Below are 288,358 nucleotides of genomic sequence, written 5' to 3'. Positions count from 1 at the left end.
TGGCAACATACTGAAGTATCATGGCACTTTGAAACAAGTATTTAGTTTGAAGAGTCACTCCACTGTTTGTGTGGCAAATGCATAACTGTATTGTGAAAGTGCACCAAGTTACTGAACTCTTCCCCTCCCAACCCATCATCAATAAAAGGTATTATTGCATATGAGAGAGTAATGCCTTGTACTTCTACTTCAGGTAAAGAGTGATTTAGGTCTATTCCCCACTACACCCTTGCATGTCTCGCAAGAAATATGTGAGTTTATTGTTGCCCCTTCCTTAACTGTCAGCTTCATGGAGATGTCCGTGCAATTTGCAAACACCATGCCTGGGAGAAGCCAGCTTTGTGCCAGTCTGCAGCATATGGAGGGGAAACATTGTGACATGGTGGACATCACTTGTAGCCAGCAGTTTTGCACCCAACACTCTTGTGCACTGCATGTAATTCTTATATACAATTACGTGAGTGCAAATGATGTGAACCTGCATTCTGCAAGTGTATAATTGATGCAAGTGCCCTTCAATAGCCTCCTGCCAAACAGAAGTGAAGCTTGCATGTTTTCTCATCAAACTGAAACTGACTCTACCCCATCTTGGGTTGTTTCTAGCAATAGGAAAATCATGGTAGGTCATGGTGGATTCTGTCAGTACCGGACTCAACCTAAAGCCTCCATGACCTGTTCCAGTTTGCTGTCCACAGACAGCCCATTTCCAGCACAGAGTCTCAGCCCACCTGATCACTGCTGAATAAAATGACAAGTTGCCTGGCCTTGAGTCTGTTCTAAACAGCAAATCCAAATGGCAGCACAGTGAGCATTTTGGCTCAGACTGAGGTGCCAGACAAGGCAAGGCAGAGCTGAAGTGTGGGAGTATTTGAAGAATAAATGAGCAGCCCTGAGAAACAGCATGGTCCAATCTATGAGCTGGGTGCCTGGGCCCTGAATGAAAAGCCTCCTTCCAGCAGCCTGTTAATGCCTGTGCAGCCTGAAGTGATGCTTTGTCCACAGGTTAGAAAGACGCCGGGTGAGGTGCCTGAGATGCTGGCAGGTATCAAATGCCAGAGTGCATGGAGCTGAGGTGCATGCAGCCCCTGCCCAGGGAGTGCCCTGAGACACTGGTGATTGGTAACCAAGGTGACAGCATTCAGGAGGAGCATATGTTGATGCCAGGTACCTACTCTGACTTGCATGTTGGGAATTCTCAATGTCTAGCTTCTATCCACCTCAGAGTACAATAGGAAGATGGATACTAACACGGCAAGATGTGCAGGTTATGAGGTCAATAACAAGCCATTATCCCTGTTAATAGGCCCGTTCTCGCTCTCTAGTGAGGATTTCATCTCAAAGTTCAGAATTCTGTTTGAAAATGCAATGAGTTACTCCAAACATTGAGAAAAGCCTGGCTGGACATCTCACTCGATTCTCCCAAATGTTTTGCCATAGCTCATGTCATTCAGGCCCCAATAAGATTCTGCCCCATGTGCAAGACTTATCACAACACTACTAAAAAAGTAACATCCACCAATAGATATAGTGGCTTCCACTGATCTACGTTCTGTCATGGAGGGGAGTTCACAGCAATGATTTAACCAGTGAATTAAAACACCAATAGAAAATGCTGGAGACATTCAGCCATTCAAATCGCATTTGTGGAAAGAAACAGCTAAGCTGACATTTCAGAAAGACTTTGCCAAACTGAATGCTAAAGGGATATTTAAAAAGAGAAATTGGAAGAAGAGAAAGAAAATCAGAAGAACAGAGCAAAGTAAGTGAAACAGTCTGTGAACTTCTGATGTGGGAAACTGGAGGTGATAACATGGTAAAAGTTCTGTCAGCACAAAGCCATAGAAGATACAATGAGAGAAATAGATCAACAGCAAATTGTGATTAATAACCTAGCAGCTACAGTGCAAGTAAAATACAGATTTTCAGACTCAGTGATCTGTGGGATAATTACACTTCGGTCACTCTGATGACATTTCAGACTTTGTTGACTTCAGTGAGGGGCGAAGGAGCAGATATTAAGGCATATCTAAAAATGAGGTGTCAACCTGGTGAAGCAACAAACCAATACTGTTTACTTGCCAAACAGCTTAATGATGGACAGGGCTAAATGATTCAACAATCAATGGATTAGATCTAAGCTCTACCATCCTGCCATATCCAATTATGAATGTTGGTGGACAATTAAACAACTCACTGGAGGCAGCTCCAAAAATATCCCCATCCTCATCCATCAGTGTGAAAGATAAGGCTGAAGCATTCACAGCAATTTTCAGACCTAAGCCTTAAGTGGATGATCCATCTCGGCCTTCTCCAGTGATTCCCAGCGTCACACCAGCCAGTCTTCAACCGCATGAAATCAAACAATGGTTGAAGGCAAAGGCTATGGGCCCCGAGGGTAATCCGGTAATCATGGCATATAATTGGTGTCCTGAACTTATCACACCACTAGCTAAGCTGTTCAATACAGTTACAACACTGGCATCTACCTGAAAATGCGAAAGATTGCCAGGTGTGTCTACACAAAAAGCAGGACAAATTCAACCATGCACACACCACCCCCTTAATATACTCTCGATCATCAATAAAGTGAGAAGTCACATGACACCAGATTATAGTTCACCAGCTTTATTTGAAATCACAAGCTTTTGGAGTGCTGCTTCTTCGTCAGGTGAAGTGAAAACTTGTGTTGGACTATAATCTGGTGTCGTGTGACCTCTGATTTTGTCCACCCCGATCCAACACTGGTATCTCCACATCAGTAAAGTGATGTAAGGTGACATTAATAGCGCTGCTAAGCACTAACCTGCTCAGTAACACCCAGTTTGGGTTCTGCCAGGACTACTCAGCTCCTGACCTCATTATAGCCTTGGTTTATACATGGATATAAGAGCTGCACTCCAGAGGTGAGGTGAGAGTGATTGTTTTTAACGTCAAAGCTACATTTGGCTGATTGTGGCATCAAGGTTGGAGTTATACTTGGCACAAAGGAGGACATGTCTGCAGGAGTTCCTCAGCGTAGTGTCCTTGGCCCAACAATCTTCAGCTGCTTCATCAATGGCTTACCCTCGATCCTAAGGCCAGAAGTGGGTATGTTCACTGACAATTCCAGTATTCAGCTCAATTTGTGACCACTCAGATACTGAAACAGACATAGGCAATCTTCAAGCTTGGACTGGTGAGTGGTAAGTAATAATTATGCAGTGTAAGTGCTAGATAATAACTGTCTTCAACAAGAGAGAATATAACTAGCACCTCTTGACATTCAGTGGGATCACCATTGCTGAATCCTACACGATCAACATCCTGGTGATTGCCATTTACCAGATACTGAACTGAACTGATCATATAAAAACTCAAGCTCCATGAACAGGTCAGAGGAGAGTAATCCTGCAGTAAATAACTCACCTCCTGACTCTACAAAGTCTGTCTACCATCTACAAGGCACAAGTCAGGAGTATTATGGAATACTCCCCACTTTCTGGATGAGTGCAGCTCCAACAAAGCACAATTGGTGTGACAAGCCAAAGCATTCATCACCTCTCCCACTGATGCCCAGCAGCAGCAGCAGTATGTAGCATCTACAAAATGCATGGCAGGAATTTAACAATGCTCCTTAGACACCACTTTCTAATCTCATAACCATTATGATCCAGAAGCACAGGAACAGCAGATACATGGGAACACATGGGCATCACGAGCTAGACCAGCATTTATTACCCATCTCTAATTACCCAGAGCGTAGTTACGTGTCAGTTGCATTTTTGAGGGTCTGGAGCCACACTTAGGCCAGACCAGGTAAAGATAGCAGTTCATGGAGCTTTACAATAATAGCAGCTGCCATTCAGCTAGCTTTGAACTCCAGATTCATTATCTGCCATTGTGGAATTCGGAACTGTATCCCCAGCACAGACCTGGGGTTCTGGATTACCAACCCGTGCCATGACAAGTGTCTAACAGCTGACAAAAGGCAGATTCTTTCACGAGGAAGGCTTGGATGGGTGAGACTTGTATGTGTGGGAGTGGAGAAAAGTAAGAGGTAACCTGACTGAAACATCGAAGGTACTGAGGGTGGAAATGAAAAGGATGTTTCCTCTTGAATCTGGAATGTTTAAAAAGTAAGGGTTACCAATTTCAGGCTGGAATGAGGAGAAATTCTAGCTCACAAAGGGTCATGAGTCTCTGGAGCTCTCTTTCTCAAAAGGAGGTGGAAGCTGGCTCCTTGAATATTTTGAAGCCAGATTCTTATTAAGAGAGAGTTGGGTGACAATCTGAAGGAATCAGATCAGCTATGACTGTATTAAATGGCAGACTTTAAGAGCCAAGTGGCCTCCTGTTGTCCCTGATTTGGATGTTCAGGATGAAGGAGTGTAAAGAAGGCCAGGTTTACCTTCCTGCTCATATCCCCAGGAGGCAAACTAGCCCGAGCTTCAGGCTGTATCTGGCCTGCCCTCTCGTACTTCCCACCTTCTTCACATTCGAACCCAGCCAGTAAACATCAGCAGGATATTCCACTGGGAAAAGCATCATAGTTTTCAATGTGGCCATTTCATCTTGCAGAGACTGAGAAACATGGGCGTAGAAAGCTTAAATTAGGAAAGCAGGTTGGGGAGGGTTAAGTGAGTAATTTATGGGGCTGTTTTCCCAGAACGTTGGAGGCTGAGGGGTGACTTTATAGAGATTTATGAAATTATGAAGGGCATGGATAGGGTGAAGAGCATGGTCTTTTCCTCTGGGCTGGGGGAATCCAGAACTAGAGGGTTTAAGGTGAGAGGGAAAGATTTAAAAGGGACCTAAGGGACAACTTTTTCCCACAAAGGGTGGCACATGTATGGAATGAGCTGCCAGAGGAATTGGGAGAGGCTGGTACAATTGCAACATTTAAAAGGCATCTGGATGGATACATGAATAGGAAAAGTTTGGAGTGATATGCTGGCAAATGTGACCAGATTAGTTTATGATATCTGGTTGGCATGGACGAGTTGGACTGAAGGGTCGGTTTCTGTGCTGTACATGTCTATGAACCACAATTTAAAAGCTATCTCTGCAGTCACTCAAGAGGATCAATGAGGGCGGAGTGGTAGATTGATCTATATGGACTTCAATAAGTCATTCAACATGGAAGACCGATTAGCAAGGTTAGATCTCATGGAATACAGGGAGAACTAGCCATTTGCATACAGAACTGGCTCAAAGGTAGAAGACAGAGGCTGGTGGTGGAGGTTGTTTTTCAGACTGGAGGCCTGTGACCAGTGGAGTGCCACAAGGATCGGTGCTGGGCCCTCTACTTTTTGTCATTTAAATAAATGATTTGGATGCAGGCGTAAGAGGTACAGTTAGTAAGTCTGCAGATGACACCAAAATTGGAGGTGTAGTGGACAGCGAAGAGGATTACCTCAGATTACAACAGGATCTTGATCAGATGAGCCAATGGACCGAGATGTGGCAGATAAATGCAAGGTGCTGCATTTTGGGAAAGCAAGTCTTAGCAGGATTTATACACTTAATGGTAAGTTCCTAGAGAGTGTCACTGAATAAAGAGACCTTGGAGTGCAGGTTCGTAGCTCCTCGAAAGTGGAGTCGCAGGTAGATAGGATAATGAAGAAGGCGTATGGTATGCTTTCCTTTCTTGGTCAGAGTATTGAGTACAGTCATGTTGCGGCTGGACAGGACATTGGTTAGGCCGCTGTTGGAATATTGTGTGCAATTCTGGTCTCCTTCCTATCGGAAAGATGTTGTGAAACTTGAAAGGGTCCAGAAAAGATTTACATGGATGTTGCCAGATTTGGAGGATTTGAGCTACAGGGAGAGGCTGGACAGGCTGGGGCTGTTTTCCCTGGTGTGTTGGAGGCTCAGGGGTGACTTTATAGAGGTTTAAAAAATTATGAGGGGCATGGAAAGGATAAGTAGGCAAAGTCTTTTCCCTGGGGTCGGGGAGTCCAGAACTAGAGGGCATAGGTTTAGGGTGAGAGGGGAAAGATATAAAAGAGATCTAAGGGGCAGCTTTTTCACGCAGAGGATGGTACATGTATGGAATGAGCTGCCAGAGGAAGTGGTGGAGGCTGGTACAATTGCAACATTTAAGAGGCATTTGGATGGGTGTATGAATAGGAAGGGTTTAGAGGGATATGGGCAGATGGGACTGGATTGGGTTGGGATATCTGGTCGACATGGACGGGTTGGACCGAAGGGTCTGTTTCCATGCTGTACATCTCTATGACTCTATGACACTCAACTTTCTGATTTGGGTATTTATCACTGTTCCTTTAGTGGAGCTGAGTTAAAATCCTGGAACCTCATCCCACGCCATACTGGTTTGCGTGTATCTACTGGAGCAATTCAAGAAATCAGCTCATCCTCACCTTTTGAAGTGCAATTCACAAGTGATTTTAAAAAAATAAACTTGCAGCAAAAAGCAACATTTTTAGATATTCATGATGAAGAACAGCATTTTTCAGTCTTTAAAGATTTATGACAGAGGATCCCTGGAGTATGTAAGTATTTGTAATCTTTCTAGACACAAAAGCTTGAAAATTGCAGAAATGCAATACACTCTTGGAGTAATGTTACAAGTAAATATGCAAATAAAAGCAAAATGCATTGGGTCTTATTGAAAAAGTAGCTGAATGATACTGAGAGAAACACTACTCTCCAGAGTACATTTAACTTCTCAGACTTGAGTTCAACTTTGAATGAGATTCATACTGAGATGTCAAAATACGTTTGACCAAATTACTGATTTTGCAGCTATTTGGCTCATTATATTGGAAGGAAGATCAAATTATTCGGTAGAAAAAAGTACGAAGCGCTTTCTGAGGAGGGCAGCATTTCAGTTGCTTTAAGGATTTCATAATAACACTCTGAGCTTAAAAATACTAGAAAGAATGTTCAAGTTTCTCCATATGCTCAATACTCAATATATTATGTCTGATTTACTTTTGGTTTTGCCCATTTCTCTTCAGCTAGATGAATGATGAGTTTGTATGCTACACCCCTCCTCAGAGTGTTGGTTACATTTTGTAACTGTGCTTTTGAACTGTGCGTTGACAGCAAAAAGCAAAGCACAATGAGAAGCTGCACAGGAGCTGGTAAGATAGCAGGTTTAAATAAAAGGAGACAATCATGTTGCACGTGAATTAAGCTGCCAGCTGGCTATAGCTGATCAGATTCACAATTTATTTTGTTGGATAGTAACCCCAGGACGTGTTATTAATTGTAATTTTACGAGTTTGTTTTGTTTGAAGTAATGGAGCCAATACCTATGTTTACACATGCATTATGCACAATGATTTGGTTGCATCTGTTATTACTACTTATTCTGGCCAGTTGCATTCTTGGTGGTTTTATCACATAATCTGCTGCCTCCAACCAGCCAACCCCTTTTGTACTCAGTATCCCCACCATTGATCTTTTCAAGTCCTGCCTTTCTGGACCAGTTGGAAAGGGATTGGATGATTCTTGACTGACAATCAAATTGCCTCTTTTCCTATCTCATGTAGTTTTATAAAGATAGTTTTATAACAATTACGCAGATAACAACAGCAATCGGGAACCAAATCATTCTCGGAAGTTTGGAAAACACCAAAATGCATGTTTCAGTGCAGTACTAAGGAGCTGCTACAGTGTCAGAAGCACCAGCTTTCAGCTGGGATGTTCACGTGGATGGAAAGAATATGACACCAACCTTCAAAATTGATAGGAAGTTCTGGACAGTATAATTCCTTTAAACACAGCTGATTTACTACTTGTGGGACCTTGCATACCATATTGATGCTATATAATAGTGAATCTAACTTCAGAAATAATTCTGTGTATTTGAAGTGCTTTGGAACATTTGAAGGTACAATGAGGTGATACATAGATACGAACTTTTCCTCTTTATTTTTCATTCTTTTCTAAATCAGTGGTTCACCATTGCACTTGAATTTATTCCTAAATGATCTCTCTCGAAATTGTAAGATTCCCCTCAAGAGGATATGGTTTTTCCAGATCTACCTTACCAAATCCCTCCAGTATTTTAAACATTTCTATTAGGCCATCATCTAAAGCTCAAAGGGATGCAAAACAACTTTATACCACATAACCATAAAAGCTCTGGTATTCTACTGGTTTTGTTATCTGGTGCAGATTCCTGAACAACAACTGAATACATTTAAGATATGGTTGCTAAGATGAACGTGTGGAGTAATAAGAAAGAACAAGGTTATGAACTAGTGCATCAAGGGATCAGTGAGGATTGTGGGAATGTCAGCATATTAGCTGAGAAGGGATTGAAATGGCACGGTCATCTGGTATGGAAGAGAACAAATGTGATGCAGCAAATGATGGAGAAAGGACTGCCAGCAGGAAGGAAATGAGGAAGGACTAGAGCAAATGGAGAGATTTGGTGGCAGCGATTAAATATGGCAGGTTAGGAAAAGAAATAGTGATCAACTATTGGAGATGGAGAAGGGTAATTAACAAGCATTACTAAGAGCTCAAGTAAAGCAGGAGAAGACAGAAGCAGAAAAAGAGTAGTCCATGTTTTCTTTCAGTGAGTTTTCTGAAAAAAAGTTACTTTGGACTTGAAATGTTAAGTCTGCCTTTGTCTTTCCACAGATGCAGCTAAGCATGTTGAGCTTCTCTTGCACTTTTGTTGATATATGAGATTTCTAGCATCCAGAGTAGTTAGCTTATCTTAAAGGAGTTGAAATAGTTGTCTTTAGTAAGCACTACTATATTGACAAAATACAACCATTCTGAATGTCAGATCCAAACGAGTGTCCTTTGAACTCACCATCATCTATGTCCATGCAACCCAGCTCAAAAGCAAGTGACAAAAACACTCGCTGTAACTTGTCTACATGTATTAAGCCTTAGCATATATGGGAGAACATCTCCTCATGGTTTCCTATACTAATACATGTACGTGTATACTTCTACCTTACCTCTGACTGGCTCTGCACATCATGTTCGAGTGAGCAACTGCACCAGTTCTTGATGTATTTTCCACATAAACGGTGAGTGCTTCCTTCACATTTATGAAGTCCCGACCTGACCAGCAAACCAATTAGCAATCTCATACCTAAATACTAAAAGAGATGGCAGGGGAAATAGCAAGTGCACGTGTGCTAACTTTCCAAAATTCACTGGACTCTGGGGCAATTCTGCAGATTGGAAAACAGAAAATGTGATGCCACTGTAGAAAAAAGGTAGTAGACAAAAGATAGGGAATTATAGACTGGTTAGCTGGACTTCTATAGTGGGGAAAATGCTTAAATCTTATCAAAGAAGAAACACCAAGGAATGCAGATAGAAATTGTACCATTGGGCAGTCACAGCATGGGGTCATGAAGGGCAGGTCATGCTTAACCAATCTTTTGGAATTCTATGGAGACATTATGGACACGGTGGATGTGATATACTGAGATTTCCAAAAGGCCTTCGGCATAGTGCCGCAGAAGAGGCTGCTGCATAAGATAAATGTGCATGGCATTATGGGTAAATTATTAGCATGGATAGAGGATTGATTGACTAAAAGGAAGCACAGAGTGAGGATAAATGAGTGCTAATCTGTTTGGCGATCGGTAACTAGTGTTGTGCCTCAGGGGTCAGTGTTGGGACCGCAATTATTCACAATTTATGTAGATGATTTCGAGTTGGGGACCACGTGTAGTATGTCAAAGTTTGCAGATGACAATAAGATGAGTGGCAGAGTAAAGAGTGCAGACGACTGTGAAACTTTGTACAGGAACATGGATACTTTGAGTGAGTGGGCAAAGGTCTGGCAGATGGAATACAATGTTAATATTTGTTAAGGCATCCATTTTGATAGGAATAAGAGTAAAAAGGACTATTACTTGAATGGTAAAACGTTGCAGCATGCTGCTATGCAGAGGGACCTGGGTGTCCTTGTGTATGAGTCACAGAAGGTTGGTCTGCAAGTATAACAGGTAATTAGGAAGGCAAATGGAATTTTGTCCTTCAATGCTAAAAGGACTGAGTTTAAAAACAAGAAGATTATGTTGCAGCTACACAGGGTGCTGGGGAGGCCACACCTGGATTACTACATGCGGTTTTGACCTCCTGATTTGAGAAAGGATGTACTAGCACTGGAGGGGGTGCAGAGGAGGTTCACTTGGTTGATTGTGGAGTTGAGGGAGTTGGCTTATGGGGAGAGACTGAGTAGACTGGGATTATAGCCATTGGAATTTAGAAGAATGAGGGAGATCTTATACAAACATATAAAATTATGAAGGGAATAGCAGAGATAGACGTAGAGAGGATGTTTCCACTGATGGGTGAAAGTATGACAAGAAAGCATAGCCTCACAGTTAAAGGGAGCAGATTTAGAACTGATTTGAGAAGGAACTTCTTCACCCATAGGGTTGTAAATCTATGGAATTCCTTGCCCAGTGAAGTAGTTGACGCTACTTCTGTAAATATTATTAAAACTAAGGGTTTTTTTTGAACAATGAAGGAATTAAGTGTTACGATGAGAGGGTGCGTAAGTGAAGCTAAAGCCACGAAAAGATCAGCCATGATCTTATTGATTGGCAGCACAGGCTCGAAGAGCAAGATGGCTTTCTCCTGTTTCTTGGTCTTATGTTCTTATATTCTTATATACTTGTTCAACATTGCAGGCATCTAAATGAATGTGCAGTGCTAAGAATTCATGTAAAACATCATCTCAATTTGGACCTTGGACACAACGTAGGTTGATATCTCAATAAAGAAACCTTTGATAGTAAGAGTGATCTACCTTCCTTGAGGTATGGTGCTCAAAACTGAACACAAGACATTAGGCTTTGTACTACTGAAGAATTACTTCCTCACATCATTCCAGTTGCCTTGAGCTGAAAGCCAACATCCCATTAATGGTTTAAAGTCCTACTTTGGAACTAGTACAATAACTTTTAGTGATGTATAGATGCAACAGTATCTTGAATCGCTGTTGTTCCTCCATTCACACTCCAGTAGACCAATGGTTTGCTTCTTAAGTTGATACATTGCCATTCCCTTAATTAGGTGTTGTACCATAATACCTTTTGTGATTTAATCTCTCCAGCCCTCCATCCTATTTACAGACCTTTCCTTTTGGTCTTACCCCCACTTATTCAAAACTTTTACATTTCTAACTTCTAACTGTGTTGCAAGGTCACAGATGTGAAATAATATCAAGAGGCAAGATTTAACAACAGGCAGAGTTTCATTCCCTGTCTCCCAGATGAGAAAGGTGCCAACCAATGCCAGTTACCCCACAGACACTTAACACTCCAAGGCAGGTCAATAGCTTGCATTTGGAATTTCTGCCCCCAATCAAGGAAGAAGTCTAACCACAGAAATGCAGCACAGTTTTCAGCTCAACAGCCCTACCAGGAATGGGAGCTACTGTTGGGGCAAAAACATGCAAAGGACATTGATGCAAAGTGGAGCAATGAAATGCTGTGTTCAATGACCCACTCCAATTTGATTAAGTTTTAATCTCTCAGCCAGAGGCATTTGAGTCCTTTTTGGCCAGCGTTTCTAATGTAAGTAACCTATCCACATTTGGTTCAATGTGATGATAAAAAATGAGGTCTGCAGATGCTGGAGATCACAGCTGAAAATGTGTTGCTGGTCAAAGCACAGCAGGCCAGGCAGCATCTCAGGTGCTGCCTGGCCTGCTGTGCTTTGACCAGCAACACATTTTCAGCTTTCAATGTGATGATAACCCAGCCAAGCTGATACATACATCCCCTTGGTGGAGGTTCAATCAAAGCTATATCAGAGAGATTAAAAAAAGATTAAATGTCAAGTTATTGTTAATGTACTTATACCTAGTAGTCTCAATTAAATTTTATATAACGCAAAAGTATCTTTTTCAACCTAACATTGAAGGGTACAATATCTTTTGTCGCTCACCTCCCAATGATTTTCAGAACATTTACAAATTTAACACAGTCACTGCAGGAGAACTGCTGTACTGCCAAAGTACATGGAACCATTGATGCTAGATAATCATGGAGACTACCTCATTCATTTTATCGTGCTTTGTTTTTCTTGGACGTTCACGTGGAGAGCTTGCTTCAAGTTCATTAGATGATTTGGCAAGAATCAACAGCCAAGTTTTACACAAACTGCTGCATTTCAAACTTGCCTGAATAGTATGAATGTAGAGAAGATGTTTCCACTAATAGGAAAGACTAGGATATCAGGGCACAGCCTCAGAGTGAAGGGATAACCGTTTAGAACTGAGCCAAGGAGGAACATCTTCAGCCAGAGGGTGGTGAATCTGTGGAACTTATTACTGCAGAAGGATGTGGAGGCCAAGTCATTAAATATATTTAAGACAGAGGTAGCTTGGTTCTTGATTAGTAAGGGGATCAGTGATTACAGGGAGAAGGCAGCAGAATTAGGTTGAGAAATATATCAGCCATAATCAAATGGTGGAGCAGACTCAATGCTTTGAAAAACCAAATTCTGTTCCTATTTCTTATGGTCAAGCTATGCTTTTTTTAACTGAATCGTTGTCCAGGGACTGGGAAAATTCAACCCAATATCTCAGCTTTCCAACACCAGCAGGATTTTGCTTTTGTGTTCCAATCGTGATGCCCATTTTGTTTCTGTTTTCACGCTGGTTAAACCACACATTTGTAATCATTTATTGCCTTCTCCTTAATCTTCTGACATTGAGGCCAGAGTGGCTGTGTGGTGTTAGATTGGAAATTGCACAATTTTGTCTCATCCAGTGAACAATAATAAGTGTCCCTGTTGGGATAGCGGTGAGCTTTAACAAGTAATTGAAGATAGTAAAGTTCACATGAACTTGCTGCAATTGTTTTCTCCATGGTGAAGTTGGGAGCTGTTGTTGAATAAATTTTGATGTACTCATGCAGTACACCCAATAAATTAGTGGATCTCTCATCTTTTCAAATGGATTCACAATCAAGAACCCTGATCCAAATTATAATTCTCTACATTAATCATAATATGGAAGTTTAGCATGTAAGAAACTTTAGTAATGCTTTTGTTAAAAGAATGGTATTTACACATAGATATCAGTAAGATGTGTATGCTATTTCTCATGGCTGTCTATCCTTGGTGTGATGTTTGACAATGACACTCTAAATCATTCTTCACTCCCAGATGGGATCTGTACTTTGTATTCATTGCTGCCTTAGCAGAAAATGATGTTTCACAAATGCAAATGATAGGAAATGTAGCAACAGTTCCATTGCTTCTTTTACCCATTCTGGATCCACCACATCAACAGATGGCCAAAACCCAGGAAAATGTTTGTTAACAAAACTTAATTCGCAGTGAGTGGAAACTGGACTGTTTCACCAATTCCTCTTGCACTTCACTTGGGCAAATAGGTGATGTAACAAATGTTAAAAATGGATTCTGAACCCAGTCGTACTCATCTGTGTTTATCTTTCAAAAAAGAACACTGAAATACTCTGCCAACATTGCAAAATGAGCAATGATCCTTTCTTTCACATAGTCAACTGTCATTGTGTTTGCATCCAGAAACTCAGGCAGTAATGAGAGCATGTCTGAAATCCTAATTTCTTTTCTAAAGCTTCTCACACACTGTGAATACTTATGTTGCCTCTTTGTATTGATAGATTGATTTAACAAATTTTAATGTATCAGCAATAAAATCTATTCATAATTAATCAAAGACATTTTCAGCAAATGCATGATTGTACACAAAGAAATAACAGCAATACCTAATGAAGATTTAGCCCATCTTAGGATTTGGCTACAAGATAACCAGTTAATATCTTCATGTGAAGCAAATATTTCAGTGTCTATTCTGGAGCAGGTGTTGCATTTTCATTTGAGTTTTCTGACACTTGTATTATTTCCTTGTTAAAAAGAAATCTGTGCTTGTATCTTTCTGATTTTGGTTTCTTTGTTATGAAGTGAGGCATAGTTTTCAAATGTCATTGTATTGTTGAATAAAACCTGTGGGCACACAACCTACTGTCACCATCTATCACTGAGCTCTGTCAATTCAAATTTTAAATAACTCTCTTACTTTCCATTCTTCATTTGATTCTTGCTATTGAATTCAACTCTGTCTATGGCTTAAGCTGTATTATTTGCAGTGTTAGCACGATCCTATTTTAAATACTTTTCCATTTTATAGTACTTTGCTGAAATACTATCATCAATGATTTTCCACTCAGTTGCTTTTGTGTTACAAAAATACGACGAAACAATTCTTAATCACGATATCATTGGAATTGGAAGTGTTAGTACAATTAGTAAAAGATAAACGCCAACACGAATTGTTGGTGAATTGTTCGTTTGCTGCTGGAATTTTGAGATAATTAATATTCTGTTGTGAAGTAATGCAGCAGCCTAATTTATCATGTGAAAAGCTCAAGCAAGAAACAATCAACTTTGTTGGCTGATTAATTCAAATATTTAATAATTATTGAACTGGCAAATTGAATAACCACCAATGCTTTGTAGACCATGGATGCACCTACACCACATGGACTATAGTGATTCAAGAAGGTAGAGCACCTCCACTTTCTCAAGTACAATTCAGAATGGGCAATAAATGCTGCCCAGTCACGTCCATATCCTGTAGAAGAATTTTTTTAAAATGTTAAAAAGTTTACAGAGACTATACTATTCTGGGGACCTTGCGGATTTCTTGAGCTTTATTGTAGTAGCTATAAAAGTGTAACTTTTAAAAAGACACTAAACGAATTTAGTGAATTCTCTTCCAGTGCTCAACATGAAGTCATCAGAAATCATGAGCTGAAAATGTGTTGCTGGTTAAAGCACAGCAAGTCAGGCAGCATCCAAGGAACAGGAAATTCGACGTTTCGGGCCAGAGCCCTTCATCAGGAATGAGGAGAGGGTGCCAGGCAGGCTAAGATAAAAGGTAGGGAGGAGGGACTTGGGGGAGGGGCGATGGAGATGTGATAGGTGGAAGGAGGTCAAGGTGAGGGTGATAGGCCGGAGTGGGGTGGGGGCGGAGAGGTCAGGAAGAGGATTGCAGGTTAGGAGGGCGGTGCTGAGTTCAAGGGAATCGACTGAGACAAGGTGGGGGGAGGAGACAATCAAATGGTAATTTACATTGCATATCTTCATAATTAAACTATTGTTTGCAGAGAATAATGAAGGTGTTCAGTTAAGAAATAAGTACAACAATGCTCCTTCACATGGTTTGTTAAGCAGCCAACCGTGTCTGAAATTATAAGTCAATTCGAGAGTCTGGTTGTGATATGAGGTTGTCGGTGCAAGATACCTTTCAGAATTGACTGACAGGTGAGATGCAGGCCCTTTTATGTTAGCTGCTCAATGTATGTTCTCTTCTAATATGTCCGACTCTGGTCTTGCTCCTTGGCTTCACCGAACCTGCCTCTTGCTTCTGCTCATTTGCTATTTGGCCAACTTCCTGTGGTCAGTCCTCCAACTTCAGATTAGTTCGTAAACCCTCTGCAAGGACGCTGCTGATTCCAGTCTGCAAAACTGTTTTTATATATGTGTGTGTGTGTGTGTGTGCGTGCATAGAGACTAGGACCCATGGACGCAGCCTTAGAATTAGAGGGGTAAATTCAGAACAGAAATGCGGAGACATTTCTTCAGCCAGAGAGTGGTGGGCCTGTGGAATTCATTGCCGCAGACTGCAGTGGAGGCCGGGACGCTAAATGTCTTCAAGACAGAGATTGATAAATTCTTGATGTCACAAGGAATTAAGGGCTGGGGGAGAATGCGGGTAAGTGGAGTTGAAATGTCCATCAGCCATGATTGAATGGCGGAGTGGACTCGATGGGCTGAATGGCCTTACTTCCACTCCTATGTCTTATGGTCTTATTCTGGGGACCTGGTGGGTTTCTTGAGTTTTATTATTGTAGCTATAAAAATTCAGGTGAGTCACAGGAATTTCATCACAGTTTTGAACATTATAGATATTGGAGAGGGTTTAAGGAAAGTAAGCCACTCACCACTCAGTGTTCATGTTTAACCCTGTTCTAGGAGAAAGTGAGGACTGCAGATGCTGGTGTACCAGAGTTGAAAAATGTGGTGCTGGAAAAACACAGCAGGCCAGGCAGCATCCGAGGAGCAGGAGAATCGACGTTTCGGGCGTAATCCCTTCTTCAGGAATGAGGCTGGTGTGCCAAGTGGGCTGAGATAAAAGGTACTGGCGGGGGAGGGGGTGGGGGGGGAGCGGCACTGGGAATACGATAGGTGGAAGGAGGTGAGGGTGAGGGTGATAGGCCGGAGAGGGGGTGGGCGCGGAGATGTCGGGAAGAAGATTGCAGGTCAAGAGGTGCAGTGCTGAATCCAAGGGTTGCGACTGAGATAAGGTAGGGGGAGGGGAAATGAGAAAGCTGAAGAAATCTACATTCATCCCACTCCGCCAATGACATGCAGGTCCTTGGCCTCCTCCATCGCCAGACCCTGGCCACACGATGCCTGGAGGAAGAGCGCCTCATCTTCCACATAGGAACCCTCCAACTACACGGGATGAATGTAGATTTCTCCAGCTTCCTCATTTCCCCTCCCGCCATCTTATCTCAGTCCCAATCCTTGGATTCAGCGCCACCCTCTTGACCTGCAATCTTCTTCCCGACCTCTCCGCGCCCACCGCCTCTCCGGCCTATCGCCCTCACCTCCTTCCACCTATCGTATCCCCAGCGCCCCTCCCCCAAACTCCCCCCCAGTATCTTTTATCTCAGCCCGCTTGGCACACCAGCCTCATTCTTGAAGAAGGGCTTATGCCCGAAACGTCGCTTGTCCTGCCCTTTAACCCTGTTCTCTCTGTTTTCTTTTGTTGTGCATCATCTAATAAGTTTCTAATTCATAATGAGTGTTCAAAGTAATAAAAAATGTGGTGGACCTTTTCATGTTATTAAGACTGCTATCTTATTATGTGGCATGGAAATGATCTACTACTTGTTCACTGTCAAAGAGCGGGTGTTGCTCAGGTCCTGCGGGAGAGTATTCGGCAATACCATGAATAGAGATTAAAACCTTGGAATCAAAAGTGAATAGATCTACTCTTGATCGTGATGCAAGGAAAATCTATGAAGCAACTAAAGAGGTTGGGACCTGGAACATTTGCTTGAGAAACTCATGCAGTGATTGTTGACCTTCAACAGTCTTGACCATTTTCCTTTCTGTCAGTTTAAACTCCATCCACTGAATGGCTTTCCTTTTGTTGGCATAATTTTCAGGCCAACTTCTCCATAAAAATATTCAACAACCCAATCTCCGCTGTCGTCTGAGAAGAGAATTCAACAGACAAATGACACTCAGAAAAAACAAACCTCCTCATTAAGGTCTTAAATGGGAGATTGCTTATTTTTAAACTGTATCCATTATTTTTACTCTCTCCCATCAAAGGGCAACATCCTCTTGGCATCCACCCTCAGTCAGTCCCTCTCAAAATCTTTTATGTTTTAATAAGGTCACCTCTCAGTTTTTTAAACTTCAATGGATACAGGCCCAACCTTTCCTAATAGGATAACCCATTCAACCGAGGAGACATCTTAGAACTTCTCTTAATGCCTCTATGACATTTATTTTTGAGACTAAACCTCAAAACATGACTCCAGATGTAGTCTCACCAACCTCTGAGGCAGTTGTAGCTAAACTTCTCATATTTTTATATTCCGTTTCCTTTCCATTAGGCAACAATAATCCATTTGCCTTTGTAATTCCTTGCCTTACCTGCATACCAACTCTTTGTGATTAATGTATCAGAACACACAGATCTTTCTGTACTGTTAGGGTTAGGATTTGTGATATTTCTCTATTAGGTAATATATTGTTGGGTTTCAATTCTATGCTGTCTAACTTTTTGTATCTGATGCTGCATCGCTCTATCAGCGTGAAGGTGATGTTGTCCTCTGCAGTGTCCTCATCTTCCTCCCCAAAAGTCTGCTCCTGCCCTCCCAGCTCCACAGCAAGCATCACATTTCCCCTTTGCCTGAACCAATTGTGCAGAGTGTAGCATGTTAGGACAGTATTGCAGTAGCCAACAACAGACCAATCCATGCATTGGAACATCATCTGCACAGCTACCTGGATTACATCTCTTTCCACCCTACCTCTTACAAAAATGCCATCCCGTATTCCCAATTCCTCAGCCTCCGCCGTATCTGCTCCCAGGAGGACCAGTTCCACCACAGAACACACCAGATGGCCTCCTTCTTTAGAGACCACAATTTCCCTTCCCATGTGGTTAAAGATGCCCTCCAACGCATCTCGTCCACATCCCGCACCTCCACCCTCAGACTCCACCCCTCCAACCGTAACAAAGATAGAACGCCCCTGGTGCTTATCTTCCACCCTACAAACCTTCACATAAACCAAATCATCCATCGACATTTCCGCCAGCTTCAAAAAGACCCCACCACCAGAGATATATTTCCCTCACCACACCTTTCCGCCTTCCGCAAAGACCATTCCCTCTGTGACTACCTGGTCAGGTCCACGCCCCCCTATAACCCACCCTCCCATCCTGGCACTTTCCCCTGCCACCGCAGGAACTGTAAAACCTGTGCCCACACCTCCTCTCTCACCTCTATCCAAGGCTCTCAAGGAGCCTTCCACATCCATCAAAGCTTTACCTGCACATCCACTAATATCATTTATTGTATCCGTTGCTCCCGATGTGGTCTCCTCTACATTGAGGAGACTGGGCGCCTCCTAGCAGAGCACTTTAGGGAACATCTCCAGGACACCCGCACCAATCAACCACACCACCCCGTGGCCCAACATTTCAACTCCCCCTCCCACTCTATCGAGAACATGGAGGTCCTGGGCCTCCTTCGCCGCTCCCTCATCACCAGATGCCTGGAGGAAGAATGCCTCATCTTCCGCCTCGGAACACTTCAACCCCAGGGCATCAATGTGGACTTCAACAGTTTCCTCATTTCCCCTTCCCCTACCTCACCCTAGTTCCAAACTTCCAGCTCAGCACTGTCCCCATGATTGGTCCGGACTTGTCCTACCTGCCTATCTCATTTTCCACCTATCCACCTCACCCTCTCCTCCCTGACCTATCACCCTCATCCCATCCCCCACTCACCCATTGTACTCTCTGCTACTTTCTCCCCACCCCCACCCTCCTCTAGCTTATCTCTCCACGCTTCAGGCTCACTGCCTTTATTCCTGATGAAGGGCTTTTGCCCGAAACGTCGATTTTGCTCCTCCTTGGATGCTGCCTGAACTGCTGTGCTCTTCCAGCACCACTGATCCAGAGTTGTTTACAGTCAGTCCTCCAGTGATTTGTGCATCAGAGTCATCACATGATTGCAGAGGTTAGCTCTCATTTCCAAGCAACCATGCTTGTCATGCATCCAGCCCATGGAACAAAGCAGGAACACGAGAATTCTTAAGGAAATAGGCACCATGGCAGCTTACAAGATTCATGGCGCAAACTTCTGAGATGTGATATCAATGATCGCAGATGAGTTGGATATTGACCAAATGAAAACCTTTCCTGTTGATGAAGTTATCCCTGTTTTGATGTGGCATTCTCAACATTTTGGAGTTTCCATATGTCCATAATCAACTCTATGGTAAATATCTTCATTTCTTAACATTTCACCCTGAGCCTAGTCATTCCAACCTTGCTACACTGTTGACCCTGTCAATGGTAAGGTAGTGGTGACTGTCAATAAGCACCTCACTACCCACCTCCCCCATCTGCTCCCCCACCTCCCCATCCTACAATATCCACATACCCCACTACTTTCTACCTTCCCAAGGTAAGTTGCATCCCTTCACAATTATAGGCCCCTCTGCTACCCACTTACCTTGCAAATTCCCACGAGTTCACTTCCCCAGCTTCCCTACCCATGCCTTGGCTCCTATTAACCACTCAACTTCCAGTAAGTGGATCCCCAGGACTAACCTCAGCATCCAAACCTCTCTGATCAACCTGGAATGACAGTCCTGACTGAAGAAGGCCTGATAATGATCAGGAATGGGAAATTCCATTTTTCCTATCTGTAATATTGTTTTTAAATACCAAGGCCAATTACAGTAACCCCATCATGGGATTGGTTAGCATTTGTTCGCTGAGCAAGAATCAAAAGTGGGAATTTCTTGTGAGGTTCAGCCACTCTCTGAACCACTGAGAATGAAGGAAAAATAACACCAAATATTAAGTGCATTTTATTTATCAGATGGACTCATGATTTGAAACCATGATTTTAAAATCTAAGTCTTCCTTACTTGCGAGTCATAGATCATTCCTGGTTATTATCTTAGGTAACATGCTGTGAAAGGCATCTTGAATTAATGGGGATGGTTGAGCTTTCAATCAGAACATACACAACAATGTTCTCAGTTCTAGCATTCATCATGCATAAAAGAATATTAGTTAGGGCAAACACGGTCAAGGGAACTCCTACTGATTATCACCTATTACCCTCCCTCAGCTGAGGAATCAGTACTCCTCCATGTCAAATATCCCTCGGAAGAGGTACTGAAGGTGGCAAGAGTGCTGAATTCACTCTGAGTAGGAGGCTTCAATCTCTAGTGTTCAGGGATGTATATGGTGGGTGTATTAGTCAGAGGTAAATGTAGAGTAATAGGGTAGGGGAATGGGTCTGGATGGGTTACTCTTCAGAGGGTCGATGTGGACTTGCTGGGCCAAATAGCCTGTTTCCACACTGTAGGAATTCTATGACTCTATCACCAAGAGTAGCATTGTAGCAAGCAAACTGGCTGCATCCTGCAGGACTGGATCTGCAGAGGTGGTGAGGGAACCAACAGGGACTGGATCACATCTTCATCTTTCTACTTGTCACACTTGTCATCTGTCTTTCACACTGTAGGATGGAATGGCCATCACACAGTCCTTGTCAAAATATGGTATCTCCACACTGAGTATACCCTCCATGTTGTTGTGTGACACAACCACCAAGCTAATTGGAATAGATTCAGAACAGATTTTGCATGGCAAAACTGGATATCCATGAGGTGCTGTCAGCAATCAACAGCAGCAGAATTGCATTCAACTACCACAATTGGTAACCTCATGGTCCATATGTCTCACTAAGCAAATGGCTACAAATCTGGTTCTTTGAGGGGTATATGAGGACATGCTAGCAGCAGCACCTAATATCCATCAAAAAATGAGATTTAAACCCGGTGAAACTCCAGAACAAAACTTGCGTGCCAATCAGTGGAATCATCATGTAATAAACTAAGCTAAGCAATCCTATCACCAGTAGATCTGATCTTCAGTCCTGCTAGTCTAGCCGTGAATGGTGCTGAACCTACTGATGGAGGAAGTGCCACAAATATCTCAGTTCTTATTAATGGGAGAGTCCAGCATATCAGTGCAACAGATTTACTTTGCAGCAAACGTCAGCTGGAAGTGCTGAGCTGATGATCCATCTCTGCCTCCTCCAGAGGTCCCCAGCATCACTGGGGCCAATGTTCAGCCAATTTGATTTATTCCATTAATATCTAGAAATGGCTGAAGGCACTGAATACTCAAAGGCAATGGGCTCTTGTGACGATGCTGTCACTTTAACAAGGTTACTTTGACCTTCAGTTTTTTTTTAAGAGAGGTTGTAAAGGCAGGGTTGCCAAAATGTCTTGGAAAGAGCCAAGCTTGTAAATGGCAGAGGAGTGGCCAGTTCTCCCAGTTCAAGTTTTTCTAGTTTAGTTTAGTTTTAGCAGAGAAGCTGCTAGTAGCAGGCACAGAGGCAGCTGCAGAGAAAAGGTTCCATGCTTCAGCAGATGATCCCTGGCTGACTTTTCTCTCTGAAATCTTTCCTGCCTGTAAGAACCTGTGTTTGAATTTACCTTTTGCCAAGGGGTATATTTATGGGATGTTGTGGGAATTGAGGCAGTTCCTTAGTTAAGTTGCAGTATCAAGTTGGTTGAAATTTCACACAGTTAATTAATTTTAAATTCTGTTTTCTTTTGTTGGTATTTCAACTGTACTGTTTAAATAAATTCTGTTTTGCTTAAAGCTGAGTGATTTGACCAGCTGCATCACACCTGGAACATCCACTTCACATCTACCTTTAAAATAAGAAAAGATTAGGGTCTGGGCTACCTTCTTGAAATATTTTGGCCTGGTCCACAATACTCTGATAATAATCAAGGAATTGTACTGAAGATCTGTACTCCCGAACATGCTATACCCCGAGCCAAGCTGTTCCAGTGCAGCTACAAAACTGGAATCTATCTAACAATTTGGTAAACTGCCCAGTTATGGCCTTTACACAAAATGTAGGAAAAATCAACTCAGCAAATTGCTACTCTTCTGCCTCCTCTCAATTAGTGATGGACGGTGTTGTAAGCAGTGCAATCAGGTGGCACTTACACAACAATGTCCTGTTCACTGATGCTTCATTTGGGTTTAGCCCGAGCTACTTCATTCCTGCCCTTATTTTAGTTCAAATATCGACAACAGAACTGAACTCCAGATGTGAGTTGAGAGTAGCTGGCTAGACAATGAGGCAGCATTTGACCAAGTGTACATGTTTGAATTGCTTCCAAAAATGAAATCAGTCGGAATCGGGAAGGAAATTCTCCTCTGGTTGGAATCATACCTAACACAAGGGAAGCAAGTCACTGATGTTGGAGGTCAATCATCTTAATTTCAGGATAGTTTGGCTGGTGTTGCTCAGAGTAGTATTGTAGCCCATCCACATTGACTTCATTAATGACTATCCTCCATCAACCCAATAGAAGTGGTCTGTTTACTGATAACTGTACAACATGTAGTTACATTCTCAGCTCATCAAGGGCAAGCACTAGCCATCTCCAAAAAGGAAAGGTGTAACCATGGCTCCCTAACATTCTATCACAATACTGTCATTATAACCCCACGGTCAACGTGCTGCAGTTTATCGCTGACCAGAAACTTGAACTTAATTAGCCCCATAAATATTGTAGCTACAAGAACAGGTCAGGAGCTGTGGCAAGAAACTCACCTTCTGACCGAAGGGTCTGTTTCCATGCTGTACATCTCTATGACTCTATGACTATGATTCCCCAAAGCCTGTCCTATCATTTACGAGGCATTACTCAGGAGGGTGTTAGGATACTTACTCAGATAAGTGCAGCTCCAACAATACTCAAGAAGCTGATACCATCCAAGACAAAACAGACTACTTCATTAGCCCCCAGTCCACCACCATCAACACTTACCTCCCTACACAGTGGCATCATATACAAGATGTATCCTGCAATTCATGAAGGATGCTTTTATAGCACCTTACCAAATCAATGATCTTTGTCACTTGAAAGGCAAGGACAGTGAATGCATGAGCATCCAACTGCCTGTAAATTTCTCTCTAAGCTACTCGCCATCATGACTTGAAACTATGTCATGCTCCTTCTGTCTGTCTCTAGTTTCTGGAACTGTCTCTCCTGTAGCATTGTGTGTGTACCTAAAGCAGATGGGCTGCAATGGTTCAAGAAGACAGCTCACCATCACCTTCTCAAGTGGGAAAAGACAATAAATGTGTTGGCCTTGCCAACAACATCCACATCCCATGAAATAATTGGTAAAATAATATTTCTCATTTGGGGATTGCAATTTTAATCCATCACATATTTGAGTGGGGAATATAATTATTTATCATGCTGTACTGAGTTTGAGTCATAAAGATATACAGCATGGAAACAGATCCTTCGGTTCAACTTGTCCAGGCCAACTAGATATCCTAAATATATCTAGTCCCAATTGCCAACATTTAGCCCATATCCTTCTAAATCCTTCCTATCCATCCAGATGCCTTTTAAATGTGGTAATTGTACCAGCCTTGACCATTTCCTCTGGCAGCTCATTCCACACATACACCACCTGAAAAAGCTGAACTTTAGGTCCCTTTTAAATCTTTCCTCTCTCACCTTAAATCTATGCCCTCTAGTTTTGGACTCTCCCACCTTGGGGAAAAGACCTTGTCTATTTATCCTATCCATGCCTCTCATTATTTTATCATTAATACTTATGAGCTAGATGACAATGGAGCTTAATGCTTTATTTTGGTTTGTGCTTGATAGGTTATAGTTTGTTAACCTCGTCAAACATGACAGTATGTATATTGAGCAGCACCTCAACTATATCCTGTCTCTTTTAATACATTAGACTGTGTTTTAGCAGAAACAATGTCTGCAGCAACTCTTGCAGTTATAAAAATTGCCTAAAAGTTCAAATTGCATTGATGTTGCCCATCATTAAGCTATTCCATCAGAAAGGGATGGGATTATAGTTCACATGCTAACAGTATTGCAAATAAATCAATACCATGTGAACAAAGCAATGTTAAACCAACTCATTCACATGCAATGTTTAGAAGTGAAGTTTGAAACAGTGAAAGCAATTGTATGAAGCTGATGCCCCAGTAGGCTGCAGATTATGCAGTTTTTCTGAATCCAGTGTTTTCACCATAACTCTACATTCCTGTAATTTGACTTACCCTTACACAGCCTCATGTGGAAAATCTGAATCACCCATTACATCAGCATTTCATTTCAAGCCTTTCCTCACAGTGTGCCTTTGTCCACTACTGGAAAATAGGAAAGAAAACATGCAGATGTTTAGGGCTATTACTGATTGATTAAATGTTCAGACTGACTCCTGGTAAGGAATTTGACACAGGTCAGTTTTCCACAAAGGTGTTCAGGTTTACCAGTTTCCAATCCCTGTGAATTGAAATGTTTTATAAGTACATTTATTTTGTCCAGTCACAGAATGTTCAAGGAAATCAAAGCATTTGTTTTGCCACAAGACCAAAATTGAAATTGTTCTGGCATTTGAACCATTCAACAATTCCAATTTTTTTCCAGTCTCCAGGATGGAAAACCTCTGTGTGGTTCATTTCAGAAATAACAAAACAAAACATGATAAACATTCAGAGATGACAGTCTTGGTAACACCTATGTCCTACCCACACAATCCCTCCCTGGTGAAGGTAGAATAGTGACAAGTAATGTGGGCAATGAACGAGTTGTTTAAAGAGGTGGAGCTATACATTAATGAGAACAACTTAAGTTGATTCCTTGATTAAAACATAGAGTGTACAGAAATTTACAGAAGGTTAAGCTGGAAAATTGAGAGACTGTGTTTCCTAAAACTTTTGCAAAACGTCTTTATTGATGACCAAGTTCTAACAAAAGCACTTTGCACATTTCGGCAGTCTCTGAAAGGTATTCAGATATCAGGGACTCATATATAACACAGAGAATCTGAGAGAAACTCAGCATCTGTGGAGAGAAACAGAGTTATCATTTCGAGCCTAGTATGACCTCTTCTACTCGGATGCTGCCAGAACTGCAGAATTTCTTTGTATCAGATTTGAGGTGCTGCAAAAATATGTATCAGCTTCTACAGTATCTTGCTAATATCCCACGATAACAAGCTGGCAGCGATAATGGTTTTTTAAATCATGCTAAGATATGTGGTGAGTGGCCAACCTCCACCTTATCATCCTTCTCTGCTTATGTTACAGAAGCTGGGTTTTCAGCTATAGAATTTTGCATTGAATGTATGCATTTTACAAAGTTTTATTGACTGTTAAAGTATCTCAGAACTGTGCCAGAATTTGCTGGAGAAACTCAGCAGATCTAACAGCATCTGTTGGGAGAAAACAGTGTTAATGTTTTTAGTCGGATCATTCTTCTTCAGAACTGATAGTGAGGAAAAGGGGTATATATGTGCTGAAGACAGGTGTTGGGGTGTGTGATGCTGGAGTACACAATAGATGGAGCCTAGAGGGATAGAGAGACAATAAGACAAACAAGGGATGGATAATGGAAACTCATGGAGAGAGAGAAAAAAAATCTGATAATAGGGACCATTAGTGCGTGAAAATGGGATGGCTGTGCTGAAAGTGGCCCATGTTATGACAGGGCCTGGACTGTGGAGCTGGGAAAAGACATGGAAGAACCTGCTCAGGCCCTAAAATAATTGAACTCGATATTGAGTCCTGGAGGTTGCAACTGCTCACAATGTGTTCTTCTCTGTATTGGGGAGATGAAATGTAGACTAGGTGACCACTTTGTAGAGCACTTACGTTCTATCCACAGAAATGACTCCGAGCTTTCAGTTTCCTGCCACCTCAACATGCCACTATGTTCTCTGGCCAACATCTCAATCTCAGGCTTGCTGCAGTGCTCCAGTGAAGCTCAGCATAAGCTGGAAGAACAGACCTCAGTTTCTGCCTGGGGACTCTGCAGCTATCAGGACTCAATATTGGGTTCAATAATTCCAGGGCCTGAGCAGCCTCTTCCATGTCCTTACCCCAACCCCCACACACTGGGTTTGTTATCACACAGGCTGCTTTCATTACAGTCAACCCATTTTCACCCATTGAAGGTCCCCTTTCACATCTTTTGTTTCTTCTTGGCTCACTGTTATCTATCTCTTTGTCTGCCTAATAGTCTTTCTGTGCCTCTGGACACCGTTTCCACCTCACACATATTCCTTTCCCACATCTCACTGCCCCGTCCTGATCTTCAGCATGTCCACCTCCTTTTCTTCACTACCATCAGTTCTGAAGAAGGGTCACTGAATCCTAAATGTTAACTTTGCTTTCTTCCATCAACGCTGCCAGACCTGCTGAGTTTCTCCAGCAATTTCTGTTTTCCTTTCAGATTTCCACCATCCACAATTCTTTGTTTGGTCTTAAATCAGTTTTTCATTTGTGTATTCATCCGTATCAATGCTGTGAAGAAACAAACAGCTTACAGCTTAGAAAGAATGTTTGACCATGATCAGATGTCGTTCGCATATGGATTCAGTGGCTTAGCTTCATACCACAGATTATTTCTCAAGACACTTTGTTCAATCACATGGAATGCCATCCAAGCAACATTTAAATGTTTTAATGTCGTTATCCATATTCTTAACATGTTTTATCATTGCTGGATGCAGAATGTGATGAAAATCTTTTTTTTTGTATTTATAATGAAGGCGATAATTGCAGAAAAATTAAATTTTATAGTTTCATGAGGAGTATTTTTTGGAAATCATGTTTGTAGAAAATTGAGTAATTCTACTGATTTCTTATAGCTATGACAACTTGTCTTGATTTTGCAAAGTTTGATTTGCATGAACTTCCGCGATTTCTTTGACACTTCACTTTGGCGATTCTTTTGATGCTTTACATCAGTTTTAGAATTTCCATCCGCATCCTCTTGACCATGGACACGCAATCCCTTTACTCTCTCATCCCCCATCAGGTTGGTCTCAGTGCTCTCTGCTACTTCCCGGAACAAAGGCCTGAACTGTTCCCACCCACCACCACCCCTCTCCGCCTAGCTGAGCACGTCCACATCCTCGACAACTTTGTTTTACTCTTCTCACATACTTCAGGTCAGAGAGGTGGCAAAGGGTACCCAAATGGGCTCCAGTTATGCTTAGGGTATATGGATAATTCCTTCTTCCGGTCCTATTCCGGTTCCCACCCACAACTCTTTCTCCAGTGTGTTGATGATATTATTGGTACTGCTTCCCTCTCTCATCTGGAATTGGAAAGGTTTATCAATTTCACCTCCAGTTTCCACCCCACCTCACTTTCACCTGTTCCATCTCGGACTCCTCCATTCCCTTCCTCAACATCTCTGTTTCCATTTCTGGGGATGGATTGGCCACCAATATCTACACCAACTTACTGACTCCCACAGTTACCTTGACTATACATCCTCACACCCTTCTTCCCATAAAGACTCCAGTCCATTCTCCCAGTTCTTCCGTTTCCATTGCATATGTTCAGATGAGGCCAACTTTGACAAGGGGCCTTCTGAAGTGTCCACCTTCTTCCTCAACCAGGGTTTCCCCAGCACCGTTGTTGACAGGACCCTCAGCCAGGTCTGACCCATCTCCTGCACCTCAGCTTTCACCCCCTCTCTTCCCTCCTGCAACAGCAATAGGGTTCTTCTTGCCCTCACCTATCATCCCAACAGCATCCACATCCAGAGGATCATTAGCTGCCATTTCTGTCACCTCCAGAGGGATGCCAGCACCAGACACATATTCCTTTCCCTTCCCTTGTCCCCCTTCCACAGGACACCTGGTCCACTCCCCCTTCACTCCACTTCTGTGCTGTCAAACTTCGATAAGCTCTTTTTAAAAGAATGAATTTCGAATAAAATTGCTTGGGAATGCTCGATACAAAACTATTCTGGAGAAGAGTCACACTGGACATGAAATAGTAACTTTACTCACAGATACTGCCAGACTTGCTGAGTTTCTCCAGCATTCTTTGTGTTTACAACAATTGTGTCGGTGCTAGCTACTTCTAACTATTTATGGGTAGTTTCCTATTCTCCCATATGATGGAAATTAGACAGCAACAGTCCCCGACATGACAGTCAGAACTGCTAGGTGCTCCAGTTTATTGCCTGCTCCTCTGAACCTCCATGCTTGGACGTGAGCCCCCAGCATCTCAGGTTGTGGTGACCATCTGCACCCCAGCCATCCATAGAGTCTGGCATTGAAAATGCACTAGCCCCTCCCTAAGGTTCTCCACTTCAATACTGCATTTCGGAGTACACTGGCATCTCTCATTGTCCTGCTACTGTCAGGCCACTTTGCATGCAGGGATAAGCATCCATCTGAACCAAGGAGCATCTCACAACTTCTCATTTGCTCTCTTAATGCTCATTCACTTTGTACGTAATTGGATAAAGCATCTATCCCATGCTTTATCTTGTCATTTTGCACTTCACCACTTCATCAGAACTTGAAGGCTCACAGTCCGTCTGTGTTACTTTTCTGCTTAGTGCAGACAGAAAGTCAGGCAATTTGATATGATTGTCATGATCACTGAAGAGGTAGTCATTTTACTGTACAGCATGAAGCTATGTGAATGCCATAACAATGGCATGAGCTAGCAGCTTTGTGGCAAATACATTTTGCTTCAACCAAATGGCCATGTCTCAAAGTCTAAGGGAAATAGTCCTCATTCAGATCAAGAGTGACTATTGTTAATAAGAGTGTCCTGCCACAGTCAGTCAGTCAAGGACAGCATGAATTCAATCCAGGAGCTTGGGCACACTCAGCCAGCCATTTGGGGCAGTCAGAGTAAGGGGATATGACTTATTAGTCAGATTTACATCACATTCAGGGAATATATCCTTCTTTTAAATGTTGTTGAAAAGAATCATCGGTCTCTGGGAATTAGCCCTTTGATCATAGGAATTAATGAATTATCCAATAAACAGCAGCACATTTCCCTTCATTTTTTTTTGATCACACAGCATTGCCCTTTGATGAGAAGGGCATTGCTTGTCATTGGCCATTCAGGTGTTTCCTGTCTTCCTGGTGGTGGGAATTCAATAAAGAGTTGTACACCTTGTGCCTAGGGAGCAGGCCAGTCAGCCCAGCAGATCCAGTTCAACCAGCTTGGGGAAAAATGGTGACTACCTTTGTGCTGGTGTTTATTTTTGTCCTTTTTTTTCCATTCCCCACCCTACCGCCTAACTGCGGTAGTACTTATATTTTCCCCGGCACCCATGTTGTGTGTGTGCAGGTGTGAGACACAGTGAAAGGCACAAGGTGTACAACTCTTTATTGAATTCCCACCACCAGGAAGACAGGAAACACCCAAGTGGCCAATGACAAGCAATGCCCTTCTCATCAAAGGGCAATGCTGTGTGATCAGAAAAAAATGAAGGGAAGTGCGCTGCTGTTTATTGGATAATTCATTAATTCCTATGATCAAAGGGCTAATTCCCAGAGACCGATGATTCTTTTCAACAACATTTAAAAGAAGGATATATTCCCTGAATGTGATGTAAATCTGACTGATTGCAAGTGCAGTAGGACATCCATCCAATTGCTTATGTCCTGCACATTGTGTTGTTTTTCAAATAATGTATTTTCCTTAGTCCATGGTACATAGTAGGGTCTGAAGAACGGTCACCGGACTCGAAACGTTAATTCTGATTTCTCTGCACAAATGCTGCCAGACCTGCAGAGCATTTCCAATTTTTGTTTCTACGATTCAAGTCCTACCTGCTCCAGAGGTTGTAGAATCATAGAATCCTTCATGTGGAAACAGGCCATTTGACCCAACAAGTCCTTGCCAACCCTCCGAAAGGTAACCCACCCAGACCCATTCCCCTACCCTATCACTCTCCATTTACTCCTGACTAATGCACCTAACCTACACATCCCTGAACACTATTGGCAATGTGGCATGGCCAACTCACCTAACCTACATGTCTTTGGACGGTGGGAGGAAACCACACCACTCAGAGGAAACCCACGCAGACACAAGGAGAATGTGCAAACTCCACACCGTCACCCGAGGCTGGAATCGAACCTCGGTCCCTGCTACTATCGTATGTAATAACATCTGAGCAGATTGATTCAAAAATATCTAATAGTAGCTGGGGATCAGAAATAATCTCAGAGCGCAGATATGAATATGAGAGGCCAACGTAAGGAAGTCAGTGCGTCTTAGGTGTAAAATAATAATTGGGTAAGTGATAGTGCAATTCTAAGGAAGGATCACTGGACCTGAATCATTAAATCTGATTTTTCTCAACAGATGCTTCCAGACCTGCTAAGCTTTTCCAGTAATTTCTGTTTCTGTTTTTGTTTCTGATTTCCAGAATCCACAGTTCTATCAGTTTTTGTTGATATTGGACCTCGGATTACAATTGGGCATTGGTCCTAATTGCATGATATTTTCATGATCCAAGCAGCTCATGAACCAGTGCAACTTTCCCTTTTGTTTACAGAGTTAGACTGGGCCAGGTTTCTATATTCTCATCCTTCTGTCACAGTGTTTCCAAATGCAGTACTACCAAGATAGGCTGAATCCAAAGATGTCCATCTGTATTGTGTGAAACTGAAATCATTCACAAGCTGGTGTGAGATTCACACAGCATGGGCTGAGTAGTCAAGATTTTAATTTTATTTCTGTGTAAAACATTCAATGTTTGGGTTCATGACGCAAGTCTTTGGAAATCAGACAGAGACAAAGAACTGTGGATAAAATTAGTCCCATTTGTTTTTCCTCTGTCACTTTCTGTTTACTTGATTTTGAGGTGGTTTATTTAGCTCATCAGTGGGAAAGAGCTACAATTGTCTACTATAATGAAATGATATGATCATTGAAACATTGTGAACTAATTAAATAATATAAATACAGTTTCATCACGTTGTCATGATATGGTGTCAGTTCAATTTTTTTAACTCAGAGCATGGTGAGCCTGTGCAATTATCTGTCATATAAAGCAGTTGAGGCTAAAACATTGAATATTTTCAAGAAGGAGTTAGATATAATTCTTAGGACTGAAGAAATTGCAGGGTATGGGGATAAGACCAGGTCCTATCACCAAGCCACGCGTTATTCACTAGTGCACCGTACTCTGACAGTGGCCAGCCAGCTCAGAGTCAATCCCCTCAACTGAGGAAATTCTAATCTCCTGCTTAATTTTTTTTCTTTTAGCAAGGCCCAGGCTGCATGAGTCAGAGCAGGCCTAGGCTGCAGTATCAGCACTGGTGGTAGTAGCTGTTTGTGCAGTTGAGCACAGCTCAAACAAAAGGAAGAAAAAACATAAAAAACAAGAAAGAAAACCAAAAAAAAGTCTTCCCTGAACAAGAGGAAAGAAGAAGGAAGTATCCTCCTTAACAGTAGGAACACACGAACTGTACCTAACCAGCACAGAGTCAGTCCCCTCGACTGAAGGAATTCTAAATCTGCTGGTTATGTTTTTTCCTAAACTGAGGAGATTCTATATCTCCTGGTTAAATTGTTCAGTTAGGGCTTTACTGATTGGCTCAATTAAGAGTCTCATAGTCAATGAGGTCCACCTGGTCCCAACCACTACGGATGAGAAAGCAGGAACAGGGCACTAAGGTAAATGATTAGCCATGATCATATTGAAGAAGGATCCTGAAGAAGGGTTACACCTGAAATGTCGACTTCTCCACCTCCTGATGCTGCCTGGCTTGCTGTGTTCTTCCAGCCTCCTGCTTATCTATCTAGGATTCCAGCACCTGCAGATTTTTTGTCTCTAACCATGATCATGTTGAATGGCAGAGCAGGCTTGAAATGGTGAGTGACCTAGTCCTGTTCTTATTTTCTATGTGTCAATGTTTTTTAGAAAAATTATAATTTTCTTGAGCTCTATTAGCCTACTAGAACTCTGCATTCTTAAAATCCAGACCTCCTATACATCCCAAATTGCATTCCATCTTTCAGCAGCCGAGGCCTCATACCCTGGAATTCATTTCCACCTTTCCACCTGGCTAATCTCCCATAAGACCAACCTTTATATTCTGCCACTTTAACCATAAAATTAGCCAACCTCATCCTTTCACCTGCTAATGTTCATTTCAATGATGTAATTATTTTGGATCCGGTCAAAAGGACTAAATACATGCAAGTTATTGTTAATTTTAAAATTTTAATGATAGGCACTATATTCAATTTATTACACATACCAGATGTAGAATTTAGCAACAATTATGTTTAAATCATTTTTTGATGAACCTTCTTTCAGCAGGTTTGACAGTTTGAGAATCATTATGCATCAGTGACATAGAACACACCTACACAGCTAAATTTGAATAAATCCTCAAGTCAAATTAAAACTTTTTAAATACATTTAAAAACTAACAAATATTAAAGAGTATTGCATAAGAATGTTCATTTGTTGAAGATTTTTATTGTGTTTTACTCATTAAGGCAATTTTTTTTAAAAAAGCAAAAAATCAACAATTGGACTATATGGCAGAAGAATGCTTATTGTTAGCAAGTGGATTAATAGAGGCATTGGCATTGAGTGCGCCAGTTAATAATGATTAACACTTAACTGTCAAGCTTTGTTTTAAAACCAAGCAGGTTGACTCCAATTGTCCAAAGCATCTCACTGATAAAGGAATCAGAGAATGGTTGTCATCTATTTTGTTGAGTTGAAACAGGTGCAGTGCATGGTCTTTCTTTCTGCAACGAACATGTCTTGATGTATTGATGGACATATCTTCCAGTACATGCATGTGCCCCACATTGGGAGGCTGACCCTGCATAAGTCTTTGTACACTTTGGATAATCTAGCAAATGTTGTCCAATTTCAGAATCACATCTAATGTTTGACATTGTGTTGTCCATTTTGCAAGCATTGGCTGGTTGGGTACAATCAGTTTCTTAATTACAGCCAAAGGTAATATGCTATTTGGTATAATCCAACAGTCTCTAGAATAAAAGACCTACATATTTGGCATCATGTCAACACTAAGATCCATATATCACAATCCTCATTTATGTGATGTATCTTTTTGGCTTGAAGTAGCACTCTGTTAAACGTGAACACCATTTGTGTTGCTAATACATAGCCTAAAGCTAGCTAGCCTCAGCTGTTGCTGAAACGATTGAGAGACCTCAGCCTTCCTGGATAATCTGAGGTAGACTGGACATTGTTAAGTGATAGGCTTAGGACTTTTCATGAGTTCGCTTGATACACAACAAGAAATGATCTGACCAGGGCAGCCCTGATCCCACAGGATGACTTTCACTGTAGGTATGGTATTAGGTGAAGTTGAAATTTTCCCCAGTTAACATTTGGAAGCCATTATCAATACCCTTCGCCATACCTTTGGCATTGCTTTTCCTACTTTCTGCAACCAGCATCACAAGTTAAGCCAGACTGTTCCCAAACTTAACTTCCAAATTTTCTCCATGAGTAATAACTGTAATTTTCTCCTCTGTAGGATCACCAGTTTCTGTTCATGCTTCAACCTATTAGCTCCAATCTTCCAAGCCTTAAATTTAAAATATGCATCCACATATCCCTGATTGCACCCAATCAGTGCTCTCCTGTCATGCAGTATAAATGGTGGTTTTCTCTTTAAATTGATAATCTTGTGAATTATCCTGATGAGTGCAAGATTATAAGATTCAGCAAAATGAGTCTTTTTGAGACACAAAGAATGATTTCACAGCTTTAATCTAATTTTGAGATTCAGATAACTTAATGGTTAATTCTAATTTTGACCTTGTGATCTGTGAAATAATGTTAAGACTACATTTCCTTTTGAAGTAGGTACTGATTTATTTCTATTGGCTTCTTGTGTGAAAGGTATCAGTGACTGAGAGCAGGGAGAGTGAAAGGAGCAGGAACTGAGAGGAAGAGTGTAAAAGATGACCCAAGGAGTGATGTCACAGACCACAGAGTACCTTGGGAGAGGACACAAATTTAAACAAAGGAGTGCCAAATCAAATCTTAGGAAAGTTGAGACAGGGATTTCACTGTAAATGCAGAGGAGAAGACTCACAACATCATAAGAAGGAAAAATGGGTGCAAGTTAGAGATAAATAGTTGATGTAACCTACTTAAAACCTCAACTAGCTGAATCTAAGCTTGTTTTAGTAACTTCAGCTACTTGTTTTATTGATAGGAGAATGGCAGAGCTACTCAGTTCCATTGAATGTGTCAAGGGTGGCCACACACACACACACACACACACACACACACACACACACACACACACACACACACCAATAAGTCCCCTTAATGCATCTCTGTCTCTAACCAGCATTAATTCCTGAATACTGCAGAACAACTTTGTTCTTTTGGGAATACCAGTTAGAACCATTGTATGGTGTTGGGGGAAAGAAGGAAGAAAACAGTAAAATGTTTCGCATTGGTTAAGAGGAACCATCAGGCATTTCGGCAGCTATGATTGGTCACGAACCACGATGGTATATTGTTTCCTTGGTTCCAGGGTTAATGTTGTCACTGAACATTTTCAGAATTTTCTGGCTGGGGAGGTGAATAGTCAGAAGTCAAGGTCCACATTAACAATGACACATCGGTTAAAAGGGAGATGTGGTCCTGCAGTCAGATTTTAATGATCCAGGAAATAAGTGAAAAATTAGGAACTCACAGGAAATAGACAATAGACAATAGGTGCAGGAGTAGGCCATTCTGCCCCTTGAGCCTGCACCACCATTCAATATGATCATGGCTGGTCATCCTTAATCAGTATCCTGTTCCTGCTTTATCTCCATAACCCTTGATCCCACTATCCTTGAGAGCTCTATCCAACTCTTTCCTTAAATGAATCCAGAGACTGGGCCTCCACTGCCCTCTGGGGCAGAGCATTCCACACAGCCACCTCTCTCTGGGTGAAGAAGTTTGTCCTCATCTCAGTCCTAAATGGTCTACCCTGTATTTTTAAACTGTGTCCTCTGGTTCGGCACTCACCCATTAGCGGAAACATGATTCTTGCCTCCAGAGTGTCCAATCTTTTAATAATCTTATATGTCTCAATCATATCCCCTCTCAGTCTTCAAAACTCAAGGGTATACAAGCCCAGTTGCTCCAGTCTTTCAGTGTAAGGTAATCCCGCCATTCCAGGAATTGACCTCGTGAACCTCCGCTGCACTCCCTCAATAGCCAGAATGCCTTTCCTCAAATTTGGAGACCAGAACTGCACGCAGTACTCCAGGTGTGGTCTCACCAGGGCAGTGTATAGCTGCAGAAGAACCTCTTTCCTTCTATACTCAATTCCTCTTGTTATGAAGGCCAGCATGCTATTAGCCTTCTTCACTACCTGCTGTACCTGCATGCTTACCTTCATTGACTGGTGTACAATAACACCCAGATCTCTTTGTACTGCCCCTTTACCTAAATTGATTCCATTTAGGTAGTAATCTGCCTTCCTGTTCTTGCCACCAAAGTGGATAACCATACATTTATCCACATTAAACTGCATCTCCATGCATCTGCCCACTCACCTAACTTGTCCAGGTCACCCTGTAATCTCCTAACATCCTCATCACATTTCAAGATGTGATTGTCATAATCTCACAGATGGGACTCTCACATCTAGATCTCCTTGATGGCTATGAGCATGTAGAATAATATAACAAAAGAGAATTAATGACAAACTTTGAGGACTCAATGATGCAGAAAGCCCGAAGGAGTACAGAAAATGTGAGAACAATTCTTAATGAATATTTTATGTCTGTCTCCATTACAGAGGGCAATGCTTACATTGTGACTAAGGAGGAGTTTGAAACATTGAATAGTAGAAATAGACAGAATATTAAGGGGCTGAACATCTGTTAAAGTAGAAATGACCAGACATTGTTGAGATGCATTTTAGAATACTAATAGCAGCAAGGGAGGCAATAGCAGAGGATGGGACCATTTTTATCCAATCCTCTCTGTGCGTATGGGACTGCTCACATTTTATTGTTGTTTGAAAAGGGAGGGAGGGATAGATCAAGTAAAAACAAAGTTAGTCAGCCTAAAAGTAGTGGTGGGTAAGTGTACGAGAAAATAACCTAAGGGTATACAGTAGCTTAAAAAGTCATGGATTAATCAAACTCAATCAACATCCTTGTGGCCTGACTCCTGGTATTGACCACCATGGCTCTCATTCTCCACTTGCTCTGACTGCCTGTCTGGAGAGACTGCTGGCATCCTACAGACAGAATCTATCTCTGCCTCCTCAACCTACCAGTGCAGAGTTGGAACTGTTTGGAACTTGTTTTACTGCTGGTTGTGCCTTTCTTTGGTCATTTTCCATTCAGTCTCAACTTCCAATGACTCTACAGCCATAATTCACCTTTGAGTGGATTGATTAGCTTAACTGATGGGATGGTTTGTGATACTAAAACATCACAGATTCAGTTCTGGCTGAGGTCACCATGAAAGTCCTGTCTTCTCAATCTTACTTCTTGCCTGAGCTGTGGTGACCCTGAAGTTAAACCACCACTCCTCTCTCTCTCTCTCTCTCTCTTCCCCCCCCCCAAGAGAAAGGTGACTTTACCTTTCCTTTTTATTACTAACTCATAACAGTTATGAACAACTATCATGCTCAATGATGCTCTATCTGGGTTGAAAATGCATCAAAAAGTGAACAGTTACATATGGCCCAGTTATTCCCCAATTCATTAACAGTAAAATAATACCAAGAAATGAGCAATTTGACTGAAAAACAGTCTGGTACAATGTAGATCAGCTCTGAATTGAAAGTTTAATAAACTATTGCTGTTAACTACCATCACAAAGGGTCTTAGCCTTTCTTTTCTAGGCATATAGGCATCAAGACAAATATATGTTGCGCAAACCTCTTGTGACTGTTTCTAGGTCGTGATATTCTAATTTTGTAAAATATTGCATGACAATGAACACATTCCAAGTTGATATTGAGGGTGGAATGGGCAAGCGTGCGACCTGAAATATTACAGAGACAGCCATGATGACCTAATGGATCCTGTTCCCATTAGACACTTAATTGGTCACTAGTCAGCCCTCCACCACTGGTGGACAATGGGATACGATGCCTTGACCACCTCGAGCTGCTGGTCTATGGGAGCCTGCCAGCTCCAGAACTCAGTAATGCCATGTTGCTCCTGGTCTAGCACTCCGCAGACTCCCGGGATCAAGCAATGATCAAAGGGCATTATTGTGGAGGGGGGTGGTGGGGGAGGGGAAATCAGGGCTTGTTTGTTGCGAGTTGTGGAGAGAAGGGACCATGAGCTTCAGTAGCAGTCAGCTGCAACCGCCCTGCTCTATACCCATGTCCTTGATCATATGGAAATATGTCCAGATAAAGGAACCACCCCCCCCCCCCAACTTCCTCCACCCCCACAACCACCAATCCCTACCTGTTATTTGTATTGCCTGGAGCTACAGAAATCGCAGCCCCAGCAGGAATAGACACATGGCCTGGCAAGGTAGATTATAACACAGCTCTATAGCAGATGGTTTAAAGGGAGGGATAGTGCCACATCACCAGAGGACCTTTCCCCCTCCCAAACCTGAAACAACTGGATCTGTGTCAGTAGTGAGATTTGAACTCATGCCATTAAAGAGAGACTGGAACCAGAACCTTGCTTTGTCAATGTACCACATTGACCAAGTAGGGTCTGTAGTATTTAGTGGAGACTGGGTGTGAGAGTTATCCAGGGGCCTTCCTGCATTTAAAGTTATTTGCATGGAGATGGGAGGCATTGGGTATCTGTCCTAATATTTCAGGCCCCACACCTCATTCCCTGACCAGGTAAATTCTGCACCATTGTTTTTATAAACTAATGCATTTACATTGCTGCAGCAATTTGACATACCAAAAGTCAAGAGAATCTTTAAAAATGTTGTTCAAGTTGAGATTTTTTTTCTTGCATTGTAGCTCTATGCTGTCTGGTTGTACTGGCACCCAGTCCTATATTAATGTACAAAGGTAAACATCACAGATGTTATTGACCAAATTTCCTCTTCCTTCAGCAAACCAGCAAAAATGGCTGATTGTACATGATATTCACTGGAATGCTTAGGAAGGTTGTATTATCTGCATTCTTTTACATTCATCCTCCAATGGAGCTTTACATCATGGATCACAACATCATCAGAATTACTCAACTGGTCTGAGTCGCTTAAAACAGGCTGTCATTGAGCAACCCTTGCTGACTAGGACAAGTGAAAATAGCCAGTGACTGCCAAAGACGACTTTAAATCTTAGGAACAAATTACTGCAGATGCTGGAATCTGTACAGGAAACAACAAATGCTGAAGATCACAGTGGATCTGTCAGCATCAATGGAGAGACAGCAAGCTAACATTTCGAGTCTAGATGACTTTTCATCAGAGCTGAAATGAAGTGTGGAGGGGACAGCATTTAAGCTATAGTTCGAGGCTGTGGGTCTTGGTGGGTCCTCATATTAAAGCTGAGTTCACTCACTTTTCAGAATGAGAGCTAACAAGCTTGAAAGACTCCATTGGTGGACTTAGAAAAATGCTAATATTATAGTCCATTGAGTTTCAATATATTAACCATTTTTCAGGGGAGCTTATGAGATACTTGAAAGATAATACACAATTAGTGGAAAATCAGAGTGTGTTGCATCGGGTAATGTGTCAGAGGGCTAGTATTGCAGATTGTATTAAGCTGCAGCAAAATCTGATGATGTCCTAAGTGGATGAAGATAGATGTGTCAACATGATTCCTGATAGTCACTATGTCTGATTATTAATAATTTTTAACATTATTGTGCAGCTTGATTGCTGTCTTCTTCTGAAAGCGTAGAAAACAGGATTTGCCCCACCAGGGGTTGACTAACTTGACTAAAGCTCTGTTTTAAAACCATAGAAAGGAGAATTGGTGACAGAGCTCAACACAAACTAATAGCTGATTGGGATATGAACATATAACATTTAAGAAGTAGCAATTTCTTAATAAGTTAAGAAAAGAGTATAGCAAATGATTTTATGGATTGTCAAGATTAAAAAGATTTGAAGAAGTTCTAACAGCTTTTGACAACTTTAGTTTGAGAACCAATAAAAGTACTTGTATTTGAAAGAAGAAGATTTAGCAGATTAACTCAATCTGGTGGAATCTGTAGATAATTTAATTCATGATCTCTTCAGCTTAGTATTGGAAATTGTATTAGCTGCAGCAGTTGGGGTCCCAACCTGCACTTTGGAAAGCCTGGCTTAGTGGAAAGCTGTGACTTTGGAGTTTTGAAATCAGCCTTTCATTAGAAACAGGATTAAAGATGGAATTACTGATGAATGTCAAATCTACCACAGTCCAAAAAAAAATTGGTTTTGGAGAAATCTATTCAAATTGTGCAGGCAGCAGAAAATTCTGAGGAGGATGACATGTTCATCACCACAGATTCCACTGATTCATAAAGTTAAAGCACTCTCATAATGCAAATGACAAGCCAACACAAACTATGGGCCAGTTAGCAAATACTGAGAGTCATTGTCAGTACAGCAAACTTCGTTTTAACTGGCAGTTTTTGAACTGGCACTCTTACTAAACCAGCAAAAATTATACCTGAAATACTGGAAGCTTACCGTCTTATCACAATCTCCATGATGTCCAAATGGTTAACTGGAGGTGTGAATGAGAAGACTGTCTGCTGGTAAGTTTTATTTAAGGCAAAGTCACATTATTATTTAAGTGATTTGTGCTGTAAGTAAAGAATAGTAATGATTGGTATACCCTTGCTTGATTTTTTTTTATTTACTTATTGTGCGTTTTTACATTGATTATGTGGAATATTTGATCAACTGGCACACTCCTGGTCCCATTGGTGTTGACTAATAAAAGATTTGCTGTACTATGAAACAGAGAAGTTTCATATGCACAGGCAATGTCCAGCTATGACAAAGAAAAAGTTTCATCAATAAAACTATAAATTACTTCCAAAAAATGTAGTTTAAAGAATGCAGTTTAAGAGCAGAAAAAGGCCAAATGCTTACTCATGCAAAGATGTTAATATTATAGAACCACCATCATTTGCAAAGATACCCAAGACATGTCTGGAGACAATTGCTGACTCAGTCCACTGGAGTTTGCCAAAACCTGTTTATATCAATGGACATCTCATTAATTTTAATCTTGATACAGGGGCAAGTGTCACAGTCCTATCAGATCAATCCCATGGCAGAAAAACAAGAAGTTAAATCTTAAAGGCATGAACCTATATGGTTCAGATGCAATAATTTTCAACAACAGAGGCATGCTACAAGTTACTGTCCTACGTATAGGTTGTCAGATAGAATAGGATGCATACATAATTTGTAATCAGGAAACTGCACTCATGAACAGAAAGCCATGTTTTGCCCTTAATCTTATTCAAAAGTTGAAGAACCTGAACTACAATGCTCCTTTGAGATATGGTGTCCTAAATTGTTCACAGGATTCAGGAAACTTCATGCTGTGTATTACATGACATTAAGGAAGAATTCTAGACCATTGTGTCTTTGTGCACCCAGGAACTTCCTACAACTTTAACTGAAACAAATCTAGAAGCAACTTGAAAAAATGACCAGAATAGGGATCATTTTCCTGGTGTCTAAACCTATTGTTCAGGACCAGCAGGCTACTCATTATGATAGATGTAACTATGCATGATGATTGCCACATTTGGGCTAGGAACAACAAATAATAGTAAGGGATCTCAACAGGAATGGTATGGTCATTGAACAGTCGATGTGCCAGCAATGATTTTATAGTTTTCAATTGAAGATGGTGCAAGGGGAAACCACAGGAACCTTTGCTCCTTTTTGAAAAATTGTTCCGAATATTGATTGTGTTGAACTCCATGATAAAAAAAATTGACAAACAAATTAAGGCGAAGGTCAGATTCAAGGCCAACAAACCTCAGGCCAACAGTTCTGAAGCCAAAGGTTGACCCATCGTTCAAGTCTGAAAATAATGCATTCTCTATATTGCCTGAATTCGTGAAGTTGAAGAGTTGGAGGACCATGGGTATTGGTAAATGAAAATATGGATAAAACCCGAATTAAAGAATATTAATTATGGGAGGGGTGGATAAAAAGCATTAGGGAAATGTTGTGTACAATGATGGTTTTGAAAAAGTTAATGCTAGAGTCTACATCCAATCTGATGATGTCATACAGTCCTAGATGGAGAAAAGGGAAGATTTGCATGAGATCCAAATGGAGACAGAAGTGTTATAATTACCCTCGATAATCATATTATGTCTAACCAGCCAATGTGACTTGTACCTATTGCTATTATTCAATAAATAAACATCTTTTTAAAGCAAGTCCCTATGCTCAGTAAGATCCACTTGTCATTTATCCTCTACCATTGACTGTCTAAAAGGCTGTTCCATTCAGAATGGAAAGGAGGATTGGTTGCATCATTCTCCCTTAACTATTAGCTGCTAATTATTGGTTTACAGAACATACAGAGCTTACAAATAATTCAACTCAAGGCTTCTGACTCTGCCTGAGAGAATAATGGCACAGGTATGTTTCTTAAATTCTTAAATAGATATCCCATGGACGCATGTTCACCACATTTCCCTAACACATAGTGAGCTCCATCACCTTGTATAGTTACTTTGACATTGATAACGTATTCCTTACTGTCAAAATAGCCGCGTTGTTCTGAATAAATAAATCATTCCAGCAATATGGCAAGAAAGAGATATGTCTTATAAGAATTGTTTCAAGTAGTGGATGAGTTGATTTGGTCCTTCATTTTGTTGACATTTAATACTAATTCATTGCTGTTAGCAAAGCAACAAACCAGAAACAACACAACCAATTGCCATTTAACTACTTCAGTGTTTATTGGCTGTAATGGCCAACAATTACAAATATAATCCTGAAGTATTTTTAAACAAAAGGAGCATAATCAAAAAAGAATCTTGCTCAAAGTGACTACAATAAAGAAACAAAACTTTTAAATGTAGTTTTTTGTCAATTACAAGCATCTGTCATTTAATGTAAGTACACTGTGGATTTATGTTTCAGTATGCTTCAAATCCAACTGGTAAATGGGGTAAATCATGCCTGCAGTGTGTTAAATGGCACTGCCTGCTTAGACACGAAATATTTTAGTTTTTGACATTAACAGCCTTTTCAAGAAATATAAGCACAGATCCTTAACTGGGCACTTAAGCTTTTCAAATTTTGGTGGGACGGGAAGGTTAACCATGGGCTTTCCTACCTAGAATATAATTTTGGTGGAAGCAGGAAGATAGTGGGGTTTGGTTATACTATGTAATGCAGTGCCCTTCTTGCGTCTAAGCTTACCCATCTAAATTGTGTTCAAACTCCAGGGATGTGCAGGCTAGGTGGATTAGCCATTAGGAATTCTGATTCAGTATATGGATGTACCTACGAGAGAGAGTGCAAAACTTAACCTACTCTTGGGAAATAAGGCAGGGCAGGTGACTGAGGTGTCAGTGGGGGAGCACTTTGGGGCCAGCGACCATAATTCTATTTGTTTTAAAATAATAATTGAAAAGGATAGACCAGATCTAAAAGTTGAAGTTCTAAATTGGAGAAAGGCCAATTTTGACGGTATTAGGCAAGAACTTTCAAAAGCTGATTGGAGGCAGATGTTTGCAGGTAAAGGGACGGCTGGAAAACGGGAAGCCTTCAGAAATGAGATAACAAGAATCCAGAGAAAGTATATTCCTGTCAGGGTGAAAGGGAAGGCTGGTAGGTATAGGGAATGCTGGATGACTAAAGAAATTGAGGGTTTGGTTAAGAAAAAGAAGGAAGCATATGTCAGGTTCAGACAGGATAGATCGAATGAATCCTTAGAAGAGTATAAAGAAAGTAGGAGTATACTTAAGAGGGAAATCAGGAGGGCAAAACAGGGACATAAGATAGCTTTGGCAAATAGAATTAAGGAGAATCCAAAGGGTTTTTACACATATATTAAGGACAAAAGGGTAACTAGGGAGAGAATAAGGCCCCTCAAAGATCAGCAAGGCGGCCTTTGTGTGGAGCCACAGAAAATGGGGGAGATACTAAATGAACATTTGCAAAAGTATTTACTGTGGAAAAGGATATGGAAGATATAGACTGTAGGGAAATAAATGGTGACATCTTGCAAAATGTCCAGATTACAGAGGAGGAAGTGCTGGATGCCTTGAAACGGTTAAAAGTGGATAAATCCCCAGGACCTGATCAGGTGTACCCGAGAACTCTTTGGGAAGTGATTGCTGGGCCTCTTACTGAGATATTTGTATCATTGATAATCACAGGTGAGGTGCCGGAAGACCGGAGGTTGGCAAACGTGGTGCCACTGTTTAAGAAGGGCTGTAAAGATAAGCCAGGGAACTATAGACCAGTGAGCCTGACGTTAGTGGTGGGCAAGTTGTTGGAGGGAATCCTGAGGGACAGGATGTACATGTATTTCGAAAGGCAAGGACTGATTCGGGATAGTCAACATGGCTTTGTGTGTGGGAAATCATGTCTCACAAACTTGATTGAGTTTTTTGAAAAAGCAACAAAGAAAATTGATGAGGGCAGAGCCGTAGATGTGATCTATATGGATTTCAGTAAGGCATTTGACAAGATTCCCCATGGGAGACTGATTAGCAAGGTTAGATCTTATGGAATACAGGGAGAACTAGCCATTTGGATACAGAATTGGCTCAAAGGTAGAAGACAGAGGGTGGTGGTGAAGGGTTGTTTTTCACACTGGAGGCCTGTGACCAGTGGAGTGCCACAAGGATCGGTGCTGGGCCCTCTACCTTTTGTCATTTACATAAATGATTTGGATGCGAGCTTAAGAGATACAGTTCGTAATTTTGCAGATGACACCAAAATTGGAGGTGTAGTGGACAGCGAAGAGGGTTACCTCAGATTACAACAGGATCTGGACCAGATGGACCAATGGGTGAGAAGTGGCAGATGGAGTTTAATTCAGATAAATGCGAGGTGCTGCATCTTGGGAAAGCAAATCAGAGTAGGACTTATACACTTAATGGTAAGGTCCTAGGGAGTGTTGCTGAACAAAGAGACCTTGGAGTGCAGGTTCATAGCTCCTTGAAAGTAGAGTTGCAGGTAGATAGGATAGTGAAGAAGGCATTTGGAATGCTTTCCTTTATTGTTCAGAGTATTGAGTACAGGAGTTGAGAGGTCATGTTGCGGTTGTATAGGACATTGGTTAGGCCACTGTTGGAATATTGAGTGCATAGAGCACAGAGCATAGAACAGTTCAGCACAGAACAGGCCCTTCAGCGCACGATGTTGTGCTGATCATTGATCCTCATGTACGCACCCTCAAATTTCTGTGACCATATGCATGTCCAGCATTCTCTTAAATGTCCCCAATGACCTCGCTTCCACAACTGTTGCCGGCAACGCATTCCATGCTCTCACAACTCTCTGTGTAAAGAACCCGCCTCTGACATCCCCTCTATACTTTCCTCCAAACAGCTTAAAACTATGACCCCTCGTGTTAGCCATTTCTGCCCTGGGAAATAATCTCTGGCTATTGACTCTATCTATGCGTCTCATTATCCTGCATATCTCAATTAGGTCCCCTCTCCTCCTCCTTTTCTCCAATGATAAAAGTCCAAGCTCAGTCAACCTCTCTTCATAAAATAAGCCCTCCAGTCCAGGTAGCATCCTGGTCAACTTCCTTTGAACCCTCTCCAAAGCATCCACATCTTTCCTGTAATAGGGCGACCAGAACTGGATGCAGTATTCCCAGTGCGGTCGAATCAAAGTTTTACAGAGCTGCAACAAGATCTCATGACTCTTAAACTCAATCCCCCTGTTAATGAAAGCGAAAACACCATATACTTTCTTGACAACCCTGTCCACTTGGGTGACCATTTTAAGGAATCTATGTACCTGCACACCAAGATCCCTCTGTTCCTCCACACTGCCAAGAATTCTATCCCTAATCCTGTACTCAGCTTTCAACTTCGACCTTCCAAAATGAATCACCTCGCGTTTATCCAGGTTGAACTCCGTCTGCCACCTCTCCGCCCATCTCTGCATCCTGTCAATGTCCCGCTGCAGCCTACAACAGCCCTCTATACTGTCAACGACACCTCCAACGTTTGTGTCGTCTGCAAACCTGCTGACCCATCCTTCAATCCCCTCATCCAAATCATTAATAAAAATTACAAACAGTAGAGGCCCAGGGACAGAGCCCTGTGGAACATCACTCATCACTGACTTCCAGGCAGAATATTTTCCTTCTACTACCACTCGCTGTCTTCTGTTGGCCAGCTAATTCTCTATCCAGACAGTTAAATTCCCCTATATCCTATTCCTCCTGACCTTCTGAATGAGCCTACCGTGGGGAACCTTATCAAATGCCCTGCTGAAGTCCATATACACCACATTTTCAGTTCGACCCTCATCAACTTTCCTAGTCACATCCTCAAAGAACTTGGTAAGGTTTGTGAGGCATGACCTGCCCCTCACAAAGCTGTGTTGACTGCATTTAATTAAGCCATGCTCTTTCAGATGGTCATAAATCCTATCCCTCAGAATTCTTTCTAACACCTTGCAGACGACAGACGTGAGACTGACTGGTCTGTAATTGCTGGGGATTTCCCTGTTTCCCTTTCTTGAAGAGAGGAATTACATTTGCCTCTCTCCAGTCCTCAGGTACGACTCCAGTGGAGAGTAAGGATGCAAAGATCTTCGCAAGTGGCGAAGCAATTGCATTTCTCGTTTCCCAAAGCAGCTGAGGACAAATCTGGTCTGGGCCTGGCGACTTGTCAATCTTAATGTTTGACAAAATTTTCAGCACACCAGCTTCCTCTATCTCTATCCATTCCAGTGTGCACACCTGCTCTTCAAAGGTTTCATTCACTACAAAGTTCGTTTCTTTCGTAAAGACAGAAGCAAAAAACTCATTTAGAGCTTCCCCTCCCTCCTCAGACTCCACACACAAGTTCCCTATGCTATCCCTGATTGGCTCTACTCTTTCTTTGACCATCCTCTTATTCCTCACATAAGTGTAAAATGCCTTTGTGTTCTCCCTAATCCATTCTGTCAAGTCTTTCTCGTGCCCCCTCCTGGCTCTCCTCAGACCATTTTTGAGCTTCTTCCTCGCCTGCCTGTAATCCTTTAGAGCTGAGCTTGACCCTAGCTACCTCCACCTTATGTAAGCTACCTTCTTCCTTTTGACGAGACACTGCACCGCTCTCGTCATCCAAGGTTCCTTTATCTTACCCTTCTTGCCTGTCTCAGAAGGACATATTTATTCATCACTCGCAACAACTGTTCCTTAAACAGTCTCCACAAGCCTATAGTGCCTTTACCATGGAACAATTGCTCCCAGTCCATGCTTCCTAATTCATGTCTAATCGCATCATAGTTTCCTCTTCCCCAATTAAATATCCACCCATTTTGCCTAATCCTGGCCTCCTTCCTATCAGAAAGATGTTGTGAAACTTGAAAGGGTTCAGAAAAGATTTACAAGGATGTTGCCAGGGTTGGAGGATCTGAGCTACAGGGAGAGGCTGAACAGGCTGGGGCTGTTTTCCCTGGAGCGTCGGAGGCTGAGGGGTGACCTTATAGAGGTTTACAAAATTATGAGGGGCATGGATAGGATAAATAGACAAAATCTTTTCCCTGGGGTTGGGGAGTCCAGAACTAGAGGGCCTAGGTTTAGGGTGAGAAGGGAAAAATATAAAAGAGACCTAAGAGACAACTTTTTCACGCAGAGGGTGGTATGTGTATGGAATGAGCTGCCAGAGGAAGTGGTGGAGGCGGGTACAATTGCAACAATTAAGAGGCATTTTGATGGGTATATGAATAGGAAGGGTTTGGAGGGATATGGGTCGGGTGTTGGCTGGTGGGGCTAGATTGGGTTGGGATATCTGGTCAGCATGGACGGGTGGACCGAAGGGTCTGTTTCCATGCTGTACATCTCTGTGATTATGACTCTAATTCAGGCTTATAGGGATAGGGTAAGGGTGGCTCTGGGTAGGTTGTTCTTTGGAGGGTTGGTGTGAACACGATGGGCTGAATGGCCCACTTCAAAACTGTAGGGAATCTTTGATCCTATGAACAGGAGCAGACAATTCTGCTCTGTGTTTCTATTTTAGGGTAAAAAGGAGGAACTGTCATTTTATCAGTTCTGAATTCTGCTGACAGCAAGCCCTGAGTGTTTTGGTTGTTCAGAATTAAGGGGGGCCACTTCTTTTACTGGGATAAAGATACATATTGTTCATGGCTGTAGACAATAGCAGAAGCATCAAGGCTGACAGTGAATACGCTGTCAGTTTCCAAAAGCACAGCAAGTTAGGAGTGTTGGCTTTTCAAAACGTTACGATTCAAATACTCTGTCTAACTTCAAGACAAAATGATATTGGGAATCTAAATGGTAGATAATTAACATTTCTACCTGGATGCTAAGCCTGGATATTGATTCAGATTCTCATGTTGATTAACTTTGACAGGATACCTACATATGAAAGCACTGTAGGATCACAATATAACATTTTTCTAAAAATAAAGAACTGGGGATTTGAAACAAACAAAAGCAGAAATTGCTGGAGAAACCTCTATAGATCTGGCAGTATCTGTGGAGAGGATCTAGAAGTGACAGTTCGAGAACCTTCTTCAGAAGAAGGGTCACTAAACTGGAAGCCATTAACTCTGTCTTCTCTCCACAGACACTGTCAGGCCAGCTGAGTTTCTCCATCAGTTGCAGTGCTTGTTTGTTTCATTCATCTAAAGCTATCACCCGACAGAACAGATAAAGTAAAGCTGGAAGACTTCAAGAAAGAGCTGAGAAGAAGAGATGGCAAATCTTGATGATCTACCACTTAAGAAGATTCATGCTCAGATGAAAGAGGAGTAATCGGTGTTTTGACAAGGCAAGATCATTCACCTAACTTTGGCTGAAGGGAAGAATATCCATTACAACTCACATCATATAATCCATTTTTAAAAAAGTAAGAAGTATCAGACTGGCAAAGGAGCTTGTAGTGATTAGAACGAGGTTGACTAGGTGGATCTCATTGAGTATGAGTTCCCTGATTGGATCTCTTTTCCTGGGCCAATCAGGGAATCCAGGCTGACATATAAATAGGAGTCTCAGAGATTCTCCTCACTCTAGGCACTGGCTTAGAGCGAGCTGATTAGAGTCCATGTACTGTGTATGTGTAAATAAAGGGTGATTTGGTGTGTACCAGCCCTATGTAGTCATTTCAGAGCTAGAAATAGCTTTGGGCTCTCAGAGAATGAAGTGTACATATAAGTGTACAACATGGAGGGATATTTTCAATTATTTTAGATGTTAAATGAGGCATATTTTCTGCAACAGACACCAAAAGTGCTGGAAAAACTCAACAGGGTCTGGCTGCATCTGTGGAGCAAGAAACAGAATTAACATTTCAAGTCCAACATGACACTTCATCAGTTCTGAGCTTGTTTCACATTTGTTGTGATATTTTACACTGATATTTTCTGTATTTCAGTATATAAGTCGATTATTGGAATTAGGTTTAACAAATACTATTTGCTGTTTAGCTGCAGTCTGTTTGTTTGCATATTACAGTCTTAAAACCACAAACTCGTCATTTAAATCCTTTAAGATGATCACAGAGAAATCAAACTTCATTTTTTAAATTTATCTGTCTCTATGGCAGTGGGCGGCACGGTGGCACAGTGGTTAGCACTGCTGCCTCACAGCGCCAGAGACCCAGGTTCAATTCCCGCCTCAGGCGACTGACTGTGTGGAGTTTGCACGTTCTCCCCGTGTCTGCGTGGGTTTCCTCTGGGTGCTCTGGTTTCCTCCCACAGTCCAAAGATGTGCGGGTTAGGTGAATTGGCCATGCTAAATTGCCTATAGTGATGGAAGTAAATCCATCTTTTATAAAATTCACTGATGGGATTTGGGCGACATTGGCTGGACCAGTGTTTATTGCCCATCCCTAGGTGCCCTGGAGAAGATGATGGTGAACTGCCTTCTTGAAGTTGTGGGGTTTTGTTCAAATAATGACCGGAATCAATGAGTGGCAAAAATAACCTCTTTTATTCAGCAATCACAGCACAAGTTCGAGGTGGCCATAGAATCCTGAAACATAGTTCTTACCAGAGCCCCTTTATACACAGTTCTTACATATATTAAAATTCCATTACTGTGGTGTTAAATTGTTTTATCTGTAGTACACAAAGGTTTGGCTTCTGTCCTGGGAGACTGGAGACTGGTTAAAACGTTCTAAATGCTGTCTGCTGCTTCTGATGGGATTAAAAGTGTGTCTGTCCGGTCTGCTTGCATAATTAAGAGGTATTAGTCTGTTTGTCTTTTAAGTTAGTAAATGTTTGTAAAAATACGAGGCCTATATGCTCTAAAAAAGTTAGAAATTGTATCTGTCCTTAATAAAAGAATAACGGATATTAAACTGATGACTGCAGCTGGGTTGTGAGATTTATTTACTATTTGTTGGTATGAGTTTCATTCATTCATGCAATTTCATGGAAGCACTGTTTTGTCAGTTAGTTTCCTAAAGGGATAATGGTCCAGTTAAAAGGTAGTTATCAGGTATATACTAATTGGGCAACCTATTCAGATCCTGGAGATGGTTAGTAACGACTGATTAATATTGTAACGTTTTGTGGAGACTTGATGGGGATGGTATTGTTCTGTACTTATTCAGAGGTCAACACTGCTTGTAGCAAGGCTGACAAGGTGTGAAAATCCAGTAATGTGTTTGAAAGGGTTGTTTTTAAATTTGGATAGAAAAATATACTCGGGAACCATGGTATTATTAATAAATGAATGAATGAATGAATATAGTGAATACCGGGTTAGTAAAGAGTAATGAATGAAGGAACGGGAACCTGGTATTAATGAATATAGCGAGCTGGTGAGTGAGTTAATAAAGATGACCTATAACATAATATCTCACAACCACTACTGTCCATTTGGAATGGGTACACCAAAAATATCATTAGGCATGGAGTTCCAAGATTTTGACCTAGCAACAAGTGATATATTTCCAAGTCAGGATGGTGAGTAGCTTGGAAGTGGGTGTAGGTTTGAAAGGTGCATCTAGGATATTTGGTGAATTGTTACAGTATGTGGTACACACCAATGCTGTATGTGGTACACACTGCTGTACTCAGCATTAATGGTGAAAGGGGAATTGTTTATGGATGTGGTGCCAATCAGCAGGCTACTTTGTCCTGGATGATGTGAAGCTGCATGAATATGTTTGGAGCTGCGCTCATCTAAGCAAGTGAGGAATATTCCATCATGTGCACCTTGTAGTTGGGGGACAGGCTTTAGGGAGTCAGGAGGTGAGTTGCTCACAGCAGTATTCCTAGCCTCCGACTTGCTCTTGTAGCCAATATATTTATTTGGCTAATCCAGTTCAGTTTATGGTCAATGGTAACTCCACAGGATGTTAATAATGGGGGATTCAGTGAGTAACAAGAAGGCACAGATTTAAAGTAATTGACAAAAGTAGCAAAATTGACAAAAATAACAAAATTGACAAGGAAAAACATCTTTGCACAATAAGTGGGTAATGTTTGGTGTGCACTGCTGGATTATATGATGGAGGGAATGTTCAATTGAAAGGAAAATAGACTGTTACCTGAAAAGGAAGAATGTGTTGAGTTACAGGGAAAAGGCCAGGGAGTGGGGGGGTTAAGTCAGTTGTTCATTTGGTGAACTGGTGCAGATAAGATAGACTGACTAGCCCCTTTCTGCATTGTAACAATTCTGTGATTCTATCTGTGATGATTCCCAGACTAATCTAAAAGCAAAAGTTCCTGCCTGCAATCAAATGAGAGGTGTTATTTAGTTTTGCACGTTTGAAAAAACACCAAGAAAACAAGAGAAAACAGAATTCAACAATGACTCAGTGAATAGCAAGTAATTAGTCATTCTGCAGGCTCCCACACGGCCACAGTCATAGGGTTGTGTCAAAAGATTCAAATTCACAAATGTGTTAAAGAGCATCCATTAATTTCCTGTGAACCACAGCAAAATCTATTTATTAAACACAAGTTGTAGAGACACATTTCTCCATGTTTGTGAAGGTGTTTTCTAAGAATACTTGGTTTATATTTTTCCACATTGTCATTCCTGTTAAAGGCATGAAATATTCATAACTTGGAACACAAACTGTATTCAGCAATAAATTTTCTGGAACTGCCATTTCTTTATAAACATTAAGTAAACATTAAACAAAGACTTTGAGGTGGCTGACAAGCTGCAGGTGACTTTTACAGTTTGTTCACAGAATACCTGAAGTCTGGAGTAACAGGTTAAAGGGTGATGCAGAGGTCCCAGTGAGATTAGCTGTAATTGCTCTAAATGATGAAGCCGGCCATTTAGATGAGTTGCTCCTAATTTGTATGTTCTTCTGTTCCAGAAAGTTCCCCTTGAAAGGATGCCCCTTGAATGTGCATGTTGTGATGTAAGATGGGTGATTTATGTATTTTTTAAATATGATTTATTTCTGTGTTGGAGTACAACAAGCTTCATTTTAACTGGCAGTTTATGAACCAGTATTCTCAATAAACCAGCACAAATTATATACCTCCAATACCAGCCGTTTATGGTATTATTGCAATCTCTGCCATGTCTGAGCAATCAGTTGAGCGTGCAAGTGAGATGGCTTTCTGCTGTTAAGTTTCATTTAAGGCAAAGTTGCATTATTATTTGTGATTCGTGGTCTAAATAACAGTATAATAGTGATGTGTACACCCCCTGCATTTCATTGAGGTTATTTAGTGTGTGTTTTTACATTGATTATATTGACCTCTTGATCAACAGGAATGTTTGATCAACCAGCCCATTGCTTGTTCCACTTGCTGTATTGAACATTGAACTAGTGGCAGATGGGTTTTCTACATGTACGGAGTGGTTTAATGATTGACTTGTATTTATGTAGCTATGGTGATTTCACTTAAAACATAGTGATGTTATTTGAAGCATGTACTCCAATTCCAATCTGAACTGATTGTAAATGTTGCTCTGAAGCAGAGACTGATGATGGCCTGAGAAACTGCTTTCAGATGTATAGCTGCATCCTTTTTAAAATTACCATTGGAATCAAACTAGTCTGGCTAGGGAGTTTGCATTCGTGGTTGGATTTGATGCTGGGGTACAGAATTGTTGGTTTGGAATGGATGTATTGGTCACCTCACACATTGTAATGATATGTAGATCTGTCCATGCTGGAAGACCAATGATAGGAGGTATCAATGATGTAAAAGGTTTCAGGTGTTCATTCTAAGCAGCCATTTAAGATGGATATGCCAATGTTGGATGTCATTCTCATTGTAAGAAGTTCGATCATGGATGGACTGCACCGCACTATGCCAGACTCTCATTTAAAGTGCATAGTTGCATGTAAACCAGTGTCGATACAGGCAAATAGTGTACGTTGTCCATTTCCTTTTGGGTATATCACTTGGATGGTGGTAAAAACATCAACTTTTCTGATGACAGCCGTTGGAAGAGTCAGGTTGACAACGGCACTCTCAGCTGGGCTCTGAAAGCTATTATGTTGCAGTTAACCATTTTACATGCCTGCATTCCAATGCATGGGAATTTGGAAACATCTTTGCCATTGTTCCTGTGTTGGCTTTACATACTGTTCAGAGAACTGTATTGCACTTTGGTTTTCTCTAAATATTTGGACTTTTTGCACATTTGAGACCAGTATCTCTTGGAGAAAATAACTTGCTTATGCCACAAAATGCAAGAGACCTTTTTGATACTCCTTACTGTACCAGAAGGTAAAGAATCTGTGTTGCAGTGTATAGCTTCTTCTGTGTTTTTATTTATTGTTGTTTCTCTGTTTCCTCTTGTTGTATCTTTAAAGGTAGATGGTTTAAAAATTGTGGCTTTTGCCTTTGGATAGCATTCAGGCCAAAAACGGGTGAATGATAATGTCATCTATGCCTTTTTCATTTGATGCAAATTTGGCTGAATCAACCTACCTCCGGAGACAGGTGAGGCTTTTTTGATGTTTCAAACATTTTAAAATATTTTTTCTTGATTTTTATGTGAGGAGCACCTAAATCATCCCCATCCTATCATTTAAAAACCCTTTAAGACAGTCACATTTTAAAAATTGTTTTTTAAAGTGAATCAGCTGTGGTCTCCACTATCGTTTCAAATCAAGAGAGAGTTGGTGAATGCACAAATACTTCTTGCTTCAGTACAGCTGCAGCCTTCAGTCTCAATTGTTATTGGGAACTTCAGCTCTGATGTTGCCATGTGATGGGTGACTGTTAGGAAAATAAGTTTTCACAATTTTCTCATTGGTACCAGCTTGGTATCAGATTGTGGTGCCCACTTGCAGTTACCATCTTTCAGTGTACAATTGCTGCCTCTCCTGCCACTATGATATGCCCTGTGATTCACTATATGCAAGTCCACATAACACTCATTTTGAGTTAGCTATTTGAGTGTTTTTTAACTAACTACATACATTACAATGACATTTAAGATTTACCTACACAGTCTGGGTGCAATTACAGTGACATCGTTCACAAAGTTGACTGATGAGCACAACCTCCACCAACCCACCCTCCACACCCGGAACCTTCCCTTGCTGCCACAGGAGGTGTGAAACCTGCACCCACACTTCTCCCTTCACCTCCGTCTAAGGCCCCAAAGAATCTTTCCACATCCAGCCGAGATTTTCCTGCACGTTCACTCGTCTCATCTACTGTGTTTGTTGCTCTCGATGTGGTCTCCTTTACAGGAGGCCACCCGTGGAGCGTTTCAGGGAACATCTTTGGGACACACGGACCAAACAACCCGACTGCCCTAGGGCTGACCATTTCAACCCCCTCCTCCCACTCCCTCAAGGACATGCAAGTCCTGGGCCTCCTCCACAGGCAGATCAAGCCAACCAACAACTGGAAGAAGAACGCATCATCTTCTGCTTTGGGATTCTTTAACCACACGGCATCAACATCAACTTCACTAGTTTCCAAATCCCTCCTCCCCACCCACTTCATTCTAGATCTGACCCTCCAACTCGGCACCACCCTCTTGAACGGTCCTACTTGTCCATCTTCCTTCCCACCTATCTGCTCCACCTTCCCCACCGACCTATCACGATTACTCCCCACCTGCATTCACCTATCGTCTTCCCAGCTACCTTCTACCCAGCACCACCCCCACTCCCCCATTTATCTCTCAGCCCCCTTCCCCCTCCACATTCCTGATGAAGGGCTTATGCCCAAACCACCAACTGTCCTGCTCCTCGGAGGCTGCCTGACCTGCTGTGCTTTTCCACCACCAAATGTTTTGGCTCTGACTCTCCAGCATTTACAGTCCTCACTTTCTCCTAATTGACCAGCAGCCTAGCTACCTGCTTACTTAGCTGCTGACTGACTGAATGTACAAATAAACAAGGTAAAAAACAAGGGCTGTAGATGCTGGAAACCAGATTCTAGACTAGAGTGGTGCTGGAAAAGCACAGCAGTTCAGGCAGTATCTGAGGAGCAGGGAAATCGATGTTTCAGTCAAAAGCCCTTCATCAAGAATAGAGCCTCTATTCCTGATGAAGGGCTTTTGCCAAAACTTTTCTGCTCCTCGGATGCTGCCTGAATTGCTGTGCTTTTCCAGCACCACTCTAGTCTAGAATGTACAAATAAACAATCAGTAAGAAGGATACTTCCTATATTGCAGTGTCACAAGTCATGATATCAATCTAGCTGTGATAATAGTATGTTTTTTTTTCTGATATCTGTACAATCATCCAACAATATGTAGTGAAGAACATATTTCTACATTGTGTAGCAGTGGGTTCAGTGTTCAACATTATTCTAGGTGAATTCTGTGTGTATTTACTATGTTACCAAAACTGGCCACAGAGATGAAAGCCTATTACCTAAAGCCTAAGAACCAAGGTGGAACTTAAACTAGTCTGGAGATCAACAAGTCAAGAAGGACCATTCCTTAACCAGAAGAACATAACTGACCATCAACCACTGAGTTCATACAGCGCATGGCAGACTAATTTGTTTTCCGCTGCAGGAATTCATCTCTACGAAAACTCACCATAATCTTGTCTGGTGATCCAATAATTAAGGGTGGCATGGTGGCTCAGTGGTTAGCACTGCTGCCTCACAGCACCAGGGACCTGGGTTCGATTCTGGCCTCGGGTGACTGTCTGTGCGGAGTTTGCACATTCTCCCTGTCTCTGCATGGGTTTCCTCTGGGTGCTCTGGTTTCCTTCCACATTCCACAAAGATGTGCAGGATAAGTAAATTGACCATATCTTTAGGTGCATTAGTCAGGGATAAATGTAGGGTCTGGGTGGGTTACTCTTCAGAGGGTTGGTGTGGACTTGTTGGGCCGAAGGGCTGGTTTCCATACTGTAGGGAATCTAATCTTAACCACAAGAGGGAACCCAACTGTCTGCATCTTAAAGGAATAAAATCTGAACACATGAATTATTTTTTGCATTTCTGCTAATAAACTAAATATACACATTATCTCTAGGATCTAACTTTGTGTGTTTCTGTGTGTGTATGTCCATGAGGTAGTGGATGTTTTTCATTCATGTTTTTATTTTGTTTTTCATCATCTTTCCTTGAAAGAAAAAAACTTACCCAAATGCTGTTTCACATTTGTTGATGAAAATCATAATATCAAAGTAATAAAACACACAACTTGTTTCAGACACCTGAGCAGTGAGGGAAAAGGGGAATTTATCCCATTATATCCCACTTCTACCCATAACAATATGTTGTGCTGTAACAAATTCAGAGCTGGAAATTCCAGAGACTATTTCGGGTAACAATAAACCATTGCCATTTTAATGACAGACTTTAAATGAACAATATAAAGTTGCATTTAGTGATAAAAATACTCCCCTTTAGATAATAAAGCTGAAAAGGGTAAATGATTTTCCAAGCACATTTGTGCTGTGACCAGAACTGGAGCAATATGAGCTTTGGCACTGCTTGCAGGAGTTACTTGGTGTTGAATGTTAAAAATCACACAACACCAGGTTAGAGTCCAACAGGTTTATTTGGAAGCATTACTTGGTGTTGTATGGATTTCAAAGTTACATCCAGGATGATGCCACAACTGAGTTGTGGTAAGACTTGGAATTACAACTACAGTTCCTAACTGGAGCTCCTAATGTTGGCTTGGGAAGGGAGCAAAGCAGATCACTAGTAGTGAACTAGGAACAAGGTGCTTGCACCTTGAGTAATGGTGTGTGACATGATGCAAAACGTATGCTGGAAGAAACTATTTTAGATAATAGGATGAGAGGACAAAGCACTGGGGAGAGTTTTCCCAAGCTGCTGAAAGAAGGTTAGAGATAGGAAGGCTGGGAAATTAAGGCACATGATTTTGGAGTGGTATCATGATGGCTGTCTTGCCCAGGAGTGAGTTGAAATTCTTGCTAGCACACCACACAGCACTAGTGAGAAGGCAGTTAAAGTATTTAAGGAGACAAAGGAAAGAAATGGTGTGTGTACAATGGCTCTTTATCAACAGTGGAGAGGTCAGCTGCAACATCTGCAACATGGCCTAAACCGAGCAGCACTGCTGATGACCATTACTGGGGTTGCTCTTGGAGGGTGAAGCAACATCAGTGGCTGTGCACCATCCATGTTAGGTCAGGGCAGACTGATAGGGCCGGGGCCAGTCAGACTTACCTAGGTAAAGGATGGGGATCCTTCTGCAAGTGTAGCGATTGCCACTGAGTACGGGGGTGCTAGTCACTGGGCAAACAGTACCTGAGACGGAGATCACTATCCCAGCGTCAGTATTGTCACATTCCCTCTCATCAAGCTCCCTTCTATCAAACTTCGATTGACCAAAACCTAAACTGGACCAGTAATACAAATACAGTGGATACTATACAGTGTGCAGTGCCTTGTCTTATTTTGTACATTACAGCTTAAACCTGTCTATTTACAGCTTTTTGTGGCTAATATAAATTCAGAGGTGGGATAGTTACAAACCATTTAAATCTTAAACATCATTTAGGAATGGAAATTGTCAACTTACACCAATCTGGGGAGTAGACATTCAAGATGACCTTCCTACACATGTCTCCCTTTGTTGATGAAACATATAGAGGAGTAGGAGTATGTCCCTCAAGCTTGCTCTTTCACTCAATAAGATCATGGCTGATCATGCCTGATTACTCTGCATTCTTCACCACCCTGATAACCTTTTACCCTTTTGCTTATCAAGAATCTATTTGCTTCTGCCTTAAGGATATTCAGATTTGTTGCTTTCCTTTGCTTTGTCAGCAACAAAGCTCCAAAACTTTCATACAGTTTTGTGAGAAAAAATTTTTTCTTATTTTCTTAGCTTAAATAGATGACTCCTTCTTCTTAAACTGTGACCCATTCTCCCATAAGAGTAAACTACTTTTCCACATCTGCCCAGTTAAGACCCCTCAGGATCTTCTGTGTTTCAGTCAAGTCACTGCCTATTCTTCTAAACTTCAGCAGGTACAAGCTTATTATGTCAAATCATTCAGCATAAGACAACCCACTCATTCCAGGTTTTAGTTTGGTAAAACTTGTCTGAATTGCAAGCAATACAATTATATCCTTCCTTAAATAGGAATGACAATACTGAGCAAGAGTACAAAATTAAAAATCACACAACACCAGTTCAACAGGTTTAATTGGAAGCACACTAGCTTTCGGAGCCTCGCTCCTTCATCAGGGATTCCTGATGAAGGGCTTTTGCCCGAAACGTTGATTTTCCTGCTCGTCAGATGCTGTTCTGTGCTTTTCCAGCACCACTCTAATCTAGATTCTGGTTTCCAGCATCTGCAGTCCTTGTTTTTACCGTAAAGGAAACGGAGTGGTTTTGCACTGTTAATACAGGATGGGAACAAGTTATTAATTTTTTTTATTTCAAAAATATACTTTATTCATAAAATAATTTGATAGTCTGTACAGTTGGTCATGCCATACATACGTAAACATTTACATACAGAGATCAGAATTTATCATTTTTATATACAGGTCTATACGTTTATCAATCAAAGATCCATATAGTTATCTGAGGTGTCAGCAGAGCCCAAATGACTGCATGGGCCCCCTGTTCTTCTTAGGCAGGCAGATGTTACACGGTGGTCTTTCCCCACCGCGCCTTGGCGTCAGCTGCCCCAAGCTTCAGCGCGTCCCTCAACACGTAGTCCTGGACCTTGGAATGTGCCAGTCTGTAACATTCAGTCGGGGTCAACTCCTTCAGCTGGAAGATCAACAGGTTTCGGACCGCCCAGAGAGCATCCTTCACTGAGTTGATGATCCTCCAGGCACAGTTGATGTTCGTCTCGGTGTGCGTCCTGGGGAACAGACTGTAGACCACGAAATACCGCACAGTTCTCCAACCTGCGTAGTCCCTCTTGAGCTCCTCAATGTTTCCCGGCGTCAACAGCTTTGTGTTCAGCTTTCACGTTCTCTTACCCACCCACTGCTCGTCCTGTAGGTGACAATCAGCCAGGAGGAGGCAGTGGTCAGAGAAGAACACCAGCTTGACGTCGGTGGATCTGACCGAGAGCGTTCGGGACACAAACAGGTCATCTAGCCTTGAGCGGATAGACCTGTCTGCCCGTGACTAGGTGTATTTACGCTGCCCTCCGTCTGCAGGGGTGCTGAAGACGTCGTGCAGCTTGGCATCTTTTACCGTGTCCATCAGGGCTCTGGACGTGGCGTCCAGTTTACTGTCCCCCCCGCCGGATCGTCCATCTGCATCAATGATACAGTTGAACTCTCCGGCCAGAATGACCGGCCTGGACGTAGCCAGCAACAGTGGAAGCTGCTACAGGACAGCCAACCGTTCACTCTTACCCACTGGGGCGTACACATTAATCAGTCTCAGGGGACCATTCCTGTACATGACATCGGTGATGAGGAGGCACCCGCCCACCACCTCCTTAACCTCGGAGATGGTGAAGTTGCTGCCTCACAACAGGATACCCAGGCCGGAGGCGCGGTATCGTTGCCCCCCCCCGACCAAACTGACGGCCCATGGGCCCACTAGCTCGACCATCTCCTGTACTTGCTGAGGTGCAGTATCCCACACTCCTGCAGGAACAGGACATCAGTTTTAACGTTGGCCAGGAAGGCTATCGTAGAAGCACATCACGTAGTCGATTTGATGCTTCGCACATTGATGCTGGCAATTTTTATTACCATTTTAATAGTTTACAAGGTTACCAGTGTCCTTTTGCTGCTGGTCTTGCCTCTCTGGAGTAGCTGTGTGCATCCCATGGTGACGGCAAACAGCTGGACCCTCCAAGGGCTGCGTTAGCTGTCCGGCTCCACATTGGGGCCATTTCTCTGCTCTGGTGTCTTCGGATTGGGCCCAGGGTCCGCACAGTCCAGTTCTCCATCTGATAGCGGGGCTGTCATAGCACCGCTGCTCCCAGTTACCTGGAGCTATGGGCCGGTGGATACCTCATGGTTCTCACCGGGTAGGGGGAGGCCTTTACCCATCCCCTCAGAGGGATCGTCTTTTCCAGTTTGGGCGGTGCTGCCCTCCTTTCTCCCCGCGGCACTCTGTCTCTTCCTCTAGTGATGATCCTCCTTGCGCCCGTCCTCACCGTCGGAAGAGCTGCCTGTATCCTCGTCATGTAGGTGTCACTTCCCCCTTTGCTGGGTGGCTTTGGGGCCCTTGAGAGGTTACCTCTTCCTGGATCTGACAGCAATCCAATCCTCTGCCTCCTTTGTTCCCTCCTCTTCCATTTCCTCCGTCTGTCTTGAAGGAGATTGGATCGGTTGCTGCATCTCCCCGCTGTCTGCCGTCTGCTCCGCTACAGCCCGCCCTTCCCTCTGGGTGCCTCCAGACACCGTTCCTGTGCTGTTTTGTGGTACCTTGCTGGTCTTAGGCGGTCCACGGCTCGTATCGCCACCTCCGGCCATCTGTGCTTAGTGGCGACCCCTCGTCTTGGGCAGGCCTTGTACATGTGGCCCGCCTCTCCGCACAGATTACAGTTCTTGGCCTCTTTACATTCCTTGGTCGGGTGGCCTTCCTGCTTGCAGTTTCGGCCGATGGTCACCTTACAATCCGCCACCATGTGGCCTGACCTCCCGTAGGTTCGGCACACTTTTGGTTGTCCTGCGTAAGTCAGGTAACCTCTGCTTCCTCCGATGGCAAAGCTGGAGGGTGGGTGGAGGATGTTCCCACTGGCATCGACCCTCAGGGTTACCCTGACCTGCCGTTTACTGGTCCAGATCCCGAAAGGATCGACCACATCGGTACTCTCACCCTTGACCTGGACGTATCTTCTCAGGAAGATCAGGACATCTGCTGCTGGGACGTGAGGGTTGTACATCAGGATTGTAACAACCCGACTCCTCTGCGCAGGAAGCACACACAATGGGACCGCTGACAAGATGGAGAACAGACGTTTCCCTTCCTTCTCCTTGAAGACCTTCAGGAGCTGCTCGCAATTCTTCACACTCCTGAAGGTCACATCGAAATAGCCTGCCGCAGGGAAATCCTGCAGGCAGTACACATTCTTTTTATTTCAAAAATATACTTTATTCATAAAATACTTTGATGATCTATACAAGTAGACATGCTATACATATGTAAACATTCCATTTGTTTGCATACCGAAACAGATTAATCGTTTCTATTTACCGGTCTGTATAATTACATTTTTTAGCTGAGGCGTCAACAGAGCCCAAAGACTGCCCGGGCCCCCCTGTTCTTCTTTAGGCAGGCAGATGTTACACGGTGGTCTTTCCCCACCGCGCCTTGGCGGCAGCTGTCCCAAGCTTCAGCGCGTCCCTCAACACGTAGTCCTGGACCTTGGAATGTGCCAGTCTGTAACACTCAGTCGGGGTCAACTCCTTAGCTGGAAGATCAACAGGTTTCGGACCACCCAGAGAGCATCCTTCACTGAGTTGATGATCCTCCAGGCACAGTTAAAATTCGTCTTGGAATGCGTCCCGGGGAACAGGCCGTAGAGCACAGAGTCCCGCGTCACGGTGCTGCTCGGGATGAACCTCAACAAACACCACTGTATTCCTCTCCAGACTTCATCTGCGTAGGCACATTCCAGAAGGAGGTGTGTGACAGTCTCGTCCCCCCCGCAGCTGCTTCGAGGGTAGCGTGCGGTGCGGCTGAGAGTCCGGGCGTGCATAAAGGATCTCACAGGCAGAGCTCTTCTCACCACCAGCCAAGCCATGTCTTGGTGCTTGTTGGAAAGTTCTGGCGATGAGGCATTCTGCCAAATGGCTTTGACAGTCTGCTCAGGGAACTGTTCGAAAGGATCCGCCCTCTCCTTTTCCCGAAGGGTCTCCAGGACACTACGTGCTGACCAATTCCTGATGGACTTGTGGTCAAAGGTGTTTTTCTTCATAAACTTCTCCACGAAGGACAGGTGATACGGAACGGTCCAACTACTCAGAGTGTTCCGCAGCAGCGAGGCCAGGCCCATCCATCGCAACACCGGGGACAGGTAGAACCTCAGTACGTAGTGACACTTGGTGTTTGCATACCGGGAATCCACGCACAGCTTGATGCAGCCACACACAAAGGTGGCCATCAGGGTGAGGGTGGTATTGGGTGTATTTTTTCCCCCGTTGCCCAGATCTTTATACAGCGAGTCCATTCGGACTCAGTCCATCTTTGACCTCCATATAAACTGGAAGATGGCCCGGGTGACTGCAGCAGCACAGGTTCTGGGAATAGGCCAGACCTGTGCCACGTATAATACGAATGACAGTGCCTCACACCTGATGACCAGGTTTTTTCCCACGATGGAGAGCGACCGTAGCCTCCATCTGCCCAGTGTCTGCCTCACTTTGTTGATACGCTCCTCCCAAGACTTGGCGCACACCCCAGCCCTCCGAACCAAACACCCAGCACCTTCAGGTGTTCGGTCCTGACGGTGAAGGGGATCGAGGATTGGTCGGCCCAGTTCCCGAAAAGTATGGCCTCGCTCACCCACTGCTTCAAACCCGCAGCACTCCAGCAAAATCTTTTTCACGAACACCGTCCGATTGACTGGTGTGTGCTCCTCCACCTTCTTCACAGTCTCCCTGACTGTGTTACGAATGCCCTGACCTGGGCTGCGAGTGGCTGCTGAGGACATAGCTCTAAGGTTGGCTGGTACCTGAATTGACGTTAGGCCGAAGCCAGCATGAAGATCCACCAAGAGCAGGTCAGCGCAACCAAACGATCCTCCAATCACGATCCAGTGATGATCTCCAGCAGCTCTGACGACTCGCAACACGACCCCTGCGGTATCTCCCTGCCAGCACACGTCTGCTGCGTCGATCCTGCAGCACCCGAGCAGAATCTCTTCCTCTGGTCCTCAGGAACTACACGTATTCCAAGCTAAAAGGCCGAAAAGCAATCAAGTTGTTCATAAGGGAAGATCTCAGAACAAAAGAAATCAATGTGAAATCTGTTTGGGTGGAGCTGGGAAACAGCTGGGGCAGCAAACATTGGTAGGAGTTGCTTATAGACCACCCAACAGTAATGATGATGAGAAGCATGGTATAAATCAAGAGATTAAAGAAGCAAGGAGCATGACTAATACAGTAATCATGGTTGATTAAACCAGCATATAAACTGGATAAACTAATTCAATATTAAAGCTGTGGGGTAAGGTGATCTCCTAAACAGTGTTTAATATGGTTTCAGGAACTGTATGTTGAGCAGCCAATTGAAGAACAGGCTTTAGGTCGAGTATTGTGTCACAAAGAAGTTCTAATTCATAATATTGTTGTAAAAGAACCTTTAAAGATGAGTGACCCATAATATTCAATTTTTTTTACCCTATGCTTGAAAGTGAGTTAATTCAGTCAGAAGCGCAGCGGATTAAATTTGAACATAAGAAGTTCCTGAGGTTATGAGCGACTAATTTGGCTGAGGTGGTTCGGGACAGTACGTTAAAATCCATGGTGGTAAATGAGCAATAGGTAATCCTGAAAGAATTGTTACATAGTACATGGCAATTGTACGTTCTTTCAAGGCACAAAAATGTCAAAGCACTCATCAATCTTTGGCAACAATGAAAATTAAGAATTAAGTAAAATTGCAAAAAGGCTATAAGGTGGCCAGAAATTGTAATAAACTGAGAATTGGAAGGAACTTGAAATGCAGTAGAGGGCGATCAAAATGTAAGAAAAGAAAGAATAGAATAGGGATGTAACCAATAAAAAACGTCATGAAATAGATTGTAAAACCTTCTTTACATGTACATAAGAAGGAAATGTTTGGCTTTTTTGGTTAAAATTTGTATCCATTGCTGGGAGAGTCAGGTGATCTGTCTCTGTTCTGCTAATATCATTTTTTTTTAAAGCCACCTTTTCCTAGCTTTCTGTGCTTCTTAATTTCATGTACGCTTCAAATCGCAGGATCTATGTCATTCTGCAACCCAGTCTTTGGCTTGACTAACAGTCATTAGGCTGAATTGCAATTTCTTTTGGCTAAGTCTGTGTTGCATCAGGTTTTTTGGAGGATTTATTGTCACATGGCGTCATGAATTCTCTTGTTCTGTCTATCCAGACAACACCTCATTGAGGTTACCAAGGGGTCACTGGACACAATGTGTTAATTTTGTTCTTCCCTCCAAAAACGTTGCCAGACATGCTTGATTTATCCATCACTTTCTTGTTTTTGTTTCAGAACGCCAACATCTAGAGTTCTTTGTTTTATTTTAACACCTCATTGATTACCCACCATGTCCCCATGATGTCTCTCAGGTCTTTCTCATTCCTCAGTAGAGATCATTTCACCGGACCATGCTAACTCAATCGAAGGTTGAAACAGCCTCAGCTGTCTGGAAGAATGCCTATCACTGTAGAATGAAGGTCAATGACCTTCTTCATTCTACCAGGTTATGCTCCACCATCTTCTCTCTGATACCTTGCACTTACTTTATCTCTGCTACAACACACACCTCCCTCCAAGGCTCATGCACTACAATCTCACTATCACCTTCAACATCTTCACCACCTGCTGTCACCCAGCCTGGCCCCCAACACCACCACGAACCCTGCATACCCTCTGTGCTGCCTACTCACTCACCCAGGACAACTCCTCACCTGCACCAGTACTGACAACTGGGTCCAAACAAAACCAAGGAACTGCAGATGTTGGAAATCAGAGATAAAAACTGAAATTGCTGGGAAACTCAGCAGGTCTGGCAACATCTGTGGAGAGAAAACAGAGTTAATGTTTCAGGTCCAGAGACCCTTCTTCAGAACTGATTGTGGCTGGAAAAGATAGGTGTGTATGCTGAAGATGGGGTGGGAGAATGGGAGAGGGGAAAGAAGTAAGCAATCAGTCGAGATGAAACGCAGAGAGAGAGAGAAAACAGTGATTGGACAGACAAAGGAGTGGGTAAAGGTCAGCCTGGGAGAATCAGTTGCTGCTAATTGGGATCACTCTCAGCTGACAGTGGGATGGTGTGCTCCCTATTTTCATCTTCTGCAATATTTGCCTTTCATTGAAACCAGAAGGAAAACAGCTCACAACAGGGCAGCAAGCATCCAGATGGGAGTGGTGGCATCGTTCGGCTGCTCACTTTTTGATGAGGAGAGGATGCTGGCACTGACAGCCCTGAGCAGGGTCTGCACTGGCCTCTCTGGCTGCCCTTGTTACTGTGCAGAGAATCCTTGAGTGAAGGCTAACCCTTCCCTTGATCTGACTGAGACCTGCTGACAGCTCAGCCAAGCTTCCTGGCTTTTTGTCTGCACTAAACACCTGATAAGACAGCAATCATATGAACCTGATATCTCTGGATGAGGGTGCATAGTGCAAAAAGGCAGGGCCAGGCATGGGTAATCCAGGAATGCTCAGACTGAGTAAGTGTTATGACAGTGATGTCATTTGCTCCAGTCCATGTGCTGCCAATATCCTTGGATGCGGGGCTCATGTAGTTAGTGCCGTGGCAGAGTGCCCTGGGATGTTTGTGTCCTGTTTCCAACAGGTCATTTGGAGCAAGTAGCAAGCCAAGTCTGTTGGGTACCTGCTTTGGTTTCCTTGTTGAGTTTTCCTGAAACCATTATTGAGATGTTGACACACTTATTGCTTGATTCGGCCACACATCGCACCTTAGGCCTCATCAGTCACATCTCTCTAAGATTTCACCCACGCACTGTTAAAAAAGGTTTCAGCGTTCCATTCCTACTGCAGGCTAATGATCCTGTCACAGAAACATGCAGAATAAAGATTGAATTGGAAGAAAATAGAAGAGACAGGGAAGTATGTACACAAGGACTTTGTGCAACTATTACTTGATTTAAGGCAACATTTCTAAAACAGCTATTTATTTCAAAGTGTATTGTTTAGTCACTTATCACTGTAATCTCTAAGAGCTGAGGTAATCAGAACAAAAGGCAGAATATCACAAATCAATGCAGTGCATTCTGAAGTTTCCTCAGAAGAAGTCACTTGACTCTTCACTCAGTACCGTACATTTGAGAGATAGTGCATGGATCTTTAAAAAGACAAAACTTTTATTTGTTGATTGTATAATTGAAAAGTCTGAGGAAGTTATATAAAGGGAAGTTGGGAAATTTTGGTGGAAAAATTAACGGCAAGTGGTTAAAGAATAAATAACATTTAATGGTTTTGTTAAGAAAGAGTAAGGATGATTAGAACTTATGTACTTGAACACAAATGACAAGGAAACAGGCTGTCTGTAAGGCACTTGAAGAAAGTTAGTGGAGTTGAAAGTAGTTTGCAGAATGTATAATGAAACGAGGAATTAGCATATGGCTTAAATTAGTATTTCTGTCATTCCGCACATCAACTACTAGTTAGTAAGTTGGATGTTGTTCCTACTCCTCCAATTACTTACTCACTCAATTTCTGAGGAAAGGACATTACACTGCTTCAAACAGGGTACATTTGATATTCCAAAGTGAAGTAACTGCTTTATTAATTTGATAAAAAAAGTAATGACTACTGCTACTTATTTTTACACAAATACATGTATTTATTTTTCAAAATCCAGTATTTTAGGTTGAAAGTGTGAGATGATGTTTTGCCTCTTGATTTATTCTTATAGTATTAAAGATAATTCAGTGGACTTGTTGGCATATTTGAATTTGTCTTCTTAAACAATTTACAGAATGACCCCCCCCCCCCCGCTTTCCATGTTGGCAGAGAGAAGATGGTGGCATTCATCCGTGCAGAGCGCAGGATATCATTGATTATCTTTCTATACTGCTGAGCATCTGTGTTGACTCAAGCCGTAACAATGCTACAATTTCAGTCCCGACAAACTGTATGGCCTCCTTTGGCAGTCAGCATGGAGAAGGACTGTCCTCCTCTCCACCTCCCCATGCACAAGCACCTCCAGGACCCTGTCCGCGAAGTTGCAGGGAGCTGGGTTTTCCTCTGTTACTGCACTGCAATGTCTGAGATCATTCCTGACTTGCAGCATCTGAAGTGGTGTACAGCTGGGCTGTACCTGTGGCTCTAGTCTCATGGAAGCCACTGGGCGAGTGCTTCCACCTCACTCACCATGTGATTCCCTGAGATATCTGCCCAACACTTTGGTTGCATTATTAACAAGGTGCAAAGCAGAAGATTGAAACTGAGAATTAATTCTACAACATGGCAGACTGGACACTGTGAAATTCAATGGCCAGCAAACTAACTGCAGATGTGAAAATTCAGCCCTACCAATTACATAGAACATAGAACATTACAGCGTAGTACAGGCCCTTTGGCCCAAGATGTTGCGCCGACCTGTCATACCAATCTGAAGCCCATCTAACCTACACTATTCCATGTACGTCCATATGCTTGTCCAATGACGACTGAAACATTCTAAAGTTGGCGAATCTATTACTGTTGCAGGCAAAGCATTCCATACCCTTACTGCTCGCTGAGTAAAGAAACTACCTCTGACATCTGTCCTATATCTATCACCCCTCAATTTAAAGCTATTGTCCCTCGTGCTTGCCATCACCATACTTGGAAAAAGGCTCTCCCTGTCCACTCTATCTAACCCTCTGATTATCTTATATGTCTCTATTAAGTCACCTCTCAACCTTCTTCTCTCCAATAAAAACAGCCTCAAGTCCCTCAGCCTTTCCTCGTAAGACCTCCCCTCCGTACCAGGCAACATCCCAGTAAATCTCCTCTGCACCCTTTCCAAAGCTTCCACATCCTTCTTATAATGCGGTGACCAGAACTGTACACAATATTCCAAGTAAAGCCGCACCAGAGTTTTGTACAGCTGCAGCATAATCTCATGGTTCTGGAACTCGATCCCTCTATTAATAAAAGCTAAAACACTGTATGCCTTCTTAACAATCCTGCCAACCTGGGTGGCAACTTTCAAGGATCTTTGTACCTGGACACCGAGATCTCTTTGCTCATCTACACGACCAAGAATCTTACCATTAGCCCAGTACTTTGCATTCCGGTTATTCCGACCAAAGTGAATCACTTCACACTTGTCCTCATTAAACTCTATTTGCCACCTCTCAGCCCAGCTCTGCAGCTTATCTATGTCTCTCTGTAATCTATAACATCCTTCGTCACTATCCATAACTCCACTGACCTTAGTGTCGTCTGCAAATTTGCTAACCCATCCTTCTACGCTCTCATCTAGGTCGTTTATAAAAATGATGAACAGCAGTGAACCTAACATCGACCCTTATGGTACACCACTAGTAACTGGACTCCAAGATGAACAATTCCCATCAACCACCACACTCTGTCTTCTTTCAGCAAGCCAATTACTGATCCAAACTGCTATATCTCCCGCAATCCTATTTCTCCGCATTTTGTACAATAGCTTACTGTGGGGAACCTTATCGAACGCCTTGCTGAAATCCATACACACCACATCAATTGGTTTACTCTCATCTACTTGTTTGGTCACCTTCTCAAAGAACTCAATAAGGTTTGTGAGGCATGACCTACCCTTCACAAAATTGTGCTGACTATCCCTAATCAAATTATTCTTTTCTACATGATTATAAATCCTATCTCTTATAACCTTTTCCAACACTTTACCCACAACTGAAGTGGGACTCATTGGTCTATAATTACTTGGGTTGTCTCTACTCCCCTTCTTGAACAGGGGAACCACATTTGCTATCCTCCAGTCTTCTGGCACTGTTCCTGTAGACAATGATGATTTAAAGATCAATGCCAAAGGCTTGGCAATCTCCTCCCTAGCTTCCCAGAGGATCAGAGGAAATTCCCAACCGGCCCAGGGGACTTATCTATTTTCACACTCTGCAGGATTTCTAATACTTCTTCCTTGTGAACTTCAATCACACCTAGTCTAGTAGCCTATATCTCAGTAATCTCCTTGACAACATTCTCATTTTCTAGAGTGAATACTGTCGAAAACTATTCATTAAGTGCTTCCCCTATCTCTTCTGACTCCACACACACCTTCCCACTACTATCCTTGATTGGCCCTACTCTTACTCTCGTCATGCTTTTGTTCCTTAAATACCATAGAAAGTCTTAGGGTTTACCCTGATCTTATCCGCCAACAACTTTTCACGTCTCCTCCTGGCTCTTCTGAGCTCTCTCTTTAGGTCTTTCCTGGCCTCCTTGTAACCCTCAAGCGCACTAACTGAGCCTTCACATCTCATCCTAACATAACTGAAAAATGTGTTGCTGGTTAAAGCACAGCAGGTCAGGCAGCATCCAAGGAACAGGAAATTCGACGTTCCTGTTCCTTGGATGCTGCCTGACCTGCTGTGCTTTAACCAGCAACACATTTTCAGCTCTGATCTCCAGCATCTGCAGACCTCACTTTTTACTCATCCTAACATAAGCCTCCTTCTTCTTCTTGACCAGAGATTCCACTTCCTTCTTAAACCACGGCTCCCGCGCTCTACAGCTTCCTCCCTGCCTGACAGGTACATACTTATCTAGGACACACAGGAGCTTTTCCTTGAATAAGCTCCACATTTCTAATGTGCCCATCCCCTGCAGTTTCCTTCCCCATTCTATGCTTCCTAAATCTTGCCTAATCGCATCGTAATTGCTTTTCCCCCAGCTGTAACCCTTGTCTAGTGATATGCACCTGTCCCTTTCTATCTCTAAAGTAAACATAACAGAATTGTGATCGCTATCACCAAAATGCTCACCTACTTCCAAGTCTAACACCTGGCCGGGCTCATTACCTAGTACCAAACTTAATGTGGCTTTGCCCCTTGTTGGCCTGTCTACATACTGTGTCAGGAAGCCCTCCTGCACACACTGGACAAAAACTGACCCATCTATAGTACTCATACTATAGTGCTCCCAGTCAATATTTGGAAAGTTGAAGTCCCCCATGACAACTACCCTGTCTCTCTTACTCCTATCGAGAATCATCTTTGCTATCCTTTCCTCTACATCTCTGGAACTATTCAGAGGCCTATAGAAAACTCCCAACAGGGTGACCTCTCCTTTCCTGTTTCTAACCTCAGCCCATACTACCTCAGTTGACGAGTCCCCAAATATCCTTTCTGCGACTGTAATACTGTCCTTGACCAACAATGCCACACCTCCCCCTCTTTTAACATCTTCTCTGTTCTTACTGAAACATCTAAATCCTGGAAACTGTGACAACCATTCCTGTCCCTGCTCTATCCATGTCTCCGAAATGGGCACAACATCGAAGTCTCAGGTACCAACCTATGCTGCGGGTTCACCCACCTTCTTCCGATGCTCCTGGTGTTGAAGTAGACACACTTCAAACAACCTCTTGCTCACCGCTGCCCTTGCATCCCTGAAACTTAATTTCAGACCTCCCTATTCTCAACCTTTTCTATACTTGAACTACAATTTTGGTTCCCATCCCCCTGCTGGATTAGTTTAAACCCACTCCAATAGCCTTAGCGAATTTCCCCTCCAGGATGTTGGTACCCCTCTGGTTCAAATGAAGACCATCCTGCTTGTAGAGGTCCCACCTACTCCAGAAAGAGCCCCAATTATCCAAGAATCCAAAACCCTCCCTCCTGCGCCATCCCTGTAGCCACGTGTTCAACTCCTCTCTCTCCCTATTCCTTGCCTCACTAGCACATGGCACGGGCAACAAACCAGAGACAACAACTCTGTTTGTCTAGCTTTAAACTTATATCTGGTTGTTTCAAGTGACTCACCCTGATATCTTTGATGGTATAATTTATAGAATCTTGATGGCTATCCTGTTCGTTCTTGAAACATAACATGAGCACTGTGCTTTTGTGGAATGTGCAGGACCAACTTCAGACTGCCTTGTGATCTCTGTGGAGATACCAAGTCTTTGTTTCTAGTGTGCATTTTATTCAAATGCTTTGAACTCTTAGATTTACATTTGAGGAGTTAATACGACAGACAGCTGTCATAGTTTTAACTGTTACCTGTCACATGGTAGCATTATACAAACACAATATTGAATTGAATTGAATTCCGAGGGCACAGTGAAAAGCTTTGTCTTGCGAGCAATACAGGCAGAACACAGAGTTAAGTAGCATAGATAAGTAAATAATAGATCTTGATTGGTACTTACATACCAGGTAGTGATGCATCCATACAGAATGCTCTGGATGGCGCACCTATAAACGTTGGCAAGGGTATTTGCTGTCATGCCAAATTTCCTCAGCTGCCTGAGGAAGAAGAGACGTTGTTGGGCCTTTGTAACCACGGCGCCCACATGAAGAGTCCAAGAAAGCTTGTTGTGGATGACCACTCCCAGGACCTTGACATTCTCCACTTGTTCCACCTCTGTGCTGTTAATGTGTAGGGGGCATGAGGAACATCCCGCTAAAAGTCAATAATGAGTTCCTTGGTTTTGCTGGCATTGAGAGCTAGGGTTGTTCTCAGTGTACCATTTTTTCAGGTTTTCCATCTCCCACCTATAGTCTGTTTCGTCGCCATCTGAGATTCGACCGACTGTGGTGGTGTCATCAGCGAACTTGTAAATGGCATAAGTCTGGTATAACTACACTGACATAAATAATTCACCATATCAATCACCCACACAGCACAGACATTCCTCAATGTCCTCTTTTCTGAAAATCCAGATCATACTAAATGTCAGTTTGTGGAATCAGCATATCTGTGTTGCATTCCAGCCATGCATTTAAATTCACTCTGATAAAGGACAATATAAACAGAGATAGTTTAATTCACTTCAGCATATACAAACATCATTATGTAGATCAAATGGTTTGTCCGAATCCAAACTCCGTTAGACCAGTATGAATTCTTGGAAATGAATCAAGTAAAGCATATGCAACGAACCTAGAGTAGGAGTTTTCCTTATCAAGACAAGTGGTTCCTCAGCGTCTGCGAATCTGCACGTATGTGCACTGCTAATGCAAAACAATTTCACTTAGGGAGAGATGTTGCAGATTGGAGCAAGTGGCCAGTAAGTGGCAAAAGGAATATGTTTGGCAATATGGGGAGAATATCAGTCTGTGTGTTATAGTTCTCTGTATCCAAATTCACACTACTATGAGACTATGGTGGCAGTGAACTGGAAAACAGAGGTCAAGTGACAGAGATCAGGAATTCTGCTAATTTGGCTTGAGTCCAGCCCAGCATGTGTTTAGACACAATACAGGACCGTCTATAAATCTCAAGAGGGAAAAGCAATTCTGATCATATATGAACAGTAATGCAAGGTTTATGTCTTAAAGTCCGTATGAAAAAATGTCATATACACATTCCCCGAATGAATTAGTAACCATAGTTAACGTCAGTTAATTGTGTTTTCTTTGCTGGCCATTGAAGAGGCTTTTGAAATTAAACTGGATCTTTAGAGTGATGGGAGAACTCAACAATTAAACCTCTTTCAAAATATACTCAGGAATTAACTGTTGTCACTGAATCCAACCAGGAAATCGTGTGCATGTATTAAAATTTCATTTTCTGTCATTTAAAATTAAGTGACTTACAGGAGGTAAATTAATATTTACTAAAATGCCTATTTTTGTGATCATTCCATTTTCAGCGGTATTAATCAAATTATACCAAACTACCATTCTTAAACACACTGAGTGATATTTTTCAAACACTTTTTTTCAAATTATGTTTAAAAAAGCTGCCATAGCATTGAGTTCTTAAAGTAAGTTGACCTCACCGGGTGAGCATCATTCTGTCACAACTTTATCTATGAGGGCTTCATTTTTGGGATATCATTTGGTGAAACAGAGTTTATAAGCTTGTAGCAAGCATTGGTGTCCATCTGGCATTTCATATTCATTTGATGTTTTTGTTTTGCTTTCTTCATTGCAGTAGTTACAAAGCATTATTCTCATGTAGACAACCTGCTAAGGTGTAGATTGACTCATTTCAATCTTTGTCTGACACCTCTCTAGCACCCACGTTTGATTGTTCCAAATTGTCACCCGGTCTCTACAGTTTATCAGGTTGTTAGTCTGCTTTCTTGCTAAACACTTGTGTGCAAAGTTGTTTAATTTCTTGTAATTAAAACACAGTTTTCTCTCCAAACTGAACATGTGAAGTGATCTGACGATGGAGCAGTGCTCCGAAAGCTTAGGATTTCAAATAAACCTGTTGGACTGTAACCTGGTGTCAAGTGACTTCTGACTTTAAGTGATAATCTCCACAAAATTTGCAACTTGTCCTTTGACCTTGATCTTTTTGCTGGCTTTTCCGTGGACACTTGTTTTTCTCCACTCAACATAGTCTGAGCTGTTTATCAAAATTATTCACAGGACTGAGCTGTTTCTCCACATTTTGGATAAAGTCATCTGCTCTCACTTGTGTGTGGTGTAGCTATTGGTTCACAAGCTCAAAACCTCGGCACATGTTTATACTTTTTTCAAGTCAGAATCTCTCAGGAGTTTCACTAACATATTAGGATTCTGTGAGGTTAGAGTCTGTATCCCAATCTTGAGTCAGACTGTTTCTGTTTCCAAAGTAGGAATTTACAAAATGTCACTTAGACTGACTGCCAACAGATTGTGTGCTTTTTGAACAAAATAGAATGTATCTGCAAATACAAATCTGCAAACTCAAAATCACCCCGTAGACATATGTGTGTGTGTACGTGCATGCTTGACAGAGTGTGCGCGCGAATGTGATGTAGTACATGCCTGTGAGAGAGTGTGTGCGCAAGTGTGAGTGTGTATGTGTGTGAGCAAGAATGTGTGTGAGAGAGGATCTGTGTGACTGTGATCATATGTAAGTGTGTGTGTGTGTGTGTATGTGAGAGAGAATGTATAGTGTAGTGGGGGGGTCACCTGCAGTGTCACATGAACCCAAGGTCCCGGTTGAGGCTGTTCTCATGGCTACTGAATTTGGCTATCAGCCTCTGCTCGGCAAGTATGCATTGTCGCAAGATGTGTCATTGTGTCAACAAGGACACTACCATTACATGTGGGGACACTACCCACCATGTACGCAGCAGATAATCATGTGTCTCAGCCAACGTTGTCTATCTCATATGCTGCAGACAGAGATGCCATGAGGCTTGGTACATTGGCGAAACCTAGCAATACTATGACAACAGATGAATGGACACTGCACAGCAATTGCCAGACAAGGATATTTACTCTCAGTCGGGGAACACATCAGCGGTCAGGGACATTCGTCCTCGGATTTCTGGGTGACCATCCTCCAAGGCAGACGTCAGGTTACGCAGCAACGCAGAGTGGCCGAGCAGAGGCTGATAGCCAAGTTCGGTACTCATGAGGATGGCCTCAACGAGGACCTTGGCTTCATGTCATACTACAGATGACCCCACTACACAATAAACTCTCACACACGTGCTCACACTCTCACTCTTTTTCTTCCTCACATGCTCGCGCTGTGAGATACATTCTATTTTGTTCAAAAAGCATGCAATCTGTAGACAGTCAGTCCATGTGATATTTTATAAATTCCTACTTTGGAAATAGAACCAGTCTGACTCAAGGTTGAGATACAGACGGACTCTAACCTTTGGGGCTTTAATGCATTGTCTGACCTGAGATCTCACCTTTTCTTATACTGATAAAACCTAAAGTTATCAGAGGACTGTGACTTGAAAGAAGTTCTGAGATTTACATATTAATCAATTGAAACCTGCATCCCCTTTCTAAGTGACTAAAGACTTAACAGCCATCTAGGTTTGTTCAATACGTCACATCAGTTGTATGACACTCTGATCTTTTACTATAAGTTCTGTGATCCTGCCCCATTAGCTACCTGACGAAGGAGCAGCGCTCTGAAAGCTTGTACTTTCAAATAAACCTGTTGGACCATATCCTGGTGTTGTGTGAACTTTTTGTTGTTTAACTTTGATCACCCAGTCCAACACTGGCACATCCACATCATGGCTTCAGAGCTCTACACATTCCTGTTTTCCTCTCTCAGAAACTGTCCTTCTTGATAGTTCTTCATCACTCTGTTGCAGTTCCCACTTCTGATATTCTGCGCTCCGAGGAGCACAGTCTGTGTCTACTATGTCTTTATGGAAGTGCCTGTAAGTTGGCTGTCTGCAGTGAGTATATGTCATGGTAAAGATCACATGATGACAGCAGACCAGGAAGGATATTTATATATTTCAATCCTAATACGTTTCACACCATTTTATGATTACCATTGCAACAAAGCGCTTTCTTCAGTATGAGTCAGGTTGTCCTTATCTGTCCTTTGGTTGGAAGATGACATAAACTCCCATGGCTTTGAGTTTTTGCCATGAACCATCATGTGAATGAACAGGCTGATTGTTGATCCTCAGATCTTTGGGTCCATGGAGCAGCATGTTCCATAGTGGGATCCTGAGTGTAAGCTTTACTTCCTATTCCTTCATTGTTTGCTGGGGCACTGTCCCATCGTTACAAGACTGGACTCCAAGAATGACGGAACTTGCTAATTAGGCCACTGTTGGAATATTGTGTGCAATTCTGGTCTCCTTCCTATCGGAAGTATGTTGTGAAACTTGAAAGAGTTGAGAAAAGATTTACAAGGATGTTGCCAGGGTTGGAGGATTTGAGCTATAGGGAGAAGCTCAACAGGCTGGGGCTGTTTTCCCTGGAGTGTTGGAGGTTAAGGGGTGACCTTATAGAGGTTTATAAAATCATGAGGGGCATGGATAGGATAAATAGACAAAGCCTTTCACTTGGGATTGGGGAGACCAGAACTAGAGGGCATAGGTTTAGGATGAGAGGGGAATATATAAAAGGGACCTAAGGGGCAACTTTTTCATGCAGAGGGTGGTATGTGTATAGAATGAGTTGCCAGAGGAAATGGTGGAGACTAGTACAATTACAACATTTAAAAGGCATCTGTATGGATATATATGAATAGAAGGGGTTTGGAGGGATACGGGCTGAGTGCTGGCACGTGGGACTAGATTAGGCTGGAATATCTGGTCAAAATGGACGAGTTGGATGGAAGGGTCTATTTCTGTACTGTACATTTCTATGACTCTAAGTTGTCGCCATTTTGAATGAGTGGTAGCAAGCTTCTCCCAGCCTTTAAGGTTTGTGCTGCCCTGCTTCAAAGAGAGCTTCAGAGTCTTTGAATCATTTTCTTTGACCTCCCCTGGAAAACTGGCCACTTGAGAATGGAGTAGACAGGTTATGGCTGGGGGCAGGTTTTAGCCATCTAGGCAAAGTGTCTAATCCATGGTTGTTGAGTTTTCAAGAATTTTGTCTAAATTCTTGTAGAATTGGTTTCAAGAATGAGAGTAACATGGTTGGCAATCCCCTGTCTGGTTGCCCTTTAAATATGGCATGAGGACTTTCAACCCTGAGATATACTGGTACAAGCAAAACCTTGCTGCCCCCCTGCCCCTAGACTGGTCACTCTAAACATTCCTGCATATGTAATGAACTCAGAAGCAGGTAATCGCATGAGGGAACCTGACCTACCCCCAACTGGAGTTGTTTTCACCTCATTATGAGAGATTCCACCCATGAACTTTTCAATTCCCTCTAAAATAAAACCTAGCTCTGTGCTTGAAGGTCACCAGTTCCCTCTATTTAATCCCCATATCGGATTCTCACCTCAGATTCTGCCCTTTTGGCATGATAGCTGAAAATGTGTTGCTGGAAAAGCGCAGCAAGTCAGGCAGCATCCAAGGAGCAGGAGAGTCGACGTTTCAGGCATGAACCCTTCTTCAGAAATGGCTTTCCTGAAGAAGGGCTCATGCCCGAAACATCAATTCTCCTGCTCCTTGGATGCTGCCTGACCTGCTGCGCTTTTCCAGCAACACATTTTCAGCTCTGATCTCCAGCATCTACAGTCGTCACTTTCTCCTTTTGGCATGATACTCAACCATCCCTGTCCTTGAAACCCCTCCCACCTGCATCTGCACCAATCACATCATACACAACCCCTCCTCTCTTCCCCAGTAATTGTTCCACCTTGGCCAGTACCCCTAACCATGTCCATTGATCTTTCATGGAGAGAATTCACTTGACGACCCACTGAGAAAATGAATTTCCTCCACGGCTCCCTCTTAAATGGGACAGCCCAAATGCTGAAACTCCTTGCAGTATCCACCCTCCCTGTAAGGGGCTTTATTAGCAGATTTATCGCTGCAAACTATTTATGAATTAATCTGTCCAATTTAGGATATTACTGCTGTGGTTTGTTTCAAACTTTCAAGTGCTAATGACTTAAACAAGTAAGTGCTGTTTTAAATTCTTCAGTATGACATCAATTATTTTACAGAAGTAACATTTACTTTTGTCATGCTTTGTGCCTTTCAATGTGAGTGGCTAATAGAGTTGTTTATTTCCTGACTGTCTGAGCTTCATCTGGGCATGTTGCAAACTTATCCATGCTCCACTCTGGTCATATGAGTCTCTCAGATATGATTTAAGTGTGGAACAGGAAACAACTGTGAGCATTAAAAATTACCGGCCATTTGTTCCAAAAATAGTTGAGTTTATTTTAGCTGTCACAAACATTTGTAGTGAAATAATGTTTTAGACAGATTTTATTTTGCTGAATTTGTAATTTGATAAATGGGAAAACCTTTTGAATCACTGCTTCCCCACCGTTCCCCCACCACCCATGTTCCCAAAAGGAGAAACTCACTTTTCAAATATCAGCTGAAAATGAATATGCATTAGGGATTCCTGTGAACCTTTTCATATTTTACATTGCTTCTGAGAAAGGCACATAGTAGAATGGCTTGTGCACATGTATTCTGCCAAGTAGGAAAACAGTGTTCAATCAGGCAAGAGCCATAGGTGCTGCTGTCATGACAACTGCTCCATAACACTTGAACTGCTGTCATGGTGACCTTGATGTTCTGTTCATTATTCCTACATACAGTGACAAGTCCTTATTACGAGCAAAATTTATATCTGGTACATGAAACACGTAAATTCAACTGCAGTTTGTGATGCATTCATTCAACAAATTAGCTGCCAAGTGGTGTGTTGAATCTGCCACTTCATTGTTATTTGCTACTTTGTCATGATGTAAAAAAGTAATTAAAATTTTTGCATTATAAAATTTCCACCAAGTAAAACTTGAAAGATTGAGACTGCACACAAGGAATAGTTCATTTTCAGTGCCAGAGAGGTTCAATGAAAGTAATCGGCTCTTACAGTATTTTAATAGATCGTAATGGATAGGACCAAACTTGCTGTAGTGAGTTTAATTTGCATTTACAGCAATAATGCAGTAACTTCTGCAACATTTGATATTTTTCTGTGATGAGGTGGACAAGGAGATGCTGTTTTGCGTTTGTCCTCAAATGAAGGTGATGAAGCATTTGTACATAAATAACATAAAGTCCTCTTAGCCTCACTCTTATTTTGACCACAAATTCTGAAATGTAACATTCTTTGAAAAATCATTGTTAAGAGGAGGTAGTGTGGATCTTGCAGATACTCCTGGGATTGCAGGCTTAGTTAAAGATTTATTAGAGTTTGTTTTACACTTGGATAGATTCATAAAGGTTTGGAGGAATAGAGGCTAGGAGCAGGCAGCAGAATGTTGTGAAAGTCCACTTAGCTGATTGGTGTGGTCTCATCCCCATATAAATAGTCCAGGGAATGCTAGTTTCCTGCAAGTTCATAGCATTTAGACTCATTCTAAATGAGTGCCTCAGATTCAACAGGTCCTGAAATCTCTATTCCTGGTTTATATGTTTAAAATCAAGTCTTTACTGAGACCCTCATGCTAATTACATTCAGTCAGATACTGTTACATTTTTTAAAAAGTGCATTTTCCTAAACATGCTGGATTCAAATGTGTAATTGTTAGTTTGATTGGTTAGCGTTTTAAATTTCATAACTCGCTGAGTTAAATGGGAACATAAAGAAGGAAAATGACATTTTTTTCAGTTTTGATTGTTTATATTGACTTCTACATTTTTAAAGCTGGCGTTCGCATTGTATGTTAATGGATTCCCAGGAAATTTCAGACTAAGTTGTTGTCAGCAAGATCAGAATAATTTTAGCACTACATCCTCAAGTTCAATTGAGGAAGTTCCAGGTCAATAATTCTTTCACTTTCTCAATCATTCAAAGCCTGAGTCAATGATGCAAATAGTTATGGAAATAGTTTTTGTCACAGTTACCTGACGGAAAGATTAAATATGCATCAGGTTATTTGAAATAAAATTCTTAAGATGAAATGTGACTGTCAAAACACTCGATTTGTACACATTTCACAATTACAACAGATTCTCAAAATGGAGACAGTAGAAGCTATTGAAGCAAGCTACTTTCCTTTTAATTTCACAAGTTTTAATGCTATGCAACTCTACATTTTAGGTTGTTTCAATTTCCTAGTAAACCTCAAAGTACTTAAAATGGAGATTAAATTATATTAATCAGCCTTGCCCTTCAAACTTAAACATAAATGTGGAATTTATAATGAAAATTCAAAGCAAGGAAACAATGTGCTAATTTCAAATCGAACAGAATTTCATCTGATGTGGCTTTCCTATTATCATTTTCTCAGTAATCCCACTTCATCTAAAACTCCCACATGATCTTGACTAAGCCTTCACAGCGTCAAGGGAGATCAACTAACGAGGACATAACTCACTCTTTTTACTGAATAGACTCACAGACCTATGCTTCATATCTTGAACCATTGTTTGTTCACTTCAATCCCCACCTTTTAACATTTTTCCACGATCAGTAATTTCCCTGAAGGTGGTGAGCAGAACTCCATGCATGTGTTTGAATTACTACACAGAGCTCAATTCTACCCCAGTCAGCAGTAGTCAGAGTGGTGTGCTGAATTGCAACTGCTTCCACCCATTACTGTTGAACATGCTCTGACATTACATTACTTGGCTACAGTATAATTGAGGCATAAGGGAAGTAGATCATCAGTAATAGGCCCGTGTTAGTTTTTCTTCCTCTGCATGAGACTAAAATGTTTCAGCAGGTCATGGTTGTTGGCAAGTAAGTGTCAGATGCTGAGTAAAAATAAACCCATGTTTCAAGCGTTAGAATTTATTTTTGTACAGTGCTGCACATTGATTATAAATGGATGAATGAATACTTAATATTATCTGTTTATATCAAACCTCAGAGCTGCAATTTCACACCAGCTCTGTGACTTGCCAGTGAAGCAGATCTTGTACAATGGTTGTAATCTCAAGAACAGTGTGATACCACATTTTTAAGGAACCACTTTTGTCAGTAATAAATGGCCTGGTTTTACCCTGCTGCTGTCTCAGTTCTTGGGAGGCCAATTTCAACCAAGAGGACAAAATAAAACAAGCACTAACAAAACAAGAAACAGCTGCTTTGCATATGGAAATGTGTACAAATAAGCGTGGAAAAATATTACTGGACCTCTGATGTGTTCATGAACTACCAGATCCAAAAAGTAATGGCTTCTAAAACAGCTGAACCATTGTCATGTATAGCTCCCATTCCCTCTGTGTTGCCCCCAACCCAATCTGTTGCCTGATTGCTGAGGTTAGCCAAACCACGCATTTATCTTTGTTTAAACTACCATTTTCTGCTTCAGCTCTAATAAAGCATTTCGTAGAGACAGCACACTATGCTTGTCCTGAAGGATTAAACAGTACTGAATACAGCTGATTTTTTAAAAAATCATTCACGGTGTTGCTGGCTCGGCCAGCATTTATTGACCATCCCTAATTGCCCAGAGGGCAGTTAAGGGTCAACCAGATTGCTGTGGGTCTGGAGTCACATGTAAGTCAGATCAGGTGAGGGTGGCAGTTTCTTCCCGAGTGAACTAGCTGGGTTTTCCAACAGTCGATAATGGATTCATGGCTATTATTAGACTCTTAATTCCAGATTTTTATTGAATTCAAATTCCACCATCTGTCATGGTGGGATTCAAATTTGGGTCCCTGAAGCATTATCTGGGTCTCTGGGTGAACAATTCAGTGATAATACCACTAGGCCATCACCTCCCCACTGATTTGGTTTCATGTATTCTGGAAAGTTTAAGAACAGCAAGCCCCCTTTTACATCTTTCACATATCTTTGATGAAAATTTCCATTTCCAATGAATATTCACTGTCTCGAAAATTGCGAAGTAAAAAGACCAGTCTCTTTGTTCTTCTTCGTTCTCTGCTTGAAGGCGAGTTCATCACACAGTGCCATGGGCAGGACAAGAAGCCATGTTCCTCACTCAGTCCAGCTGAAAAAGGGATCAAACTCCTTGCAGTTAGCATCAATTTAATCTGCATAGATTTTTGAATCAACTGATGACCCTTTCCCATAGCAGGAGTCCAGGTCGTTTTGTGGATGTGCTTACTTCATTCCGAAACATCAACTCTCTTGCTTCTTGGATGCTGCCTGACCTGCTGGGCCTTTTCCAGTGCCATACTTTATCAACTCTTGATAATGGCAGCAACTCTAATTACTTTTTATTACAAGGTTGACCAAGAATCACTCCCGTTCTTCTGCCTGCCTCTACTGAATTTAGGGATAGATTTATGCACTGATTCTCAGTCTATTGGCTGTCTTGTGGACACACCTTCCTTGGCCATCCAGTCCTGGAGTGGGATTTGAACATACAGCTACTAGCTCAGGGGCAGGATTTTCACCCATTGTGTTACAAGTTCTCCTTCCAGCCATTTTATAAAGACAGGAAAACAATGTTGAGAAAGATGGATATTTGTTCCACTTCCAAGCTACAATAAAATTGTCCAAAATAACAAATATTACAATTTAAAAACACTTCTGGACAAAAAGAAACAATAAACATTTCTGATTAGGTGCAATTTCTATGAACCAATCATCAATTGCTTGAAAATTTGCTACCCACAAATGAAGCACAAAGTTCTTCACAGATCTCAGCTCTGTTCCTGGATCACCTCAACATTTCAATACACCCAATGTACTCTGTACTGTGTAGTTTACTTGGAAAAAGTTTACACATGATCCATGTGTACATGTTAAATATGATCTGAAAAGAATGGGATCAGTTTAGCTCTGATTTGTATCCAGACAACTTTTCTAAGTGTTAAGCACAAATGGTGTAAGGAATCGTGCTGCTAATTGAAACATATATACATATAAAATAGGAGCAGGAGGAGGCCATTCGGCTTTTTGAGTTTGCCCCTCCATTCAATATGATTGTGGCTAATCATCCCAACTTAGTAGCCTCTTCCCACTTTAATCCTATACGATTTGACCCCATTAATCCAATGTATATAATATAACCTTACTATAATTATAATGCTCTGGTTTTGAGGCTTTGTTCAGGGCAACAGACTATATGAACTGCAATAGGTGCAGGCCAGGAGAATTATTCAAATGACACAGGAGAAGAGACTCTTGATGTACCCATTAAACGAAACATCTATATGAGGCAGGCCTCAAGACCTTGTAGTCCTTGCAGATAGTTCCATTTTCTGCTTTTCAGATAAATTGGAACAGCGGTGGCTGGAAACCTTTCGGTTGCTATTCTGAGAAAGCAACCAACCAAACCTGAGGAGCAGGCCTGTCCATTGAGGTCAGGTTGGTATCGAGTCAGTCAAAGATGTACAGCACGGAAATAGACCCTTCGGTCCAACTCGTCCATGCCAACCAGACATCCTAACCTAGTCTAGTCACATTTGCCAGCACTTGTCCCATATCCTTCTAAACCATTCCTATTCATGTACCCATCCGGGTGTCTTTTAAATGCTGTAATTGTACCAGCTTCCACCACTTCCTCTGGCAGCACATCCCATACACACACCACCCTTTGCAAGAAAACATTGCCCCTTAGGTCTCTTTTAAATTTTTCCCCTCTCACCAGAAACTTATGCCCTCTAGTTCTGCACTCCACCACTGCAGGGAAAAGACCTTGTCTATTTATGTTATTCATGTCTCTCATGATTTTATAAACCTCTATAAGGTTAGCCTTCAGTCTGCAATGCTCCAGGGAAATCAGCCTCACCTATACAGCCTCGCCTTCAAGCTCAAACCTTCCTACCCTGGCAACATTCTTGTAAATCTTTTCTTAACCGTTTCAAGTTTTAATGACCTGACCCACATAAGTCACGTGTGCTGGGGAGATGGGAGTACCTGGGTTTGTTCGAAGAAGTTTCCCACATTATTTCGGGACACATTACTATGAATGTCCAGATGGTTATATTTCCTGTACCATTGGCAATCTAAAGGGTAAGTGACCAATAAAGAATTCCGTTATGACTGTAAATACGCAACTTCTAAATTAGTGTCGGACAAAAGTTCTGATATAATTACTACTTTATGTTGGATCATGACCAGATTGTTTCATACCAATTTATTGTTCTTTCACAGGACCAGACAACTGTACCTTTTTTATATTACTGATTATTCATATTTTAATCTCTTTAATTTCAGTTTCCTGAATGTGGATTTTATGGAATGTATGATAAAATCCTGCTATTTCGACATGAACCTAATTCAGAAAACATCCTACAGTTGGTGAAGGCTGCGACAGATATTCAAGAGGGAGATTTGATTGAAGTTGTCCTGTCAGGTAATAAAAAAAGATAAATATATATATCCTTTCTCAATATTTCAATTATATAAACTAAATTTTGTTCTAAATTGACTACCAGTAATATTACCGATCACTTTCCTTCTTCAGATAGGCCAGCTATCGAGTAATAATATTGCTAAAAGTACTAGATCATTTAGTGTTTTTGAGAATCGGCAAACACAATTTGCTGAACAGTTCACAAGATAGTGATAATTAAGAAGGACATTCAGCCATCTTAATTTATCCATTCAAAGAGTTTCTAACATAGCAACTGCCGCATCCTTTGTTTCTTAACAGGTACCAGAGGTTTTTCCTCTTTATTAGATTAATTATGTAATCTGTAGTATGAAGTATGAATTAACAGTACCTAGACATAGTTTTGAATAAATTGCTGTTACACGGACATGGTTACAAGGTGACCAAAGTTCAGGAGTAAATATTCACACGTTCCACAACACTGTGAAAAGCCTGACAGAATGGAAAATTCAAAAGTCTCACCCTGACAGTGAAGGGTGACATAATGCTAATACTGAGAAAGAATTGTGGCTCAGAGGATTGAGATACAGAAATGGTGTTTGTTGAGATTAGGAATAACAAAGGTCCGAAAATGACAGTGGGAGTTTCTTAGGCTCTCAAATAGTAGTCATACCATTGAATAAGACATAAAGCAAGAAATAACAGGAGCTTGTAATAAAGAGAATGTATTAAATGCAGAAGTTTTTAATCTTCATATAGCCGACACCATTTCAATTGGCAATAGTAGCCTAGAAGTCAAATGTAGGTAAGGATTCCTTGCTATGAGCCATGGTCAGTAGCAAAACCAGAGTACTTTCCGTGGTGTTGATAAGAGAGCTAGAACCTCAGAAACAACAGCAATGTATAGGCAGAGGAGAAGGATCCCAGGAAAAACACACATGAGGAAGGCAATGAAAAAATTACTTCTACTTTCTTCTCCCTCCATCATATTATTCATTTATTATTAAGAATAAAAATGTGAGACTTTTATGATCAATTTAAGAGGAAACTGTAATACCCTGCGGCATGGAGAAATCGGCAGAGGTCTATCTACCTTCAGGACATTCCTGAAGAAGGGCTCATGCCTGAAACGTCGATTCTCCTGCTCTTTGGATGCTGCCTGACCTGCTGCGCTTTTCCAGCAACATATTTTCAGCAGAGGACTATCTGTGTGGGTCACTATTTTAGATTGGAATTTTAAGTTTGTTTAAGTGCGATTTAAAATGAAAGGCCAACCTGATGTTTCAGATCAATTGTTCGTGTTTCCCAGGATGTGTTTTGATGGCTGGAACTATAAGAAACCATAGCTCAGTTTCAAATTGTCAATAACCATCAGGGATGCACATGTAGGCTGTGTTCACATTTTGATAGCCGTACAAGAATGTTTCCTGTCTTTGATGCTGTAAGTGGAGCTGGTCATTTGTTGATTTTAACAGAATGACCACTTGAACTGTTTGACGTTTGCATTTTTTGACTAGCTTTTATGGATGAGGTTTTTTTTGAGTATGAAGTGCCTTTGAATATGACAACTATGTGGAAGGAGTCATGTGGGTGAATCAGAGACATGGGGATGGAGTGAGTAGGCATGTGGGATGGGTGAGTGGTTACCAAGAGTGATGATTAATTCCACTGTGTGCTGCTAATCCAACTTAGTATTATACCCTCTTCACTCCTACTTCTTCATGCTTCCCAATACTCAATCTGTCAGTACTTTTAACATTTTCCCTGTTAGGCCACTTCTAACTTCTTTCCTCTTCATTAATTCAATTTAATTCTTCTTCAATGCAATTCATTTCTGCTTGACTCTTTTCTTCATCACTAATGATTCCCTTCTTTAAAGTCATCCATACCTCTCCTGCCGAAACCCAATTGCATCTCCCTGAGCCAGCTTGTTAATGTAGTGGAATAGCTCCCTATCCCACGTCCACATCAATCCCTGGGAATTGCAATTTCTTTAAAGTGTAGGTGAAAGTATCCATGATCATAATTACATTTATTTGTCCCTTGCGATCACCTGTCCTATGTTCACATGCATCACTTTGATAATGTAATATTCATTGCATTGTTAACAATAAATGGGTTAAAAGTATTGAAAAATTAAATGTCTTGAAAACATCAAAAGAAAGGACTGCTAGGATACTGTGCTGATTGGTAGGCTGAAAGCAGAGATAACAGGTCAGGCAGCATCCAAGGAGCAGGAGAATCGACATTTCGGGCAAAAGCCCTTCATCAGAGCTGCTGAAGGGCTTTTGCCCGAAACTTCGATTCCTGATAAAGGGCTTTTACCCGAAACGTCGATTCTCCTGATCCTCGGACGCTGCCTGACCTGCTTTACTTTTCCAGCACCCCGCTCTCGATTCTAATCTCCAGCATCTACAGTCCTCACTTTTGCCTGAAAGCAGAGATACGTAATGTGAAAAATCTTACAATCAAGAAAAAGGATCCCTTTTTCCCTATCTGGCCTGGGGTCCATTTGAAACACCCTTCTCCAGTTTAACCAAAATTCTATCCTGGCTTCAAAATCCATCAACAAGGGATTGAAGCCCCGTTCTAATGAAGTACATCTTGTTAGCTGGGTAAGAGAAGTTGTGATTACAATTCTTACAGCATGGTGTGATGTATTGCAAACTAACAACACTTGGTTTACATATGCAGAAGGCATGCGCACAGCAGGGATTATTGCTGTTGCATTAGAATGGAAATTTATAAGTGATAATTCCTCAAAACAGTGATGTGGAATTGCAGCAGGATCCACAGAACTGTGGAAGGCAAGAGACATGTCCAAAGAAACTGAATCCGAGTGTGTGGGACTTTTTACAGCATTGTTGTCATGACACTTGAGTAGCTGTTAACCTCAACTGTGTGAAAGACATACTCATTTAGACTGGAGACAGGAACTGTTCTGACTTACACCTGCACCTTTTAATTTGTATAGCCAATGAACTATAAATATAATGGATATTCCTTTCAGTTACTTTTAGACAATGAATATAAATTTGAGAACAACACCCTTTTGCAAGTATGTATGTACAATCCAAATATTTTAATGAGTTTATTCTTTTCTACAATTGAGTTTAGTTACAATGTTTACATCAATTGTTATAGGTAGAGCTAAACCTTCCAAATTTAAGTATATTCAAATTATTGGCTCTTAATGTAATATAAGCAAAATGTAGACAATATTCATTTTTGCACCAAGGTAGTTGAATTCTGGTCAAAGCAGCCGTTTGATTCACAGTCCAATCATCAATGTGAAGATTTGCTATCTCCATCACTGATGTACAGTGGCTGTACCATGTATTATCTACAGGATGCACTGGAGAAACTCACCAAGGTTGTTTGATAGCAAATGTGTGTTCTGTACTGCCTACAAAGACAGAATGTCAATGCATGGAAGCAACAGTACCTTCAAGTCTCCCTCCAAGCCACATTCATGCTGATTTGGAATTAAATCCCTAATTCTTCAATGTAACTGAATCAAAATCCAGCAATTTACTCCTCACCAGCACTGTGGGTGTCTGTCATCATGAACTGTTGCAGTTAAAAAAGCCAGCTCATTATGACCTTCTCAAGGGCATCGAGGGATGAACCATATAAGCTACCCAGCAACAAGACCCCCATCCCTTGAGCAAATTTTTCAGAAGTTGGATATTTGAGAGATAATGGATTGACTGGCAGTAATCCTCTTTAGGTTCTGGAAAAGTCCCCGAGGATTGAACAACTGTCAACTGCACACTCATTCAGAAGTCAGAGTGGAAGTTGAGTAAAAGGAGTCCCCATGCTAAGAATGGGTTCTGTTCTGGAGTCCATTCGCAAGTCAATTTGCTTGCAAGTTGCAGCACTGTGCAGGACAATATAAAGCAGCCATTTGTCAGTGCAGGAAATTTAAGTCAGTACAGGTCATTAAAATTACTCCCCAGTATGGTATTGCCTTCTTAAGTACAAGCATTAATAAGTTGAATGTTCGTAAATCGGGGAACCCCTGTAACTGTAGATCAAATAGCTAACCATCTCTTATTGGGAGAATGTTAGAGTCTATTATAAAAGTGTGATAAAAGAGTATTTAGAAATACATGATATCAGGTAGAGTCAGCGTGACTTAATGAAAGATAAATCATGCCTGACAAATTTAGTGGAATTCTTTGAGACGATGACAAGCAGGATAAATAAAGAGGAACCAGTAAATTCAATATATTTGGGCTTCCAAAAGGCATTTGATAACATATTGCACATCAGGCTATTTAATAAAAGTCATTGATGTTAGGGATAGTATATTAGCATAGATAGAGGATTGACTAACTCGTAAAATACAGATATTTAGGGTAAAGGAGTCCTTTCCAGACATTAACTTGCAACGAGTGGAGTGCCACAGAGATTAATTCTGGGGGCACTATCATTTACAATACATATTAATGACTTGAATGAGAGATGTGAATCTATGACTATAATGTTTGTGGATGACACAAATATAGGTGAGGGAACAGGTGGTGAGAATGATATAATGAGAGTGTACAGATGGATGTTGGTAAAGGTAAAGTTGCCATAGACCTCCCGGATAATAGGGCTGCTGTCTCGTCAGAGGAAGGTAACTAATGGTAGTTTAATCTGAGAGTCACTGTGCCTCAAGTGCGGGGAGAATTTGAGAAGGAGCCTTAGCTGGTGTGGAAATTAGCGTTACTCTGCATTGCCATCAGTCATCCAGCCAATTGAGCTAACTGACTTCCAGATGGATATGGACAAGTTCAGTGAGTGAGCAAAAACTGGCAAGTGGAATATAATGTGGGAAATTTTGAGTTTACCAGGAAGCACGATAAAGCTGAATTTATTTAAGTGGTTAGAGTACGGGAAGCTGCAACACAGGGTGATTGGGAATCCATATACAAAGGGAAGACAATTGAATTAGATTGGATAAGATTCCCTACAGCCCTTTGGCCCAACAAGTCTACACCCACCCTCCGAAGAGTAACCTACCTAGACCCATTTCCTTCTGGCTAGTGCACATAACACTATGGGCAATTTAGCATGGCCAATTCACCTGACCTATACATCTTTGGATTGTGGGAGGAAACCTGAGCACCCAGAGGAAGCCCACACCGACATGGTGAGAACGTGCAAACTCCACACAGTCAGTCACCTGAGGCTGGAATTGCACCTGGGACCCTGGTGCTGTGAGGCAGCAGTGCTAACCACTGAGCCACCGTGCCACCTCAAGGGCACTCAGACTGAAACAATAAAGGCAGCTAGAAATATTGTGTACAGCTTTGGTCCTTGTGTCTAAGGAAAGATATACTAGCATTGGAGGCAGTCCAGAGAAGGTTCACAAAGTTTGATTCTGGGCAAGGAGGGTTTTTTTTATGATTAGAGGTTGACTAGGTGGGCTTGTACTGTATGGAGTTTAGAGGAATGAGAGGAAATTGAATTGAAACATGTATGATTCTGAGGGCATTTGACTGGGTAGATACAGAGAAGCTGTTTCCCTTTGCCAGAGAGTCTACAACCAGTAGGAATAATCTCAGAGTGAAACGTTCCCATTTCAGACAAAGATGAAGAAGACTGTCTTCTCTCAGAGGCTCATGAAACTCTTAGAATTCACAACCGATGGCTTTAGATCCTGGGTCATTGAGTATACTCAAGGCTGACACACTTGAGTAGCTCAGTATCTTTTAATCAGCAAGGGAATCAAGTGTTTTGGAAATGAGGAAAGAAAGTGGAGTTGAGGATTATCAGATCTGCAATGAAGTCATTGAATGGTGGACCACATTCAGTGAGCTGAATGTTGTACTTCTATGTCTTACGACATTTATTAATAATAAAAAACAAATATTTTTAACAAATCATTTCATTTTTAAATAATGCTTCCTCTTGTTTAGGTGTGTAGTATCTTGAATTTCTTTTTTATTCACTTGTGGGACATAGGTGTCACTGGCTGTCCAGCATTTATGGCCTTGCCATTGTTTACACAATGAGCGAACCACTGGCCATTTAACAAACATTTTACAGCTAATATGTATGTTAGACTGAGTTGGGGGAAAATAAAAGGAGGACAATTTTCCTCTATTGTGCATTGATTCAAGTCCATAGAGGAACATCAGACAGGAAGGACTGCACTTATATTGCACAGTCTGCCCAAGTTTCAAGCCATTGTTATCAGCAAATTCAGGAAACTTCAGGGATTGAATGTGGGATCTAGTGCCTAGATATTGTGCAAGTACTTAGTAGGAAGTTTTATGCATCCTCAGGCATTAAAGATATGTAGGCAAATGTGCTTCATACAGCATTTTCACCTGTTTCTCTTCTTTTAAATGTTTGCCTCAACACTCATCAACAATGGATTGCAAAATAATGGAACTGAATATTTAATGTACTGAATAAGACATGCATGCATTTTATTTGCTTTTTCAGTAAAACTTTTAAAAGAAAGCATTCAGTGAAATGTCAAACTCCCACCTACATATGATTTTTGAACTGTATGAGAATGCTCATAATTTTTGTTAACAATCTGGCAAACACTTCAAATGTGGATCATTCTAATATTCAAATACATTCAGTACCTCGGACAATGTTGGTTTTGTTAACCGTAAGGTTAATATTGCTTGCTAATTGTGCATGAGAGTTTTTATCATCCATGCACTTTGTTCTGCCTACGTTTAGTCTACTGAATAGCTGCTGTACTTCTATCACAAGACCTTTCAGTTAACAGGGTTCATGCTCAGATACTTCAGTTTTTTGACTGTTAGATTTGATCAGATTCTTCAGGTAAATCCTTGATGATAAATTATGTTCCTTATAATTTTTACTGAATTGCATCTGGAATCAGATTTGTGAACTTACCCCATTTTCAATGTCTTACCATTTTTGTGCATTATATATTTCAGTTTTCATTCTAACCAAGATATGTTAAGATAATGAATACTATTCTGCTTGACTATATCCACTTGTCTGAAATGTTGAGTGCATCTGAAAGGCATTATAACAGTAATTTTTTACTTCCAATTTTCCCTTTGTCAATTCACTTCCCACAAGTATGTTGCATGAGTGGATGAGATAAGTATCTGATCATCTTGACCAGTTAATAGAGCAAGTGTAAAAATGACCTAAAGGAGATTATCCATCTAACTATCTCTCAATCTTTAAAGTAATAGCACCTGATTTCCATTTGTCACCATATTGCTAGCAGGCACCTAAGGTTGAGAATTCAATGGCTTGAACCTTCTAGGATTTTAGTTCATATAATCATTAGAAAACAGTGGAGTAGCAGCTATGAGAGAGGGCGACCTTTCTCACTGCTTGTAATGGATTCTATTGGCTCAAAAATAGCTGCTGGTAGATATGTATGACAAAACTGACAGTCCCATGTCAAATTAACTGATACAGTATATGGTTGAAAATGTGTTGCTGGTTAAAGCACAGCAGGTTAGGCAGCATCCAAGGAATAGGAAATTCGACGTTTCGGGCATAAGCCCTTCATCAGGAATCTGTCTATGACCTATACTGAGATGCAGCAATATGTCTACTTGGTTATATTTCTCAATGCAGTTCAAAAATAGAAGAGCAGTTCAAATTCAATATAAGTTCAGTCAGACTAGTTCATTGTCTCAATAGTTCATTCATTATGTATAGACATTGGGAATGTGAGGAGTCATGTTCATCTATCAGTTGGCATAGAAAACCATTAACAAATTGGGGTTCTCTTTGCAAAATGGCCTGAAATACAGCCCATTGCCCATCTTTTTTTTCCCTTTACCAGGTGAAGACAATAATCACTGAGGAATTTTCCCAAAATTCTCAGCTATGCTCATCCATAGCCAAAATGTGAATAATGTCTTCAGCTCGAATACTCAAAAAATATTTATTTGGTCTCTTGGGAACCTAGTATTGTAAAATAACTTGTTGTTAGTCGAATTATTCAGTGCTACTTCTCTTCAAAAATATTTGACAGTTGCATGTTTACAGTTGTTCTTTAGTTAGCAGTTGAAATCGAAGCCCATTCTTCAAAAATATAAAAAAGGCATCTTAAATCTTCAAACAAAAGATGTAATGACAGCTAGTACTTGTGCTTACTAAAGTAAATAATATGCAGTTAATGACAGGAACTGCACATATTAGGGAGCAGCTGTTTCCAAATCAGATTTTCAGGGTCTCTAGCCATAATGCAAATAGAGATCATGAATATGGATCCCAGTCTACATATTTGCTTGAGAACATCCGCTCTTGCACACTAGAGACAACAATAACCAGTACAATGTAATTTCCCAAACTGCAGACATATAAAACAGGCATTTTCTGCACTCCTTTCATCAGTCTAGGGCAATATCATATTGTTTTGGTCAATTTGTTTAGATTTTACTTGAATGTGTAGTATTCACTTGGTTGATGTGAGATTAGGTGAATCTATTAACTGCTCACTGTGGTGATTAGTTAAAGTTGATATAGTGACTGAGAAAGAGAAATCAGACTGGAATCAAACTGCTGGCTGGATGAGATCAAACATTTTAAGCATTAAATAAAATTCCTATATAATCTGGAGTGTATCATTTCTGCATGTCTCCAAGGCATAAAACATCACAAGTGGCAAGGGAGATGATGGAAAATGGTTTAAGTTTACCAGTTGCTGCTCCTTCCTTCCTTCACCGAGGATTGTTGCATTTCATGGTTCAAGACCTACTTGGTCAAAACAGATATGGGCAATCCACAGGTAGTAGTGACCCATAAAAAGACATTACTAGTATGTTATCTCAGAGCGGAAATTCAGTGAGTATTCAAGCAACTCAGAGAAGACACATCTGATATGGCAGTAGCTACTCAAAAAATATTTTGGTCAAAGAAAGGTGTGATGATCAAATGATGAACATTCTGCCAGAGACGCCAAGGAAATGCTGAGCCATTAAACTTTATGTGACAGTATAACAGCACTTAGTGTCTAGAGGCAAATGTGATCCACTAACTGAAGAGCCAGTTCATAACTAAGTTGTTGAAAAATCTTCAAGTCACGAATTAGTGAATGTCTCCTTACAAAGAATGTTTATTCAACCTTGGATAAAGCTACAACTTTGGTTGTCCAAATCCAATCCATCATGTTAGATTAAAAATGCATTGAAAATACACCCTTCAACTCAGGATTGTTGACACAATATAAGAGTTACAGACAAAAAGATCTGAGGAGACACACTACCATTTGGATAAATGCACGGTATTGCATTTTGGTAAAACAAACAAGGGTAGGACATATACAATTAATGGTAGGGCCCTGGGTAGTGTTGTAGAACAGAGACCTCAGCCTTCAGTTACATAATTCTTTGAAATTTGCGTCACAGGTAGACAGGATGTTTAAGAAGGCATTGAGCACGCTTGCCTTCATTGCTCAGATTCTGAGTAGAGGAGTTGGGACATCGTGTTGAGGTGTAGAGAACATTGGTTAGACCTTTTCTGGAGTACTGTGTGAAGTTCTGTTTGTCTTGTTATCGGAAGGATATTATTAAACTGGAAAGGGTTCAGAAAAAAGGGTTGCCAGGATGTTGCCAGGAATGGAGTGTTTGAGTTATAAAAATAGCTTGGATAGGCTGGGACTTTTCTCACTGGAGCTTAGGATGTTGAAAGGTGACATTATGGCAGTTTATAAGATCATGAGGGGCATAGACAAGGTGAATAGCAAAGCTCATTTCCCCAGGTGAGGGAGTTCAAAATGAGGGGGCATATTTTTAAGGTAAGATGAGAAAAAATTAAAAAGGACATGGGGAGACAACTTTTTCACACAGAGTAGTTTGCGTGTTGAATGCACTGCCAGAGGAAGTGGTAGATGCAGGTATAGTTACAACATTCAAAACACATTTGGATAAGTACATGAATGGAAAAGGTTTGGAGGGATATTGGCCAAATGTAGACGGGTGGGACTGGTTTAGTTTGAGAACATGTTTGACATGGACTAGTTGGACTGAAGATTCTGTTTCCATGCTGGATGACTCTATGTGCCCCATTACAATCAGAACCCTTCAAACAAGTGCCCAGATTATGGTAAATAAGAGGACATTATCGATTTGCCATTTAGAGGAATATTTTTCTGAGAAGGGTACCGCATGTGTACACAGTAACTGACAGTAAGCACTGGATTATTTTAAGAATTGCTCAGCCAGGCTCTCAGTGTCACTTCTCATTGAAGTTGGTGCAGAAGTATCCAACTGAGCAACAAAATTTACTCTTGCTATAATGTGCAATTCTTTTCCCAATCTTGTGGCAGATGCTTTTCAAGACTATGCTGAATTAATTATCCCAGTACTGAGAATGATATCAGATTCAATATGTCACAAAAATGTCAACTTCGACAGGTTCGCATCCTGCATGAGCAAAGGCTGAATTTATAGCAGGTAAACCTTTTCGATAAGATTGGATTCAAATTTGAAAACTCCATCAAGCCACACGCTAATGTGATTGATGACACAGACTACACAAATCCTCCCTTATTTACCAGATTTGGATAGATTAAGGGTACTGTCATGCTTCTCACCTCAACACATCAATTCCAACAGTGTCATAAAATTTGAGACATTTGCCACTTGCAATCTCTGCTAAAGTGTCAGTTGAATCAATGTGAAGCAGATGGCATCATTGAGTGAATTGACTCATTGCTATGAATTTGAACCTAGTTGTTTCACAACACTGAAATGGTGAGCATAGACTTCAACTTGACCATAAGATGTTCAACACAGCTAGTGTTCACTTCTTATGATCCGGTAACTATCGTTATAATTTCATGATGCTGTAACCTTTCCAAAGCTTGACAAGTGACAGAGCTATCTCCAGATATCACGAGTTAAACTAAGCCAATATCTAATTTTTATTACACACATTTGGAGCAGGTTGAGCACCGAACATATTTCAGATGTAATTTTTTCAGAAATGTCAGATGTTAAGGGAATGGTCAGCCTATGTGATGATGCCATCACCTACAGAATGGACAATGCAGAGCGTGAGCAGTGGTTACGATTGGTTCTGACATGACTTGCAGAACACAATTTGATATTCAACAAGGACAAAGCCACATTCACAGCGGCCAAAATTGACTTTCCAAGGTAGAGTATGACACCAGCTGGAGAAAAAGCCTACACACGATGTCTAATGCGTTCCAAATCCTGTCGACCATGAAAGAAGTGGGATTATACCTAGCATCTTCGATCTCAAATTTGCTCCAAAAATAGCAGAGATTGCATAACTTGTTCAGAAACTGCTGTGCAAAGATGTACAATGCAATTGGAGAATCAGACATAACACTGGGAAGGTGAGGCTAACATCACCAGCAGGCCTTATGCATTTCAACCCACACGTGGAAACTTTAGTCATAACAGAAGCATCTGGAAATGCAATTGGAGCTCTCCCAGTCTGTTGAAGGAAGTGACTGACTGATCACTTATGAATCATGCCTATTGTCAGAAACAGACCACAAATATTTTATTTCCAAGCAGGAATCACTAGCCTACATCTATGCATGGAACAATGACACATGCATCCCTTTGGTGGAAAGTTTGCATCAATCGCCAAGCTCTGACTGGTCCATCATCACTCTCAACACATTTGCAGATAATCGGATTGTCATTATAACTTCAAAGCCAAGTAACTCACAGATTCCCACAACTGAGTTGCTGCCATGCTTATTAGGAGCAAATGCTTAGCTGGACTACTATTGTAGAAAGCATCAGTGATTGTGAAGTGACTTGTATCAATAAAGCCTACATGTTAGTGGTGATTTTGCATATCGTGTGAGGAGATTTGAATGCAGAACCATAGAAAAAATGCAATTAGATCAGAAATAGACCATTTGGCCCATTATGTCTGCTCTACCATTCAGCTAGATCATGTCTAATCTTCTACCTCAAAGCCATTCTCCTCATATTCCATAATACAAGAATATCAAGAATTTTATTAATTTTGGACTTGAAGCTATTTATTGACAGCTTCCACAGTCCTCTGTGATAGAGAATTGAGAGTGGTCACTGACTATCATTGCTATCCAATAAGAATGTCAGAGCAGAAGCAGAGGAAATGACCATCTAAGTGTACTTTGACAAGCTTACATTTTCTCTCTCATGACTGAAGCAGTCCTCAGCACCAACACTTATCAGCTGAATGACAACACATTGTGGGAATGCAAGATGCTTGATAGCAAACAGTCCAGGATACTTTGTGAACAGTGATAATGAGGATGGTTTTTTTTCTGATGAGCAACTGCGATGTTTATTATCAGTCTTGTCAGATGATTACGCAGAACTACAATCTCAAAGTCTTAGACCTCAGCGCCATCATCAGAGACCCTCATATCTCAAAGATTATTTCTGTGCTTAGAGAAAACAGAGAAACTTCAATTGAAGAAACAGCTGGATATACATATATTTGCAATTGAGGATAATTGAATTTAAACTAAGATCTTTCATTTTACAAGGGGCTAAAGGTCTAACGTTCAATTGTTTAGTTTTTGCTTCTGTCTCTGTTAACTGTCAATAGCTCACGGTGTACGATTAGTTCAGCCTGGCTATGATAATTGAGAAAGAGAAACTAAACTTGAGGTAATCTGCTGGAAGCATGAAGCATTTTAATAAAAGATAAAATTAATCATCTCTACATATCTCTACATAACAGAATGGTTATCAGTTATACTGACAAAAATACTGCACCAGTTTTCTGAAGTCACAGAGTTGGCACTATGCAAATACTATACAATTCAGTGCTTGTAAGATCAGTATTTGTTTATCTGAGGCATAATTTCTATGTTAGAGCTACGACAGGAAAATGTTGACTTTTCTCTAATAGTTAAAATATCAAAACATTCCATGGACTATACTGCTGTCTAGACTTTAATGGCCTGGAAAGTATCTGAAAGAGGAAATTAAATCCATTTTGATCACTTTAGATACTGGTGAACCTGCTGCATATTTCTAACATTTTCTTGTTTTATTTTAATGTCAGCATTTGCAGATTTCTTTTTCATCTCAGTACTGTGAACTAAAATCCTATGAGCCCAGATTTTTGAATTCACATATAACCAAGTTGGGCACAGTAATTTCTGTTAATAAAGAAGTAAAAACCACATTCAGAGTTTTCCTCATATTGAACATGAAAGTCAGAATAGCACAATTTAAACAACATTGAAACATTGAAAATCTAATATTGTAATTCATTCCATCTGTGTTCTTTTAAATAGTTTATTAATTTATGCTAATCTTTGTCCCTGCTAGAATTATACATGGAAATTAAAAAAAAATTGATTTACATTGTAATAGATTATAAATTCAGGATGTGGAGTGGAGAGGTGGAAATGGTTGAGAACATTAAGTTCCCAAGCATGATGATCACCAACAATCTGTCCTGGTCCACCCACATTGATGCAACAGCCAAGAAAGCACAACAGTGCCTCGATTTAATCAAGAGGCTAAAGAAATTCAGCATGTACACTAGGATTCTTACCAATATTTATAGATGCACCATAGAAAGCACCCTAGCTGGATGCATCACAGGATGGTATGACAACTGCACTTCCCAAGTCCGCAGGAAATTATAGAGAGTTGTGAAAACAGCCCAGTCCATCACATAAACCAGACTTCCAGCCATTGACTCCATCTGTACTTCCTTCTGCCTTGGGAAAACAACCAATATAATCAATGACCCCTCCCACCTCAGTTATCTTCTCTTCCACCATCTTCCATTGGGCAGAAGATGTAAAAGTTTGAAAATGTGTATAACAGATTCAATAATTTATCAAAGTTGGCAAGGGTATTCGCCGTCATGCCAAATTTCTTCAGCTGCCTGAAGAAGAAGATACATTGTTGGGCCTTTGTAACCAGTGTGTCTACGTGAAGGGTCCAAGAAAGCTTGTTGTGGATGACCACTCCCAGGACCTTGACATTCTCCATTCATTCCACCTCTGTACTGTTAATGTGAGGGGGCATGAGTAACATCCCACTGAAAGTCAATAATAAGTTCCTTGGTTTTTCCTGCATTGAGAGCTAAGTTGTTCTCTGTGCACCAGTTTTCCAGGTCTTCCACCTCCCGTCTGTAGTCTGTTTAGTCGCCATCTGAGATTCAACTGACTATGATGGTGTCATCAGCGAACTTGTAAATGGCATTAGTCTGGTGTTTGGCACACAGTCGTAGGTATACAGTGAGTACAGTAGGGGGCTGAGTGCGGACCCCCAGGGGGCTCCAGTGTTGAGTGTTAGTGAGGATGAAATATTGTCCCCAATCTTCACTGATTGTGGCCTGTGGGTCAGGAAACTGAGGATCCATGTGCAGAGATGGGTTAGTCCCAGATCATCAAGTTTAGTAATCAGTCTCGAGGGGCTAATAGTGTTGAAGGCTGAACTGTAATCAATGAATAGGATTCTTATGTAGCTGTTCTTGATGTCAAAATGTTCTAGGGAGGAGTGAAGGGCAAGTGATATGGCATCTGACGTGGATTTGCCGATAGGCAAATTGATGTGGGTGAAGAGTAGTGGAGAGGCTGGAGTTGATTAATGCTATGACCAGCCTTTCAAAGCACTTCCTGAGCACTGAATTTGGGGTCACTGGGCTGTAGTCATTGAGACATGCTGCATGAGCCTTCTTAGGCACAGGGATGATGTTGGCCCTCTTGAAACAGGCAGGGACAGTGGCCTGCTGCAGGGAGAGGTTGAAGATGTCCGAGAGGACCTCTGCCAGTTGATCTGTGCCTGGCCTGGTATTCTGTCTGGTCCCATCGCTTTTCTTGGATTCACAAGGAGGACAACTGATCTGACTTCTGATGCAGTGACTGTTGGGATAGATTCATCAGGACTTGTCAGAATAGGTGTTACCTCTGCTCCAAAATTCTGCTCAAAGTGAGCCTAGAAGGCATTGAGACGATCTGGGAGGGATGTGTATCATCTGCTATCTCATGCTGTATCTTTTTAGAACCTGTGATGTCATTCAGTCCTTGCCATAGTCACCGGGTGTCTGTCTGGGTCTTTAGTTTGGATCGGTATTGGCCCTTGGCTGTCTTAATGGCTCTGCGAAGGTCATACTTGGATTCCTTATATTTGAGTGGGTCTCCTGATCTGAAGGCCTCATGTCTCGTTTTTAGCAGGTTCTGTATGTCCTGATTCATGCAGGATTTCCTGTTGAGGAACACCCAGATTGACTTCCTCAGTATGGAGTCCTCCACACACTTGCTGATAAAGTCTGTGACGGTGGTGGCGTACATTTCCAAGGTACCTGTGGACTGTTTGAGCATGGTCCGATCAGCCGATTCCAAACAGCACCGGAGTTGATCCTCTGCCAACTCTGACCAATGCTGGACCTGTATCCGAGAGGGGGTCTCCTGCTTGAGCTTTTGCCTGTAAGCCGGGAGAAGAAACTCTGCATTGTGTTCGGAGTTCCTGAAATGAGGACGGGGGATGGAGGGTAGGCATTCTTCACTGATAGCATTTTAACAAGATTAGGACTAACAAGAAAAGGTCATTGAACATTTGATTGATTTACATTTGAATCAAGGCTCGAAGAAGAGATTACTTTTTAGTTTTTCTTCTAAATGTACAATGAACCAAGTAGCTTCTTTCTGTATTGTAAACTTCTCTGGTTATTTAGATGTCCAATGCTTACCCATTGGACAATCGAAATGCCAGTAATATATGAGTTGGACTTCAGAGCTCCTTGTGTTTGTGGAAAGTAACTGAGTAATTGGGTAGCCTTCCATAGCAGCTTCCAACTATCAGAAATAAAAAGCTGTTCTTTATTATAAAGAGCTTGCGATGTGCTGAGGTCATTATATGTCATTATAAGGATGTAAATTGTTTCTTTATTCCATATTGTACTCCAAGTTAGTTTCCTGCAGCACCAGGCCTCCCATATGACCCATGGTGCAACATTACAGACTCTATTCTTCTGTGATGAGAAGTATTGGGATTGACAAAATCCTCCAACCAAAGTTTTCAGTGAGTGGTAGATAAATATCTCAGGCTCTCAAAATGTATTTACAATTGGGACAGAATTTTTTTGCTTTTGGTCAAAAGCAAGCTGTCTAAAAGAAGGCGAAATCTCTGTATGAGAGCAAATTTTTAACTTTATTGCTTGGGCAATAGGAATTGGGGGAAGTCCTGCAAAGTGGAGGAACAACGAGCATTTGACTCAACAAGTGCCACAAATGTGTATTATTGCAATTGTCAGAAACTTTTTAAATATGTGATGCCTTGAAAGTACTCATCCATGAGAAGTATAAATCCAGATGCCAACTTCTTAATTATGAAAGTCTAAATTTTTGCATACTATTTTAGAATGCTACCTAACCCCATGCAGGAACCAAAAAATACACTTTTCAATTTAGTAGTCACATGTGCACAAATAAATTGTGTCAACATTCTCGTGGGGTCATTTATATACTGTCTTCACTGTGTTGGAACAAACGCAGGCCCTTAGGCCTGTTCCGTTATTTCGATCATGATTGATTTGTGTCTTAATTGAATGGGCAGTAAATAACAGACATGGAATGATTGTGCACACTGGCTCCAGACCCAAAATTCTTGTGTTGCCACTGTTTGAGAATCCTCACCAAACTAAATGCCCATTAGGCCCTTAACTGTGAAGAGATGGGCCTATTGCAGGATCTTTGATTTTGGCGTTTGAAATTCCACCCAATAAATGTCAACCCAGTGAAGTTGGCAGCTGTCCGTTGCTCATCAGCAACACTAGGGAAATGGTGGCAGCAATCTATAATGCATCAGCCAAGACCCAATTATGCCAAGGAATCCAGGGCGGCCACCGGTGATCGATGGTGGAAGAGATGTTGTGAACTGCAGACCATAGGGAAATGGACAATGGATGTCAGTGGCAAGGTTAGGGGGAGGCCTGCATGGTCCATTACAAATTCTGGGTCCCTGATCAGGCACTGAGTGCCTTTGAACATGGAATATCAAAGCTTGCTTTTTGGGATTCCCACATGGCAAGTTACTGCAAAAAGAAAACAAAAATCTTTTTGGAACAGGAGATCATGCGTCCATGGAGTTCTCTTCTGTACAATAGTGTAAAGGTTACTTTGTTGGACTTGTACAAGGCTGAGTTAGACAGAGTTTTGGTAGAGAAGAGAGTTAAGGCTTATCAGGAGCAGGCAGGAAATTAGGGTTGAGACCACAACCTGACCAACCATTGAATGATGGAGCATGCTCAAAGGGCTAAATGACCTTCTCCTGCTCCCAAGTATGAGTTTTTACATTTCCTAAATCAGTTGTCAGCAATCACTCACCAACAAATATGGCTCTCCACCCATGAGATTCCATGTCACTGGTCCCGCATTCTCTGGGCCCTTGTATGGCTGATGAATCTGATCCTCGAGCTGCAAGTCCGACCACACATTTGGCAGGTATTTCCGGGAGGTGGAATTGACACTTCCTTCAAGATCATTGGCATTCCTTTCTCCAATTCTTCTTCCATTTTTCCTCTTGCCAAAACATGTTTCTGAAAAAATATATTCCTTCATACAGGACTTTCCTCCAAATCAGTTTTTTTCTGAATGAGGGTCTCTCAAGTGTTGATATCCCAGTCGCATTTCTGAAGAAAAGCCTTTAGGGAGTCTTTGCAATGCTTCCTTTGTCCTTCTCTCATTCCTTCATTCATTCATGGGATGAGGGCATTGCTGGCTAGGCAGAGGGCACTAGAGGGCAGTTAAGAGTCAACCTCATTGCTGTGGGTCTGGAGTGACATGTAAGCTAGACCAGGTAAGCATGGCCTAATGGACAATTGACAATGGATTCATGGCCATCATTAGACTCTTAATTCCAGACTTTACAAAAAATTGAATTCAAATTCCACCATCTGCCATGGCAGGATTCAAACCTGGGTCACCAGAATGTTATCTGGGTCACTGGATTAACAGCTCAGTGATAATACCACTAGGCCATCGTCTTCCCCAAAGGTTCAAGTACCTTCCTTGAGCTGGCCGAAGATGGTTACTTTGGCAGTCAGATTTCAGGTACCCTAAGGACGCAACTGGCTCAGCAGAATAAGTGAGTAAAGTGGGTTTAATGATTCTACATGTTGGCTTTAAAGTTTTGAAAAATATGACAAGAAGAAAAGACCAAGGAAGGTGAAGAGTTCTTCACTTGTTTTGTTCCGGAAAAGATAAATTACATTTGAAGATGTGTAATGAGTCGAAACAGTTGATAGATGGAAGAAGAAATAATGTCATTTGACAAAATATTTGGAGCTCCAAAGGAACAAGTTTATCAAGTCATTTCCCATTTTTTCAAGTTTGTCCACTAATGTTGGAGAGGTGTCACAGAGAGTAACAGGAACATGGGTCTTTGGAGGATAGACCATTTCACGCTTTGCATCTGCTCCACCTGTCAATAAAGAAAACAACTTATTTTGTGTGGACTCAGCTTCACTTTCCGGCCTGTTCTTGATAACCCATGACACCATTGTCTATAAAAAAACGTTTCTAACTCAGTCATTAATAAATTTAAAGATATGTCCAACTTCTGGGGAAGAGAATTGCACACTCTACTGACTGTCTGAGAGAAAAAATCCTCCTCATCTCTGTCTTAAAAGAGACCCCTTGTTCTTAAACTACCTCTCCCAGCCTTTGTCTCCTGTAACAAGAGGAACAATTCTTTCATTACCCCCTCTATCAGGTTTTCTCATGATTTTACTTGTTTCAATAAAATCACCTTTTATTTTCTAAACTCCAGTGGAAGTGGGTGGAACCTGGTTCACCTTTCTTGATAAGCTAAGCTCTTTATGCCAGGAATGAGTCGAGTGAACTTTTTCTGAACTGCTTCTAAAGTGATTATATCTTTTTCTTGCAAATAAGGAAACCAAAACTATACACATTACTCCAGATGTGGTCTTACCAATGCTGTACACAGCTGAAGTAAATATTTCTCACTTTTATATTCCATTCCCCTTATAATAAATTACAGCATCCATTTGCTGATCTAATCACTTGCTATAGCTGCATACTAACTTTATGTGATCCATGTACCGGAACTCCTAAGTGCCTCTGTACCACCAATTCCTGTAATTCCTCTCCATTCAAATAGTGTATATTGCCTTTTCAGTCTTCCTTCATAAGTTCAAGCTCACATTTACCTGCATTATACTTCATTTCTTCACTTGACAGTTTACTTTCCTACGTATCTTGGTGTTGTCAGCAAATTTAGCAACCATATATCCAGTCCCTTTAACCAAACCAGTGATGAATTCTATGCAGCATATATCAATTTTAGGAAGGCTTTTGGTAAAGCCCTTCACGGCAGACTGGTCATGAAAGTAAAAGCCCAAAGGAAGGAATGTGCTGTCATCACAGGACGTGCAGAAGAGGTTTACAAGAGTGATCCTGAGGATGAAGGGCTGGTCATATGAGGAGTGGTTGAGGGTTCTGGGTCTCTACTTGATGGAGTTTAGAAAGATTGGCAGAGTGGAGGGTGTAATCTGATTGAAACACTCAGAATACTGAAAGGCCTGGATAGCATGGATGTGGTGAAGATGTTTCTACTAGTAGGAGAGACTAGAACCCAAAGGCATAGTGAAGGCACAACCCTTCAGAACTGAGCTGAGGAGGAATTTCTTCAGTCAGAGGGTGGTGAATCTGTGGAACCCATTGCTGCAGAAGGCTGTGGAGATCAAGCCACTATGTATAATTAAAACAGAGATAGATAGATTCTTGATGAGAAAGAGGAACAAAAGGGAGAAGGCAGGAGAATGGGGTTGAGAAATATATCAGACATGATCAAATAGCCCATCAGAATGGCAAAATGTTGCTCCTACTCGTATGATCATTATGGTTTTATGTTGATGTTGCCTGATAATCTTAAACTTATCTAACTTCTGCTGCTATAATTTCTTTAAAATAGCTTCTGGCATTTTTTCTATAATAGTCTGTCATTTAAGTTAACTAGTCTGTCATTTTATCCTTTATATCTCCCTTTTGTTTTGAATTAAGGGGTTACATTCACTGTCTTCTGATCTTCCCCAAATCAATTTTGGAAAATGCAAACAAATGCATCATCTATCTCACTCGTAACTTTGAAAAGCCTAGGATAAAGTTCATCAGAACCGAGGGACTTGTCAGCCCACAGGTCCAACAGTTTTCTCAGTGATTGTGTTTTTCCTGAGTTTTTCACTCCTTTCCATTTCCTGATTTATCAGTGCAACTGGGATGTCACTTGTCTCCTCCATAGTGAAGACTGATATGGAATACCTGTTTAATTTACATACCATTTCCTTATTTTTCATTATTAATTGCCCAGACAGATTTCCTATAGAACCAATACTTACTTTGTTTCTATTTATTTTTGATTCATAGAAATTTTTACTGTCTATTTTATAACACTGGCTAGCTTTCTCTCTGCTCTAATTTTCCCCACTTTATTACATTTTTGGTAATTCTTTATTTTTTAAATTCTGTCCCACCTTCTGGCCTATCTTTGCACAATTTCATGCTTTATTATTTAGTTTGATACTACTGTTAAAATGTCCAGTACATCTGTCCCTTGGAATTTTTCTCTCTTCTTGGAATGTGACTATTCGGTCTATTCAGAAATATCATCTTATATTTCTGACACTTCTAGATTAACCAATCCTTTAGCCTACTTTGCTGATTCACTTTAGACAGCACTATTTTCATGATCTCACAATCTCCTTATTTAACTTACAAGAAATGGCCTTGCACCCGCTTATTTCTCCCTGAAATAGAGAGTAAAATCCAACTGTATTTTTGGCACTGCTAGCAAGGGGCACCATTGCTATGAGATAATGAATTAATTTTATCTTATTATAAAATAATAGGTTTAACCTCTTGTAAGACAGCTCTCTTGTAGACTCATACCGACTATGCAGAAACTCCTCCTTTGTCCTGCCTATGTCATTGGTACATGCGTGGACAATGGACAACAATGACCGGAGCCATCCCTTCCCAACACTGCAAGCTCCTCTTCAGCCCTGGATTTCCCACACTCTGGCATCGGGCAAGCAGCACAGCTGTCTGGACTCATGATTTTTGCTGCAGCGAATGGTGTCAATTCCCCTCCCTATGCTGATTCCTATTACCACCACATTCCTCCTGAATCCCCACTCTTGACCGGCTTTCTATACCGTGGTGACATGATCAGCGAGCTCACCCACCCTGCAGCTCTCACACTCATCCAGAAAAGCTGAAAGATCCTCAATCCTTTTGGACAGTTGCAATTGCTGAGGCCCTGGCACTCTGGGTACTTCGGGTCCCTTTGCCAGCCTGTCTTCTAGTCACATCCTTCTGTCGCTAAAAACTGACCAAAACAGACAATCCAACACATGAGAGGTGACTGCCTCCTAGAACAAAGAATCCAGGTCATCTTCCCCTTACCTGATATATCATGTGCCTCTAGTTCAGCCTCCAGCTCATATGCTCTGACTTCAATTACTTGAACTTCAAATACTTGTTGCAGATATGTTTGCTCTGAGCCTAAGCTGGCATCCTGGAACTGCCACATGCTATAACTTTCATACAACACCTGTCCTCCTATGATAACTGTCTTCTAAGGATCTACTGGATTATTTTATTCAATTTCACATTTAGTTATGTCTCTATGTATGTTATTAGCCTTCCTGCCATTAATGTGCTATGTTGAATAAAGTAGACTATTGCCACTTGCCAGATACTCAGCAAATTACACTTGTTTTCCTTTAGCAGAGCTTTAGGAAAAGATTTAGGAAAAGCATATGAAAAATACAGCTCGTTCCATTCCACCCCTTAAATCTTTTAATCACTTAACTCCACCACTCTGTTGTAAATCACATTCAATGAATCAACACTATGGGAGTACCTATGTGTTTCTGCTGGGTTGTGACACATGGCTGTCAATGACACCTATTTTTGGATGAGGAAGCCGTACAGGCAGGTTCATGTCACAGACGCGAACTGTGAGTTGTGTGTCAAGGCCTAAAATTTTTTTAAAAACTGCCTTCCAGAGTCTAAAAGTCTAGCAGAGTGAAAGCTACTGTAAACAGATTAAACTGGATGAAGACTTTTGTACTGAGTCTAAGTTAAGAATTTATATCATTTAGAATCACTATCTTTAGTGTGCCCATTTAGTCATTATTCCTTGTTGTTGCTTTGTTCGAGTTTGTATTATAAAGATTTGTTTGGAGTTTTAATTTCATTTTGGAGTCCTGGCACTTATTTTCTTACCCACGGTTCTTCCATTTGCTGCATTATTTAAATCATGATGCAAAAATCAGCAATGCATTAAGTAGTGTGCAAATAGTAGTAGACCACAGGAGTACAAGGAGAAAGTGAGGACAGCAGATGCTGGAGATCAGAGTCAAGAGTGTGGTGCTGGAAAAGCACAGCAGGTCAGGCAGCATCCCAGGAGCAGGAGAACTTGTAAGCCCAGAGGCAGAGACGGTGGAAGAAGTGTTCGATGTTACAACGCGTGTTGAATTAGTTGATTTGGGAGTGGAGGGGGTTGAAGGTAAGGCCTTTGCCTTAAGGTCTGTCCTCAGTGAGGGGGAATGTCTGGGGGGATGGTAAAAACACAGCAGGTCTGGGAGCTAGGACCTAATGTTGAGCTGGAGCTGGGAGTGGGGTTGGTCACTGTAACTGGAGTGGGAGTTACAGTAGAGAGACCGAGGGTGACGTCATTTACAGAAGTGACGCTCACTCCATGTTTCCTGAGAAGGGTTCTTGCCCGAAACATTGATTCTCCTGTTCCTTGGATGCTGCCTGACCTGCTGTGCTTTTCTAGCACCATACTTTTGACTCAGGAGTACAAGGCCAGCCTATTGAAACCATACATTGCAGGAACAATGAAACACAGTATGTATAAACTGAAATAACGTGGAGTGACAGCAAAGGGTCTTAATAGTGGTGGGTTTAAGGGCTAGGGGAGCTGAGAGGGCTGGATAGTCACTAATTCTTGGTAAGCACAAAAATGGTGGAGTAAAAATAGAGTGGTAAGTGCAACTTATGGTTTTAATGCCAACATACTCTATTTTTTTTTGACAGCCCAAGCTAAAATTATTGCGAGTATGTTAGCATGGACACCTTATTTATATAAGCTAAATAACATATTCCTAAGCCCTGAAGACTCTGGACTTCTGACATTAATAAAGATTGTATTTTATCTTATACCCTGAAATCACTTTCTGTTTAATTATAGAATTATAGAATCCTTGTCCAGTATGTTATCCAAAAAACATCTCACAAATTCCAGTCTGAAATTTTGTAGTAATTGTTTGCTACGAACTGATTGGTTATTTTAAGCAATTTCACTATTAGGTTGAGTTTACAGTCATTTTCAAGTTAATGTTTAGACAAATGTGAAATACATTAACAGTGAAAGCTCCCACTGGAGCTGAGAAATTTGGCAAATAGATGCTTTACAAAGCATTTAAGTCTTGAAAAATAGGTCTTTAGTTGTTAGTGATTTTTCCAAATGCAGAGGTGACTCTTAAAACAAGCAATTAAGTTACAATCTTCACAGAAAAAAGAATTTTGCTTGTCAGTATTGTTAAAGTAATTGCTAACATTGGCACTATAGCTCCTGGGGATGAGAGATGTCCTGATTAATCAAGGTATTGTAGACTGTCATTTTGTGTAATTGAGGCTTTCAGAGTTTGGGAATGCAACAGATTATTCTGTTGAATAATAAATCTGTGTTTACATCAAAAATGAGCAAGTAAAGTAGAATACAACCACAACAGCATCTAAGAATGGGTTAGTTCAATGTTGGGCATAACAACAAACATTTTGCCCATTAAATTTTTTTAAACAGTAAAGGAGTAAAATTAGGGGGAGAAAACGGAAGTTCAACATATATTAAACATTGAGAAGTCCCTGCATGATGCATAAGAACAGTAGACCATTCAGCTCCTCAAGCCTGTTCTACCCAATCAATTCAATTTGGATTGATCTGTACCTCAACTCTAACTTGCTTGGTATCACAGATCCTGATCCCCATACCTAACAAAACTCTATCTCTCCGTTAGACATTTAAATTGACCCACCCTGACACACACAGTTCTTTGGGGATCAAACCCACATTTTCAAGCAGATGGGGTGAAAAATGCCCCTGGTTACAATTGAAATAGCTTTGATGTGATTCTAAGATGATTCTCTTTTGTTCTGAATTTCCCTACTAGAGAACATGATTTTCTGTATCTAGCTTATCATGTCCTAATTTTAAAGACTTTTGATTCCTAAGATCCTGCAGCTTGGTGCCTTTGAATCTAAGATGGCGCCAGCATTTAAGTGACAGCAGGGGAGATCCAGTCAAGAGGCCATTTCTCTGTGTGGGCTCGTGACGGGGAGCAGGACCCATCCTTAACTGTCTCCTTGGATCCATCAGAGGGCCCATCAAGGTGTATCCCACATGAAATTAGTTATTTACTTTTTTCTTGATCATATCAAATCCCGCTCCCACCAATGAGCAGGAGTTCAGGCTACCTTAATTTAGATACAAAAATTGAAATTGCTGGGAAAGTTCAGCAGGTCTGACAGCATCTGTGGAGGGGAATCAGGATTAATGTTCTAGATTGAGTTACTCATCCTCAGAAATTAATATAGACAGCTATTTCAAATTACTGTGACAGGTGGAAATCCATAGAATCAGACTTTTGTTTCACATGTTATTACTTCCCGTTAACTTTAACCAGCATAACATCAGCTGGGGCATAAAACCAACATTGCAGGTGATCCCAAGAGGGGGCAAGGGTTTAGGTTTAAGTAACCACGTTCCTCTCTGGGATCACTCTCACCTTCCTGCAGAATTCAAGATAGTAGTGCTCAAAACTGCAGACAAATTGATAGTTCTAACCTCATCACTCAACAAAAAGCTGGCATATCAATCAGCCGAGCATGATAGGAGTTACATGATTTCAGTTTAATTTGTTCATGTACAGATAGCTGTTGAAGTGCTGACCCTTTTCCCTACCTTATAAGAACCCAGGTGTCACGGTGACCCAGTGGTTAGCATTGCTACCTCACAACGCCAGGGACCCGGGTTCGATTTCACCCTGGTCCACTGTCTGTGTGGAGTTTGTACATCCTCCTCGTGTCTGCGTGGATTTCCTCTGGGCGCTTCAGTTTCTTCCCACAGTCCAAAGATGTACAGGTCAGATTGATTGGCCATGATAAATTGCCCCTAATGTTCTGGAATGTGTAGGTTAGTGCATTATTTGGGGGAAATGTAAAGTAGTAGGGTAGGGGAATGGGTCTGAGTGGGTTACTCTTCGGAGGGTTGGTCTGAACTTGCTGGGCCAAGTGGCCTGTTTCCAGGGTTCTATGATTCTATGACCATAAGAACTAGGAGCACGAGTAGGCAATTCAGCCCCTTGAGCCTGCTCTGCCATTCAATACGATCATGGCTGATCTCATCCTGGCCTCAACTCCACTTTTCTGCCCACTCTCTATAACCCTTCAACCGTTACTCCACCTTAAATTTACTCAAAGTCCCAGCATCCACTGTTCTATAACATCTCTGTTTTAAATCTGCTACCCATTATCCTAAATCTGTGACCTCTTGATATCAGTGATCCACATCACTGTGAAAGTAAAAGTAACATTTTATAGGTTAAAATCCAACAAAATGAATCATGAGTTTAATCTGAGGCTATTGAAGAAGAAAATGAGACTGCAAGACTAGCCAGATTGTCTTTCAAAGAGTTGTACAGACACAATAGGCCAAATGATTTTCTTCTGGGCTGGATGATTCTATGATTTCATTGTAACTTCAAACCACTTTCTAAATGATTCATTTCTGACCAACATGCTATCTTTTTAACAACTCAACTTTGTGAGGAAGTGCTCAGAAATCGATGACCTTCCCAAGTTGGTGCTGCTAAAAAGCTGAAGATGAAATCAAGCTGTATGACCCGGCACACCTTACCTTTGAAGGAGATCCTCGTAATTAAGTAAAAATTAAATCATAGGCCTGATAAAAATTGTTGGGAGGCAAAATTTCACCTTGATTCACCAAAAGTAGCATTTGTTGCCTAACATTGTTGACTTGAGGTTCAAGTAACCGTATGTTGACCCACCTGATGACAAGATCAAGTTAGGTTAGAAGACACTTGGCTTAACGCCTTCAGTTCCATAACTTATCTAGCAATAGGTTCCCCACAGGAAACAATTAGTAATGCCACATAAAACCCTAACATCAGATTGCAGGTCTGTTTGTCATTCAGACTCCAGATTGCCCCATTCCTATCAGAGTCATAGCTCCAGGAATGAAGTGCTTGGCATTTAATAATTACTGAATCACTGAAGAGAAGATCACCATTTACAGAGAGCTTTGAACATAAGAAAGACTAGGAATCGACAATTCAGCCCTGTGAACCTGCTGGACCATTCAATATGATTATGGCTGGTCACATCTTGGCCTCAACTCTACTTTCCTGCCTGCTCCTCATGACTCTTCAGCATGTTACTGTTTAGAAATCTCCTCCTTAAGTTGCTATTAATGACTCTGGACACCAAGGTAGCTTACTATTTGATTATTTGTGGATTATGTTTGCTTTCATGTGAGGGCCAGTGATAGTTGATTCTAGTGTTCATTGTACTATTTTTGGCGAATCTCATTTTCATTAATTCAAGCTAAGGATTCCCAAAGGGAAATGAGAACATATCAGGGAACTAATTTAAGGAACCTTCATGGCTGACTGTAATTCAGGAGAGGCAGGTGATAAATGGGATTCGTGATGTTGAAGTTCAAGCAAATAGTGAACAATCTAATCCATGTGTGTAAGATGCAGGAGCTGTCTACTTTATGGTCTTATTTTAATTCTCCATCACTGTCTCCAACAAGGTGATTTGCAGGGGAGTAGAGAGACGGAGGTGAGGCGGGAGAGTAGGTGGAAATTCAGAAGTCCACGATTAAAAAGGAAGGGCAAATCTGTAGTGAAAAGATAACCATGCTTATCACTTTCGTTTTCTGATAGAAAAAGAGAGAGGGAAAGCTATCCAGTTCTGTAACTGACATGGCAGGCACAGAGAGTAACTGATGGAACTTCAGTGCTGCATAAAGTCCTCAGCAATTTGCACTTTATGCAAAGAAAGGAGTTTTATTCCAACAAAGTCCAGTTAATGTGGGACATTAATGTAACCAAGGAATTACCCAAAATCTTTCATCACTTGGGATCTTCCAGCCGAATCAAGGCTGGAATCAATGTCAAAGAGTGTGGTGCTGGCAAAGCACAGGAGGTCAGGCAGAATCTGAGGAGCAGCAGAGTCTATGTTTTGGGCATAAGCCTTCATCGGGATGTGGGGAGGGGGAGCGGGGGCTGAGAGGTAGAGAAGAGGGTGAGGGGGGGTGGTGATGGTGAGGTAGTTGGGAAAGTGATAGGTAAATGGAGGTAGGGGTGATGGTAATAGGTCAGTGGGGAGAGTGGAGCTGATAGGTTAGAAGGAAGATGGACAGGTAGGATAGTTCAAGAGGTTGGTGACGAGTTGGAGGGGTGGATCTGGCATGGGGGAGGAGGGGAGATGAGGAAACTGGTGAAATCGACATTGATGCCATGTGGGTGGAGGGTCCCAAGGTGGAAGATGAGGTGTTCTTCCTCCTGGCATCGGGTGTCTTGGATTTGGGAGTGGAGGAGGCCCAGAACTTGCATGTCCTTGCAGAGTGGGAGGAGGAGTTGAAGTGGTTGACCACAGGGCGGTGTGTCCCAGGGGTGTTTCCTGAAACGTTCCGTGAGTTCACATCTTGTCTCCCTCTCATGTAAGGAGAGACCGCATTGAGAGAAACAGACACAGTAGCTGAGGTATTTGGATGTTTTCTCCTTGAGGCTGGAATCAGACTGATGAGTTGGTGGTCAGGACTGCCCCCTACACTCAGCTGAAAATTTCATTGAGACCTCCTCAGACAAATAGAAGGACAAACCTAATAGGGCCCATGCCACCAGTGAAGTGTTACAGTGTGTGCTGTAGGCATTCATGTGTATCAGTTTAAAGGTCTAGAGAAAGCAATAGAAGCCAGCCTGAGTTTCCAGGATTGTTATCAGATGCTGTGTGCTCTATCACATCATAATTGGGCATTGTTTGCTGTGACTGGAATCTGAAGGAGATGACCTCAAAGGGAAGGAAACACCTGCAGCCCTACAAAAGGGGAAAGTACGCAGGAAGGAGAGGAAGTTGGATGGGACATTGAGTAGCCAGCTGCGAAAGCAAGGACGAAAGCACTGATAGTGAAAAGCTTCCAAAAAATAAAGTTTGAGTCACCAAATTAAAGTTACTTCACACGTGCCAGTTTTTCTCCCACAGTCCAAGATTTCTGCCAGCCTCCTTTGTCAGGGAGAGAAACCTTTCCATTTTCCCTTCCATCAAACTTTAGCGTGGCAGAGCTAGATATATTCTTGACAAACGAGAGTAAAAGGATGTCGAGGAGTAGGCTATAAAGTTGAGATAAGGTCACAATCAAATCAGTCACAATCTCATCAAATGCTGGAACAGGCTTGAGGGGCGGAATGGCCTGCTCCCTTCATAATTCATGTGTTTGTTTTTGTGTGTGAAAATATGTGCAACAGTGAACTGACAACTCTAAATAATCAAGCCCTGATTGTTTTAAACAATGTCCACCAGGGTATGTTCAAATTACATTCTCCTATACTATAAACTTTTCCAAGCTCAGTCCTGTTTGTCTGTTTCACTGTGAGCACTAGCATCAATTGGATAAAATATTTCTCACTTAGGCTTGTCTCACAATGATTTATTCTTCTATATTAGGAATGGATCTGGTCTTTTAGGGAACTCTGTCTCATGGGAAAAATGAAAATGAAGTTGACTATTGTTATAAATTACAATCTTGTGTATAGCTTTTATTTCTTTTAAAGTGTCTCAAAGTAAATGTCTATTGGCTTGTACAACCTGCAGCATTGTCTTTGGTAGAATATTTGTTGAAACCCTGGGTGAATGGTAAAAACTATCAATTTTGGCTGTTTCTCTGGGAGTTCAGCTAGTTTTCTGTCGTGAATCAGGAAAATCCCAATGGAAATTCCAAGTGGTTAGTTTGCTAATGTTTTGACATGTGATCAGTTGTTAATTAAACAAAATACAGAAAGCAAGTGTGGCTTTAAAATCAAGCTACAGTGCTCAGAAAAAACGGATTAATTTGAAAAATGCAATGTTAAAAGCAACAGTGAATCTAAAATTAATTGCTGTGACTATCGAACTTAAATATCACTCAGACAATTATTTGTCATGAGGTTGTAAAGTCTGTCATTGAAATCATTTGCAAACCACATTGTACAGGACAGGTGAGGAACTATTTGTTCACATGCATGGAATAGTTTGTACTCAGAAGCTGGAGTAAAGCCAGAACTTGAAACAAAGACTGGAACTCAGGAAACAAGACATTATACACAAATGTGCCATATATAGCAAAGCATTGCAACCCAAACCTACCATGTATACACATGATTTGTGGTTGTAATAGTAATTGTACACTTTTTAGTAGTTGTTGGTTATCAGGCTAGCAAGTAACAACTGTAACAATGGGTTATTTATCATGCCACATTAAAGATGACACCTATTGTAATAACTAGGGAACACACTTTGGAGATTTGAAATCATTTTAGCCCCCAAGCTTCAAGTTTCCTTTCAGCAAGGTTTAGATTATTTCAAATCTCATTTGCTCCGACAAATGAACACTGTATTAGATCTGTCTCCTTTCTGAGAAAATTGGCCAATTTCACTTTGGCCGATTGGTGTGACAGTCACAAGAAGAGCTGAGCACAGAGCACTGATTTGATGCGGGGGCACTGGTGTCTATTTCCGTGTCAAAATTTTGATAATCACAAGGAAAATTAGAAGGGAATTAGAAAAAAAATCTTACAATTCAGAATTTGCTGACACAAGCTGTTATTGAAGGAGCTGTGTTATAGTGTTTTGAAGGAAAATTAGAGAGAATTGAAAATTAAGTATGTAATAGGTTTTTAGAAGCGGATGGGAGATTGAGAGTAAACCTTGCTCTGACATACAGATACTATATAGTTGTGCAAATATTCATTCTTTAAATTTACTAATTACTTTGAGTTATATATCCAAAGAACTCATTCATTTTCACCCTAGCAATGGAGTTAAATGTCTTGGTCACTGTCCAGCTTGCAACATGAGGGAAAGACAGTTTTTGTTCACAGTTAACATTTCTATTCAAGGTTATCAGAGTTTTATTAACTCAAGTGATTACGGTGAGACTGTTACAATCTAATAGATACATGGGAACGTCACCTGCAAGTTCTGCTCCAAGCCACTCACCATCCTGATTTTAGATATGTTGCCAATCCTTCACTGCCACTGAGTCACAGTCATGAACTCCTTCCTGAACAGCGTTGTGGGTCTACAGTCAGCACATAGAGTAATTGCTGTGAAGAAGGGTAGTGGTGAGCTGCCCTCTTGAACTGCTGCAGCTCATATAGTGAAGGAACACGCTTAATGCTGGAAGGGAGTACCAGGACTTTGACTCAGTGATGGTGAATGTTGCAGAATACACTTCCAAATTGGGATGGTGAGTGGCTCTGGATGGTGGAGGAAAACTTGCCAGTGATGGTGTTCCCATGTATCTGCTGTTCTTGGCTTTCTGGATGGTCATGGAATGTGTGATTGGACAAGACTTGGTGAGTCAATGCGGTGCTCCTTGTAAAAGATATGCACTGTGCATCAGTGCTGAAGGGAGTGAATTTTGATACTGGTGGATAGGTTGACAATTAAATGGGCTGCTTTGTCCTGGATGGTGTTGAAGTTCTTAAGTGGTATTTGAGCTGCACTCATTCAGGTAAGCGGGGAGTATTGAATCACAGTCTTGACTTGTGTGTTGCAGATGGTAGCCAGGTATTGGGAAGACAGGAGATGAGTTACTTGCTGTAAAATTCTTAGCCTCTGACCTACACCTGTAGCCAATGACTTGGAGTAAGTTTCTTATCTATTCAGGTTCTGGACAAAGGTAACAATTAAGGTATTGAAAGTGGATGATTCATTGAATGTACTGTCATTGAATGTCAAGAGGCAATGGTTAGATTCCCTATTGTTAGTGCTCATCACTGTCTACTGCTTGTGTGGTCTTAATGTTATTTGTCACTTATCAGCCTAAGCCTAGATTTTATTCAATCTTGCTGCATTTGGACATGGACTGCCTCAGTATCTGAGGAGTCATGAATGGTACTGAATGTCATGAAATCATTAGCAAATATCCCCAATTCTTGCCTTATGGTATCAGAGTCTTGATGAAGATGGTTGGGCCTAGAACATTACCCGAAGGAATGTTTACAGTGATGCCCTTGGACCGAAAGGACTGACCTCCCATAATTGTAACCATTTCTCTTTGTGCTGAGAATGACTCAAGCCACAAGAAAGTTTTGCTCAGATTCCCTATTGCCTCCGGTTTTATTAGGAAACCTTGATCTGAAACATGGTCACATATTGACTTTAAGGACAATCGCTCTCACTTTATCTCTGGAGTTTTGGTCTTTTGTCCATGTTTGGACCAAGGCTGTAATGAAGTCAGGAGTTTAAAAAACTACTACGGTAATTATCAGGGAGGATTTTAATTCACATGTCAATTGGTCGAACCAGCTCGATCAGGGTAGCCTTGAGCAGGAGGTTGTAGAGTGTATCCATGATGGTTTTCTCGAACAGTATGTAATGGAAGCGATGAGGGAGCAAGCTATCCTAGATCTGGTCCCGTGTAATGAGACAGGAATAATGAATGACCTCATAGTTAGGAATTTTCTTGGAAGGAGGCAATCACAATATGGTTGAACTTAGAACACAAATGGAGAATGTGAAGATAAGATCCAATTCCAGAATCCTGTGCTTAAACAAGGGAGACTACAATAGAATGAAGGATGACTTAGCTAAAGTAAAATGGAAACAAAGATTTTATGGTGGGACAGTTGACGAGCAGCAGAGGACTTTCAAAGCAATTTTTCAAAGTGCTCAGCAAAAGTATATTCCAGTGAAAAGGAAGGACTGTAAGAAAAGGAGTCATCTGCCATGGATGTCTAAGGAAATAAGACAGGCTGTTAAATTAAAAGAGAAGGCTTTCAAAGTGGCCAAAAACAGTATCAAACTAGAAAACTGGGAAAACCTCAAAAGGTCAACAGAAAGCCACAAAAAGAGCTATAAAGAAACGTAAGACAAAACATGAGAAAAAATTGCATAGAATATAAAGACATAGCAAAAGTTTCTATCAATATACAAAATGAAAATGAGTGGCTAAAGTAAACGTTCCTTTAGAGGATGAGAAGGGGCATAAAGTAATGAGATATGATGGAATGACCAAGGCATTGAACTGGCATTTTGTATCAGTCTTCACAGTGGAGCACACAAATAACATGCCATGAATAACGTGCCAAAGATTCAAAGGTAGGTGAGGACCTGGAAACAATCATTATTATGGAAGAGATAGTGTTGGGCCAGCTATTGGAGCTAAGGAAAGATAATTCTCCTGGCCCTGATGGAATGCTAAAAGAGATAGCAGAAGAAATAGCAAGTGCACTGGCAGTAATTTTCAAAAAACCACTGGACTCTGGGACAGTCCCAGCAGATTGGAAAACAGCAAATGTGATACCACTGTTTAAAAAGGGAGGTAAACAAGGATGGGGAATTATAGACTGGTTAGCTTAACCTCTGTAGTGGGGAAGATGCTTGAGTCTATTATCAAGGAAGAACTAGCAGGGCATCTAAATAGAATTTGTCCCATTGGGCAGACGCAGCATGGGTTCATGAAGGGCAAGTCATGCTTAACAAATCTTTTGGAATTCATTGAATACATTACAAGCAAGGTGGATAATGGGGACCCAGTGGATATGGTGTCCTTAGATTTCCAAAGTTGCCACACAAGAGGCTGCAGCATAACATTAAGATGCAGGGCATTATGGTAAAGTATTAGCATGGATTGAGGATTGGTTAGCTAACAGGAAGCAAAGAGTGGGGATAAATGAGTGCTAGCTGATACTGACTAGTTGTGTGCCTCAGGGATCGGTGTTGAGACCGCAATTATTTACAATTTTTAGAGATGATTTGGAGTTGGGGACCATGTGTAGTGTGTCAAAGTTTGCAGATGACACTATGATGAGTGGCAGAACAAAGTGTGCAGAGGTCTATGACTGTGAAACTTTGCAGAAGGAAATAGATACATTGAATGACTGGGCAAAAGTCTGGCAGATGGAATACAATGTTAATAAACAAGAAGTTATCCATTTTGGTAGGGATAAGAGTAAAAAGGATTATTACATGAATGGTAAAAAGTTGCAGCATGCTGCTATGGAGAGAGAACCTGGGTGTCCTTGTGTGTGAATCACAGAAGGTTGATCTGAAGGTACAACAAATAATCAGGAAGGCAAACGGAATTTTGTTCTTCATTGTTAAAGGTTATGTTGCAGCTGTACAAGGTGCTGGTGAGGCCACACATGGAGGGCTCTGTACGGTTTTGGTCTCCTTCCTTGAGAATGGGTGTACTGGCACCGGAGGGGTGCAGGTGAGGTTCACTAAGTTGATTCCGGAGTTGAGGGAGTTGCCTTATGAGGAGAGGCTGAATAGACTGGGATTATATTCATTGGAATTTAGAAGAATGAGAGGTGGATCTTATAGAAACATATAAAATGATGAAAAGAATCGATAAGATAGATGTAGAAAGGATGTTTCCACTGGCAGGTGAAGCTAGGATAAGAGGGCATAGCGTCAAAATTAGAGGAAGCAGATTTAGGACTGAGTTGAGAAGGAGCTTCTTCACCCAGAAAGTTGTTAATCTATATAATTCTTTGTCCAGGGAAGGAATTGACACTACTTCAGTAAATATTTTAAAATTAAGGTACTTTTGTTTGAACAATGAAGGAATTAAGGGTTACAGTGAGAGGGGGGTAAGTGGATCTGAGCCCACAAAAAGATCAGCCATGATCTTATAGAATGGCAGAGCAGGCTCGATGGGCCAGATGGCCTACTCCTGCTCCTAGTCCTTATGTTCTTGAGTGGCTCTGGCTGAGCCTAAACTGAGTGTCAGTGAGCAGGTAATTTCTTTCCACTTCCATTTGGTAACAGTGTTAATGGCCCCTTTCATCATTTTGCTGATGATGGAGAGTACACTGATAGGGCAATAATTAGAATCTCTGCAGTGTGGAAGTAGGCCATTTGACCCAACAAATTCACACCCCACCCCACCCCCCTCCGAAGAGTATCCCACCCACACCATTCCCCTACATTTACCCCTGACTAATGCACCTAACCTATGCATCCCTGAACACTATGGGCAATTAAGCATGGCCAACTCACGTAACCTGCACATTGTTGGATTGTGGAAGGAAACTCACCTAGATACAGGGAGAATGTGCAAGTGCCACAATGACAGTCGCCCAAGGCGGGAATTGAATCCGGGTCCCTGGTGCTGTGAGGAAGCAGTGCTAATCACCGTGCCACCGTGCCACCCTAGATTGCATTTGCCTTGCTTTTTATGGACAGAGCATACCTGGACAGCTTTCCACATTGTCAGGTAGACCTCAAGATGATTGTATGCTAATGGATTCCTAATTCAGAGTCACAAGCTTCCATGGCAATTGATGAAATTTTAATTCAATAAAATCTGGAATTACAGCTAGATTAATAATAACAATTGCCAATTGTTGTAAAAACCCATCAGATTCACAGATGTCCTTTAGGGAACAAAATCGGCTGTCCTTGTTTTGTTTGACCTATGTGTGACTCCAGACTCAGAGCAATGTGGTTGACTCTTAACTATCCTCTGAAAGAACGGAGCAGGCTTCTTAGTTCAAGCTTCTTAACATCATCGTGAAATCTGCTCCGACCTTTCTTAGTGTTAGCTATTCCATGCAAATTAATGTTGTTCTCTTACTTAAAATTGTGTTTTTCATTGCAAAGTCTAAAAGATTAATATAAATTGTGAATAACAATAATCATAGCACTGATTCCTGTAGGTTTTCATTCATTATCTTTTGCCACTCAGAGCAACCAGGTTTGACCTCTGCTGTCTGCTTTCTGTTTTGCAGCCAGCTAGATATCTATTCTGATGCTTATTCTCTAATTTTGACTGACCTTTAGTCTATTCTGTGGCACCTATTGAAGATTTTTTGGAAATCATAATAAATTGCATCTATCCATGTCTATTCTCTCTATGACCTCATTATAGAGCACAGAAGGAGGCTTGTGCTGGTTCTTAGAAATGGTGATCCAATTATTGCCACTCCCTGCTTTTATCCCCACAGGCTTGCACTTTTCTCCCTGTTGAATTTAAATGTATGTCACTTCTAAAATCAGCTACTGCATCTGCAACTACCATTCTTTCAGGCAAAGCAACCAAAATCACAACTAATTGCATAAATTAAAAGCTGCAACTCCTGCTGTCTCTTGGAATGACATCAGAAATAGTTGCGCATACACACCAACATTGGAGCAGCAGTTTGGATCTATTAAAGGCAATGGCAGTCTCATACTGCAACGTAAGCAATTCCTGTCGGAATTTGAATGTCAAAATTCTTTCTTGTCTAAGTGTTGCCAGTAATGGGATCACACTGTCACATTTCATTGTGGCTCACAGGAAATCATAACTTGCTGGCAACATTTTATCCCAGATCCGAATCGATGATGGAACTGCAATCTCAATGAGATTTTGCAAATGCTCCCTCCTTAGGCTAGTTACAGTGCATTAAGGCTTTGTGCAGGGAGTTCCTACATAGCCCAAATAGCTCAACTGGAACATAATGGGACCTTAATTGCAGGGTGCTTCATTTTGAGTCTCCTTTGGTTTTTTTTTAATATAAAGTATTTTAATCATGATTTTTCAACAAGAGGTATTCTTGAATCAAATATTACAGTCAGTTCTCTGCATTGGAAATTGAAAATCTCATTAATTGCAATTTTCTGATTATTTCTCTTCATCAGCTGCATGTTTTACAGAGGATACAGTTGGTAAATGATAGTTGGACCAGGTACAGGAACCTACAATTGGTAAGGACCACATAGACCTAAAAATTGCCATTTGAAATTTATTGTTAGTCATTGTCAAGGTAACTTGTTTAATGCTGTCAGCTTACACTCTGACACTGAGACTGCATCTGATCATGTGCAATATGCGTTTGTTCTAGTGTGACACAAGAAAATACAATTTAGCCTATATTCTCTTAAACCTGTCCCCTGGTAACTGACTGTTGCTAGTTGGAACAGTTTTTCCCAATTAATTTTATCAAAACTTTTCAAATTATTTGATCTTTGCTATTAAATATCTCCTTAGCCATCGCTGTTCTGTGAATAATATTTCCAGCTTCTCAAATCATTCCATAAAATTGAATTTGAATTTTCTCACCCCAGGCACCATTCGATCAATAATACCCTGCTTTTTTTTTCAATATATTCATGGGAAATGGGCATTATTGGTTAGGCCAGCAACTATTTCCCATGGCTAATTGCCCTTAAGAAGGCAGTGCTGAACTGCCTCTATGAACCATTGTGCTGTATGTGGTTCATGTACACTCACAGAGACTTTTTCTAGTGACACCGATGGCGGTACAATTCTAAATCAGGATAGTGTGTGACTTGGAGGAGAACTTGCAGGTTCCCGTGTGTCACCTGGTGTTGTCCTCATGGCTAGTAGAGGGAGCAGGTTTTAGAAAGAGATGTCAGAGTTGCTGAATTGCTGCAGTGCATCTTCTGAATGATATGCAGTGCTGCCACTGGGTGTTCTTGGTGAAGGGAATGATTGTTGATAGTGGTGAATGTGGTGCCAGTCAAACAAACTGTTTTATCCTGGATGGTGTCAAGCTTCCTAAGCATCCTTAGATCTGCACTTATCCAGACAAGTGGAGGCTAATTCATCATAGTCCTGACTTTGGCCTCGTAGATGGTGGATAGGTTTTGGGGAGTTACTTGCCACAGAATTCCTAGCCTCTGACCTCCTCTTGTAGCCACAGTAATTAGGACATCTTTGCGGTAAGACATTACTGGGCAACTTTCAACATTGTCAGGCAGTTGCCAGCATTGTACCTATCCTAGAACCTCTTGGCTAGGTTTGTAGCCAGTTCTGGAGCAGATATCTTCGGTACTCCGACAGAATGTTATCTGGGCCCACAGCCTTTGCGATCTCCTATGCATCAACCATTTAATGATATAAAAAGGAGTGAGCTGCTGCATCTTGTTCAAGGCCTTGACATTTTTCCCATGATGCCCAGAATTTAAAGCAGTACTCCCATTGGAATATTTTGGAAAGGATCTGCAGTGACTTCCTTCCTTTTGTCATCTCTCACTCTATTTATAAAATAAATACGTTGTATTTTTTTTCCATTTTATGAATTTGTCATACCAGATTTAGGGTCCACAGTGCATAAACCACAGATGTTGCATTTAACATTTTACACATTACTTTATGTTGCCATTCCTCATGTTTCCCTACCAAAATGGATCATTGCACACTCTTCTGTGTAAGTTGTATATATATATATTTTTTATATATATATATATATATATATATATATATATAGTAAGTGTATATGCACTAATATAGCAGACGCTTCTCTTGTAGGAAGTTGCGTGATGCAGTGTGATACTTAGACAGAAGCTGTGGACTCAAGTCTTATTCCGGAACTGATATTCAATGGAGGAATTTGCATATTGTAGCCAAATATATTGTACATAAATTTGTAACATCCTTCAGTCATAAGGGGTGAAAGTGTGAGGGATTCCTGGTAAATCATCTAATGGAAAGAAATAGTTTCTTCTTAAAAGTGATTTGATTGTCTATGGGTTTGCATCATTGCCCATGAGGAGTAGGTGATGGCCTTGCTGTATTATCGTTAGACTATTAATCCAGAGATGCAGGTAATATTCTGAGGACCTCGATCAAATTGGATAACGGTAGATGGTAGAATTTGAATTCAATTTCTTAAGAAATTCTGGAATTAAGTCTCATGACTGTTGATTGTCATGAAAAACACCCAAATGTTTCATTAAAGGGAATCCAGATCCACAGCTGTGTGGTCAAACATAAGCTATCCTCTGAGTAACTGGGATGGGCAATAACTGCTAGTTTAGCCAGTAACACCCACAGCCTGTGAATGGAAGCAAATTGAACGGAGTGGCTTACTAGGCCATTTCACAGGGCAGTTCAGAGTCAACATTTAGGCCAGATCTGGTAAGGATGGTAGATTTATTTATGTAAAGGAGGTCATTGAATCATAATTTTGTTTATTATACTTGATAATAGTTTAATGCTGATCTTAGAATTCAATCCCATGGATTGCATTTAAATTCAATCAGTTGCTATTACTACACCACAGTTTCCTCTTTTATCATCATGATTTACAGCTCCAGCTCACAACCTCAACATTAAAATGCCTATAGCCACAGAAACTCAGTCTCCTTTGGTGGAGGTGGGAGCAGGATAGCTCAGTTGGCTGGATAGCAGGTGTCAGATCAGTGCCAACAGCACAGAGTTTGACCTCCCCCACCCGCCCATTGCACCCACATCTACCCCACCCCTTCTGCGTGATATGGAGATGGGACCCACCTCCTTGCCCTACTTGTGATGGAGGTCATGGCATTGTCAATTCATTGACACTAGCAATTGACATCTGTAGTAGGATTTTCACCAGTGCGTAACCATTTTGAAGGACCTACACCTGGATTCTCAAGCACCCTGAGAGATATCTGCACTACTCTCCTGGTTCCTGGACAGAGAACGCAACTGGAAAGATGCCACCGTGACTTGTGCTGAACAGATGAAAAAATATGGGTTGCATTTTCCTGCTTTCAGTTGAGATGTTTTGTCCAGTGATGCCCGGATCACAATGGCTTGGATTGATTTTTCTCATGCAGTCTTCAGTTCATCATCTCATTAATTCTCAAACTGGGCTCAACTTGTGGAATTGCACAATTGAATAGGCAGGGTTTCTCACTACTGCCTGGACCTGCCAGCATTCACGCTGATGGTGCCATATTTAAATCTTCAGAGTACGTACTTCAGATGCTGCAAACCAGGAACTGAAGTTGTATCAGGATGAGAGATGAGAAGCCTGTTCACACATGTCAAGGATGAAAGAACTTGCAATCACTAAGCAGTGCTCCCCTCCCACCTACAACTGATTGCAAATAGCCTCAGATATCAGGGATCCTTGAGGACTCCATTCAGGGCTCTAGCCGTGCTGCTGTCCATGTGAGATCGGTGAGCAAGGTCCAAAAGATAATACAAGTTTATTAAAACATCCCCTGAGCCGTCACATCCATCCCAATGAAGCCTTGTGTTATACCCTCAAACAACCTGGCATAGAGTCTCCCCAAGGAGGTCACTGTCACATCTCCATAAGGAACTGTGTGTTTGTGACATTATCCATTTGCAAAACTAAAGTTTTATTACTAAGCTGGGAGTAGAATTCTGCCAATAAACATTAACTCCACCCCCTCCCACAGAAAAGTCTCCATTCACATCGCAGCCTTACACACTGGCTTCTCGATGTGGAGATGTGGAAAGCTGATAGCTGCAATACATTATCTTCCAGTACTTGCTTCGGAATGTATTGTGATATGGAAACTTCAGGTTTTACTTTAAAGTCCCTTGTTTTCATGGCAATGGCTTTTCTAACACAACAAGGAGGTAATTAGTGTCCATAGTGCAATGATCATGATTAAGACCATAATTTTCAACGTGTTTACTTGGACAATGAATGATCTATTGATGAAGTGCAGTTTGAAGGCAGGTGATTAACTTTACTGGGAGCGTGAATACTGCAGCTGCAGCAAAAGAAAAAAGTATCTTATTCTACTCACCTTGAATGTAGTGTCAGCCATTTTGTGTAGTTATTGCATAGTTGACTTTTGATCCGATATAGCAAGGTTCCAATTTCATGTTCTTCTGAATGATCCTCAGGATCCATCTGTGACCCGACTGCTTCCCCCATCCTTATTGTGTTTTTGTTTCTGTCTCTGTGACACCAATGACCTTTCAGACTCTCCCTGTTTATATTGAGCTCCTTTAGAACTGACATAACTGCTCACTTCACTCCCAGATCTCTTAAAACTACAATGCTTTTCATGGCCCTATGGCCTTCCCATCAGCCCTGCCTGAAAATGGCTCAATTCTGCCGCCACCCCTCTGAACTGATGTTTCCACAGCACCTTCCACCCTCTGAACTGATGTTTCCACAACCCCTTCCCTGAAGTACCTGTAATCCCTTTGGATGCATTTGCCCCATAACAATTGACCATGGCCCAGTAGCCGGACTACATTGTCCCAGATCCCTAGGCTCTAGCAGGAACCAGCACTTGACTGATCATAGCCAGTCCCTTGACTAGAATGGGAGCACCTTGTTCAACAGAGGCAGCAGCGTCTGGCTGACCATAGTGTCCTTTGATCCCATTGCCGGCTGCTCCCTTTGACTTTCACACATGCAATTTGCTTGCAGCAGTGAGTTTGCTATGTAAACTGCTGACACATGCTGGAGGTATGGCATTGATGTAGCACAATGGTGCACAGTGATGTGTCCACCCCCTTGACTGTATAGTATTCCCTATTGCAACAGGCTTCCCTAAGCAAAAGAGGTTGGCAGCATGTAACTGAAGTAAAAACAATGACTGCAGATGCTGGAAACCAGATTCTGGATTAGTGGTGCTGGAAAAGCACAGCAGTTCAGACAGCTCTGCTCCTCAGATGCTGTCTGAACTGCTGTGCTTTTCCAGCACTATTAATCTAGAAGCATGTAACTGAACCCTGAACAGCCAGAGAACTACAAGGCAATGTGACCCACACAGAGGCTGGCAGTCTATAAGTCAGTGCTGAAGTCAATGATTGTTGCTAAGAAAGCAATGTGAAGTAGACAGCTGCCAACAGCCTCCAAGTAAAGGCAAAATGAGTGGTAAGGACACAAACTAAGAGTCTGTGCAAATGCATGAGATGTGCGTGTGTCTACATGCAAACTGTGGAGGAGCCGGTGTTGGACTGGTGTGGACAAAATTAAAACTCACACGTCAGGATGAAGGAACTGTGCTCTGAAAGATAGTGCTTCCAAATAAACCTGTTGGACTATAACCTGGATTTTTAACTAACTACATGCAAAGTGACCTGGAACAAGTATGAAAGTTGTAGGTTTCCAGGGATCCAAAGTAAATTGTTGAAGGGGTGAAGTGGTTTACATGTCAGTCCAAGCGCAGGCATGGTGATATCCTGAGGGTGGTGGGTTGCTGATGCCAACCTGCATGGTTAAGGAGTCAAGGAGGGTGGTGACCATGAAGGGTGCAGGAATGCTGTTGTGAAGACACTGTTGGAAGATGGTCAGATTAATCAGTCAGTGAGGTGAAGTTGTCAGGTACACACTCAGAGTTAAAACTAAGGAAATTGTGCCACCTAGTTTCTAGGAGAAGGAGAGGAGAATAGTATGTTGTATGTAAATAAGGTGGTTTGAGATATCAGTGAAGTATAAATGCATGGTAATAAGATGACTTCACTCAATGGTGAGATTCTGAAGTCACCATTTAAGTCTCAACAGGAAAATCAATAACCATTTTCTCAAATTGAATTTCTGTTTTTATCATTCTCACTGTTAGCTTTCCTAACTTCCTCACTATTGCGCACACCAGGGAGGGAAATATTCTGCCCTGTGTAACATTTTAAGAGTTTGTATTAATTTGTAATTACAATTTTATATCTCCCTCTTCCACTATAACTTTTGACATGGGTATACTGTTATGATCCCAGCTGAAGTACTAGGGGTCAAAACCCAGAAAAACATCTAGCTTGATAGTTCATATTTCTTAGTTTTTACTTATTGTGATTGTCAGTCACTGAAACATAGTCATACAAGAGTTTTTTTTAACAACAGAACAGAGGTTTATTACACAAAAAAGGAATAAATAAAAATAATGTTGTTGAAATATAGAACACAGTTAGGAAGGTCTTAAAACACACAGCAAAAGAATGCTTCAACTTACTTCCTGACACTGTCTGTTATAGAGACTTAAATCCAATGAAAAGACATGCCATCTCTCAGTTCCTGTACCTATTAGGTTTCTGCTTACCTGAACTCATTATCACTACTACTTGATTTTTATTCCACAAATAATTTTGAATGGAAATCAATCACGTGAGATTTACAAGTGCCTTCAAAAAGATCTGAAGATGCCTATGTGCTGACTGTGCTTATTGAACAAGATGGAGACATTATGTGAATTCTGGGCAATGCTCTTTTGTTTGCACAATGCATCTTTGCTGTGTGAAGTATTAATCATTTAGTTAAACCTGCAGTTTTGTTAGCTACTTGCCATGGTGACATCTAGTGACAGAAATAGATACTACAAGAATGTATCCCATAATAAAAGATAGGTGTGAATTGAATGTGCTGTCACATTTTAACATAAAATATAGCATTCCATGGTAGCTTCAGTTTGTTATTAGCAGCTCGGATAACACATTTAATTTGTTGAATCTGTTTCCATTGACAAACAATACTTATTTTGATTACATTTCTCAGACTGGAGCTTTAGAAATGATAACCAATTCTTGATAATAATATTGGAGAATGAAGAATTCAGCACCTTGAATTGGAGGGTCCTGTGTCAGATTTACCCACATCAGGGTTTACTGCAGTGACAAGAATTTTCAGCTTGATGTCAAACTCAGGGTAATTTTGGGGCTATTACATAACTCAATTGGTTAATATAATTGAATTATTTTGGGGAAAAAAATAATTGCTGCAATTATATTAAATACACATCTGCAATTTAATCTGACATTTCAGAGTATCGTAGGGAAGCCTTGGTTCATTGTTCTAGTAAGCAGCAATGATCTCTGTTGGATCTGTACCTACATTATTTTATGGTGACTATTGAATTTGCTCAATCATTCAGATGCAATATGAAGATCCTTTTGTGCTTTTCCAGTATATCTGATTTCCATGTACATCAACACATCTGTTTTCACTGGTACTGACTGTCTGCATCAACAAACAGCTTACTCCATTTACACTAAACATACAAGATAAAAGTCTTTGTAAGTGCTGAGCATTTTCTTTGAGGTGTTACATTTTAACTGGCATACACACATAAACATTTGCTGTCTCCCCACGTCATTAAGCAGATTCAAAAGAAGGCAATATCAATCCAAAGAACTGAATAACGTGGAAAACATTTTGAATATGTTTTCTGCCTTTTATTTTCCATCACACACATAATGGTGACATTTTTTTGTCATGAAAATACTAAAAATATACACAACAGTCAGCTTGTATAACAGTCAGCCCTATCCAAATATCAATTCAAAATATCATAAAAAGATGTAACTTGTTAAAATTAACATTTGAGTAAAAGAAAATGCCTCAGAGAATTTTAGGGGTAAGAGTAGACCTGGTACAGAAACGTGGGGGTGAATAATTAAGCGAAGAGACTGAAGGCAATGTTAAAGAGAACCAATTTTGAGAATACTTTTGAAGGTGGCAAGTGGTATTAGTAAGCAGGAGTTTCCCAAGGTCAATGACTGAAAATTGCCTCCAAAGATGGAAAAGAGTGAGTCTTTAAAATTCATTCCTTTGTGGAATATTGGCAAAATGGCAAGGCTATCATTTGTTGCCCATCTCTATTTGCTCTTAAACTGAATGGTTGCTTAGCCATTACTATAGCTCTGGAGTCACAGGTAGGCCAGACCAGTAAAAATGGCAGATTTCTTTCCTTGAGGAGTACTAGTAAATTAGTTGGACTTGAATGATAATCACTGACAGAGTCATTGTCACCATCAATAAAGCTAGCTTTCAATTGCAATATTAATAAAATAAATATTCCACCGGTTGCTGGAGTGAGATTTGAACCTCACTCTCAAACTCCTGTCTGATTATTAGTCCAATAATATGCATCATGTCACCATATCCTGTAATGATGTAACAAATGTAATATGATTTGTGTCCCAGCATAGCCCTTTCCTTAGGTAAACTAATGTATACTAGGTTTGAGTCGGGGTCGTCAATTCAAGATCAGGCAAGCTAAGGCTGCTCATTTTAATTAAGCCGGAATGGACAACTGAAATGATTGAGGACATTGTGGTCAGAGGAACATAGATGCGAAGGCAAATCCATAAGCTGAAAGCTTTGACTTTTCTCATATACTGAGCTGACTGAAATTTCAATTCATCCAGGACCTTCTGTGAGGCAAGCAAGCACAAAAATCAAAAGAGGAGGGGACACTGGGTGTCATCCATGTACTTCATGCAACCTGGCAGGTATACTGAGGAGTAACATATAAATGACCAAAAGGAGGAGACCACTTGTGATCCTAAAGGCACAGAAGTAATTGGGATGTAATGATTGATTGCATTAGGACAGAAGAATATTGTTTTTAAAAACTCATTGCCACACTGTCTGGAATATTAATGGAGGGCAGTGGAAGAGAATGGAGTGGTCAACATTGTCAAAGGTTGCAGAGAGCTGATCAGAGACTGCACAGCCACAGTCACCGAATTCATGGCCAAGTTGACCTCATGTATGAAGAAGGGAAGAAGTAAATGTGAAGGTCTTGAACCTGGAGTGTATGCATGGCCCCATGACCATAATAGGTTTCTATCATTGGAGCTGCAATTAGAGCAATTGTAGGACATAATTGAAGAGTTATTGATGGCTTTCCTGAAGAAATAGATGATGATTATGGATTTGACAAAGCACAGTAAAAGGCTGATGATACGTAAATGATAAAGGATCAAGAAGGAAAGTTGCAACATTTTCAGCTGGTCAGAGAGAATGGGGAAAACAATGCAAAGCATACTATGGAAATTCTACTTTATGAGGATTCAGGTTGCATGGGAGGGGTTCGAGACAGCTTATGGTGGTAGAGTCTGGAGTTTCCCTTGTTGTCAGAAATATATTGGAAAGATTCAGCCAAGGAAAGGAGACAATGTAGAGTTGATTAAATAAATCCTGGAGACTGGCTAGTGGTGCAAATATACATATTCACTTCTATGGCTGGGTAATAGATTCATCACAGATAGATGCATTCCCAGAGAAAGTTTAGAGCTTTTCTAGGATCTAGTGAACGTTCACAGTTATGCCATATCAGTAATGCAGTAGATTGGTTTTGATTTCAATATCCAAAGATGTGTGCGAGCAGAGGGATGTTTGTGATATTTTCTTTCATAGGAAATAAGAGATAATGGAGACTGCTGTATTGGTGGAATTTGATACCATCTTCCTACCACTCTGGGGGGAAGGTTGTAGGGAATTAGGTGTCATATAGTGGTCTGGTAAGGTTCAGGGTGGAGAACTCATCACCTTTTAATTCCCCATAATTAGGAATGGAAAGGTCAAAGGTCGGTCTTCCTGCCCAGAGACCAAGTGAAGTCCTCAAGTCACTTCATAGCTTGGACAGTTGAAATCAAATAGTCACTGTCAGGCAAACGTGAGGCTTGGTGAGAGTGTTCCCTCTGGCAGCAAGGCTTTTTACACATACACACCCCTTTCACACAATGTATGAGGGCCCAGTGATCCTGCTCTGCAGATCAGCAGCCTCAGGTTCTGGTGAAGACTCACTACCTGAGGTCTCCAGAGGTGCTGGCAGTGGCGATTGCTCCTTGTGTTACTAGATGGGAGGGATGGCAGATTTTGCAGGAGGCACATCCTGCTCACAGTGGCCAGGACCTTGGCATCAGCCCTTGGACTGCCTGATTCCAATTCGATTCCCAGAAATGGCCATGGAGGGATCTCTCCTATATTGCAGCTGGTGGATGAGCAACGCCCCCCCCCACACCAACCACCCCACGCACATCATAGCCATTAAATTCTGACTAGATTTCACCCATTTTTGTCAGGGTCATCACTTTAAGCATTCCCATATTTGACCTGTTGCTTCCCATGGAGCTACTAAATCTCAACAACATTAAGCTCGTTATTTTCCACCAGACCAAAAATAAGACTTCTGGCAGTCTATGTCCCATGCCTGGTAGTCAGATGACCTGACTTGATTTTCCTTGTCTTTGTAAGATTGTACAATTGTTTTTCTTTAGACCTTGGCCAAGGCTAGCAAAAATCCTATTTGCAAAAACAACAAATGATCACTAAGAGTAATGATAATATATAGAGGAAAAATGAGTTTCACAATCTATTCTGTGGAGATATAAAATTGGAAGTAGATGCACCTGTTGCAATAAACTGCAGTATGAACTTGATCTGACATTATGTATTTACATTTTAACCTTACACTGCTTTATTCCTGTTATACAGAACAATGGGGTAAGTGCCAGGAAAAAGGATTAGTTTTGAGTTAGTTCTAGCAAAGAACCAGTATAAACACAATGCGCCAGATGGCTGCCTTCTCTATTGCAAGCTTCTCTGGTTTCATTTTTGGAGTATTTGATACAGTGGCCATGGCATTTGCTTGTATCGTTTGTCCAAGGAACTGTTCTTTACCTTTTTCCATTCCAATTTATCCAGCTGCAGGTATCTCATGAGCAATGACCTCTTCATCACCTCCAGAGACTTCATAGGCTTTCACTTTCTTCATAATTTCTCAGGAAGTGGATGACAGTACCAATGCTACACTTACTGCCCATTCCTACTTACTGTGAGAGGCAATCACAGGTCAATCACTTAATGTGGTGTAATCCTTGTGATGATAATACTTCTACAAGGTAATATGGACTTCACACAAAATAAGTGGCATTATCAAAGTTATTTTTGCCAGTTGTTTTTTTTATCTAACTATCTCAATGACAGGGATTGTCAATGTCAGTTAATCAACGTTAGGATTTACTGGGAAAGAATAGTAAGCCAGAATACAGAAATTTTAAAATATTAACGAATAAAGGTAACGCTGCCATAATTTTACCAGATTGTAGGACTGCTTCCTCGTAACAAGAAATAACAGAAAGTAGTTAACCCTGAGGGTCACCAAACCTCTGATGAGGGAAAAGACTCAGAATTGAGTCCTTCAGGCTAACCTCAGTCTGTACAGGAACTGAACTCATGCCATCAGCATCACTCTGCAATGCAAACCAGCTCTCCAGCTAACTGATCCCATCAATAAATTGATACAAAGAGAAGGGAAATAATTTCTGATGAAACACTCCTATCTCAGTTCACAGCCATAGCTATCAGATAATCAATAGACAATAGGTGCAGGAGTAGGCCATTCTGCCCTTCAAGCCAGCACCACTATTCATGATGATCATGACTGATCTTCCTCAATCAGTATCCTGTTCCTGCCTTATCTCCATAACCCTTGATTCCACTATCCTTAAGAGCTCTATCCAACTCTTTCTTGAAAGTGTCCTGAGACTTGGCCTCCACTGCCCTCTGGGGCAGAGCATTCCATACACCCACCACTCTCTGGCTGAGGAAGTTTCTCCTCAATTCTGTTCTAAGTGGCCTACCCCTTATTTTTAAACTGTGTCCTCTCGTTCAGGACTTACCATCAGTGGAAACATGCTTCCTGCTTCCAGAGTGTCTAATCCTTTAATAATCTTAAATGTCTTAATCAGATCCCCTCTCAGCCTTCTAAACTTAAATGTATACAAGCCCAGTCGCTCCAGTCTTTCAGCATAAGATAGTCTCGCCATTCTGGGAATTAACCTCATAATCGACAGTCAAAACATGAATCTTGACAAGGATTTGATTCTAGTTGTTGATTTTTTCCTTTATTCTATAATCTGATTGTTTTGTAATGCATCTATACCTGAATTCATCTCAAACCACTCTTTTATGTTTATTTCAACCTTTATTTACAACATCATCCAATGAACTCAAGATTTGAATGTGACATCCTCCCTCTTAATTGGAATATACTTCACATTTACCTCATATCTCCACCTTGAAGACCAACCATTACATACTGACTGCTTTCCTGACCAAGCTTGGTTTGCAATTCACTTATGACCTCTTCTCAAATCACTCAAGTAGGTATTATCCAATTGGGTATTTTCATGATTTATTTTACTTTTTTATTGACTAAACCAAGTTCAACTATGATCACTCTTAGTCAGATAGCTCCCACATTCTACCTTCTGTAAACCAGAAGTTGTTCAAAACTTTGCGATGTCCTAACCTGTATCAATGCTTGCTGCCTCATCACCCTTCTCCAATGAACTTTACTGGTTCTCAGTTGCACCAGACCTCACTAATAAAATTATAATCATTGTTTACAGATCCCAAATTGCACTCACTATATCCCTGGGCTTTGCCCCTGAATGTCATTCTATTTTCTTTCAATTCTGAATCCTCCAATATATCTGCACTCCACCAAATCCCCTGAACATTCTGATTTTAATTGCTCCACCTAAGTTTTGGTGTTCCCATCCTAAAGCTTACTGACTCTCTACCTGCCTTAACTCCTTTAAAACCTTCCTTAAAACTTACTTCTTTCACAGAATGTTTGGTTATCTGCCCTCACATTAACTCACATGGCTCAGTGATCCAGGCAAGTGTGAGATATTTAGCTGTGTTATAAGCAATATCAAATGCAAGTTGTTGCTGAAACACAACACTTGCCCAACTTCATTCACTAGACCATTTTCCAGCACTAGTTCCTTCCTGTTTGGGCCAGGCACATGCTGTTTAAGGAAGCTCACATGTATACAATTTAGCAATTCTTCACATGTTTATGTAAGGACATTTGAAGCCCCTTTACTGTTTTGACAAATTAATTTTACTTTTCTTTGAAATTTGTCTCACTGTTTGGGATGTTAAGCTGGAGAAGCTTAAGGGTGGCATGGTGGTATGTGTAATCTCATTGCCAGAGGAAGTGGAAGAGGCAGATAAAATTACATTTAAAAGACATTTGAACGGCTAGGTGAATAGGAAGGGTTTAGAGGGATGTGGGTTAAATACAGGCAAATGGGACTAGTTTAGTTTAGGAAATCTGGTCGGCATGATCGAGTTGGGGAGAAGAGTCAGTTTCCATGCTGTATATCTCTGTGGCTCTATGATGTCTCACAGAGATAGTCTATGACCACTGGATCCTCCTCTTCCCACTGCATGTTCCTCTCCAGCCCCAAGCAGATAACCCAATGCCCGAAGCATTATTGTTTCAGAAATTCGTGCTGGAAAGTAAAAGTATTTTGTTTTTCCTGGAATTCCTTTGAGTATATGTTTTAAACTGTTAAACCTAAGACTACAGCTCAGTTGTAAGGTACAAAAATTAGTGAATCATGTGTAGCCTGTTTCCATAACTTAGGGCTTGATTCTCAGCCCCCATCAGGACCTGGGAAGAGACAGATGATCAGTCTTAGATTAGATTCCCTACAGTGTGGAAATAGGCCTTTTGGCCCAACCAGTCCACATAGACCCTCCAAAGAGTAACCTACCCGGACCCATTTCCCCCTGACTAATGCACCTAACACTATGGGCAATTTAACATGGCCAATTCACCTGACCTGCACATCTTTGGACTGTGGGAGGAAACTGGAGTACTCAGAGTAAACCCACACAGACATGGGGAGAATGTGCAAATTCCACACAGAGAGTCGCCAGAGGCTGGAATCAAACCTGGGACTGTGAGGTAGCAGTGCTAACCATTGAGCCACCATGCTGCCCCTAATTTGCATTTGATATTGCTTATAACACAGCGAAACATCTGTGTGCCAATGACCTGGATTCATCCCATCATCAGGACATTTTCCCAAATGGGGGATGGGTTGGAGGTGCTGAAAGGTTATCTACATTTCTTATGGTGGGCATCACATGATGTGTGACTATGTGTCGATTACAGGCTTATTAAGGTGTGGTAAGGGAGGTGAAATGGGATTTTCCAATTGAGACTTCAGGTTCCTGGACGTAGTAAGCACCATTTCAGCTGCCTGGATGACACTGACCAGGATGGGGATGTTTGTGAAGCGTGAAGCCACATTCCCACCTAGTTTAGAGACTCTACTTCCTTGCCTGCATACAGGAGCAGTCACAGGATGCTGTAGCTATCTCTGGATGAGCTGACCAAGGCCTTTGTGTCCTTCGAAAAAAATAAAACTCCTGGAAGCGACGGCTTACCGGTCGAGCTCTATTCCGCTCTGTGGGACTTGATTGGTCAGTACCTGCTGGAGGTGTATGTCAGTATGCTTCGGGCAGGTACCATGAGTGAATTCATGAGCAAAGGCATCATCACCCTCATCTACAAGCGGAAGGGGGAGAGGGAGGAACTTGAAAATTGGAGACCAATCTCACTATTGAATGCGGATTACAAAATTCTGTCAAAGGCCAACCGGGTCAGGTCTGCTCTGGGGGCGGTGATTCACCCTGACCAAACCTGTGCTGTACTGGGCAGGAAGATCGCTGAGAGTCTCGCACTCCTCAGGGATACGATCGCCTCCGTGCAGGACAGAAGGTTGGACACCTACCTGATCAGCCTGGACCAGGAGAAAGCCTTTGACAGGATATCACACAGGTACATGAGAGATGTTCCCTCCAAAATGGGCTTTGGGAGGGAATCTACAATTGGATCAGACTGCTCTATACCAACATTGTCAGTGCAGTCTCAGTCAATGGGTGGGAATCAGATAGCTTCCCAGTCAGATCTGGAGTCAGGCAGGGCTGCCCTCTGCCTTGTTTGTGTGCTGCATAGAGCCATTTGCCGAGTCCATCAGGAAGGATGCGAGCCTGAGAGGGGTGACTATTCCTGGCAGCGGGGGCCTGCAGGTTAAGGTCTCCCTGTACATGGATGACGTCTCCGTTTTCTGCTCGGATCCGCTGTCCGTGCGCAGACTCATGCGCATATGTGACCAGTTCGAACGGGCCTCGGGGGCCAAGGTAAACCGAGGCAAGAGCGAGGCATGCTCTTCGGGAACTGGGCCGACCAATCCTCGATCCCCTTCACCATCAGGACTGACCATCTGAAAGTGCTGGGTATTTGGTTCGGGAGGGCTGGGGCGTGCGTCAAATCTTGGGAGGAGCGTATGAGCAAAGTGAGGCAGAAACTGGGCAGATGGAAGCTATGGTCGCTCTCCATCGCGGGAAAAAACCTGGTCATCAGGTGTGAGGCGCTGTCATTGCTATTATACGTGGCACAGGTCTGGCCTATTCCCAGAACCTGTGCTGCTGCAGTCACCTGGGCCATCTTCCAGTTTATATGGAGGTCAAAGATGGACTGGGTCCAAAGGGACCCACTGTACAAAGATCTGGGCAACGGGGGGATAAAATACACCCAATGCCACCCTCACCTTGATGGCCCCTTTGTGTGTGGCTGCATCAAGCTGTGCCTGGATCCCCGGTACGCAAACACCAAGTGTCACTACGTACTGAGGTTCTACCTATCCCTGGTGTTGCAAAGGATGGGCCTGGCCTCGCTGCCACGGAACGCTCCGAGTATTGGACTGTTCCATATCACTTGTCCTTCGTGGAGAAGTTTATGAAGAAAAACATCTTTGACCACAAGTCCATCAGGAAGTGGTCAGCACGTAGTGTCCTTGAGACCCTTCGGGAAAAGGGGAGGGTGGATCCTATCGAGTGGTTCCCTGAGCAGCCTGTCAAAGCCATTTGGCGGAATGCCTCATCGTCAGAGCTTTCCAACAAGCACCAAGACATGGCTTGGCTGGTGGTGATAAGGGCTCTGCCTGTGAGATCCTTTATGCACGCCCGGACTCTCTCCCGCACCGCATGCTGCCCTCGAAGTGGCTGCGGGGTGGACAAAACTGTCACACACCTCCTTCTGGAATGTGCCTACCCAGATAAAGTCTGGAGAGGAATGCAGTGGTATTTGTCGAGGTTTGTCCCTTGCAGCGCCGTGACGCGGGACTCCGTGCTGTACGGCCTGTTCCCCGAGACGCACACCGAGACGAACATCAACTGTGCCTGTGGGATCATCAACTTGGTGAAGGACGCTCTCTGGGCGGTCAGAAACCTGTTGATCTTCCAGCTGAAGGACCCCGACTGAGTGTTACAGACTGGCACATTCCAAGGTCCAGGACTACGTGTTGAGGGATGCGCTGAAACTTGGGGCAGCTGCCGCCAAGGCGCGGTGGGGAAATACCACCGTGTAACATCTGCCTGCCTAAAGAAGAACAGGGGGCCCATGCAGTCGTTTGGGCTCTGCTGACGCCTCCGCTAAAAAATGTAATCGTACAGACCTGTAAATAGGAATGATTACTCTGTTTCGGTATGTAAACAAATGGAATTAGATTACTTACAGTGTGGAAACAGGCCCTTCGGCCCAACAAGTCCACACCGACCTGCCAAAGCGCACCCACCCAGACCCATTCCCCTACATTTACCCCTGCACCTAACACTACGGGCAATTTAGCGTGGCCAATTCACCTAACCTGCACATTTTTGGAGTGTGGGAGGAAACCGGAGCACCTGGAGGAAATCCTCGCAGACACGGGGAGAATGTGCAAACTCCACACAGTCAGTCGCTTGAGGCGGGAATTGAACCCGGGTCTCTGGCGCTGTGAGGCAACAGTGCTAACCACTGTGCCACCGTGCTGCTGCATGGAATGTTTACATATGTATGGCATGTCCAACTGTACAGACCATTAAAGTATTTTATGAATAAAGTATATTTTTCAAAATAAAAAAGAAGGATGCTGTATTGAAGGGTTTCTCCCTTAAAGCTAAGAGCTGGCTATACTTTACTTATTTTTACTCAAACCTGCCTTCATGGTGAAAGTCCTCTGATCGGCTCTTCAGTTTTGAGAGATTTCCTACTCTGCACTAATTCTGGAGAAATCGCAGGTAAGTCACTATGTTCCTCATGCTATGTGCTTTTGACTGCCATTTCAGTAGGCCACAAAGAAAATCCTGTTTGTGCCAACTGTAGTGAAGGTGATACCACATTGCTCTATATATTTGGCTTGTATTGTTCTATTTGTAGCAACTTCAGCTGAAATGCCAACCTTGGCTCAGGTTTCCTGACTTTGAGTTCAAAATGGACTGCCAAATCAGAATTATGGGATCAATTTCACCCTAACTGAGTCATTGCATAGCTGATGAAACTGGGTACAGTTCTGGTTTCATCACCCCGTCTCCAACCAACCTGATCTTACAATTTATCCAAGTTCCACCCAATCCATTGCAATTGCCACCAGGGCAGTCAGGTCAACGTTCCCACCATTGTCTTTTTGAGGAAATGTTAACTTAAGGCGTTGTTTGCCTGGTCTGGCAGATATTAAATCATTCATAGTATTCTTCAAAGAGAAGCAGGACACTCTCTTAGAATGCTGTCCAATAATTATCCTTCAACCAACAGCACTGGAAACTGAAGTTATTTTATTTATACCTATGCACTTGGTGGGCCTTTCTATAGACAAACTAGTTTATCTACAATGATTTGGAGAAGACAGTGTTGGACTGGGCTGTACAAAGTTAAAAATCAAACAACACCACGTTATAGTGGCCATTCCAGATTTAACAGTAACTTTCAGAGCACTGCTATTTCATCAACCATCTGATGAAGGGACAGCGCTCTGAAAGCTAATGCTTTGAAAGTAACCTGTTGGTCTATAACCTGGTGTTGTGTGATTTTTAACTTTATTCACAAAGTCATTAGAATTCTAAAATATTGATGGCAAAGTGCTTTGGAACACTCTGCTAATGTAAAAGGCCCAATATAAAGGCTGGGGTTTTTTTTGCTTCTTTATAATCATGTCTTTTTGCCTCATAGGAAATCTAAAATGGGAGATCTGGTGCCTTAAGCCTGTCATGTCTAGCTGGCTAATCACTGGCGGTGGTGGTGGTGGTGGTGGTGGGGCGGGGGGGGGGGGCCTTGCAATGTACCTATTGGCTGCTGTGTTTCCTACATTAGAAAATTAACTACATTTGAAGAGTGGCTACAAGGCAGTATCTGACATTCTGAGGTCATAAAAGTTGCTATAGAAGTATAACTCCTTATTACTGAAAGAAGCAGTTAGTATTTCTCACACTTTCTATTGTACCAGAACTTTGATCTTAATCATGTAAAGATCACACTCATTTTCCCCAGGCTTGTGAAAGTTAATTGTTTGCTTTCTGAACTGTCCTAATGATTAAGTTCTTAATTATTTCACAAATTTCGAACAAGATTTAGTTGTATTTTCACAAGTGAACATTAAATTGGATGTAATGGAAATAACAAAGAGCGAAACTTTTCTACCGTAGTGGGTTTGGAAGATCAATGACTGACTTTGCTAAGCTTTGTATTTGAGGTAGTTCAGTGCCATCAAATGAGTCAGAATGAGAAGAGGCTGTTATGTTAAACAAAATGTAATTTATTGCGTGATAACAATTGTACAACTTACATTAGTAAGATAATTGTTGTTAATAAGACTGAGGAAACATGTGGATTTAAGTCTCTTCAGGTGCTAAGATGTTCCACCCAAGCTTATATGACCTAATCAGCTTGGTTGGAACTTAACACAATCTTCAACATTAACTCTTTCAGAATCCTTATACAAAATACAGCCCTTCTCCAAAGCTTTTTTTCCCCATTGTTAACATTTATGCATTCATGTTTATAATTGTATTTACCACTACCTCATCTCCCCCAAAGTCTGTGATTTCACAGGTTTAGGCAATTTGGAGGTTTTACAAATTTTCCAGAACACTGTCTCTTTCAACTTGTAAGATTGGCAGGATCTTTGGCTTGAGAACTTGATCTTGGTTCTGTTCTTCATCCTGCATTATGTATAAAGTCTCTGTTCACTGGACGATCTTTTATCCTTTACTGAGGACATTGCTCCTTCTAAACAGAGTTGTTGGTCTATTACCTTATCTGGAGGATACTTAATCTCCTGAATTTCTTTCACAGTGGAATGGTTCCCTGCTGAATCAGGTAGTTTCCCCTTAACATCATCTGGGGACATTTAATCTCATGAATGCCCTTCATGACAGACAGTTTTGCCATTTAGACGAGTATTTTACTTTTTGCTGATTCTAGGATTAATGAGCCAGGTAGAATCTTCTTGGCAGGAGATGTTTTTAATCAACCTGTTCAGCCATGTGATAGCAGACATCTACAGCAGATGGGACTTGAACTGGGCCTTCAGGACTAGTGGTAGTGACACTGCCACTACCCCACATGACCCTTTCTTCTTCTTGTCAGTATCCTGAATCTCTTTGCCATGTAGTTTCCTAAAAGCAAAATGGTGTTCTGCAAGAAACCCGGAGAATGCTGGAAACCCAACAGATCTGGCAGCATCTGTGGAGAGAGGAAAACAGAGTTACTGTTAAATCTGGAATGGCCACCTTCAGAAATGAAGAAGCAGAAGAGTCATATCGGACTGAAATGTTAACTCTGTTTTTCTCTCACCACAGATGCTGCTAAACCTGTTGAGTTTCTCCAGAAATCTCTGTATTTGCTCCAGGTAGTTCCTTCTTGATCATGCCCTGAACCTGTTGTTGATTAATCCACCTCAGTGTCAGTTGCCATAGAGACATATGAAATCCATCATCAATCTGTGCATGCAAATCTTTATTCTCAATCTCCTGATACCTCTGGGTTAGGTGGCATGCCTTCCTTCGGCCTACAGTTGCCTAACTGGTGAAACCAATATGTTCACATCCTCAGTAATGCTGCTCGAGGATTGATGCTGACTTGTCTCTGTCAGTGGTGCAGATGATTCTTTTTTGAGCGATGAGAAGTTGATTAATTCCTCTCAAACAGGCATTGTTTCAGGATCTAACATCAAATTGGAATCTTTAACTGCAGCATGTTCACCAGACTGTGTTGACGCCTGAGCAATTTTAAATAAAGTTTCAACAATGAGTATAAGTCAGTTTGCTGCTCTTTCCTTTGCTCTTAGGCTGCACCTTTTCATAAACTATATTGGTTCCCATCATTTGAACTACCTTCAGTGATGATAGAGATAGAAAGCTTTTCTGCCAGTGCTGTGTAGGTGCAGATTTCCATTCTGTTGACCATACAAAACAATTGTGTTATGCCAACATAGGGAATCTCAGTAGATTCTTCTTTTTTTTTCTGCCATGAATGTAGGAAGACCAATGACATTTTTTATTGATTGTCCCTTGGCTTGTTGTTGAACAACTCTTTTTCCAGAACCAGTTGTTCTCTGACTGGCTTATTTTTAGATTATTGTGGTATATAAACTGGTCTCTGTTGCCCTTTCACTGTCTGTTGTAAGTAAGTACTTGAAGTCCTTCTGCTTGCTCAAGACATGTGTACAAGTGAGCTCTCTTGACTATGAATTCTATATATGTGCTGTACTCTCTGATACCTTATTTCTTGTACAATTGCTATAGCATGCATGGATCATGCAGTTTCATCTCTGTACACTGTCATTTTTGTTCTTATCATAAATTATCTGATAAGACAATGACAGTCACTTAAAATTAGTGAGATTTCCACAAGGAATGCATTTGTATCTTTTCTAATGCCTGGTGGCTCTATTTCATTAGCATCTTTGTATGAGTAGCCATTTGAATGCTTTGCTACTTTTTAAGTGTTCTATTTTAAAAATCTTCTGTAAGTGACCTGGAGTTTTGCACATATGACATCTTTAACAGAAAACTAGCATGCACTCATTGGGTCTTTAAGGCTTCCTTCTTCCACAGCACAGACTCTGACACCTAGCATCTGGTACCAGGCCTATGCTTTATGATGGCTTATCATATGCGTTCTTAGGACTTATACTTTATAAAATAAGTGGACTCTGTTGCTCTCCAATAGTGAGATTGACCTTTTCCTCTCAGGATTTGTCTGTGATTCTTTCAGCACAATTTGAATAGATCTCTCCAACATGAAGTCTTCTTTGGACTAGTATTTCTGATAAAGACTCATTAAAAATTCTAACAATAAGTTCAAATTCTTATAGACTTAGATTTAAAAACTCTATAATCACTGTTTTTCACCAATCTGTATATCTCTGCTATCATCTATGTTTTTCTGAGCTATAATGTCACCAGTTGTAGACCCTATTCAATACAAATATGCATTTAGTTGATTAACATGTCATGTAAAGTGTAGCTTATAAACAACTTTCAATTTTAAGACTGTTTCTTGATGATATCCAATGCTGCGTTCTATTAAATCTATGTTATTTCTCCTGCATGTTGTTCTTAATGTGATTATTTCCTCGTCTTTCTTCAAAGTTTTTAAAATCTGCAGTATCTTAATACTGCTTTATTTCCTTTCAAATCTTTGAAACAGTACAGCATAGCAATGCTAGTTTGTTTTGATTGCTTGATTGATTTATTGTTGTCACATGTACTGAGATACAGTGGAAATGGGTGGACCAGGACAGATTGTCGGTGATCATCACTCCCAGGAACTTGATACTCTCGACCATCTCCATCTCAGCACTATTGATGTAGACAAGGGTGTGCCCTCCACTCCACTTCCTGAAGTCAATGACGAGCTCTTTCATTTTGCTTACATTGGTGAAGAGATTATTTTCCTGAATTTAAAGCCTTAAACACTGCAATCTAGCAATGTTGTATCTTAGTACTGTTTACTGGCGATTTTCCTGTGTTTTTGCAAGAGGGTGGGCATTCCTATCTTATCTTATTCAGCTAAACTGGAGTTTTCCCCATTTATTGCAGACAAATGGAGATTTCAAAGCGTCTAGAGACAAAATGTGAATTGCTATTCCCTGCCTTTTAAAGTCTAATAAATAATGTTCGACTGTTTCCATGATATTCCCAATAAAGCCTGGTACCTGCAGCTTTAATAATTTCTTCCTGAACTGTGGTTTAAATTATGATTGCCTGCTTTTTACTATTTTCCTCTGTTTTAAATTGCCTCGTGTTACCTTAATTCTGGCTTAAGGATGTTACCAGTGCTGCAATCTCAGTTTAAATTACTTCTAGGTCCTGGATTTTCAAACATTCATTTTTTCTCAACTCCTAAATTCCTCGGCCTGTTTTGCCCCATTAATTTAATTTTTTCTTTGACAAGCAGCAAATTTTAACTTTAGTCATGGAGCTCTGATGCCTCCTTGTTTCCTAGCTGAACCACTAATCAAGACTGCTCCTCCAAATGTTTGCTTCCAAGTAGAATCTGTAACTGTAAGGTGTAACTAGCTTCTAAATCCGACATGCTTCAGTGCTTCTTACCAGGTCTGAATTGTAAGATTTTATCAATAAGTGCTGTTTCTTACTTGTTGATCTTCCATTCTTTTCTGTAAAAGTTGTCTCATTGCTCAGCTGATGATGTCAGGCTGTATGACTAGACCTTAAAGCCATAAAGTCTTTAAAGCTCTAAACAGAAATTTCTGCTGGGTTTGTTGGAATTGACTCTGTACAGCTACATTCCATTGCTCATTGGTCATTGTTTTGCATTTGGCTGGGAGTTGCCAACCACTGGTCGCTGTGGTTGGGTACTTTACTGCTGTCAACTGGGTCCCAATGAGATGAGGCACTCATCTTAGACAAGATACGGCTTATTGCATGTTGGCACCCAGTTACTAGTTGGTACAATAAAGGTTACCAAGGCTAGGAAGAGACCTGTGGATATAGGTCTTTATCCCATGAAATGCGAAGACACTCTGCTTTATCACATCATTAGGTAGGCTGGAGGCTAATGAGATCTCCTGTGTTAACCTTTTCAGAACCATTACCTCCTTAACATTGCCTTCCTTACCCAGTCAAGTCTGTAAGTCCCACAGCAATGTGGCTGACTATTAACTGCCCGCAAAATGGTCTAGCAAATCACTTCATTTAATCAAACCACCATGAAATGCAATGATTCCGTCATTTTCTCAAGACAACAAGAGATAGGCAGTGAATACCAGATTTTCCAGTGACGCAATATCTCAGAACTAATTAATGGAAAATCAAATGCATGGTGCTAATGAGATTAGCAAAACATAGAATGAAAGTTCCACCATGTTGCTGTGTGGCTTATGAAGACCATATTAACAATCTGCACAATCCTAACGCAATTCAATCAAGGCATGTGCTTTCCAACATTAATGAGTGTTCATGAACTTCTGAACACTACTGGCTTGGATCATTATGCTCCACACTAGCAACACAACAGGATTAAAACCTTGCCCTAGAATTTTGTGCTATTATTTTTGGATAACCAGTAGAGAACAAAGCAATGTATGAAAATTGCCATAGCCTTTTAATGTTATAAAGTAGAGCCCTATGCCAGAAGTATTTGTTCTCCTATTCATATGTCTCTTAGCTCTTTCTTAGCTTTATTGTTCAAATGTCTGCAAGCCATAATTCAAATAAATTGGTCCACATTAAACGCCCCCTTTCCTTTTGCAAAATAAAGCATTTTATAATTCATTGTGTCAGGAAGAACTATTACCTAAGGGAATGTGTCCTAAAGAATGAAATGCCGTTCATCCTGCAATAGGTGAGTAGAATGCAGCCCACACACCAGCGCACTTCCCCCAGTAATTTCATGCTGCTGTAATATTAACAAAAACAGTTTAATCAATCAAGTTTCTGCACCTACTAAATTATATTAAATTAAATCCACCTTACTGCCTGCGAGATCACTATTTTGGTTGCTTCTTTTATTAATGAAGCGTTATCAAAAGACCTTTGGCAAATAGATGACAGCATTTTGCTATGTCTGTATCTTTGCCATTTGTTTCTGATGGCTGAAATAATTTACTGGGAAGTGTCCCCCTTTTTGGGGATCAACAAGATGAAAGAATACGTTGGTTCAGCTGAGCTGCTGTACATTGTTTGAGAATGTGCTTTTACTTCTCTTTGTATTGTGCTGCAGTGTGACTTTTCATCATCATCATATGCTTTGGTTCCTACCAAGAGGTGCAAAAAAGCAGAATGAATACAAATAAGCATATGCCAGACCTTTAATACCTGTTCATAAGTGGATCTTTTATGTCATTGTAAAGTGTCAGGGATTCTTGCTTTTTTGTTCACCAGATCACAATGAAAGAGAAGCCTCAGCAGATTTTGTGCAGAAGCCAAAAAAGCCAAAACCTGGAGTCAGCTTTAGATGAAGCAAGTTTAGAAGCAGGAATTGGGAATAGATAAATCAGGGAGTCCAGACATATTCAGTCCCCTTTCCAAACATTGAAACATTGAAAATCGGTGCAAGATTGGCCATTCTGCCCTTTGAGTCTGTACCACCATTTAATATGATCATGGCTGATCATCCAATCTCAGTATCCCATTCCCACTTTCTCCCCATATCTCTTCATCGCTTTAGCCGCAAGGTCCATGTCCAGCTCTCTCTTGAATATATCTAATGAACTGGCCCTAACATCTTCCAGTGGGAGAGAATTCCACAGGTTCACAACTGAGTGAAGAAATCCTTCCTCATCTCAGTCCTTAATGGTTTACCCCTTATTCTTAGTCTGTGACCCCTACTTCTGGACTTCTCCAACATCGTGAATATTCTTCCTGCATCTAGCCTGTCCAGTCCCATCAGAATTTTATATGTTTCTATGAGAACCCCGCTCATTCTTCTAAATTCCAGTGAGTACAAGACCAGTCAATCCGTCTTTCCTCATATGTCATTCCTGCCATCCTGGGAATCAGTCTGGTGAACTCTCATTGGATTCCCTCAATAGCAAGAATGTTCTTCCTCAGACTAGCAGACCAAACCCACACACTATACTCAAGGTGTGACCTTACCAAGGCTCTGGATACTAGATACTCTTATTAATCTAAACCTTCAAATTTATGTTATTAGTTATAAGTAAAGAATACATTTTAAGGGTTCTGTTAACACATAATGCCATGACCACCAACAAGTCCCTCATCATTAACAGTTGAGGGCTCAACAGTGACCAGAAATGTAATTGAGTTAGCCATATAAATACTATGGCTGGTGAAGACATTAATGGTAAGATTTTCTGTGATGTCTGGCTTATCTCCTGATCCCCAAGGACTTTTCATCACCAATTTAATCGGGCACAACACAACTGTGTTGGAATACTGTAATAGATGAGCGCAAATTCAACAACAGTCGAAAGCTCAACATGCAGGACGAAGCAGCCCACATCTACTTAAACATTCATTTCCTTCAACACAGGCATATTGTGGTTACAGTGTGCACCATCTACAATATGCACTGCAGCAACTTGCCAAGGCTTCTTCTCTGCAGTGTCTTGTAAAGCTGCAACCTCCCCACTCAGGGTAGTAGGCACATAGGAACACTAGCACCTCCATATTCTCCTCCAAAATGTATGCCATCTTGATTCTGACAAAAAGCACTCTTCTTTTATCGTGTCACCACATTCAATCCGTTAATTCATGTTTTGACTAATTTTATGTCCATGAAAGAAACATGTGCCAATCAAATAGGCTTAAAAGTTGTCATTCAGTGAGGGAGAATCACTCATTTTAGTTTTGGTGTTATCTCCGAACATTTCCCTGAGGGTGACAGCACTGCACACCAAATGTTGACATCTGGCATCCCGAAACTCAATATAACAGAAGAGCCACATAAATATTATTATTCTTCAATATAATTTTCTTTTTTCAACTGAGTTCACAGGAGCATTCCTGCAGTACACTACATTTTTCCAGCTTTCAAATTTGCAGTCTTTTCCTTTCACTTATTTATATTTGATGAGATTGGAAATTTTTTGAGGATTAGAAAATTGCCAATATAGCATCTTTACCTGAGAAGGAAAGGAGGTAAAGAAAACCGGTAACTAGGGGCTAGTTAGCTTAACATCTGTTATTGGGAAAATGGTTGCACCTATTACAAAGGATGTAATTGCAGAACACTGAGGAGTACATCATATAGGCAAAAATAATGAGAATGGCTTCATGAAAGAAAAGTTAATTAGAATTATTTGAGAAAGTAAAGAAAAGCTGGATAAAGGGTAAAGAATGGATGTAATGTTTTTGAGTTTCCAGAGGGCATTTAATAAGTTACACACATTAGCCTCTTTAATAAGATTTTATTTGATTTATTACTGTCATATGTACCTAGTTACAGTGAAATGTCTTGTTTTGCTCACTGTATAGGCAGATCATGTGATACAAAGTGCAATAGGGTAATGGAACTGAGCATAGAGTACAATGTTATGGCTACAGAGAAGGTGCACAGGCAGCAAGATCAACATTAAATTTAAAATTTGAGAGATCCATTTAAAAGTTTAATAACAGCAGGGAAGAAGCAGTCTTGAATTTATTCATTATCTAGACAAACGTTTATATCTTCTGCCTGAGAGGAGAGGATGGAAGAGAGTATAACCATGGTGAGAGGGTCCTCTTGATTATGTTGGTTGTTTTCCCAAGACAACAGGAAGTATAGATGGAGTCAATAGATGGAAGGCTGATTTGAGTGATGGACTGGGCTGTGTTCACAACTTTCTGTATTTTTTTGCAGTCTTCGGAAGAACAGTTGCCATACCAATCTGTGATGCATCCAGTTGGAATGTTTTCTATGGTGCATCTATAAAAAAATGGTAATAATCATTGTGGACATGCTGAGACATCAATATAAGAGTTTAGAGATGAATCTGTTTGGAATTATGGTGTTGAAGGAAGAACTGCCGTCAATAAGTAGGAGAAAGTGAGGACTGCACATGCTGACAATCAGAGTCCAGTGTGTGGTGCTGGAATAGCACAGCAGGTCAGGCAGCATTTGAGGAGCAGGAGAGTTGACATTTTGAGCATGAGCTCTTCATCAGCATTGAAGAGCTTCTGCTCAAAGCATCGACTCTCCTACACCTCGGATGCTGTCTGACTTGCTGTGTTTTCCAGCACCACACTTTTCATTAATAAGTAGGAGCCTGATGTACATATCCTTGTGATCCAGCTGTTCCAGGGATGAATGTAGGGTCAGGTTGACGCTGCGGACCTGTTGTGCTTGTAGGCAAATTTCAAATGGTCAACCATAGTGTAGTAAGTAGTACAGTAGCATGGATGGAAGATTGGCTAACTGTTAGAAGACAGAGTTGTGATAAGGGAGGCAGTTTCAAGATGGCAACGTATAACCAGTGGAGTGCCACAGGGATCAGTACTGGGGCTACAGTTATTTACAATAAATATTGATGATGCTGATGACAAAAGCGAATGTACTATAAACAAATTTGCAGATGACGTAAAAATATGTGGAAAGGCAAGTACTGAGGAAAACTCCAAGAGCCTGCAGAGGGATTCAGACAGCTTAAGCAACTGAGCAAAATCTTGGCAGATTGAATATAATGTGGGAAAAAGAATGTAAAGCTATGTACTTTGGCAGGAAGAGTATTGGAGCTGAATATTAGTTAAATGCAGAAAGAAAGCACAAAGCTACAGCACAAAGAGATTTGGAAGTCCCTTGCATAAATCACAAAAAAACATACAAATTCAGTAGGTAATAGGAAAGACAACTGAAATGTTGCCTTGATTTCAAAGGGAATAGAGTTCTAAACTGGGAATGTTTTGCGAAAACTATGTAAGATACCAGTTTGAACATGGTTGAAGTCCTGTGAACAGTTTTGGTCCCTCTATCAAAGAAAACATACTCTAACAGTAGTGCTGAGAAGGTTCAGAAGGCTGATCCTAAATGTGGAGGGATCCTCTGCTAAGGACAGGTTGAGTAGATCGTGCCTATAATCCTTGGAGTTCAGAAGAAAGAGGGAGAACCTCATTGAATCATACAATATCTTTAGGGGTGTTAATAGGATCGACACAGTAAGGTTGTTTCCCCTTGTGGGCGAGTATAGGATTAGAAAGCATAACCTCAGAGTAAGGGGTTGCCCAGTTAGGACAGAAGTGAGGAGGAATTTCTTCTGAGTGTTTGTAGAGTTCTTTACCACAGAAAACCGTAGAGGCTCGGTCATTAAGTATTTCAAGGCTGAGATAGGCAGATTGTTAATCAGTAAGGGAAGCAGAAGTTCTAGGGAAAAGGTAGAACGTAATTTGAAGATTATCAGATCAGCCATACCAAGCAGGATTGATGGACCAAATGGCCAACTTCTGGCTCCTACATTTTATGATCTTATAAAGATGTAACTGTTGTGGACAAGTCCAACATTGCTCATCTCCAGTTGCCATTGAACTGAGCAGTTTACTAGGTCATCACAGAGGACAGTTAAGTGCCAACTATATTGATCTGGGTTTGGAGTCACATCTAGACTGGACTAGATAAGGATGTTACATTTCCTTCCTTAAAGGAGAAAAGTGACCCAGGGAGGTTTTTGCTGTAATGTATTCATGGTTAGCATTATTGCCAGCAGTTTTGTACTCCAGATTTATTAAGCAAATTGAAATTTCACCAGATGACCCCCAGGGTTGGCATGGTGGCTCAGTGGTTAGTATTGTTGTCTCACAGCAGGTATGATTCCAACCTCGGGTGACTGTCTGTGTGGAGTTTGCACATTGACCTGTGTCTCCATGAGTTTCCATTGGCTGCTTCAGTTTCCTCCCAGTCTAAAGATGTGCAGGTTAGATGGATTTACCATGCTAAAAATTGATCTGTGGTATCCAGGGATGTGTAGACAGTTGGGTTAGCCATGGTAGACATGGGGTTACAGGGATATGGTGGGGGAACGGGGGAGCTCGTTCTAGGTGGGATGCTTTTCAGAGGATCAGTGCAGATGAATGGGCTGAGTGGCCTCCTTCCACACTACAGTGATTCTGTTACTTGGTTGGATATGAACACCTCCAAGCGTAACAACGTCAGAACGCTCCTGGTGCTCACCTTCTACCCTACCAATCTTCGCATAAACCAAATCATCCGCCGACATTTCCACCACCTCCAAAAAGACCCCACCACCAGGGATATATTTTCATCCCCACCCCTTTCTGCCTTCCGCAAAGACTGTTCCCTCTGTACTACCTGGTCAGGTCCAATGCCCCCTACAACCCACCCTCCCATCCTGGCACCTTCCTCTGCCACCGCAGGAATTGTAAAACCTGCGCCCACACCTCCTCCCTCACCTCCATCCAAGGCCCTAAAGGAGCCTTCTACATCCATCAAAGGTTTACCTGCACATCCACCAATATCATTAATTGTATCCATTGCTCCCGATGCGGTCTCCTCTACATTGGCAAAACTGGATGCCTCCTAGCAGAGCGCTTTAGGGAACATCACCGGGACACCCGCACCAATCAACCACACCGTCCTGTGGCCCAACATTTCAACTCCCCCTCCCACTCTGCCGAGGACATGGAGGTCCTTGGCCTCCTTCACCGCTGCTCCCTCACCACCAGACGCCTGGAGGAAGAACGCCTCATCTTCCGCCTCGGAACACTTCAACCCCAGGGCATCAATGTGGACTTCAACAGTTTCCTCATTTCCCCTTGCCCCCACCTCACCCCAGTTCCAAACTTCCAGCTCAGCACTGTCCCCACGACTTGTCCTACCTGCCAATCTTCTTTTCCACCTATCTACTCCACCCTCCTCCCAGACCTATCACCTTCATCTCCTCCCCCGTTCACCTATTGTACTCTAATCTACTTTCCCCCTACCCCACCCTCCTCTAGCTTATCTCTCCACCCTTCAGGCTCTCTGCCTTTATTCCTGATGAAGGGCTTTTGCCCAAAACGTCGATTTTACTGCTCCTCAGATGCTGCCTGAACTGCTGTGCTCTTCTAGCACCACTAATCCAGAATCTGGAGATGAACACCAATGAGCTCAGGGCTGTTTCTTGGTCTTCAGGGTAGCTAGTCTGGTGACATTGTTACTAGCACTTTTGAACAATAGCTTTCAGAATTAACATTAAATTCCATCAATTCCCATAGTAACAAGTCACGATAGAACAACTGATTATTTCATAGTATCCAATTTATTAAAAGTTTGTTGGTTAATTTAGAAAAAATGCCTGCATTTCTTTTAGACTTCTTGAAATCATGCCCTTCTAGAGTAGATGTAGGAAACAGTTATGGAATCTTTGTAAAACAAACTCAGTTCACGAGTTAATGGGTATTGTATAAAAAAGCAATTCACTGTTTGTGATTCCTAAATTCTTCCTCCATTTGTAATGTGCAGCTGCTGCCACATTTGAAGATTTCCAGATTCGACCACACGCCTTGTTTGTCCATTCGTACAGGGCTCCTGCATTCTGTGATCACTGTGGAGAGATGCTGTGGGGATTAGTGCGGCAGGGACTCAAATGTGAAGGTAAGTTCAACTTTAAGATATTCAATGCCAGACAAAACAGAAGTAATGTGGAGTCAGTATCATGCATTTATTCAACAACTTGCTGTCTATGTTCCATCGCCATCACAAATCAATGTCTAACACTGCACTGTCTACATCCCAGAGATTCTCCCCCTTTTGTTTTGATTATGGGTAAGTGGTCTTGTCTCCTTCTCAGCCTTGTGTCCTGTTTGCTTAGCCTGGCCTTGTCTTGCTGTGGGCATATTTTCCAGCCTAATCTCCCAGCTTGCTCCATTTGGCCTTGTTTTGTCCCAAACTTGCTGCCTGGGTCTCAACTTACCACAGACTCAGTTTCCCTTGGCCTTGGTCTCTTGGTGATGTGTTGCCCTGGCCTCATCTCCTGCTTTCTATTCTAACCTTTATGGTCCAGGTCTGGCCCTCTCTTCACTGCTAGCTCTGGCCCTGGGTCCTTTCTTCCCTCCTGAAATGGAATTATGGCCCTGTACTCCATTTAGTATGGAAGTCAGTGAGTGCAAGTAATCCTGGGAGTCAAACAACTTCTGGCACTATTTGGAGCCTGGTCAATCTTAACAGTATCATAACATGTTATATTTTTGTTTTATATTTTTAAATTTATTTTACTTTGTTGTTTATTACTATCTTAATGGTTTTTCATCTGCCAAGGAAGCCCCTACAGAACTTACCTCCATTTTACCATTGATTACAATGGGAATCAGTTCTTCACTTGAAGTTTTCTTTTCTTAAAATTGTGAATTTTCGGGATATAGTCCTGACGTTAAGTAAAGAAGCTCTATATTTCATGGTCCTTTTCAATGATAACATATTTTTCTTTCAATACCAATTATGTTGAAGCCTTTATTAGTTGTTATGGTTTAATTTTTCCACAAAGACTCTCTTTTCCATTGATGTTGCATGGAGTTTGGGTGAGTGGCTATAGGGGTTAAATAGGGGACATAAAGATGGCACAGGTAATCTAAGGAGGCACGGATGGTTCATTTCAAGCAGGGGAGTATCTGAGAGGGCATCAGCTGACCTGGTAACGTGGCGAGGAACGTGAATAGTGAGGTGCCATTGTTCTTTAAGCTGTTGGAATTTTGATCATTGATTTGAGAATTGAGCCAGCCCAGCTCTCTCCTACAGTTCACAAACAGCACTGCTCACTCAAACCTGGTATGAAGAGGCGGAAGTGGCTTGTGAAGTCACAAATGGTAGGTGTATGGTTTATGTGAAACAAGCGTGCACAGGCTGGGTTTTCCTAAATCCAGAGAAAGGTTCAGCTCCAAAGCTGTGCATGTTTGCTTCTCGCAAATCATACACCTACTGTTTGTATCTCCAAACAGTACTCGAAGGTGGAGACACAACATTGCATTAATAGTTGCTCTCTTAAACTCCTTCTTAATGGAAGATAACATTCTGTTTGTTTTAATTACCTGCAATGTCTGCATGCTAATGTTTTGGGATTCTTATATACATTGTCCTTACTTGCTATGTCATATTATATGAACAGATTGCCAACAGACGAAAATGCTTCTCAAATAGTAAAGGCAGCTCAAAGGGCTGAATAGTCTAAGTCTACTCTGCGTATAAGTTCAAATGAAATATGAACATAATAGGCAAAACTGATCTCGATATTTTATCATTGCATGTCATTAATGAATCAATTGATTCAATCAGTTTTTCAAAAACTTTGGAAACTTTCTGTGCAACATTTTTCCTCAATTGTTATAACCTGGAGAAAATAGATATTTAACAGAATAACACAATCAGCAGTTACATATTTTGCTGTTCAATGATTATGCTTATCCATTGAAAATTGCATTTGTAAATTTCTAATGGCTTTGTTAAACTTTACTCAAAAGTCATAGCTTTTCCTAAAAGCATGGAATTCGACTTCATGTTTTTGTCAAGTTGTGACTATTGTTGGAACTTATATTCTGTTTGAGCATGAACATGATGTACAATTTCCTGGGCTAACAACTAATTAGCTCTAACAGATGCAATGCTTCACTTCACTCTCATATCTGATTGCTTTTCCTTTTTTTTCAAAAGTAGAGAACAGTTTCAAATGCTGTGTTCAGATAGTTTATGAAATGTTTATTTTGAAAGGCTGTTTTTTGCAAGAGAGAGAAAACAGTGGTCCACTTCAAACACAACAATCTGTTCAGATTATTCAGCAGTCTCACCTTTTAACTAAAGAAAGTTCAACAATTTTTTAAATATTAACATTTAAAATACACCAGAATAAACGAGGTCATCGAGCTCGTCCCATTCTGGCATATTATTGTTGATATGCTGCTTACTTCTCCCAGTGGATACTGTTTCAGAGGGACAATGGGATGTAGAGGCTGGATGGGGGATGGGAGGGAGGGGATACTGATGCTGGGGATGGAGGGGAAAATAATTTGGGGCTTGAAGAGAAGAAAGAGTGACTGAGAAAAGCTCAGAGCCATAATTTCCCTGATGAGTGGGAGCTACACTGAGAAGGAAGCAGCCCGAAAATGGTTGAGGGTGTTCAGAACTAAAAGGTAAGCCTAATAATTGATAGCAATATGTATCTGTATAGATACTTGTTAGGCAAGGGAATGAACGCCGGATTCAAATAGTAAACAGATAGGCCATGATCATATTGATTGGTGAAACAGGCTTGAGGGGCAGAATTGTTTACCTTTGCTCCTGATTTGTATGTTTGTACATGTGAGGAAACTCACTAACTATGACCATTTTGTTTTGTGCTCGGTATTAAGTACACTCTGTTCTAAACGTTGCTAGGTGGCACTATTAAATTCTGCCGAGCAAGAGGGAGGGACATAGTGGAAGATCCTCACAAGATTATGCACAGTAATTCAGGCTCACTGAACAAGAATTTATGGGAGACAGACAATGATTGATGATCATCATGGGGTGAAGAAGAGACAGTCGCATTCATGTTAGAAGTGCTGATTTTTGCCTGTATTGCAGGGAAGGCAACTGATCTCTATGTATTCTGTGTAGGAGACCCAGTGAGAAGATTTTAGAGCATTTGGATATCTTTGTGTTGTTAGAATTCAGGCCAAGTTTCAGGAGTTAATTGATAACTAGGTGTTTCAGTCAGGGCTTCGAAAATGTCCTGAAAATTATTGTGCCTCTCAGAAACTGGATGCCACTAATCAGCCCAGAGAGCTGAGAATAGGGGGGTAGGTGTTTGAAAAACTCAGGAGTAAAGTCTCCTTAAGCAACCGAGAAACATTCGAGTATAGGGAAAGTAGCTTAGTGAAGTTAGCCATCAGCAACAACGGCAGTTATGCAAGTGAATAAGTCCAGGAGTCGAGGGGGGCATATACCTGGTTCAGAGAGTAATCGACTAAAACAGTCCATGAGCTATTGAGGCAGTTCATGATGGAGCAGCTACTGAGGGAGAGTTTTAAACTCAGATCAGCGGAATTGAAAAATTGCAAACTTGTGAAGTTTGTTGAGATTTGACAATAGACAATAGACAATAGGTGCAGGAGTAGGCCATTCAGCCCTTCGAGCTTGCACCGCCATTCGATATGATCATGGCTGATCATTCCTAATCAGTATCCGCTCCCTGCCTTATCTCCATAACCCTTGATTTGATGAGGAACTGCATCATAAACGTTTGAGGAAGAACTCTTAGAATCTGGCCTGAATGCATCTGCAATTTGATGTGCAACTGTGTGTGTTCAACCGTAGTGTATTATCCATATTTACCACAAGTTCATTCTGGGTATTAGAAATTAATTGTAGATGTATTGTAGATTGTATGTTGTTCTAAATTGTACTGTAAAGTGCCATTGTTTGTGAATTTATATTCTCATAGCAAGTCCCCTAGATCTCATCTTTTGCCTACTTTAAAAATAAAAGCTATTGGCCCCTAGGCAGGCTGTAATATACAGTTGGTGGTCTTACTGGGATCATAACCCAACTTGGTGGCTCATCTGGGATCACAGCAAAGTTGCTAGTTTAGCCTGGAATCATAACACACCCTAGACTACGCTAGATCAGATTTTAAAATCCGAAAGCACTGCGGATACTGTAAATCAGGAACAAAAACAGAAATTACTGGACAAGCTCAGCAGATCTGGCAGCATCTGTGAAGAGAAATCACAGTTGATGTTTGGGTCAGATCAGGTACTGTTTGATTATATTTCAAACAGCACTTTGAACCAGGTACAGTAAAAGTTCTTAAAATATCTTCTGATTTAATCTGCAAGCATTTATCATCATCCAGACCTGGACACTTTCAGTTATGAAGGTGTGAGTTCTGAATCTGAGTAATCCTTCATACAGTGGAGAACTGGAAAAACTCAAAATAGTTGCCTGGTAGCACACTGTGATAGCGCACATAGAGAAAGTCTCATGTTTCCAACTAAAATATTTCACAAACGTGTAAGACCTTAATGCCTTATTTCCAGTAGGACAACTAATCTACCCATGTGGATGTTCATTAATCCCCGAATCAGAAATGGTATTCTTAAGAGGAACTAATAACTTTTCACAATGTTGTTTGCATTCTGCAATAGGTCAAGATTTGACAAGATTATTTTTGAACAAACTCACAACATTCCCTTGAAATGTTAAAATAGTTTGCTGTGGTTATGTCAAGTTTTCAATTTCACTCATGTAAACTATTAAAGAATTACATATTTTTATATAAGGGCTGATGTATTGCTTCCTCCAAATGATTAGATAGGCTGGATTTATTTGCAAGTAGTTGACTGTATTGTTCCTTCTAAATACTGATTGAATTTATTTTAAGAAAGCAGGAACCACTGTTTTGATAGTCATTATTTGGCAAAACACTGAGGGGCTTATTTTGGTAAAAGGGGAAAAACTAACATGAAACAGAGGATATGCTAATAAGACAAACCAGTTTGAAAATGTATGTTTGGTGTGCAAATTTGGAGCTAAATGATGATTGTCATGATTTAAGTATAAGAACATAAGGCTATACAAAATAGGAGCAGGAGTAGACAATCAGGCCCCTCAAGCCTGCACCACCATTCTATAAGATCATGGCGGATTTTCTTGGGGATTCAGCTCCATTTACCCGTCTGTTCACCACAACCCTTAATTCTTTTACTGTTCAAAAATCTAGCTTCGCCATAAAAACATTTGACAAGGCAACTTCAACTGTTTTACTGGGCAGAGAATTCCACAACCCTTTGGATTCAGCAAGGTGCCATGCACAAGGCTGCTGAATAAGATAAAGATGCAAGGTGTGACAGGCAATTTATTAGCATGGATCAAGGATTGGTTAACTAACAGGAAGCAAAACTTGGGGATAAATGAGTGCTTTCCTGGTTGGCAATCAGTGACTGAATTCCAATGTATTTCATCCCAGTCTACTCAGTTTCTCCTCATAAGCCAAACCCCTCAATTCCGGAATCAATCTAGTGAATCTTCTCTGCATCCCCTCCAGTGCCAGTGCATCCTTTCTCAAGTAAGGACACCAAAACTCCACTCAGTACTGTGGCATGACCTTCCTGTTCAGGGTGCTGGTGAGGTTACACCTGGAGTACTGTGTACAATTTTGGTCTCCTTATATGTCAGCTTCAACATCATTTCCACTAATGTTGAGGCATGACTGTAATGTAACAGGATGGTTGAGGAACAGAGAGAGACCATGCATTTGTTCTCTGGTACAGCAGTGGAGGTCACTGTTCAAGAGGTCCAGAAGAGGAAGAATGCTCTATATATACAGTGGTAAAGGTGTTCATGTTACCTTCCTGTTCTTTGTAGCAGTTGGAGTTACTCAGCCTTTATTTTATTTTTTCATGGGATATGTGTATCACTTACTGAGACACCATTTACTCCCTACTCCTAGTTGCTTTTGAGACGTTGGTGGTGAGTTGCTGCTTCAACCATTGCAATCCTTTTAGTAAATGTAGATCCACAATATTGTTTGGGGGAGACTTCCAGGATTTTGACCCAGTAATCCTGAAGGAATGGCATTATATTTCCAAGTCAGGATGGTAAGTGGCTTGAACTGAACTTGCAATTGGCATGTCCCCATGTATCTGCTGTCTTTGCCATTCTAGGTGTTAGTGGTTATGGGTCTGGAAGATGCTATCTAAGGAATCTTGGTGAACTTCTGCACCGTGTTTTGTAAACGGTATACACTACTGCCACTAATTATCAATGACAGAAAGAATAAAAGTCTGTGGATGTGGTACCAGTCAAGTGAGGTGCATCATCTGGGATGACATCAAGCTTCTTGACTCTTGTTAGACCTGCATCACACTCCTGACCTGTGCCTTGGACATGATGTACAGACTTTGGGGAGATTATTCACTGCAGGGTTCCTAGTCTATGACCTGCTGTTGCAGCCACAGTGTTTGTGTGCTGAGTTCAGTTTGGTTTCTGGTCAATGAAGCCTCCAGGGTGTTGAAAATAGGGGTTCAGTGATGGTATTGCCACTGAATATCAAAAGGTGACATTAGATTTTCTCTTGTTGAGATAATCATTGTCTGATACTTGTTGTGATATATATGTTACTGGCCACTTGACAGTCCAAACCTGGATATTGTTCATGTCTTGGACATGGAGTACTTCAGTATCTGAGGAGTTGCAACTGGTATTGAACATTATGGAATCATCAGCAAACATCCCCATTTCTGACTTTGTGATTGTAAGAAGATCAGTGAAGAAGCAGTTGAATATGGCTAGGCACTAGGACACTACCCTATGGAACCCCTGTAGAGATGTCCTGGAGCTGACCTTCAGCAAACAACCACCTTCCTTTTCAGTGGAAGTGGCTGTAACCAGTGGAGCATTTTCCCCTGGATCCTGTTTTGCTAGGGCTCCTTGTTGCCACATTCGGTCAAATGTAGCCTTGATGTCATTGTCACTTCCCGTCAGGACTCAGCTTTCTTGTCCATGTGTGAACTAAGGCTGTATTGAAGTCAGGAGCTTAGTGACCCTGGCTGAACTCAAAGTGGGTTTAATTAAGCAAGTTATTGCCTGCCATGCTGTTCTCCCATTCCTCCTCCAAACCAAGGAGATCCCTAAGATATTGATGTCCAGCCACTCCCTCTCCTTTGGTAACTCCTGAGATTGAAACACATAGCATTCATTCCTTACAGACATCGAGTTCTTACATTGCAGAAAACAGCCCTTTCGCTCGCGGTGTATATTGCTCTTTATTCTAATTGCATTTCCCAGCATTTGGCCCATAGCCTTGGCATTTCAAGTACTCATCTGAACAGTCTTTAATGCCTTGAAGATTTCTTCCTCTATCACCCATTCAGGTAGTGAGTAAGGTGAAAGGTTTCTCCTAAACTACCCTTTGTATGCCCCTTCTAACTTTCTACACCACAATCAGGTCCCTCCTCCACTTTCTGTTTGTAAGGAAAACAACATCGATCTATCTAGTCTCTCTTTGCACCATCCCCTTTGAAATTGTACCTCCTATTTTATTTGTGTGTCCATGTTCTTCCCACCAAAATAAATCACCTCACATCTTGCTGTATTGAACTTCATCTGCCACCTGGCTATCCTCTCATTCCAACTAGCCAAAGACTTTTTGAAGTTCTACATTGTGCTCCGCATAGTTTACAATGCTCCCAATGTTTATTGTATCATCCCCAAGCTTTGCAATTGACCCCCACTCTATGATCTAGATCTTGGTGCAACACAGTGGCTCAATGGTTAGCACTGCTATCTCACAGCACCAGGGACCCGGGTTTGATTCCAGCCCTGGGCGATTGTCTGTGTGGAGTCTGCATATTCTCCCTGTGTCTGTGTTGGTTTCCTCTGGGTGCTCAGGTTTCCTCCCACAATCCAAAGATGTGCAGATTAGGTGGATTGGCCATGCTAAATTGCCCATAGTGTCCAAGGATGTGCAGGCAAGATGGGTTAGCCATGGGAAATGCAGGGTTAAAAGGGTTGACTGTTGGGATGATGTTCAGGGGGAAGGGGAAGATCAATGTATGCTTGATGGGCAAAATGGCCTGCTTCTATACTGTAGTGATTCTGAGAGATTCATTTATATGTATGTCCAAAAGCAAGGGTCCCAATACTGACCTCCAGGGACTTTCAACATCCTCCAGCCAAAAAGGTTAATTGGCTCTCTGCTTCCTCAGCCAATTCAATATCCACATTGTTAGCTATCGCTTTTCTTCCGTGAACTATAATTTTCCCCACACGTCTGTCATGTAGCACTACATTAAATGCCTTTTAGAAGTCCACATATGCCAATTTTATTCCAAGTAATTGTTTCTGGAAGTTTCTCCACCAATGATGTTAAACTGATTGGTCTGTCATTGTTGGGCTTAACTTTAAAGCATTTCTTGAACAAGCATTTAAAATCTGAAATTCACCAGTCCTCTAGCACCTACCTTGAGTCTCGGGAAGACTGAAAGAGCCAGTATTTCTTCAATTTCCACTTTCACTTTCTCCAATATCCTGGGATGCATCTCAACCAGTCCTGGAACGATTTCAACTTTGAGTACCACAGTCTATCCAACATTTCCTTTTTATCAATTTTAAACCCTTCAAGAGACAGAATTTCCTCTTCTGTCACCATGGTCGGGGCTGCATCTACCTACCTGGGAAAGAAAGATGAAGAGAGTTAATACCTCAGACATGCCCAATCCAAGTATCTAAGCTCAATGGTATACATGCAAAAAACTTTTACAGTTTAAAGAGAAAGCCAAATACTGTTTACAAAATGCTACCCACTACCTAAAATCACAAACGTTCTACATTTCTATCATCCACCTGCACAGCCCTAAGATTTACAGGATGGCATGGGTGGGGGTGGGGGGAATTCTACCCCTCCGTCCTCAAACCCCACCCCTCCAACCGCAACAAGGACAGACCTCCCCTGGTCCTCACCTTCCACCCTATCAACCTTCACATAAACCACATCATCAGTCGACATTTCCGCCACCTATAAACGGACCCCACCATCAGGGATATATTTCCCTCCCCACCTGGTCAAGTCCACGTCCCTCCCAGAACAATCCACCATCCACTCCTGGTACCTTCCCCTGCCACCACAGGAATTGCAAAACCTGCACCCACACCTTCCTCCTCACCTCCATCCAAGGCCCTAAAGGAGCCTTGGAGAAAGTGAGGACTGCAGATGCTGGAGATCAGAGCTGAAAAATGTGTTGCTGGAAAAGCGCAGCTTCCAAGAAGCAGGAGAATCGACGTTTCGGGCATTCCTGAAGAAGGGCTTATGCCCGAAAAGTTGATTCTCCTGCTCCTTGGATGCTGCCTGACCTGCTGCGCTTTTCCAGCAACACATTTTTCAGCCCTAAAGGAGCCTTCCACATCCATCAAAGTTTCACCTGCACATCCACCAATGTCATTTATTGTATCTGTTGCTCCCGATGCGGTCTCCTTTATATTGGGGAGATTGGATGCCTTCTCGCATGCCCTTTAGGGAACATCTCCGGGACATCCGCACCAATCAACCCCACCACTCCGTGGCCGAACATTTTAATGTTAGGGGCAGGGGTAAATGTCGGAGAATGGATCTGGGTGGGTTGCGCTTCGGCAGGTCGGTGTGGACTTGTTGGGCTGAAGGGCCTGTTTCCACACTGTAAGTAATCTAATCTAATCTAACTCCCCCTCCCACTCTGCCAGTACATGCAAGTCCTGGGCATCCTCCACTGCCACTCCCTCTCCATCTGACACCTGGAGGAAGAACGCCTCATATTCCACCTCAAAATGCTTCAACTCCAGGGCATCAATGTGGACTTCATCAGTTTCCTCATTTCCCCTCCCCCCACCTTACCCCAGTTCCAATCTGCCAGCACAGCACCATCCTCATGACCTGTCCTACCTGCCAATCTCCCTTCCCATCTATCCGCTCCACCCTCCTCTCCTTCATCCCCACCCATATGCACCTATTGTACTCTATGCTACATTCTCCCCAGCCCCACCCCTCACATTTATCTATCTACCCCAGAGGCTCCCTGCCTCATTCCTGGTGAAGGGCCTCTTCCCAAAACGTTGATGTTCCTGCCCCTCTGATGCTGCCTGACTTGCTGTGCTTTTCCAACACCACTCCAATCTTGTTGTGTTGTGTTAGTAGTAGTGTTATAGGACAAGCCAAACAGAGAACAGCCAGGGAATTCCTAAAGGCATGGCACTAATCCACAGATTCAATCAATAAGCACATCGACCTGGACCCAATATACCGACCACTGCCAAGGACAGCTGGAATTGACAACCAGAAGCGGCAGAGACAAACCACTATAAATGCCAGAGGAAACATCACAGAAGCGCTTCACAGGAGGCTCCCAAGCACTGAGGATGTCACCTAGACAGGGGACGAAACGTCTGCAACACAAATTCCCAGCTCGGCGAACAGAACCACAACAACGAGTACCCAAGCAACAAATCCTCTCACAACCTTTAAAGGGAGAGTGCATTTTAAGAAGATATTCTAAGCAGAGGGATGAGTAAAACTAGAGCAATCTACTGACAATATGTTCCAAAGTCCTCATATGCAGTGTTCTAGGTGGACAACCTCTATACAGTCTGAGAAGGTAGTGGGAGAGGATGACAATCTCCACCATTGCAATCGCTGAAAACCTGAACTGGGGCGAGAAGAGTCAGTGAATAGATCCTCAAATGTGTCCTTGTAAAAAAAAAACATCAGCTTCATACTGAGCTCCGTTCATCAATCTCCACTTACCCACCAACAATCTTTATCAAGCACAAATCATCTACTAACAACATAGCCTCATCTCATGCTCACACACTTACAACATGCACGCATCTCACAGTTTATAGGTGAGCCAGGTGGTCAGAGGTTACATCATGTTTCCCAGCAACCACCTTCTGGTTCGACATAGTGCCACTAATATTGAGTAAATAGTGCACTGGTACAGATTAAAAGCATCATGATTGCTAGCTGTGAGATAGGACATTCAATTGCCTGATATGCTGAGCATGGTCACACACTAACTGCATCTTCAGAAAGTGAAAAGCTTTGTGGTTATAAACTATTGTTGCCATAATGCTTACTCACGTTTGTGCTCGTTGATGATACCCTGCACTATGGGGGAGCTCCCTATTCTGGTGAACCATGTGTACACTTTTCCCTCTTTGCTCTGTTCAGAGGGAACACAATAAATTCCCTTTTCCTGATATAGTGAGAATCTGTCTCCTCTCTGGGTCAGCAGTGGTGGCGAGGAGGGAGACATTACAGATATCATCCATTTCAACCTGGGAGGATCCCAATAATTCAGAGCTGCCGTCACGATGACAACCTCAGGCAGTACCATCCTTGCCCTGCTCTAAGGCTTAAGGTTTGTCTGTGAGAGATTAAAAACTTTTCCTGCATACCTCCTTTGTAAATTAGATGCTCAGAGTGGGGTAAGAGAAAAGCTTCCAGAGGACCTTGTGAGAATGAGGCTCATTCTCTGCTCTGTTCTCTCTCAAAGCAGCATGTCCCCTTCTGTTTTGCCTCTGCACAACCTTCCACTCATGTTGCATCCCAAGGTGAATGGTAACGACGTGGTCTGAACAGAACCCTTCAAGTCTAAACTGAGGCTTTCCTCACAGCCTGCCTCCCTCCCTATTGATCTCTCAAACTAAAGAGCACTTCTGCAAACCAAGACAAAGAAGCTGAAATTGATCACTGACTAAGTTGAAAGTGGTTGGTCATCTGTTGAAACAAGAGAAAGTGAGGTCTGCAGATGCTGAAAATGTGCAGCTGGAAAAGCGCAACAGGTCAGGCAGCATCCAAGGAGCAGGAGAGTCGACGTTTCGGGCATAACGTTTCGGGGATTCCTGAAGAAGGGCTCATGCCCGAAACGTCGATTCTCCTGCTCCTTGGATGCTGCCTGGCCTGCTGTGCTTTTCCAGCACCACACTTTTCAACTCTGGTCTCCAGCATCTGCAGTCCTCCCTGCTGTTGGACACATATTTGAGTGTCCCCCATGGCAGGACTTTAGCTGAAATGTTGAAGTCAACAAAGGGGAAGAGCCCTGGCACAAATCAGCTTTACTCCATGAGGAATGCCATTGCCAGCCTCCATGAAAATCTTGTGTCATGCTCCTAAAGGCCACCTTGATGGTGTTAGAAAAATGCTCACATCTTGTGAGTGTCAGATCGTGCAACTTAGACCTCATTTTGCCAAACCTTCAGACACAACAGACACTATAAAGTATCTGGTCCACAACTCCGAACCTGCCTCTTGAATCATCCTGGGGATCTGGGGGACCAAAATGTCACCCAAATACAACTCCAGCCCCCTCCCCTTCACTCATTCACACTTACACACATTTCTTACAAGTGTGTGTCCAAACACTTGGGAAAGAACAGTGAAAGCATGCCGTTAGCATTTAGTGGCAAATGATCAATGCTATGTGATCTCGCCCCTAATTATTTTATATAAATAATTGCAGAAAAACCTAGATCAAGTGTGAACAAAATTCACTAAGTAGAATTCTTTGCTCAAGGTTTTAATCTCGGTAATTTTAAGTTCACTCCCCTTTAGCCACTTGGGGAATGTGGAGTGTTTACAGTTAGCCTTAATGCTTTTCTCCAAAAGTCTGCATTTTGGGTGAAGCAAGTATCAACTTTACTTGGCATACAGTACTCTACTGAAATAATTCCTCTGCAGAAAGCATAAACTGGTCAAAGAATTATTACTTTTGCTAATAAATGGCTGCAGTAGGAATCCCAAAGAGGTCAATGGTGACAAGAATGCTTTGTAAGGTAATGCCTTAGCAGGTTCAATGATCACTGGCTAAGTTCAGACATGATTTGGAGATGCCGGTGTTGGACTGGGGTGTACAAAGTTAAAAATCACACAACACCAGGTTATAGTCCAACAGGTTTAATTGGAAGCACACTAGCTTTCGGAGCGACGCTCCGAAATCACCTGATGAAGGAGCGTCGCTCCGAAAGCTAGTGTGCTTCCAATTAAACCTGTTGGACTATAACCTGGTGTTGTGTGATTGTTAACTAAGTTCAGACAGTAAGATTGCAGAGTATCATTTATTGGGTGCCAGTGTTGATGGGTGTTTTGTTAAGGCTGACAATAACTGTTTAAAATTTCCCCCAAGCAAAGTCTGTCCCTAATCTGATAATACTGATGAAGTTAACAGGATGAGAACTGCATGTCAAAATCTTTATGTGGCTCAATTTTTGTTTTAAGTGACAACATGTTCAGGCAAGTGAACCATTTCCTTTTGTAACCATGAGTGCGGACAAACCAGTGGTTTATTTACAGGATTTTGCAGATCCTCAAATCATTTCACACGTATGGTGATGAACATCTTCAATAGATCATCAATTATGGAGTCTTCCTTCATACCAATGTTGCTGCCAGCTATATTTATTTAAATTTTGTTGCAGCATTAATTTCTTTGAGATTATTACATTAAATCACACAATTTTTTAATGAAAAGACTTGTGAAATTGGAATTTTGTTTGAGTTTTTTTGTTGTTCAATGCTGGAAATGACATTGCAAGGTGTTTTTATACTAACATGAACTAACCATCTGCACCAAAAGATGGAGTCCTTTCACTTTGTTTTCAAGTGGATGCAAGGAGCCAAGAACTAGTTGTCAATAAATAAAAGTCATTGAGTCAAAGCCCCTTGAAAATTGGGCTCCCATATCTACAATGTGTGCTGTTCCTTGGATGTCGAACAAATTCTTTGAGTATCTGGCAGATTTTCTGTAATAGGCACATTTCCTCATTTCAGATAGAAGCTGCTTCTATTATATTCCTAACTATCTACTCTATTCAGATGGAAGCTGGTGAAATTGTTTCAAAACAATATCTAGAATAATGGCGTCCATGTAACCATTTTTAATTGTCATAAATGCCCATCAGAAGAAAATGAGGACAGCAGATGCTGCAGATTAGAGTCGAAAAGTGTGGCACTGGAAAAGCACAGCAGGTCAGGCAGGAGCTGAGGGGCAGGAGAGTTGACACTTTGGGCAAAAGCTCTTCCTCAGGAATGTATGGGGGTGTGGGAATGGGGTATTGGGGAAGAGAGCTGAGAGATAAATAGGAGGGGGTAGGGCTGGGAGAAAGATAGCTTGGAAAGTGATGGGTAGGTGCAGATGGGGGGTGATGGTGATAGGTCAGAGCGAAGGGTGGAGCCGATAGGTGGGAAGAAAGATGGACAGGTTGGACAGTTCAAGAGGGTGGTGCTGAGTTGGAGTGTTGAATCTGGGATGAGGTGGTGGGAAGGGAGATGAGGAAACTGGTGAAATCAACATTGATGCTGTGTGGTAGGACTGTCCCAAGACAGAAGAAGAGGCGTTCTTCCTCCAGGCATTGGGTGGCTAGGATTTGGCAGCGGAGGAGGCCCAGAACTTGCATGTCCTTGGTAGATTGGGAGGGGGAGTTGACATGGTTGGCCACATGGCAGTGGGGTTGTTTGGTGCCTGTATCCTAGAGATGCTCTCTGCAGCATTTCACGAGTTGGCGTCCTATCTCCCCAATGTAGAACAACGGACACAATAGAAGATGTGTTTGGATGTGCAGGAAAATCTCAGCAAATTTAACGTCCTTTGTGGATGGAAATGTCCTTAACTTGGTCTGTCCTTCATATGACTCCAGACCCACAGCCATGTGGTTGATTGTAAATTGCTCTTTGAAAAGGTCTAGCCAGCCAAGGCAATAAACACTAGCACAGCCAGTGATACCCAGATCCCATGAACAAATTAAAATCAATAACTTTTCAGTAACCAAGATGCATTATTATTCATTAACTTAATATTATGGCAAATTGTGTAGTTATTTGATAAGAAAGTAAATTGAAGGCTATAGGTAATGAATTGTATATTCCAATTTGAACTCTTAAGCCAAAGAAATGGAGCAATCTCATCTTTTTGCCATTCCTGTACAGTCATGCACTCCTTCCTCTCGAAATGTGACTTCAGCAAGAACACTACAATTATACTTGTTTGGTGTTTTATTTAACTAAATTGTTTTCAGTTGATTTTCAAATGAACAATAAACTATAGAAAACAAGAAATCAAATCTCCTACTTGCATAAAAATAGGAAAACTTGGGGGAAAATAGAAAACACCCTGTTGTCTCTCAACAACATGACAGTCCTGGATTTATTTTTGTACTGTGTTAAATTAAATTGATTTTAGCAAGATGAATAATTGTGAACAAATTCTGAATTTAGTAAAAAAAATTAGAGTACACACCTTGCAGATTTGAATATGATATGATACCCGTTATTTTCGGATCTGTGTCTGCTGCAGATTCGTTTTCACTAAAATTCTGGAAATTCCTGTGACTGCATGACTGGAAATAAAGCTCACACTGTCCTGTATTAAACTCTATCTGGCATATTTGTGTCCACTTACTTAGTCTATCCATGCCTCCTTACAAATTCCTTTAATTCTTATTGTGTGTTCTCCCATCTATTTATGCATCAACAGATACATAAATACCCCCCTCCTCAAATTCATTAAATAGAAAATAAATAATCAATGTCCTCAAATCCCTAATTATGTCTTTTCAACCTAAAAAACACCCATGAATCCTAACTCTCTGCCTTCACTATTTTAACCAATCCTCAATCCTTACTAATACATTACCCCCAATGCAGGGAGCTCCAGTCTTATGAAGTAACCTTTTATATGGCACCTCATCGAATGCCTTATGGAATTTTAAAATGTTACATCTATCAGTTCTCTTTTTATCAACTCTGCTTGTTATATCCTTCAAAATTAATCAACCTGATTTTGCTTTCACAGAAGCATGTTGACTCTGTTTGATTGTGTTGGGTTTTTCTAAATGTCCTGCCATTTCTTATTTAATAATAAACCCTGACCATGACAGACATTCAGCTAACTCGCCTATAATTTCCTGCTTTCTGTCTCCCTCCTTCTTCAACAAGAGCGTCACATTAATGCATTGTCCAATCTGATGAACTTCACCAAGAATACATCTAAATATTTTGAAAACTCATTAACAGAAAGATCCAGGGAGTAAATGGGAAAACATCGAGTCTATAATACTTCCATCTGCACCCATTGGCCTCCTGTAATGCCAAATACATAAAACTATGCAGATGCAGCCTTCATAGTCTCATCTGGGTTTGTCATTTCTTCTTGTACCTGCTACTGTATGATAAATGCTTCTGGAATGTTACACTTACACAGTGAACTGTAAGTTTGCAAGGACATAGTTTATGATGACCAAGGGAAACTATTTTTATCAGCATCATTATTATGTTGAATATGTGCCTGAATTTCTCTTCCCTAATGTTGCATTAGCATTTTAGATTTATGTCTTTTCAACTTGAAAAAACACCCATTAATCCTGACTGTCTGCCTTCTATGTCTTAACCAACCCTCAATCTATACTAATTATTACCCAATGCAGGGAGAATAAAGGCTAGCTAAAATCACATAGCTCTGAGCTCCATATTGAAACATGACATTGGCCTCTAGCAAAGCTTTCAAGATATATTGTGTCAGGGCATAGCATGTCACTTTGTTTTGATTGCTATGAGGGATCAGGAATACCATTCCCAATGTGCTACTCAGTTCTGGTATTCCCCACTGATTACCGGCTCATGCATCTGACATGGAACCTGCACTTGGAAGATTCCTTGTGGTCTTGTTGGACATGCAATGTCAGTGTTGAGGGAGATAACAGTTACAATGACATCAGCAAGAACAGCAATCTGCTGTACAGCCTCCAGAGGGAGAAGCAGCAGTCAGTGAGACAGACCAGCACCATTGTATGGTGCTGAGGATAGTTATCTGTAAGACTTCTGTCTGCACATGATACTAAATGTTGTGTATTACAGTGCCCCATAACAGGCAACAGATTGAGAGCAATCCTGAGGCACATCATTTCCACCCATCTATCAGAAGTTAACTTTCAAACAAAACCCACATCGTGGTAGCAGCTATTACCATTTTTAAAAAAGACTTCAAGACTTTTTCTTAAGATTCCCTACAGTGTGGAAATAGGCCCTTTGGCCCAACAAGTCTACGCTGACCCTCCGAGGAGCAACCCACCCAGACCCATTCCCCTACTTTCACTCCTGACTAATGCACCTAACACTAGTGGGCAACTTAGCATGGACAATTCACCTGACCTGCACACCTTTGGATTGTGGGAGGAAACTGGAGGAAACCCACACAGACACGGGGAGAATGTGCAAACTCCACACAGACAGTTACCCAAGGGGGGAATTGAACCTGGGTCTCTGTGAGGCAGCAGTGCTAACCACTGAGCCACTGTGCCACCCCCTTTTTGTTGACAGATACTTGGAACTCTGAGTGAGTGGACACCAGAGAATTTGGACATTTAGTTTCTGTGAGTACAGGTAGCTGTCAAGGTCTCCGGATAGGGCATTGATGGGGAAAAATACAGAGCTAATTTCCTTTTGTATATCATGTAACTTATTTCTAGATGACAGAAATTTTGTATCATGTCTTGAAAGTAGAGAGGATGAAGTTACAAGTAGAATGAAAACAATAGGCCAAAGACCTGGACTGAAGGTGCACTGCTATCTCTCTCTCTCTTAAAAATAAGAAACACAAAGATATACCGATCCTTTTTTAAAATTAGTTAAAGGTCTCAAAAGTACAGTTCAAAGTCACCCTAGAAGAAATGAAGCTTAAAGAATGTAAAGAAGAAAAAGCAACTTTCTACACTAAGAAGACATTCTCTTGTCTGAACCTTAGTAGGTTTCATCATTTTCTTTGTCCAAGTCAGTATGGGAATAAAAACAAGCCTGTGTGACATTATTATTATTCCTTGGGTGCAAACACAATGTAGAGGTAGAAACATGCTGCTACAAGCCTGCAGTTCGCTAACTACAAATCTGCAATTCTTCATGCAATGGTTTTAAAGCTAGCAAGTGCAAAGAAAAAGCCATTTGTGAGGGACCAAGACCGATGGAATAGCAATTTAAATTTACACAGAAATAAAACATTTACACAGGATGGCGTGGCTGAGGATGAGACAATGCAAAGTTTTTTAAGGCTGAATCATAGTTAGCATAACACTCATGATGATTGGACATCCAATGATGCCCTTATGGAATTATTACTGTGCCATTGATATCCCCATTCTTACTTTACAGAACAAGTGACCAATGATCCCAATAAAAGAGCTCAAAAAACCTTGCTTGTTATTGGCAAGGGCGGGCTTCACAAAATTAAATCAACTAGTCTTTCTACAGATGATCAGAAAGATCCAGAAAATATCAATGATCAGGACAAGAAAAGAATTAGCTTCAAGATTAACAGACTGTAACTCATGTCATACAGATGCAACCCCAAGAATCCATTGAGCAATTTTTCAGAAGATGTATCAGCATAGGACATGAGTATAAAGTTTCCGAAAGGAACTGTCAAGAGATGCTCATTGAGTTTGTCATTGCCTATACGCCAATTAAAGCTTTCAGGAAGGAATGTTTGAGCAAGAAAAGGGGCCAAACCATTGATTTATTGGAGAATAAATGTAAGTACGAAACCATAGTGGCAGTAGTAGGTAAACATCAACTACACGGTTTAGATGCAGCCAACTTCTAAATCAACACTATCACTGCAATGTGCACCAAACCAACAGAATATGTAACTAATGAAGTTTGTAACATCTGCCAACACTGATTTCTTTTTCATCTGTAAAGCCAGTGGTATGGAGGGCCATTGAGCACATATGGTCAGGAAATTTGTTTCCAAATCCAAGCCAAACCCAAGAACAAAACACAGATGACCATCAAGTCAATACATCAACATAATATTGCCAGCAAGGGAAGCGTTAAGAATGTATACAAACATAAATATGTTAATGAATTTTAGAGATAGCTATGTGAAAATTAAGTTTCAAAAGATGACCAAGCTTCCCATTTTGGTAACCTCACTCACTATATCAACTCTATAAGGTGATCAGAAGCTTTTTGGGTATTTTTGTCTGGTACATTTATTGGTATCATGTGAACTGAAAAGGCAGGATGGCACAAATTAAAAGCTAAAATTAATACTGTTGCTCATGCCAACGTATTACCATGGCACATTCTGAAACAGATGTATCTCAGAGAGTGGCATTCCATGGTATGTACAATGAGAGATTGTCTCATAATGCATAACAGATCATGCATTCTATGCTGAGCAAAATCACACTTCAGTCTAATACGGAAGCTGACCTTAGCTTCCGAAACTCATCCACCTGGTGGATGTTCACCTACAGCCAGACTACCATCATGCACAGATCTCCAAATTGTGACAATCATAAAGTTCAAACTACACCCACGCTAACTAAACGTATCACATGTGCTACTATCAAATTGGTCAAAGATCACAAAGACTATGATATTGATGTGAGATATAAGCCAGGTACCAGAGATATTTGCCAGGTACCAGGATAATTCTCTGACACACTGAGCAGACAATCCAACTCATACAGCAACTAAGATATTCATCTTGATCCAGATATTAATGTTCTAGGCCTCAAATTTGTAGATATCTACAAGGTTAGTTTGTCTCACTTTGGCCAGACCCATGTGAACTGTTGCCAGATGTGCCAGGCAATGACCATCTTCAACAAGTCAGAATCCAGCCATTGCCACTTTGATTTCAATGTCATCATTTAATCCCCCACTGTCAACTGTCAAAGATTGACCAGAAACTGAACTGGACTAGCCATATAAATAGAATTGCCACAAAAGCAGATCAGAGGCTAGGAATCCTTCAGTGAGTAACTCACCTCCTGAGTCTACAAAGCCTGGTGCCATCAACAAGGTCACAAGTCAGGGATATGATGGAAAACTCAATAAGTAAATGCTTCAGTACGTGGATGAGTACAGGATCCAAAACTGTTCACGTCATTTGACATCATCCAGGAAAAAGCTGCTTCTTGATCCATTCTATATCTAATACCTTTAAAATTCACTTCATCCATCATCTTCCCACAGTGACAGCAGTATGTACCATCTTTAGAATACACTGCAACAACTCACCTGGATTCCTTAGGCAAAACTGTTCCACCCCATGACCCTTACTATCTAGAAGGACAAGATACGTGTGAACACCACAACCTGCAAATTCCCTGACTTGGAAATATATTGCTATTGCTTCACTAGTGCAAGAACAAAATCCTGGTACTCCCTTCCTGAAGAAGGGTTATACCCAAAACGTCAACTTCTGCACCTCTTAATGATGTCTGGCTTGCTGTGTTCCTCCAGCCCTCTGCCTGTCTACTCCCTTCCTAACAGCATGCTGACTGCCCCTATCCCACATGGACTGCAATGGTTCAAGAAAGCAGCTTGCCACCATCTTCGCAATTAAGGATGGGCAATAACTGTTGGCCTAACTAATGCTGCCTACATCCTGTGAATCAGCACAAAAATCTGTTTTCATTTCAATTGTCAAAATAGGAGAAGGCAAAGTTGATGACACTTTTTTTTTGTCAAGCATTCGATACTTATAAGATTGGTTCTGCTGTTATGCTTATTACAGGCTTTTCTACACTGTATTTTTTATCCTTACTCTGTCATTCATTCAATATTTTCTCATGAGCCAAGGCAACTCTGTTCCAAGATCCACTACTTTTGCTTGAACTTTTTAATTTATTTTTGCTATTTCTTAATTCGTTCCCTTTCCTTCCCTCTTTCATTTATCTATATGTATGTGCTTAGATTCAAATTCACCTGATTATTATCTTCATTGTTAAAGATGATAGACAATTGGGTGGGTGCCATCATGTGGTTCCAAGTGTGACACTAATATCATTGCACCATTATTGTTTTTGATATTCCAGCATTTTGCAGCACAATGTCCTGCTAGCTAAATATGAAGTAAATGTGCAATGTATGTCACCAATTGTGAGATGTACCATTGTAATAATTTCTGGACCACAATTTTAAATAGTGACAAGGCTTTCAAACCATTAATTAAATCTGTTCACTCACTTTTTTTAGACAAATTCGTGTATCTTAAGAAACTGAGAGGAAAAAGAATGCCACTATAACCAGGAGAGACATCGTAATTCAGGGTTCATGAAAATTAGAAAGAGTTGTGAATGGGTGGAGAACTTTGAGCTCACACTGCCTCGCTTCGATGATATTTCATAATTAATTATAAATTGATCATCCATTTCTCAAGCCATTAAAATTTAATTTGAGTGAAATCAAGCAGTTTTGTTTAATCTGATGCCAATATTTCCATTTACACCCTGCATTCATTCTAGAATGTCAGCATTGCTAGCAAGGTCTGCATTTACTGCACTTCCCTCTGTGCTCTTGTGCAATGCTGTGTGTGTGTGTTACCATTTGAGCTTGCAGTAAAGAGTACTGGAGCCACAGTGGGAATGGTGGCACACTGGGCTAGTAATCCACAGACACTGTAGGATGTAAGTTCAAATCTCACTGTGGCAGCTGGTGGAATTTCAATTCAATTCATAAATCTGGTCTAAAATGCTTGTCTAATGATTAATGACCATTAGACAGAGAAGCAGAAATTAGGCCAATCGGCCCATCAAGTCTGCTCAATCATGGCTGATATATTTCTCAGCTCCATTCTCCCACTTCCTCCCAATAACCCTTGATCCTCTTTACAATCAAGAACTTATCTAGGTCTTAAATAAACTCAATGACCTGGCCTTCACAGCCTTCTGTGGTAGGGAATTCAATAGACTCACCATTCTCTGGCTGAAGAACTTTCTCCTTATCCCCATCTAAAAGGTCTTCCTTTTACTTTATGGCTGTGCCCTCTGGTCCTGGTCTCTCCTACCAATGGAAACATCTTCCCAACATCCACTCTGTCCAGGCCATTCACTATTCTTAAGTTTCAATTAGATCCCCCCTCATTCTTCTAAACTCTGAGTATCGCCCCAGAGTCCTCAAACATTCCTCATATGTTGAGCTGTTCATTCCTGTGACCATTCTCATGAATCTCCTCTGAGTACGCTCCAGGGCCAGCGTATGAGATATGGGGCCCAAAGCTGTGCACAATATTCCAAATCTGACCAGAGTCTTATAGAGCCTCAGAATTACATCCCTCCTTTTATATTCAAGTCCTCTCAAAATAATTGCATTTGCTATCCTAACTACTGACTCAGCCTGCAAGTTTACCTTGAGAGAACCCTGCACTAGAACACCCAAGTCTCTTTGCACTTCAGATTTCTGAATTTTCTCCTCATTGAGAAAATAGTCCATGCCTCATTCTTCCTACCAAAGAGCATGACCATTGCCACTTCTTTGCCCATTCTCCCAATCTGTCCAAATCCTTTTACAGCCTCCCCACCTCCTCAATGCTACCTGTCCCTCTACCTATCTTTGTATCATTTGCAAACTTAGCCAGAATGCCCTCCATTTCTTCATCTAGATCGTTAATGTGTAAAGTGAAAAGTGCGGTCCCAACACTGAGCCTTGTGGAACACCATTTTTCACCAGCTGCCATCCTGAGAAGGACCCTTTTATCCCCATTCTCTGCTTTCTGCCAGACAGTCCAGCTTCTATCCAGCTGCTAGCACCTTTCCTCGAACACCGTGGGCCCTTATCTTACTCAGTGGCCTCCTGTGCAGCACCTTGTCAAAGGCCTTCTTGAAGTTCAGGTAGATAACATCCATTGGTTCTCCTTGGTCTAAAGTGCGTATTACTTCCTCAAAGAATTCTAGCAGATTTGTCAGGCATGACCTCCCCTTAATGAAACCATGCTGACTTTGTCCTATTTTATCATACACTTCCAAGTATTCAGAAATCTCATCCTTTACAATGGATTCTAGGATCTTACCCACAACCAAGTTTAGGCTAATCTTTCCATAATTTTCCATCTTTTGCCTTATTCCCTTTTTAAACAGGGGTGTCATGTTAGCAATTTTTCAGTCGTCTGGGATCCTCCCTGATTCTAGTCATTCCTTTAGGATCACTACTTCCACCACCATTATCTCTTCAGCTATCTCCCTTAGAACTCTGGGGTGTAGTCAATCTGGTCCAGGTGAGTTATCTACCTTCAGGCCATTCTGTTTTTCTCTCACCTTCTCCTTGGTGATGGCCACCATACTCAGATCTGCCCCCTCACTCTCTTGAATTTTGGGGATAATACTTGTACCTTCCAACGACTGATGCAAAGTAATTACTCAGTTCCTCAGCCATTTCTTTGTTCCCCAGTCCTATCTCTCTTGTGTCATATTCCACTCTCAATGCCCACTCAGGTCTCTCTTTTGCCCTTTATATATCTAAGGAAACTCTTACAGTCTTCCTTTGTATTACTGGTCAGCTTACCCTCCCTCCTTCTCCCTCCTTATTTCCTTATTTGTTGCTCTCTGTTGGACTTTGTAAGCTTGCCAATCCTCTGGTTTTCCACTGCCCTTCACCATATCATTTGGCTTCTTTTCTTGCTTTTATGCTATCCCTGACTTCCCTAGTCAGCCATGGTTGCCTCATCCTCTCTGTACCATGCTGCTTTTTCCTCAGGATGAATCTCTGCTGTGTCTCCTGAATTACTCCCAGAAACTCCTGCCATTACTGTTTCACTGTCTTTCCTGTTCAGCTCCTCTCCCAGTTAATTCTACCCAGCTCCTCCCTCATGCCTCTGTCGCCTTTATTCAGCTGAAATATCATTATCTCTGATTTTATCTTTTCTCTCTCACACTGCAGAGTAAATTCAATCATCTTGTAATCACTGCTTTCTAATAATCATATAAGAACCCATAAGGTCCTCAAAAACCCTTCAGGGGAGGGAATCTGCCACTTTTACCTGATATGGCGTATATGTGACTCCAGATCAACAACAATGTGCTTGATTATTTACTGCCCTCTGTAATGGCCTCGCAAGCCACTTAATTGTACAGAACCAAATCAGAAACACCACCTAACATCAACCTAAGGATTGCAAGTTACAGCATCCAGTCCTGTCGACTGTGAAACATACTCCTTTTCTAATTTCTGGAGCTTGTTCAGGAATTGGGAGATTTGACCCACCAACTGGTGTTGCAATAGTCTGACATAGTCATGCTCACAGAATTGTACTTAACAGCTAATTCCCCTGACATCCACCTTCACCATCTCTGTTCCAATGACAGGAAAGATGCAGGAGAAATAGTAATATACAGTTGGGAAGGAGTTACCTTGGAATCCTCAGCATTGACTCTGGATCCCATGAAGATTTTGGGCATCAAGTTAAACATGGAGAAAGGAAACTGCAGTGGGAACAGGCTATTGAGCTGAATAAACAGCCATAATAATTAATGATAGAGCAGGCTCAAATGGCTCTTAATTCTTATGTTTCCATGTTTCTACCTATTGCAACTGTATTTGTCAATGGTGGTATTGGTGGGAGTGACCAAGCAATCTCCCCACAGTCCTTGTGGAAATAATGTTCCAACTTCTTACTGAGGATACTGTTGATCATACTGTCTGGTATTATCATTGTACTAAATGAGATTGATTTGAAGCAGAGCCAGTGATTCGAAATCGGTCAATTCCCTGAGATACTGTGGCAACTCTAGATGGCACACCATCCATAGTAGGAACTAGGATGGAATTTTTCCCTCCTGAGAAATGGCAGAGAAGGTGACTGGAAGGAGAGTTAATCTGATGAGTTGGGATCTGAACCATCCTACTATTTCCGAAATTAAGTTCTAGGTGGGAAATCCATGGTCCATCTTCCCTACCCACTGCCAACTAAAGACTCTAAGTGTGGTCAGTTAGCACCTACTTAGGGGCCTCATCCTGCCTTGACTCCAATTACTTCATCTCTAGGCCAGATGAAAAAGAGCCAACCGAACTGACGAGGACTGGTGCAGGTAGACTGTCAGTTTGTGAGGAGAAGGGGTTTCCCTCAATCAGCACTAACTCATGTATGATTAACGGGTTTGGCATTGAGTAGGGGGATAGCCTTGGAGCAACACTTGCCTGTTGTTGTTTCTACCTCCCTTGCGTGCCCCCCACCCCCATCCCTTGCCCTGTGACATTTAACACCACCCTCTCTAACCTCTTATCCTGTTTCTCAGGATCTGGAGAGAGCTGATGTCCTTGCAATAACCACGGATGCCCATAGTTTCATGACCATTACGAAATGAGATTAGCATGTTATTCCATATTTCTTGGTGGAATTTAAATTCCTCCAGCTGCAATGTGGGGTGATCTTATCATTCAGCCATCCAGTGTTTGTTTTTGTCAGATGTGAATATTTTATGCTCCTTTGACAGATAATTAACATAAGTTATTCTTATGCTACTTTAATGCAACTTCATAAATTCGATTTTCAACTACCTAAATAAATAGCAAGTGATTAGTTATAATTATGAAAAAAACATATTGCCATGGTAAGTAACAATTATTACAAAATTTCAGCACTGTTATTTTTATGCATTTGGCCTTAATGTGGCCTCTTCACATAGTTAATATATAATGTATCAGGACTCCAGTTTGAATTTATTTCTTAAAGAAAAGCTTGCATTTATAATTTCCTTTTCAGGATTTCACACCAAACCAAAGTTCACTATATCCAGTAAAACAAAATAGCCCTTTGTTGCAAGATAGGCTCGTACGTGTGGTGCTGGAAAAGCACAGCAGGCCAGGCAATATCTGAGGAGCAGGAGAATCAATGTTTCGGGTCTAAGCTCTTTATCAAGAATGTGTCTTCCCGATGGAGGGCTTATGCCTGAAACGTCGATTCTCCTGCTCTTCGGATGCTGCCTAACCTGCTGTGCTTTTCCAGCACCACACTCTCGGCTCTGATCTCTAGCACCCGCAGCCCTTACTTTCTCCTTGCAATATAGGCAACATGAGAACCAGATTGCACACAATAATATTTGCAAATGGAATGAAGACATGATCAGATAATTCATTTGAGTGATGTTGATTTTCTTACTAAATCAAAATCAAGTCTTTTTCAATTATTTACAATGATATATTTTAATTTAAATATTTGCAGGATGTGGTCTCAACTACCACAAAAGATGTGCATTCAAAATCCCGAACAATTGCAGTGGTGTGAGGAAGAGACGCCTTTCCAATGTTTCACTGACAGGGCTCAGCACTTCACGGTCCGTCTCTAATGACCTGACGCCAACTGCACCAGATGAGATGTTGCTGGTAGGTTGTTTTTTTTTTCAGAAATCCACAGAATAAAATATTAAATACAGCACCAATATTCCCTGAAAACACACATGGTACACTTGTACAATGTGCAATGAGTTGACACAAAGCTTGAATCCTGAATTTTAATGGAACTGAATAAACAACATTTTTTAATTTACACTACAGTATAATTTGTAGCATTTAATAAAATCCACGCGCTGTGACAGAATGTGACATCTGACATCGATGATTCAGAATTATTTTTTCAAATGTTCTTCACAGCAGATGATTACTGTGGAAGTAGCTTTAGCCCTGTTGTTATACTGGGGGACTTGAAATGCCCCCTCCCTTCCCCGAGAGAAAAACAGCTTCACTGAAAAAGCTTTGATTAATGCAATTTAATAGGAAAGGGCTGAGAAAGTAATGATAACAAATTACAAAATTTGAAATGATAGCAAAGAATTAATAGAGGGCTTACCAAGACATGAATGTGAATAATTGGCCTCTATTGCTTCAACCTTTTTGTTCAAATGGATGCTATAGCTAACTAGCAACGGAGTCAACGGGTTCAGGGGATATCGAAATGCATTACCCCTGCTGTTAGCTCATAGAATATTCCATCTTGATGCTTCATCAATAACATGAGAATTGCGGATGAGGTTCCAAATATGGAAAGATACTTTTACACTTCTTCGGGAAGTGTCACCTTTATATGCCACTGTCACACTTTCTCCATTTCAATTTGGTACCGCTCTGCGTATCGGTGCTTGGCCCAATTCTGTTACATGCTTTCAAATCAGAATTGTGGACTAATTCCTGGCCTTCAATTTCCTGTATGAGCATAATCTGGAGTTCACAGCCAAAATCCATCCATTCATTCTATTGCAAGGTGAGCCCAAATTCTGTCTCAATCTCATGAGAACACACTAATGAATCCAAATAGGTGTAAACAGACTGGACCTTAGAAAAGCATCAAAAACATGTTATATATTGCTCCTTCAAGTATGAAAATTAAAGCTTCACCTCATTCAATCATCATCCATGCAGATATTTAAAAGCCAGTAATCATGAACAGTTTTCCATCTTAAGCATGACTTCCATTCGTGCCATGAGAATACATTCAAAGAAACAGAAAAAGCAGTGCAGAATTAAGTGAAGTTTCTTTCTTAACAGCCTAAAACTGGGCATAAAACACCAGAAGATACTGTGCCTGATATACAATTTATCCTCTGAAGAATTGCATTTGCAGGGAATAGAGTGAGATTTAAAATCATAGATGTGTTGAGACGGTGGGGGGATATCCTGTAAAAGATTCCTGATCTTCTCCGTAATAAGATTGTTTGATTGTGTCTCTGGGCATGGGGATGAAATTCTAAGCCCACTCCAGAAACAGGCAGCCTCAACGCAACAGAAAATTTGCAGGTCCACTTTCTCTGATGTTGCTAGTTACAGAAAGGTTAAACACTCTAGACTACAAAATGTTGTTAGCCGAAGTGATTGTGAACCTGGAATTGGCTCCTCTCAATGTCGAAGTGCTTGATTTGCTGTATACTACTTGGGGCTTACGAGTATTAGTACGATTTTTCATAGGATTACTAATGATGCTTATAATTAAGCAGATCTCTTACCAAATGCAATATATTTGCAAATTTATGCAATTTTTCATCAATTATATGATGTAGAGAAACAATAAAGTACTCAACTATTTTCAACTTTCTCAAAGCAATTTATTCTAAATAAAAGTAACAAAGAGGATTGATGAGGGCAGAGCGGTAGATGTGATCTCTATGGACTTCAGTAAGGTGTTCAACAAGGATCCCCAAGGGAGATTGGTAAGCAAGGTTAGATCTCACGGAATAGAGGGAGAAATAGCCATTTGGATACAGAACTGGTTCAAAGGTAGAAGACAGAGGGTGGTGATGGAGGGTTGTTTTTCACACTGGAGGCCTGTAACCAGTGGAGTGCCACAAGGATCGGGGCTGGATCCACTACTTTTTGTCATTTACATAAATGACTTGGATGTGAGCATAACAGGTACAGTTAGTAAGTTTGCAGATGACACCAAAATTGGAGGTGTAGTGGATAGCGAAGAAGGTTACTTCAGATTACAACAGGATCTGGACCAGATGGGCCAATAGGCTGAGAAGTGGCAGATGGAGTTTAATTCAGATAAATGCGAGGTGCTGCATTTTGGGAAAGTAAATCTTAGCAGGACTTATACACTTAATGGTAAGGTTCTAGGGAGTGTTGCTGAACAAAGAGACCTTGGAGTGCAGGTTCATAGCTCCTTGAAAGTGGAGTCATAGGTAGATAGGATAGTGAAGAAGGCGTTTGGTATGCTTCCTTTTATTGGTCAGAGTATTGAGTACAGGAGTTGGGAGGTCATGTTGCAGCTGTACAGGACATTGGTTTGGCCACTGTTGGAATATTGCATGCAATTCTGGTCTCCTTTCCATTGGAACAATGTTGTGAAACTTGAAAGGGTTCAGAAATGATTTACAAGGATGTTGCCAGGGTTGGAGGATGTGAGCTACAGGGAGAGGCTGAACAGGCTGGGGCTGTTTTCCCTGGAGCGTCGGAGGTTGAAGGGTGACCTTATAGATGTTTACAAAATCATGAGGGGCATGGATAGGATAAATAGACAAAGTCTTTTCCCTGGGGTCAGGGAGTCCAGAACAAGAGGGCATAGGTTTAGGGTGAGAGGGGAAAGATATAAAAGAGACCTAAAGGGTAACTTTTTCACACAGAGGGTGGTACATGTATGGAATGAGCTGCCAGAGGATGTGGTGGAGGCTGGTACAATTGCAACATTTAAAAGGCATTTGGATGGCTATATAATAGGAAGGGTTTGGAGGGATATGGGCCAGCAGGTGGGACTAGATTGGGTTGGGATATCTAGTCAGCATTAACGGGTTAGACCGAAGGGTTTGTTTCCATGCTGTACATCTCTATGACTCTATGACTCTAAGTCTGAATGTCTAAATGTTGATCTCAGCTGGAGTATTGTGTACCATTGTGCATGCCATTGAACATAGAACATTATAGCGCCCTTCAGCCCTTGATTTTGTGCCAACCAGTGAAACCAATCTGAAGCCCATCTAATCTATACTATTGCATTCTTGTCCATATGCCTATCCAATAACCATTCAAGTGCCCTTAAAGTTGGCGAGTCTACTACTGTTGCAGGCAGTGTGTTCCACACCCCTACTACTCTCTGATTAAAGAAACTACCTCTGACATCTGTCCTATATCAATCATCCCTCAATTTAAAGCTATGTCCCCTTGTGCTAGCCATCACCATCCAAGGAAAAAGGCTCTCACTATCCACCCTATCTAACCCGCTGATTATCTTATGCGCTTCTATTAAGTCACCTCTCAACCTTCTTCTCTCTAACAAAAACAGCCTCAAGTCCCCCAGCCTTTCCTCATAAGACTTTCCTTCCATACCGGGCAACATTCTCGTAAATCCCCTCTGAACCCTTTCCAGTGCTTCTACATCCTTCCTATAATGCGGTATCCAGAACTGTACACTATACTTCAAGTGCAACCTCAGCAGAGCTATGTACAGCTGCAACATGACCTCATGGTTCCGAAATTCAATCCCTCTACCAATAAAAGCTAACACACCGTATGCCTTCTTAACAACCCTATCAACCTGGGTGGCAACTTTCCGGGATCTGTGTACAAGGACACCAAGGTCTCTCTGCTCATCTACACTACCAAGAATTTTGCCATTAGCCCAGTGCTCTGCACTCCTGTTACTCCTTCCAAAGTGAATCACCTCACACTTTTCCTCATTAAACTCTATTTGCCACCTCTCAGCCCAGCTCTGCAACTTAAGTCCCTCTGTAACCTGCAATATCCTTCAGCACTACCAATTCTACTGACCTTAGTGTCATTTGCAAATTTATTAACCCATCCTTCTACGCTCTCATTCAGGTCATTTATGAAAATGACAAACAACAGTGGACACAAAACAAATTCTTGCAGTACATCACTAGTAATTGAACTCCAGGATGAACATTTCCCATCAACAACCACCCTCTGTCTTCCTTCAGGTTTCTGAGCCAAACCGCTAAGTCACCCTGAATCCCAAGCCTCCGTATTTTGTGTAGTAGCCATGTTATACAAAGGCATTGGAGAGAGTGCAGAAGCAATATGCTAGAGTGATTCCAGGTATGAAATACTTCAGCTATGAAGATGGATTGAAAAAGTTAGGTTGTTCTCCCCAGGAGAAGAAGGTAGAGGGGAGATCTGATTGACGTTTTCAGAGCATGAGCAAACTGGACAGACTAGATATGATGAAGCTGCTTTTGCTTGGAAGAGAAACAAGAATGAGAAGACATAGGTTTAAAGTAGGAGAAAGTGAGGACTGCAGACGCTGGAGATCAGAGTCGAAGAGTGTGGTGCTAGAAAAGCACAGCCAGTCAGGTAGTATCCGAGGAGCAGGAGAGTCGACATTTTGAGCATAAGGTCTTCATCAGGAATGTGGGGGAGGTGCAAGGGGGCTAAGAGATAAATGGGAGGTGGTTGGGGCTAAGGGAAAGAAGCTGGGAATGTAACAGGAAATGAAGTTAGGGGGGAATAGTTGTGGTAGGTCAGTGGGGAGGGTGGAGCAGATATTGGGAAGGACGATGGACAGGTAGGATAGGTGAAGACGACAGTGCCGAGTTGGAGAGTTGGATCTGAGATAGGGTTGGGGAGAGGAGATGAGGGCACTGGGGAAATAAACATTGATGCCATGTGGTTGGAGGGTCCCAAGGAGGAATATCAGGCTTTCTTCCTCCAGGCATCGGGGGGCCCAAGGTGGAAGATGAGGTTCATTTTCTGCCTTGAGAACCTCCAACCACATGGGATCAATGCCGATTTCACCAATTTCCTCATCTCCTCTCCCCCTTCACCTTATCCCAGATCCAACCATCCAACTTGGCACCACCCTCTTGAATTGCCCTACTTGACCATCTTCCTTCCTACTTGTCCACTCCACCCTCTGCTCCAACCTATCCCCATCACCCCCACCCTTCCATGAACCTATCACATTCCTAGTTGCCTTCCTACCTGCTCCTCCCATTCCCCCATTTTCCTGATGGAGGGCTTATGCTCGAAATGCTGATTCTCCTGCTCCTCAGATGCTGCCTGACTGGTTGTGCTTTTCCAGTGCCACACTTTTTGACATAGATTTATAATGATGAGCAAACAAAGCAAGGATGTTGGGAGAAACAAAGCTTCTCACATTGAGTTGTTGGAGTATGGAAAGCACTGATTGGAAATGTGGTGGAGGTAGGTTTGGTTGAGGTATTCAAGAGGGCATTGGATTATTTTTGGATCATAGTGGTCTGCAGGGAAATGGAGAAAAGGTAGGAAATTGGCACTAGATAATCAGGCCACTGCAGGTACATTAGGCCAAACAGCTACTTACTGCACTGTAATCATTTTATGATTCAGTTCAGTTTATCTTGATGATCTAGGTGCAGGTGTACAGTACCAGTTCAATGTACCAGTTGAAACACTTAGAAGTTGTATTTAAACAATTATAGCTAATTGGTTTGGTGAAATCAACATTGATCCCATATGGTTGGAGCCTCATCTTCCACCTTGGGCCCCCCGATGCCTGGAGGAAGGAAGCCTCATATTCCTCCTTGGGACCCTCCAACCACATGGTATCAATGTTGATTTCCCCAGTTTCCTCATCTTCCCTCCCCCACTTATCCCAGATCCAAATCTCCAAAATCCCTGCCAAATGTGAGTCGCCAAAAGTGTAGGCAACCTACCAGGGGCATGTGGTGGGTCAAGCATAAGTGCTGCCAAGACCAGCAAAATTACTGGTTTTACTGGCGCTCCCTGCCCCAAAACTAAATGAGAAACTCTCATTTTTTTTGAGGATGTGTGGTTTGCATTGCAAATTTGTACCAAACCTCAACGCTATCCTTGCTTCACTGACTGATTTAATACAAGAAAGAGCAAATGAAATATGATCAGGGGAATGTCAAGCAGTTTTAGATTATTTTAGGTTAAAAATCACTCAACACCAGGTTATAGTCCAACAGGTTTAATTGGAAGCACTAGCTTTCGGAGCACTGCTCCTTCATCAGGTTCCACAACCACCTGATGAAGGAGCAACGCTCCAAAGGCTAGTGCTTCCAAATAAACCTGTTGGACTATAACCTGGTGTTGAGTGATTTTTAACTTTGTACACCCCAGTCCAACACCGGCATCTCCATATTTAGATTATTTTGTTCACTTTTCAACATTGGATGCCCCTAATTTCACTAAATCATTCAAGGGAGCAATCAATGATGGTGACTTTGAGGGTCTGGCACAGAGAAGCCAGTGGGATACTTTTTGAAAAAGCTAAATCAACACCAAACCAGATGTTCTACATTGAAAAAGAAACCTTGGAGTTACTGCTGGCTCTTAAATGTTTTGAAGTTGGTAAACAACAGAGCTCCACGGAAACACTGGTGTATACATAGCCATAGCCTTTGTGGAAAAACTTTAAAGAAAAATGCCAGGCTGTTTGAGTGAAGTTTGCAGTTTGAGCCTTATTACTTCATCGTTGACCACAAAGTAGGGAATAATGAAATTGTTGATGCTTTTACAAAAATATCACTTTGTATGAATGAACGAAGTTCCAAGAAGCTATCAAAGAGAATTGTATATGTGATAGGTAAGCAAAAATGAATGAAAATGAGTACACATGTCTTAATTTTGAAAAAGTATTTTTATTTTAGTCTACACTTTGTAACAAAGCATATTTGAAATTGATGTTTCACTTTTCTAATTTTTGAAAAGTGTTACGAAAGCTTCATATTTTACGAACTTGATTTTCACAGATTATGGCTACCCAGGTTTTTTAAGCACTGAATGAAAAACATTGGATTTTTTTTTAACAAGTCATTTCTCAATAGTCATCTGTCTTGCAGTGACTGCTGGTTATCTCCTGTTTCATTAAAAGAAACCTTGAGGTGGTTCCTGTATGATATCTGGAACACTGGTCCAGCTTCTCCCCTCCCCGCCTACCCTGACTCATGAGAAGCTACAAAACAAGTTTGTCGATATTTTGGTGGACAATTGTATCTGCAAAGGTCCCCAGCAACAAATGCATATGTTCATCCATTTGTATGTATCAGATGTCAGACTGACAAGAACTCAGTCTTGCTGGCCAAAAGTTTTTATTTATAATGTTTGGAGAGAGTGTGTGTGTGTGTGTGTGTGTGTGTATTGAGTCTGTGTACCAGTTTCTGATCTTGTCAAATATATTAATAATTTTATCTTTATTAAATAAAGTTGGCTGATGGATTTTTTTTTTGAAGTCTAATACAGAGGAAACGTTTCATTGGCCATATTGGAAACCAGTTAAAATAATAGTGTAGAATAGTCAGACTGGAGAAAGACAGTGTACTGTTCTCATTTCAGTTGTCATAATCTTTTAAAACTTATTAAATGATTTAGAAAAACAGGTGATATAAATAGGGAAAACATTAGAATCCTAAATATATCTTAATTAAAATAGTGAAGGTTTTCCTTCATTAGTGTAATATACTCTCAACTGTTGGAAAAGCAAAATCACTGTCATGAACTTAAATTTCTGTGTGTTGGTAATTAACTTAATTTCAGATACTTACAATTAAATTAGATATTGTTTGAGATTTCAATACTCCCATAATTTCCTAATTATGCACTCTGATTACTTGAAAATATTTCATCCTGCTCTTAGTTTGAGTTTCACTCTGAATCTCCCTGCTTCCTCCAGTTTAATTCACTTGTCTCCCTGCCATTACTGTCCTTGAGTTTCTTACCTTGATCTTCATTCTGTGTCTATGGGCAACGTCTGTTATTAAGCAAAATATGTTTTTAAAATGCCCTATTATCTCCTTAGCCATTTATTTTTATCAGTTATCACAGGAAAGAAAAGAAACTCTGGAACTGTTTGTATCCTTGATTAACACAAGGCTCATTTACATTTTTTGTTTATAGTTTCCATCTGTTCTGGCATTTAATATACAGTGAAATGCTTCACATCCAAGACAGTAATGGATAAAAACACTGGAAGATTTCTCAAATCAACAGACTCGATCAATATCAAAGTACTAATGTTTATCCAATGAACATCACTGATATATTAACATTACATCTGTGTAAGTCATTAAAATACTAATGTTGATCTTATGAATGTCACTAAAATATAGAAACAAAGAAGCAGCAAAAATAGGAGCAGGATTTGGCTGTTCAGTGCTTTGAACCTTCTTCACCATTCAATACAATTCTGTCTCCATGCCCTGTTTCTGCATTCTCTCCATCCCTTTTACTCTCCTCCTTGAAATCATTCATCATTTTAGCCTTGACCACTGTGTGGCAGAGAGTTCTATTGGCTCATTGAAGAAACATTTCCTCATCACAGTCTTAAATTCCCAACCCCTTTTAAACTGTCATCATTGGTTCTGGACTTTCCCCTCATCACAAACATCTTTCCTGCATTTACTCTATCTAATCATGTTAGAAGTTTGGAGGTTTCAATGAGATCCTACCTCATTCTTCAAAACCCCAGTGAATATAATCCTACCCGATCTGGTCTGTCTTCTTACGTCCGTCCTGCCTTCCCAAGAACCAGCCTGGTAAACCTTTGCTGCACTCCCTCCATAGCCAGAACATCCTTCCTCAGATAACGACATCAGAACTGCACACAGTACGCCAGATGTGGTCTCACCAAGGCCCTGTCCAATTGCAGCAAGGCATCCCTGTTTCTGTACTCGAATCCTCTCACAATGAAGTCCAAAATTCCATTCGTGGCCTGGCTTCCTGCTGCACCTGCATGCTTACTTTCATCCACCGGCATACAAGAACACCCAGGTTTCACTGCATCCAATCCATCGCATTCACATAATAATCCAACATCCTGGTTTTGTTACAAAAGTGGTTAACCTCATACTTTCTACATTACACTTCATCTGCCATGCTTTTCTCACTCACTGAACTTGTCCATATCACACTGAAGCATCTCTGCATTCTCCTCACAGCTCACCATCCCACCCGGCTTGTGTCATGTGAAAACTTCTAGATGTTACATTCATTTCCCTCATCTAAATCATTATATGTTGCAAGTAGCTAGGGGTCAAGCGCTGGTCACTGCCGTACTCCATTGGTAAGTGCTTGTTTTATTCCTACTCTTTGTCTCCTGTCTGCCAGCCAGGTCTCTATCCATATCAGTGGACTAGCCCCAATCCCATACACTTTAACTTTACATGCTAATCTCTTATGTGGGCCTTATCAAAAGCATTTTGAAAGTCCACGTTAGCCACACCCACTCATCAACTTTACCAGTTACACCTTTCAAAGATTCCAAAGGACTTATTCAGCACGCTGATTCTGACTGATTCTTCACTGTTTTCTAAGTGCTCTGTTATTAAAATTTTTATAATGAATTCTAGCAGTTTCCCTTCTTCTAGTGTCAGGCTAACGGCTCTATAATTCCCTATTTTCTCTAGACCTCCTTTACTTTAAATAATGGGGTTATATTAGCTGTCCCCTAATACATAAGAAATGTTCAGAACTCAAGGAATCTTGAGCGATGATGACCAATGCATCCACTGTTTCTGGGGCTACTTCCTTAAGTGCCCTCGGATGTTGATTATCAGGGCCTGGAGATTTATCAGCCACTAATCCCAGCAATTTCCCCAATACCATTTCCCTACTAATAGTGATCTTCTTCAGTTCCTCCCACTCACCCTATGTTCCCCAATATTCTCGGGACATTATTTGTTTCCTCCTTGTCAATACAGTATCAAAATATGTCTGTAATTGATCTGTCATCTCCTTGTTCCCCATTGTAATATTTCCTGTTTCTGACTGGAGGGGATCTACGTTGACCTTCACCAATCCTTTTCTCTCCATATACCTTTAGAAGCTTTTACTATCAGTTTGGATGTTCCCTGCAAACTTACTTTTGCACTCTATTTTCCATCTCTTAATCAATCCCCTTGTCCTCCTTTGATGAAATGTAAACTGTTCCCAATCAGCAGATCTATTGCCTTTTTTGACCAACTTGTATGCCATTCCTGGAATCTGATGCTATTCCTAAATTCCCTCATTAGCCATGTTCAGGCCACCTTGCCCTTCTTATTTCTGTGCCAAACAGAAATGAACAATTGTTACAATTCCCCCAATGTACTCTTTAATATTTGCCATTAACTATCCACCATCATCCCTTTGAGTAATGCTCCCCATTAGCCAACGCATTCATTTATGTGCACTTTATCTGAAGTCAGGTCAATGGCTCATTGTCTGCTCTGTGCTGAGCTTTTTTCTTTGCAGTGTGTGACAGAGATGCTTTCTCATTGCCTTCAAGTCCAAGGGGTAGTGTGAGAGGATAGGTCACAAGTCTGCTTCAACAAGAATGGGGACCAAGCCCTTACTGGTCTGAATCACATACTAGCCATCTCAGCTAATTGACCACACAATTATATAACTAACCAGAGTATATCACTGATATAGTGTTAACTCCAAATATCACAGCTGTTTTGAAATTTGCCAAATGGATGTCAAATAACAACTCCATGTTGACAGACGTGAGATGATGGAAGAGCCACGGCTTTCTCCAACTTGACTTAACTTTCAGTCATCTCTTTTCTGATGCTGAACCTAACCCAATCCTCACCATTGCACAAAATGAAACATGTTCTCATTAACTTTGACACAAGACTGAGCTGGAAATCTCTCTACCATTACCAAAAATGCTTCTACTTCGATATTTTTATGGTAAAACATGATATAAGTACAAACCTTTATACTTGAAATACTCACATTAGTTGATTAAATATTCATGAATGTCACGGAAATGTTTACATCAATTAAGTAAAATTTATTGAAATGGGAATCAGTGAATGCCAAATAAATATTAGCACTAACTAGGTAGAAAACTTCACTGAACTATTAGTTTTAGCTTAAGAAATACAGGTACTTAGTTCATTGAAAGTTTCATCACAAGTGGACAGAGTGGTAAAGAAGGTGTTTGGCACATTTGCCTTCATTGCTCAGACCACAGAGTATAAGTGTTGGGACATCATGTTGAGGTTGTGCAGGATGTCGGTGAGGCCACATTTGGAGTACTTGTGCAGTTCTGCTCATCCGGTTTTAAGAAATATATTAATAAATTGGAGTGTGTGCAGAAACGATTTACAGGGATGTTACAGGACTGGAGGGTTTGAGTTATCAGGAGAGGCTGAATAAGCTGGGACTTTGTCTTTGGAGCGTAGGACGTTGAGAGGTGACTCTACAGAGGTTTATAAAATGATGAGGGGCATAGGTAAGGTAAAAGCAAAGGTCGTTTCTGTAGGGTTGGGAAATTCAAAACTAGAGGGCGTCGTTTTAAAGTAAGAGGAGAAAGATTTAAAAGGGATTCGAGGGGCAACTTTTTCACACAGAGGGTGATTCATATGTGGAATGAACTGTCAGAGGAGGTGGTAGATGCAGATACAGTTATAACATTTAAAAGACATTTGAGACAGGAACATGAAAAGGAAAGATTTAGAGGGATATAGGTAAAAACAGTGACTGCAGATGCTGGAAACCAGATTCTGGATTAGTAGTGCTGGAAAAGCACAGCAGTTCAGGCAGCATCTGAGGAGCAGTAAAATCGATGTTTCGGGCAAAAGCCCTTCATCAGGAATACAGGCAGTGTGCCTGAAGGATGGAGAGATAAATGAGAGGAGGGTGGGGGTGGGGAGAAAGTACCATAGAGTACAATAGGTGAGTGGGGGTGGGGTTGAAGGTGACAGATCAGGGAGGAGGGTGGGGGAAGGTAGCAAAGAGTACAATGGGTGGATGGGGTGGGATGAAGGTGATAGGTCAGAGAGGAGGGTGGAGTGGATAGGTGGAAAAGAAGATAGGTAGGTAGGACAAGTCATGGGGACAGTGCTGAGCTGGAAATTTGGAACTGGCGAAGGGGAAATGAGGAAACTGGTGCAGTCCACCAGTTCTGAAGCGGAAGATGAGGCGTTCATCCTCCAAGCGCCGGGTGGTGAGGGAGCGGCGGTGAAGGAGGCCCAGGACCTCCATGTCCTTGGCAGAGTGGGAGGGGGAGTTGAAATGTTGGGCCACAGGGCGGTGTGGTTGGTTGGTGCAAATATATTGGGATATAGGCCAAATGCAGGCAAATGGGACTAGTTTAGTTTGGGAAACTTGGTTAGCATGGGTGGTACGGTGACACAGTGGTTAGCACTGCTGCCTCACAGCGCCAGACACCTGGGTTCAATTCCCACCTCAGGTGACTGACTGTGGAGTTTGCACATTCTCCCCGTGTCTGCGTGAGTTTCCTCCGGGTGCTCCGGTTTCCTCCCACAGTCCAAAAATGTGCAGGTTAGGTGAATTGGCCATGCTAAACTGCCCGTAGTGTTAGGGGCAGTGGTAAATGTAGGGGTCTGGGTGGGTTGCACTTTGGTGGGTCGGTGTGGACTTTTACCATGCTGTATCACATTATGACACATTAATTCCTGAATAAGATGAGGGAAAAAAAGATGGCCTCACATAAATATTATGAGTGAAAAACATATAAAGAGAACACAAATTCTGTAGATGAAAGTTCAGAGCACAGGGGTGGGGTGAGTTGATTTTCACAGTACTTTTGATTCTTTTAAATGATGGTGATGTGACATTGTCTGTATGGTGATGGTTGATTTTTGATTCAATAGCTAAACAAGTGAACCTAGGTTTTCATCTATAGAAGAACTCTTTAATTTTACTGTTTCTCAGGGATTTTTTTGTCTTTTCAATCACAAAGAGAAGTGACAAGAGATACTCCTTGTGTTGTTGCAGTTATACAGGGTTTTGGTGAGGCCACACCTAGAATACTGTGTCCAAGTTTGGTCTCCTTTTCTGTGGAAGGATGCTCTTGCTCTTGAGGAAGCGCAGAAAAGGTTTACCAGGCTGATTCCAGGGACGGCAGGACTGATCTATGAGGAGAGATTGACGAGGTTAGAATTATTTTCCCTGGAGGTCAGATGAGTGAGGGGAATCTCACAGACTAGACAGGGTAGATACAGGGAGGATATTACCGATGGTGGGTGCACCCTGAACCAGGGTTACAGTCTGAGAATTTGGGTGGACCATTTAGGACCGAGATGAGGAAACATTTCTTCACCAAAAGAGTGGTGGGCCCGTGGAATTCATTACCAAATGAAGTAGTTGATGTCAAGATATTAAATGAATTCAAGGGGCAACTAGTTATAGCACTTGCGGTGAATGTGACCAAAGGTTATGGGGTGAAAACAGGACGAGGTATTGAGTTAGATGATTGGCCATGATTGCGATGAATGACTGAGCAGGCGCAAAGGGTCGAATGGCCTTCCCCTGCTTCTATCTTTGATGTTTCTATGTGTGCAAGTTGCACTGAATTCACAGTTCTCTAACCAATTCAAAAAAGTTTGTTCTCAATTCATAAACTCTTGTGCTACTCTGTCTTACAATGTATCCACTTCCGTACTCCAAAAAGGAACATCGGGCTGAATTTTATTAAAAATTGAATGTGTTAATTTCATGGAGGGTTTCTAACTATGGGCTCCAGCAAGTTTTCTCACACAATTCACCAGTCCTACTGTCTAAACAAAAATATGGAGGATCACGGTTCCCTAATCCATTTGCTATGGCAATGACCCAATCAGTCAGAGTTGTCTTGCCAATCAATCAGCAACCGTATCTCATACAATAAACATTGTTGCTCTCTATGCAATCTGGTATTCGTGTATCTGTCCTGATGTGTGCAAGATCAAAAGCTTCAACAGTATTCTAATGTTTTCAATAATACATGTGGTCTTAAGTGTCAAGTGACTACTTCTCTCATGAGTTCCACTCAACTAATGAATGTGACTGAAAATCCTAATGTTAACCCAGTGAACAATATTAGTAGATCAATGACAATTAAGTGAATTTTACTGTGATTCATGAAGAATATCTCAATGGACTTCATTGAAATATTACCTGAATAAGTAGCACTGGAATACATGATTAACTAAGTATATTTCACTGAAATACAAGCATTAGCTCCATGTCACTGAGTTGACAATAACCTGACCATAACAAGTATCACAAAAATGCTAGTATTAGCTTCAGGAAAAGCCATTAATCCAGTAAATGTCAATGCAATGCGAACATTAACTGAATGGATGTTACTAAAATGCTAGTGTTGGCCAAAAAGATGGTATTAAAATGTTGTTAACTCAATGAGTAATCCTGTAATACTAACATTAGTGCAATAAAATGTTAAAACTAGCATTAGCCCCAATAACTGTCATTGAAATATTGTGGTTATTTCCAATGCACGTCATTAAAATGCGAGCAATGCTGCAAAACGCCATTTAAACACTAATGTTGTCCAATGTCACTGAAACGCTAACATTTACAGAATAAATGTCACTGAAATGCTGATGTCAGTTCGCTGAATATCACATTTTTATGGATGTTAATTACTGTAGTGAATGTCACTGATTCTAACCAGAAGGAAAGCATTCATCTTATGTGCTTTGGAATATGCCTTGAAAGGAATTTCAGCTTTCCTTCACTGAAGATTTGTTAACAATTCCCCCAGCAATATGTTGAAAGCTTATTCTTTGAATTTAACAATTGTAAGGTGCATATTACACAACTAGATGTCACAAACATGCTGTCTCTCACTTTTCAATTATTGTAAAATTAATGGCTAAAATGAAATGTTTAAATAACTTCAAAGCAATTTTCAACATTACATAACCAAATCAAATGATTTGTAAAATACATTTAAACACAATTGCTTACTTAACATTGTTTTCAATAATGTTCATAATATTGTATTGTTAATTTTATTTTGCCTCAAAATTGTTACTTTATCATACATATTTACTCAGCTCATTCTTATTTTTAGGCATAGTGTTTTGGGACTTTGAGATATTGGCTATATTGATGTAAAGGGTAAATTGCAAAGCAAAGTAAAAAAAAAAATTGACTATTTGCTGTACCTGAAAATGTGTTGCTGGAAAAGCACAGCAGGTCAGGCAGCATCCAAGGAGCAGGAGAATCGACATTTCAGGCATGAACCCTTCTTCAGGTCATGCCCGAAACATCGATTCTCCTGCTCCTTGGTTGCTGCCTGACCCGCTGCGCTTTTCCAGCAACACATTTTCAGCTCTGATCTCCAGCATCTGCAGTCCTCACTTTCTCCTATTTGCTGTACCTCACCTGTTAATGCAAAGAGATTGCCATCCTACGTTAGAGACAAACTAAAATTCAGAAACTAAATTATTATCTTTTTATTTAAGTTATTTACAAAAATGTTAAATTCTTATTGGTGTTTTAAGTTATTTTTAATTCTTCTAGTCATTGCTCCTAATTAAATTAAAGTCACCAAAACCCCATAAAGTTTTATACTTCTGGGAACAAATTGCATAATGTTCTGATGAAGGATCATTGGGCTTGAAAAGTAACCTCTGTTTTGCTCCCCACAATACTGTCAAGATTTGCTGAATGTCCCCAGAATTTTGTTTTATTTCAGATTTCCAACATACACATTTCTTTGTCTTGTATTAATTTAACCAATGTGTGATCTGACCTCATTGTTCATGAATTTTTTCTCCTGTAGTCTGCACCTATCACTGTTAACGAGAGATTGTAAATTGTTGAGAGTTTTATTTGTTATTCCTAACAAACATGTACATGCACTGCCAACATGCCATTCCTCTTGACAAGTGAAGTAAGTTACTTCCAAAATATTTTTACTACAATCAGTTAATTTGTTAAAAAATACATTGGGAAAATAAAACAAAATTAAAATTGTAAACAAAAGCCCATTTCATAAAGGAAGTGACTCATTACTCTGTTGAAGCAGGTTGCAGTTTCGCAATAGACTGATTGTATTTGTCTTTTCATTGTAAAAATAAAAAAAAAACACATTTTAAACATAAATTAAGATTGTGGCCACAAATTTCAATAACCCAGAAACCAATATGTGGATGATGAAGCATGATTACTTCATTGCAGGCAGTAGATAAATCTTGATCTGTCTTCTAATTTAAATACTGAAAATCACACAAAACCAGGTTATAGTCCAACAGGTTTATTTGGAAGTACTAGCTTTCGGAGTGCTGCTCCTTCATCAGGTGGTTTCAGAGCTGCGCTCAGAAAGCTAGTGCATCCAAATAAACCTGTTGGACTATAACCTGGTGTTATGTGATTTTTAACTTTGTCCACCCCAGTCCAACACCGTCTCTTCTACATCATGGGTAATTTGAATGATGGTAGGTAACATGGAGCTAGCACTAACTGCACTATTGAGTGTCTGCACTTATGAAGAAAGCCTATAATCAATGTTGATGATCTTGAAGGAACCCAGTATCAACTGAAGCCCATTCTTTGCAAGGTAGAAGTGTTGGTCAATTCACTGAATATATCTTGAGCACTTAATCATGAGGCAGTGGATCAGTTTTTATGGCAGGACAAGCACAAGCCACCCAACATCTGAGTACTACAATGGAAGCTTGGGCTGTACTTATGCAAGTTCTGAATGCACCATCACAGTTTCCGTTCCAGTGTTGAAAAGGGCATACTGGGGGTTACAACAATCTGTACTCCCAACGCTTTCACAAGAGCTTCACTTTCACTTGCATGGGGAAGACTCCCCATGGTATCATGAAAAATGAAACTGTAATATTCTGTGACCAAATAAAAGCAGAGATCCTCCCAGCACTCTCAGTTCTCCAGTGCTCCTGTTGTCTGGTACAGTGCACAACTCTGCCTTCGTGAACAGAGCTGTTGAGGTTTTCTTGCAAAGCCATCTGTATCCTCCTTCACTGAAAACCAGCCATTCAGCAATAGCTGGGATGAATGGCAAAGCCCCCTATAACTATGTTGGAGCACTGTGACAGGCAAAGTCAGGCAAAGAGAACGCACAAGAGGGATATGTTAATATCTGTGTTCAATATGACATGATTTCATTTGCTAATTTGATTTTGAATGTTTACTTTGTCTTTGGCTTTTATTTTGTATTGGGTCAAGAGACACTATGTTGTTCGGTGACAAAGGGAAAGGAACACTGGGTGAATAGGGAATTGTCCATTCTGAAGACGAGTCATATTGGAGTCAAAATGTTAATTCTGTTTCTCACCCCGCAAGATGCTGCCTGACCTGTTGAGTTTCTCTTGCACTTTGTTTGAACTTCAAGTCTCCAGCATCCACATTATTTTGTGTTTGTTTGAGACCCTATTAACTGATTGGATTCGATCCAGTTGGAGGAGACGGTGATTCCTATCCTGCCCTACCTGTTCACTATTGACAGTGTTGGAACCAGCTAATGTCATGACCTCATCAATCCCTGTTACTGACTTGAGGGAACAGTCTGTGAATGTTCAGTCCCAAGTGTATTCAGAGCATGAATGTCCCATGAAACCAGCATTAATATATTGTGAATGTGCCTTGAGTGTACCGTGGAAGTACCATGCATGTACAATTAGCCTAACATATTAAGTTGATATCCAGTGAGAGTCTCTAACCCCCAAGCACATAAAACCTTAATTCGCTCTCTTAATTGCAACAAGAGAAGGCTTGTAAAAATAAGTTTTGCATTTAACAGATGAATAAAGAAGTAGCTGCTTTATAAAAGATAAATTACTGTTCAGCAATAACAATAGATCTATACTTGTGCTAAGATTAGTAGTGATAGTATCATGGAGATATGGCTAGTGGCACTGGCTTTTGTCACCACAGGACATGGAGAACCAAGGTATTTTAAGTCACTTACCACAGTGCAGTATTTGGAATCTAGTTGCAGCACTGTTAGTCTATCCACTGTTCAGTGTGGAATGAGATCAGCAGGTGCAGTGTGACTTTTCTTTTGCATATAAATCTTTTCATCTTTAAATAAACGAACACCATTCTTTCTCTCCGATTTTTAAATCCACTGATTTTGGATGTTTGTGTCTCCACCTGAATAGCAATTATTTCCTTTGAGGTAATGTAGCAATTGCTATTTCAACACAGTTCAACAGAAATTGCAACATATGTCTAGCAATATTACAGCAAATTACACAAGGAACTGGGACACAGGAAACATCTTTTAGGGATTGACTGTATATATTGATGAGTATTGCAATTACTGTCATTTTTTTTTGATTAGGTATTTGAGCTATTCTGGAAACTATATACATTACGCACAACAAACCTATTAGTTTTGATAGCAAAGAAAATAATGTGTGCTGTGTATCCAGTTTAATTAAATCTTCGAACGTATTTGTAATTTGCACTGAATGTTTAATGTTTCCTATTGGGAGACTCATGGGATTAGACATAAGAGGTTTGTGTTTACAACAAAATAAAAGCAGCTGTTGAAAAGAACGCCTTTAAAAACCTGTAAAAATGTCTGTGGGATAAATAAATGTAAAATAAAATCGCACTATATCAGCAGCTGGCATGGACCTTTAACCATTTACCCTCGCCACTTTGAATCATTAATATATAAGAAGTGGAGAGGGTTGTTCTCTGAACCCGAGTATATGTTAAAGGGGATGCTTGTGAAGGAATGCTGCAAGACTCATTCCTTTTTTATTAAAGATCATCAGTATGGTTGGCAACCTTCCATCTGTGAGAGATCATTCGAATGCCGTCTCAGAACTTTGATGAGGTGAAATGAGATCATTCATTGCACACCTTTTGGTGGCTGAACAACTCAGTTGTGGGAAGGCATAAGCCTCCACAAGTGCCATGTATGAAGTTGTCCATTGTGGGTAGTGCGGGATGCTTTCTGTTGATATCTGTTTGCACGGCTGGTGTTCACTTCAGAGATTACATGTATTTTATATGATAGCATTGTCATTCTAAAGAAAAAAAAAATATAGATTCAGCTCCACTCCACAGATTTAAAAAATAAGGTGGTTAGTGATAATTTATCATAAAGTAAATAAAGATGTGAATGGCTTCTTATCTGGTGTGTGTCTATCACTATCATCTTTTCTGAAACTCTTGAGTGTCTTTCCATCACAATTGTACCATTTCCTTAGTAGAATAGAAACTTGTAAAGGAGTAAAAGCTGCTGAATGTTGCTGTGGATAATATAGTACATTGTTACCTTACTTTGTTTTGGATCTGAATTCAGTTGAGGCACCATTATACTGATAGTTGCCAGTGCAGCCAAAGGTGCCCCATTGATGTGCATCAGTTGAATGGAGATGTGCCATGGGAGTTCTAAGAGATCGGCAGCTGTCAGATGCCAATGTCTGTTGATGTGGGCTGTGTGTGTGTGCCCAGCACCCATGGAGCATGACCTGAGCACTTGGTACCTGGTATCCAACACAGAGATGGTCTGGAATATGGAATCCATAAAGTACCTCCGTTGGTTTCCATGTGGTCTTTTCGTGATGTCTAGTTTATTTGGCAAATTTGGCAAGATAGAAGGCTGAAGAGGTGGATTCGGCAGTCAACAAACCTTTCAACATGCAATAATCCCACCTAATTTGCACTTCACTTCGAGAAAGACTCACCATGCCGCTTGTGAGAACCACAAAAGACGGTGTGGGATGCTCCTGACATTGAGATGGGCCCTGCTAGATATGGGGTGCCACATACCTCACATTAGCCCAAATCACTCAAACCCTTTGAAGATTCTGCACAGTTTGTTTGGTACAGTGTAGTCAGTTTGAACTCCTTCTGAAACCTCACTGGACTCAGGAGGTATTAGGTATTTTCTAATGACTTAATGTTTATTCTTTGAATTCTTGTTCTGTCTTTCTGAGCAGACAGAGCTGATTTGAACTCTAAATTAAATGTAAAATGTAATTAAAGCTAAATGGTCAAAGTAGTCTTCAGATACAGATACCAGGAAGGCAATGCTGTGGTGGTACGAGTACAACACTATTAATCGAGAAATTCAGCTAATGCTCCGAGGATCCAGGTTTGAATACTGCCATGACAGAAGATGGAATTTGAATTCAATTTGAAAAGAAATCTGGAATTAAAAATTTACTGCTGACCATGAAATACTTGTCAGTTGTTTATCTGGTTCACAAATGTCATTCAGGGAGGGAAATCTACCATACCATCTTCACCTGGTCTAGCCTATAAATGACTCCAGACCCACAGCAAAGTGGTTGATTCTCAGTTGCCCTCTGAAATGGCTACAAAGTCACAAAGAAATGAAATTGGACAGATCACCTGGCATCAGAAAAGACAACAGCAGGAACAGCGCTGTTTATCCTGCAGAGTCCTCCTCACTAACATCTGGGAGGCTAGCACCAACATCGGGAGAGCTGTCAAACAAACTTGTCAAGTAATAACCTGAAATAGTCATACTTACAGAATCATACCTTACAGACAACATCCCAGACACCACCATCACTATTCCTGGATATGACCTGTTCACCGGCAGGACACACCCAGCAGAGGTGGCAGCACAGTAATATACAGACAGGAGGGAGTTGCCCTGGGTGTCCTCAACATTGACTCTGGATCCCATGAAGTCTCATGGCTTCAGGTTAAACATGAACAAGGAAACCTCCTGCTGGTTACCACACACCATTCTCCCTTGGCTGATGGAGCGAGACTCCTTCACATTGAACAATATTTGGAGGAAGCAGTGAGGGTGGCAAAGGCACAAAATATACTCTGGGTTGGGGATTTCAATGCCCATCACCAAGAGTAACTCAGCAGCAGTACTACTGATCGAGTTGGTCAGTTCCTAAAGGACAAAGCTGTTAGTTTGGGTCTACAGCAAGTGGTGAGGGAACCAGCAAGGGGGAAAAACACATTTGACCTCATCCTTAGCCATCTGCCAGCTGCAGCTGCATCTGTCTGTGACAGTATTGGTAAGAGTCGTCACGGCACAATCCTCGTAGAGATGAAGTCCCACCTTTACATTGAGAATAACCTCCAAAGTGTTGTGTGATACTATCACCATGCTAAATGGGACAGACTTCGAATGGCTCTAGCAACTCCAGAATGGGTATCCATGAGGCGCTGTGGGCCATCAACTGCAGCAGAATAATACTCCATCACAGTCTGGAACCTCATGGCCCGGCATAGCCCCCACTCAACCATTACCATCAAGACAGGAGATTAACCCTGGTACAATCGACAATGCAGGAGCAGCACCAGGAGCAGCACCAGGCAAACCTGAAGATGCGATGTCAACCTGGTGAAGCCACCAAACAGGACTACCTGCACGCCAAACAGCAAAGCAGCAAGTGATAGACCTAAGTGATCCCACAACCAATGGATCGAATCTAAGCTCTGCAGTCCTGCCACATCCTGTTGTGAATGGTGGTGAATTATTAAGCAACTCAACTGAGGAGGAGGCTCCACAAATATCCCCATCCCAGAAGGGTCCGGCACACCACTGCAATAGATAAAGCTGAAGCTTTCGCAGCAACCTTCAGCCACAAGTGCCGAGTTGGTGATCGATCTCAGCCTCCTCCAATGGTCCCCAGCATTACAGACAACAGTCTTCAGCCAATTTGATTCACTCCATGTGATATCACTCAATGGTTGGAGGCATTGAATACTGCAAAGGCTATGATAACATTCCAGCAACAGCACTAAAGACTTGCACTCCAGAATTTGCCACTCCCTTAGCCAAGTTTTTCCGGTCTGGTTACAGCACTGGTATCTACCCAACAAAGTGGAAACTTGCCCAGCTATGTCATGTACATAAAAAGCAGGACAAATCCAATCCAGTCTATTACCGCCCTATTAGTGTACTTTCGATCATCAGTAAAGTGATGGAAGGTGTCATTAACAGTGCTATCAAGCAGCACCTACTCGGCAATATCCGGCTCAGTGACACCCAGTTTGGGTTCTGCCAGGGCCACTCAGCTCCTGACCTTATTACAGCCTTGGTTCAGCCATGGACAAAAGAGCTGAATTCCAGAGGGGAGGTGAATGTGCCATCAAGGAGCAAAACTGAAATCAATGGGTATCAGGGGGCAAATTATCCAGTGGTTGGCGTCATACCTGACACATAGGAAGATGGTCGTGCTTGTTGGAGGTCAGTCATCTCAGCTCCAGGACATCTCTGCAGGGGTTCCTCAGGATAGTGTCTCTAGGCCCAACCTTCTTCAGCTGCTTCATCAATGGCCTCACCTCCACCATAAGGTCAGAAATGGGGAGGTTTTGCTGATGATTTGTAACTTCTCAGACACTAAAGCAATCCATGTTCAAAATCTGGACAATATCCGGATTTGAGCTGACAAGTGGCAAGTAACATTCACACTACACAAATGCCAGGCTTATGACCATTACCAATGAGAGACAATCTAATCATTGCCCCTTGAAATTTAATTGCGTTATCATCACTGAATCCCCCACTATCAACATCCTGGGGATGATCATTGACCAGAAACTCAACTGGACTCGCCACATAAACAACGTGTCTCCAAGAGCAGGTCAGACACGAGGGATACTGCTGAGAATAACTCACCTCCCAACTCAGCAAAGCACGTCCATTATCAGCAAGGCTCAGGTCAGGAGTGTGACAGAATTATTCCCCACTTTCCTGGATGGGTGCAGCTCCAACAACGCTCAATAAGTTTGACACTATCCAGGACAAAGCAGCCTGCTTGATTGGCACCACATCCACAAGCATCCACTCCCTCCACCACCAACACTCACTAGCAGCAGTGTGTACTATCCACAAGATGCAATGCAGAAATTCACCTCAGACAGCAACCATGACCACTTCCAACCTGAAGGACAAGGGCCGCAATACATGGGAATACCACCACTCAAATTACCCTCAAAGCCACACACCATCCTGACTTGGAAATATATTACAATTCCTTCACTGTCACTGGGACAGAATCCTGGAATTCCATCCTTATGGGCATTGTGGATCTTCTCACAGGTGAACTGCAGTGGTTTAAGAAGGCAGCTCATCACCACCTTCTCAAGGGCAACTAGAGATGGGCAATAAATGCTGACCAGCCAGAGACCCCCACATCACACAAATGAATAAAACAAAATTTGGGAATTTATTTCAATTTTTTGTCAAATCATCATTAAACAAAACCTTGCAATGCTGATGAAAAGCAAGTTTGCTTTGGTGAAAAGGTGAAAATTGTACTGGATACTGTTCTGACAAATGTCTGGAATCTTATAAGTGGGTCTTCAGACGTCACTGCTGATTAGCTTTAGTTTACATGGAGCAATGTGGATGGACTCCAGTTCTACTGAATGTGTGGAGTGCACTGATTACAGATAAATGCACCTTACAGGATAGCTCAGGGCCTGGGTGAAGTGGCACAAAGGTTCTTAGACATACTCAGGAAGTCCTGATAGAGGAGTTCCAGAGGAGGCAGAGCATTTTATACTCACTTTGCCCACTTGTACCTCTACCCTACAGCACCTGGTATAGCTCTTCCCAGGCTAAGACCATCTTCCCAATTCTCCTGTAGACTATAGGGAAACTGATTTAGATGCCTATGATCAAATACTATTTCCCTTATGCATCTCCAAGGAGATATAGAAGACAAGTGCTGGTGCTACTCAGCAGACAGCACAATACCTATGGAAAGAAAAACAGATTTAACCTTTTCAGGTTGATGACCTTTCTAAATTCTGTAATGTTTTCAGTAGAGAATCTCTCTCAACAGTGATCAACTGCAGCTAAGATGTAGAGAGGGTACGTGGCCTGCAGTGTGCCATACCTGGAGATACAGTGAACTGGTACTTAACGTGTAAGAAAATTAGTTACATTATGTTCATTATAGCCTTACAATTCAAAACAAAGGCACAAGTAAGTGATGGTCTGACTCCTGTAGGGAAAAGTTTCATGACTCATTGGTCTACAAAATACATTCTATGGCTGCTTTAATTTAAGAGTTGTTGTTCATGCTGTTTTTTAAAATGAAGATTATTACAAGCACAGGCAATCTTTATCTTTTAATTTTATATTTTTAACCCATTATTAAAATATTTCTAAAATATTCTACTGGGGACTTGACACCCATATAAATGTCCAGCTTTTTAATATCATGTAATATGCTAAAATATAGCCAGTAAATCCTCTACCGTAAGGGACTAACAAAAGTGAAAGGTTCCAGAACTCAACTTGAGAAGATTTAAATATCGTTCAAGCTCCCTCAATAACTATTTTGAATGTTTAATTACATTCTTCTTCCAGCTCGTACGGGTTGGACATAACTAAAGCAGAATGTTCCATTGCCGGAGGTGATTATGGTGCTTCAAAACATGCCATTTCCAGTGCAACATTATGGTGCCAGATCATGTAAGCAATGCTGTGGTGTTACAGGCCAAGAGATCGTCTTGCTGTTGCTGATCTATTGAGCAACAGACTTGGATTCCAATAGTAGTAAATATTGATAGGTTTATCAAAGCTTGTTGTCTGTTCCAGTATTACATAAGCCTCACTCTTTTACAGATTCTAGTCGATTCTGAAAAATGATGCAGGCTTCTGCAAATATCCTGTAATTACTGTTATAATTTTACTAAAACTTCATGTTTCTCAGCATTTAGTACATCAAAAGCAAAGATCTTTTAATAAAGTTACGCTTTAACTAAATGACCCTGCAACATTGTACTGAACACTGTTTTATCAAAAAAAAATTGAAATGGCTGAGGAAGCCACTCTGTTGTACCAAGCCCTCATGCAAAGCTGCAACATTCTACAGATTTGATTTAATTTATTATTATCACATGTACCTAAGTACAGTGAAAAGTTTTGTTTTGTGTGCAGTACAGACAGCTTATAACATCCAAAGATCATAGAGTGAAGAACAGAGTGAGGAATACAATGTTACTGCTGCAAAGAAGGTGCAGATGTTAAAATCTGAAATAAAACAGAAGGTGCTAGAGAAACTCTGCAGATCTGCAAACATCTGTGTAGAGAAAAATTCTTCAGAACTGAAAGAAATTGGAAAATGGTGGGCTTCTTTTAATGCTATGGACAGAGTGTAAGAAGGAGCAAGTGGAACAGATTGTAAGGCTGCTCAGAGCCAACCACAGCTGTGTTAATAGTGGGTAAGGGAAGATAGAGATGTGAAAAGGGTGTAAATAAAGATTTTAAAAGGGCCTGCTCCGTCAACAGGCAAACAAGACACAAGACACATTTAATGTTTGTGTGTGTGTGTGTGTGGGGGGGGGGGGGGGGGGGGGGGGGGGGGAGCGGTGAGGGGGGGGGTGTCAGTGAAGTAGAGCAGTGAGGGTGATAGGGGGATGGAGGGACTAAAAGAATGGTGGAAATAGAGATCAGACTCTGAAGTTGTACAATTCAGTTTTAAATGTGAGAGGCTCTGTGATGCTCCTGCCATTGCCTTCAACCCCTCTGAATCCGTTTTTCTCCACATGGCTCCCACTCTACAATAAATCCACGTACTTTCTTGCCGGGGGTGATGTAAGAGTGGCTGCTCATACCTCGAGCTATTTGATCAAGTGTGACATCAGGGCCCCCCAACAGAACTGGGAATTGGGGAGAGAATCTACTTAACACAAAAAAGATGGATGTGGTTGTCTGAAGCCAATGATCTCAGTCCCATCTCGGTCCTTAGCTTCAGGGTAGTCAGTTGGATACAACCATTTTCAGCTGCTTCGTTAATGTCCTCAACTCCTTCATTAGATCAGAAGTGGGCACATTTTCTGATGATTGCAGAACACTACTTTTTATTTGCTGTTCCTGAAAAAATAAATGTTGTCCACCTGGACAACATTTAGCCTGAGGTTGATAAGTAACATTCATACCACAAAAATACTTGGCAATGACCATCTCCAAAAAGAGACAATTCAACTCCCTCCTCTCGACTTTGAATAGTGTTACCATTGCTAAATTCTCATTATCAATATCTTGGGGTTTTTATTGACTAGAAACTGAACTAGACCAGCCATATAAATAATGTGGTTACAAAAGAGGGTAGATTTAGGGAACTTTGTAATAATTAACTCATTTCCTGACTTCCCAAAGGCCATTATCATTTTCAAGGCAGAAGTTGGGAATGTGTTGGAATATTCCTCATTGGCTCCAACAACACTCAAGAAACTCAGTACCTTCCAGGACCTTTTGATTGGTGTTGAATCCACATCCTAAGTATTCACTTCCTTCATCACCAATGCACAGTGACAGCAACATGTGTCATCTTCAAGATGTTCTGCAGCAACTCACCAAGACTTCTTGGACAGCAGCTTTCAAACTTTTAACCTCTTTCATCTAAAAGAGCATGCACAGCAGATATCAGAGTACCGTCTCAGTCCTTTCATCATCACTAGGCAAAACTCCTAGAGCACTGTTTCTACACTTCATCAAAAGCAGTGGATCAGCAATGTGACTTACTAACACCATCTCAAGGGCAGTCAGAGATGGGCAAGGGTGCCCTCTTCCCATGAAATAATAACAATAAGCCTGAAGCTTATTTTCCCTGCTAACTTGACAATTGTATTGACTTTGAGAAAGTTGCTGAAGCCATTTTTATAAACTTGTGCCTGTTAGTATTAAAACATGTGAGGCCACCTTAAATAAATGTGAGTACTTACTATATCTAGACTTACCTGTTAAATATTGTTCAGAATGTCCAGGTTTTAAGACATCAATTTTAATTTTCTTCCAATTTAATTTTCAGTTAAATCAATGTATCAGTAAAAGTGAAGTCCATTTAATGGTATTTTTTTCCATATCAAATCCACTAAAGGAATTGTTTTTATGTGAATCTGACATTAAACTATTTTAAATTCACCTTGGTACATGGTTAACTGGACTCATTTTGCAGCAATTCCACTGTTTACGAATCACTGGTCAAATCACTGAATATTTGTTTCCTGGGAAAAGGAACTCTGAACAAAGACTTCTATTTTCTGACCTTGTGCTGAGTAGTTGAAAGATTGGTGTAATCTCACGATTCACTGGTTCTGCAGTTAGTTCTGCATTAGACAACACACCTGGGTATTGCAGTCACACACCTGAACGTGAAAATGTCCAACTCTGCAAAATCTGCCTTGATCTTTAGGTCTATTGATCAACTGAGAAAGCGACTGTATGATGATAGTCCAAAAGCTGTGCTGCACCACCACAGGTCTGGGTGCATTGTCCTGACCAGCAGTTGTGGTTTACATACAAATACACAAATTAGGGGTAGGAGCCGGCCACTTGGGCCCTTGGGCTTGCTCCGATATTCAGTAAAAGTGTGGCTGACCTGATTACTTCACACTCCCAGTTACCCCTGTTAACCTTTCACCTTCTTGCTTATGAAGAATCTTTCTCCCTCTGCTTTAAAAATATTCAAGATCTCTGCTTCCACTCCTTAACTGGGAAACATCTTATTTTTAGACAATGATCTCTAGTTCTAGATACTCCTAAAAGAGTAAACAACCTTTCCACATTCATCCTCTCAAGATTCCTCAGGAAATTGTATGATTCACTCAAATGCCTTTTTACTCTTCTAAAGACCAGTCAACCCAAATGTAATCTGTGTCACTTTTCTTAATAGGAAAATCCATGTATTCTAAATATTAGTTTAATAAATCTTCTCTGAACTGCTTCCAGTGTATTTTTACATCCTTCCTTAAAGAAGAAAATCGATACTCCAAACAGCATTCACCAATGTCCTGTATAACTGAAGCATAATCTCCCTAGGTTTGGATTTAATTCCTGTCACAATAAACATAAACATTGTATCAGCTTTCCTAATTATATGCTGTACCTCACACTTTTGCAATTCTTGCATTAGAACATCCAGATCCCTCTGCATCTCCAAGCCTAACAATCTTTCACCATTTCGATAATTTGCTTATTTTTTATTGTTTTACCAAATTCACATTTTCCTGCATTTATAGATCATTTGACACAACTTTGCCCAATAACTTAATCTTCATAACATCCTTATGTTCTCTTACTTTTCCACCTATCTTTGGGTCATCAGCAAACTTAGCAGATGAAGGGCTTTTGCCTGAAATGTTCACTCTCCTGCTCCTCGATGCTGCCTGACCTGCTGTGCTTTTCCAACACCACACTCTCAACTTTAATCTCCAGCAACTGCAGTCCTCACTTTCTCCTAGCAAATTTAGCAAGTCCTTACAACTTACATATAATAGAGGTTTCAGCTGTCATCCGTATGGCACGTTATTCATTACCAAAATGTGACCTAGTTACGTATACACTATTTCATGTAAAGTAGACACTGTTCTCTTCATGCCATTATGTCAGCCTCTACTCTATGAATTTTATTTTCTGTATAAAACTTTGATGTGGCATGTTTTCAGATGCCTTCTGGAAATTAAATTCATATATTAGTACAACGTCTAAATGTCATCTCTTACACTAAAATCTCAGAATGTGTATGATTTATTTTAAATTGAATGTCATAGTGAAAGGTCAAATAGAGTCCTCACCGCTGCAAATGTGTTGCTGGTCAAAGCACAGCAGGCCAGGCAGCATCTCAAGAATAGAGAATTCGACGTTTCGAGCATAAGCCCTTCATCAGGAATAAGAGAGAGAGAGCCAAGCAGGCTAAGATAAAAGGTAGGGAGGAGGGACTAGGGGGAGGGGCGATGGAGGTGGGATAGGTGGAAGGCAGAGGAGATGACCTGGGGGGTGCAGTGAGAGAGGGACTCACTGAAATCCTTGTAGAGGGAGGAAGAGAGCTTCTTCAAGGAAGGCATCCTTGTAAGAGGATTCGCAGTAGGTTAAAATCTTCGAGTAAAAAATGAGGTCTGCAGATGCTGGAGATCACAGCTGCAAATGTGTTGCTGGTCAAAGCACAGCAGGCCAGGCAGCATCTCAGGAATAGAGAATTCGACGTTTCGAGCATAAGCCCTTCATCAGGAATAAGAGAGAGAGAGCCAAGCAGGCTAAGATAAAAGGTAGGGAGGAGGGACTAGGGGGAGGGGCGATGGAGGTGGGATAGGTGGAAAGCAGAGGAGATGACCTGGGGGGTGCAGTGAGAGAGGGACTCACTGAAATCCTTGTAGAGGGAGGAAGAGAGCTTCTTCAAGGAAGGCATCCTTGTAAGAGGATTCGCAGTAGGTTAAAATCTTCGAGTAAAAAATGAGGTCTGCAGATGCTGGAGATCACAGCTGCAAATGTGTTGCTGGTCAAAGCACAGCAGGCCAGGCAGCATCTCAGGAATAGAGAATTCGACGTTTCGAGCATAAGCCCTTCATCAGGAATAAGAGAGAGAGAGCCAAGCAGGCTAAGATAAAAGGCTGCCTATGCAGGGCAAATGGTGATAATGTTAAGCATTATCATTGAATTCATTTTGTTTAAAAAGCACCATTTAAACAATTTAATCACCCTGGCTACTACGGGAAATTCATTAAACTATTCATACTTTGTTGAAGCGTGATTAAGTACTTTTCACTATTCTGCACAGGAACTGATCACCTCAATACTGTAGTGCAAAACATTCCAATAAAAGAGGAATCCATCTAGTACAAACCCTAACTTGTGAAAGTAACATACATCTCTTTCAATTCACTTTTTTTTCCAGCAACTGCTGACAGATGTACCTCGAAGTCTTCACTTTCTGACTTTGCTGCTTTCTAATAATTGATGGAAATTATAGGCAACTATTTATTAAATACATTGGATGTTGATCTCAATTGTCTACATGTTTATCCAATGTTAAGGGTCAGGAGAAACAATATCACCTGACAAGAAGATACTGGTTTCATTAATGAGATGTGAGCCCCACTGACTCAGACAGCATTTATCACCAATGCCTAATTGCCCTCGAGTAGATGATGATGAACCACCTTCTTGAGTTGTTGCAGTTCACCTGATATAGGTACACTCACAATGCTATTCAGGAGGTAATTCTAGGATTTGTACCCATTTTGACTTATCATCAATATGCATTACTGTACTTAAGGAAGGTTGTGTGGGTTCAGGTCCTACTCCTAAGATTTGAGCATGTATTTCAGGCTGAGCCAACATTACTGTACTGAGGGAGTGTTGTATTTTTGCAAATGCTGTGTTTTGGCTAAGATTTTCAACAAAGGCCCAACTGTGCTCTCAGGTGGATGTAAAAAGTCATGGTCTGAAGAGTTCACCCCAGATTCCTGACCAATATTTTTTTCTTCAGCAACATCAGAAAATCAGATAATTTTTTGTATTTATCTAATTGCTGTTTGTAGGGCCTTGTGTACAAATTGAATGCCACATTACTTACAATTACAATAACTTCACTTCATAAGCTACTTCATCGGCAATAATGCACTTTTGCATATCCTGAAGATTTGAAAGACACTGTGTCTTTTTTATTATTTATTTGTGGAACATGGACATTGCTGACTGACCAGCATTTTGTTGCCCTAGCCCCTAGTTGCCTGTGGGAAAGTAGTAGTAAGCTGCCTTCTTAAACTGCTCCAGTCCATTTACAGTAGGTTGACCCACAATGTATGCTGAGTGGCTTGGAGGGGAACTTGCAAATGGTGGTGTACCCATGTATTGCTGCCCTGTTTCTTCTAGTTGGAAGTGATTGTGGGTTTGGGTGCCGCTAAATGAGGATCTTTGGTGAATTTTTAAAGTGCATCTTATAGATAGTGCACACTGCTGCTACTCAGCGTCAGTGAGACAGAGTGGATACTTGTGGATGTGGTGCCAATTAATTATGCTGCTTTGAGCTGGATGGTGTCCAACCTCTTGAGCATTACTGGAGCTGTGCTCATCCAGGCAAATGGAGAGTATTCCATCACATATCTGATTTGTGCCTTGTAGATGGTGGACAGGCTTTGAAGAATCAGTATGTAAGTTACTTGCTACAGTATAGCTAGCCTCTGACCTACACTTGCAGTCCCTGTGTTCATATAGTGAATCCAGTTGAGTTTCTGGTCAATAGTAACCCTGAAGATGTTGTTAGTGGAGGATTAGGTGATGGTAAGATCATTGAAGGTCAAGGGGTAGTGATTAGATTGTCTCTTATTGGAGATGGTAATTCCTAGGCATTTGTGTAGCGCAAGTTACTTGCCACTTGTCAGCCCATGCCTAGATGTTATCCAAATCTTGTTGCATTTGAACATGGATTGCGTCAGTATCTGAGGAGTCATATATGGTGCTGAACATTGTGCAATCATTGGCGAACATCCCTACTTCTGACCTTATGATGGAGGGAAGGTCATTGACGAAGCAGCTGAAGATGGTTGGGCCTAGTGACACTACTCTGAGAAACTCCTCTCAGGATGTCCTAGAGCTGAGAAGACTGATTTCCAACAACCATACATTTTCCAACATTTTCTTATGCGCCAGGTATGACTCAAATCAGCAGAGAGACAGCTACCCATTGATACCAGTTTTGCTGGGGCTTCTTGATGGCACAGTTGGTTGAATGTGGCCTTGATATGAAAGACTGTCACTGTCACTTCCTTTCTGGAATTCAGCTCTTTTTTTTGATATTTGAACCAAGGCTATAATGAGATCAGGAACTGAGTGGCTCTGGCAGAACCCAAACTGAGCAGGTTATTGCTGAGTAGGTGCTGCTTAATAGCACTGTTAATGACACCTTCCATCACTCTACTGATGATCAAAAGTAGACTGATGGGGTAGTAATTGGATGGGTTGAATTTGTCCTGATTTTTATGTACGTGACATAGCTGGACAATTTTCCACACTGTCAGGTAGATGCTAGGGTTGGAATTAGAAACATGAGGCTAGAGGAGAGGCAAGTTCTGGAACACTGTTCTTCAGTATTATTGCCAGAATGTTGTCCATAGTCTTTGCTATATCCAATGCCTCTAACCATAGATATCAAATGGAGTAAATTGAATTGGCTGAAGACTGGTATTTATAACAGTGGGTCCACTGGAGGAGGCCAAAATGGATCATCCACTTGGCACTTCTGGCTGACGATTTCTGTGAATGCTTCAGTCTTATCTCTTGCACTGTTAATATAACATCTACTTTACATCTCTATAACCAGAAAGATTCACTTTCAGAAACCAATATGACGTTTTTGCTACTCAAGCTGATCAATGCTCTGGGTTATTAGTGTCTCTTGTTAACTAGATTACTGTATGTTTCATCAATTATGCAACAATGGAATTGTGTAAAATGGATAAATCATATTAACACAAACATGTGCCATTAACATGTACATTGGTTACGTTGGTTATAAATTTCCCTGTAATATAACCTCTTTGTGAATCAACAAAGTTCTAATACAATTGATGCTGTGTCTATTTAACTGTCAACTATTCATGTACTTAACAAAAAATCTTGCACTCTTAAAATTCAATCTGCATGATTATGCATTGTCCACTGCAAAAGATATAGATTCAAGATTGCAATTTAATCTTGAGGTTGAGAAGATCTACATGAAGTGTTTCCCTTAATTGGTATTATGAACATTGACAAACAGGTTATAGCTTTGTAGCTCACCTCCTATTATGTGTAGCATCTACAATCACATAATTGATATTGACCACTCTGAAGAAAATGGTTGGACATGAATTTTACAACTGATGGCTTAAATCCAGTAAATAAGTCTGAGGTATGTGAAAGTTTCAACCCTAGTTTGTGAGCATAAATACTTAATGTCTTCACTAAAATTTCCCTATACTTCTGCCATTGTGTATTTCCAATATAGGTTTTAACTTCTTCTTCTGGCATCAATCTTCTCGAAACTTGAACAATGCGGTATAAATTAATGTGTGTTAAGTGAGCCAATAGTTACAGAGGACAGACAGTTCAATTCCCTCCACCCACATAACTGAGTACCGAATGATCCATTAACAGTCGTAATAGATCTCATAACTATTCAGGTTTCAGTAATCAATTGTAATTTGTTCTTCAATTAATTATACAAAATTATTTATGAATGATAGATCTTGAGTAGCTATGTGTCAATTCCCCCATGACATATATTTTGTGGTTAGTTGTTTAGTGTTCATACAAGAAGTTGCATTTATAGATTTTTTTTCCATTTTAGGGGGACATATTTAATTTTAATTATTATTAGTAAAATCAATGTTTCCCATGATTTTTAAGTAATATTAGTAATTACGTTGCATCACAAAAGAGGCAAATACAAATTTGAACTGTAATCTGCAAAAGATCATTTTAATTTGTCACAGAAATAGATTCACTTTTTTGGCTGCCTGGTTTCTTGGGAGTGTGAAAATCTGAAATTCCAGGTATTCCAGGTATTGGCATGAGCCAACTGCTGTCAACCACAAAGCTACAAGACAAATATCACCATTTTACTTGGTCTTACAGGTAACGCTGTAAGATTTGTTTTCATACATTTCCTCAGTATTTAAGTTCCAGTGAGGCAAAGAGGGAGACATCTAAAATACAGGCAACTGCTTTGAATTCGAAGCTACTTTTGAGTGAAAAATACCAATCAACCATTTGCTCCAATTGTATTAGTTTAATTATATTGCCTAGTTAATGGATAGTTCATCTTTAGCTATTTGAATTAGGAGTAGACAATACCTCAGTATTATTTATGTGTAGCATATTACAATATGGCTGTGGAATTAGTTGTGGGGAGGTTACTAAAGGAATGAATGGCAGAATAAGCAATTCCACTCCTGACAGTAGAATAAATTATGCAAATGAGAACATTTGTTATTCAGCAATCTACCCTCACACTTGTGGTATAAATACCAACATACTGTGAGTTCAATACATTAGTATTTAAGTTGCATAATAGGTGTACTCGTAGCATCTGCCGGAAACTGAGAAAACATAGAGTGCAAATGTTTTAGAATTCAAAGAAAATGTCAGATCAAACAGTATTTTAAAATTCAGGCACACATTGACTGCTGTGATATTATTAAACGTGAATGACAATCACATCTCAAATTCAGTAAGATAATATAAAAGATCATATATTCATTTTGTATATTAATCTAAATAATGTTGTTAAAGTACAACCTTATTACCATAACTGCGCATTGCAAATACTTACTTAACCCTCTCACTTTCCGAGGCATTTTAAGACTGACTCAACAGTGTGTCTTTCCAGCCTGTATAATGTCTGATAGCTAAGTGTGAACCAATTGATGTAGAAATTTAAGCAAATCAAAGTGCAAATTCCTGTTTAATAGTATAAGAAAAAATAGCTGGTGAAGAAAAAAAAATGTCTCAAACCTGTATAGTTCCTGAGAAATTAAGTAAATCTTTATTTCTTTTTACATATTACCATGTTTGCAATCCATTAATAGATCATCTTGCTGTATTCAGTATGAATGATCGTCTATTTAATTGATACTCAACACGTATTTAATATCTTTCAAGCATCTTTTTAATCTGTTATGGAAAAATATCACAAAGAATATAATGTTTTATTGTTATCTACTTGTAGCAGAAGACACCATCTGAATCTTTCATTGGAAGAGAGAAACGCTCAAATTCACAGTCGTACATTGGTCGCCCCATTCAAGTGGATAAGATTTTCCTTTCCAAAGTTAAAGTGCCTCACACATTTGTAATTCATTCCTACACTCGTCCCACTGTTTGTCAGTACTGTAAGAAACTGTTAAGAGGCCTTTTTAGACAGGGCGTGCAGTGTAAAGGTGAGTATTCTAATCAATATGCATGCATTGTTGCTCTAAACAGTGACAAATGTTGAAACTTATCTAAGAAAGATATTTTTAAAAATATGTTCAATTGTGTTTATTTCTCTCAGATTAATACACTTCAGTTTCTTTGTATCGTTTTCTTTTTGTTGAATGATAGCCATCAAGGTACCATTACTAATTATATATCTATTTATGTCCGTTATAATCCTGTACTTTAAAACTATCCAAACTCTCTTCTGATCACATAAGTCCCTAATATACTCCACATTTTTCTCACTTGTATCCTACAATTCTATTTTTAACTTTATTACATAGCTGCTGTAACTCCTCATCACTCTTGACCAGTCTAAATTGGTTCAGTTTCAAATATATTGATGAATTTTCCAGAGGTGCTTATCTTCATGTTAATTTAGAATCAAAGTTTCACAGGGAATTCACAGAATTAGTATTTTAGCAGTGGTATCATAAAATTCAGAAACTGTTGGCTTTGTAACATGTAAGAGCTTCCATCTGTAATACAGCTTAGACTTGGGAACATTGCAAATGCTCCACGTTACTTACAAATCTGTTAGAATTACAGAATGGTTACAATACAGAGGGGAAGGCTATTCTGCCAATCATGTTAGTTCTGAAAGAACAGTTTACCTTGTACCACTCCCAGACATGTCCCCACAGTCCTCGATGTTCTTCCTTTTCAGGGAATAATGTTATTGAGTGGATTGAATTAACCTGCCTCCACCACACTTTCAAACAATGTATTGTAAACCCTAAGTCCTCACTGAATGAAAATGTTTTTCCATGTTGCCTTTGCTTCTTTTGCCAGTCACCTTAACTCTTTTCCCTCTGGGGCTCACTCCTTCCACTGCTGAGAGCTGCTGATATTCTGTCCATATCTCTCCATGATTTTAACTATCTCGATCAAGTCTCCTGTGAACGTCTCTTCCCTCAGAAACAGTTCCAGCTTCTCTAATCTATTAATGTAACTGAAACTTCTCTTCTTGGGAAGAATTCTTGTGAACCTTTTCTGGACTCTGTCTCGCACTTTCACATTCTTCCTAAACTGGGGGGGGGGGCTAAGAATTGGATGCAGTGAGACTAAACAATGTTTAAACAAATTTAATATATCCTTGCTTTTGTATTCTGTGTCCTTGTTTATAAAATCCTGGATGCTGTCCTACCATCTTCAATAATTTATGCACATATGCATCCAGATCCTCTGCTCCTGCATTTTGTTAAACTTATGCTCTACATTTTATATTGTCTCTTTGATTTGTTCCTACCAAAATGATTTATTTCAAACTTCTCTGAATTTATTTTGTCTGCTACTTGTTCAGCCATTCCACCAACCAGTCCTTTTGAAGGTCTACACTGACTATCTTCCTCACAATTTGCAAAGTTTCCACATTTTGCATCATCCATAATTTTGAAATTTCAATCTATATACAAAGATCAACCATTAACGCATATAAGAAACAACAGGAGTACTAACACTGACTCTGGGGTATCCCACAATAAACTTTCCTCCAGCCTGAAAAACAACAGCTAACCAATACATTCTGTTCCCAGTTACTCAGCCAATTTCATAACTATGTTGCTACTATTCCTTCCATTCCATGATGTCTCACTTTGCTTGGAGATGTGTTCAATGAGTTTCAGGCGTCCATGTACAGCATATTAACAGCATTGCCCTAATCCAACCCTCTCTGGCTTCTCATCAAAAATAATTCCATAATGTTACTTGATTTTCCTTGGTAATTCCATGATGGCTTTGCTCAGTTAATCCAAATTTGACCAATTGACTATTCATTTGGCCTGAATTAGTATTTCTAGAAGCTTTTGATTTTGTTCTTAATAAGGTCATATTTAAATATCTGAAAGTATACCCTATAATTATTTTGAGCAGTTTGAATGGTAAAGTCTTTTAAAAGCAAAAAAAGCTGCATTTACACTGGAACTGGTAACAAAAAAATTACAGTTACCAGCATGCACATAATTCTGTTTTTCAGATGATCTTGATATTTGGAGACCATTAGATATAACCTCTTCATTCTAGGCATTTTTAGAACCAGGTCACACTGCATTAATGTTCATACACCACAGTCCGTCAAACTCAAGTGTTTCCCAAAGGGGTTTCATGACTCTACCCTATAATGCATGACAGGGATAGATCACACACCATTATGCCCATTGCATCAATACATACTTGAAAGTCTTTTGTGTCAAATTGAAAGCAGAAATGTGATTGCATTCACATTTTATGCCCTCAGCAGCAGAGTAAAAATTCAAACATATTAATTCTGCCAAGTACCCACTAAGACAAATGTTTATTTGATAAAACTATCAATAAAAAATGTTGTTATATTGTATGTGCCTGAAGTCCTAAGCCATTAAGAAGAGGATTCCATCTATGTGAATTAAAGCCTTAAGAGTCGGTATTGATGACCCAACATATCTGCACCAGTGTCAAGTACAATGCATGTGTCAATAAAGGGTGACTTGTTGATATGATACTGGACTCTGTAGAGTTATTTCAGGGAATACAGCTTAAAAATAAAGGGCCTCACATTTAAGAAGCAGATGAAGGTAATCCTTTTCTCTAAGAGGAGTGTGGCTCTATGGAATTCTCTTCCCCTGTGAGCAGTTAAGTCAGGTCATTGAGTATTTCCAAGATGGAGTGAGCTAGATTGTTGATTAACAAGGAAGTCAAAGGATATCAGGGATATGCAAGAAACTTGAGTTGAGGCTCCAATCAAAGCAACCACAATCTTACCAAATGGCTGAGAAGGCTTGAAGGGCCAAATGGCCTACTCCTATTCTCAATATGTATGTTTTTCTGTAAGAATAGATAGTTCCTGACAACCACCATGCTGGAAGACTAAACATAAATGGTCAAAGAGTGACTGAGAGGCCATTGTAATAACCTTGATATTTTAAGGAAGTCCATGCGAGAGTGATCAAGTGCAGTCAAGATAGTGCCCTAAACCCATCTACATTCAATATTTTCTCTATTACAAAGATGTTGGATCTTTTGTTGATGATTAAAGCATTTAACTTCATGTAAAATTCCTCTGATAAAACAAGAATCCATGTTTCATGCAAGAAGGCCTGGGAAAATCTACGCTCAAGATACTAAATAGCAACCGTACCTATCTGCAGCAACAGAGAGCCTGTCTATTTTCTCTGACATTTAATGCTATTGTCATTGTCAAATTACCCGCCATCAGCTCCTTAGGGGTGTGGGGTAGGGGTGCATTTTGACCAGAAACATAATTGAACCAGCTACATAAATATACTGTGATAGCAAAAATAGGTCAACAGCTACATGTTCTGTGGTAAGTGGCTCACCTCCTGACTCCCATAAAGCCCCTTCATCAATTGCAAAGCATGTCAGTGATGCTTTTAAATATCCTCTTTTAGCTTGGATGATTGCATCTGTCATGAAAAAATGAGGTGTTTGGCACAATTCAGGACAAAGCAATCTGCTTGTTCAGTGCTCCATCCACCAGTTTAAATAACCACTCAATTCACCCATGTTGCCATGTGTACTTTCCACAGGACATATAGCAAGGCTGCCCCACCCCTGCGATTTCCAACCAAAAAGCACAGGAACAGCAATGCCTCCAAGTTCCACTCCAATCAGGATCGTCCTGAGTTGGGTAATATTGCCACTTCTACACTTGGATCAATATCTTGTAACTCACTGTTCACCAGCTTGTGTGACTGCAGCACTTCAAGCTGATTATCCAACATTTCTTTTAGAATAGTAATTAATAAATAGCAAAATGCTAATCTTCTAGTGACCCCAGTAGCCTGAGAATACAACACTAATTTTGTATAGAGTGGTCTTAATGTACTGAAAGTCTTTCCTTGCTTAGGATTTCATGATCAGACTGCTCATCAATTTTCTCACTTTTATAGTCTTTTTATGTGCTCCATTACTGAAAAGTTAGTGTTTTACTGAAGTGCAATTTATTTTGTGCTATTCCATGCTGCAATTTCCAATCTGATTGAACAGACACCAGCCTCCTCCCTATTGGGAGGCTGCTCTTCAGCTAACTATCAGAAAATGTTAGACAGAAATATTGATTGACTACTGTTTAAATGTATTTCTTTCTAACTTACCTCTCTCTCTCTGTAGAAGTAGCTCCCATCAATTTAGTCTCTCAAATCTGTGATTGGATACTGACTGGAGATCAAGGGTTACTCCCAGGTGTCCCCATGCTCCCAGTGTGCTAACTCACAGTGGATTGTATCACTGAACTGACTTGGATACAAGCTACTTACATTTTCACAGAATATGACCAAGATCAATTGTCAAATGTTTATTAAAACTAAAATATTATTATAAAGTTAAAAACATGATTTCCATGTTTTCCTTTACTTAATCAACAAATGTTGCATTTTTGCTTTTCAAAGGATTGTGTTAATAATATTTTAGGAGCTGCTCATACATTATTAACTAAATCTTTCATTTCTTTCCTGTTAGATTGCAAGTTTAACTGTCACAAACGTTGTGCCCCAAAAGTGCCAAATAATTGCCTTGGTGAAGTGACTATTAACGGAGGCAAGTTAGAACTTACGTTCTTCTCTGCATCTCAACCCAAAGAATGAAATACTTGTGATTTTATATAGCAGTTTTCATAATTCTTGGGTATTTCAAAGGACTTTACAGTCAATGAAGTTTTGGACATGTGACAGCAAATAAAGTTCCATAAACAGTGATATGATAATGGCCAGATTATTTGTTTCTGTGTTATTGACTGAAAGATAAATATTGGCCAGGTCATCAGGAATAACTTCACTGTTCTTCTCCAAAATAGGACAATCAGATGTTTAATTTCCAACTTAGTGAGCCCTGATATAGCATTTCATCCAAAAAAAAAAGCACTTCTAACAATGCAGCACTTCCCCTGTACTGTACTGAATGTCAATCTGTGATAAAGTCTTGCTCTGATTATTAGGACTTATCATTGAAGTTTTTTTTCTGAAGGAAAGTCTTGACTCCTTTTTTCACAATAATTTACTTGAATATTTCACACAAGTACCTGACTTGGTGAGCCATCACCTGTGGAATCTGTTCATACATCATTTAAACTGTCAAGAAATTGTACACCTGATGCCAAATGCCAAGAGGAAATGTTTCCTTGGCATCTAACTATTACATGTGTTCATTTATAAAGTCTATGGAATCCTAGACATGTTTCTCTTTAACTGGTACTTATATATTAGATGAATGTCACGGCATCATCAACAAAATTTGTGATTGGTTTATGTGGCTTGTGTATTTTAATAGATTTGCTTAGTCCTGGAGCAGAATCAGATGTAGTAATGGAAGAAGGAAATGATGACAATGACAGTGAAAAGAACAGTGGATTTATCAGTGACATGGAAGAGTCAATATCTCACGACTCTGAACTATTAATCCCAGAGAGTCATGGTGACAACGGTGATATGCAGGACCATGAACAGGATGATGCAAACCGCACAATAAGGTTTGACCATGATTACAATGTGCAGAGATTGTTGGAAAATAGATACATTTAGTTTGGCTGTATGTTGCTAAATATGATGCATATGCATGCCAACTAATGGACTGGGTTAAAGCTGCCGGTTTCACTCCATAATGCGATGGGTCTTAGGCAATACACCTGGCTCATAACGTCACTACATGAAAGGTTCAGAAGGAAGAGGACATTTCAAGCAAAATGTCTAGCTCTGGTTTGTCTCTGAGCAGCAACTACTTGCATTAATTTGCATCTTGAGAAGTTCAAGGCCCCTTCACAGAAAAAGAAACAGATGCTAAGCAGGAATAGGAAAGTTGGGAGAAAACAGTCAAAAGCAACAAAAGGATTTAAGGATAATTTTTAGGGAGAGAATCAACATGGCAGAGCTGTTTAGAAAATGAGTTCTTGATATTAGGCTGACAATTGTTGAATTAAGGTTAGGCACAGGAAGGCATGAAGGAGGCATTGTCTGTAATGGAAGTATCTGGACTTCGGTAACAGAAATGGAGTATAATAGTGTAAAAGCAGTTTATGTTGCAGAGATAGAATTAGGCAGTTGTGCTAGTGGTTCTTATGAAGTTCAGCTCAGGCTTGAGGCTGCACTTGGTCAGGTTACAAACCATTAAATAAGAGAATAAAGGCAAAGTGGAAACACATTACAGACTTTCTGCTTTTATATTGTAGTAATACAGCAACATTCAGATGAATAACCTTCTTTAACTAGATGCATTGTAGACAAAATGACACATTTTATCATGTTCACAGCTAAAGATTGCACACCATCAGCATATGTTGTGATTTGTGCTATTCTTACATCTACGAAATGAAAGCAGTTCATCATTTAATAAGAACTGGCTGTACCATGTTACAGAACATTTTATGTATTAATTACATATGAGAGTGGATAGAAGAAACTCAATTCAGCCCCTATTTTCAGAAACCTTAATGCATCAATGATGATAGTCAATTGTTCTTCAATTTGTAAGTATATGGAAGTTGAAATATTGTGACATGATGGTATGGTGAGTGCTCACAGTACTATTGATCTGGAGAGGGTGAAAAAGTTATGTCATTCAGAATACTAGGTGTCCCTGTGGGCTTAGGACTGAAGGCCTAAATGAAAATAAATTGGGCAAGAACAGCAATTATCATGTAAAATTTTGCATCGTGTTTTCTTTTCATTTGTGGACACTGATGCAGGTTGGAATTGGCTCTGCCTTCAATCAGGCTAACCCCCTCACCCAAGCATTTAATACAGCAAGACAAAGTACAGGCAATAGTTAAGTAAAATGATCTCTTTCAGTAAATTATGCTCATGAAGTACTTGATAAATTCTGAAACCTCGATCAAACAGAAAGCTTTCACAGACCACTGGTAAATATCATTAGATCAAATTGGGTACTGAGTCAAAACCTCAGTCTTTATAAGGAATCTCTTTATACATTTTTACTGAACAGAGCACTTCTGTTTCCCAGACTGATAAACAGGGCACAGCTTGACTCTACACTTGTCAAGTACAAGTGTAAGACTGCTCCTTCCTTTGCAATCTGTTATTTTCTAGGATAGAAGCTTGGGAGGATGTATTGACATGCTTAACCTGGACAAAACCCTGTAATTATTTTGCAAAATTTGTCATTGCTATTTGCAGTGGAGCCCAAGGTTTGCCTCACAAACATTGTCCTCCCTCAGAATGTAATTGGACCCATATTTATTTACTCATGCTATGTATGGAATGGTAGAGTGAAAGGAAATGAACTTGTAAGCAAACAACTAAATGCCGCACAATTATAGGCTTATTGAGTGTAAGTAAAGGCTCATACCACCAATTTATTAGGAGCTCCTTTCCTGTTTGCAACAATCCGTAATAAAATAGTTTGGCTTTTGGCTGGTACAACATCTCAATGACACATCAGCCCGGGTCCATTGTAACAACACAATTCATTGGATATTTTCCGATTCTAGAGTCTTCTCAAGTTACTGGAAGCATCAAATCATTCCTTTCTTTAATTTGAATTAGCTAGTCAATTACATTTATTGTTTTTTGGAGTACCTAATTGCTGTCTGCACTACCAAGAGACACAGTAGCATTAGCTGATTTATTATTCAATACACACAAGAATATATGTTGCACCAAATGAATAGCACCAGGCCAACTGGGAAGGAATGAGCTTCTCTGTAGAATCTGATTACCTGACAGAAATGCTAATCCCCTGGGACATACTAATAAATGTTGAGGTTGGGTTTCTGTCCTACCTTCTCTTCTCCACCGTATCACAGAGTCAATGTTTTCTTTGCAGGGCATCTGAGTAACTACTTTTTATAAATGCATTGAGTCAGCCATACCTGACCCTAGTGAGCATAATCATGTACAAATGGACATTCAAGTGTAGCAGTAGACAATTACTCTGACTTTTAAAGTGCTCCATCCAAATCATTTAAAATACACTCTTAACCATAAAATAATTGTGTGATTTAAATGCTATAGCTTAGAAGTTTACCAATGACATGTAAATGACTTCCTCAAATATTCAGCAAGCGCAATCCTGTGAAGTGATATGTAGGAGCCGTGTATTTCTGGAAGTTGGCAATGGTCTTTTGGAAAATATATTAAGAGGGTTGGTGGTAGATGGGTAATGGCTAGTTTGTAACAATTAATGTTTGGCTTTAAAAAAGAAACATACATTTCTCAGCAGGTTGAATCTGGTTATGGGTTTTCTTATGAGGAGAGGTTGAGTAGATTGAGCTTTGTTAAAAATCACACAATACCAGGTCATAGTCCAACAGGTTTGGGTGTTGTGTGACTTTTAACTTTGTATATCCCAGTCCAACACCAGCATCTCCAAAGTCACTTTGAGCTTGTACTCATCGGAGCTGAGAGGAATAAGAGGAGAGCTTTTAAAATACATAAGATTCTTGGGGGCTTGATAGGGTGGGCGCAGAAATGTTGTTTCCACTTTGGGAAAATCTGGGATCTGGGGTCACTTATTTAAGACCGAAATGAAGATATTTTTTCTCTTGGAGAGTAGTCAATCTGTGGAATTGTCACCGCAGATTTGAAGCGTACTGAGGCTGAGTATATTCAAAGCTGAGATGGACAGATTTTTAATCAAGAAGGGAATATCAGGGTATGTGGACAAAATGGGAAAATGGGATCAGATGATCTCTTGAATGGCAGAGCAGACTTCATGGGCTGAATGGCCTCCTTCTGCTCCTATGTCTTACTGGTCAGATTATTCCTCTTTAAGGCCAAATTATTCAACAGAAAAAGAGAGAGAGCCATGGTTACCAAGGAAGCGTAACGATAGTACGAGATGAAAGAAGGAGATTTATAAATTGGCTCAAAGTTTTACAAGCCTTAGGAGTTGGGGAATTTTAGAATTCAGGAAAGGAGGACCAAAAATCTTATAAAAACGTATGAATGTAAAATAGTCAGAAACATAAAAACAGATTATAAAAACTTACTTCGGTATGTAAAAATGAGGAGATCAGCAAAGACAAATGTCAGTCCATTACAGGCAGAGAAAGTAGAATTTTTAGTAGGAAATAGAGAAGCTGAATTAAGTCAAAACAAAGAACTGGGGAAATCAGGATGAAAACAGAACATCACTCAATCAAGCCAACTGTATTCGCTGCTTGCAATGTGGTCTCCTCTACATCAGGGAGATGAAACACAGGTTGGATGACCACTTTGAGGAACACCTACATTCTGTCAGCAAAAATGACCCCTGACTGCCTGCCATTTCAACACATCACCACGTTCTTTGCCAACATCTCTGTCTTGGCCTTGCTGCAGTGCTCCAGCGGAGGTCAGCGCAATCAGGAAGAACAATATCTAATTTTCTGCAGCCCTCAGGACTCAATATCCAGTTCAATAATTATAGAGCCTAAGCACCTTCGTCCATGTCCTTCCCCTGCCCCCACACACCAGGCCTTGTCATCACAAACAATCAATTTACACCCATTAGCAACTTTTCTTTCTTCCTGGCTCACCACAATCCATTCCTTAGTCTCCTTCACTGCTATTCTCTCTCTCTCTCTCTCTCTCTCTCTCTTATTCTCTCTCTCTCTCTCTTTTTCTCTGGGCTCCATGTACACTTTCCCCACTCTCCATCTTCAGTATATATACCAGCCATGATCAGTCCTGAAGAAGGGTCTTTGCACCTAAAATGTTGACTCTGCCTTTCAGATCAGCCAGACCTGCTTAGTTTCTCCATTTATTTCTGTTTTCCTTTGAGCTAACTTAAGTACTTTACATCTGTATTCACAAAACAAGCCACAAGAGGTTTCCTTGAAATAATTAGGAGCACAAAGTTTGGAGAAAGTGTGAAGAAAGAAATGAGTATTACTAAAAGAAGAAAAATTGGAGGAATTATGGGATAGGAAGTTAACAAATCCCTAGCACCCATCGACCTTCATCCTCAATTGGGTCAATTGGTGGGTGGCACGGTGGCACAGTGGTTAGCACTGCTGCCTCACAGCGCCTGAGATCCAAGTTCAATTCCCGACTCAGGCGACTGACTGGGTGGAGTTTGCACGTTCTCCCTGTGTCTGCGTGGGTTTCCTCCGGGTGCTCCGGTTTCCTCCCACAATCCAAAGATGTGCGGGTCAGGTGAATTGGCCATGCTAAATTGCCCATAGTGTTAGGTAAGGGGTAAATGTAAGGGTATGGGTGGGTTGCGGGTCGGTGTGGACTTGTTGGGCCGAAGAGCCTGTTTCCACACTGTAAGTAATCTAATCTCATATGTTGAAAGAAGTTATGGCAGAAATAGTAGATGTATTGGTGATAATCTCTCAAACTTTTAATCTGCAATGGTGTTGGCAGATGAGAATATTGCAAATGTAATTCCCTTTGAAGGAAAGGAGAAGGACAGAAAATAGCAACTACCTGATGTCAGTTATAAGGAAAATACCAGCATCTATTATAAAGGATGTGATTACTGAATATTTAGAAAATAATTGTTTGTTTGGACAGAGTCAGCATGGATTCCTGAAGGCAAAATCATATTTGACAAATCTAATAGGTTGTTGTAATCAAAGTAGATGAGGTTATGGGTAACATACCAGCATGGATTGAGGGTTGGTCTACAGGCAGGAAGTGGAGAATAGGAATAAATGGATCATTCTCAGGTCAGCAGGCCTTGACTAATGGAGCACCCTGAGGATCAGTGTTCGGGCAGTAGCTGTTCACAATCTATATCAATGATTTGGATGTGAGGGTCAATTGTAATAGTCCCAAGCTTTCAGATGTACAAAACTTTGTGGGAATGTAACTTGTCAGGAGGACAAGTGGATTTAGATGGGATGAACATAGAACATAGAACAGTACAGCCCAGGGATGCGCCTTTCAGTCTATGATCTTGTACTTAACATGACACCAAATTAAACTAATCCCTTCTGCCTGCCCTTGCTCCATACCTTTCCATTCCTTGCATATTGATGTGCTTATCTGCCTCCACCACCACCTCTGTCAGCGCATTCCACACTCCGACAAATCTGTGTGTAAAAAACTTGCCCCTCACATCTCCTTTGAACCTTCCCTGCCTCACCTTAATTGCATGGTCCCTAGTTTTAGGCATTTCAACTCTGGGAAAAAGATTCTGACTGTCAACCCTATGTATGCATCTCATAATTTTATAGACTTCTATCAGGTCTTCCCTCATTCCAAACAAAACAACCCAAGTGTTTTTAACCTCTACTTATAGCTCATACCTTCTAATCCAGGCAGCATTCTGGTAAACCTCTTCTGCATCCTCTCCAAAGCCTCCTCATTGTTCCTGAAATAAGCCGACCAGAAATGGATGTAATACTCTGAGTGTGGCCTAACCAAAGTCTTATAAACCTGCTACATAACATGCTGACTCTTGTACTCAATGTTTTTAACTCCTGTAAAAACGCTATCCCTTATTCCTAATTCCTCTGCCTCTACCGCATCTGCTCCCAGGAGGACCAAATCCACCATAGATCATCCCAGATGGCCTCCTTCTTCAAAGACTGCAATTTCTCCTTCCACTTGGTCGACGATATCCTCCAATGCATCTCCTCCACTTTCTGCACCTTGAAACCCACCCCGCCAATCGCAACAAAGGCAGAATCCCCCTGTTCCTCACCTTCCACCTCACCAACCTCCAGATACATTGCATCATCCTCCACCATTTCTGCCATAGACCTCATCACCAGGGATGTATTTCCTTCCCCACCCCTATCTGTGTTCCAGAGAGACCATTCCCTCTGTGACTCCCTTGTTAGGTCCATGCCCCCCACCAACCCACCCTCCACTCCCAGCACCTTCTCCTGCCACCACTATCCAAGGCCCCAAAGGATCCTTCCATATCTGACAGAGATTTATCTGTACTTTCACACACATCATCTACTATGTTGGTTGCTCTTGATGTGGTCTCCTCTACACTGGGGCGACAAGACACCAACTTGCGGAATGTTTTAGAGAACATCTCCAGGACACACACACTTAACAACCCCACCATCCTGTGGCTGAAGATTCTAACTCCCCCTCCCACTCTGCTAAGAACATGCAAGGGCCTCCTCCACCACCAAACTCTAGCCACCCAATTCCTGGATGAAGAACACCTCATCTTCCGCCTTGGGACCATCCAACCACATGGGATCAATGTTGATTTCACCAGTTCCCCCCTTTCCCCTCCCCCTACCTTATCCCAGATCCAACCTTCCAACTCGGCACTGCCCACTTGAACTCTCCTACCTGTCCATCTTCCTTCCCACACATTCGCTGCAACCTCCTCTCTGACCTATTACCTTCTCCCCCATCTTCATCTACCTATCGCATTCCCAGCTACTTTTTCCCCCGACTCACCCCCCCTCCCATTTATATCTCAGCCCCCTTGGGCCACCCCCTCATTCCTGTTGAAGGGCTTATGCTCAAAACGTCAACTCTCCTGCTCCTCGGATGCTGCCTGACCAGCTGTGCTTTTCCAGCACCACACTCTTTAACTCTGATCTGCAGCATCTCACTTTCCCTGACCAATAAAGGCAAACATGTCATATGCCTTTGTTACCACCCTATCTACTTGTGGCCACTTTCAGGGAGCTATGGATTGGAACCTCTAGATCCTTCTGTACATCATTATTGTTCAGGATAGTGCCATTAACTGTATACCTTTCCTTAACATTTGATTTCTGAAGGTGCAGCACCTCACATTTATCCAGATTAAACTCCATCTGCCATTTCTCTGCCCATATCTGCAACTAATCTATATCCTTTGACAATCTTCTACACTATCCACACATCCACCGATCTTCTTTTTGTCTGCAAACTTACTAACCCATCCATCTACATTTGCGTGAGTGGATATGACCATGGCAGATGGAATATAATATGAATAAATGTGAGGTTATTCACTTTAGTGGGACAAACAATGGTACAGAATATTTCTTGATTGATGAGAGATTGTTCATTGTTGATGTCCAAAGTGACCTCGGTGTTCATATGTCACTGAAAGCTAGCATGCAAGCAGTTCCAAAAACAAACAGTAAAACGGTTAGCCATTATTGAAAGAAGATTTGAGTTTTTATAATTCATTCATGGAATGTAAACATCACTGGGTAGGGTGGCATCTATTGCCCAGTAATTGCCCAGAAAGCAGTTAAGAGTCAATCACAGCGCTGTGACTCGGGAGTCACATTTGGGTCAGACCAGGTAACAATGGCTAATTTCCTTCCATAAAGGACAGAAACAAGCTAAATGAGTTTTTAATGATAGTCCACAGTACTCACAGGCCATCGTTAGACCAGCTCTCTATTCCTGATTGTTTTGATTTTCCACCATTTCTTATGGTGGGATTCAAACCCATGATGGCAAAACATTGGCCTGGGATTCTGGATTTCTAATACATTATACTATTGCCACTATACCACTACCTCACTTAATGCAGAAACAAATGGGTTTTGCTTCAGTTGGAGAGAACAGATGCAAGACTGTGCCTGTGACCTGGTATTGTATTCAGTCTGATCCTCTTGCCTAAGGAAGTTGCACTGCTGTGGAGTGCAGCAGAGATTCACTGGTTCGATTCCATCAGTGATGGGACTGACCATTAAGGAGACTGGGGTTGAATTCTTTGGAGTTAAGAAGAGTGAGAAGGCAATCTAATAGAAACTTACAAAACTTTTAAAGGGATAGATAGAATTTTCAGAAAGTATGCTTCCTCTGGCTGTTCGATTGAGGACAATGGGCAAAGTCTCAGAATAAAAGCCAAACCATTTATGACTGAGTTGAGGTGGAACCTCTTCACTTGAGGGTGTATATCTGAATTTATCTCCATCACAGAGGGCTGTGGAAGCTCAATTAATAAGTAATTGCCAGATTGAAATATTCTGAGTTACTACTGAGATCAAGTGATATAGGGTTGTGCAGCAATATGGCACTGTGATGTGTGGTCAGCAATGATCTAAATAAGAGGGGGCTGAAGGGCCTGAATGGCCTGCTGTGGCTCTTGTGTTCTTAATTTGCTAATTGCCTACTTAAAATGGGGAGGAATGTGTTAACACATTGGATGGCAGAAAATGGAATACCAGGGAAGATAGTACCTTTTTGCCTTATGGAAATCTGCAAAATGGAAATTATGTCAAAATTGACTAAGTGTTGTGAAGATGATTTTGTAGATTAAAGCTTTCAAGTAGGTAATGTGAGAGCTAAGTTGATGGAGAACTCAAAGTTAAAAAGAAGTAATTACACATTGAAGGCTCACCAGAATTACTTACAGTTTGAGATTATAAGCTATACTGTTTGCTGAACATTTTCAATTTGAAAATCAAAATTGTTTCCACCTACCATCAGATTAGTGAAATGCTAACTCTAACCACTGTTTGTTATGACATATCTACCTTATTTCCAAAACAAAAAACAGTAATTTCTTCCCAACTGTACAACTTTGGTAAATAATTCTATATACAAAATGTGTGCAGAGCAATTTTAATTTTTCGTTTAGACCTCAAGTTTTCTCATTCCTTTGTTCTTTCCCTGCAAGGATGGTCATGTGATTGCTTCATTCTTGAATAGAGTGTGTAAAACTTTGCTTGTCTACAGACCAATAAATCAAATCTACCAGCTGACATTACAATTGATCATTTTCAACAACTATCAGTTTTCGTGTAAGTGATAGGCAGAGTGCCTTTGTGGGATTTCTCTTCACACATTTTCTATACTCCTAATTCTTATTGTCAGTTGAAAAGGAAAAGATTGTAAATATTTCCATTGCAAGAAATGTCATTATCCAGATTCACCATATTCTAACTCTAAGTGGAGGCAATACAGTTTTATTTATTAGCCACAGCCTTTCTATCGACCGTATCTTTGTGCAGTCGATCTGATAAACAAGTAATATATTGGTCAAAATAGTAATTCTGGTAGCTGTGTAGCATTGTTTTTCAAACTGCCTATCTTCTTTTGTTCCTCAAAATGCTTACTAGAGTGTTACTAATTTTGCCCCGTCAACATGCACCTCCTGAGCGTTGTGTAAGATCTATATTCTTCCAGTTAGCTGGATAGTAAACCCATAAGTACATCTTGCTGCAGACTATCCATGGAGAAACAAAAGATGCAGTAGTGAGACAATAGGAGCAGGAAGATAAGGTATGTCCAATCAGTGCAATATAATTAGTTGTGGAAAGGGCAAAATAATCAAGAAACAATGATTTAAATGCAAGGAAATGATTCAAATAGACAATTAAAAATAGTCCAAAGGCAAAATAAAAATGTGAAACAAATGAGTGGATAAAAATGGAAATTTACCATTAATTTTTATTGGCTGGAATTTAGTCCAGGAATCATAAAATCCCTACAGTGTAGAAGCAGGCCATTCAGCTGTAGAGTCCACAAGATCCTTCCGAACAGCATCCCACCCAGACCCACCCCCTACCCTGTATGGGTGTCTGCCAATCATTCCAATCTATGAGTGAGTGGAAAGGGGCTTATGGATCATAATCACAGAAGAGATTAGTGAAGGAAGGTAATTAGGGAAAGTGACCTTTGGGGCATCTGATGAGGTTTAGAGACAGACTGCTGGATCTTTTTATTCTAGAAGTACATAGTATCATTTCACACCTGGGAAAAATGTTTGCAAATTCTAAATTATTGAAGTTTTACTGTTTTGTTTTATTTCTCTTTGAAGCCCTTCTACAAGTAATAACATTCCTTTGATGAGAGTGGTCCAATCTATTAAACACACAAAGAGGAGGAGTAGCACTGTGCTGAAGGAAGGCTGGATGGTCCACTTCACCAACAAGGATACCCTGGTAAGAAGAGTACTTTCAGGCCCATGAGGCATTGACTACTGACTGTTTGCACATCCATTAAATACAACATTGGGCACTACATCCAAGATATTTCTGCTTCTTGTTGCCACCATGGTAAAGGTTGAATTTATTAGGGGCCCTCTTGTGACTTAATGGTTGTATCCCTACTCCTGGACCAGGAGGCCTGGGTTCAAGTCCAACCTGTTCCAGAGGAATGTAATAACATCTCTGAACAGGTTGTTTAGAAAAATAGGTTCTAAATAAAATAAGATGGGTACCTTCCATCACCTTCCTGCATACCCTCACTTTGTCCTCACAATATGATAGGCCGGAGAATGCTGAAATCGCAGCCATTAAGTCGTCAAAAGGAAAGTGAGTTTGACCCAATCATTAAGCTGCCCAAGGCACAATGTGATTGGTGTGAGCAATGGGGAGGTCATTTGTGAAGTAACTTGGGTGAAAATGCAGGAGCAAAGGAAGGGATTTGTGGGTAGTGCATAACTTAGGAGGTGTCTGTGTGCATGGTGGGGGAGGGGGGAGGGGGGATGGACACCTCACCTGAAATATTGCTACTTCCTTTTCTGTGCCTCACCACTAAGCCTTCAAAACCCACCTCCTTACTGCTCCTGTCCCCCACGCACCCTCCCCCCCCCCCTCCCAACGTCAACCCCCCCAATCTCCCAGCTCCACCATCTTCTCTCAGTGCCACAATCTTCCCCTGAGATCTTCTGGAGTTTCAGACTTGCTTTATTCGGGTAGCCATGTCCTTTTCACTCTGGGGCTTCCTGGCAACCCCAGCAGTGCCCACAACTTAGCTCTGGTGCCACAATTACTGCCAGATCCGCTGGCTTATCAAATGAATGCCCTCAGTTCCTGAAGACAGAACTTAGAACATAGAACAGTACAGCACAGTACAGGCCCTTCAGCCCACAGTGTTGTGCTGAGCATTTATCTTAATCTAAGATCAACCTAACATATACACCCCTCAATTTACTACCATCCATGTGCTTAAATGTAAGCTAGCTGGTAATATAAAAAAAATTGTCAGAGTTTTTCCTTGATATATAAAAGATAAGAGAGAAGCAAGAGTGGACATTGAACTCCTCGTAAATGAGGATAGGGAAGTAGTAATGGGGAATAGGAAATGGCAGAGGAACTGAATAGGTACTTTGTCCCAGTTTTCAAGTGAAAGACACAAAGTCAAACCACAACTTCAAGACAGTCAGGGGGCAGAGATAAATGTAGAGCCCACTACTAAGAAGAAGGCATTGGGGAAGCTGAAAGGTCTGAAGATGGATAAATCACCTGAACTGAATGGACTACACCCCAGAGTTCTAAAGGAGATAGCCAAGGAGATTGTGGAAGCATTGGTTGTGACCTTTCTGGAATCACTGGAGTCAAGGAGATTCCCCGAGGACAGGAATGTGGCTAGTTTACCACTTTTGTAAAGAAGTGAGAGTGACAGAAGACCGGAAACTAAAGGCCGACGGTTAACCTGACCTCGATCGTTGCTAAGACTTTTGAGTCCATTATTAAGAATATGATTGTGGAACATTTGGAAGTACATGTTAAAATAGGGCCTAGTCAGCACGGCTTTGTCAAGGGGAGGTCATGTCTGAAAAGTTTTTTAGAATTCTTTAAGGAGGTAACAAGCAAGTTAGATAAAATAGAGCCAGTGGACATGACTTATTTGGACTTCCTAAAAGCCTTTGACAAAGTGCCACACAGGAAGCTGCTAAATAAGAAAAGAGCCCATGGTGTTAGGGGCAAGGTACTGGAATGGATAAAGGGTTAGCTGACTGGCAGAAGACAGAGAGTGGGGATAAAGGGGTCTTTTTCAGGGTAACAGCCATTGACTAGTGGAATTCTGCAGGATGTGTGTTGGAACCACAGCTATTCACGTTACACTTAACTATCGATCAAAGGAGCTGAGGGCATTGTTGCTAAGTTTGCAGATGACACAAAGATAGATGGAGGGACAGGTAGTGTTGAGCAAGTGAAGATGTTGCAGAAGGCCTTGGTTTTGGTAGACGAGTGGATAAAGAAGTGGCAAACAGAATGCAGTGTGGCAAAGTGTCAGGTTACACAAGAGCATAGATGTCCTGATGAGGCTGTATAAGGCTCTGGTAACACTGCGTTAGGAATATTGTGAGCTGTTTTAGGTCCTGTATCGTAGAATCTCTACAGTGCAGATAGAGGCCCTTCAAGTCTACGCTGACCCTTTCAAACAGCATCTCACCCAGACCCAGCCCCAACCCTATCCCTGTAACTCCACCTTTCACATGGCTAATCCACCTAACCTGTGCATTCCTAGCCACTGCAAAGCAGTTTTGCATGACCAATCCACCTAACCTGCATATCTTTGGGTTGTGGGAGGAAAGCAGAGCACCTAACAGAAACGAAAGAATGTGCAAAATCCACAAATCATCCACCCAAAGCTGGGATCAAGCCCAGATCCCTGGTGCTGGGAGACAGCAGTGCTAACCACTATGCCACCTTATGAGGTAGTGAACAGTTTTAGCATTTAATAAGAAAGATTAGAATGACTAGGTCAGTGCATTGGGAATCATTGCTAATGATGTATTAACAAGACAGGATATTGGGTAGAACACAGCACCATATGAAGAGTTGTTATGCACATTTGCTGCTAATTTTAGTGCTCAGAGAAATATAATTATTGAGTGATTGAAGTTTAATAGAAGAAAGCAAAGGCCAAGTGAAAGCATGGATTTGTTCATTACTGATCTTTATAGGCTGGCAGAGAATTGTACACTTGAAGGGTTGAAGGTAGAATTAACTCATTATTGGATCATCCGATGAGATCTTCTCAGACCTTTCAGAGACTGAAGAGGATTTAATGTTTGAGAATCTGAAGTTCTAGGCAGACAGACCTTCAAAAGTAGAATACCATGTCAGTTTGAGCAGAAAATTGTACACCATGAAGAAAATCACTGCTCCAACTTTATTCAACAAGGCATTGGCACATTACTTCCTGTATTTAAGTGGATTGGTTTTGCATTGTCCCTTTGGGTAATATGATGCTCTGTCTTTAATTTCCGAAAAATAAGAGTAATTTTCGGAATTTATTTGAAAATTCACTTCCTCAGCCTGTGTCTGCAATTTCATCAACTTTATAGATTCAGTGAATCCTCATGAGTTGAAGAGAACATTGTTGTTTCTAGGTGACATATCAAGATTCCGTGATTTCTTTTCACATGTAATGATTTAATTTGTTGGCCACAGGGATAAAGCACACAAAGGCCCATCACCACCTTTGAGGTGTCCCCAATCTGGTAGGGACACATCACACATGGAAAGACTGTCCAGCCATGTAAATATGGTGCTGCAACTTTGTGTGGTTCATTTTAAATTAGCATGTTGCTTTAAAATATAGAAATTGAAAAGAAAAATCCTTTTATCAATACAAGACCAAAAAAAACTTTCTCAATAAAATCTACAATTTTGAAAAAAATATTGGAATGTCAAACTGGAAGTGAATGGACACCCCACTGAATTGAAACTTGATACTGGAGCAATGGTTTTATGTTATCAGATCAGCTCATATGGCATAAACATATCAAATTGCACCCACCCTCAATGACATTGCAAGGTCCTGGAGGAACATCATTGAAAGTAGAAGGTCAACTCCAGCAGAACTCAGGTACATGTGAAAAGAAATCATGGAATCTTGATATGTCACCTAGAAACAACAATGTTCTCTTCAACACATGAGGGTTCACTGAATATTTTAAAGAATCTATAAAGTTGATGGAATTGCAGACGCAGGCTGAGGAAGTACATTTTCAAGTAAATTCTGAAAATTACTCTTATTTTTTCAGAAATTAAAGACAGAACATCATATTACCCAAAGGGACAATGCAAAACCAATCCACTTAAATACAGGAAGAAATGTGCCACCCCCTTGTTGAATAAAGTTGGAGAAGAAATAGAGTGCTTGCTCAGACAAGGAGTAATTTTGTCAATTAATATGCCAACATGATGGTGTTCAGGTCTGGTTACAGCACCAAAATCAAAATGGTTCAAACTGGTCAAGAAGGCTGTAGTCACCAACTGGATGCTAACAATGGAGTTTGACATTTACCTTTGGATGAAGACTCTTGAAAGCTGACTATGTGTATTATAACACACAAGTATAATTGCTTTATCTGATTATTCTTCAAAATACCATCCTGTCCAGAATTATTTCAGAGAACAATGCCAAACATATTAAAAGATAAAGTTGGTTTGAAATGCCACAGATACAACATATTAATACATGGACTTAGAACAACGTCTGACAGAATGTTGTTCTGAGATTGAATGAGAACTGTATGTTTGAAAAATTGAAAATAAGCTGTCTAGGGTATATTGTCCAAGGTAGAAGAACTACAGGAGAGTCTCAGAAAAGCAGGACTGTAAGAGACTTCACATTACCTGGAGGAATGTCACAAAACTTCAAAGAATCTTTGGAATGGTGAATGAAATAGGCAGGTTTTTATCAAATGTTGCAGACATTAGTGAGTCTTTGAGATAGTTACAATGTCAAAATCAATACTGGTACTAAAACATTGACCAGGAAAATGCTTTTGACAAAGTCAAGCAACTCCTGATCTTTTCACAAATCTCACTACATCATGTATTGCATCTACTGACAATAAAGCCAGCTGATGCTTCTTGAGTAAGTTGGGGCAGTACTTTTGTGTGTGTAGAATTATGAAAAAAAAAGTAATGATGAAAAAGTAAACCTGTGTCTCTTAATCATGTGCTAAGGTGGAACAATGTTGAGGCACATTTGACAAAGAAGCTTTCGCAGTAACACGGCACTGAAAAAAAGATCCAGATTATATGGAGTACCGGAAAAATTTCTGACTATAACAGACTACTCCTTTTTTGAGGTATTTTAGGTATTGGAGGTGACTTCCTTGAATTCCAGGAGCAGCAATTACTGTTTTACATGTTGCTGCATTGTTTTGGAACTTCAGAGAAAAAAAACAAAGCAATGGCACTTTTAAAAGGGAGAAAGACAGACAATAGGCAGCACATGATCAGGTCAGTGTAGGAGAGACAGGGAAAGAAATGGACATTGCTAACTGACACAGGAGTAAACCGGTGCAGTTACTGCCTTTGCTGTTTGAATTCATGTATCGCTGGACATCAGAGTGTGTCTAGGAAAGCTTAACAAACAGTGAAATTCACAACTGATCTTGGAGGAGCCTGCTTGGGAGAGGTCACAACACAATAACAGATAAGTGAATAGTTTTAAGTATAGCCTTGCTATAAATCTACAATAGCGAGTAGAGTGGGTTCTTTCTTGATTATATATTTTATAGAGATATGTCTGTTGATTAAACTTAAAAATATAAGCGATAAGTATTAAGTTAGTCTGGAGCAGTGTTTTGTAGAGGAATAAGATGGTGTTATGTTCTGGGTCTGTAGACTGGAAGAAGCATAAATCGCCCTTAGTAGAGTAATACATTCTTCTTGTTGGATGTGGGAGTTTAGGGAGAGTTGAAGTGTTAAGTATTTATCTGCAATAAATATCATTGGTTGTGAATCCTGCCTGATCAAATGGATTGGTCGGAGCAACAGTTGGAGGCTATGAGGAATTTACAAGAGCAAGGGGGTGTGATGGTTGACAGTTATAGGAAGGGATAAAAGTCACAGATACAGTCACATAGATGGGTTAACTACAGGAAAGATAAGAGAGGCAGGCAGGTAGTGCAGGAGTCTATGTGGCTATCCACATTTCAAATGAATATGCTGTTTTGGAAGATGTAGGGGTGAAGGATTCTCAGGGGAATGTAGCATGAGCAGCCAAATTTCTGGTATCGAGACTGGCTATGAGGGGTACGTCGGGTTCCAAGAGATCAATTGTGTTAGGGGACTCTCTACTCCAAGGTACAGACAGATGTTTCTGTGGCCATCAGCAAAAATTCAGAATGGTGTGTTGCTTCCCTGGTGCTAGGATCAAGGACGTCTCAGACAGGGTGCAGAATATTCTCAACAGGGAGAGGGACCAACAGGAGGTCATTGTACATATTGGAACTAATGACATAGGAAGGGAAAAGGATGAGATTTCGAAGAGGGAATATAGAGAGTTCAGCAGGAATTTTAAAAGGAGGTCCTTGAGAGTAGTAATATCTGGATTACTCCCAGTGCTAAAAGAGGAGGATAGAACAGATGAATGCTTGGCTGAGGAGCTAATGTATGGGAGAAGGAATCGCATTTTTGGATCATTGTAATCACTTCTGGGGTAGAAGTGACCTGTACAAAAAAGATGGATTGTACTTGAATTGGAAGGGAACTAATATATTGGCAAGGAGATTTGCTAGAGCTGCTTGGGAGGATTTAAACTAGTAAGGTGTTGAGGGAGGGTGGGACCAGAGAGATAGTGAAGAAAGAGATCAACCTGACACTGGTACAGTCAGGAAAAGAAGCGAATCAAACAATCAGGACAGGCAGGGACAAAGGGGAGAACTGTGTATGACTGCTCAATTAAACTGCACTTCAATGCAAGGGGCCGAAAAGGGAAGCCAGATGAACTCAGGGCATGATTAGGAACATAGGACTGGGATATCATAGCAATCAAAGAAATGTGGCTCAGGGTTGGGCAGGACTGGCAGCTTAATGTTCCAGGATACAAATACTACAGAAAGGACAGAAAGGGAGGCAAGAGAGGAGGGAGAGTGACGTTTTTGATAAGGGATAACACTTAAACTCTCCCCAAACTCCCACATCCAAGAAGAAGAATGTATCACTCTACTAAGGGCCATTTATGCTTCTTCCAATCTACAGACCCAGAACATAACACCATCCTATTCCTCTACAAAACACTGCTCCAGGCTAACTTAACACTTATCGCTTATATTTTTAAGTTTAATCAACAGTTGTACTGAGGGAGGATAGTCCTGGAAATATATCTAGGCAAGTTATTTGGATGGAAATGAGAAATAAGAAAGGGGTTGGTCACCTTATTGGGATTGTATTATAGACCCCTAATAGTCAGAGAGAAATTGAGAAACAAATTTGTAAGGAGATTTCAGTTAGGGTAGGGGATTTTAACTTTCCAAACATGGACTGGGACTGACATAGTGTTCAGCGTTTAGATGGAGATGAATTGTTAAGTGTGTACAAGAAAACTTTCTAATTCAGTATGTGGATGTACCTACTAGAGAAAGTGCAAAACTTGACCTACTCTTGGGAAATAAGGCAGGGCAGGTGACTGAGGTGTCAATGGGGGAGCACTTTGAGGCCAGCAACCATAATTCTATTAGTTTTAAAATAGTGAAGGAAAAGGATAGACCAGATCTAAAAGTTGAAGTTCTAAATTGGAGGAACATTAATTTTGATGGTATTAGGCAAGAACTTTCAAAAGCTGATTGGGGACAAATGTTTACAGGTAAAGGGAAGGATGGAAAATGGGAAGCCTTCAGAAATGAGATAATGAGAGTCCAGAGAAAGTATGTTCCTGTTAGGGTGAAAGGAAAGGCTGGTGGGTGTAGGGAATGCTGGATGACTAGAGAAATTGAGCACTTGGTTTAGAAAAAGCAGGAAGCATATGTTAGGTATGGATCGAATGAAGCCTTAGAGTATAAAGGCAGTAGGAGTATACTTAAGAGGGAAATCAAGAGGGCAAAAAAAGGACATGAGATAGCTTTGGCAAATAGAATGAAGGGGAATCCAAAGGGTTTTACAAATACATTAAGGACAAAAGGGTAACTAGGGAGAGAATAGAGACCCTCAAAGATCAATTAAGGCAGTCTTTGTGTGGAGCCGCAGTAGATAGAAGAGATATTAACCGAGTATTTTGCATCAGTGCTTACTGTGGAGAAGGCATGCAAGATATAGAATATAGTGAAATCGATGGTGATGTCTTGAAAAATGTCCATATGACAGAAGAGGAATTGCAGGATGTCTTGAAATGCATAAATGTGCATAAATCCCCAGTCCTAGATCAGGTGTACCCTAGAACTCTATGGGAAGCTAGGGAATTGATAGCTGGGCCCCTTTGAGATAATTTTATCATGGATAGTCACAGATGAGGTGCTGAAAGGCTGGAGGTTGGCTAACGTAGTGCCGCTATTGAAGAAAGGTGGTAAGGACAAGGCAAAGATTTATAGACCGGTGAGCCTGACATCGGTGGTTGGCAAGTTGTTGGAGGGAATCCTGAGGGACAGGATGTACTGTATTTGGAAAGGTAAGGACTGATTAGGGATAGTCAGCATGGCTTTATGTGTGGGAAATCATGTCTCACAAACTTGATTGAATTTTTTGAACAAGTAACAGAAGATTGATAAGGGCAGAGCAGTCTACATGGACTTCAGTAAGGCGTTCGACAAGGTTCCCCATGGGAGACTGATCAGTAAGGTTAGATCTCCTGGAACACAGGGAGAATTAGCTCGAAGGTAGAAGACAGAGGGTGGTGATGGAGCGTTGTTTTTCAGACTGGAGGCCTGTGACCAGTGGAGTGCCACAAGGATCTTTGCTGGGTTCACTACTTTTTGTCATTTATATAAGGGCTTTGGATGTGAAAATAAGAGGTACAGATAGTAAGTTTGCAGATGACACCAAACTTGGAGGTGTAGTGGACAGCGAAGAAGGTTACCTCAGATTTCAATGGGGTCTTGATCAAATGGGCCAATAGGCTGAGGAGTGGCAGATGGAGTTTAATTTAGATAAATGCGAAGGGCTGCATTTTGGGAAAGCAAATCTCAGCAAGACTTATACACTTAATGGTAAGGTCCTAGGGAGTGTTGGTGAACAAAGAGACCTTGGAGTGAAAGTAAAGTCACAGGTGGATAGAACAGTGAAGAAGGCATTTGGTGCGTTTTCTTTTATTGGTCGGAGTATTGAGTACATAAGTTGGGAGGTCATGTTGCGGCTGTACAGGATATTGTTGGAATATTGCGTGCCATTCTGGTCTTCTTCCTTTGGAAGGATGTTGTGAAACTTGAAAGGGTTCAGAAAAGATTTACAAGGATGTTGCCAAGGTTGGAGGATTTGAATTATTGGGAGAGGTTAAATAGGCTGGAGCTGTTTTCTCAGGAGTGTCGGAGACTGAGGGGTGACCTTATAGAGGTTTATTAAAATCATGAGGGGTGTGGATAGGATAAATAGACAAAGTCTTTTCCATGGGGTGGGGGAGTCCAGAACTAGAGGGCATAGGTTTAGGGTGAGAGGGGAAAGATATAAAAGAGACCTAGGGGGCAACTTTTTCACACAGAGGGTGATACGTATATGGAATGAGCTGCCAGAGGAAGTGGTGGACGCTGGTACAATTGCAACATTTAAAAGGTTTTTGGATGGGTATATGAATAGGAAGGGTTTGGAGGGATATGGGCCAGGTGCTGGCAAGTGGGACTCGATTAGGTTAGGATATTTGCTCGGCGTGGATGAGTTTGACCGAAGGGTCTGTTTCCGCGTTGTACATTGCTATGACTTTATTTGCAGGGGTTACAGTTTAAAAAAGAGATAGATCAAAACCATGGAACACTGGTCTAACTTCAAAGGAAATAGCCAAGATACTGATGAGAATTCAATAATGCAGACTAATGAGGCATGACACAATTACTGGGTATGTACGAGGGAAGTACCAAAGGACAGCAGGCACACTGTCAAGAGTATCGTCAACAGGAACTGAACAAGCAGACTTGGGTTTCTGTGAAGTGTTTGTAACCTCCATGTCAGAAGTCACAAAGCATTTACTAACTACGGAAAGGAAGCTGCAAAGATTCAAAAACACAATGTGAAATGAAAAGTGCATCCAAATCAAGAAATACTATCTGGAAGGTTGGCCAGACTCTAAAAACATAGAAAAGTAGGGCACAATAGTCCTTCTGCTCCACCAATCAACATAGTCATGCCCACTGTTCGATCTCAATGTCACATGTCCGCTCTCTCCCAATATATCTTGACACATTTAGTCGCTACAATTCTATTGCTTTTTTAAACATGTTCAGTAATTTGGCTTCCACATCTTTCATTGAAGAGAATTCCACGGTTCAACAGCATATGAGAAAAGAAATTTCTCCTCCGCTATGTCTGACATGACTTGTCCTGTGCCCTAAGACAGTGATACATTGTTCTGGACCCCTCAGGCAGGGGAAACATTATCCCTATATCCAATCTGTCTGATCCTGTCAGAACATTGTATGTTTCAATGAGAACACTCCCACCTTATTCTTCTAAACTCCAATGCATACACATGCAATTGACCCAATCTCTCCTCATAGACAAACTTGCCACCCCAGGAAGTGTCTGGTGAAAATTTGCTGCACACCCTCTGTGAGAAATATTTCTTAGATAAGGAGACCAAAACAGCACAAAATCCTTCTGATGTGATCTCACCAAAGACTTGTACAGCTGCAAAAGGACTTTCTTGCTCCTGCAATCAAACTGTCTTGCAATGAAGGGCAACATAAAATTCAGATGTTTCTCAATAAATGTGGGAATGCATTGTTAACTAAATTTTGTGTGCTGTGAATAGCCAAGAGAATAAATAACCATGATTACCATCCTCTTTTCCATCAAGGCTTTGGGAGTGCCTGTTAATGGATCTTGGGAAGAAGAGAAACAAGAAACTTCAACAATCCCTTAGGAAAGGAACATTCATACTTACTGAAGAGAGCACATAGAACATCCTAACCCTCCGAATGAGACTAGAACCAGATCAAGGAAATTGGTCAAAGCACCACAGAGACTAACTGTGTGAAATCTGAGATTCTGGGAGAGGCATTTGTAATGCAGCGTAAAGGAGTCATAGAGATGTATAGCAAAAATACAGATCCTTCGGTCCAACTCCTCCATGCTGACCAGATGTCCTAACCTAACCGAGTCCTATTTGCCAGCACTTGGTCTGTATCCCTCTAAACCCTTCCTAGTCATATATCCATCCAGATGATTTTTAAATATTGTAATAGTACCAGCCTCAATCACTTCCTCTGGCAGCTCATTCCATAATGCACCACCCTCTGCGTGAATAAGTTGTCCCTTAGGTCCCTTTGTCTATTTATCCTATCCATGCCCCTCATGATTTTATAAACCTCTATTATGTCACCCCTCACCCTCCAACACTCCAGTAAAAACAGCCCCAGTCTATTCAGCCTCTCCCAATAGATCAGAGATAAAGACTTGCGGGAATGGGTTAATATTATATATTTCGATATGATGATGATGTCAGAATCATATGCTAAAGAAAAGAGAGCAGTAGCTTGAACCTTATGCTGACAGAAAGTATGTATAGGCTAAGTTGTAAATGGAAAGTTGTCATTAAAATTTCTTCGGCTTCCAGCAACATTACTTTGGGATATTAAGTAGAGTCGACACCAAACACTCAACAAAACTGCAAGTACGTTTTTTTGTCAGAGAATGAGCACTACTTACCCCTCAACTCCCCTTCTGAAATAAAATTTAGCCCATGTGTACATTCTAATATGGGTATGCTTTGATAATAGTTTTAGCATTGCTACAAAATGATCTCTGCTTCTTACAAATGGTCTGGACTTTAACTCTAATACATCTTCTCAAATATTACTTTATTTTCTTACCAATCCTTAAAATTAATTCGCTGATGCCAAAGACTGTTGGTTATTGAAATGTTTTGTGACTCCATTATCAGCTCCCAAATACAACTCAGGGCACAGAAATATTTTGTACTGGAAAGGGCAGAATGAAATATAACTGAACCACCTTGAGCTGCAACTGGTCCATAGCTTTGATCAAAACATGGAACATGATTTACTCTAAGTTACATCTTGAAATGCATCCACTATTACTGTGACGCATTGTTGCTTAGTAAGAAAATATCAAAATAAGTTAACAATCATAAAGAGTGAAATAGTGAGCGAAAGTAAAACAGATACCTCTTCAGATAAGAGTTAAATGCCGCCTTTCAGTGGGATCAAGTCTGTTTTATCAATACTACTAAACTAGATTGCCATTGGCAGTGCACTGAGTATTTTCACCCCAAATGCAAGTTGCCATTTTTTAACAAGTTGACATCTGCTAATAGAGAAAAATTATATCGATTACACAGAAAAACCTCTCACATCCCAATTCTGTAGAATGAAATGCAGTTACCATTACCACCTATTATCCTTCAAGACATTTGGGTATGAACCTACGATCAATAGAAAGCCCAGTCACAAAGGGTGATACCAAAGCTGTGTCTATTTTAATTATACTCAGTTTACGTACAAGTGAACAATCAGCCACCAGGACTCTTATCTTTGTCACTTTTCCTTAGATTTAAAACAGTTTCTCAGCAGCCTCTGGAGAAGAGGTGATACTATTCTCCATTAGTTATATTACTTTTCAATGTCACAGAAATATTGTTACAGCCTGAACAATTTTCTTACTTTTGCTTTGTGTTGCAACTTAGTCATAGAACCTCTACAGTGCAGAAAGAAGCCATTCAGTCTTTCAAATCTGCACCACTCCTCCAAAGGGTAACATTGGGAGAACATGCAAACTCCACATAGATATTCACCCAAGGTTGGAAAACAACCCCACGTACCTACTGTGAGGCAGTAGTGTTAATCATTATGCCACCATGCCATCATTTCCTCAGCTCTGTTATATTGACATAGCCATACTAGAAATGATTAACCCATATTGAAATATTATTTATTGCTGATCTGTTGCTACTTTAGAAAGGATAGGAGCTAATAAGCCTATAGATTGTAATCTGTGTAGATGACATGTGCTGCTTCGCATTGCCCTTATACTCTGTGCATAGCCTTGAATCAATTGCTACAAAGCTGATCAGAAACAGCATGTCATTAATACAGCAAGTGATTACAGTTGAAAGATAGATATGAACAATTTATTTAATTCAGTTCGAGAAGATGGCATAGTGAGCTAGTGTGTTATCTTCTTTTTTAATGTGCACTCTTTCTCCCAACTGTTTTCTGCAGTGTTTATACTGTGTGTAGTGACAAAAACAGTCTGATTTAATGGTTGTTGTAATATTATTTAATTGCACTGATAATTAGGAGGAACACTTTTTAAACAATATTATGGAAAATGTCCAAACAAGAAAAAGGAAATAATTTTATGCAAAAAAATTACTGAGATGGTTCCACTTATTCAACAGAAGCTAATAAACTTCCGAAAACATATTTAGCGAATAGAACATTGTTTTGTCAAATAAACACTACATCAATATCCTAATTTATAGCCTGAACCCCTTTATCAATAAACTTGCTCAATAATTAGTCTTCGGGATAAATGTTACAAATAGAGTTAGAGATGGCACTAGTGGGGCTAAATATACAGGGAAGGAAAGGTTTTACAAGTGCACTAAGAATAAAACAAACACTGGAAACTGTAAGCAAGGAAACTTTGCAAAGGGGAAAGAAAGACAAAATCTGATTTATTTTTTATTATTATATGACTCTTCAGTGTGGTGTTGTCCAATTTGCATCAGTCTTCCAGCATTATCCTGTCTCCCGAGATATACTATAATATCGATAAAACCTTTTTGGGCACTTAACATAAAACCTCCGCACGACTGTATAAACAGCTCTGCCTGTGACACTGACATTTATTCAGCACAGAAGGCTTTTATTGCCTAATACTAGTACATCAATGATGCTACCATTTAAATGTGCTATTCACTGTTCTTTTAAGAATTTTCTAACATTGGAATGTGTTTTTATCCTGTAGCGAAAAAGACACTATTGGAGACTAGATAGTAAATGCATCACCCTATTTCAGAATGATACAGGAAGCAAGTATTACAAGGTAAAGCATTTCTAACTTGATTTTCTCAGTTAAACATTGACACTGAATAAATAATCCAAAATGATGCAAGCTAAATGTCAGTGAAAAGTTCCGGTTGAACTCTTGTTTTAACCCTTTTAGTTTATATCATTATTGGAAGCATTTTGGGTGGCTTTAAATGGATTTCATTTCAAAATAATTACAGATAACGTTAAATAGAATAAACTTTTCTGCATTGAATATTTAACTAGAAAATTGAAATGAATGTTTTCAATTGTAGGTTTACAATACTGGGAATAACATAAGACTCAGGTCATGAGCAAATTGGGAATTCTGTGATTTTTTTTAAGAAGATAGTATTAAGAAAAACTACAACTTTAACAGTAAATAGTATGAAGCATCTTAAAGCAGTGTTACCTCTTCTAGTTATATGGAAAAGAAACAGTACTCTGAAAAGGATAGTGCCCCTTAAAAAATATCTTACAGAATTAATTCAAAGTTTAAAATGTCAGCCTTTGTAAACAAAGATGCTCATCCCCGATTTGCCGTAGTCATGTAAAAGTGATTGTCAATTCTTGAGGACAACATGCTGTGACTCATAATCTATGTCACTTTGACATGTGGAGGAATTATGTCATCATGGCACATTGCTGCCTATGATTGACAGCTGGCATTGTAGACTTTGTGTTAACAGATGGTAACTTTCAATTTGCTGGAGTTAAAGATTAACACATTACAACTTTTAAACTGAATTCTATGTTTGAAACTGCAATGGTATTAAAAACTAATGGTGCACACAATTTTAAATTTTACTAAATTGAGCAGGAAAAGATAACACAAAAGCTAGTCTCTCATTCTACCCAACGCATTCCTAGTGTATTTAGTGATTTTAACCTGTTTCTACAGCCACAAAACATATGATGTGATGTATATATTCTCTAAAAACACATCTTTTCAATACATCCCTACAAGTAAAACAATGGAAAGAGGAAAGCAATGAATCTTACCTGTGGAGATGAAAATCTGAGAAAGGCTTTCACACAGACGTGACCTTCCGAGATTTTCCTCCTGCACAAAAAAATACACCAGGAAGATCTTTGAAAAGCAGTGTCTCAAAAATATACAAATAATTTTGTGTTACAAACCTGTATCAAGCTGCTTCATGAACAATCCCTGATGTCTGAGAGTGCATTGTGCTAAAAGTTGTGGCACTCAGTCAGAGCAATAATGAAGATATCTGATTTAGTTCTATTCTGGACTGTATCACCTCAGCGGGGATGGTAAATGTACTCCATGAATTGGGTCTTCATGTTCCTGGGCTCACTGTGTCAGGATTTAAGGTATTGCTGACCATACAATGATTGGGAAAATGTGAAAAGCACATTGGGAGGAGAAATTTGGAATGAATTACAGTAATCTCCCATGGAACAGCCTGTTTTTAATCTTTGCCAGCTGAAAAGGGACTTCCTATGTGTATAGAACTGGATCCAAATATCAGAAGGAATAGAGAAAGGGAGTGAGGCAAAAATGGAGGCTGAAAAAATACATTTGTTAGAAAGATATAAGTCAATGATATAATTCAGTTGTACATGATTCTGTGCCCAATCTTTGATCAAAATGTAACAATATAATTAATTTGCCGTATTGCTTATGATGACTTTTTATTCACAAGATATAAGTCAACTGTTTTAATTGCAGGAAATTCCACTATCTGAAATTTTATCTCTGGAACCCGGAAAAAACTTTAACTTATTACCTTGTGGAGCCAATCCTCACTGTTTTGAAATTACCACTGCAAGTATGGTGTATTTTGTTGGTGAAAACCTGACCAATCATTTGAGTTCACCTGAACACAGCAGTGTGTTGACAGGTGGCACTGGGGTAGATGTTGCCCAGATGTGGGAGTTGGCCATCCAACATGCCTTGATGCCAGTCATTCCAAAAGGTTCATCTTCAGGATCCGTGCACAGTCTACATAGTAAGTGAGAGTTATAATTTGAAATTGTCAAATTCAGTACCTTTTAAGTCTCAAATAAAGAAAAGCCTTACAGCTAACAGTAGAATAATCTTGCCTGCTATGTACTCACAAAAGCAAACAAAAAGGGTGGAATTCAGTGATGACTCCCAGAACAGAAACATGTTGGCTGGGCAAGTTGAATATGTGGGAGCTGAAATTTTGAAATTATGATGGCAGATACAGACAGCAAAATCAAATTGCTGGTGTGGAACAAGCAGACTGGACATCACATCAGTCCATGGCAGGTTCCTATTTACAATACATTTGTTTCACATGAATACTTATTATTATCTTATCCATAGACTGGTGACTATCAAAGTGGAAACAAGCATGAATTTGTATAGACTGAAAACAAATACCATAGTCTCCTACATAGAAAAGGTGTCTGACATTCTCCTGCAATTAACAGCGAGTGCCTATTATGGTTAGGTCAGGTCCTGACTAATCAAGTGTCTAAAAACAATAATGAAGCGCAAATGAATAAAATGGAAACAATATATTCCTCGATATTCCTATGATAATATTAATTTGGTCAAGAAATCCTGTGTCATTTCATACATTCTTGAATTCTCTTTTCCCACCACTACATCCGAGTGTGGACTAACCTTCAGCAGCTGAGGCAGAGGGAGGCTGCTGAATTTGATGCGAGTTTGTTTACAATAACGTCAGCCTGGAGGTCCTCTGGAGTTCCGGTGTTTTCAGGCCTCTGATGGTGTTCTGCACCAATTATGGGGCATCCTCTTCAGCCTCATCCACAAGACACAATGGGACATGGCAGAGGGGATAAGGAGAGGCTGCATACTCAGGGCATAACCTGAATTGAAGCGAATTGAATTGAATTGAATTGAATTGAATTTATTGTCATGTGTGCCGAGGCACAATGAAAAGCTTTGTCTTGCAAATAATACAGGCAGATCACAGAGTTAAATAACATAGATAGGTAAACAGCAGCAAAGACAAAGACACAGGTACAAGAGAATGTTAAGAGTTTGTGAGTCTATTCTAACAATAGTAAGGTAGAAACTGTTTTGAAACCAGCTAGTGCATGTGTTCAGGCTTCTGTACCTTCTCCCCAGTGGTAGAGGTTGTAGAAAAACATTGCCAGGGTGGGGTATATCTTTGAGAATGCTGGCGGCCTTTCCTTGACAGCGGGCCTGGTAGATGGATTCTATAGATGGGAGGTTGGTCTTTGTGATTGTCTGGACCGAGTCCATCACTCTATGTAACCCTCTCCGATCTTGAATGGTACAGTTGCCATACCAGGTAGTGATACGTCCAGACAGAATGCTCTCGATGGTGCACCCATAAAAGTTGGCAAGGGTATTTGCCGTCATGCCAAATTTCCTCAGCTGCCTGAAGAAAAAGAGATGTTGTTGGACCTTTGTAACCAGTACGCCCACATGAAGAATCCAAGAAAGCTTGTTGTGGATGACCGCTCCCAGGAGCTTGACACTCTCCACTTGTTCCAGCTGTGTGTGTGTGTGTGTGTGTGTGTGTGTGTGTGTGTGTGTGTGTGTGTGTGTGTGTGTATGTATGTGTGTGTGTGTTTGGGGGGGTGGAGGGAGCATACGTAACATCCCGCTGAAAGTCCCATCTGAAAGGAAGCACTGTAGTGGTTGCTGCCTGCTGAATGATGGCACCTTATTGTCGTGCTGGGAAGTAAGGACATCTTGAGGGAACTGAAGGGGTCTTATCCCTCTCTGACTTTGCCAATACAGTATGTAGCTATTGGCTGGAGTGACAGCATGTAGGATATAGTACAAAGGGTGATAGTTTGATCTATTTCCCCTGCCAATCTCTCCATAGAAGCAGCCACATACTCACAATGGGAGAACTCAACTTTTTCAGCCATATAGAACTTTAGTTAGGAATATTGCACATATTTCTTGGTCACCATACTTCCAGAAGGGTGAGGCATCTTCAGAGAGGGCACAGAAATGGTTTCCCAGGATGTTGCCTCATTTGGGACGAAATTAGCTATCGTGAACAAATATCTACGAAGTGGTGTTCATTATGTATTTGTTCCCTAAGAGTTCTCCAAAAGTTTGGGACGTTGGCTCCCTCAGAATCCGGAAGCCCAGCCTCATGTTCCACCGGCTCCAGAGGTGTGTAATAGCACAGAGTTGCACTGCACAGAAACAGACTCTTCAATCCAACCAGTCCATATGCCCAGCACAATCCTAGAAGTAAACTAGCCCCAACTGCCTGCTCCTGTCCCACATCTTTGAATAGATTGTTTAGAAAATATCTCAGTTACTGAGACATAACTGTGCTATGCTGACTAGTTTGTGGCCTCGATTGTAATCCTCTGCACCTTGCACGGGTGTAGCTGCTCTCATGAAGGGTCACTAGTGTTATTCTCCTCACATGTGGTGTATCTTATCTCCCTGACACAGTAAGATTCCACAGAATCTATGAGCATTGCACCATCCCTCCTGGGGTCCTGATTGACTCTGACTCTGATGCTTTGCCATTCCAGCCTAGTCATTAACTCTGGGTCGATTATCCTGCTCTCCCACAATCCAGAATATTGTTGATCAGCAAACCTGGAGATTGGGCAACCCTTTGCCCATCTTTGCTCGTTTCTTCAGATTATGGGTCTGCTTGCTCTGCAAGGGAAAGTGAAAATTTAGTGACTTAAAAAATACACACCTCCCAATCACATACACTGGACAATTTCATCTCACATTGACACTAGAGCCAACAGTGAATATCTAGCCTGAATCAGAACGGAGCTGATAGTACATCCTTATGACTTAGCTTCTATCCTGATGACAGGCTCTCATTTCACTTCAAAGTCAGTTTGCATTTTGACATTTTGATCTGCAAGGCACTGCCGTCAGAATCAATGAAAATCCAAAACTGATTCAAACCAAACCAGAACTTCTCATGCATGTACATTGTGAAACACTGTCATTTCAACACATTTCTTGCCCTCTGTATTGAAGTAAGAGAAAAAAAAGACTTTCAATTATATAATAACTTTCATGTCCACAAAATGTGCAAAGTACTTTTGAATTAGAAACACTGTTGTAATATACTCAAATGCAGCAGTCAATTTTTGTACATGAAAGCAATGATATAAATGCTTTACAGCAGTGATGGTGAAGGGTAAATGTTGACTAGAACATTGGATTGCTTCCTGTTCTTCTTTAAGTAGTGCCATGTGATCTTTTAAGTCAAACGGAAAAGTTTATAGGACTCTTGTCCAGTATCACATTTGACCCAGATGGTTTCAACAGTTCAGTACTCCTTCAGTTCTCCCTTAACACTGTACTGAACAGTGCAGTAGTCCCTTAGTGATACATCAGTACTCTCTCGGTTCTCCCTCAGCCGTACAGTGTTGAGGGAGCACTGAGCAAATACTGAGTATTGCACAGTTCAGTACTCCTTCAGTTCTCGTTCACTACTTCCTCAGTTCTCCCTCAGTGTTCCCTCAACACCAAACTTAATAGTGCAGTACTCCCTCAACAATGCTGCACTCCCTCAGTTCTGTCTCAACACAAGACTGAACGGTGCTGTACTCTCTTAGTTTGGTCTCAGCACTGCATTGAACAGTGCAGTAATCCCTCTTGCTACCTCAATGTTCCTTCATTGCTCCCTCAGTATTCCCTAAACCATACTGAACAGTGCAGTACTCCCTCAACCGTGTATGGAAGGGCCATGTAAATATTGGGCTCAAATCCTAAAGTGGGCCTTTGATTGGCTTAGAAACTAGGACATCACCACAAAGCTAAAGAAAGCATCGAGCTGTATTGATTCCCTAAATGTTTAAATAGACATCAATTCTGTGATCAACAGAAACCTTTTTTGTGGCCATCGTGACATGATTTAATCAGAACGCATTACCATTGTGATTATGATGGTGATGCGAGGTGAATTAGATTAACTTTTTTTTAATCTAGAAGCTCTTAGTTTCCATTCTTCCTTATATATTATTTTTCAAATTTTACCATTGAACATTCAAATGAAATTGTGCAGCATAGTTCGAGAATACACTGAGAATACAAAAATATTTCAATTCAGCATGAAATTTACTGAATAGATTTTACGTTTGAACCTGTAATGAAAATCCTGTTTTACTTTAATCTTATAGCTACAGTGGATCTCCTCAATTGTGACCAATAGATCTTAGCCATGATGTGGAGGTGCCAGTGTTGGATGGAGGTGGACAAAGTCAGAAGTCACCCGACACCAGGTTATAGTCCAGCAGGTTTCTTTGAAATTACAAGCTTTTGGAGCGCTGCTTCTTCGTCAGGTGAAATCTGATGTCACTTTAACAATAGCCTGGTGTCATGTAACTTCTGAATAGATATTGGTATTGGGCAGGTTAGAAATTTAACCATGGTCTTCCCAAAGGAGATAGCTTGCGATTGAATAGTAGAATAGCTATACCTGTAGAATCATTGAATGCCTACAGTGTGGAAACAGGCCCTTAGGCTCAACACACCCACCCAGACCCATTCCCCTATTACTCTACATTTACCCCTGACTAATGCAACTAACCTACACATCTCTGAACGCTATGGGCAGTTTAGCATGGCCAATTCACCTAACCTGCTCATCTTTGGATTGTGTGAAGAAACCCACACAGATATGGGGAGAATGTGCAAACTTCACACGGACAGTCGCCCAAGGCTAGGGTCTAACCTGGGTCGCTGGCACTGTAAGGCTGTAGTGCTAACCACTGAGTCACCGTGCCACCCTAAGGCTGTGGCTGTGTGAGTGTAAAATGAATGACTAGATACCCAGGAAGGTCCTATTGTACAAGGAGCCACTTATTTGCCCAACACACGGTATGAAAATCTTAACAAAAAGTATGCTATCTAATATGTTGACTGTTCGCTGTCTGACTGGCATTAAGTATAACTATTAGTATAGTTCTCAAGAATTTTGTGCTGTCACTTATGTTAGATTATTTGCTTTGTTCCTTGAAAAATAAATAACTTGAAGCAGCAAGGAATGCCAGTATAAAACTAGTAAAATATTGCAGATTTCAGAAATCTGAAATAAAAGTACTCTTGCTGGTCAGGCAGCACCTGTGCAGAGAGTAGCACCGCTGGTGTGAAACAGTCACTGTTGCCTCTCTGCAGATGCCTTCTGACTTGCTGAGTATCTCCTCCTTTTATGAATTTAGTGTAACTGATGCATAAGCATTCTAAAATATTTCACAGCCATAAATTCAGTATTATTCTTTTTTTTGAAACCAGGAGATGTATCCATCAGCATTTCAGTGTCAAACTGCCAGATCCAGGAGAATGTGGTGAGTAGTGTTTGCTGAAATTAAAGGAACACAGTTATTCACAAAGTGCAATGATCAACCATTCCTGAGGACAATTGTGCCAGTACATAATCACACTTCAGAAAGTGTTACTTTTCCTCGGTGCTGCCCATTCTGTTTGCCCAGTCTAGATAAAAAAACAGTCAGTCTGGGAGGACTATTCAATGACCTCTTGCAAGATACTATAAATAAAGTTAGCTCCATTGTGGCAGCAAATGACTTAACCCTTCATAATCTATAGTCCTGGTAATCCCAACATGACTTCCTTGGGACACTATAGCTCACATATAAATGATCTCTTAATCTAAGCTCGATTTTTAATGTAGCACATTCTAGTCATAGTTTCATCACAAATGAATTCCAATGGATTGTGTTGCAAAGGTAATGATTCTGAAGGGGTTAATGTCCATATTACATTGAACTTCGCACAATCTGATATTGTTTGAGGACAATCTCGTTGGTTGGGGCAGTTGAGTTCTGCATGCTACCAGATAGGAGCACAGGTATTTTGTGCAGTTCCTAAGAGTCCTTATGCCAAGCAATTATGCTGAGCAAGCGAGCGTAAAATGTGTCAACTGCTATCGTGCAATAACCTAACTTGTTTCGTTGGACTAGTGCCACTTCCATTGAGAACTAGACAGGTGCTAGATTCATCATTGTAAAAGGAGGATTGTGGCAACAAACTACCCAAAGCAGAGTGCTACTGGTTGTTTGACAGGGTAATTGCATGCGGGGAAATAGCAGAGCCGAAAGGTAAAAATCAAACATATATTTTTAAAAATTTCAGTGACAAACTAGTATTTTTGTGTAGGAATGCCAAAGGGAAAGGCTAGAAATTTATGTCAGCTCACATGCAGAAGGTTCCTAAAATTGGATGTCAGCCAGCTGTTTGGAGAGGCAATGGCCTACTGGTATTATCACTAGACTATCAATCCAGAGACTCAGCTAATGTCCTGGGGGCATGGGTTCAAATCCTGCCATGGTAGCTGGTGTAATTTGAATTCAGTAAAAGAAAATCTGGAATTAACAATCGATTGATGAAACTGCTGCTGACTTTTGGAAAAAAACACTCAACTCGTTCATGAATATCCTTCAGGGAAGGACCTCACTTGGTATGGCCTCCATGTGATTCCAGACCCAAAGCAATGTGGTTGACTCTTAACTGCCCTGTGAAATAGCCTAGCATGCCATTCAGCTGTATCAGAAACTACAAAGAAATGGAATCAGATGGACCACCTAGTCTTGACCAAGGCAACAACAGAAATAGCCCTGTTAACCCTGCAAAAGCCTTCTCTTGAACATCTGGGGACTCGTGCTAAAATTGGGAGAGCTGTCTCACAGACTAGTCAAGCAACAGCCTGATAGGCATACTCACGGAATCGTAACTTACAGACAATGTCCCAGACACTGTCATCACCATTTCTGGATATGTCCTGTCCCAATGGCAGCACAGTGGGACACAATCAGGAAAGAGTTGCCCTGGGAGTCCTCAACATTGACACTGGAACCCATGAAGTGTCATGGCTTCAAGTTAAAGATCACACCACACCAGGTTATAGTCCAACAGGTTTATTTGGAGGCACACTAGCTTTCAGAGCGACGCTCCTTCATCAGGTATCTAGTGGAGTAGGATCATAGGACACAAAATTTATCACGAAAAATCATATCAAAACCTGTAACCCATTCTAAAAGATGAAAGATTTAACATTAATCTAGGTTTGTTCAGTATATCGCATCAGTGTATGTAACTATGATCTTTCGCGATAAATTCTGTGTCCTATGATCCTACTCCACTAGCTACCTGACGAAGGAGCAGAGCTCCGAAAGCTTGTACTTCCAAATAAAACGTTTGGACTATAACCTGGTGTTGTGTGAGTTTTAACTTTGTCCAACACCGGCACCTTCACATCATGGCTCCAGGTTAAACATGGGCAAGGAAACCTCCTGCTGATTGCCATATAACTACCTTCTTTCACTGATGAATCAGTACTCCTCCATGTTGAACAAGACCTGGAGGAAACATTGAGGGTAGCAAGAGTACAATATGTACTTTGGGTATGGAATTCCCATCCCCACCACCAAGAGTGGCTCAGTAGCAGTACCACTGATCAAGCTGGTTGGGTCCTAAAGGGCATAGCTGTTAGATTGGGTGAGGGAACCAACACGTGGAAGAACATACTTGACCTCAGCCTTCCCATCTGTCCCTGATAGAATCAGTAACAGTAACCATGGCACAGCCTTCTAGAGTCAAAGTCTCACATTCACATTGAGAACAACCTCATAGAATCGTGGATTCCCTATGGTGCAGATAGAGGGCTTTCATCACATCAAGACTACATCGACCCAATGAAGAACACCCACCCAGACCACCTCCCTACCCTATCTATCCCTGTAACCCTCAATTTCCCATAGTTAATCCACCTAACCTGCCCATCTTTGGACTGGGGAAAGAAAACTGGAGCACCTGGAGAAAATCCATGCACATATGGTGAGGACATGCAAATTTCACACAGGCTGGAATTGAACCAGGATACCTGGAGCTGTGAGGCAGCACTAACTACTTCCCTCCACCGTGTTGCATTGCCCTAACACCATGCTAAATGGGACAGACTTCAAACAGATCTAGCAACTCAAGACTGGGCATCATGAGGCACTGCAGGGCATCAACAGCAGAATTGTACTCCAGCACAGTTTGTAACTTCATGGCCTGGTTTAATGCAGAGTGCAAGTGGGCATGCCAGGAGCAGTACCAGGCATATTCAAAATTGGTGTGTCAGCCTACTGACAGAACTAATTACATGGCAAACAGCATAAAAAGCAAGTGATAGACAGAGCTAAGCAAACCAATGGATTAGATTTAAGCTCTGAAGTCCTGCTTCATCCAAATGTGAATGGTAAGGGACAAGTAAACAACTCACTGGAGGAGGAGGCTCCACAAAGACCCCATCCTCACTAATGGAAAAGACTAACCCATTAGCGCAAACGCAAAGCCTGAAGTATTTGCAGATATATAAATAGAATAGCTACAAGAGCTGGTCAAAAGCTAGGAATACTCACCTCCTGACTCCCTAGATCCTGTGCACTATCTACAACGCATAAGTCAGGAGTGTGATGAAGTACTCTCTACTTGACTGGATGGCTGCAGCTCCAACAACATTCAAGAAGCAAGACACCATCCAGAACAAAGCACCCCTCTTGATTGGCACTATACCCACAAGCATCCACTCCCTCCACCACTGACATTCAGAGCAGCATTGCAGAAATTCACCAAAGACCTTTAGACAGCACCTTCCAAACCCACAAACATTTCATGTACAAGTCAAGGGCAGCAGATACATGGGAGCATCACCACCGTCAAGTTCCCCTCCAAGTCAGTCACCATCCTGACTTGGGAATATATCGTCATGCCTTCACTGTTACTGGGTCCTCCTTTGTGTCTTGTAGATGGTGGACAGGATTTAGGGAGTCGGGAGGTGAGTTACTCTGCACAGTATTCCTAGCCTCTGACCAGGTTTTGAAGCCACTGTATTTATATAGCTGCGAATGCTTCAGGCTTTTTGTTTGCACTGATGAGTTGGTCTCATTCATTAGTGAGGATGGGGATATTTGTGGAGCTTCCCTCTCCAGTGAGTTGTTTAATTATCCCCCCGCATTTGCAACTGGATGATCAACCCACAGCAGGTAGACATCGGTTCAAAAAGACAGCTCATCACCACCTTATCAAGGGCGAGTTGGGATGGGCAATAAATGCTGACCAGCCAGCAATGTACATGAGTGAATAATAACAAAAGTAGTTGCACTGTGCCTGTCACTCGCCTGTCTCCATGGATATTTTTTGAATGGCATGGGATGGTTGGTGCCAAGTGAAACAAGGCAGTCTTGTGGTCAAGCTTTGGGATATTTTCTGTTCCGGTTCCTTGTAACCATGAGCAGCCTACTCAAAATAATCCACTCCATGTTTACTCTTCTCCTCGCCCAGTCAATTAATCCTGGCCCCCGCCTCCCAGATTCAGGGCCTGTGTGGGGGCAGGCAGTTTCAGCAATGTCATGCCCGATGCTGTGGCTGAACAAGAGATCCATCTGCCATTTGTTTAAAACTAATGTAAAAGTAACAACAAATTTAAAATAGGTTGTGGATTTATTGTTGGCATTACCATCTCTGCAAAAAACATCATCATTCTGGGAAATGAATCACGCTAAATCACACTACTTTTTCCTCTCGTCATTTCATCAAAAATACTCTTAACTTGAAAAAGGTGCTTTTTATATTGAGGAATGTGATTGGGGCACTATAAGCGTACATAGTAGCCAAATGTCACATTCCTATTTATATTTGATGGGTGAGGATGATTTCAAGACAGATGAGTGACGCTGTCTTCAATGAGTTGCGTTGGTGATTTTAACACATTAAACAACTGACTGCTTCACACCCATCTATTACATTTTCAGTTGATATCCTGAGAGTAAAAAAATGCAACTAAACTGCAATGCTTCAAAATGAATTAGCTTTATTTTGTTGACTTTAAACTAAAAATGCAAAGTGGTATGAAATATATTTAAAGGGAGCACTGAAAATACTATCTATTCATGAAACATTATGACTTGTCATCTTAAAATTGAAAAGCACCTTTTATAACACCTTACGTTATATGTTATATAGTTTCAACCTTTGTAAAAAGTTTACATATATTTTCATTTAAGCAATGCCTGTTTAAGTTAAAAAAAGCATCAGAATAGAACAGCACATAGGAACTCATTCAGACCATTGTGTCTACACAAGCTTTTCCAAAGAGTAATCTAGCTTATTCTCTAACCCAATCTTCCCACAGATCACTGATTATTTTATGTTTCAAGTATTTATTCAATTCTCTTTTGAAAGCTCCTATTGTACTCATATTCGACAACCTGCAAACCCTCAAGCACTTCCATAAAAAGATTTTCCTTATATTATTTCTCATTCCTTTGCCAATCCCCTTAAATTTGTTCCCCACATCTTAATTTTCCACCCATTAGAATCAGTGTCTCTTTATTTACTTCTTCTAAGTTCTTCATGATTTTAAATCCCTCCTCTGTGCTCTCAGCATTCTGTCCTGGAAGGACTTCTCTAATCCATCCCTGTAAATATCATCCCTCATTCCTGGAACCTTAATAGTAAATCTCTTCTGTATCTTCTCAAGAGTCTCACCTCCTACCCTGTGGTGTGGAACCCAGAATTGGACATTATACTGCAGCTGGGCAAATCTAGGGCAGAGTTTTACCTGAATCCTGACATTTGGCCTAAAAAGAGCCTTCTGACTGTTCATCATGGCCTTTTCCTGCTCAGCTCCATTGCTACTAACACAAGACCTGCTGAGAACCTCATGTTGGTGTGGGTATTTTCTGGATTAAGCTTTCACATTACACTGATTTCACTTTATTCATGTGTGCAACATCGTTAATTATTGAGGCAGGCTTAGTCACAGAGCTAAGCTGTGACACATCTCGTAGTTGGCAGGCCTGGTGATTACAGGGAGTTAAGAGATATTGTCATTATTGTACAAGAAACAATGTTGCATTTTAGCACTCACTCTGTTTTGAATATTCACGTTAGTGCTCAGTTTTGCCATTACCAATCTGTGGGACAAAGGTGAATTTGCAGATGCAGCTAGCCCTCCCTTCTTTGTATTGTAAAGGACTGTAAATAACTCTTGAGGTGGTTGGGGAGTTATTTGAAATGTTACAGAAGAACTCAAAATCCTGTGGAGATTCTTTGGCCAACATCCTGAGATGGACTCCCATTTCAGTAGTACTAGTTTTCTTCATTGACTAATTATTCCCAGTTCCCTTCCTACATCCTGGAAGCTAGGCACTTCCCAATTTATTTCTTTATCTCCCTGACCCCACTGTTGCCACCCCACTCCTACCACTGACTCTCCCTTCTCAGTCCTGAGTCTGCATGGAAGCTGCCATTTTCCTCTGCCCTCCCATGTGCTGCAGAATTCTAAGAAACAAAACCACTGACCTCCGACCAAAGTCAACTACTGCGTGCCACCAAACATGAGCAGTATGCCATAAAGACAAGACACACTGACCTGATCGTGAAGGTAGGATATGACTGCAAACGGTTTTAACAAAATAAGTATTCATGGAATGCAAATGTGTAAGAGTCTGGCATGAAACAGTATCAGGTGCAATTTGCCAAACACACACCTGACTTAATCTCTCAACTTGAAGTTTCCATCAGGAGAATGAAATTTCAGCTCCGACCTAAATCAGCCACATTTCCCATTCCTGCAGACCCCATAAGATGCCCCAGTTAGTGTTTAGTGAAACTTGCTGCCTTTTGTACTCTTTCTGTACTTCTAAAATTCAGGATCTGAAATGCTTTTTTAACCTGACCTGCCACTTTCAAACTTTGCATGTAAACTTCCTGAGGTATCTCTGTTCCTGTATTCCCTTTCAAATTATGCCATTTAGCCTGTTTTCATTCTCCTCATGCTTTCTACAGAAATTTCTTCATTGAATTTCATTTGCCATGTGTCTGCCCATTCACCAGCCTGCCAATGTCATCTTAAAGTCTATCACTAGCATCTGCAGTTTACTACATATCAAGTTTCATTTCAGCTGCAATGTTTGAAATTTTGCCCAACACTCCCAGTCCTAATCATTAATGTATCAAAAACAGTAGTGGTCTTAGTAATAAACCCTGGGGAACATGGCTGATGATCATTATATATAGCTTATGAAACCTTTTGCCCTTGTGTGCTGTAAAATATTATTCAGTGTTGGAGATGAACAATATTTGACAACAATGTATGAGAGCTTAAATTTTAGCATTTTAGGATTAAATGCAGAGTTTGTAATTTAAATGTGATTTTCTCAATAATGAGGCTTACGAAAACTATTCCAGCAAATGTCAGATATAACTGTCTTCCAACAGGATATCAGCACAGTGTACCAAATATTTCCAGATGAAGTACTGGGATCTGGTCAGTTTGGAATCGTTTATGGAGGTAAAAAAAAACTTACCGTATTGTCTAGAAATTACCATATTTTAAGAGCATCAATTGTGATTATAGACACAGGTAAATGAACAACTATGTCTGAACGACATTCATTCAGTTGGAAGTAACTATTTTATGATGAGCGATTTGCATTTTTAAAATAATCTGTAAACTTTAATTTCTTCATTCATCGAATAAAACCCATTGTGAAGTACACAACCTGTCACACTATCTACATTTAATGTGATCTGTAATTGTTCTTTTTCCACAAGGGTATTTGTCTCCAGTAAGTAGCATAAGACAACTGTACTACATTATAAATGATATTTTATGGTCTGTGAGAGAACAAATATGGATTGTAAAGTGAATCTTTAACCTGGGTGATCACTTTGCTTTTATGTGCCAATTCTTCTGTTAGTGTGTTAATGTGAGGAGCTTGACAGTTGTATCAAGTGATGCAAAAGATGTGGGAGGAAAGGTTTTACATTTTTCTATAAGTCAACATTAACCACATGATGGGTAGTTAGTACAGTATTTTTCACAGTCTGTAGATATTAGATGAAAGTTTTACAGGAAGAATTATTTCTCAGCTTATTTTCTTAGTTCAATTCTATAATTAAGAATTTATCTATCACACTATACCAAACAAAGAAATGCTTGTGATTGTTTTTTGCTGTACTAAATCTGTTATGATGCCAAATACATTGTTATCTTGTGGTCTTGATACTGTCTGCATTGATATTGAATAGGAATTTCAGCTTCTAAAACTTACAACCCAAGTGGATGAAATCACAAAACTAGAAAATCAGGCAGTTTTATATTCCATTTCAAGGCAACACAAGAAAACATGTAACAATTGCCAAATAGCTATGTAATGATGAAGAATAACAACAGACCAGGCAGTCATCAAAAAATGTATTCTTCCACTCGTGATTAACTTTTAAAATGTAGTTTACCTTATACTAAAGGACAATTACCATCAATGAGGGTGTTTAATGACAGTCACTGTGTGTGGTTCTAAATTCCAAGAGTTTTACTTTTAGCAATGTTTATTCATAGAAATTGTTCCTCAGGCCCTTTACTAGTTGGGTCATTGACACAGAGATTGGCGTAGGTGCATTGATTTCCAATCAGATAAAGATTTCTTTTGCAACACATGCACTCAGTTTCATTTAGTATCAGCGTGATTGTTCTGTTTAGCTCTTCAGTATGACTGATTCTTTGAACGGTCTCCACTGAACGAGAGGCAAAATAATATAGAAACATTTCAGAGTGTTATGAGGAAAATGTAGAGAGGCTGGCCTGTATCCTTTACAAATTTAGAAAAATGAGAGGTAATCATATTGAAGCATATCAAATTCTGAGAGGAATTGACAGAGCAGATGTCAAAAAGATAACTAGAATCAGGGGATACAGATCACAAATAAGGTGTCACCCATTTAAGTTGGAACAGAGGAGCATTATTTTCTCTCAGAGGGTCATGAGTTTTTAGAATTCTCTTTCCCAGAACGTGATGGAGACAGGATCATCAATTTCTTTTAAACCAGAGGTAGATACGTACTTCACTGACAAAAGAGTCAAAAGTTCTCAGAAATAGGCAGGAGTGTGGAATTAAGGTTGCATTCCGATCCTTCATGACTTTATTGAATGGTGCAGCAGCTATTAGGGGCCTGGCCAACTCCTGCTCCTAATTCGTATGTTCCTATGTCCATAATCCTTTTTTTTTAGGCTATTTGGTGTAAAATGTCTTCAAGAAATTTTGACAGGTTAAAACAAAACAATCAATTCACTGACATAATAAATACACTTGATAAAATGTGCAATAGTTTTCTTGTACTCACTTGTGTGGATATCCACATCTAGAAAGTCATGGAGACTACCTCTGGCTTCCAGTTTTAGCACACATTGAGCATCCTGATATCTATAAAGAACACCTGAGAAAACACTGGCATGAATCCCAGGCCTCACAATACCACCCCATACATTTGTAATCCTGTAGCCCCTCGTGAAACACATTCCATAACCTACAAGCTATTCACAGCCGCATCTCTCTGTGTTGCACCTGATTGCAAACATTGCCCCATGGGGTGAAGTCTCATATTTCAATTTTCCACAGGAAGTGAGGACAATCCTCCAATACTTGAAATGGGCCAGGGAAGATGTGGCTATCTTCTCCAGAAGTGGAACATGGGGCACAGGTCAAATTGTGACTTGTGTTCATCCACATCAAACATTTGCACATGTACTGAGCTTCTGCCCTGAGAGATCCTTTCCTGATGATGTCACAACCATTCAGACTGCACCAGCTGAAGCTATTGAATGAGTTGATAAGGATGTAGGAGTAGGCCATTCAGCCCCTCAAGCTTGCTCCACCATTCCAGACCATGGCTGACTGTCTACCTCATCACTATACCCCCCAACAATCTTCCTTGATATCACTAGAAATCTATTCATCTCAAAATAACCTCAAAATGAAAGTATATAACTGCTTCTCCAGCCTTACATATTAAAAAATAAGTGCCAGGATTTCAACATTAATAGTGACCAGTTGTCCAAGGTTCCCGTTGCTTCACAAATGATAACCAAAGAGAGATAGAAGGGGCTAGAAACGCAAATCGACAACTTAAATATCACAAGAAAAACAAATGTTCCACTATTGCAGTCCACATTTAAAGCTTGAATCTTTTTTGCTTGTTTGTTAGGCAAACATCGCAAGACAGGGAGAGATGTAGCAATCAAAGTAATTGATAAGCTAAGATTTCCAACAAAGCAAGAGAGTCAGCTTCGGAATGAAGTTGCCATTTTACAGGTAAATGGGGGAGAAATTCTGAATATTGACACCAAACATTGAGAAGCACCAGAGTTAGTCGTGTGAGTGGGTGTGCTGGGAGTGGGTGAGAGTTGGAGGAGCACCACCACAGAGTGTTAACACGTCATCCTTTTGTCTTTGAGAACCAGGCTAAAATTAATTGGTTTTGCAGTCTTAAATCTTACTGGAAGAACCATAGAATCATAGAAAAGTTACAGCACTGAGAGAGGCCATTCAGTTCACCGTATCTGCACTGACTGAACAAACTTGCCCATCCAATCTTACTTCTCAGCACCTGGTCTGCAGCCTTGCAGGCTACAGCACTTCAAGTTCCTTTTGCATGGGTTGAGGGTTTCCACTTCAGTCATTGAACTGGGCAGTGCATTTAACCTTTCCACACCATACTCAGACAGCTAATTTAATGGATACTGTATTATTTTATTGTCTGTGGCAAAGAATATCTTCTCATAGGTATGGTTTCTTCACCTAGAATCTGCATCACCCTGGCGTGGTGAATTTGGAATGCATGTTTGAGACTCCCGAAAGAGTGTTTGTTGTCATGGAAAAGCTCCATGGAGACATGCTAGAAGTGATCCTGTCAAGCGAGAAAGGACGTCTGCCAGAACGTATAACAAAGTTTCTTATTACGCAGGTATGTGACGCTTACAAGGACAAGCTGATTAAAAACACAATATTCAAAACAGAGATATAAATAGGACCTTTAATAATACTACAGGTGCATTTTCACTGTATTCTTTTTAATCAGTTGGCAAAATTAACATCCAGCCTGCAGCGAAAGTGAAGGAAATCTGCTTTAAAAATATCCCTAACATTGACTTTACATGAGAGGATGTGTAATATTAAAAAGCCTATATATGGGACATAATATGCAATCCATTTTGAGCAATAATCTCTTCAGTCAAAACTAGAGAGAAGCTCAGTCACTTCTGAATTCACATTATAGGGCTTGTCATTAGTCTTGATTACTTTTCTGAAATCAAGTTGGACCTTGGACACCACCTGTGCTCGCTGTAGGTCTAATCTTCAGAGTACTAAGAAATGTCAGTGATGTTCAAACTACTTTGTAATATTTTCTGCACATGTTCCTCAAGTTATTTCTGGATATCTCATTTGTGTTTCCTTCCAGCTAGTCATGACATATCCTTCCCATTGCTGTTTTTTCACCTGGGTCTAAGTAGTATCACAAATATGAAGTCCTATCTTTTCTTTCCATTAGTCAAAAATCTCACCTTTTATAGAAGCTTGTCAATCCTACTTGGCTGATTTGATTGCTTTGCCACGTAGCACAGTTGTAACAACTAAATTAACCCTTACACTGCTGCCATTTTCAAAAATATCTTGGCTCCTTGATTGAAAGTAATTTCCTACATTTTCAGCACATTGACTGTGAAGCAATGTTACTGTAATCAAGACATAGTAAGTGGGATAAATACAGTGGATATAGGAGCATGTTTGACACAGTTCAGATGGGAAGTCACTGGAAAAGTTAAGGGTTTAGATTTAGAGGGATAAGGCCAAACTGGATTATAAATTGTTTTTAAATTCAAAGTGTACATGAAGACAGAGCTTGAGAGTTGGGCCAACTTTATTCAAAATGATTTGTGTTTCTCAGAGTTCAGTTTTCAGGTCTGTTCTGTTTACTGTGTGTCAATGTTTTGGAATTGATGTGCAGAGAATAATGTTAAAGAAAAAAATGAAATGTTAAAAACTAAACTAGTTTTGGAGGAGATCACTTTTAAGTCAGTTGACTGAAAAGCAGATTTAAGCAAGAGTTTAGTGAAATCTCAAAATATGAAGACTAATTTTGTTGCATCACATTTCTATCAACCGTGCAGTTGAGTTGACTTTTAACAATTCTTACATATAGAAAGCTGAAATAGCTTGTCAATACCATAATCCCACAGCAACCAGGCCCCCGTACCTTGCTTAGAAATGTAAAAGTGAAACCATTGCACACTTTGGAGAATTGTGCTACACTTTATTTCTCACGACATCACTATATTCTACATTATGCATTTTTCCTTTTTTAATGTTTATAGAGCACTTCTGAGAACAAAGTCAAGCTCGATTTTGTTCATTCCCAAAATACACATTGAATAAATGGGAGGTATTATTTCTTGCATAACAATTTTAGTAATTTGACTTTTTTTTTGGAAAAACAGATACTTGTTGCTTTGCGACATCTTCATTTTAAGAATATAGTTCACTGTGATCTGAAGCCTGAGAATGTGCTGCTTGCATCAGCCGATCCCTTACCACAGGTTAGATTGAATATCTCATCTTCACGTCTGAGCACACATCCTGTGAATTCTCTATATCACTGTATTTCTGCACACTGTATTTCTTACCCAATCATTTTAATACTCATCAGACCTGGTGCTCTTCTAAATATAGGTCAAACTTTGTGACTTTGGATTTGCACGTATAATTGGAGAGAAATCTTTCAGACGTTCTGTGGTGGGAACACCAGCATACTTGGCTCCAGAAGTACTTCGAAACAAAGGTTATAATCGATCGTTAGATATGTGGTCTGTAGGAGTCATCGTCTATGTCAGTCTCAGTGGCACCTTTCCCTTTAATGAGGATGAAGACATTCATGATCAAATCCAGAATGCTGCTTTCATGTATCCGCCTAATCCCTGGAAGGAGATTTCCCTTGAAGGTAAATATACTACACAGATTTGCTGAGCAGAGGAATTGGAATTATAAGATAAAAAGTATTTCACTATTTCTCATTTAGCTTTGAATCTCAAAGGGAGATTCAGCCATGGACTCCCAACTGCCCTGTAAGGTTCTCCCAATAGTACTACAGATCCCAGCCATGTTTCTTCCTGAATTCCATCAGAGTCCCCTATTGTACCCTGAGGGCCAACCATTCCGTCTACAGTCCTCTGAGATATTATCTAATCATTTCCCTAAACATTGGTGCACGTTCCAATGTGGGCTCCTACTGCTGCAGCTTCTAAATAACAGTGAGTTCTGAGAATTGAAATCCCAAGCTCCTTAGAGAAACTTGGTGAGAACCAAAATATGGATCATGCTGAATTTCTCAACAATATTCTTTGCACAACATCCACTGAGCAGAGTGAAGACCACCGTACGCAATTTTCCCTTTCATTGGTCAACTATAGCAGAAAGTGACTGCACACAACTATATATTAGAATTAGATCGAACCAGGGGCGCAGTTGAAAACAGTGCTACAAATGCTTATTATAATGGGATTCCATTTTATTTATCATACACAAAATTAACTGCTAACATTACAGGTGCTATTAGCCTATAGTGATTACAAAACATATAATTCACTACATTTCCAAAAAACTAAATTAAAACAGAAATCTTGTGGACCTCAACAGTTTTTCATTTACGTCAGAGTTCCTGGTTAACTTTCTGATGAGCAAATTTTTCTTTCAGAAGACCTCAGTGTAAATTGAGAACAAACTACCGGCAATAAGTAACACTTGTAAATAGCCTTTATAATTCATATCAAATGTGTATTTTTTTGTGATTGTTCATTCAGCTGAATGATGATGATGGATAGCTTTTGAAATCTGTAGCCCCAGGTCAAGATACAGAGCCAACCCTTGACCCTTCAGAGAAGCTTTATTTGTTTGTGTGCATTTTCTATTTTCTATTTTCGGTGGCTGAGCTTAGAACCTCAATTATTTTTCTGTATTTAAAAGAAGTGCATGGTAATTGATTGCATTTTTGTTTTCCAGCTATTGATGTCATCAATAATCTGCTGCAAGTGAAAATGAGGAAACGTTTTAGTGTGGACAAGTCTCTCAGCCACCCCTGGTTGCAGGTCAGATTACTTATTTTTCGACAATTCTTTTCTGCATTATTTATCATTTCTTAAGCCAGGCTCAAGATGCTTTTGCAATATCATCTTGCATCCAGATCAGTCTCACCCATCTTACAAAGGTAGAAATCAAGAATGGAATAGTTAGTCAATGTTGGTTTCTAAATTAAATTGCTCTCAATTCGCTTTTGTTAATCCTATTCAAGCCAGTGCTGGGAATGAGACCTTGGAGACTAAGCAGCATTCTGTTTGGGTCTAGCTACTACTCATTTTATAACTTGAAATTGGCTCGGATGTTATTAACACTCCTTGTGATGGAATAAGACTGAGTGAGTGGATGTGCAGATGTGTATATTGAGGTTCAGTCCAATCTTGCATTCTGTCAGGATCACAACTATCCTGGTTGTCATCCTTGCTATATGAATATGTGTACTGGACTAGGTTTTAAAATAATTTCTGACAGTCAGTTTTAATTTGATTGTTCCAAGTTTATACTTGTTGTCAGTCATCTTTTGGTTCATTACTACCACTTGCTCACATAACTGGTTCCTATGTCTTTTACATGTGGAATGGAGTCACATTTACATTTTTTGTAATTAAACCTATTTTTCTCATCAACCTGTTCAGAGATTTTTTTTACACAGCTCTAGAACAGGTGAGGCTTGAAACCAGGCCTCTGGTCCAGGTGTAGGGATGATACCACTGCACCACAAGAGAGCTTGACTCTCATTAACCTTGGCTGGTAGTATACATTACAGCCAACTGTATTACATTCCACCTAATTCTATTTCCTATTGATTTCAATAGAAAGGACATTGGCTGAAATGCATAACAGGCTGTGGATTCACTACTGTTCATCAGATGTCACTGCTCAAGTTAACCCCTTCCCCGGCAACTTTTATTGGAGAAAACATTTCATTTTCAGACAAATTTTTTAATAGCTTTTTTTGAGAGTATTTTTAATGCTGATTATGGAAATAACTTTTGTTTTTATCTATTCCCAATATTTTACTTGAAATTTTATTTTGAAGATACCATTTTCGACAAAAACGAGATAACTCGTCTTCCCATTTTTAAATTTTTTTTAAATTTATTGCTTTTTTTTCCAATTTTATCATCAAAAGTAAAGGGGAATTACACATTTATTTTACTCTTTTTTAGCATGTCTTCTCAAAAATCTTTTTTTATACTTTTTTTCAATTTTCATAACCAAATGTAAATGTAAATAAAATACTGTACTTATTTTATCTTTTATTTTACCTCATCTTCTCATACATCTTACTTTCTCTGGCATTTTATGAATGATTATTTGGTATGGTATTTTTCAAAGCATGGTACTATACATAAAGGTACATTACAGGGTTTACACATTTATCGTGACTCCTTCCTGACTGGTTTCCCTCTATGGTCACGTTTCAGACAACAGACGGCACATTTTCTTGTTGGATTTGTCTTCTTTTCTGTTGCTGGGACTTCCATTGGAAAATGTCCTGGTGTAAAACGCGAACATCCTGGTGAAGTCAAAGGTCTCCCTACTACTTTAGTAGATTGTAAATCTGCCCCATATTTTGCGATGATATCTCGTATAATCTGCATATGAAATTTCAGGTGTGTGAGGGCTTTTTTTCCTGCCTCAGTGACTGCTACATTGTACAAGGTGTAAGAATTCCATACCGCAAGATCCATCAAATGGAAGAAGACTTTCTTGTAATATTTCTTATCCCGTTTCCTTGTGTTGGGATAACCTACTAGTTGTTGGTCCACCTTGTCAACTCCACCCATTGTAAAATTGTAATCATATACAACTGTTGGTTTCTTCACAGGCCCTTGTCTTGTCTCAACATCCTTCCTAGCGGGGTTGTGAATGGTTGAAAGCATTGCAACGTCCTTCTTGTCCTTCCAATGAAGAGTCATTAACCTTACCTCTCTGAAATGCTGCAAGTTCCCCTTTTTTCAATTTTGCCCTTTTCAGCTGTTCAGGCACTTCCTTTCTATTCAAACGGAGAGTCCCATAAATATCAGTGTAGTGACTAACCGGAGTATCAGCTAATTGCGGACTAGTGTAAAAGTTATCCACAGTAACACAATAACCTTTACCAAGTAAAGGCTTCATCGGAGACAACACAACGCGAGAACTCACGGGATATTCACTATATTCTGAATCAAACTGTGTTCCTTTGCCAACATAAATGATTACTCTATATACATATCCAGTCTTTGCTTCACACAAAAAAAAACTTCACTCCAAACCTCCTCCTTTTTAGAGGTACGTACTGCACCCATCCTAACCTTCCCTTGAACAGCATAAGGCTTTCGTCTATAGATAAAGCTTGGTGGGGTATAACACTTCATAAAGTTCTCACTAAACATCATAAACACATTATAAACTTTATACAATTTTGGGTTGGGATGTGTTTCTGCATCAAAAGTTTCATTATTCACAAAATGAAGATACTGTTTTATTTTATTATGGCATTTCAAACTGATCAGCTTCTGAAAAATTGGTCTTTCGAGTAGCTCATCTTTCGACCAGTTCATTTCTTGATCTGGCATTTTCACAATACCCCCAAGCATTTTCAAGGCGAAAAACGCACAAATTTCTGCCTTTGTTACAGGGCGCCACATACAATCTCTTTCTCCAGTTTGTTCAGCAAAGCGATTAGTTTCGTCCACAACTCCATCAATAATTCTATTGTCACATAAAAGACTAAAAAAATCCAAGGAGTCATATCAGCTGTGTCTTGATCAATTGATATTCCAGGATTTCCAGTGAATGGGAAGTGTGGTGGTGGAGAAAGCATGCATTCTTCCAACACCACATGTCGACACCAAATTCATCCATCCTCCTCCTCCTCCTCACTTGAGAGAGAATAGCCATTATCAGACGAGCTTGCACTCTCATCTGATGTATCCAAGCTTCTAATAGATGGTTCATACTCATTGTCATCTTCTGAGCTCGACATCTGGGCGTAATTTGTAAAAAAAAACAGAAAAAACGAATGACAGTGTGTGCTCAAAAGCAGTGCGTCTACGCTTCTTGCAATGCCTGAGGTGGAAGAGACACAGCTACCAGACATATGAGTCACCGAATATATTTGTATCTAGCTGAGAAGGACCCAGAAATGCTGAGAATTGATGTATAAACTCCTCTATGGCTGTTTTTGAAATTATATGTTTTGGACGAGTTTACTCGTCTCACTCTGGAAAAGACAAATTGGGTGAAGACTAGTTAACTTGTCTTTGCCGGGTAAGGGGTTAAATGTCATAGCTTTACTGCTCAATTTCAATGTATATGTTGGTGTAAGATAATACTGTGCATACAGAATGTTAATCATATCGGAGCCCCTCAAATCATTCAGTCAACAGATTATTAACCCTTCGATGAGATGTGGCTGAAGTGCTTTTTGTCTTTTACACAAGTGAGCATCAAAGCCCGTGGTTATGATTGGACTCCATTTAAACAACACAACTTACCTGTCTGTAGTAATGCAAAATAATTAACTCGCTGTGCTGCTCATATTGATAGTCATCATATAACTCAAGCAAAATACTCTTTAAGTACTTCAGAGCCTTCACAACTCAGTGGATGCAAGGTGTATCTTATTTACTGAGGTAGGCTAACAAATCATTTGTTGTTCATTGGAAGCAGTTTCCATTTCTTCTTCATTTGCATTTTAACTATCTTATATTTGGTGTTTTTCCTTTAAAATATTGTATGAATATACCTTAAAAAGCACTTTTCTCCAAATAATCCTCTATGCAATAAAGATCCAGTATTCCAAGGGTGAACAAGAAAGTTAACAAGAAAGGTATAATTTGTAATATTCTGCCGAAAGGGTTGCAACTCTGTATCAGCCATATGTTGACCATGCAGCTTGATTGTTCCTTTTCTTCATCTTTGTTTTGAAGGACTACCAAACATGGTTGGATCTACGAGAGCTTGAGTGCAAATTTGGAGAACGCTATATCACACATGAGAGTGATGATTCCCGTTGGCAACAGTTTGCTGGAGAGCATGGTTTGGAATATCCAATGCACCTAGTCAATCATAAAACTGATTGTACTGAGAACACTGAGGTAGAGGAGGCAGAAATGAAGGCTCTGAGTGAACGTGTCAGCATTCTTTGAAACAAAATCGGAATCAAGTATTATAGCAAGTGTATCAGCAAGTGAAAAGAACTTATGTCAGGTAACTGCAACTTCTACTCCAACCACAATGAGGAGGGAATGCTTGCTAATTTCTACTGGTGAATGTAAACTTGCAATGCAGCTGCTGTTCTAATAGCTTCATCCCCTGTTCAATAATGAAATTGTAATGTACTGAGACTTTCAACTTTGACAAGTTCACTTATTGCATTCAAGCAACATTGTGTGTATATTTTTGTGTGTGGGCGACTATGTTCTTGTACACCCTGTGCTAATAGCAAGCACTAAATCAAAAACCTTTAAGTGAATAGATTGTATTTTTCTCATTCCGTAAACAGTTTCCAGTGTGCCTTTCCATTTACTGATAATGCAGCCTGAATTGGGGATAAGAACTAACTTGTAAATTTTGCTTTATAAAATGTTTTTAACCTCTTTCAGTATTTAGCTACATAACAACTCTTGGAAGAGTGTAACATTATAGCTGTTCTGTGAACAATTTTCAGCTTGTTAAGAACAAAGGATTTTTAAAACATACGTGCAACCGTTGGGATAATTATGTTCAAAATGTATAGCTTATCAGCAACAAACTGTAACGAGGGAACAATACTCAAGATGTACAACAATTGAAGACTTCTTTAAATGTACAAAAGTGAGCTGCTCTTGTAAGCCTCAATGCCTTAGTAACAGTGTCTCTAAAGGATTGGTTAGGTCAAATTCTGCTACTTTCTTTATGTTGTGGCATTTTAACTAAAAATTGCTTAATACCACATGGTTTCTTATTTGGAAGATTTGAATTAATGGAAATGTTGTCAGCCTGTGTCTATCAAAGAAATTTTGTGTCCAAGTGGCTTTCAATATTTATTGCCACAAGTTCAAAATTAAAGACAGAATGAAACTTTTGAACTCTCTAGCATGTAAGCATATAGTCCTCATATATGTGCACATAAGCATATAAGCTCCTTGATACCTCTCCAATTACACGATTTTACTTTTCACATGACTAACCACTTGATCTGATCTGTCCATTTTAACATCTCTTCAGAAACCAAGCTAATAAAGCATTTCACCAAGGCTTTTGCTTCAAAATCCTGATCCACCAGATACTCAGCAGTAATTTCTGTAAAGATGTATACCTTGACCACACACAGATTAATGCTTCACTTGTCATATCTAAGAGCCAATTTTCCCATCCGTAATGCAATTACGTGAAAATCAAATATAAAAGATGTGCAGATGAAATTTCACAACCATGAAAGTTTGGGCTACGCTGAGGTCAGGTGTGAATGCAGTTGGTTCTGATATAATGTGATAGTTCCATCTCATGTGACCTTGTGCACTAAGAGAATTGCGCAATAACTGCACCATTTAAACTTCTGGGGCAGGAATCGCGATATAGCCAATACAGGTAAGGAAAGGTCACGTTCTACAAATAACGGTCTAAATTCTTCAATTGTGTTGAAGCCAATTTGCGTTCAAGTAACACATGTTATAGCAGAACTGACTGTATTTTTCAAAGCTGTAACCCAACTCCAACCCATTTATTTTTAGATTTTACAGAGGTGATATAAGAGGTGAGCAGTTAACTTTTTCGAGGGTTAAGTTGGGTGTGTAAATATAGCAATAAAGGTTTATAATTGAAGTATGAGTTTTCCAGCAATCGGAAAACTAGATAGCAGAAATAATGTCAACATTCGGAAGTGTCTTTACAGCATTAGTGAGACGTAATAAAGTCAAGGATTCTTTTGCTTTTATATATGATTTTTGCATAGCCTTTGCAACTTGTCCTGTCATCTTCATATAGTATGTTCACACATTTACAGGAATTATGATATAATGGTAATTTAGTTGAACTAGTAATGAAGACCAAAGCTAATTATCTGGGGATATCAGTTCAAATCTCACCACAACAGTATGGTGGAGATTTAGTGCATAAATCTGAATGGAAGGTAGTGAACTGGTTTAGGAAGCTCATTCAGTTGTGTCAAACTGCTACAAATTTTAAATGGAATAAACCCCAAATGGACCAGCCAGCAACAACCTAAGCAATGGAAATGACAACAGTAGAATTAGCCGTACTGACCATGCAAAATCCTGCTTGCGAATATTTTGGGGGCAGGGGGGTTTGTACCAAGGTTGAGAGTGCTGTCCTATAGTGTGGTTAAACAAGTGTGTTGTCGTCAGAATCACTGAATGGTACCTTACAGACAATATTGCAGATGCTACCAGCTAGATAGACCCAGCAAAGATGCTGACAAAGTGGTGTGCAGTAGGGAGGAAGGGTACAGAATGTACTCTAGGTAGGGGACTTCAATGCCCATCCTCATAAATCTCACAATTGTAAAGTATTTTACTACCTGGATAAAGACTTTTCAGTCCTTCCTGGCCCTCTACTCTATCTATTCTATCAAATATCAATCTATTCTAATCCCATTTTCCACTCCTTGGTCCAGAGCATTGTATGCTATGGTGTTTCAACTGCTCATCTAAATACTTTTTAATTGGTTTAACGTTCCTGCCTCTACCACCCTTTAAAGGTACTGAGTTCCAGATAGCCAGCAGCCTCTGGATAAAAAATTTTTCCTTACATTCTGATAGGCCAAAGTGCCTTTTTCTGTGCTGTACACTGCTAATCTGTCCACTCTAAACTTCCTGCTCTTTACCTGGGAACTGCGGTCCCTAGTTATTAACCGCTCTACTAAGGAGAAATACTTCTCCTTATCTACCTTAACTATACTCCTTATAACTTTCTATACTTTAATCATGTCCCTCCTTAGCCATTTCTGCTCCAAAGAAAACAGCCTCAGCTGATCAATCTCTCTTCATAGGCAAATTGTTCCAGTCCTGGCAACATCCTGGTTACTCCCCTCAGTACCCTAAGCACATCCATCCGATAGTATGGTGAGGAACTGTACAAATAACTCCAGTTCTGGTGTAATTAATCTTGTATACAGTTCCATCATAACCTTCGTCCCTGCCTTTGCTGATAAAGGCAAGTATTTCAAATGCTACCTTAACCATCTTATCTACCTGTCCAGCTGCTTTCAAAGATCAATGATCAAACACATCAAGATCTTTTTTGGATCCTTCCTAGGATTCTATCATTCAAGATATACTCCCTTCCCTTGTTACTCCTCCCAAAATGCATCACCTCATACTTTTCAGAGATAAATTCCATTTACCACTTTTCAACCCATCTGATTATCCTGTAATTCTGAGGCTTTCCTCGCTTTTACCACATCAATGATTTTCATGTCATCTGTAAACTTATTGTTCATATCCTTTACAGTCAAGTCTAGATTATTAATGTACACCACATACTGAAAGGGACCCAGAACCAATCTCTATGGTATGTCACTTGACAAAAGCTTTGAGTCACAGACATCCCTTGATGATCACCCGCTGCTTCCTCCCACTCAGCCAACTTTAGTGCTAATTTTCTCAATTTCCCCAGATCCCATAGCTCTTAGCTTCTTAACCAGTCTGCCAAGTGAGACCTTTTTAAAAGCTGTACTGATGTCCATATAGACCACATCAACTGCACTAGTGTCATCTACACATAGACACCTCCTCAAAAAAATCAATCAAATTTGTTAGACGTGATCTGTTAGACAAAGCTATGCTGAGTAGCCTTGATGAATTCTTGCCTCTCCAAGCGAAGATTAATTCTGACCTCTCAGAAGTCCGTCCAGTAATTTCCCTACTGATGTTAAACCCACTGGCTTGCAGTTTCCTTGTTTATTCCTATCACCCTTCTTGAATAATGGTACTATTTTGGTTGTCCTCCAGTTCTCTGGTACCACTCCTGTAGCTAAAGAGGATTTATAAATTAATGTCAAAGTCCCCACAATCTCTTCTCTTGCTTCTCATAGCAGTCTAGGATACAACTCATCTTGCCTATGGATTGATCCACTTTCAAGCCTGCACAAATCTTTAATACCCTCTCTCTCTCTCTCTCTCTCTCTCTCTCTCTCTCTCAATGCTCTCAAAGTCACTTTCATACCTCTAATTTCTGAGGGACAAAGCTTCTGGACTGGATCTAGATTTGTCAAGTGATGACCCACTTCAGCCCTCTCTGAGGACATTAGTTTCATAAGTGGCGGCCTGTAGTCTATTCAATTCACTCCATGTGATATCAAGGAAGCTAATAGTACTGAAGACTTGAGCTCAGAAATAGCTGTCTCAGTATTCAAACTGTTCCAGTGTAACTACAACACTGGTATCTACCTAACAATGTGGACATTTGTCAGCTATCTCCAGTCCAATGTTCTCTCTAAACTCTGTGGCTTACACAGACATTTTGAAGTTCTTTGCTGGGGAATTGGTGTTTACATGCTGATCATGGCAGTGACTTCTGATTCTGAAGGTCACTGCCACATAAGGGCCTTGGTGATCCAAACGGCCAGTAAGAAACCTAGAGGAAACATTGCGCCTGTCCTTGAAAAAAGCAACAAATTCCAACCCAGCCAATTACCACCCTCCTGTCAGTCTGCTATGAATCATTACCAGAGTAATGGAAGGCACTGGTAACAATTGGCCCTTCCTCAGCATTAACGTCCTCACTAATGCTCAGTTTGGGTTCTGTCAGGGTCCCTCAGCACCACACCTCAACACAGCCTTGGTCCAAACATAGACAAAAGAGCTGAATTCCAGAAGTGAGGCAAGAGTGACAGCCCTTGAAATCCTTCAGCATTTGACTGAATGTGAAATCAATGAACCCTTGCAAAACTGGAATCAATGGAATCACAATAAAACTCTCCCCTGGTTGGAGTTTACACATAGCACAGTGTTATGATGGTTATGTTGGTTGGAGGTCAGTCTTTTCAGACTGAGGACATTACTTTTGGAGGTGCTCAGAGTTGTATGCTAGACCCAACCAGTTGAACCCAGTTGCTTCATCAATTTCCTTTCTTTGATCATAAAGTTAGAAGTGGCAATTGCACAATGTTCAAGACCAGATATTGAGGCTTGCAGCAAGACCTGGACAACATCTAGGCTTGGGCTAATGAAGGTCACGTAACTTTGTAGCACATAAGTGCCAGGCAGTGACTATTTCCAATAAGGGAGAATTTATTAATCACTTCTTGACAATCAAATGAATTAACATTGCTGAATCCCCCACTCTTAATGTGCTTCAGCTACCACTAATCAGAAACTGAACTGGACCAGCCATACAAAGTACTGCAACTTCAAAAGCTGGTCAGAAGCTAGTAATTTTGTGGCATGTAACTCATTTCCATCTTCCTAAATCATGTCCGCCATCTATGAGGTTCTAGTCAAAAGGGTGATGGAATACTCTCTGCTTGCTTAGAGAGTGCAGCTCCACCAACACTCAAGAAGCTTAACATCACCCAGAAAAAAGCAGTGTGCATGATGAGCACTTCAACCACCAGCTTAAACCACTAGGAAATGGTTCTTTTTTATGATTGATTCATGGGATGTGGGAATTACTGGCCAAGGCTGCATTTAGTGCCCATCCCTGTGGACAGTGGCTATTAAATGGCCTTTCCCGTCTCTCCCCCGCCCCCATAACACCAATATTTTCATATACCTCTGTCTGTATCTCCGCGTCGCGGGGCTTTAGAAGGGGATGAGAATTTGGAGTTATATGTCACCTGTTCTTAATTGTTTAGCTGTAACTCGAACCTATTTATTTGGAACATTCTTGTTAAATACAAGGGTACTCAAAGTCATCAAAAATGTGAAAAGTTTAGACCATAAGACATAGAATTGGAATCAGGCCATTGGCCCTCAAGTCTGCTCTGCAGTTCAATCATGGCTGATATGAATCACAAACCCATTCTCCTACCCTCTGTTCATGACTCTTGATCCTCATACTAATCAGGAACTAATATGTTTGAAATCCATTCAATAAGTTGGTCTCCACAGCCTTCTCTGTCAACAAGCTCCACTGATTCACCAATCTCTGACTGAAGAACTTCCTCCTCAACTCAGCTCTAAAGGGCTGTCCCCTCACTCTGGGGATGTGCTGTCAGGTTCTAGTCTCTTCTACCAGTGGAAACATCTTTACCATATCCACTCTATCCAGGCTTCTCAGTAACAGAGTCAAAGAGTCATACAGCGTAGAAACCAACTAGGCTAAAGTGAGGACTGCAGATGCTGGAAACCAGAGTTTAGATCTGAGTGATGCTGGAAAACCTCCACTCTGGAAGCTTCCTGCCTCTATTCCTGATGAAGGGCTTTTGCCTGAAACGTCGATTTTCCTACTCCTCAGATGCTGCTTGACCTGCTGTGCTTTTCCAGCACCACTCTGAACTAAACTCAGCATGGAAACCAACCCTATGGTCCAATTAGTCCACGCTGACCATTTCCCAAACTAAACTTGTCCCACTTGCCTGTGTTTAGCCCATATCTCTGTAAACCGTTCCTATTCATGTGCTCAACTCCATGTCCTTTTAAATGTTGTAACTGTATCTGCATCCACCACTTCCTCTGTCAGTTCATTCCACACACAAACCGCTCTCTATAAAAAAAGTTATCCCACATGTCCATTTTAAAATTTTATCATCTCACCTTAAAAATATACCCCTTAGCTTTAAACAACTCACCTAAGGGGACTATTCACCTTATCTATGCCCCTCATGGTTTTATACACCTATACATTTCTCCCAAGCAGTGACTTAGTTTGTATGAATTGTTGAGCTTATGCTAACTGATTGTATCTTATACTGCTTGCCATACTTTAGGATGAACTAAGATCACACTGTTTCGAAGTCTCCATTTTGCTCTATGGCGAATCAATAATTGGTGTATTTTGTAGGATTCCAACCATAATTGGGTATCTACACTTCAGTCTCCTTTGGACAGCGTTCACATACTGTGTAAACAGCAAGATCTGGTTGTTACTGGAGAAAGCTGAGACATGTCATTCAGCTTCCTTCTCCTTATCCCTAATTAGTACAGCTTCTTGAAACTGTCACAATTGCTCCTCAATGGTGATAAATATTTCATTTGAGATCAACATAAACATACACTTGTCCAGCTAACTTGCCTGATCCACTTTTGTACTCACTCTTCATCAAGTGCCTTTTGTTACAGCCTCTCCTTATCTGCTTCTAACTGTTTGATGTTAAACCTCCTCAATCTCTCTGCCACCTGCAGCAGGAAGAGCTACAGAGGAATGTTGGAAGGCCTTAATCTGGTAGCTAGTGTTGTTATTTTCAACCAGGAAGTAGTTACCTCGAGTTAGCAAATATGCCATTTTATGAAAAGAACTTAGAATTCAGGCAATTAAAAACACTTTAACCTGTGAATTGTTGATGCCATTAATTAACTCAAAGTCAGAAAAAAGAAGTTGTCTATTAAGTACTGGTCTCTGTATGTGGTAGAGAGACAGCAGTAAAGAAATGATCATTTACAGAGGTTGCAGCTCCTGCATGTCAGCATAATATGTTTGAGCATGACATGAGGATTGGCAGGGAAAGAGGAGTCTTCCTTTTCAAATTAAGGGACAAAGCCTGGAGAAGTAAGGGGTAGGATTTTCTGTGTGGGTTTCTGATCCACACCTCCAGGCAAACTGAGTTCAAAATAGTCATGCAATGTGATTCTCTTTAGAACATCCAACGAAAGGCCAGAGGGCGGAGGTGAGTTCTCAAGACGGAAACGCCAAATCGAGGGCCTCTGAACTTGCATTTAGATAGCATCTTTCACAAACTGCCCAAAATCATTTTGTGGTCAATTAAATACTTTTGATGTGAAGTCACTTTTGTATTGTAATGAACAAGACAGTTGAGATCTTAAACTTGCAGAGTAAATAGTCAGATGATGATGCTGGTTGAGGGCTAAGTATTGGTCAGCACATCCTCCTCGTTTAAAAAACAGAAGTATGAACTTTTTAACATTTACCGAAAAGAATGGGGTCCAGTTTTAATAATTCAACTGAAAATGGGCACCTCTGACAGTGCAACACCATACTGGAATGCCTACCGAGATTAAGTGCTGAAGTCTTTAGAATTAGAACCTGCAATGTTGATCAAAATATTCATATAAACATATATCTTGTGACATGGAAACTTTCAACAGTTACTCAGCACAGAAAGAGCTCTAGAACCTGACAAGGACAGCATTTTTTTCAGCAGATTCTTCCTTTTTCTCACCTGTACCTAGTGCTTAGTGAGTTATGCAATTAGTGATATCTGTTAGCTCTGTGTGGACAGGTTTTCTGTACTGGTCACTTGAGAGGAGTGAACCTGTCTCTTCCACATCTGACAACCCTCCTTCTCCACAGGTGCAGCAAGCAATTTGAAAGGTAAATGGCATGTTATCCTTTATTGCAAGAAGATTTGATTACAGGAGCAAAGAAATCTTGCTTCAATTGCATACCACCCTGGTGAGGCTGCACCTGGAGTATTGTGTGCAGCTCTGGTCTCCCTGCTTAAGGAAGGACATACTCACCAAGGAAGGAGTGCAGCGAAGGTTTATTAGGCTGATTCCTGGGATGAAGGGACTGTCCCATAAAGAGAGATTGAGGTGACTGGACCCGAATTGTCTGGAACTTCGGAGATGAGAGGTAATCATAGAGGGATAAACAAAGCAGAATCTGATAGGAAGCTGCCACTGGTGATGTGATCTAAAAAATTGGGGGCACAGTCTCAAAATAAAGGGAGATGAGGAGGAATCTCTGCACTTAGAAAGCGATAAATCCTTTTCAATTTTCTACCTCAGAGAGTTTAGACAGCTAAATAATTAAGATGGAGATTGAGAGATTACTAGTTAAGAATGATATCAAGGGATATATCAGGGGATAATGCAAGAATATGGCATTAAGGGAGATGATCAGCATTGATCGCTCAAGGTTCTAGTCCTGCTCTTAGTTTCCTACATTGCTACTCCTCATAAAAGCAGCTCCAATTCTCTAGTATTGAAATACGAAGCTTGCACTGAGAAATCCACAGAACAATGTCTTCAAAATGCTTAAACTCTGACTTGTTCTCCCTTATAATTAAACTCAGAGTTTGCTGTTTCAGCAAGTTAAATACTCGTCCCCTTTTGTAGAGTGCTGAGGTGATTTTCACAAATGGGAAATGACATCACGTGCAGGAGTTGACATGCTCTGCCCTGTATTGATTATTTTTATTCCTTTCATGGAAGTGACAGCCACTTTGGTGGATGTGGTGTTGACATTCCTCACTCTTACTTAATTCCTTTTCCCCAATTGCATTAAGTTCACAATCTTTGAAGGATCAGTCTGCCGAATTCTTTCAGCTCCCAGTTGTCCTGTTCCCTGTGCAATGACTTTATAAACTTGCACTTTTAGCAATTGGAACAGAAAATACTTACATATCGAGATGTGAAGATGCTGTTAGTTTTAATTCCACAGCAAACCCCAACCCATTTAATGCAATGGAAGAACAGTTTTGGTGGCTGTCTGCCCTTGACTAGATCTCATTCCAGAAAAGCAATCAAAGATTTTCTAAAGCTTTTGTATGAGGTGCTTTTCAAATGCAGATATAATCTAACCTATTCTTATGATTTATAATTGATAGGAAAACAATAACTTTACTCCATTGGTGTAATATAATTCTGATGTTATCTAAATGTAACACAAGAAAAGTACAAACATTCCATTAACTTGAAGACTTCTGATGGGTTTATTTATAGGTGAACCTATCTAACACACAGATATGAACTTATGTATACGCACAGTACAGTGTAACTATAGAATCTTGACAGTGCTGGAAAAGGCTATTCAGCCCATTGAGTCTGAACTGACCCCCCAAACAGCAACCCACCCAGGCCCTGTACCCTATCCCTAAAATCTTACATTGACCCATGATTAATCCACCTCGACTGTATATCTCTGGCCACAATGGACAATTTAGCATGGTCAAGCCACCTGACCTTTGCAATTTGGACTGTGAGACAAAACCAAAGCACCCTTAGGAAACCCATGCAGACTCCACACAATCACCTTAGGCCAAGAACCCTAGCACTGTGAGGCAGCAGTGCTAACCATTGAGTCACCCCTAAACTCTACATACACCCGGTACCTTAATTGCTGCAGTGCATACATCCTCTGGTCTGAGGTTGTGTAGTAACATCCGGATATGTTGCACGTTGAGTACTTAAAGGGACATCATTCCAAAGATGGTAACACAGCATACCCATTTCTTTTCAAAGATAACTCTCATATGCTGCAAGTGAATACACATTAATATTGGGAAATAGCAAATTTCATTAGACTGGGATTGTAAAAATGCACAAGTACAGAGGTCTATGAGTCCATATGTAATTTCCATGGTGTAATAACAGTTCCAGATCTTCCTTCCGGAAGCATGAATTTTGTCCTTGGCTGTTTTTGGTTATTAATGTATTGATCATTGTTTTGACGTTTCATCACACTGTCATCTGGGTGAGCCTTTTCATATTTCTTGCACACATTTGGCTTATTTTACAATTGTTTTAGATAGTTCTGTTCCTCCTCTACAGTCCTCCATTAAGTGTTGTGACTTTTTAAGACTAAGCTCACTACACATTTTGGAAGCCTCTGCAGATAAGCCATTGTGGAGTGAGTAGCTCTGGGATTTTGTCCGACATGAAGTTGACGTACAGCTATTCTTGCTTGCAGTCAAGCACCATCTTTATCCTTTATTGTTTGTTGAGAAATGCACCCTGCAATCCAAAGAAGTTGGAAAGGTAGTGGCCTGTAAATGTCATTCTCTTGCTTTCTACTTATGATCTCTGATGGTTATTGTCCAGAGGTGTAGCTCTGCATATGCGCCACCATCAGAAACGATTTCTTCTGGTGCACCAAGTAGACCTTTCACTGTAGGCAAAAGAGAGGACTGCAGATTCTGGAAACCAGAGTTTAGATTAGAGTGGTGCTGGAAAAGCACAGCAGGTCAGGCAGCATCCGAGGAGCAGGAAAATCAATGCTTCAGTCAAAAGCCCTATTGTACTCTCTGCTACCTTCTCCCCAGCTCCCCCCCACCCCCACCCCTCCCGGCCATTTATCTCTCCATCCTGTAGGCGTCCTGCCTCTATTCCTGATAAAGGGCTTTTGCCCGAAATGTTGATTTTCTTGCTCCTCGGATGCTGCTTGACCTGCTGTGCTTTTCCAGCACCACTCTAATCTAAACTCTCAGACCTCCCAATGTGTCTACCATGGATATGTTCAGTTTGGAATTGAAAAAATAATTCATGACTATTCAGTTACTCAAGCCTGCTACTGATCCCAGTTTCCAGGGTCCTACAAAACAAAAACCCATTTCTCCCACACCAGCTTTTGAGTGATACAATAATCTCCTAATCTAATTTGCAGTACACCAATGGACACATGGCTGAGGTAATGGCACACAAATTATGACCTTTGAGGCTCCACTTCTTAATTTGGCACCTAGCCTCTCATATTGACTCTACCGAACCTACTTCTTTGTCGAGCCTGCGTGTTGGTACTTACATGAATCATGACAACTAATCCTCCTCTTTCCCCAATAAGTTCCTCTCCAGCCGTGAGCAAGTATCCTGAAACCTGGTACCTGGGAAGGAACGCTACTGTCCGGACTCTTTGCTTCAGACTGAATGTTCACTCCCCTCAGTATATATTCCTTATTAGCTCCACATTCCTTCTTTCTTCCCCCTCCTGAATGGCTTACTGTACCATAGTGCCATGGATCAGAAAAGCTTCTTAGTCACCCAATCCCTGCAGACAACAGATGCCACATGAACTCCATCGAGGAGTAGCCAACTCAGTAAAGTGGAAAGTCCTATGTGCTCAGTATTACTTTAGCACAATTTCAAAGAGGAATTGGATCTGGTAAAGATGAATACTAGCACAAGAAATCATCAAATATTCAGCTGAATGCAATCATTCCTGTGCTATTGTGGATTTCACACGGGTGATCAAAGCTACAATTTTGCTGGAGCAATTGAGTTCTGAGAATTAACAAATATTCTGGAGTTTGGCTTGATAATCTCTGAGGATTGTGGGGAAGGCTTTGCAGTTTATTACACAGGATCTCTGGAAATATTAAACTTTGCAAATTAAAGGAATTTTCCTGCAATTCCTGATCCATCTACACCAATAATAAAGAGACAGAATATCTTCAGGAACTGATTGACCAAATATTATTTGGATCTATTCAAATTATAACATATTCCAGCAATTCTCGAGGAAATAAAACTTTGCATTTACAGCACATTTGTGATGTTCAAACCATGGTAGTATTCTACCAGGTTGTAACTGTGCTATGTTGGGAGTGAAAATATTAATTGATTTTTAAGAAGAGCGCAACACTTAACATTTGCAGAATAGGACCTATCAACAGATTTGAAAATATTTTCAAACCTTTGGTTTTTATAGTAGGCCAGAAAGATGAAAATTTATACACATTCCAATTCAGGTTAACATCTTGGTCATCTCATTAGCTGGATCAACTCATACTTTGGATTGGAAAAATCTCATTAAATGCTGCATTTATCATGCAGAATTTCAAAATGGTAGCCATGCAGAATTTGAGAAACAGGTTACAATGATAATGCATAATTTAAAATTCTGTGTTAAAAATCTGATCCCATCAGGATCAATGTTGTATGTAAGTGATTCAGTGTGCTGTTTTTGTGAAGAATATGTTGCACCACACATTGTTCACTCAGGTACCTGGATATTTGCAATTTGTTCAGTTGCGCAATGTTGCTAAATTAGCTGTACTTGATCACATTATGAAATATGCAAATATCTTCAAAGACAATTAGATCAGATAAAAATCAGACAACACCATCCCAACCAAAATCAAATCAGACTTGACATTTTTGTACCAAATATGAGATATTTTATAACTATGTCTTTTGAAATCTCATTGTGAGAGCAGATTAATGGATTTTTAAAATTTTAATTGATCTAATCATATGATATGCTAAATCATTTGTAAATATTATGTAAGAAAGTAACTGTGAAATTACAAATATAACCAAATTTAAATGGTTTTGTTACCTACAGAGTGAAAATATTACCAAATGATGCGAATTGTTACCAACAGCTGACATTTAAGCCCTAACTACTCGAGGATGGAAGGGTTTTTTCATTAAATGCAGAGCTTTTTGTATTTATGTTAGGTTTATTTATTATTATGTAAACATAAGGCATGTTTTTCCTTGGTTTAAAAGTAGTCTTATCTTGATTAAGAAGCATCTTAATTCAAGTTTGATTCTGAGCAAATAATTATTTACTCAAAACCAATGAATTAAAATAATGAAGGCTAGTCTTTGGATATCTACACTTTAGAGATTTTTAAGAGATTGAAAATAATGATTTTCTTTCAAAGTTATCAGTGTACACTTCTGTCAAAATTTGCAAACAATTTTCATTGATATTCCACAATCCTTCTCACCTTGCTTTCTGCTCTGCTGTCCTGAATTTTCACAAGGTTTACGATAGATTATAAATAATTATTTTATTGATGGATAAGACAGTTAATGCTACTTGTCAGTTTAAAGAAATGACTGCAACACTCAAGAAACACCGCAAGCTATTAGTCTGGATCCATTACATTGTACAATTCTCAATAATCGCAGACCACATCATTTCAGCTTTATGATGTGTGCATTGCTATAAAAATATCAAGCCTACAAAACATAATATTTACCTCCACAAGTAAAGTGAAAATCCCTGTAGGCTCAATGTCACTGTAGCACAATATTTTATCCTTTTGATGTTGCTAGTTACAATAAAACTATTTTAAACCACTTTAGATTTCTCATTAGAAATCTGATTTGTTGGTTGTTTTTAACGATACTTCATCATATATATGTGACATCCTTCCACAAAACAGAAAAGTCCCTTTTTAAAATCAGTGTTAAGATGAAGGTGGTATATAAATTGTTGCTAGCTAAACTGCTGATGAAGTTCACCACATTATTCAGAGTATACAGATCAGCAGTTACCTCCCTTTTTCATCCGACCTTCCCGTGAATAGCACTTTCGAAGCGGAAAAACGTTTGATGAAAAGCAGCAGAAATCTCTAGAGCTGTGGCACCCATTATCTCTCAGACTACACTGACACAGTTATGGAGACCGAGTATTTTCAAATCAGGTCCTTGTAATCCAATTGCAAATTCACGCCAAAATTAAACTCAGGGGCAGACTGAAATTGTGCCTTTAAGTATGAAAGCATCGTCTTTGTTCATTCCATCAGCTTATACTACAAAGGAATTCATACGGCTGCTTCTTGTTAAATTTGGAAGTTGAAAGCCTGTTTTCTGTTTTAAACTTTTGAGTGTCAACACAAAAATATGATCAATCTTGATTAAAAATAAACAGCCCAAAGCCAGAACAAATGTGGGTGTTTGAACATTGCAAGATCATTTTAATGTTTACTGTTAGCCTGAAGAAAAACAAACAGCAATTTTATTATATACACACACTTTTCTTTTATTTTGTACTGATTCCATTCAAATACTCCTGCTGGCAGCACAGTTGGGTGTGATTTCAGTGTAACTGTGTGCGTGTGTGTGTTATGTGTGATAGCCAGGAAGGGAAACGGAAGAGATTCTCTCCAACATTTACTGCACCTCTCTGAGTTCTCAGGCAAAATTAATGAAAATAAACATATGCTTTTTCCTCCTCCCCTTATGCAACACCATCTGATTGCCAGCAATTTGCCAAAAAAGCCTAAGGTAAACTTTTTTTTTTCATTTTGGGTGAGTTGAAATGAATGCTGAATATCCTAAAATCCCCAAAATAAAATATCCCCTCCTCCTCTCTCTACCTCAACATTCTTCTGCTATATGCAGGTTCAGTTGGCAGTAAGGAATCACTGGGGACAATATGGTTCTCCACATGAGATCTTGAATATCATTACAGGACAATTTCACTTTGTGAGCAAAAGCAATATGGGTATAAATGCTATGCTGCCAATTTGTTTCTTACTGGAGAAAATATCATCATTCAGACTGCTTAATTTCAAATGAGGAAGAACAAGCTTGATAATAGTCACCTAAGGTTAATCATGCAGTATGTTTGATTGCTTCAACAAAGGTTGCTGTGGGGCAAGATTTATAAAAATATTTAGCGAGATGGGAAATACATTTTGCAACCAACACTCGCATCAGCAGATTTATAAGTATTATATTTCACTGGACTGCCTTCAACTATGGTGCAACCTCAATTTTGAATGAGCTGCTACTATTACTTCCAAAGAAATGACAGTAGTCATTCTGCAACATTAAAATTATTTTGTTGATGCACAATAAGATAAAAGTTGCAGCTATCTTCAAAGCTGTCAATATGTCAATTAATATTAAATTATAAAATGGCTTGATACCACAAATTCCCATTCCATAGGAATTCCAATATATGTTCATAGCGTTCAGAAAGAAGACATTGCTATTCAGTTTTTTGATATGGTGTGTGTTTGTGTGCAGGAACATCACATATTCATTGCTCAAATCTGAATGATTTGGGAGCAACACGCCATACATGCATGATTAAACAATAATTGCAATTGCAGGAGCTTTATTGATCAAAATGGATGAGTCAGTCAACATCAATGAGAAAGAATATCGCAAAGTTTTAAAGCATAGCAATTGCCAGGTTAGGTCTGAGTGATAGCCCTTGACATCATTTAACTGAGAGTGATATCAAGGAGCACGAGCAAAACTGGAATCAAAGGGAATTGGTTGCGGAGCAGAGGGGATATCTTCTCCCATTGGAGTCATACCTGGCACAGAGGAAGATGGTTGTGGTTGTTGGAGGTCAGTTATCTTAGCTCTAGGACATCTCTGCAAGAGTACTTCAGGCTAGAGTCCCAGGGCCAACCATCTCCAGCTGCTTCATCAATGACCTTCCCTCCATCATTAGGCCAGGAGTGGGGATGTTCGCTGGTGATTGCGTAATGTCCAGCACTATTCAAAACTCCTCTGATTCTGAAGCAGTCCATGTCCAAATGCGGCAAGACCTCGACAATATCCAGATAAAAACCAAAAGAACTGTGTTTTGAGGTACCCTCTGATTTCTCTTCACTGATGCTGCCAGACCTGCTGAGCTTTTCCAGCAACTTCTGTTTTTGTTTTTGGACAAATGGCAAGTCACATTTGTGCCACAGAAATTCAAAAAAATGAACATCTCCAACAAGAGAGAATCTTAACTATCGCCCTCTTGACATTCACTGAAGGTTACCATCACTGAATCTCTCACTATCACCATTACAGGGTTACCATCGACCAGAAATTGAATTGGACTAACTATATAAATACTGTGGCTGCAACAGCAGATCAGAGGCTAGGAATATTGCAGCAAGTAGCTTTCCGACTGACTCTCTAAAGCCTGTCCAGCATTGACATGGCAAAAGTCAGAAGTGTGATGGAATAGACCCACTTAGAGTCATAGAGGTGTACAGCATGGAAACAGACCCTTCAGTCCAACTTATCCATGCAAACCAGATATCCTAACCTAATCTAGTCCCATTTGCCAGCACTTGGCCCATATCCCTCCAAATCCTTCCTATTCATATACCCATCCAGATGCCTTTTAAATGTTGCAATTGTATCAGCTTCCACCACTTCCTCTGGCAGCTCATTCCATACACGTACCACCCTCTGCATGAGAAAGTTGTCCCTTAGGTTTCTTTTATATCTTTCCCCTCTCACCCTAAACCTACGCTCTCTAGTTATGGACTCCCCCACCCAGGGGAAAATACTTTGTCTATTGACCCTATCCATGCCCCTCATGGTTTTATAAACCTGTATAAGGTCATCCCTCAGCCTTTGCGCTCCAGGGAAAACAGCCCCAGCCTGTTCAGCCTCTCCCTGTAGCTCAAATCCTCGAACCCTGGCAAAATCCTTGTAAATACTTCTGAACCATTGCAAGTTTCACAACATCTTTTCAATAGGAAGGGAACCAGAATTGCACGCAATATTCCAACAGTGGCCTAACCAATGTCCTGTACAGCCGTCACATGACCTCCCAACTCCTGTACTCAATACTGTGATCAATAAAGGAAAGCATACCAAACGCCTTCTTCATTATCCTATTTACCTGTGACTCTACTTTCATGGAGCTATGAATCTGCACTCCAAGGTCTCTTTATTCAGCAACACTCCCTAGGACCTTACCATTAAGTGTATAAATCCTGCTAAGATTTGCTTTCTCAAAATGCAGCACCCTGCGCTTACCTGAATGGGTGCAGCTCCAACAACATTCAAGAAGCTTAGCACCATCCAAGATAAAGCAGCCTATTTGATTGGCACCACATTCAAAAACGTCGTCTACTCCCTCAACCATTGACACTCAGTAACAGCTGTTGTATCGCCAATCAATTGCACTGTAGAAATTGACCAAGATCCTTAGACAGCACCTTCCAAACTCATGACCACTTCCACTTGAAGGACAAGGGGCAGTGAATACATGGGAACATCTGCAACCTGCAAGTTCCCCTCCAAGGCACTCACCATCCAGACTTGGAAATATATTGCTATTCCTTAAGTGTTGATGGGTCAAAATCATGGAATTCCCTTCCTAATAGCATTGTAGGTCAACATACAGCACATGGACTATAGCAGTTCACCAACAGCTTCTCATGGATAACTAAGAATGGGCAGTAAATGCTAGAATAGATATTGGTGCCCACACCCTATGAGTGAGATAAAAATAACACCACTCAATATTATAAAGAACATAATTTCAGCATACATGAAGATTGAGCAGTAAATATTAAAGATTATATTAGGAACTAACAAGCGTAAAATAGCCCCTCAGCTAAACAATATGATGAAACTGTTTATTTTAGAAACAATTGTTACAAATATCTGGTCTTCAGGTTGTCAGAGACTTGACATACAATCAAAGATGTGCATTGGAACCCTGCAGATATCTCACCTCTCTGACTACGACAGAAATAGCCTGGGAAGTTTTAACATCTCATGGGCAATTCTCCTGCTCCTTGGAATTCATGATGAAAGTCTCCAAGATAGAATGCTTCTGACAGTTCCAATGTATATACCTGGATAGTTACTCGGGGATATTAGATAGAAAAATCCTTGTCCAGTGTCTGGGTAACTCCAGAATTGGTACATTAATCATTCATCCCGACCCCACCCCTCTCAGAGACTAATCCCCATCATTCACCTGACCACACCCCTGACACAACTAAATAAATTGCCACCCCACCTATCTTCCATCTCACCACCTACCATATCACTCAATTGACATGCCACCTACCTCCCAGCTCGACTTAACACCTCATCTTCCTGCCAGGATAACCACTCACCACCCTACTCGCTGATCACATTACCCAACTACTACTGCACACACTTACCCACTTAGCTGCTACCTTACCACTGACCAACTTAGCCATTTACCACATCACACACCCTACCCATCTAACCACTTCTGTCATCCATCTATCTATCTACTAATTTATTTACTCATCCATTCACTCATTAACCAACATTGAAACCAGACGGGTGAGTTTAGTACAGCACATTAATGCTGTAAAAATTCAGTATATCTGTCTTCTCCCAACTCTTCGATGGAATTCCCTGAGGGATGCTGTGCTCATATTTCTGGCAATGCAGGGTTTGGAAGACCTGAAAAGAAGTGTCAAGTCAGAGAAATATTGAGTGGAGCAGCAGCCCTATCCTGATTTCCACTCCTTGGAAGATCGAGGCACTGGTGCCATTGAACTGAAGCAATGGTGATATTGGTTTATTTGCTTTATGCTGACAACTGAGGGTTATTATACATTTGCATCTACATTAATATGAGGTTGTACATGAATAGTGCAGCAGTTCTGGAGAAAAAAATAACGTTGTAGGAGCAAATTACTGCAGACACTATGATGAAGAGTCATCTGGACTCAAAAAGCGAGCTTGCTCCTTCCCCATGGATGATGCTGCCTAACCCACTGTGATCTCCAGCATTTGTTGTTCTGGAGAGAAAATAACTTCACCTGGTATATAATAAAGGATAAAACTCTCCCCTATTGTGAGTATGAAGCCTAAGGCTCCTTTTGTTGATATGGTTTCACAGAGGAGTGGGAGGTTATTATAAAAAATTAACAAGCAAAAATTACTAATACTATAGCAGAAGGAATTGATTGAAACCCTCATTCATTTAAGCTCAGGAATGCTTAGGCTAACTACCTGACTCCCTCTACCATTCCAATAGAGATAAACCATCTCAGCACAGATCCGGAGCCTTGCACTGCACTTTTCTGGACCAACTGATTGGTGTCAAGAGGCAAATTGATCAGCACTTTTCTTTTACATCTGGGACTTAGTTTCAGTCCAGCGAAGCTAATAAGATGTAAGTCTCCTGCGTTTGCTATTTTGAGATCACTTCAGGTCTGAGCATGTTTAAATGTCACAAAATAAACTTACAATCTCACATCCTATTGCATGGAATACAGAGATCTTTACTGTTGCTTTAATCTAACCATTAAATACTCAACCTTAAATTACTTCATCTTGGCAAAGAGGACTGAAATGGGAGAAGTGTTATATTTCTGAGCCCAAATATTTGTTGCTTTAATGAAGCAGAAGAAAACTAAAAGCAAGAAACAGACACTGCTAATTGTCCTGCAGAGTGTTAATGATTGTCCTTACATAACAATGATCTTAACTGGTCTCAGTATACACTTTGTAGAGATTTCACTTCAAACTCAATGATACTGATTACCTTGGCAATGCTGACGAGCTTCAATAATCATTAAAAGGTGACTTTTTAAGCAGGGTACAGATACATTACTGGAGTAAAAACAACAAAGAGATTAGTTACCACTTAACACTGCTGAGTGCAACTTCAGCTTTCAATACATTGTAAACACCAGGCTTTTTGCTTATTCTGATAAGAATCATTAGAAGCATCATTAGAACGACCACAACGCTGAAGCAATTCTGCTTTTTTGAACAAATGAGCTGATGTTATCATAGGTTTCATGGAGAGCATCACTTTAAAAGGTCATGTGACAATGAATTCTATTTTTGTGGTGAAACGTTTTATTGCACACATTCCTGTTCTTCAATATACCTATAAAAGGCTTCTCAGAGAGGATTTATTCCAGAGCAGTCATTACTGCACCAATATTGAAAAATTATATGCACCAACCAAAGGCTCAAATAACATAAACCATGTGAGTGAAGCTTTGTGAAGTTTATGCATTGAATCTTAAATTGAGTTACTTCACTTAGGTCTACCCTGTCTATTTCTCCATCTCTTTTGGCACAGGTAGCACATTGGAACAATCAGTTCCCGTACAGGGCACAGATCACAAGGACTTTACAAAGGTTTTAATAACAGTAGCTCACACACAAATTAAAATCAGTTCTTTCAACTTAATTTTTTTTTTAAAATAAAGAAGATGGTAAAGATTACCCAGCTACCAATGAACATCTGGCAGTGTAAGTATCTTCTGCCACCTAGTGGTGATTTCACCAAGCACACTTGTCAGCAATAACATCCATCAATCATTCAGCTAGTTTTAAATATATAAAACTGCCTCTGCCATGAAGAAGGAACTCACAAGACCTGATGCTATTTTGTGTCTCCGTTTGTTACCATGTAATTATAAATACTGTACATTACAAAACAAAGACAGAAAACTAATGCCTGCCCTTTATCACATTCCGATGATAGAATCTCTGAAATTAAATCCATTTATAACTTCATACTGATCAACGCTAAAAACAGCTCATTCAAATTATTTTTTATATTGTATGAGACATTTAGTAAAGATTACCTGTACTAAACACTCATAAGGAAAATAAGAGACATGTTATTTTAAGTCATAGAATACATGCCTCAAATATAAATAGAATGTTAAAGCTGAGGCCAGAACATTTATTAAGAAACCTTTTCAATGTCATATCAGGTAAAAATCAAACATTTAAGGCCATTTTATCAGTTAGGTTAATTGTTACAAATAGTAATTGGAATGTGAATTCAGTGAGGCAATGTACTCATTATGAGCTTACATATGTCAGAAATCAGAAGGAATTTTGAGTAGTAATTATGCACAACCAGCTCACTACTCACCAATAATTTGAGCAGAATCATCTTCAACAATTAAGAGCCAATGGTAAATTAAAAGAATTTTTAATAACTAATTTAGCTTTAAACCAGGGCCTTTGCTGCCAATGAATTAGTGTCAGTCCAGTCGTGATCACTGGGAGTCAACAATGACATCTGTCAGATTGGACATGTCTTCAGATAACTGAGATTCTCAATTTTGAAGCCACAAGTTCTTCCGCAGTGCTGGCGCTTTGGAATTCTGAGCGTGGGGCTGGATTCCATCTCCTTCCTCTACCTTCAACATAAGGAGGGAAGATGTGTTGGGTAGGTTAATGGATATTAAGGTGGACAAATCCCCAGGACTTTATGGGATATATTCCAGGTCGCTGAAGGAGGTGAGAGGAAATAGCTGGAGCCATGACAGATATCTTTGTACCATCCTTGCAGTGAACTTACTGAACCTTGAAGTGGTCAGCAGTTTTCTCCCTCCTTGTTGGTGGAGTCAATGTTTTTGTGCGTTAGGAAGATCTTGAGTGAATCATTAAAGAACAAAGAAAATTTACAGCCCAGGAACAGGTCCATTGGCCCTCCAAGCTTGAGCCGATCCAAATCCACTGTCTAAACCTGTTATCTAATTCCTAAGGATTTGTATCCCTCTGCATGCAATGGCCCATCCATCGGAGTTCATTCTTCAGGAATGCATCATTGATAGGAGTAATCATAGATTCATGGAAGACACTAGCTTTGGTCTGGCAGGCCTCCCATCTGAACCCAGCATTAGTGTTTGATGATACTAGCACTACAATTGTAGAAAGTGGCTAAAGGTTGAAGCAAAGGACCATAAAACAGGTGGGCCTCAATATCAAGGGGCATCATGCTGCAAGATTTACCAGTGGTGTTAACTTCTTTCAAAAGCAGATGAGTTGAGTGGTGTAGTAATAAACTGCCGAAAGCATACTTAGGTATTAAAAGATTGGAAAGCTCAGTGACACAATACGAAAACCAGAGGGATGATTGTATTTAGGCTCTGTGCTTCTCCAGACTCAGCAAAAGGTGCGACTTGCTCAATAGAACATTGTCTTTCAATCACATCCTGGTGCCAGAAGAAGCCAACTGTATTAGAAAATGAGTTGGTTTATTATATTAATGTGCTTAGCCATTATGTCACAGGTAAATTTGATGATTCAGGTCCTTACTTTAATATTTTAAACAGGTTACTTCCAGCCAGTACTTCATTTATGGTCACAGCAAATCTGTTGTAAAATGTTCTTTCACTCAATAGTCCCTCTTCACACGATCTTCTCCTTGACGTATCACACCTTCAGAGTCGAAAAGTGTGATGCTGAAAAAGCACAGCAGGTCAGGGAGCATCCAAGGAGCAAGAGAATCAACGTTTCGGGCATCAGGATGCTGCCGGACCTGCTGTGCTTTTTCAGCACCACACTTTTCGACTCTGAGCTCAAGCATCTGCAGTTCTCACTTTCTCCATATCACACCTTCACCCACAGAAAAATCCCAACATTTCTGAATTTACAAATGTTGTAAGGGTAGTGAAAATCAATGGCCATCAATGAATAATAGTTGAGCATTACTTTCTGAAGACACAAGAAGTCAGATCTGCCTCTTAACAATTAGCTTAATTTGCAGTGATACATGAAAAATACAGAGTTGTGGTAGCTGCTGTCATTGTTTTCCCTTGTGTAGCGAAGATGCCTGTTTCTTGTATTGATTGAGTCATCTGTTATGTGCTCTAATGTTTTGGAACCCAATTGCAAGTCTGTATGACATTCCACTATTACAGTGAGAACGTATTGTCTGATTTTGTTGGGTCCAGCTTGCCTTATGTCCTTTGCTACCTGTGATAAGGTATTTCAGGACTAAATGTGTTGTAACCCACAAAGGATAAAATTATTGACAGTTATAAAGAGGTGCTGAGGTAAACGATTGCAATACCACCCTCAAACCAGAGTTCAGATCTCTGGAACACTGGGACTAACAACCAAAATGAAGGCTACCTGCATCATCTTGCACAACTTCACACTGCAGTGAGCAATTGCCATGAAGGAGTCTGGAGAAGAAACAAACCAACAAAGTGGTTTCAATCAAACTTTTGAACTTTGATGGGATTAGATTCTCAAGACATATTCATGCACCAGCTAACTCATAGACAAAAATAGCAATTGCTGGAAAAGCTCAGCAGGTCTGTGGAAAGAAATCAGAGTTAATGTTTTGGGTCAAGTGACCCTTCTTCAGCTCTGAGGAAGGGTAACTCAATCTGAAATGTTAACTCTGATTTCTCTCCACAGATGCTGCCAGGCCTGCTGAGCTTTTCCAGCAATTGCTACTTTTGTCTCTGATTTACACTATCCACAGTGCTTTTGGCTTTTACCCAACCAACTCATGTTTTATTCAGCTTAACCACACGTGTAACAAATGTGTTCACTGTTTTCCCTATTCTGTGTATTCCTTCCAAGTGTGCCCTCATTTCAGATGACTGCAAAAAATATTTGCAATGAGCTACCATGCCCTGGATGTGGAGTCGAAATCTCTGGGCTCAGCAGCTGAATTACCTCCCAGAATCAGCCCTGTTGCTTGACAGATTCACTTTGGTTTTTGTCAGTTTTAGTAATTCTGAATCCTGTGAGGTGCTTGGTTGAGTTAAGGTATTCTAAGACACAACCTTCTCCGGCTGCGAAATATCCCAGTTTTGCCTTCGAAACATGGCAAAACAACCCAGCATGTTATGCTGAAGATCTAAATTGTACTTTACCTGTGATGAACTAAATGAGGTCAGTGCACATGGAGATAATGAATGGAAAGGAAAGGACAATGTTTACTCAGAGGTTGAAGAAACTCACTTCACTTTCCTCCATGTCACAATTTCAAAGGCTGTTTTCAAATTATAAATCAACGGGCATCAGAAACGATGCTATCTTATGATGAATGTGACAGATCCTGAAATAACTCTACAGCAGCTGGTATCCCATCACCAAGTCACCCTTTATTCACATGTGTAAAGAGGAACATCCATTACCCAGCATTAACCGAATTTCGGATTATCTGAACAAGATCACAAGATCCCGATGCGAACTAACTATAATAACTGGTATTCGATTATCCGGATTCACTTAACCAAACAAAATACACCCCGGTCATGTCCTTCAGATAATTGAGGTTCTTTGTATATCACTGGTGCAGCTTTCTAGAGCCAGCTCCTAATGTGAACGGAACCTCTGACACCCCTGTTCTTATCTGTCAGCCAGGGCTCCCTATTTGGACTAGACTAACAGTCCCCATCAGGGAACTCATATCCCCCGGCTGACCTCGTTACTACTGATCTAAATAGTTAGACCAACAGCTACCTTATGGAGCAGAAACAGAAATTGCTGGAGAACCTCAGCACATCTGACAGCATCTGTGGAGAGAAAACAGAGTTCGTGCTCTGAGTCCAGTGACACTCCTTGGAATTGCATGAATACTCAGGTCTCAGAGCTGTCGGATTTGACCAGTTTTCTTCACAATCATTGGTTACCCCACCAAGGGCGGAGACAAAATCCCTATAGCACCAACGAAAAGACAGCCCTGTAAAAAAGAAGGGTATGCTGTGTACTTGGAAAC

General features: G+C 40.8%; 1 protein-coding gene across 1 annotated transcript; it reads left to right on the top strand.

Moving 5' to 3' along the window:
* Positions 1-82,797: 82,797 nt before the first annotated feature.
* Positions 82,798-264,234, top strand: prkd1 (protein kinase D1). The gene is made up of 17 exons (XM_060828378.1): positions 82,798-82,930; positions 148,647-148,778; positions 174,617-174,777; positions 209,010-209,220; positions 213,713-213,790; positions 214,520-214,718; positions 224,873-224,996; positions 238,662-238,739; positions 240,417-240,696; positions 245,946-245,998; positions 252,936-253,008; positions 255,702-255,808; positions 256,299-256,460; positions 257,992-258,090; positions 258,224-258,491; positions 259,550-259,635; positions 263,542-264,234. Exons 1-17 carry the CDS (start codon positions 82,816-82,818, stop codon positions 263,758-263,760), a joined length of 2,445 nt encoding a protein of 814 aa, XP_060684361.1. The 5' UTR covers positions 82,798-82,815; the 3' UTR covers positions 263,761-264,234.
* Positions 264,235-288,358: the final 24,124 nt, after the last annotated feature.

This window comes from Hemiscyllium ocellatum, chromosome 8, assembly GCF_020745735.1.
Source record: "Hemiscyllium ocellatum isolate sHemOce1 chromosome 8, sHemOce1.pat.X.cur, whole genome shotgun sequence".
NCBI classification, from domain to species: domain Eukaryota; kingdom Metazoa; phylum Chordata; class Chondrichthyes; order Orectolobiformes; family Hemiscylliidae; genus Hemiscyllium; species Hemiscyllium ocellatum.
This window is presented reverse-complemented; position numbering and strand designations above follow the sequence as displayed.

Coding starts and splice junctions, on each gene's coding strand:
- prkd1 (XM_060828378.1), top strand. CDS start 82,816: ATGTATGATAAAATCCTGCTATTTCGACATGAACCTAATTCAGAAAAC. Junction 148,779..174,616: donor GCAGGGACTCAAATGTGAAG/GTAAGTTCAACT, acceptor AAATATTTGCAG/GATGTGGTCTCAACTACCAC. Junction 255,809..256,298: donor ATGAAGTTGCCATTTTACAG/GTAAATGGGGGA, acceptor TTCTTCACCTAG/AATCTGCATCACCCTGGCGT.